Source organism: Mytilus galloprovincialis, chromosome 14, assembly GCF_965363235.1.
Source record: "Mytilus galloprovincialis chromosome 14, xbMytGall1.hap1.1, whole genome shotgun sequence".
NCBI classification, from domain to species: Eukaryota; Metazoa; Mollusca; class Bivalvia; order Mytilida; family Mytilidae; genus Mytilus; species Mytilus galloprovincialis.
Genome location: NC_134851.1, coordinates 57,532,260 through 57,792,336, shown reverse-complemented (window position 1 = coordinate 57,792,336; position 260,077 = coordinate 57,532,260). Strand labels below are relative to the sequence as shown.

The window sequence follows — 260,077 nt, the reverse complement described above, 5'->3', positions numbered from 1 at the left end:
AATTATCAGTGTTATTTTTCAACACGGTGTAGTTGTTTTTTTATCTACTAATCTACCACATTTGAAGAATGAATTAACTCTTAGCCGACTTTCCAATTATTAGATATTTTAGTTGATGAATTGTCTTAAGCGATTCAGAATCTTTTTTCCTTAATATGCGTTATTCTGCTAAACAAGCGGCATTACTCTGAATACTACTTTTTTTCTAAATTGCAATATTGTCCTTTTCTAAATGCTTTTTTTCTGTATAAGAATCTTTATTTTTAGGACTAAACCAAATCAAGATAATTATTAATGGTTATTTTTCTATATTCTTTTCTTGTCTTTGATTTTAACTTTTTCTTCAACTGTACATGATATATATACATGTAAGGTTAATTACTTTTCTGATAAAATACCAATATTGTAGATTATTTTCTGTGTGTTAAACGAAGGAATTTAAAAACGTACATTTTTACATATTGTTTCGTTTGTGTGGTTTTTTTTTTTTGGTTTTTTTTGTGTGTGTTTTTTTTTAACTTTTATTTTAATGTACATGAAGTACCTATTTGCCAGTTATGTCCGTTCGTCTATGGTGATGTCAAAGATATAAAAGTCCTTTAGTAAAGAACATAATCATAATTTGTACCAATCGTCACAACTCGGCCGATTCCGTACCTCATCTAACGATAGAAGGAGAGAAGCGGAATCACCCGAGGATTGCCGATTGCAGGATATATCATTCGTCACAACTCGGCCGATTCCGTACCTCATCCAACGATAGAAGGAGAGAAGCGGAATCACCCGAGGATTGCCGATTGCAGGATATATCATTCGTCACAACTCGGCCGATTCCGTACCTCAGCTAACGATAGAAGGAGAGAAGCGGAATCACCCGAGGATTGCCGATTGAATTTGTACCTCACTTGACTTTTTTATTCCCTACATCTCATACCCGGAGTCATTCCCCTTTATGCGTAGTTTTGTAAGTTTGAATATGTTTACTGGTATGAATGTTTATAAACGTGTTTATTTATTATGTAATTCATGATTTGTTTTTGCCTTTTGTATAGTGTTATGTAGTACATGTACATTACGTGTATATGTTTTTTTAATATTCTTAAAACAGAACATAGCATGAAGACTATATATTGTCGGAGATTATGTTCTGTTAAAGACATGAAATGTGAGTTTTTATTAGAATTGTAAAACAATAAATATTTAAACATTACAAGTATTTGGATATTGCTTTTTTTTCTTTATTAACATGCAGCTTGATCAAATCGATAAGTCGGTGATCTTGATAAAAAGCATGGTTAACTTTGAGACACTTTAACTTGGTAGATTATGTATGTGTTGTTGGTGTCATACCACCAATTACTCCCTCAAATTTAGAACGTATGAAAGTAGGCCTACTCGGACAAAAAATAGTGCATTTGATGTCATTGTTTACTTAAACTAACCAACAAATTGGCAGAAATGAAACTTTCGGTGAAAGGGAAATATATTAAGACCATTTTGAGCTAAAATTTACTAGTTTGTGAGTTTGCATTCAAAATTGAGGATTCATTTAATGCACTCCATAGTATACTAATTTAAGATTTCCAGAAAACCAGACTGAGTGGTTATTTTTAGTGGTACCTCTATTCGGAAGACCTTTTCTTTTTTATATGATTTCAAACATCTGTTGAAAATCGGCATGTAGAAAGCTGATACATGTACGATTCTGGATATACCTGGTTTCTATGAAGTTAAACTTAAGGTAAAATATTTAGAAAGCTGTGAAAATTGTAAAATTTGGTTGAACAGATAGGTACTTTTAATTGGTGGTATGACACCTGTACTAAGTTATTAGTAGTAGCCTGTTACTCAGTGATTGTCGTTCATTGTTTTATCTGTCATACAATGTAATATGATTTCGGTGTTGTTTTTTTAATAAATCAGACAGCTGTTGGTTTTTTTTTCTTGCGCTTCCAACACCGGCAGTCCATCCATTCGTCAGAAACACACCAGTACTCTCCGACAGTTTAACAGTAGTAAAGCTTTCGAAATATAGGTAGGGTTATTTGTGATTACAAAACATCACACAAATATATTACACGATGCTTTTTATAAATGAAAAAATATGAAGTGAACTCCTTTAAAAACTAAGCTTATAATGTCACAGTCTAATAGTAAACATATTTTTAGAGTTTTATTTTTTTATTAAATTTTATTAGAAATTAAATTCTTGGGATATGGTGATTCTAACTATGTGTACGTGGTTGAATCATATTTAATTTTATTGATTACAATTTTATAATAGATATATACATGTATATATATTGCATCATATCTACATGTAGTCTTAGAAAAGTATTTTCTTATAATTTATTAAGTTTAGGTATTTCCCTTTGAACAGAAAATTATAAGGATAAAATTAAACTGTACTTCATTCACACATAAATTAAAAATAAAGGGTTCTTTCAAATGCTGGAAAAAAACGGTATTTAGATATCAGACTTTTGGTTTCAGTTTTCGTGACCGTCCTACCCGTTTTCGTTTTCACTTACAAAATACATACGGATAAAAATATTGAAGCTAGATAACAAAATGTGTTGCGAAGCAAATCTGTAATGAAACAGTTCATAATTTTCAATGGCGATTTTAATCGCTGTGTAATAAACACACCATCTCACCCTTTTTCTAAATGTGCGTTATTGATAGATTAGACAATTTGTGATTTCAACTGTATGAATATGACGTAAAAAAAAAAGACAAGCATATTGGACCGTTCAGCAAGTATCAGCAAGCATTATCTGATTTTAACAATAATTTCATGAAAAAAAAATGTTGATTAAACTATCAATATGTTTATACAGTGGAATAAACGTTTTATCAAAGAGGAATTCCTATGATTTTCTCTAATTCTTCGTCAATTTATCTCTTTCTGCACCAGCCAAAAAAAATTTAATCAACGTTGTGGTTCGTTTGATCTCAGTTCTTCATTGGTTAAAATCCGATTATGACGTCGAATTTTCTTGTTGTCCTCTGAATTTCATATTATGACGGCATGAAAAAAGGCGACCATGCCTGATGACGTCACATAGAAAGAACACAGTCATCATTTTGCAGATCAGTCGCAAAGAAGGAATAAGTTTGCCTGCGTATTGTTTGAAAAACATTAGAGAAACAGATTCCTCCACCAAATCTCGTGTAATACGATATTTATCCACTCTCGACAGTTAAATTTTAAATATTTAAAACGCTCGGCGATCCTCGTGTTTTAAATTTGAAAATTTAACTGTCTCGAGTGGATAAATATCGTATTACACTAGATGCAGTGGTAGAATCTATATTTAGCCAATGGAAATACGGAAAATGTGTAGTCATATGGTAAAAGAGAATACCAAATGCCAATAAAAGAGGACCTCACAGGCCAATAAAAGAGGATCCTAACATCCAATAAATCAGAATTTAGGTGATGAAAGACCGACAAAAGACCAAAATTTCAAAACCAATAGATGGAAACGGTCTGCATAGCTCTACAAAAAAAAAATAAACGGATTTCTGAAAAAAAATATACATCAATTGTACAGTGACTATAATTTATTGTAGCTTGCTAAATTTGTTCAGTATATAATTTGCTCATTGTTGAAGCAGTATGGTTCTTAATGCCATATTTGCTAATTCCTGCGTCATCGTGGTCTTTGTTGTTCGATCCAACCCACATCTTCTCATATTTTTTCTCATTTATTATGTTTATGTAAGCATATTTTATTAACGTTATGTACATGATGTATGCAATTCAGCGGCCATGCGTTGGCTGTTACTAGTTTATAAAACAGCCGTACTTACCTTCTTCTTTATATAAACTATTTACGTGATAAACCGCAGTAGTACCTACTCCATATATGTACGACGAATGCCTCATGTTCAGCAGGAACTGCTTACCTTTCCGGAGCACATTAGATCAACCCCCAGTTTTTGGTGGGGTTCGTGTTGCTTAGTCTTTAGTTTTCTATGTTGTGTCTTGTGAACCATTATTTATCTGTTTGTCTTTTTTTTTTTTTTTCTATGAGTTTAAATATACCTCTGGTATCTTTCGCCCCTCTTTTTTTAACAGCTGATCTGCAAACATCAAACAATTGATGTTTTAGTGTATTTCCTTGCATTTTGCTGACAATTTTAATTTAGTACTAGAACACACCCGCGAAATCGCGGGCATATACAGCTTGTAAACTGTTGTAGGATGAATTTTTGTAAAAGATAAATTATGACTGGAGAATTTCATATAAGGTTTTAAAAGCCCTCCCCCTTTCTTCCAAAGTCCGTTATGTGTTTCCTTTCTGTTAAATTCAATTATTTTTCGTGTTTTTGGCCTTATACCACAATACTCTTCCCATTTGCTACAATGCATTTTTTGGTAAAAGTCAAATTGAATTAAAAATTTGCACCGCTTCAAACATGAAATAAATGAAACTGCTTATAGACCATTATTATTCTAATAGAATGTGCTTCTAGGACAATCCTAGTGCTTTTCCTTTTGAGAGCCCTATTAACATGCCAATGGTAAGATTTGAATCTCGTATAAATGACTAAGGCTCATATGAGGGGTGGTCTAAGGGGTCATACCAGTTGCATATACATGTATATTGAAATAAGTAAAACATGTGGAAACAAGAATGTATCCATAGTAATCCCGAAATCCCGGGCTTAAAAACATGATCCCGAGGTACGTATTTTAACGAAATTCGACATCCCGAAATTAAAAAAAATAAAAATATTCCCGCATCCCGTAAAGATCAATCCCGAAATCCCGAACTTAAAAACACCCGATCCCGACGTCCCGAATAAGTCCTGCCTCCCTCTAATCTCTACCCTACTTTCATTTTGGCCAAATCACTACTTTCTCTTTCAAAAATAAATTTGTATGCTCCATATATGGGAATTATGTTTTCTAGTTTGTTCGTCCGTTCGTTCGTCCGTCCGTCCGTCCGTCTGTCCCGCTTCAGGTTAAAGTTTTTGTCGAGGTAGTTTTTGATGAAGTTGAAGTCCAACCAACTCGAAACTTAGTAAATATGTTCCCTATGATATGATCTTTCTAATTTTAATGTTAAATTAGAGATTTTACCCAATTTCACGGTCCACTAAACATAGTAAATGATAGTGCCGATTCGGTATCCGTATACTATGGACACATTCTTGTTTCCACATGTTTTACTTATTTCAATATACATGTATATGCAACTGGTATGACCCCTTAGATACCAACTCGAAACTTAGTAAATATGTTCCCTGTGATATGATCTTTCTAATTTTAATGCCAAATTAGAGATTTTACCCCATTTCACGGTCCACTAAACATAGTAAATGATAGTGCCGATTTGGCATCCGTATACTATGGACACATTCTTGTTTCCACATGTTTTACTTATTTCAATATACATGTATATATCCAACTGGTATGACCCCTTAGATAGTAAATATTTCAGAAAAAATAGACAGAATACAGAGACTCTCTGTATAGCATAGTAGTATAATCGTAGTTTTCCGGTCGATCAACGCGAAAACATAATTGTCTCTAAGGAGGTATAATAGTTGTTGTGGTTCTTGCGATCTAAAAACCATGATATGGAGAACGCTCTGATTGGCTTATCAATTTTTGTAATCTATCATACGATTGGTTGTTCTTGTGCATGTTTAAAACCGGAAGTCTTATCTTTGACTAAAAGTCAGTCTGATAACGGAAACAATATCCGGACACCTATTTTGTCGTTTTTCTCCCTAAATACCTCAATCTGAATAATCATAAGAATGGATGACAAATGCGACTATGTATGTTATCGAAAGAACATAGAGGCATGATGATTAATTTATTGTGGAAGGAAGAGAAGCGACACACAAAATGAGGTCTTCTCGTTTAATAGTATAGATATGCTTTTTATGCATTTTGTATGAAATGGATGTCTGTGACATATCTTAATTTCTCATTTTTAATAGTATACTTTTTGTAGAAGTTGCATGCCTCTTTTTTTTCACTATAGAGTTAATCTGTTATATATATATATATATATATATATTGTTACCGTCTTGAGTATATGTGCGTTTATTTGGCTACATTTATATTGAAAGACGTGTTCAGTAGCAAACTTCTAAAACACAAATTGTTTAGACTCTAAGAAAACCCATAAAATGCTATTTGCTTTCTTTTGTGTAGAAAATGCTGAATCAGATTAACCTCCAAAAAGTAAAATAACAAAAATACTGAACACCAAGGAAATTTTAAAACGGAAAGTACCTAGCCACAAGGGCAAAATTAAAAACTCAAACACATCAAATGGATAACAACAATGTCATATTTCTGACTTGGTACAGGCATTCAAAAACACCTTAAATCATACACGGTTTTTGTTTAGGGTTCATGTGGCTTAGCCTTATTTTCCATGTTGTGTATGGTATACTGGCATTTGTATTTTGTTGGCTACATTAGCCATGGCGTTGTTGGTTCATTTTTGATAAATGAGTTAAAATTATAGCGACAAGTCAGGAATATAAAAATTATTTTCCATTCATTTCGTTGGTTGTTAAAGTTCACCCTGCATTTTTTTAATTCATTTTTGCTTTATTATTACTAGGAATTAATATGAACTGTTTTATGCATATATCATCCTTCAATGTTTGTGTTTTTGGACAATGAAGTGAAGTTACAAGCTACTACATACATTAAATAGGGAAGTACCAATGTATCAGCAGTAAGAAGAAGATATTTTCCAGAAAAGGAAACATTTGCCATGTAAACTGCCGGTTCTAATCCGAATAAAGGCGTAGGAAAGTCAGTTTTCTTCTGATTGGCGCAATCTGATGTTTTATTTTTGGCGCAAATGATATTATGTAATTTTAAAACATGTGGCGCAAACGTAGCATTGGAGAAAAAAAATGTGGAGCAAAAGGACGCATTTTTGGCGCAAACGGATCTCTCCCTCATTTTGTCAGTTTATACGGACTTTCCGTTCTTTAATTTGCACAAGAGCCCATTATTTGTGTTAATAATGTTTTGGCGATGGTACTATTTTATATTTAAACTGTTTACACTTGTTTCAACTTATAAGTTTCATTTTTTTTAATTATTGTACAGAAAGTACTAAAACATGTTTGCTTGATGGTCTTGATAGGAGGGTATCAATTTTTGTTTTTTTCGTTATGTTTATTAAGTCAGTTCAAATACGTCAAAGCCCTGTAAGAGGTACTAATTAAGGCTCAATTAACAGGTTTTATTCACATTGACACATTAAAATGGCAGCTGCGAGCCACAATATGAAGATGTTTCGAGTGGGAGACGACACAAAACCGTGATATACAAATTGAAGAAAAGGTTATAAACATAGGGATAGAGTACGAAAGAAGACAGATAAACAAACCGCGGTATATGCTTTGCTAATTGATGAAGGCTGGGTTTTTTTTTATCCAAAAGGCTTCTTAAGTTCATCTGTTAATTTCTATTCCCAATACACTTTCTATTGCTGTAACTTTTAAATTTTTCATCGAATGATTATGTTGAATGGAGTAGATCGTCTGTTTTGTTTGTTGCTTTTTTACTTTTTAAAAATTAGGAGCAAACAAAACAGACGATGTTTAAAATAAAATTATCGATATTATCTGAATATCGAATTTATAAACATGATAAAATCTGTGTTCTATTTGACTGATCGTTTGCACAAAAAATGGATTAAGCTCTAACAATTATGTAGCAAGGGGAAGAGAACCAACACATAGCAACACCCTTTGTGGCATTAAAAATCAAGGTGTACAGTAACTGCTTTTATTGAAGAAAAAAACAAGCACTTGGACTTTTTTTTGGCAATCAATCAAGTAATGTTTAAAGAACGCTACGCACAAATTTTAAGAAAGAAATTATTTAAGATCGATTTTTTTATGTACTTCTTAGAAGACGCAAATATATTGTCAATTTCTGTATTTCCCTATTGTTAAAGCTAATTTCCAAATGCATGTAGAGGAAGACTTTGGTTAGCTTGCTTGCTTTGTTTGTATATTGTACAATTATATTGGGATAATGTTCAATTAGATTTTAATATGATATATACAGGTTTAATTATGTCATATAAATTGTTTGCAGATGTCAATCTTAATTACAAAGCTTGAATAAACAAATATACAAACAAAGCAAGCAAGCCAACCAAAGTTTTACTCTACAAGCATTAGGAAATTAGCTATAATATAAATTCAGAAAACAACTACAACAGTTGTATACGGTGGCAGAATGCGGCTTTGAAAAAAATTATGTTGTTCCCTCAAGATATGGTGTTTCTAATTTTCTACATGAATTTATAAATAAATGAATATTTTTAGTGCAGAAGCAAACGTAATGCTATAACAAAATATCATAATATATATGTCTTTATATTTTTAGCCATGACGTTGTCAGTTTATTTTCGATTTAAGAGTGTGACTGTTCCTCTGGTATCTTCGCCCCTCTTTATATATAGAGACCATAATGACGGTAAACATGTAGAGAACAGACAATAAGGTCTTGGCAAACACCGAACTGATACACTGAATAGTTTTTCCAAGGCCCGACTGCAACCTTCCTGCTGGGTGTGGCCTTTATGTCTCTATTTTTCGATTTTGTCACAACTTCATAGTCACTTCAAACTCATTCGTAGCCTTTGCTGGAACCCCTCACTTTCCTTGTCAGTTGGCTGAAATATTTCAACTAAATTGGATAAAAATTGCTTGTTTGTCATTTTTCGTGTCGGTCGTATTGTAAATGTCATTGAATAGCCGTATGTCTTGTTTACCACGAAAAATCTGTGAGATTATGCTACTTAACCATACAACAAATGAGAATTTAAAATTTTAAATGTCTATTTTTACTGACAAATCCCACATCAAATATATAAGTTCATAGCTTTGGATCCATTCAATCATTTTGAAAAAGACGATTAATGGCGAAAATACGGCATCAAAAATTTCCAACCTTTTAACTTTAACTATGAAATATACATGCCCCACGTCAGGAGCCGTTTAAAATGTGCATTTTACACATGTTTTATGTTTTTAGCCAAAAAAAGGTCTGAATAAATTTTTGCCGCGCACCCACAGGCACTTGTCTCAGAACCTCCCCCCTTTATATACCTTATCAATATTTTAAGGTCTATCGCTATTTTGAGCATTTTTCTTTTGATTTTTTTTTCGTGATACTTTTACATATGATGCTACTCGCTTCAGATTGAAATTATTGCTAGAAACTAAGGAGGCACGTGTCGTTGCTAATGAAATTGAAATGAAATTGACAACGTCGTCATAGGTAAAATAGCGATAAATAGATTTAAAATCTGAGACAAGTGCCTGTGCTTGAACCGCTCGGCGAACTTTATATATTTCGCTCCCTTTCCAAAATCCTGGATCCGCCCCTGTAAACTAGTGATTATACTAAATCCATCAACCACAAATGATATAAAAACAGTTGTTTCCTTTGTTTAGGAGCCATTAGAACTAATGAAAGGAGACCAATAACTGTTTTAAACATGTATATCATTATTGTCGGGTTTTTCGTATGTTTCGTTTTTCACATATGTTTGCGAGAGCACAACTCTCGTCAAAACATGTGACACTTAATTAGCACAACAGTATTAATTAGTATGTAAGGTTTGCCTCATCCAATTAAATTGACAAAACAACACAAGTTATACTTACTTTCAATGGTGTCTTCAACCTATGCCAACATTTGATAAAAATATATTCAACCTATGCCTACAAACAAATTACAATAGGTGTTGTTATAGCAATTTTTAATTAATAATAGGTTAAATACAGTCAGTATATTTAAGCATTAAATATTACTCTTTTAAAACTCAGAAACATTAAGAAGTATTTGCAAAATTGTGTTGTAGTAAAATTAGAATTATATTTTTTTTTCTTAAAAGACAAAAATTGTCAAATACTAGAAAAAGTGTGCTGAAATAAATCTAAAATTAATAATAATAAAAAAAAATCTAAAATTAAATACTTAAGTATATTACCTGTACTTGAGAAAACGAATTAAAAAGCTATTTCATTTGTGTAGATTTGTATGATAAAGTTTGATCATTATTTTGTTGTATTCAATATGAAACATACTTAAACCGTTGGTTAACCCTTTTGAATGGTTTAAAACTAGTAATGTTGGGGCCCTTAATAGCTCAATGTTCGAGGTGAGCCAAGACTCTGTGTTGAAGGCTGTACTTTGACCTAAAATGGTTTACTTTTATAAATTGTTTCTTGGATGGAGAGACGTTTCATTGGCATTTATACCACATTTTCCAATATATCTATTCAACAAGCAACAAAATATATCATTCATCAACAGAAACTTTTTTTTTAAAATCAAATAAATTTTGCAATATAAAATTTCAAATAGATATCAAATAAAATGATTTTGGTCCATTTATAGGCTGCGACTTTTCAGTGGGACAGTGCACCCTACGGAAGCCGATAAGGGCCATTCAAAAAAAAAAATTATGTCGTAATTACGACATAGCATGTCGTAATTTCGACATAACATGTCGTTATTACGACATCGCTATGTCGTAATTTCGACATAACATGTCGTTATAACGACATCGCTATGTCGTAATTTCGACATATCATGTCGTAATAACGACATCACTATGTCGTTAAAACGACATAGCTATGTCGTAATAACGACATCGCTATATATAAAAGAATATGTATTATGATTGCCAAGAGACTAAATGACACAGAAATTAACAACTATAGGTCATCATAATGCCCCCAATAATTAGAAAAGCCCCACATAGTCAGCTATAAAAGAGGGAGGAAAGATACCAGAGGGAGAGCCCCCGAAATGCTGTGTGGCAGACAGTGTTATTAATTAATTATTATCTCCCTTGGTAAAACTCCAAATTTCATATTTAATGTATTTCATTGTTAAATAATTTACATGAAGCTTAATAAGTACATTTTTGTTAATTGCATAGAATTTGCTATTTGAATTCATTGGTTAAAGATATTTATTTATATTGTAAAGTTTAATATTTGCATCGTCGCAAAATCTTTGGTTACCTTCTTTGAATAGATTCAGTGAGAAACTTATATATTTTATAGATCCCATGTGATTACACCGACCGTGTATGTGAGGTCTAACATTCATTCCTACCGAGAAAGTTAAGCTATCCATCTCCCTACAAATAAGTGCAAACTTCAAAGCTTTTTGTAATAAGGTTGAATTGAAGTATTGGTTGCCCTATTTCTACATTCAAACGTCGGGCACGATGTTCCTACAACGCCTATGATTTAAAACAGAATCTTCGAAATTTCATCCGCAAAACAAAATAAAAATAAAAATGTTAGAAAACACGAAACAATATTGTAACAAATTCAGTATATGTTTTAAATTATGTTTTTACAGCTCTTGATCATATACTAAGTAATATTTAGTTTATTTGAGGATTGAAATAAGAAAGCTATGTGAAAAAAACGGATGTCCAACGTTACATTTATAAAAACTGTTTTAACTCTTATGTATAGTGATCCTATTTCTTATTCTCTGATCTTCTTCATTCTTGGCAGGAACAACGACATGTGTTGGTTCTCTGTGCCGTTAAAGCCGTTATTTTGCCAAATTTCATTTGACTCGGTGGCTGCATATTAAGCTGGAATAAGAAAAATGTCCAACGACGTTTTTCATTAACTCAACGACTGAAAGTGAATTTTATAAGTAGATATAGCAGAAAATGAATAAAAAGAGTAAGACAATAATAATATCTAACAAAAGTACAAATATCTGCCTCATGTGAGTTCAAATATTGTTGATTCAATAAAATCTTCTCTACACAGTCGTTTTTCAAACGGTAGCCATTTTGTCCAAGTTGGTATTTCATTTTTCAAAGCAGTTAACGCGTATTTTCTATAATTGATAAAAACAAAAGTTAGATACACGAAGAGTAAGAAATGCCAAGATTATTTTCTTATTACCTACATATTTGGGTCTTAAAGGAATAAAATGCTTCCACACATTACAAAACGGTAGCCAATTTGTCCAAACGTCTGAAAACGTCTAAAACCCTAAAGACGCTAATTTCAGACGTTACATGTGCTAAAGTTTCAATTAAATGTTCATGATAATTAAAACAAATCGTGTTATGAAATTTGGAAAAAGAGGTTGATGATTGCTGCCGAAAAAAGAGAATAGTGCATGTTGCTATAGACTCCGCCCGGGGACATAGGTTCGACACAGGTTAAATTTTGCAATTTTTATTAATCGTTTATAGCTTTTAACGATTTATTTAAAAGAATTGGGAAATGGGGAAAACATCCCATTACATGAACTTCGTCCAACTTTTGCAAAGACAAATTGGAGACACCAAGACAGTCCTCTAAATGAAAAATGCGAATTGAAATTTATGTTACGGAAGTAATCCGAAATAGATCATTTAAAGTCGTCACTTAAGTAAGGTGCAATCACCAATATTAAAAGACTTAATACCAGTTCACGGAATGTTTTACTTCGCAATTTGTCCTGCTATTCATGTTATAACGGTCGTGATGAAAATAATTTCTGTACTAGCGAAGCCGGAACTTTTCGTCAATATAAACTTGTGCATAAAATGGAGGTAATTGAAAGACGAATCCCAAACAGCAACGAAAACCGTTTCATCGAATTAATAAAAACCCGGGATTATATTTGCCGTTTTCGCGGACGATCCAGGAGTAGATTACTGTATTTTAGAATTTATATCAGAAGTTAAACGCTATAGATGACTTGGGAAATAATTCTCAAGCCAAGGTTCAAGTAATTGAAGGGGTGTATTTCGACAACTTATGTGCCAGGGAAAATACAATTCTATTCAAATTTAACCAAGGGTAAAAATGTTCGATTTACTTGCAGTGTCAGATATATTTGTATTGGTTGAATTAAGATATAGAAATTTTACAATGACAGATGATATGCACCTTGAAAGTTAAACATCCTATGATAAAACAAAATTATGGAAAACCGTATACATGTACTTCCGTCCCATCTTTCCTTCCTATATTACTTGCGACAGTACTGCATTTTTAGTTGAAATAACTTAAGGGTAAACATTATTAAATCGATTTCCACAACTCGAGGTAATTTTTGATAAAATGACATCACAAAACGAACAGAACCAGAATCAACCAACAATATAAAAAAACGAATAAAACTTGCAAAAATTAAACGAAGTCAAAAACCCTCTTCGACGCTGCATGTTTTAAAAGTGTAACGTCGTGTTGTAGGAATGTCGTGCCCAACATTTGAAAGTAGAATTTGAGCTATCAATACTTCAATTCACCCTTATTACAAGAAGCCATATAGTTTGCGCCTATGTACAGAGAGATGGTGTGCTTGGCATGCAAAGTCAGTCCTCATATATTTCCACGTCTTATTTGTTTATTTCAAACTTGTCTGGCTGTACAGCCCTTCCACGGCAGGTAACTTATTAAACTTACACGGGATTTTAAAAATATATAAGTTTCTCACTGAAGGTATCCAAAGAAGGTAACCAAAGATTTTGCGACGATGCAAATATTAAACTTTACAATATAAATAAAAAATCTTTAACCAATGAATTCAAATAGCAAAAGCTATGCAATTAACAAATATATACTTATTAAGCTTCATGTAAATTATTTAACAATGAAATACATTAAATATGAAATTTGGAGTTTTACCAAGGGAGCTAATAATTAATTAATAACACTGTCTGCCACACAGCATTTCGGGGACTCTCCCTTTGGTATCTTTCCTCCCTCTTTTATAGCTGACTAATCGGCGGCTTTTCTAATTATTGGGGGCATTATGATGACCTATAGTTGTTAATTTCTGTGTCATTTAGTCTCTTGGCAATCATAATACATATTCTTTTATATATAGCGATGTCGTTATTACGACATAGCTATGTCGTTTTAACGACATGTTATGTCGAAATTACGACATAGCGATGTCGTTATAACGACATGTTATGTCGAAATTACGACATAGCGATGTCGTAATAACGACATGTTATGTCGAAATTACGACATGCTATGTCGAAATTACGACATAGCGATGTCGTTATAACGACATGTTATGTCGAAATTACGACATAGCGATGTCGTAATAACGACATGTTATGTCGAAATTACGACATGCTATGTCGTAATTACGACATAAAATATTTTTTTTGAATGGCCCTTATCGGCTTCCGTAGCACCCTGTAATTACTTTGTTTTAGTTTAGAAAATTGAAGTACATATCTATATGTGTTTGTTTTTATTCATTATATTGAGTTGTTAGATTTATGGTTACATTTTGTGTCTCTTATTTGGAACTCCATCATCGGAATTGATAATTGGGTAATAAATAAAGAGGCTCTCAAGAGCCTGAATCGCTCACCTTAATTTTTTGGTTAAATCTCTCAATGATGATTTTGGCTTTTCAATTTATTTAAATGTTCTTTGAATCGTCCTGTTTTCTTCAAAAGCCAAAAAAAAATCATTTTCTCCTATGTTCTATTTTAGCCATAGGAGCTATGTTTCTTGACATATAAGGAAATAAAATATAAAATTTATACTAGATACTCTGAAACTCATTTCGCCTAAGTTTGGCTGAAATTGATACAGCAGTTTCAAAGGAGAAGTTTTTTTTTAAAGTAAGTCAACATGATGAACAAATTGTGAAAAAAGTCTTTAAAGGGCATTAACTCCTTAAGGGGTCAATTGACAATTTTGGTCAAATTGACTTATTTGTAGATCTTACTTTGCTTTGCTATTAACAGTTTATCTGTATCTATAATAATATTGAAGATAATAAACAAAAACTGCAAAATTTCTTTAAAATCATCAATTCAGGGGCATTATACCTGAAAAACCAGTTCCCCAATTCGGCTGAAAATTTCAGGACAGGTAGACCTTGACCTAATAAATACTTTAACTTCTTGTCTTATTTGCTCTAAATGCTGGAGTTTTTGAGATATAAGCCAAAAACTGCATTTTACCCTGTGTTCTATTTTTAGCCATGACGGCCATGTTTTTTGACGAAATAGAAAATAAAACAAAGTTTATTTTATACACCCTACTGATCATTCAGTTGAAGTTTGGTTGAGTAGTTTTAGAGGAGAAGATTTTTTAAAGTTAGAAAATATGATGAACAAATTCTGAAAAATTGTCAGTTAAGGACAATAACCCCTAATTGGGCCAGGTGAGCTAAAAAGATAATTTGCGAAATTAATATTAAAAATGAGTGTTATTTATATAAACAAACTTGTGACTATCCCAAGACCATAAGAAACCTTTCGTTTAGTCTTTAGAAACCATATATTTTTTAACTAAGATCGCAATTAATAAAAGAAAAAAGGAAAGACCTTTAAATTGTTCATGATCAATTGACTTTTTAATTTTAAACGTATTCCTATATGAAATAGAGATCCTAAACACACACAATAACCAACATTTTCTCTAGTACTAGTAAAAAAATTGTACATTGAGTATACTTCAACAGTAGGTTTAAACTGATTGTAAATTGATTAGCCCCTAATTAATTTATGTTTTTATAACACTTAATCTGTAACAAATTATTCAACCTATGCCAACAGTTTTTCATACAATTTTATACCTAAATTTCAAAATGTTGGCATAGATTGAATGAACCCTTTCAATTTGCAATTAAAACAAAACATGTTTTTGTTATTTGTAGATAATTAACTTAATATGAAGAGATAAAATAATTCAAATTCTTCTGAAACTCAATCTCTTCGAGTTATTCTTTCAAATACAATAAAATAATTCTTAAATCTAAAAGTTTAGATTGGCAAATATTTTTTTCTCAGCGTGATGTGAAATAGCTAGGATGTGGAAAGTGTCAAAAATATAACAATATTATTATCCGACCATAAACTAAGACCAATACCATGCACACATAGGACCTTTTACGCAGCGAGAAAATCAACCAATCCGGAGGCGAACTCCAATTACATGTAACTTACACCCTAAAATAATGTATACTAGTCCAGCACTTTTTACTACACTCCAAACTCCTATTAAACTTGTGATTCATAACTTTTATTATATATTTGGAAAAAGCATTGTAAAATCTTCATTTTGGCAAAGAATAAGAACATTTTATCTGACGAAATATATACCGACTATCCACCTAAACGTGATCAAAAAGAGCAAATAAGTACTTAGAGTGCAACCATTTAAATTTTTTTTTAAAAGGGGGGGTTTGGCGAAAACAGATTTTTTTTAGATGGATTCAGAATATTGTTTTGTCGTCTGCTTGTACACTGAGAATACTTTTTTTCATCAATTCGCGATTCAGAATATTTGTTTACCCCCATACCCATATACCCCCCCCCCCCCCCCCCAAAAAAAAAAAAACAACAAAAAAAACGTCAGTCTTTGGATTTTAATGGATGTTCCCTTATTTGCTTCAAAAATGTAGATGAAAACTTAATCAACAAAAATCATTTTACGACCATATAATAGTAAGTTACATTTCTACATATAACCCTTGGAACAACTATCTGATGAGTCAGAGGCTAACCTGGAGCAAGGTAAAATGTCTGTCCCAATTCAATATGCGCAAGTCCTAAAGTCCCGGCCTTCACCTGCATGGTCACCCCTTACATACAAAACCTTTCCTTTATAGATACATAGTTCTCGTCCTGATCATGCAATATATATTTCAAGTTCAGTAATTAAGAAACAAATCTATTTTGAACTTAATTTTTGACATTTATTTAGGTTGACATTATCGTTTCCCTTCCATTGACACGTTTAAACTCTAATATAAACAACCTTCAAGTTGTCTATTTTGGCCCTTACTTACTATATTTGTTATTTGTTTACATTGAAAAAATCTGCTCTATACCAGAGCAAAAACATAAAAACATTATGTCTATTTAAAGAGATAGTATTTTTATTAATAGAGATATCATTAGATATAAAATTATTATTTCTATTAATAGAGATGTTTTTGGCAGGAGTCCACGGCGGCAGAGACTCAGTGTGACTGTATTTGTTTAACATAATCGAAAAACAAAGAATATAGTGTTACTGTGTATATATTCATGACAAAAAATCAATATATACACAGCAACAACAACAACAACAACAAAATACACAAACGCAAAGGAAAAACGCTTGTGTTGCTGTTTTTTTCAGCTTAAAATCACAGTGCTGACTTAAATACGGTGCTACAAAAAACTCACAACTGACTGCAAGTTTAAGACGGCCCCTTGCACCGACTTGAGCGGATTTATATATGTATGTATGTTGTCTAACTGTACATGTAACATGTACAGTTATTTTTGTAGGTATAATATGTTTTCAAATATTCTAGTAAATGACTTAAAATGACTATAACTCCACCAGTGTAAACTGCCATTTTTCTTTTAATTGACGAAATCGCATATTTTATTTTAGGCGCAAATACTGTGTAATTTTAAAACAGGTTTCGCAAACGTAGCATTGGAGAAACATTTTACAGCCCCAGTCACATTAGCAGGTTTCGACAGCTAGGTACATGTATTAGTACGTTTAGAAATGCTACGTTTTATGTAAAAAAAAATAATTAACGGTCCGTACATTGTCCTAGATTTATGTCACGTTTTGATACGTTCTTTTACGTATTGTTACGTTTTGTTAGGTTTTTCAATAAAAACACGGGGCACGTTAATAAGATCTATACGTTGCATTACGTATAAACATCATGATGCCTAGGTCACACATTCACGGATCACCTCGCCGGATCTTCTAAGGAGTAAATCTCACGGATGATCCCGAAAATGGAGTTTCCGTAGTCTAATACGGATCCATTACAGATACACAACGGTATGACCATACCCGTAGCCAGAGGGGTTCGAGGGGTTCGGACGAACCCCCCTTGAAAACAAATAAGCACTGTTAAAGTCAATGTTCTGTTCGAGTTGTGACTGTTAAAGTCGAGTTATAGGGTCCCTAGGTCACCATCTACTCGGCCACCTGTCATCTCTACGTCTGTCATAAAGTATCTCGACTCTGTCCTATCATTTTGTGCCATATCAATATCCAATTCCAGCCAATTATTTGCAAGTTGTTGATTATTCATGTTGGATACTTATTATGTATACCACAACGTAAAGACACAAAATATAGTAGCTATAGGGCCCTATAGGTATGACGTATTTATACAGAAGCTAGCCTTATGTTAGTCTGGCCTCAAATCCGTGAATACGTGACCTAGGCATTACGTTTTACTATCATGTTTCAGAAAGAAAAGTATTAGTCTAACCGATCACGAGGTGTCGAGCTCCTTATAATGGATGAAATTTGAAAAAAAAATAGACAGGACAGGAGTTTTGAGTAAAAAAAAAGGCAGGATGAGACACTTGCAAAAAAAATAGTCAGGACGACAATTTAGGTAAAAAAGAGTCAGGATAAACTAAAAAAAAAAGGCAGGACCGAACAGAGTGAAAAATAAAAAGGCCGGACAGAGATTACAGCTAAAAAAAATGCAGGACAAAATTTTTCATCCTAGCCCCCCCCCCCCCCCCCCCCCCATAAAAATCAAATGGTAGCTCCCTTAGACTAACAAACTATTTTAGCAATTGGCGGGAAATATGAACACGTGGTTTGATTATACGTAGAAGAAGATGAACATACATTGTACGTAGTAATACCATCGACACGTAATTATACCTAGAAAATCCGTAATGAAACCTACAATGTAGGATAGGTTAAGAAAGTTATTAAAATTTCAAAAACTTTAACCACCGAGTGAATATTTGTGGGCGACGCCGTCGACGGAATGAAGGATCGCTTTGTCTCGCTTTTTCGACAAAAGTCGAAGGCTCGACAAAAATGTTATGACCACATTGACCAAAAACAAAGACAAGTGTCATCCAGTACAAAAAAGTCATACGTTCAGACACTGGAATTTACCGTCAAAGGTCGAGTGTCTAGCGTCTTGTTCTTGACAGTATTAAACAAGGTCTAACATTTTTTTTCTCTCAATGATTTACATATACTTGTTTCCAAACAAATAATCGGTTCTTTGCAATGATTGCAATAAAAAAATGTTTTCGCGAAAAACAATCCTCTTGCCAAGCGACCTTCAACTCGAAAATTTGTACTTTTTTGATTTTTTTTTTAATTTCAAAACATCTGCCTGAGCAATATCATATAGACATTACTTGTTTAATGATTTGCGTCATTGTTGACAAAAAAAAACACACAAAAAATAAACTGACGTGTGGTAAAGACGTTTACACTTGCAGTTTACCATTTCATGGTATTTTGCATTTGGAATAAATAAGTTTTAATTAAGTGTACAAAAAAACCTGCTCAGACAAACATAATCAAGGATGTCTAGCGTCTAGTCCTTAGTGATCAAAACATCTGCAAGTTTTGTTGTCATTTCTGTTAAAAAAAAGTCAGCTTTGTCCCAAAAAATGATCATGACAAAATTGAGGCTGGAAATGGGGAATATGTCAAAGAAACAACAACCCGATGAAAGAGCAGGCAACAGCCGAAGGCCACCGATGGATCTTCTACGAAGCGAGAAATTCCCGCATCCGGATGCGTGCTTGAGCTGGCCCCTACATATAATTAAAAAAAATACCCGTCTGCAATAACCTGTACATTTTATTTTTATTTTTTATTTTAGGTGTAAATAAAAATTTATGCATACACGTACACTATCACTTCATATATTATCTAACAACCTGCATTTGTGGCGTTTAGCTAAACACACACTTTTGATAATTTATTACAAAACTACGGCAGCACGCTCGTAAAAACAAGATTTCGTCATAACATAATCATACGTTGTTATTTTGACATCTTGCGTACATTTTCAGTCTATACTAGACTAAGTAACATCTTGACTCCGTTTGTCAGTGTGTCCGTCCGTCTGAAAGACTATAATGTGTCCAACTTTTATTGATTCTACAATTTTTCCCTATCTGGTACATATACATGTATGATGCTGCTTTATAATGTTTAGTTATAGCTAACAAGCAAGTTACATGTGCATCAAATTTAATTTGGCTTTTATCGCTTAAATTTTTCTCGACATTTTCGTAATTTTAGACATGGGTCAGTCAATAGGGAGTCAGAGTTCAATTATGTCTTTCGTCACATTCTGTGATTAGAATTTTAAATAGGGCCAAAACTGACTATGCGGTATGGGCTTTGCTCATTTGTTGAAGGCCGTTTGGGAATATATAGTTGTTAATTTCTGTGTCATTTGATCTCCTGTGAAAAATTGTCTCATTGGCAATCACACTGCATCTTTTCTTTTATATTGTAACGTAAAGAGATAGTAGGATGTTATAGTTTTTGGGGCCTTGGTGGTCGAGTGGTCTTAGTAGTTAATATTTTAATCACTAGCCAGTCAACACCTAGGTTGTGTGATCGGACCCCGCTCGTGCGGGTGCACTCGACTCCAATCTTAATTGACTTGGAATGTCAGTTTTCCTGTCGAAGATCGGTGGTTTTCACCGGCCATTCCGGCTTCCTCCACCAATAAAAACTGCTCGCCACGAAATAGCCTAAATGTATTGCTTAAAAGTGGCGTTAAAACACAAAAAAATCAATCAATCAATATTATAGTTTGTATGGTTTCTCTCATTTCTTATATTTTACAACATCAATTTCAGCACGCACCATTGGACTGATAGAAACATGAAAAAAAATGTATTTTCTTCTTTGATCTTAACTTTCATTAATTGAATAGATGAGAACAACAACATAGTCCCATGTTTTAACACGTGAATTTTGTTGTTTTTATTAATTTCTACATTCATATCAGATTCTCAGTTTTGAATCACATGATCATCACATTTTATTGTTTTGGAGTACCAAACTGACAACTTCACACGCCTTTCGGAACTCTCTTTTGACACTTTCGGTCAATAGATTTTGATTCGATATTGGAAAACAAAAATACGCCCTAAAATTTTCACACGTACATGTATATTATAAAATAATACAAATATTGAAAGATATTTAAATATTTAGTGGCATTCAATTGACTTATTATTCTAAGAAGAGACAAACGTAAGACTTGATAAACTTTTTTGTAAGTATTGGTATTATAAGTTAACTGTTATTGACTTTCGAACTGTGCTGCATGTATATCTGAGGTAGTTAATGCACACATTTGCTGTGCATTGTAGCACAGTTAGAACATAGAGAGTCTACCCATGTTATGTGTTAAGTATATAATGTGTTCAGTGATTGTTAATTTCTTTTGATGATTCGTTTTGTTAATGCGTATAATGTAGACATGGATGTAAGTTATAGGTAATATTAATACAACTATAATTATCATTGGAGTCAGAATGAAGTATCCTGGAAGGTTGACATTACTTTCTGCTGACTACAATTTGTGAACTACAACGTAAAATTTACGGCTAGTAATAATCTTGGTTAATATATACTGTAATATTATGTTTTCGTCTTGAGACATACATTCTTGCCTCTAGTCGTTAGCAGCCACCCACCATTTTCGTGATAATTTGACTAACATTACATGTATAACAAATTTTGATTGACTTAAAAACTGTTTCATAACTCATTCAGATTAATATTACCAGCCCATTTTTCTACTAGAATATTGGATTTGGTATTATTTAAATAATTTGATTAACACTCAGATCTGTATCTGATTCAAAACTTATATTTTTCTTGTTTTATCATTACAGATCCTGAGAAATAGTTCATCAAAACATCATTCATCAAAGCAGCCAAAACCTGTCTGATCAAGGAAACGGTATCCAAAATCTGACACAGTGATTCAAGTCTATACTTATCGGAAAGGAACGGACATATCATTGTTGACCAACTTTATGATAATAAAAAAATATAAACGTTTGAGATCATTTAATAATATCCCGTCTGCATCCAATGAAAAGGACGGCAAATTGACAAAAAAAACTGTTGTTATTAATTGTTAGAAAGTAGATAGCTAATTGACAATCCTCGGGTTAATCCGCTACTCTGAATCGGCAGAGTTGGGACGAATGAGTATACAGCATGTCTTCTAACGAATCAAACATTAACGCCAACTTGGACTCAGAACTTTCACCTACCACGGTTTTAATTGTAACAATAATTTTAATACCGGTATGTTCTGCAATATTCATATTAAACGTTCTCGCTCTCGCAGTTCTCGCGAAATCGAAGACACTTAATAAAAATAGATTTCATCGTCTAACTTTGTATCTCAGCATCAGTGACATCATTGCGAGCATCTCGTCATTATTCCTCATTACAAACTTGCTGCTTAAGGTACAAGGCGTCCATTTACCTTACATATGTTTCGGAAGTACTCTGGTGACATCGTTCACTGTATTGTTCTCTCTGGTGCAAGTGTTGTTTATTTGTATTGAACGTTTGTTAGCCACGTTTTCGGATACACGGGTAAACAAATGGAGCAACGTTTACGAACTGCTGGTTTTCGGTTCGTTTGCTATCACTGTCGCCTATTGTTGTCTTATTCACTTTGGATTTAAGGATACCAGTAGCAATGATGGCTGCGAAATGAAATCACTTTTCGGTAAAAATCTTTGGAAACTCCAACTTAGCCTCGGAATCGTACACTTAATATTATTCATTACTATGTTTATTGTGTATGGGATTCTAGCATGTAGACTACGGAAAAGGTACTCTCCTTTTAAGCCGTCACGATATAGTCAAACAGACAATTTATATCCAAGATTGAGTTTTTCCCGACGCTATAGTATTGGAAACAAAAATAACTTCGAAAAAGAAGAAATATCAAATGGCGGACGAGCACAATTGGTTCAACGTCTCGAAAGTAATGCATCCAGTCTTAGCAACAATCGTGCCAAAAATTTTCACAATGCTCTGCATACTCTTGGTTTGATAATATTGGTCATGATCGTAAGCAGCCTACTTCCGGGCATGGTAAATTTGATGTCCGCCATCACAACGGACGTTATAAGCCATGACGCACTGACATACGTAAATGGGCTGTTCTTGATTAACCCTTTGTGCGATCCGATCATCTATGTACTCCGAATCAAAGAGTTTAGGAGTATTATATCACGTTCAAAATGAAAATACCGATAATATCCCCGGCGAATATCGTAGTATGCCGGTTCTCATCATTGCAGCATTCGGGTGTCTGAGCAAAAGCCAAGCAGACAAAGCACCGGAAACCAGTTTAATACATGTTCAAAATGAAAGTACTGATAATATCCTATGTGAATATCGCTATATGCTGGTTCTCAACCTTGCAGCATTCGAGTATCTCAGTTATAGCAAAGTTAGATTGGTATCTTCCGTAAAATATCCAGTATGCCTTCGGAATATACAAATATAAAGAATTTCAATAACGGCCAGGTAACTTACTAGAGCCAAGCAGTCACATCACAACAGGGTACCAGTCTTTAGTCGCTGTTGTAAAAGCTGCGCCTCCTTTAGAGACAACTTGATCTTTTATCTGCTTTACTCATGTGGGGAGAATGACAATGCCTGGTTTTGTGATCGACGTTGGATTTGAAACAAGTTTGTTAAATAATTGTTTTAAAAATGTACGAGGCTTATAATTTGAAGTTATACTGGTTAATCTTATAATTTTTATTGTCATAAGCTCCGGATAAGAATTATCAAAAGTGTTTATTGTTTAAAATTTACACTGTTTCGTATTGCAAATTTATATTAATGAAATATATTTCGAAACTAACAAATGGCAGATTTTATGTTTGATATCTTTAATAAACAGTGTTAAATATCCATTCGTTATGTTTTTGTATAGAAGGGTGCCCAGTATCGACAAAGACGTCTAGTTAAAGAGTTTATTAAGTTAACGGATAACACACGGCTATATGTATATGCTAACTGTTGCAAAATCATTATATATTATATATGTTGTACCATCATTCTTGCTATTAATCTCACACTAGCAGACACAACTGCAGTTATTTTAAAGCTGAATCAAGTTTGTTGTTCATCTGTAAATGTGTGTCATATATATATAAAAAGTCGTCAAATTCCTGACTGGACAAAGTTTCTTTGAGTCAGTGAAAACCAATCAGATTCCTTTGCGAATCGATTGTTCAGCATCATACATATGGTATATCATCAGTTACTATGATACATGTGGAAGTCATATTCTATCAAGGGCCCTAAATCTGCTCAGAAGGGGTATTCAGGTTTTAAGAATTATTATGTACGCCCGATGAAGTAGATACGCACATGATTTTACATGTATTCACCAACATTCCAACTGACTCCATTTTCAGAAAACGACATCTGTAACAAACATAAACTTTTAGCTACCGCTTTACAACCAGAACCAAAAACAATGAAAGTCCCAACTATGTATTGGCTTCCGAAACTACACAAAACACCTTACAAATATAGATTTATTTCGTCTTCATGCCATTGTTCCACTACTAAATTATCTATTCTTCTTACCAGTACATTTGGTACAATCAAAAACCTGATAATAAATTGTTCAAATAAAGCCTACGAAAATAGTGGAATTAATTACTTTTAGTGTCAAAAACTCGTTGGAAGTACTTGATAAATTGCATGCTTATATTGGTGATTTTGAATCTGTTCAAAGTTTTGATTTTTCTACCATATATACCACATTGCCTCACATTCTCATTAAGAAAAAAATCACACACCTAATTAAATGGGCATTTAAAAAGTCAGAATGTGAATATATATGTTCAAACTCTTTTAGGTCATTTTTTAGTAGCAATAAACAAAAAAACTATGTCAATTGGACATGCTTTGATACTATATCTGCTCTTGAATTTTTACTAGATAACATTTTTGTTCGCTTTGGAGATTCCGTATATCGTCATGTTATCGGAATTCCAATGGGGACTAACTGTGCACCACTTATTGCGGACCTGTTTTTGTATTGCTATGAGTTACAATTTATGACAAAAATCAGCAAAGACCCATCGAAACAACATCTGATACACAAATTTAATAATTCTTTTAGATATTTGGATGATATTTTAGCTCTCAATAATGACGACTTCAGTATGTATACTAAAGAAATTTATCCTGTTGAACTTACTTTAAATAAAGCTTATACTAACAATGACCACTGCCCTTTCCTCGATCTTGATATATATATCATTAACGGAAAGCTTAATACTAAAATTTATGATAAAAGAGATGATTTCTCATTTCCTATCGTTAATTATCCATTTTAGATGGTGACGTTCCCTTGTCACCATCTTACGGAGTTTATATATCTCAACTTGTACGATTCGCTCGTGTATGTAACAATGTTTTAGATTTTAACGAGAGAAATTTATGTATTACTGAAAAATTATTACACCAGGGTTTTCGATATCACAAACTAGTCAAAACATTTACTAAATTTTATCATCGGTATAAGGACATCATTCGTAAATATAGCTCAACATGCAGACTTCTTATACGTTCAAGTATTTCACATCCAATATTTTATGGAAATATTCTTTATAAAGCACAAAAATGTCAGTATTCACCTCAGAAGCTAACAAAACCTTTGAATAGACTTATCAAGAAGGGATATAGTTACGATACTGTTGTCAGATCATTAAAGATTGCATATTTTGGCGTTAATATTGATTCACTTATAGGGTCTTTGCATCGGAACTAAACTCATTTATTCTTAATAAACCAGTTGATGGCATGACCTGGGTTATGTTCTTTTCATATATGTTATAATGGTATGATACTAAAACCCTCACGGGGAGGATTGTGCCCGATATTCATATGATGAAATCATAATTTTTCAATCAGTTTAATTGAGGTCCGAACTGGCATGTCAGTTAACTTCTAGTAGTCTGATGTTATTTATGTATTATTGTCATTTTGTTTATTTTCTTTGGTTACATCTTCTGACATCAGACTTGGACTTCTCTTGAACTGAATTTTAATGTGCGTATTGTTATGCGTTTACTTTTCTGCATTGGCTAGAGGTATAGGGGGAGGGTTGAGATCTCACAAACACGTTTAACCCCGCCGCATTTTTGCGCCTGTCCCAAGTCAGGAGCCTCTGGCCTTTGTTAGTCTTGTATCATTTTAACTTTTAGTTTCTTGTGTACAATTTGGAGTTTAGTATGGTGTTCATTATCACTGAACAAGTATATATTTGTTTAGGGACCAGCTGAAGGACGCCTCCGGGTACGAGAATTTCTCGTTGCATTGAAGACCTGTTGGTGACCTTCTGCTGTTGTCTGCTCTATGGTCGGGTTGTTGTCTCTTTGGCACATTTCCATTCTCAATTTTATTTAGACGAAGAGTTCGGTGTGAAAGGAATCAAGGGTAGGATAATAATAATGTCACAATATACAACTGTTCCGATCTTATGCGTTCATTACTCTATGCACCATACGCATGAGCTATCGTTTCAAACAGGCACTATAACTTTCAAAGAAGATTTACGCTGCTATATACCTGTCCACGAAATATGCCATCTGTAATATTCTTACAGCCGCACATGCTGCAACATGATATAACATGCTGCAATACAACATAATTGGCCCTTTTCGGTAAGCGCACTGTTTTGTTTAGTCTTGAAGGACAACCCGGATGATTTTCCGATCTGTCAAACCCTTCTTAGGGAGCTACCATTTGATTTTTATGGGCGGGCTAGGATGAAATTTGAAAAAAATAGGCAGGACAGAAATTTTGAGTAAAATAAAAGGCAGGATGAGACACTTGCAAAAAAAAAAAGTCAGGATAACAATTTAGGTAAAAAAAAGTCAGGATAAACTAAAAAAAAAAAAGGCAGGACCGAATAGAGTGAAAAATAAAAAGGCAGGACAGAGATTACAACTAAAAAAAAATGCAAGACAACATTTTACATCCTAGCCCCCCCCCCCCCCCCCCCCCATAAAATCAAATGGTAGCTCCCTTATTGCGACATCGATGAATCTATAGATGCAGCTATATTAGCTTATTGTTAGGTTTAATAGTCTCAAGTCAAAAATAAAAATAGACCACTGTGACCTAAACAAATTGAGCGTAAAATTGGCTACAATTTAAAATTTCTCCCTGTGAATCTACTTTTAAAATAATATGTGATAAGAGCTTCACTCCAGACGTTAACTTGATATCTTCCCATAAAGCAAAACTATCCTAATATTCTCCTCTTCAGTTCGAATGTGAAAAGAAGAATGAATTGTTCCTGTCTATCTCGAAGGTCAGGTATCATCCAAAATTCTGCAAGATTTAGTTTGTACTTGGAAGGGGAAATCTGTGTTTTCAAAGGGTTGCATTTGCTTCGAACAAAATCTATCATGTACAGATTTATGCTCATGTCAGGCAAATGACATATGTCAAAATGTAAATACTCGTCTGGTTGCAGTTAGAAACATTGATGACAACGGAGATGACGATGTATAATATCAGATTTCATTTGTACCTTATAAATCAATTTTAGCTATCGAATGAAAGTGAAAATTATTAAGCAGTCCGTAACAATAAAAAAAACAACATCTACTCAATTTTGAAATCGTGGGAATTATAGTTATATTCTATCTAGTGGGGATTCCGAAAGATATGTAAAAAATAAATAAAAAAAGACCCTGCAATATGTGTTCTGACCTTGGCTTGGTTGGACGGTGGATACCATAGAACGTAGTAGGTAATACTAGCCTCGATCATAATTTTCTATTTGCATTTGTTGTTGTTTTTTTCGTGTTTTTGTCATGCTGTTGTCTGCTAGTCTTCATTTTATAAGTTTTCAATGATCCTTTGGTTCTCACGCCTTTTTTTGTTTGCAATTGTTTTTAAAATACATCGGTGCTGTACGTAACCCTCTCCCTTATGATATTTTTGGAAAACTTGTAGACATTAAAGCAAATTGTTGCTCATTTAGTTATCTATATATAGGTAGGATTGAGTGGTTTACCTGTTTCTAATAGACGTTTTGTTTTCATAACTTTACCCCCACCCCTTTTTCTCTGTTTGCAGTAGTTTTTACTTTTGTAAACCAAAGCTATACACAGAGCTTTATATTCAACCAAGTTCGAAGTTAATTTCGAAACAAAACATTTATATATACTCTTTCACACCCAATAACAGAAATCTGATATTTATTTAGAAATTGACGAACACCTTACTATCAAAAGACGTGAAAAACACATTTTGTTTGCGACAAACGATTAAAGTTGAGATCTAGAAAACATCTTTAGATCTTACTTGTAGCGAATTGAATACAAAAATTTGAAATTTAGAAATTGAAATAGGTCAAGGTCACTGTTATTTAACAGCTGTTTAAAATTTCAAATTTGCACCCTATATGCAAAAAAGTCAATTTAAAGTCATTTTTTGCGATAAAAATATGAAATAAGTTCTAAATGTAGATACAAAAGACATTTTTCTATAAATTATTTGTTTCTACCTTGCTCCAAATGCATAAATGTAGGAGAACCAAGCTATCTAAATGTGACACGCATTTTTCTTGATTTTTTGCTTTGACCTTTGACCCTGATTTAAAAAAATCGTGACCACGACAACGCTATTTTGATGAGACTTGTTTTCTCTTTCCAATGATATGAAATATAGCCGTGTGTTATTCCGTTAAGACAAATCGATCAAATTTGTTGATTCGGCACCCTACTAATATTGGTGCGCTATTTTCAATGTATATTCAAATACGGCATGATCATATTAATATATGCGAGTATTACATGTAGGTAAAATAACAATAACTCTCCACAACATTAGTGACCCCGAAGCGCTTTTCCAGGAACGTTCAAACCCACACCTTTGAAAATTTATGACGTTCAAGTATTATATTTTTAAAAAACTTGTCTAAAGATAACCAGCATAATTATGTTGAATGTGATAAGGAGTGATCAACTAGGTGTTAATTAATGTTTTGGTGTGGATTTATGATCACGGTTAAGGTGCGGATTCAGGTTGTTTGTTGTTAAACTATTGTCACAAAAATGCATGGTACATGTATATGTGTAATGAAATCGTTTATAAAACAACACACAACTAGAAAGGCGTGGTGTTATGGTTAGCGCATCGGACTACTACAATAAAACAGGACGAAAGATACCAGAGGGACATTCAACCTCATAGATATAAACTGACAACGTCATGGCTAAACATAATAAGACAGACAAACAATAGTACAGAAGACACAACATAGAAAACTAAAGAGTAAGCGTTCCTGGTTAGACACCCATTCTGGGGAGAAAATTTTGTTTGACTATTAAAGGTTATACAAATAAGTGCCCCAAAATTGATAACCTTCAGGTTTAAAATATCTATATATTATCTGTTTAGGATATAACTGTATTACATTTTAAGCCACGACGGCATCAGTTGGTGATTTGATGGTCACAAATTAAGTTTACTGGCGACGCGTTTTATTCAGCTTCATGTCTAAGTGTCTGTTAAAAATCAGCAACCTTGTCTGTGAATGTATGTTGCATCAAAACATGCTTCATCTTAATTTATTTCATTTTTCTGTTTGTAAAGATATAATGTCATATGCTTTGCTAACTTATTGTATATTAATTGATACGTTTTGTATACTCGGAGCTAGAAAGAGCTCGGCATACCTGTATTGTATAAACACACGTCTATTGTTAACGTTGAAGGGCATATTGTTTAATCTTGATGATCGGAGTTTTTAACGACATTGACTGGCTATACGGCCTTCGCACGGTCTGTAATGTCAATCTCTAGATGTCCTTCGGATTTTAAATTGTGATTTTGACCTTTAGATAACTTGTTTTGATATCGCAAGGTTGTCATCTGATTAAACCTGTTGAATGTTGAGGCCCCTCATGGAGGGGTCCTAGTAATCACATAATCACCATTTTTTTGCCAATATAATCACATAATCATTAAATATTTGCTTATCTTTAGTAATCAAATAATCATAAACTAAAAATACAGTCCTAGGTAATCAAATAATCATGAAATATTTGGCTTAATAATCAAATAATCATTAAAAAAACGGTCAAGTAATCACATAATCAAAAACCCCATGAGGGCCCTCAATGTTTTATTCACACTTTAAGAAATAATTATTGCTAAATATAAATTGTTAAAACAAACAACCAGACAGACTGCAGACAATAAACCTTGATATAAAGTGGTTCTTTATTTAACCCTTTCAATGCCAAGACCAAATTTCAAAATTGCCATACATACATTCTCAATATAGCATTCATAGCATATATCTGTAAATGTTAAAAAAAAATCTTGTTTTGTCTAGACTGATGGAAAAATGATGTGTCAAAAGAGTACATGTGTAGTCACAGGATAGTGGATAATTATGCCAGGAGTGTGAAAATGGGGTACATATATACTGATACGACGTGTTTAGAGGGTTGAAATAGGGTACATTTGTACCAACACCATGATATAAGAGGATAAGGTACACGTACATCTGTTCTTAATGGTCGATTGATATGTGTTGGTTCATATAATGTTTACGATATCAATACGCAACAGACTAATTACAAATAGAGATAGGAAGATGTGGTATGCGTGCCAATGAGACAACAATTTATAAAAGTAAACCATAGGTCAAGGTACGGCCTTCAACACGGAGCCTTGGCTCACATCGAGCAGCAGGCTATAAAGAGCCCCAAAAATTAGTAATGTAAAACCATTCAAACGGGAAAACCAACGGTCTAATCTATATAAAAACGAGAAACGAGAAACACGTATGAACTACATAAACACACGACAACTATTGTACATCAGATTCCTGACTTAGGACAGGTGCAAACATTTGCAGTGGAATTTAAAGTCGGGATATGCTTTAAGCTTGCCAGTTAGTCAAGATAGAATAATTTCCGATAAAATTTCCAATGGCTTATATCTCGAAAACATGCACATAATAATTATATATTCCATTTTTGATTTTGAAATCATAAAGTACTTAAAATTTTGAATAGCTTAAGCAATGACAAATGACATAAGACGGATTTGTTTTTTCATGTCCTGCTGGTCATACAGTCTTGCGTCGATTTAGGGTTTTATTCAATTATTCAGATTTAATTGGTGAAGGTTTATCGGGAAATGCACTTCGGACGTTCATATAAATTTATAACATGTTGCTTTTCTATTTTATAGTACAGGGTTGATACCACTGCTTGTGGACAATCAGTTCCCGATGTCATCATCAACTCGGACTTCGATACTAAGACGATTTACTATGGCAAGCCGTTCTCGTCAAAACTATGTTTAAACCATTTTTCGAAAAATTTACACACTGAGAATTACAACAAAGCACACTGAGATTTAAAAACTTCAAAACGCACACTGAGAATTGAGAATTACACACTGAGAATTGAAAATTACACACTGAGAATTAAAAATTACACACTGAGATTTCATAAAGACGCACTGAGATTACAAAAATGAAAAACGCACACTGAGAATTGAAAATTACACACTGAGATTTCAAAAAGACACACTGAGAATAAATAAACTGAAAACACACACTGATAATTTGAAATTACACACTGAGAATTTAAAATTACACACTGAGAATTTAAAATTACATACTGAGATTTGTGCGCACTTTTTATGCGCACATATCTAATTAGCATACTTAATCTGAATCTATTACAAGCTTAAAACAACAAGGGGACAAAACTCGTTAGTCCTTCGATTTGGTTCCAAATTATTAATAAAAACAAACTTTAGAAATACAACAACAAGAAAAATACCCACTTACTCTTATTACAAAATATAACCAAATGGTGAAAAACTTTATTAAAATTATAAGAAAACATTGGAACAATCTGCAAAAGAATGCAGTGAAATTTTTACTCAAGTTTCTATTATAGCATATAAACGTAACAAAAATATAAAAGATTAACTAGCGAAATCAGGGAAACAGTTGGAAGACTTTGAAAAGGGACACATGTTTAATTACTGGTAGTAATGATCTGAATTATAGGCAACAAACTTATGAATATGAGCGATGTTTTAAGTCTTGAAATTTATTACGAATGTTGGTTGAAGGAATCGCATTTCATTATGACAAGAGTTCTTGAGATCAAGATATAAATCTGTTGAATTATTCATCTCATGAATATTCATTAGTAATTTGCATATTAATCTCAGTGCGTATTTTTGAAATCTCAGTGTGTAATTAACAATTCTCAGTGTGTGTTTTTTAGTTTATTTCATCTCAGTGTGTCTTTTTAAAATCTCAGTGTGTAATTTTGAATTCTCAGTGTGTGTTTTTTATTTTGTTAAATCTCGGTGTGTAATTTCGATTTCTCAGTGTGTTATTTTAGGTTTTTAATTCTCAGTGTGTATTTTTTTCGAAAAAAAAGGGTTTAAACATAGTTTTGACGAGAACGGCTTGCCATAATTTACAATAAATCGTTCTTAAATTGTTCGTTTTAAATTTAAATTTTAAATAAATTTGAAATTATTGTGGATCAGATTCTTTTGTTAACATGTTATTTTAATTTTTTAAATGTTCACAAATGGTTGCATTGTTAGTGTGATAACACTGATTTATTGGTACATGCTAACTGAATTAGTCATGAAGATTTAAGCCATATAAGTTTTGGATGAGGGAATTGTATCCTTTGTATTGAAATGGCTTATGAATTTATTATCTTAGAGCCAATTCCTTAATGTTGTAGAGTAAGATTTTGATTGGCTTGCTTGCTTTATTTTTTATATACAATTGCTCAACGATGTAATTAAAATTGACCATCAAACAATATAGGTACATTATTTATGTATGTGCCATTATGTATACGCCACATTATTCATGTATGTGCCTGTCCCAAGTCAGGAGCCTGTAATTCAGTGGTCGTCGTTTGTTTATGTGTTACATATTTGTTTTTCGTTCATTTTTTTTACATAAATAAGGCCGTTAGTTTTCTTGTTTGAATTGTTTTACATTGTCTTATCGGGGCCTTTTATAGCTCACTATGCGGTATGAGCTTTGCTTATTGTTGAAGGCCGTACGGTGACCTATAGTTGTTAATGTCTGTGTTATTTTGGTCTTTTGTGGATAGTTGTCTCATTGGCAATCATACCACATCTTCTTTTTTACGTGTAGGCATAGTTAAACTTGCATATAGTATATTTAAAATTGATTGGACGTAATACTAAATACATTTGTACAATATACAAACAAAGCAAGCATGCTAACCGATTCTAACTCTACATGCATTAGGAAATTAGCTCTAAAAATTACATTTGAATGGAAACCCACGCACATTGTTACACAGGATAAGTGTCTGTCTAAGACTTAATTTTAACTTGACATTTCATTTGACATTTTCTTTTTCCCCATTCATTCATTATTTTGAAATGTTATGATTATCCAGTCATTTTGATTTTTACGCTACTTTCTGGCAATAAATTCACCTGCTTTGTTAAAATTGTATGTAAATAGGACTTCTATAAAAAAAACTTCGTCAAGTCTGGTAGACTGTTATTGTTTGTTCGAAATTCACTTTGCACGTCTAGCTTTCAGTAACTGTAAAGATAAATACACCTGCTTTGTTAAAATTGTATGTAAATAGATCTTGTATAAAAATCTTCTTCAAGTATGGTACACAAAATATAAAAATGGATCAGAAGTGGCAATTGTACGGAAGCCGATAAGGGCCATTCAAAAAAAAAAAAATATTAATTGCGATATCGTTATAACGACATGTTATGTATGTCGTAATAACGACATCTTATGTCGAAATTGCGACATGCAATTTATTTTTTTTTAATGGCCCTTATCGGCTTCCGTACAATGGTTAAAAGCAGCATTTAATTAACAAAATCAATTATAATATTAACATCTTATTATACCATTATGATTTAATCGATCTTACAAGTGTTAATTAAGAAATGATTCCTTCATGTCATGCTCTATGCTCATTTTAACATGGGTAGGCATTATATTTGACCACATTTTACACCTCGCTTTTTATTTCGATTCTAATAGGACAAATACAGTATTTTTATAGGTCGAAGTGTACGAAATTACATTTTTCATCTTGAAAAATAAAATAATTACAAAAAAGTATGGTAGACCTATTGTTTGTTCGAAATTCGCTTTGCACTAGTTTTCAGAAACTGAAGATAAATACACCTGCTTTGTTAAAATATAAAAATAGGACTTCTATAAAAAAAAAAAAATCTTCGTCAAGTATTTGCCAGGCTTTCAGAAACTGTAAGATTCTTAGATATTTTAGGCTGTTCGTATCGTAGAGTGGTTGTTTCGGACACAAATTAAGGCTTAGTAAATAAGAACGTCTGCTTGCAATGATACTTGTATTGAACTCTTAAAAGCTAACGTCACAACAACGGTGACGTCGTGTACATGGAGAGCGGTAGCGGGAACACCTCATGTGCAATTCTTAACATTCTGGGGGCAAATGAATTTAATTACAATAAAATGAAAATAAATTATGAAAATTTCACTTTCAATTACTGTCTCTGATAAATATTAAACTTTGAATGTCTTTAACTGTCTTTGATAATGAACACGAATAAATGATTTCATAGTCTGTAATATCGCACGAGCACGAATAACAGTCCATAACATTGTACGATAGTCTCATTTGGTCCATATTTTATCTATTCTTTTGCTGCCAGTTCTAGTGGATATAATAATTGCAGTTCCTTTTTAAGTCTTTTAATTACATTTTCTTTTCTCCACTTTGCAATCTCTTTGTTCACTGGTGAAGGTGGATGATTTTCTTTCCGGGATAAAGTAGCGAACTGTCTGTTGTCATGGTTACTTGTCTTTTGATATGAATCTAATACTTTCTTTCTCCCAGTCCTCTCGTCAATAGGTTCAATGCCAAATGATTCTGTCTTCCAAAACTTCTCCGGGTTGCATTCTTCTGTATTTTGTGATATCCTCAAATTCATTGTAGATGTTTGCTGGTTATTGTATCTTGGTGTACTGTGAAGTGGTCCTGATAATAAATAACCAATTTTGGATTGGCATCTGAACAGTGTCGTCCCGATCTTACAGGATTAATTGCAGTTTTGAGCAAAACATTCGTGGTTGCCTGTGAATGTGAAATTGTGTCCGTTTCCTTCGCGTTGTGTTGAATGGTACTTACGTTCACACTATCTTCTTTATCTATTTGTGCATTATCCTTACATAAACTCGTGTGATGACGCTTATGACATTTTCTGCATGTTTTATTTGACTTACAATCAACCAAGTTATGATGTCCTAAACAGTTGAAGCATAGGCGGTCTCTTTTTACTATTGACATGCGGTCTTTATATTCAGTTACTTTGGTACAATTTACCGAGGCATGTGATTCGTGACAATAATTGCACTGTTTAGATTTGAAGTTAGTGTTTTGGTGATTCTTATTTTGGTGGCTGTGACTTGATTGTCGATTTCGCGGTTTTGTGTTCGTCATAAATGTTGCAGTAGCGGTAAGATTTTCATGACTGTCTGTTGAGTTACCGGCTTCCATGATATTTATTTCTTTAAATATGCCTTTTCGTAAGTCTGCTAAGCGTATGTTTGTGGACCCAAATTCTCTTGCAAGGTTTTTTCGAATTTCCCCTGGTAGTTTGTTCAATATTATTGGCACTAACAGCGCTCCGTATGAATCATCAGTTTGTCCTAGTGATTCTAAACCTCTTATGTAAATTTCAATGTTGTCATAAAAATGTCGGAGGTTGCAAAGTGTGTACCTAGGCGACGTGATATCAATAAGTTCCTGCATATACCTCTGTGTAATTTTATGTTGCTGACCATATCTTTCTTGTAATAGGGAAATTGCCTTTTCATAGTTTGCATTAGTGAGCGCAAAACCTGTCACTGATTTTAGAGCTTCATCGTGAAGTAACGATTTCAAATAATTGAATTTTTGGACGTTGCTTAAGGTTAGGTTCGTATGCACGGCTGTCTCAAATGAGTCCCAAAATGATTGCCATTGAAGTATATCTCCATCGAAAGTAGGGAGATTCAACTTGGGTAGTTTGTTGTATTCACTAGTTGAGCTAAAGGATGGGCGAAAATCTGACAAACGGTAATTTGAGTTGTTCCGGTGTTCTGTATATGAAGAGTTTATAGTATGAACGGGTTGAGTAGTTTCTATGCGTGGAGTAAAACTTTCTGCGTGTGTATTCAACGATGTAGTTTTGACTAAGATAAATTTGTTGACTTGACGAATTTTACCTTCTAAGATAAATGCATACTCATCTGCTTCAACGATCTCTGTTTCAATATCTCCGTCGTCCAGTTCCTGTACTATGTCCTCATCTAACTTGCGTAATATTTCTTGCTTCCGTTTCAGACTATCCAATATGTTTGACAAATCCTCCGTGTCCACAGTTCCATCTTCTTCTTGTTGAACGTCTTCAAATTTCTTTATCAGTCTGGAAACTGCACTTCTATGTCCTGCTCGTATCGAACGTAGCTTCAGATTCATCCTGGTCACGGCACCAATATCGTAGAGTGGTTGTTTCGGACACAAATTAAGGCGTAGTAAATAAGAACGTCTGCTTGCAATGATACTTGTATTGAACTCTTAAAAGCTAACGTCACAACAACAGTGACGTCGTGTACATGGCGAGCGGTAGCGGGAACACCTCATGTGCAATTCTTAACAGTTCGTTTACATTTATGTAAGTTGTTTCTCTGCAACTCCCTTTTTTGATGGGTTTCGTGTTGCTTAGTCTTTAGTTTTCTATGTTGTCTTGTGGAGACTGTGTTGAGTGTTGTGGGCGTTTTTTCTTTTTTTGTGTCATGAGCTTCCCAGGTTTTTTTTCGACTTACATGTATGAGTATGAATATAACTTTCGTATCATCAGCCCCTCTTTTCTCTCACTGATTACTCGTGAAATGGCATTAGCCATATAAGGATTATTAAGGACCAAAAAAAACAAAAACATCTGTAATTTTCATATCTAGGTCAATCTCTGAAATAAATTATATAAAAACCTTCGATTTTCTGAATCTTTACACATGAATATGACATGAAAAATTAAAAACCCGCCTAAATGAAATAATCCAAAGTGTTTTGTTTCAATAAAAATAGTGCCGTACGCTATACATTTAATTTTTGGGGATATAATTCGGCATATTTTGATAAAAAATGAGAATGAAATTAAAATATTCTACACAGAAGAACATATTTTTAGTATGCCATAGTTTCTCATTGACAACACATGTATGTTGAACTTGGTGGTAGAATTTTCTAGTATGTTTTCGTCAGTCCTAGTTGAACTAAATGTGCACCTCTCCTTGCCAACCTTTTCTAATGTTCAAATGAGTCAGAGTTCCGTTTTATACTCGTAATATCAAAACGAACAAAGAAAATACATCATTTAATTTTACATACATGACAATTGTATATTGATGATGTTTTTTTCAATAAACAATGTAAACTTTTCTGATTTGGTCAAGTTGGTGTTTTCTATTGAAATATATAGATATATAGATTTATTTAGAAACTACCCCTTTACAACGGGGGCACTTGCGGACGGGGTATCCACAAATGCGTCTAACAACATGTGCAATGAATATATACAGACAAGTTAAAATATTCATAAAACATTTTCAGACTTAAAATTGGTACATAGTAAAATAAGACATCATCTTTACATAAGAAAAACAAACAGTATGTACAGCATAAAAATATGAACTAAACTAAAAGTAACGTAAAAAAAAAATAACATTTAAACTTTAGGTTCCAAAACCAATTGTCTCTTAGAGTACATTTCACTGAACATCTTTTTACTTAAACTGTCCCATGTTTTACTAATGTAGGGATCAACCTGATAAAAGCAATCACCAACCAGTATTTATATTTTATCATAGGACGATAACTCTGTGAAGCAGAGGTCCGGGAAAGTAAAACTTAGATATTCATTTATATCAGATATGTATTTATTACGGATTGAGGAGAAGCCACAACACTCTAATAGGAAATGTTCAATGGACTCTTCAGAATTAAATAAACACATTTGGCAAGTGGGACTCTCGCTAAGATTCATCCTATACAAGACTTTGTTTACAGGTAGACAATTTGTTCGTATTAACATTTTGAGTCTTGCAGACTTGAAGTCCAGCAAGTTGACTGCTTTTATCATTTATTTCTTGATATTGCCTTCTCCGGACAAACCTTCCAAGAAACTGTTTAAATATATTAGAGTTGATATTCGAGTAATAAAAGTGATCCAGACCTACCATATTGAATAAATTGATCATATATTGTGAATAGTCCCATCCCCTTTGAAGCTTTAAGGACTTGAGCTCTTCAAATACAATTCGGCATAATTTACTTAAGTCAAAGCCTTGAATTCTAGCAAAATAAGACACCCTTTGTCTATCAAGAAAATCGTTTATTGGCTCCCATCCCAAATCTAGGAATAAAGCAGCTTTAGGAATATTCATCTTAGTATTTAAAATTAGTTTGGCGGTTTTATATTGCCATGTTTCAAGTATATGTTGACTAGAAACGGATGACGGTAGCCATACGGCACATCCGTGTGCTAGAGAAGGACGGATGACCGAGTTCCAGAGGGAATCCCCAGAAGATATGCGATTAAAAGATCCGTGTTCATAAAATAGCTTAGTCATATACTTCAGTTTGCGCTCGAAAGTATCTTTTTAGAAATGATTAATATGGTAAGCAAAAGTCAAAGAGCAGGTAAAATAAACTCCCAAATATTTATATTCATTAGTCTCGTCCTAATGCTCATTTCCTAGGTACCATTTCGTAGTTTTATCTAAGCGTTTACCTACTATCAAAATTTTAGATTTGTTTGGGTTAAACTTTAAATTCCATTTAGATGCAAATTTGGCTGTTATATCCAACAGACACTGCAGTTCCTTCTCGGCCATCTTGCTAGAATATATCAAAGGCCTTAGAAAGGTCAAGAAAAACGAGAAACGTTTTATGTTTTATAAATTAACGAATAGAGCAAATACCTTGTAGTGTAAAAATATGGTCCTCGGTTTTCTATTTTTACGAAAAGCTCCCTGAACTTCACCCAAAATATTCTTTTCTTACAAATGGGACATTACCGATTCTTCCACAATTTGTGCATATACTTTATAAACATTAGAAGTAAGCGTGATGCCTCTATAATTATCAATATCGAAAACGGAACCTGATTTATGTAATGGTTTGATAATGCCTTTCTGCCAATCGTCAGGTACAGTTTCGAGGTAAGAAATTATTGTGAAAAGATCAACAAGTGAATCTTCTAGCGCATCCCCGCCATATTTTAAGAATTCAGTAGGAATTTCATCGATGCCACTAGCTTTACGCGACTTAAGGTTTCTTAAAATTGGAGCAATTTGTGATCTACCGATATTTACTGAAATATTTGAATCAGGACAAACTTCGTCGTTATCAATACACGACAGAAAGTCATTAACCTCATCTTGCATATTACAATTAATTGGGATATCCTTACCAAAAGAATTAAAATGGCTGCTTAAAACAGCACTAATGTCCTTCTCTTCCGTAAATAGTTCAGACTTATTTTTGGGGTTCATAATTTGTTGAGGGGCAATACAATTATTTTTACCTTTTAAAATATCCCAAAATCCTCTAACCTTATTTGACGAGTTCACACATTTGTTATGAAATTCCTTCAATCTTAGTGCGATTGCTTTTCTTTTGATAGCTTCCTGGACCTTAGTTTTTCGCACACGATAAGTGTCAGATAAGATTTTACCGGTCTCACTATTACAGTCGTGAGTTTTATCATGAATTCTTTTCAAGCGATTACTTTCCCTTCAGTTTTTTTTTTATCAAAATGTCAAGTTCGTTGTCCCAGAACTTACGATACCGATCTGATTTTTTTAACTTTACCGATAGAAAACTCAGCGGCATCAAGGACGGACTTTTCCCAGTTATACCAGATTATATTAATATCCGAAAACATTTTCAAAATGTACTCAGATGCCCTAAGGGGGCTACTATTTGATTTTTATGGGAGGGCTAGGAAAGAAATTTGAAAAAAATAGGCAAGAAAGGAGTTTTGAGTAAAAAAAAAATGCAGGACAAAATTTTTCATCCTACCCCCCCCCCCCCCTTCCCCATAAAAATCAAATGGTAGCTCCCTAAAACTATCTTTTAAAGTTTTTTGAAAAATATCCCAATCAGTTTTATCATTTTTTTTCAAATGAAGGCAGGTTTCTGAGGTTTAATTCAGTTCGTATAATGACATGATCACTATGTAGATTAAAAATGCCATTTTCATCTATTAAAACACGTGTTACCTTACTGCTCAGATTATCAGAGAGAAGAACGTAATCGATTGCGACCCTTTGGTTATTAAAAATACGAGTATAAAGCCCCTCTTAAACGGTGAAGCAAGTAAATCACTCGCATCTATAAACTGTAGAAGCCTATTAAATTATAGGAGGCTAATTCACACATGATGTTATAGTTTGTGGTTTGACACTTTTTGATACATTTTCCGTTAAAGTCTCCCATAAGTAAAATTTCATATCCAGAATGGATTAATTTTTTAGCAATTTTCAAGAAGCTCATACATGAGATAATCGGTTGTTTGTCTATTTATGCCATCGTCAGGAAAATATACAAGACCAAAAGCTGTTTTGGTATTGCCTATTCTAGATAGAACCCACAAACGTTCATGTATATCGTTTTTACTATCGAGAAGGTTATCATCAAGGACAGGAAGTTCTGATTTAATACATAGACCTATCCCCCCTTTTTCTTTACCTGATGACCTACATTTACCAACCCATGTATAAGATTGATCAAGTTTAGCTGGTCTATCATTTGTTTTTAAAAAAAATTCGACCATTTCAAATATACTAACGTTATGATTAGAGAGATGATAGTTTGATTCGTGTACTTTACTGGTGGCACCGCGGATGTTTAATAAGTCTATTTTCGATATAGAATTTGCCGTAGATTTACCTTTTTTTCCACGTTTATGTTTACGCTTTACTTTCTTACAGACCTTTAATTCACAAGAGCCATCGCCATTTACGGCGCTAGCTTCTTGGCCAAAAACCTAATACATACATGACTCAGCCTTATGGCCTTCGCCGTTACAATTATGACAAGTGACAGGCGCACCATGACGACATACAGCGGAAGTATGATTCCGCTCACCACAATACCAACATGAAGTACTATTGTTATACATATAGGAATTGTCTACAAATTTATTGGACCTTAATGTTTTACTGTCACTGAGATTGGGATGTACCCGACTACGAGTTTCGTTAGCTTGCTTTCTAGAAAAGACGGAGTCGTTGTATCCAGATTGAGAGTGGTATTGTCTTCTGGATTTCTGATACACAGTAGGTCTTTCTATAGCGTCCTGTAGATAAATAGAAGTAAAAGAAACCACCCGTCATTTTTTGACAGTTATCTCGAATTTGACAACAACGTTTATCGAGAAAGTATATACTAAGTACATACGGTATGATGTTTCTTTCAACTACAACATTTTTTTATCGGCTTTTTTTTGTAAATTTACTATCAACTCCAAAACATTTTTGTAAGTATTTTTGTTAGATTTAATTCTATGTTTGGTTATAAAATTGAGAATGGAAATGGGGAATGTGTCAAAGCGACAACAACCCGACCATAGAGCATTCAACAGCCGAAGACCACCAATGTATCTTCAATGTAGCGAGAAACTCCCGCACCCAGAGGTGTCCCTCAGCTGGCCCCTAAATTGGTGCTAAATTGTTCAGTCAGCCGTGTTGTACATTCGTATGTCTGTGATGTATATTTCGTGCTAGATCCCGATTATTGTCACATAATCCTATTATATATATAAAAAAAATGTGATATGGTTCCAAATAAAACAACTCTCTACAAGAGACCTTGTGACACATATATTTCCCGTACAGCCTTCAAAAATGAGCAAAGCTAATACTGTATAGTCAGTTATTATTTCTGTTTGTGTTACTCGCCCCATTTTTATTATTTATTAAAAGTGTCTGACAAAAAGCTTGCTATAAAATCAGGATAAATCGACCATTTGCTTATTCAAACCTTTCTATTCTAAGACTATTTTTGGGTACATATTGGTACTTATAAGCTTTACTGAGAGTTTAAAACCACCTGAAATTGGAAACTTAATTAGGATATACCAAACATATTGATGTACAAATGTACCACTAAAACTAGATTTTAACAACCCACGTACATTGATATAAAGGTTGAGTGTCTAGAGCTTCAATTTTACTTGACATTCTATTTGACCTAATCAATTTTCCATAAAAGAGGGACGAAAGATACCAAAGGGACAGACAAACTCATAAATCTAAAACAAACTGACAAAGCCATGGCTAAAAATGAAAAGGACAAACAACAGCACATACGACACAACATAGAAAACTAAAGAATAAACAACACGAACCCCACCTAAAAACTAGGGGTGATCTCAGGTGCTCCGTAATTTTCGAGGACTAAATGTTATGATAATTTAAGTCTGTTAGTTCATTCATCTTGTTCTTATAAATTGCACAAAAGCATTTAGTTCCTATAAAAATAACAATTTGCAAATTAACCCAGATTTATTTTAAAGTTTTAACCCGCTTTAAACTAACATTGATTCAGTAACTGATAGTTCTGGTAGACTGGTATATTTCAGCTGTATGTAAATTGATTTTTCTTTTGCACGCCAATCTGGTAAGTCAGGCAATTTCTAACTGAATAGAACGTTTGTACATAGATATAGGAAGATGATGTGTGAGTGCCAACGAGACAACTCTCCATCCAAATAACAATTTATAAAAGTAAACCCATATAGGTCAATGTACGACCTTCAACACGTAGCATGTGGTCCGAGACCACAATTATTTCGAAGTGCATTTTTTTCAGAACATAAATGAAAATAAAAAAAATCCCACCTGCGTTTTCTCAAAGAAACTTTTACAGTGTGTTGTACTATTTTTGGGACATATTATATCAAAATTATGGAAAACTTCATCGTCTCTAACTCAAAATATGGACAATTTTATGTTTAGGGCGTCTTGAAATCTTTTGACCTCTTCCGAAGTGCTGATTTTAAACCTTTTTCAGCTGGACCAAATCACTACTTTCCTTTAAAATTCTGGACCCAAATTTCTTTACAGTGTAATTTCACCCCCTACTTGCATTTTGAGGCATTGAACATGGAGAATTAAATTTGGAAGGGGTATAAAATTTTATGGCAAGTAACCCACTGTCAACACTAGAAACTATATTAGAGGTCTCGGACCTAATAGGATAGAAAGAGTTGACAAATATTAATAAAACTTGGTATGACCAAAGCTCATTAAATTATAAGACTGCTTACAAAATTTCATGACAATAGGATGTATATTATAGACAATAAGTTAAGTTCTATACTCATCTTTTCGTGTAAAATGATGACGTTGAAATTGAAAAAAATCAACTATCAGCATTTGGGGCTTTAAAAATTAACATATTGCAAAAAAATACTTTTTAAATGCCTTAATTTATAACTTATCCTGTACTAAAAGCAATAGAGTACTCATTTGATTTATCAGACTTGGCATAATTATTCAAAAGTCAAATTATTAGAGCCTGCGCCTAAAAATTGAGGTTTTTCAATGAAGGGGGACCTTACACGAAGATGTAATATTTTCCAGCAATTTTAAATTTGTGTAGCTTTTTGGTGATAAATAATCCTTACATATGTATTGAAAGTACTTTAAATGGAAAGAAAAGTTACAAGTAACATATCATATTAGTTTAAAAGGGCCAAGTAAGACTGGAAAAAATTAGGGTCAGTTTAGGCCGTGCCACATATTTACATTATAAAATACATTTTGAGGCTATAAGAAATAAAAAGTTATGTCTTTTTTATCATTTCTATACTAATGTGACATAATACAACAAATCTGAGCACAAAAAGATTCTTACAATTAACTTTTCTTACTAACAGTATGGTCTGATACAAAGATTTTTGCCTTTTTAGGGAAAAACTTGCATGCAATTTATTCTCAACAGGCTTATATTTAAACCATTGCTATCCTACAGAAGAAAAGAAAGATATTATGTGAAATGTAACAGGTACAATAGATATAATGTAAAGTGCTTTTGATACAAATTTAGTGAGGTCTTTATTATGGACTTCAAATTTTATGTACCAAGCTCCCCACTTTTGACTTCATCCAAACAAGGCGTTAGACAAAGGTCATTTATACAACACATTTTTCACATTTTGTCTGAGATAATCTTCTTTTCTGTAGATTCAGAGTTCATAAATAAGTAAAAGAACTAGATAAAGGCATAGAAACACAAATATTGACACATGAAACCTTTCAAATAGAAAGTCAGGATGCCATTTATGCATCAATATTGAAAAAGCTATAAATACCTATTTTGACCATAAAATGCCAAAATTGGTCATTTTTGCAGAAATTCTATAAAATAAAAGTTTAAATCATTTAGTTTCATGCTATTTGACAAATTGAAACCATCAAATCATTTAGGGAAGTTGCCAAAGTAAAAATTCCATATTTACAGATTTCACCTCTTAGGTCCGAGACCACAATTATTTCGTAATGCATGTTTTTAGAACATAAATGAAAATAAAAAAAATCCCATCTGCGATTTCTCAAAGAAACTTTTACAGTATGTTGTACTACTTTTGGGACAAATTATATCATTACAATTTTATGCATTAAACATAGAGAAATAAATTTGGAAGGGGTATAAAAATTAATGACAAGTAACCCACCCGTACGAAATAAGTAGTAGGAATCCACTTAGACATTAGTAGGAATGAAGTAGGAATCTACCTAGAATCAAAGATTCCATATAGAAAGTAGGCGGACATGGAAAATGAACAAAATTCTGACTGGAACTTTTTTATTTTCCTACTACCAAAATCCTACTACCTAGGTGGAATTTTTAAAGTCTGTATGGACTTTTTTCTGTTTTGATAATCTGATTATATATTTTCCTACTACATATAAAAGATTCCTACCAGAACCAATTTATAAATTCCTATCAGAAAATCGTTCTACCTGGAATCTTTTTAGTTATCTTGAACTGGATTCTTGTTTGCTAATGACACACATTTTGCAGTGTTAAATGCAAGCAAGTTCCAGTTCACAAATTCAAAAGTTGGCGGTGAAAAGAATGAAAAGTTGTGTTGGAACACAATGCTGCAAACTAGGGTCACACAGCTTCATTATAGAAATGTAAGAACATATGGCTTATGAAGACTGAAGGTAATTCTTATACATTTAAAATGATTTTTTTTATCTGCCTGCTAAAAATAATTAGTAATCAATTAATTCAACAATAGTGTATAATTTCACTCATTAATTCACTCTTGATTTCATTTAGGCATATTTTTGGCTAATCTTCATGTTTATGTATAACACAATTTCTAGCTTGCATATATTGCATTTCCATATACATTTTAAAAGTTCATTTTCTTAAAAATGAATATATTCTATAAATTTCCTTTGTTCTTTGTAGTTGAGATTTAAACTTAAAGCATTGACCCAGTTGTGTATTCTATGATCAGGTTGTTGTCTCTTTGACACATTTCCCATTTCCATTCTCAATGTTATCATACATTATATATCAGCTTTGGTACAAATCATTCTATGATCAGGTTGTTGTCTCTTTGACACATTCCCTATTCCCATTCTCAATTTTATTATATATTATGTATCACACTTTGTACAAAACATTCTATGGTCAGGTTGTTGTCTCTTTGACACATTCCCCAATTCCATTCTTAATTTTTTTTATATATTATGTATCATACTTTGTACACAACATTCTATGGTCAAGTTGTTGTCTCTTTGACACATTCCCCATTTCCATTCTCAGTTTTATTAAACATTATGTATTACACTTGGTACAAAACATTTTATGATCAGGTTGTTGTCTCTTTGACACATTCCCCATTTCCATTCTTAATGTTATTACACATAATGTATCCCATCTGGAACAAGACATTCAACGATCTAGAGGATGTCTCTTTGACACATTTACCATTTCCATACTCAATTTTATGAAACATTATGTATCACACTTGGGATAAAACATTCTATGATCAGGTTGTTGTCTCTCTTACACATTCCCCATTTCCATTCTCAATTTTATGAAACATTATGTATCACACTTGGTCAAAAACATTCTATTGTCAAGTTGTTGTCTCTTTGACACATTCTCCATTTCCATTATCATTTTTTTTATACATTATGTATCAGACTTGGTACTAAACATTTTATGGTCAAGTTGTTAACTCTTTGACACATTCCCCATTTCTATTTTCAATTTCATTATACATTATGTATCACTTGGTACAAAACATTCTATGGTCATGTTTTTGTCTCTTTGACACATTCCCCACTTCCATTCTCAATTTTATTATACATTATGTGTTCCAATGTTGTACAAAACATTCTATGATCAGATTGTTGTCTCTTTGACACATTCCCCATTTCATTCTCAATTTTATTATACATTATGTATCACATTTGGTTCAAAACATTCTATGACCAGGTTGATGTCTCTTTGACAAATTCCCCATTCCCATTCTCAATGTTATTATAAATTATGTATCAGACTTGTTACAAAAACTCTATGATCAGGTTGTTGTCTCTTTGACACATTCCATATTTCCATTCTCAATTTTATTATACGTTATGTATCCCATTTGGTACAAGACATTCTATGATCAGATGTTGTCTCTTTGACAAATTCCCCATTTCCATTCTCAATGTTATTATACATTATGTATCATACTTGTTACAAAAACTTTATGATCAGGTTGTTGTCTCTTTGACACATTTCATATTTCCATTCTCAATTTTATTATACGTTATGTATCCCATTTGGTACAAGACATTCTATGATCCAGTGGATGTCTCTTTGACACATTTACCATTTCCATTCTCAATTTTATGAAACATTATGTATCAGACTTGGTACAAAACCCTCTATGATCAGGTTGTTGTCTCTTTGACACATTCCATATTTCCATTCTCAATTTTATTATACATTATGTATCACACTTGGTACAAAACATTCTATGATCAGGTTGTTGTCTCTTTGACAAATTCCCCATTTCCATTCTCAATGTTATTATACATTATATATCAGGCTTGGTACAAAACATTCTATGATCCAGTGGATGTCTCTTTGACACATTCCCATTTCCATTCTCAATTTTATTATACATTATGTATCACATCGGTACAAAACATTCTATGGTAAAGTGGTTGTCTCTTTGACACATTCCCCATTTCCATTATCAATTGCCCTTATACATTATGTATCAGACTTGGTACAAAACATTTTATGGTCAAGTTGTTGTATCTTTGACACATTCCCCATTTCCATTCTCAATTTTGTTATATATTATGTATCAGACTGGTACAAAACATTCTATGATCAGGTTATCACAAGCTCAGTAGTCAACATTTTGGTGTTGACATAAATATCAATAATGTGGTCATTTTTATGAATTGCCTGTTTACAAAACTTTGAATTTTTCGAAAAACTAAGGATTTTCTTATCCCAGGTAAAGATTGCCTTAGCCGTTTTTGGCACAAATTTTAGGAATTTTAGATCTTCAATGCTCTTCAACTTCGTACTTGTTTGGCTTTATAAATATTTTGATATGAGCGTCACTGATGAGTCTTATGTAGACGAAGCGCGCGTCTGGCGTACTAAATTATAATCCTGGTACCTTTGATAACTGTTTACACCACTGGGTCGATGACACTGCTGGTTGACGTTTCGTCCACGAGGGTATCACCAGCCCAGTAGTCAACACTTCGGTGTTGACATGAATATCAATAATGTGGTCATTTTTATGAATTTCCTGTTTACAAAACTTTGAATTTTTCGAAAAAACTAAGCATTTTCTTATCCCAGGTAAAGATTACATTAGCCGTTTTTGGCACATCTTTTTGGAATTTTAGATCCTCAATGCTCTTCAACTTCGTACTTGTTTGGCTTTATAAATATTTTGATATGAGTGTCACTGATGAGTCTTATGTAGACGAATAGCGCGTCTGGCGTACTAAATTATAATCCTAGTACCTTTGATAACCGTTTTGTCTCTTTGACACATTCCCATTTCCATTCTCAATTTTATTATACATTATGTGTTCCAATGTTGTACAAAACTTTCTATGATCAGATTGTTGTCTCTTTGACAATTTCCACATTTCCATTCTCAATTTTATCATACATTATGTATCACACATGGTACAAAACATTCTATGATCAGGTTGTTGTCTCTTTGTCACATTCCTCATTTCCATTCTCAATTTTATAATACATTATGTATCACACTTGGTATAAAACATTCTATGATCAGGTTGATGTCTCTTTGACAAATTCCCCATTTCTATTCTCAATGTTATTATACATTATGTATCAGATTTGGTACAAAACATTCTATGATCAGGTTGTTGTCTCTTTGACACATTCCCCATTTCCATTCTCAATTTTATTATACATTATGCATGTTATGTATCACACTTGGTACAACACATTCTATGGTCAAGTTGTTGTCTCTTTGAAACATTCCCCATTTCCATTATCAATTTCCTTTATACATTATGTATCACACTTTTTACAAAAAGTTCTATGGTGAAGTTGTTGTCTCTTTGACACATTCCCCATTTCTATTCTCAATTTTATTATACATTATGTATCACACTTGGTACAAAACATTCTATGATCAAGTTGTTGCCTCTTTGGCACATTCCACATTTTCATTCTCAATTTTATTATACATTATGTATCTCATTTGGTACAAAACATTCTATGATCAGTTTGTTGTCTCTTTGACACATTTCCCATTTCCATTCTCAATTTTATTATTCATTATGTATCAGACTTGGTACAAAACATTCTATAATCAGGTTGTTGTCTCTTTGACACATTCTCGATTTCAATTCTCAATTTTATTATACTTTATGTATCACACTTGGTATAAAACATTCTATGATCAGGTTGTTGTCTCTTTGACAAATTCCCCATTTCCATTCTCAATGTTATTATACATTATGTATCAGATTTGGTACAAAACATTCTATGATCCAGTGAATGTCTCTTTGACACATTCCCATTTCCATTCTCAATTTTATTATACATTATGTATCACACTTGGTACAAAACATTCTATTGTCAAGTTGTTGTCTCTTGGACACATTCCCCGTTTCCATTATCAATTTTTTTAATATATTATGTATCAAACTTGGTACAAAACATTTTATGGTCAAGTTGTTGTCTCTTTGACACATTCCCCATTTCCATTCTCAATGTTATTATAGATGATGTATCAGACTTGGTACAAAACATTCTCTGGTCAGGTTATTACCAGCCCAGTAGTCAACATTTCGGTGTTGACATGGATATCAATAATGTGGTCATTTTTATGAATTTCCTGTTTACAAAACTTTGAATTTTTTGAAAAAGTAAGGATTTTCTTATCCCAGGTAAAGATTGCCTTAGCCGTTTTTGGCACAACTTTTTGGAATTTTAGATCCTCAATGCTCTTCAACTTCGTATTTGTTTGGCTTTAAAATATTTTGATATGAGCGTCACTGATGAGTCTTATGTAGACGAAACGCGCGTCTGGCGTACTAAATTATAATCCTGGTACCTTTGATAACTGTTTATACCACTGGGTCAATGCCACTGCTGGTGGACGTTTCGTCCCCGAGGGTATCACCAGCCCAGTAGTCAACACTTCGGTGTTGACATGAATATCAATAATGTGGTCATTTTTATGAATTTCCTGTTTACAAATTTTGAATTTTTCGAAAAACCAAGGATTTTCTTATCCCAGGTAAAGATTACCTTAGCCATTTTTGGCACAACTTTTTGGAATTTTAGATCCTCAATGCTCTTCAACTTCGTAATTGTTTGGCTTTATAAATATTTTGATGTGAGCGTCACTGATGAGTCTTATGTAGACGAAACGCGCGTCTGGCGTACTAAATTATAATCCTGGTACCTTTGATAACTGTTTTGTCTCTTTGACACATTCCCCATTTCCATTCTCAATTGTATTATACATTATGTGTTCCAATGTTGTACAAAACATTCTATGATCAGATTATTGTCTCTTTGACAATTTCCACATTTCCATTCTCAATTTTATTATACATTATGTATCACACTTGGTACAAAACATTCTATGATCAGGTTGTTGTCTCTGTGACACATTCCCCATTTCCATTCTCAATTTTATTATACATTATGTATCCCATGTTGTACAAAACATTCTATGATCAGGTTGTTGTCTCTTTGACACATTCCCCATTTCCATTCTCAATTTTATTATACATTATGTATCACACTTGGCACAAAACATTCTATGATCAGGTTGTTGTCTCTTTGACACATTCCCCATTTCCATTCTCAATTGTATTATACATTATGTATCCCATGTTGTACAAAACATTCTATGATCAGGTTGTTGTCTCTTTGACACATTCCAAATTTCCATTTTCAATTTTAATATACATTATGTATCAGACTGGGTACAAAACCTTCTATGATCAGGTTGTTGTCCTTTTGACAAATTCCCCATTTCCATTCTCAATGTTATTATACACAATGTATCAGGCTTGGTACAAAACATTCTATGATCCAGTGGATGTCTCTCTGACACATTCCCATTTCCATTCTCAATTTTATTATACATTATGTATCACACTTGGTACAAAACATTCTATGGTAAAGTGGTTGTCTCTTTGACACATTCCCCATTTCCATTATTAATTTCCTTTATACATTATGTATCAAACTTGGTACAAAACATTTTATGGTCAAGTTGTTGTCTCTTTGACACATTCCCCATTTCCATTATTAATTTCCTTTATACATTATGTATCAAACTTGGTACAAAACATTTTATGGTCAAGTTGTTGTCTCTTTGACACATTCCCCATTTCCATTCTCAATTTAGTTATACATTATGTATCAGACTTGGTACAAAAGATTCTATGATCAGGTTATCACCAGCTCAGTAGTCAACATTTCGGTGTTGACATGAATATCAATAATGTGGTCATTTTTATGAATTGCCTGTTTACAAAACTTTGAATTTTTCGAAAAACTAAGGATTTTCTTATCCCAGGTACAGATTGCCTTAGCCGTTTTTGGCACAACTTTTTGGAATTTTAGATCCTCAATGCTCTTCAACTTCGTACTTGTTTGGCTTTATAAATATTTTGATATGAGCGTCACTGATGAGTCTTATGTAGACGAAATGCGCGTATGGCGTACTAAATTACAATCCTGGTACCTTTGATAACTGTTTACACCACTGGGTCGATGCCACTTCTGGTTGACGTTTCGTCCCCGAGGGTATCACCAGCCCAGTAGTCAACACTTCGTTGTTGACATGAATATCAATAATGTGGTCATTTTTATGAATTTCCTGTTTACACAACTTTGAATTTTTCGTTGGCACAACTTTTTGGAATTTTAGATCCTCAATGCTCTTCAACTTCGTACTTGTTTGGCTTTATAAATATTTTGATATGAGCGTCACTGATGAGTCTTATGTAGACGAAGCGCGCGTCTGGCGTACTAAATTATAATCCTGGTACCTTTGATAACTGTTTACACCACTGGGTCGATGCCACTGCTGGTTGACGTTTCGTCCACGAGGGTATCACCAGCCCAGTAGTAAACACTTCGGTGTTGACATGAATATCAATAATGTGGTCATTTTTATGATTTTCCTGTTTACAAAACTTTGAATTTTTCGAAAAACTAAGGATTGTCTTATCCCAGGTAAAGATAACCTTAGCCGTTTTTGGTACAACTTTTTGGAATTTTAGATCTTCAATGCTCTTCAACTTCGTACTTGTTTGGCTTTATACATATTTTGATATGAGCGTCACTGATGAGTCTTATGTAGACAAAACGCGCGTCTGGCGTACTAAATTATAATCCAGGTACCTTTGATAACTGTTGTCTCTTTGACACATTCCCCATTTCCATTCTCAATTTTATTATACATTATGTGTTTCAATGTTGTACAAAACATTCTATGATCAGATTGTTGTCTCTTTGACACATTCCCCATTTCCATTCTCAATTTTATTATACATTATGCATCACACTTGGTACAAAACATTCTATAATCAGGTTGTTGTCTCTTTGACACATTCCCCATTTCCATTCTCAATTGTATTATACATTATGTATCCAATGCTGTACAAAACATTCTATGATCAGGTTGTTGTCTCTTTGACACATTCCCCATTTCCATTCTCAATTGTATTATACATTATGTATCCCATGTTGTACAAAACATTCTATGATCAGGTTGTTGTCTCTTTGACACATTTCCAATTTTTATTTTCAATTTATTTATACATTATGTATCAGACTGGGTACAAAACATTCTATGGTTAGGTTGTTGTCTCTTTGACACATTCCCCATTTCCATTCTCAATTGTATTATACATTATGTATCCCATGTTGTACAAAACATTCTATGATCAGGTTGTTGTCTCTTTGACACATTTCCAATTTTTATTTTCAATTTATTTATACATTATGTATCAGACTGGGTACAAAACATTCTATGGTTAGGTTGTTGTCTCTTTGACACATTCCATATTTTTATTCTCAATTTTATTATACATTATGTATCTTATTTGGTACAAACCATTCAATGATCCAGTGGATTTCTCTTGGACACATTCCCCATTTCCATTTTCAATTTTATTATACATTATGTATCCCATGTTGTAGAAAACATTCTATGATCATGCTGTTCTCTCTTCGACACATTCTCAATTTCCATTCTCAATTTTATTATACATTATGTATCAGACTGGGTACAACACATTCTATGCTCAGGTTGTTGTTTCTTTAACAAATTCCCCATTTCCATTCTCAATTTTATTATACATTATGTATCACACTTTGTACAAAACATTCCATGGTCAGGTTGTTAAATCTTTGACACATTCCCCTTTTTCAATCTTAAATGTATTATACAATTTGTATCTCCTTTGGCACAGTTTGATACACAAGTTTCCTTTTATGTTAAGGAAGCTCGCTTGCCCTGTTTTGGATTTTTTTTTCCAGATTTTCGGAATCCTTTGGTTTTATCCATTAGAATGCCTAAAAAATGTCATTGACCCCCATTTTTCTTTTTATAAATCTTTCACATTTATAATCATATGCCATTTGTAAAAGTCTAATAAAATCCTTGTTATTTTTAATAGTTTTTGAACACTTAAACTTGTCTATGATAAACCTATAAAAAGTCAAGAGAGAATATTTTTCTGCCAAAATTTCAATGACTAATATCTCGAAAACAAGCACATTGACCTATATTGTTGTGTTTTTTTTTTTTTTTGCTCTTTTTGTTCCTTTAATAGTCCCCTATTATTATATACTAGTGTTATGAGAATCTTGTTATTTTGAAACATAGCAGTGAACTTCCTTAACAATAACCATAAGAGAATGTAATTGTTTCTATAAGTATTGGGATGATATAGAGACATGCTAATCAATCAACCTTTATTTTTCTATGTCAAGTGTATGGTGAACTGGTGTTTGTCTTTTTGAAGTTTATTTTAGTGTTGCTATTGTCTGTTTTAATTTTATTTAAACTGTTCTTTCACAACTAAAGTTTTTAGTAGAATTAAAAATATACATCTTCACCAAAAAGTAATATTAAGCTCCAAATATGAAAACCAATAGTTATTTCTGTTTTTCAAATTATTTGATACTCAGATTATTATACTCAGATTGTATATAATATCTTGATAAACATAGAAAGATCTTCAGATTTTAAGATACAGGATCTATGTTCGTATAACCTACTTCCAGTTTACTTGTAGCAACTATGAATGGTTGATATATCTCTGCTTGTAACCAATGTGCTTTCTATTTCATCTGCCAGTTCAGTAGTTACAGAGTCTTATATGTGTGTGCGCACTTAACCCTTCTAACCTTGAAAATAGTCAGCGGCCAAACAGCACAACATAAGAACAAGTTTATACATTAGCTAATTACAGAAAATTATTAACAAATCAAACTTCTTCATCTGATCTCATATATTGATCCTGAGGAAAAGTATATCTACGTGTCATAAAAATTCCAGGAAGGTTCAGACAAAATTAAGACATATAAAATTCCGGACATCTACTTTTTTTTATATGTTAAATGCAAAAGAAAACAATAATTACTCTCCTAACCATAAAAAAGCTTTAATAAATTCTATGAATTTGACATAGATATAAATGTCTTACAAATTGAAATCCAGACTGTATCTAAAGTCTAAATTTAGCATGTGTTAAGTGTAAATAGCTGTTTGCTCTTTAAATACTTTATCAATATTTAATGGCTGCCAGGTTATCTAAAATAATACAAGTGTTTAGTGCGACGGGTTCATTGTTATACTTTCTCCGTTACATTTTTGTAACTTTGAAACCTTTATCGGGGAGGAGTCAATGTACTGGTTACCGGAACTTTGGAAACACCAAAAACAGGTATCTTATATCTGAGAAACAGTCTATTTATGCCCTCAATTGTAAAATTCATGCATACATTTTTTTCATTCTTAAAAAACGTGTTCGCCGAGGGTCATCAGTTCTTCATCTTTTATTTGATACCTAAATAACCAAAATATGTTCTTTTTCACCATGCTCTAGTTGATGGTGTATCATCTTACATAGTGTAAAGTAAAAAACTTTAAGATTATCCAAAGTTTTGCTCTGAATATATTTTTATTGGAAAAAGTAAGGGTACAAGTTTTGTAAAATTCCATGCCAGATTCAAAAAGTTATTGATGTCTGCAAAACTATAGCAATAGACTGCATCTAATAAGGTTAATTACAAAAAAGTGCAGTTATCAGTACAATACGGAAAAACAAAGAACAAAACAATACCATTACATTTGGATTTTATGTAGTCCTTTGTTCATGAAAACCCTTTCATAAATCTTCATGATATTAATGTGTGAAACAAATACACCAAAGAATGAACTTACACTCACAACTTATTATTACAAAACTGGTAGGAACACTTGTAATTCATATATGATTAAAAAACATCTGACTTTATGTACTTTAGACTATACATACATACATTTCATTATAACACCATTTGTAGAAAAAATGACGAACAAGGTAATTCATATCTAATAAAAAAAAAACATAATAAAGAATATATATATTTACAAAATTCCATATAACGCAACACTTCTTTACAATGGTAGTTTTCTATAATTCTTATAAAAAGCATGTGCACTCGTATCAAAAAATAAAAAAGACACCCAAATGAACTAATCTAAACTTTTGTTTTTAAGTAGTCACTGAACCATATAATGAGGTCAAGGACAATTGACATTTGTCAGTAGGAATTTCATAACATAAGGCATTTATATACAAAGTATAATATATCCATATCTTCTAGTTTCTTAGATAGTAAACATTTAAATAGTTACTAATCACTAGCACTATGTTGCGTTGTCTGCAACAGAAGTCGTAGGCGCGAACAAATCTGTTTCATGGTGGTTATAGCCATCATATATTATAATTAAAGATTGCCATTAGTGTTCCGGTTGTTCATCAATTAAACACTTTCTCAGGTGGTTGCAGTTCTCATCTATCAGAATTAAGGAATGGCTCTGGTGTCAAAATCTTAATATATTGGAATAAGGGATTGCCTCTAATTGACGATTTTTTTTTATCACTTATAATCTAAACATGCCTCTGGTGAGTGTGTTCTTCGTCTGTTCATACAATAGAATGTCTCTGATGTTCGTGATCTGTAACTGGTCAGAACAAAATGATAATCATATCTATAGAAATTTACAATAACATCATATTTGCCAAGTTTGTTGGAATTGGAAAAGACGTTTTAGGATATAATGGGAAATGAGCCCCCCCCCCCCCCCCCCCCAATGTTGTCATGTTTGCTATCCAATACTTATCATGCACGTTTACAAAATGATAATTTTCCGGCTTTTTTTTGCATGTAGATGAAAAAAATAAATAAGTTGTCTCACATAAAAAGATAACCGAAACTAATAGAAAACATTAGCTGCGCTGTGAACAAACCCTGATATCAATATAGAAAATAAGACAATTGAAGTTGTTGGTTTTTTAAGTATTACAATGCAGCCACAAAGTGCAAGCAATAAACTCTGTAATCAATATAAAAAAGTAAGTCAAATAAATTTGTTGTTTCATTAGGTATCATAAATAAACATCCATACAGGGCAGGTAACAAGCCCTGCAATAAATATAGAATTTAAGTCAAACGAATTTAATGTTCGTTTAGGTATCATACATGTGTATCTACACAGCGCAGGTGACAAACCCTGATATCAAGATAAAAATAAAGTTAAATGAATGTGTTGTTTCTTTAGGTATCTTACATATACATCCACACAGCGCAGGTAACAAACCCTGAAATCAAGATAAAAATTAAGTTAAATGAATGTGTTATTTCTTTAGTTATCTTACATATACATCCACACAGCGCAGGTAACAAACCCTGAAATCAAGATAAAAATTAAGTTAAATGAATGTGTTGTTTCTTTAGGTATCTTACATATACATCCACACAGCGCAGGTAACAGACCCTTACATCAAGATAAAAATTAAGTTCATATACATCCACACAGCGCAGGTAACAGACCCTTACATCAAGATAAAAATTAAGTTAAATGAATGTTTTGTCTCTTTAGGTATCTTAAATATACATCCACACAGCGCAGGTAACAGACCCTTACATCAAGATAAAAATTAATTTAAATGAATAAGTTGTTTCTTTAGGTATCTTACATATACATCCAAACAACGTAGGTAGCACAACCTAAAATCAATATAAAGTTGTAAATCCAGTTCATGTATTGTCTTTTTAAGCTATCATACATACTACTAATTGTTTTCATTTAAATCAACAGAATACTACTTGACTTTATATCATCATAATGTTATGTTGCATTATATATTCTTAGATAATCTACAACATATCACAAAATGTTAAAACCAGTACCGAATAGTTTACAAACTTAGACTAATATCAAATTATCTATGAAAAAATAATGATAACATATAAAGTAATTATGATAAATACAATTTAAATCAGTCGATAATAATTTGTTACCCTAATATCTGTACAAAAAATTAACATAAAATATAGATAAATATTTACATAGTTTTATCAGTTAAAAAGCAAAAACCACACAATTTTAGAAAACAATAAGATATTGAATTGTTAATATATATGGATTTACATAGACTCAAGTGAGAATGATTTTTTTTCATCTTCTGCCAAACATATTCTTCCCTGTTATGTTGTTGCTAAGCATGATACGTTGTTGATATTGAAAACGAGATCACACGTGTCAATGGTGTGATACTAGCAAGATTTCTTGAATTCCGTCTCAGGAATTTTATGCTGTCTCTGAAAAACATAGACATATCTAATCACAGACATTGAAAAAAAAATAAAAAAAAAATAATCTTTTATTATATATTTCATAACGAAGGCCGATTTGTTATCAGTTATGACATATTCAGTTTCAATATAATGAGTCTGTTACAAGTTTTATATTTAGATTAAATACTGGTCGTTGAGATCAAATTAGGTCTCATTCTTATAATAATAAAATTTATTCCATTTCTTGTAAACAATCTCTTTATTCTTAATAAAAATACCAGCATGGTGTCGTATGTCATTTTGCAGCATCACACTTTAAAACCTCACATTTGTTTAATTTTCCCTTCGGAAAGTTATAAAAATTAAAAAATGGATTAGATTTTAATGTGAAAAATGTAAGTAATTTGTAAATTATTGAAGAAATCACACATTCGTTTTTTTATAAACTTTAAGGTAATATAAATCGTTTTGATTTTGAACGTTAGCAGTGACCATATAAAAACAGATTGAACTATCGTAATATTGTTTCATGATGATGGATTATCCAATCAAGTAGAGGTATTTATCATATCACATATCACTGATTCGTATCACACTTGGTACAGTGTTAACAATAACCATATTAAAGAGAGTGTAATTGTTTCTATAAGGAATGGGATGATATAAAGTCAATCGTGTTAATCAACCTTTATTTTGTGTCAAATGTATGGTTGACTGGTGTTGGTCTTTTTGAATGTTTTTTAGTGTTGCTATTGTCTTTTTAATTTTCTTAAACAGCTCTTTGACAACTAAAATTTTTAGTAGAATTAAAAATATATATCTTCACCAAAAAAAATATAAAGCACCAAATATCAAATCGATAGTAATTTCTGTTTTTAAAATCATTTTATACACAGGTTATTTATAATATCTTAGTATACACAGAAAGATCTTCAGATCTTAAGATACAGGATCTATGTACGTATAACCTACTTCCAGTTTACTTGTAGCAACTATGAATGGTTGATATATTTCTGCTTGTAACCAATGTGCTTTCTATTGCATCTGCCAGTTCAGTAGTAACAGAGTCTTCTCGTAAAGCTTTTAGAAATTCAATAAATCCCTTTTCACTCCCATGCAATAGAATGTCCATTAGTTTTCTGTTCTTTTGTATTTGTGCTGGACAGGCATTTATCATTTGACTATCAGCTATTGTCAATATATCACATGATATTAAATGATCTACTATTTTTTCATGATTTATACAGTGAACGATATTTGAATAGTTCTTCTGTAGACGAACTCTATAAACAGGAACAGTCCAGTCGGACAATCCTACAATTTATTGATTAGAAGTTTTTATTATCACTTTAAATACATGTGTTATAAGAATAAACAACGAGAGTTTCACGGGATATCATAGATCATGACCGCAGAAGTCGTAAATTATTTTGGAAAATCCGAGTAGAAACTTTTGAGGGAAATCTCAGCATTAAAATAAGACAAACAATTATCGAAAATGTAAAAACAAATAAATTCAATTGTTTTACATTGTCTTATCGGGGCCTATTAAAGCTGACTATGCGGTATGGGCTTTGCTCATTGTTGAAGGCCGTACGGTGACCTATAGTTGTTAATGTCTGTGTCATTTTGGTCTTTTGTGGATAGTTGTCTCATTGGCAACCATACCACATCTTCTTTTTTATACTTTATGGTGTTTTTTTTTCAATCATTTAAGTAAATGATGGTTTATACAAAACACGGGTCATCCAGGTTAACATTGTAATTATATCAACGACAAAACGAAAATCCAAACCAAGAATACAAACCCCTAACATTAACAACGGTGCCACAAGAATTGTAGGGTCAGCCTATATGATACTATCCTTTCCACATTTATTTTATGGGTTTTAGCATTGTTTATTTTAATATGTTATGTTAAACAAAACTGTTGCTTTTTTTTCTTTTTGCGCCATGGATTATCTGTAGTCTACCATCACCTTATTAATTGATTGTACCTTCGGTACTTTCACTTTTACAAACAAAAATAAGATCTTTTTTAACTGGAAATGTATCAAGAAGATCAATGCAATACAAAGACTGCTACATGTATTTGTGTATTATACCTTCATTTTGAGGTTCTAATGCTTCACTTGAGCCCTCTTCCTGTGAATTATATTTCAATTCATCTGCTAAATCTGTGTATCCACTTTTCCGGAGTGCATCAACGAACACGGTATAAGTGAACTCTCCCCTTTTATTTACTATTTCAAGCAATGCTTTATTCTGATCATCTTGTCTAACGTGCTGCTCAATGCTGCGTCTGTCGTCGGATGATATCACTAAATGTGACATCATATAATCTAAAGTCTGACTGATATCTATGTCTTGTATGATTCTCTCTGTATTTAGGAAATATAGATTATATGTGATTATATTGTTATTAGTATCAGAATTAAAATGATTTCAGATTTTGTATTTTTTTCAACTTGGTCGGATATCATTATTCAGATAACCACTGAAACATGAGTCCAATCACAACAAAATTAAAAAAAACAACACGTGCTGTTTTCACTTTAAAGCAGAAGCGTTTACAGAAAGTGCATGTGAATTATCGCCGTTCAAATAATTTACATGCTATGCTGCACCTAACTGTAGGTTTATATAAAACCAAATTTTCCTTATTGAGTTGGAACGTTTGTTTTATCATGATTTTCAAATGTGTCATTAATAATGATAATAATAATAATAACTCTGTATCTAAAGAGGGTTATACAGTTAGCTATAACACTTATTTGTGAATTTTGTTTAAAATAATGGCGGTAACGAAATACTAGAGACTAATTATATGGTTGTGACCAGTATCTTACATGACAGTAGATTTTAAGTGGTACACTTTTGGAAGGAATGTAAGTTTACGCGAACAGACAGCTGACTCTTAAATGTAATAATAGTTCATGTAAAAAAGTGATGTCAGACTAATGGATTATTATTAAGACTGTCCATACCTTCCGCTTGTTCCGGTAATCCTACTCCATATGTTATGTATGGTAAAACACTACTTAATTCAAGGCGTTGGAGAGCTTTGAATAAAACTTCATATGTAGCTTCTGGAAGTCTCCTCCAATGGTTCAGGACCGCCTCTGTTTGGCTACGAAGATTTGTAACATGGTTTCTTTCAATCTGTTGCATCTCAACCACTTTAAGTCCAAGTTCTATTCCAAGCTGATAAGTTTGATTACCTATATGATCTGGCAGTTGTTGTAAACTTGAACCTAATGGTCTAAGATGCAACATGTCTCTTGGTTTGTCTAAAATATGTTCATCCAAAAAAATATTCATCTTTTTTATTTCAAAATAAAATAGAATATATCGCCCGTTTAAACAGTACTGCCTTTCCGTGACTTTGCAATGGTCTGCATAATACATTAAAATAGTCTATAAACAATTGACCTTACTTTAACATTGATGTTGATAGTTCATCTTTTCCCTATGATATCCACGTAAATTGTTAACACTTTTGATTTAATAGTAATAAATCAACAGTCTTTCACTTTATCTAGTATTCCTTTCAGCATAAAAAGTGAACAAACACATACATTGCCACAATAGTAGTTGAAGGGCAGTAACTCAAGTTCCAAGATGATAAGTTTTGAAATGCTTATCAGAACCTTTCAAAAATGTAGGTCCTCAATACCTTGTCATTTGTCTGGTTTTTTTTATATTTTTGAATTTAATTCAAGCTTCAATGAACGGTCTTTAGTAAAGAAAAGGCGTGTATACTTATTCCTGGTATCTTTGATGAGTTTTACCTTTCTACATTGGCTAGAGGTGTGGGAGAGGGTTTAGATCTCATAGACGTGTTTAGCCCCGCCGCATTTTTGCGCTTGTCTCAATTCAGGAGCCTCTGGCCTTTGTTAGTCTTGTATTATTTTTAATTTTAGTTTCTTGTGTACAATTTGGAGTTTATTATGGCGTTCATTATCACTGAACTAGGATATATATATTTGTTAAGGGGCCAGCTGAAGGATGCCACTAGGTGCGGGAATTTCTCGCTGCATTGAATACCTGTTGGTAACCTTCTGCTGTTGTCTGTTCTATGGTCGGGTTGTTGTCTCTTTCACACATTCCAATTTTCAATTTTATTGTTCTGAATTATTTCTAAACGATTTAAAGATTAGAAATGTTCACTTACCCAACTCTTTTTGAACTTCTCTTGAAATCTAAAATAAGAAACTTCAATTTAACAAATATTCTTGAAAGAACTTTCACAAACATAGGTAAGATATTATCTCTTTATATACTGTATGTATATTTCTTTACAGAGAAATGTATACTGTTTACATGAATTATCAACGTGTTTTTCAAATACAAGTACAATCATATGGCTGTTTCACTTTTTCTATTATAACCATGGCGTTGTCAGATTATTTTCAATCTATGAGTTTGACTGTCTTTGTGGTATCTTTCGCCCCTCTTGTGCTGTCTAGAATAATTTCCTATGCAATGTATGGTTCAACCTTCCAATTTTTATCTTAAAATGTCATGTACCAAGTCAGAAAAAATACCATTGTTATATTATAGTTCGTTTTTGTTTGTGTTACATTTTGATGTTGTGTTTCTGTTGTGTCGTAGTTTTCTTATATTTAATGTGTTTCCCATAGCTTTAGTTTGTTACCCAGATGTGTTTTATTTTTTCTCAATCGATTTATGAGATTCAAACAGCAGTATACTACTGTTGCCTTTATTTTTCCTTATCATGGTTGAGTTTATAATGAAACTTTGGAGGAAGGTTTCATAATAGGAATCTCATGAACGGTACATTATCAATAACATGTATAATCTATGAAAAAAGAGCAAGATCATATAAACCCAGTCGGACAAACTTACACCAATAACAGTTTATATATACACCAAAAATATTTAACATGTGACTCATACACTGATTTCAACAAATTAACTAAACACAAAAAAAAAAAATATGTTGACCAATGCATCATGCGATCTGTTTTATGTCATGTAAATAATGTACGAGGAGTATGAACTCTTTACAATCAAACAGTAACACACTATGGTTCACTATTAAACATTATAAAAGAAAAAAGTAATTTACTATGAAAACTCATATTGACAAACGAATCATGACATTGAGGATAAAAAAACAACCTAAGTCAACGTTGTAATGGACAATTTAGACTACAAGGACATTACAGCCAAAATATATTTGATATATTGCTTCCGTATTTTATTTTAAACTTAATTAAAGTCAAGTTTTCTGTTAGACATGAAGGTCTTACCACGAAAATGCATACCCTACATAGTTATCCCCTCGTTAAAGATAAGGGATACTTTCATGGGATTGATATTTCTCACAATCAGTTAATATATCAAGAAAGGGAGATCAAGGATATTGATCATATAACATAAAACATCGGAAAGCAATACAAAGAGGTTGCACATGTTTACCTGACATAATTTGTGGATGTCGATATCTTCTTCTTTCAAACTGTTCTGAAGCTGCTTAAATGTAGCATTTTGTGAACTCTTTTTCCAGTCATAAAGAGCATTCATTTTGACATCAAAGACCCATCTGTTGCTTGATTCCTTAATATTATCCCAAGAACTAACTGGATTTTTTTCCTTTAGGTGGATATACATTTTTCTTGTTTCTTCAATTGTCATTTCAGCTGCTAAGCGTCCCAAGTGTCTATCATTTGGATTACTATCTAGCCATGCCATATCTAGACCTGTAATATAGTGTAACTTACATAACTAAAAATTAAAAACTTTGCATTATGAAATGCTAAAAAAAAATCTCATTTATCTTATATTTATTTAAATATCTGCTTAATTTAGACTAGTACATAAACATAATTTTCATGCTTGAACTAGTCTAACTAAGCACACTAAAAATACTGAGCAGACGTGTAAATGAAAGAGATGGGAAAAAACATGAGCGACTCAGCAACCCAACGACACAAATAACCAGAGGACATGCAGTGATTAATATATAGCTTCAACAATAGACAGAAATGTAAGACATATGTAATGCCCCTTAGATTCCCCTCGACAAATATAGTTGTATATCAATTTAAGAAAAAATGTCTTAAACTACCTGCCAACGCCACTAGGTTCCCAAAATAGCAATGAATATATCATATAAAGATAAAATTGTTAAATTCAAGTTCAGATTTAGAACCTAAACACTGAATTTGAACTTTACTTGGTAATCAGTATTCTTACTTCCAACCAACAAGGTTTGTACTTCTACATACTGCATACAAACAAGAGACATGTATTTGATTTGACCTGGAAAGGAACTAAACCCTTGACTACCCACGTTTTTGGTGAGGTACTTATTCATTCTAATTCTAAATATAAATGGTAGGTCTCACAATATAAAACAGTTTAGATTTAATCAACATTTGAACTTTCATCTTACGTAGTCAAAACACACTTAGTGATCCATATCATTTGGCATGTGCTAATGGTTTACTGTTGATTTTTTGTAATATCCAGCATCGGATTTGCTTTTAATTTTGTCAGTAGGTATGTAATCATGGGGTTACTGCTTTATTGTTTTGTATACAAACTATCCGATTTTCCTTTTTTATTTATATTTGTTAACATTTGTTTTGGTTGCCTCATTGTTTTTATCAATCCTTTTTCATTTGAAAAAAACACGAAGACATTTAGAATAACTTGTTATAAAGTTTTATACTAGTAATACTAGCATATCAAACTAATGAAGGTAATACTAAGAAATATCTTACCCGGACAATCTTCCTGGCATATGTCAGCCTTCATAGGTAACTAATGATGGTAATACTAAGAAATATCTTACCCGGACAATCTTCCTGGCATATGTCAGCCTTCATAGGTAACTAATGATGGTAATACTAAGAAATATCTTACCCGGACAATCTTCCTGGCATATGTCAGCCTTCATAGGTAACTGTAAGGTAATACTAAGAAATATCTTACTCGGACAATCTTCCTGGCATATGTCAGCCTTCATAGGTAACTGTAAGGTAATACTAAGAAATATCTTACCCGGACAATCTTCCTGGCATATGTCAGCCTTCATAGGTAACTGTAAGGTAATACTAAGAAATATCTTACCCGGACAATCTTCCTGGCATATGTCAGCCTTCATAGGTAACTGTAAGGTAATACTAAGAAATATCTTACCTGGACAATCTTCCTGGCATATGTCAGCCTTCATAGGTAACTGTAAGATACGTTAATATGTCTATTAACAAATAAATTAGGATATCTCTACACTTAATATGATTGAGGTGTGCAGCACATATTGATGATTTAGGCTCGGAGAACAAAGTTTATTGTTACATCAGAAATGGCCATTTAACTACTAACCAGTAACTGTGATATTTCTGTTATCATCATTTTGCGTCAAATGTCAGTTGTCTGCATAGAGCCCACACTAGTGATTGAAGTCCTTTCTTAGTAATTTAATTTGTTTTATGGGCGAAAAAAGGGGGGTGTACTTAAAAAAAGATGAACCTAATATGTTTTTATAGTATAAATCAGACCGCTTGCTTTCACCTTTTATCGTCAAGGCCTTTTCACATAGCTTTTTTTACGGCAGGAATATAATTATCTACTTCTTTTTATGCTGTATAGTAAGCTTATAACATGTACCTTATACTTTTTTCATTGTTAGCCATGCGTTGTCAGTTTATTTTCGATTCATGAGTTTGACTGTTCTTTTGGTATCTTTCGTCCCTCTTTTATAGTTTGCTTACATTGGTAGACGATGGTGTAAATGCATTTTGATCAATCAAATTTAATAAAAATGCAATACTAATTTACGCGAGGACAATAAATTTGATCATATAACGCCATAAATATAATTAACAATATCAAACCAATCCGAAACAGTCATTTTGATATAAACATCTCGTATTCATCAATGTGTAAGAAACGAAGGCTGTTACTCCTCATGCTAGTTTTGACCTTACATTGATTTGATTTTTTATTTAGGTCCTAATTTGGTAATAAAGCCCATCGACTATGTCGGTTTTGAAACACCCTCGGCTTTTAAATATTCAGCATTGAACTTTCCTTATTAAGATTAAATCAGTTAAGCGATGCGGACACATAAAGTTAAAAAAGTGATGTTTTTGTATTGGTTTTTTAAAGACTAAATAATACCTTATTAAGCCGTTAATAGTAAATCAGTCAATTGTCATACTTATCCACTACGATAAAATCAGAATTTTTCAAACAATTCTATTGCCAGTCAATTAAGATCTGTTCAGTCTAGATTAAGATTTTTTTAAGTAGTTTTTATCTACCTGTACACATCAACAGCATACTGAATTGTTAAAAAAAATCCATTGAACTTTACTGAATTAACTTCAAGAGAATTTTCTGAAAAGTACTGAGTGATCGGAAGGATAAGTCTGAACCTAAAATAATAGACTGTAAACATCTGAACATTTTCCCGCCAAAATTTCAATGGCTAATATCTTAAGCGCATTGACCCATATTTTTTTTGTTCTTTTGGTTCCTTTAGAAATCCCCTATCAATATATACTTTTCATATGACTATAAATCAAAATGACCTGTCAAGCTAAAATTCATTTACAAGTGAACTGACTTTTCATCTAACAGCAAAAAGTTGAAAAAAATCTATAAAAGAGAGATACCTTGTCTGCAAACCATCTGGACACAATATTAGTCTTGTGTATTCTATTGTGATCGTGGCATGTCCATTCCTCCTTAGACATGTTCGATCTCAACGTGTGGTCAAAAAAGCAAAGACCTGACCCACAAACTATACCAATTTGAATGGTAAATGGCAAATCTCTAGTACAATCAGAAACGTCTGAAACTGAGAAATAGAAATTGGAAATGTTTGTAATGGCATGTGTGAGGCATTCCTGAGCTGTTGATGCTATTGTATGTACAATGGAAATTTGGCTTTCTTTGTGAGAAAGAGAGACTATGATTCTGTTTCCCTGAATGTCAATTCTCATATCGTGTTCATTATCAATTGTAACATCAGCACTGTCCGTGAAGATCATCAGGCGATTGGATTTAGTGCTGACTCGAAGCTTCCACATTGATATGAAAGTCGCAATGAATCGGTAAAGGATAGCAGGTGGTACAACTTCCTCCTTAAACCTATAAGCCAGATGTATGCTTCTGTCAAAATCTATCTGTTGGCTGTCTACTCTTTTGGTGCTTATCATGCATGGAACTAAGAAAACTTCAGATTCATTTTCATCGTCTTTTTGTCTACAAATTATGTCCAGATGAACTAACATTTCTACCATATAATCTTTATGCTCTGAGATCTCCTTGAAACAGTCTTGTTTCCATATTTCATGTAAATCCCTTTTCAACAATTTTCCATTCTCTTTGAGGTCTCCTAATATTTCAATGAGATGTTCTGGCCAAAACTGTTCGTCAGTAACGATGGAACGTAGTACGTCTACCAAAAATACTGGATCTATGATCACATTATCTCTCAAGCAAGCTTCATCGAAGTAGATCAGTTTTCCCAGGGCATGGTTAACCTTCAGAAACTTTTGTAGCTGATCGTCGGTTAATGCATGTTTTTCATTCTGCTGGTTAAGGTCATTCAGTTCACCAATGGATAGTACTTTCTTTTTCTCCTCTACTTTTTTGGCTAATTGAAGTTCAAGGGGAACAAACTTTGTTGGCATAGGTTCTCCACAACAAGGATGGTCTAATGCAACTTCCACCAACTGCTTCTTCAATGTCTCCAATTCTTTGTCCTCTTTGTTTCTTGCATCCACAAAAATAAGTGGTTGATATTGAAGATGATGTTTTCCTCCATGATTTTCGAAGAGTTTTCCGATTGAGTCTTCTAAAATTCGTCTCTGTTCCTCAATATCACCCTAAAATATAAACAGATCAAAACGTTATCTTTACAATCCTCCTTCATTATTTTCTTTACAGGATAATCTAAAATTTTCGTCTCCTTGAATTTAATCTCACTTTACCCTAGGATATATTAATACAATAAGATATAGCAAAAACTTTTGACGATTGCTTAAACTGAAAATGTTAACAGTAATAGTTCCAAAAATAATGTTTAATCGTTTAGAGAATTCCAAAGGAGATAACAATTGACCATTTAAACTGTCACATGGGTACTAACTGATGTTGAAAAATGGGGAAAAGCCATAAAAATGCATTCCAACTACATTACATATTTCTAGCAACAGCGGCCATGATTATTGATGGATCAAATCTCAGATGCACTTTGGTTTATACAGAATGTTCAGGTTAGTTTTGTGTGTAGTTTGTAACAGTGATGACTGCTGTACCAATATTTTGACTATTTTATATATTATTTCTGTTTTGTTCACGCATCGTTGTAAATATAACGGAATTTGATGAGACTGTTGTAAAAGTGAGAGGTTTAGCGCTATAAAACCAGGTTCAATTCGCCATTTTCTACATTTGAAAATACCTGTACCAAGTCAGGAATATGACAGTTGTCGTCCATTCGTTTGATGTATTTTGTCATTTGATTTTGCCATGTGATTAGGGGCTTTCCGATTGAATTTTTCTCGGAGTTCAGTATTTTTGTGAATTTACTTTTTTCAGAGATCTTGAATACAACTAAAATGTGTCAACAATTTTAAAATTTTTTATTGAGATTAATTAAGTATAGAACAACTAGAAAATAATTAAAAAAAGAACTACAATTCATTCTTCGAGGTTCAATAGATGATCTTTGTTAACAACAATAGGAGCTGATAGCACAAATCTAGTTCATCATCAATAATTCTTTGTTGAAAATAACTCATTTCTAAGATAAGAAAATAAGAGAAAAAAATCTTCGAACAGTTGTGTTATAGAAGTGCATCACTTGATTGCAATCTTTCTGTGAATATTCAATAATTAAGGCTGAAAACTTTCAGAGTATATTATACTTAAAAATGTACCATCTAGTAAATCCGACGGATGATCAAAATACCACAAAATATTTCATTGTGACAGGTTCATTTCTTCAACATATATCAATCTTTTCTGTAGTTTTGGAGATATAGGGGGAAAACCAACGGATGGGTTCTTTACGCCACATTCAATTGCGACTCTGTCTTACATGGCAAAGTAGTAAAGCTACAAAGCTCTTTAAATTATGTCATTACTTACTTTTACTTGATCTTTGTGTGTTGCAACAAATTTGATTTTTGGGTATCCTCCATTTTCAGTCAAAGTCTTACAATATGTAAGGACTGAATTAACCCAATGGACGAGATAGACTGCAACGAACACACATACATGTTAATATGTTTGAAAGTGTAAAATTGTCTTTCAATAATTAATGATCAATAAGCATTTATAAGTAAATGAAAATAATTGATTCCCACAAACACTATCTAATCATATCAATCTTTTCAATTGTTACATGTGTTAGCAGCATTGTTGAATTTAATACAAAAACAAATTGTAGATCATTTCAGTAGTTAGATTAATTATTCCTTTAGGAAAAATATTTTGTATTCCTGCTGACATAGCCTCAAACAATACTGTGTTATTTGCATGAATCATAAACTTAATTAAGCAACAACAGAATGTAGGGATAATCATTCTTATACATTCACGACGAGGTGATTTTAGAACATCACAAATCGGTCTTCCGCTCTTTGTGTTTAAATTATAAAAAAATAACAATGAAATTCTTCCTTCTTAATACTGGATAAAAGAAATCAGTTTATCTAGATGTTAAATTAACCAATAATACTAGATCTTGTATTGCTGACCCTGTTTCTGTATAAATCTTTGCAGAAGAGCCTATTGTTTGTTATATTGAGGTCTTAAATATTCAAATAGAGCTAAGGCGATCAACAGTTAACCTATATTGAAATACTATAAACATATCTTATTTGAATGTAAATAGATAGATTGTCTTGACTATTTATAAATGGTACCATACCTGCTGTATTTCGTTGGTTTTTACAGCCAGGTAAGTCTATGTAGTCAGGTATTTCTTCGTAAATACCTTTACTACCATTGAATATCAATACAAAAGTGCCTCTGCTAGATATGAAGAGTTGGTGTGTCAAGTGATATATCTTTTGACCGCCAAAGTCCCATAAATCTATGGGGACAATTACCATTTCGTAATTGCCTTTATTACATTCAGATCGGATTAGTTGAATAATTGCCTCTTCTGAAATGTCCTTGGCAGTCAATTTATCTTCAGTGTCTCCCTCTCTCCCAGCACTATCATCTCTAGTAGCTCCATGCATCAAAGCACTTTCATCATTTGAGGATTTAAGATTTGCAACATTTTTACCTGAAAACAACATATAAGTTGATTTGTGTATGTAAGAATTGATAATTGAAACAAGATAGTCGTGTATTTTGTTAAAAAACAACTTGTGTTTCCTTAATCACATATATCATGCGTGTAATTGATAAAAAAAACGAATATTCAAAAAGAATAATTGTCCATTTTAAAGTTTGTCAAACTAATTTGGTTTATACAGACATAACTATATTCGCAAAGCATTGTTGTCCTTTTTAAATAATTTGCCTTTTGAAATCTATTGCACTGATTTTCATTTTTAAACAGCCATGTTTGAATACAAATAAATCAATGATGCAAAAGAATAGATTATCTTATTCATATTTTGTATTGTGGACCCTTTTTTTAAGTTGGTCCTCATTGAGGTCTAGAGTATCCGAAATAAAACTTGTTTTTATATAGAAAAGCATGAAGTTAACGATTTTTTTAAAAGCTGAATCTTAACATGTATTTAGATTTTAAAGTTAAGAACCGGTTTTCAAATCGGCCCAAATCGGAGTCTAAATTAACCATTGTTCAAATTAAACAAAACAATCATTCATAAAGTTCTTTGATATGCCGTATCGAACTGTGTATTTAAAGTATGGCCTTATGTCCCTATTATCAATTTGGTTTTCTTTGAGTCCGGAGAATTCTAAAAAAACTTGTGAAATTTAATTGTGAAGATGCTTTACTATTCTTTATCTAACGTTGTTATACACAAATAATTGTCCGGCAACACATACCTCCTAGTTTTTTGGTCCTTTTAAAAAGTTTTGACCATAACCATTAAAATCAATCCAAACACTCTGTTTGAAGAATTGAACCTTGTGGTGACATTTCACAGCTTTTCACTGTTTAACAATGTTCTTTGTTAACATAAACTATGACATAGACAAGGTTTGGCACAACAAAGACAAGAAAGACAAGAATTCCACACAATATGGCATGATTTATATTCACACATAATACTAACAACACATACCTTTCAATACTTTCTGTTTTCGACTTGGGAGACTAAAGAAAGCTTTCAATCTTGACGTTATTGTGCGTACACCTGGAGTACTGACATAAGACTTAACACCACTTCTGTCTTGCATTTCCTCTTCACGTTTTGCACCCCCAGGACTGGATGTAACATGACCTGCACTGGATGATATAGAACCTTTGTTTTGGATTTCCTTCCTGTGTTTAGCATCATCAGAATCTGACATATCTTTATTAGCTTTAGCGACATCTGTAATTGCCATTTCTTTACTCCTTAGCAAACTTTGCACAGTTGCATTCAAAATAGTCCCTGAAATAATGCATAATCTGATTGATTTATTTAAAAAAAATCAATTTCCACATTATTTGTTTTGATCATTACAAAACATAAATTCACGCCAACTGAGGAACTACTCTTAGATTACGACATATTGTTAAGAAAGACATAACATGGTTACATTTTGTCACATTGCAAAAGTAATCGATGATAACAGATTACTGATAACGATTTCCCCTGCCCTCATGACAGGCAGCACGCCAATAAGTTGTAAAACATTCCAAACAAGTAGGCCAAGGGTCTTTTTAATATGTTAAACTATGGTTTAAGATTGAATTTTCATTGTTGTTCGCTTAACAGGATAACAATACATGAAATAGGTAGGACCAGTAAAGGAGGCCGTGCAGATGAAGGTCGGTGAAATTTAAGCTGCCACTGGACAAAGATGGTATAATGGATAGGGTCAGAAATTAAAATGACATTCTCTTTACACGAGGCATCGGATTAAACATCCCATTTTTAATGATTGTATATTTTATACACTCCATACAGCCAAACGGATGCCTCTCTTTCGGCAGTGTTTCACTGCCGTTCGAAAAAAGACCTAAGTGACAATATTTCTATTCACCCATGGGGATTATTGTATAGAAGGCAAATCTGAAAAATGTATTGGAAGTAATTTCTGCATTTGAACTCAGGAGTAACTGAAACATTCGTTTGCATTTGATTTTTTAAATGGTGAAAAAGAATATAAGAAAATATAACATGTTTGACTACACGAAGCATTAATGATTTTTCCAAAGATTGAAAATCAAAAGGTAAAAACGTAGTAAATTAATATTCTAATGTGTTTGATTAAAAATATATATATTTATCTATATATATATTCCTAGTTTTCGAAATTCTTCTTTGCAACATTTAGATAACATTTTGAAAGTTTGAAAATCTTACAAGTATAGTAATTGAATAGTAATAGAATGTTGAAATATTGAATTAGCCGACTTCTGCCTAATGACAAAGACATTTATAGTCTTGAAAAGGAAATCAACATGACGTTACAAAATATCGGTAGAATAAATCGTCATCATAAGGCTTATCGGCCAATAATATGCATTTTTCCATTTAAATGTGTCCATTTACAATTTCCAATTAGGTATGCAAAATAATGCACGGACAGACTGTAAAAGGTTGTGTGGAGAACATACTAGATTTTTTCAGAAAATAAAACATAATAATTTCACTGTCAGGCAATGTCTGAAAAATTGTGTTATCTGAATTGTGCAGAATTTTTGACTTATTCATACTTGCCTTCAAGGTAGAGATTTCTATATATGTACGTCCCTAAATAGTATCGAGTAATGCGTATGAAACTATGTGCATAAACAGACAATTGTATATGCCTATCAGTGATTTTCGAACGTTTTACAATGTTTTATTATGGTACCCTAAAACTAGTCATATTCAGTATGTTTACGAAGAATCAAACATAATAATGTTGGGCTTCCCACGGATTTACCACCAAAGGTCAAAGGAGTAAGCAGAGGCCAATATAATAGACGGAAATCAACGAAAAAACAGATGATTAAGTTTTACTGAAAGTGTCACTCGAGATACATATTTACTTCACAATATATAATTCGAACTTTGACCTAAAATATGGGTTCAATCTCTTACTCAAATTTAAACACATTACTCTGAGATGCATTTCCACAGTCAATTTTTGTTTATATTCTTAAAGCTTACATACCCTTTTCCACGAAAATCCAACAACGTTCCTTTATATTCATTCCAGCTCTGCCGAGGTAAATCCATATACCATCTGTTGACTCTCGATGTTCTGGAGCCTCATCTCCCACTAGAATTTTGGCTAAACATGTCTTGCCGACACCAAATGGACCGGTAAGAAAAACACGGTTCCAGTAACATTTGTATGATCCGCTGCTTAACAGACCTTGAAATTCCATATCCGAAAAAATCTTTATTTCTTCATAAGGTCCTGCATGTATAAAACCGAAATTAATATAAATTATGAAATTCAGATATCATTTTTATTGTTATTTTGCTGAAAAATATACAAGAACTATCAACAGGAAGTAACACGTAATCCAATACATATTCTTTTACTTTTATTCATTTTAGTACAAGAGTGCACACATTGAAATGTCTCGCCTGATTTACTGACCATTGATTTTGTGCTGAGTCTTAAAGATAAAGGTTTTGTTAAATGTGTCACATTAACTTACGATCTGTGATTATGAGTTCAAGGTCAGATATATTCTTTCAGACGGACATATGTACATAACAATATTTTGAACACCAAATACAGTTGACCAATTGCTTGTGGTAATTAAAAAAAAACAAGACCAAAAAACACATACTTAATATTGACTAATGAACCATAAAATTTCGTCAGGTTCAGATTGTACCTACAATACAAACATGTATACCTTACAGTTATTCCATGCACCAACAATAGCTGACCTTATACTTGAAGTATTTGAATTGACTCGAGTTTTACTGTTCATATTGATATGTTTTTTGTTTCTTTCTAAAATAGCTAGAGGTATAGGGGAGAGTTGAGATATGAAAAAATATGTTTAACACCGTCTGTCCAAAGTCAGTAGCCTCTGGCTGTTGTGAGTCTTGTATGATTTTAAATTGCAGTTCAATGATATTTTTTGGAGTTTAGTTTGACGTCCAATATAACTGAACTAGTACGCATTTTTGTCAAGGGGCCAGCTGAAGCACACCTCCGGGTACGGGGTTTTCTAGCTGTGTTGAAGACCCATTGGTGGCCTTCGGCTTTTTTTTTTGCCTTTTGGTCGAGTCGTTGTCTCTTTGACTCATTCACAATTTCAATTCACAATTCAAAAAACATATGCAAAAACTTAATGGAAAATTAGGTGACTAATTTATTTACACCAATTTGACTCAAATTCTCATATCTTATTTATAAAATACTAAACCTTATATAAAAAAAAACAATTAATAATAAAATAACTCGATATTATACATAATAAATATGTGTGTGTTTTAGCATGTTTCGTATATGCCATAAATTGATCATCGAAATGACTTTCGAAGACTGCTGACAGTAAAATAACCCGATATGAACATTAACAAGGCTATACGTTGATTACATAGATAGCGACATCGTTAAATTAGACTTATGTAGGTCTGTTCGATTTTTTGTTATATATTAAGTTTAGACTATATCTTTTAATTCGTTTAATTGAGGTCTGGAGCTGGCATGTCATTAACTGCTAGTAGTCCTTTGTTGGTGAATGTATCATTACCATGTTGCTAAGTTGTTTTTATACTTATTATAATACCGGACTCGAACTGCTTTGAAAAAGAGGGACGAAAGATACCAGAGGGACAATCAAAGTCATAAACTGAAAAAAAATTGAAAACGTCATGGCTAAAAATGAAAAAAAGACAAACAGACAAACAATACCACACATGACACAACACAGAAAACTAAAGAATAAGCGTCATGAATCCCACCAAAAACAAGGGGTGATCTCAGATGCTCTGGAAGGGTAAGCATATCCTGTTCCACATGTGGCACCCGTCGTTTTGCTTATGTAATAACACATCTAGTAAATAGTCTAATTTGGTAGGTCACATTCGTGAAAGGGAAGGGGATTGTAGTTACGACGTAAGGAACATAGCCGATATCATTTGTTAAACGGTTATTCCATAAGGTCAACCAACTCGTTATGGTGTTCGTAAAAATTACGAAATTTATTGAAACTGAGCTTTTCTATGCGAATTGCTTTGTGTTTATTTATTCTACATTGGCTAGAGGTATAGGGGTGTCATCTCACAAAACATGTTTATCTTCGCTGCATTTTCTACCTGTCAATGTCAAGACCCTTTGGCCTTTGTAAGTCTTGTTTTTTTATTTGTTTTAATTTTTAGTTCGTTTATATGTTTTGGTGCTTAGTGTGACGTCCATTATCACTTAACTATTACACGTTTTTTAAGGTTTTTAAAATGTCCACCCCGGGTGCGGGATTTTGTCGATGCGTTGAATGCGACTCATTGGTGGCCTTCATCTGTTATCTGTTCGGGTTGTTGTCTTTTTGATACATTCCTCATTTCCATTCTCAATCATAAGAAAATATAATCATCGTTTTCCAGTATAAAAATAGTTTTGGTGGACCAGATCAGATTAGACAAGGAAAATGCTTCACTAATGTTGAACTTCCAATGTTGACATTCTTTTTCTCTTAATTCATGAATATGACTTATAAGTTAAACTAATTCTAGCTAATTAATTACAATATCTTAATTTTTGTATGCATAGATTCGGGGACTGTCTATTTATGCAAATATAATTTTCCTTGATTGATTTAAATAACACAACTAGCCTTCAATAAGATTTCAAATAACATATCTATATGGTAGAGCATACATCATAACAATATAAAGTTTTGAAAAAAAAGTGCATATTAATATAGAATTTCACGTCTATTTCTATGTTACATTTTACAAAAGCAATTTAGCTGCAAAAATCATAATATGATTTTCATGAATAAGAAGATTAGATTTATTTAGTTAAACACAACTACTGTGGGATTGAAGTAAAATATCAGTTATTACCATCATTAAAGTTGATAGTTCTAAGATTATACTTGGAGTTACCAAGATAAAGGTTGATAGTTCCAAGATTAAAGTTGATAGTTTCACGATTAAAGTCGACAATTTGAAAAAAAATATAAAAAAGGATGAACCTTACATGCTTCCGTAGCATAGAGACATATTTTGGTACAAGTCTATTATTGAAACCTAGAACTCTTATGATACTTAAATAAGTATGATGCTATCTTTTTTTTTTTATATAGATACAATAAGTATCATTTGATCATATACAAATCTGAATGGGTTTAAATCAGTGGGCTGCTGTCTCATTCATTGTATTCCACACATACCACTTAATCAAATTGAAATCTTACCTTTGACTAAATGTGTTTTATCTATTTGCTTTAGGGTTCCTGTGATCATTGCGGGGTCTTCCTTTGCCATGACAGTCTACAACACAGCAGATTACATATTCTGGTGATGAATAGCGTGTTATTGATTTAATTTCAGTACATGTTTTTATAAATCTTTAAGCTAATTTCTTATAGTACCCCTATATTTCTTTGGACAATTGGCATTTTATAACTTTCACTTACTTTTCATACGCTCCTCCTCCTACATAATTAGGATGCTGAGGCACAAATTAAACACTCGATGACCCCGAAATTTGCTGATCCAGAACAATTAACACCCGCTTCGTCCTGGGTTAACCGATTATTATTTCCCTTGTTTTGTTTTTATTATCAGTAAACTATTTTATTGTATGACTTATGTCATGTTAATGTTATAAGTATATACTAGTTATTCTAGTAATGAATAGCATGTTATAAATTTAACTGGAGAAAAAAAAGATGCTCAAATGTTTTCTATACATTTATAGTGTAATATTCAACATGTGTAAGTCGATACTGTTGCTGCTGGACTATTATTTCCAATGGAATATAATCAACTCAGTGGTTCGCTAATGACATAGTTCATACATGTATCAAACATTATTTTGTTTTTAAATCTTCCGTCAATAAATTCTGAAATGTTAAAGATGCTACAGCTTCTACTTCCTAAGACAAGTTGACCTCGTACAGATTTTTGCCATTTAGTCTTCAATTGCGACATTCATTGATTGTCAAGTATTAATCAACAAAACTCATTTTGAAGCATACAACATCACATTATACTATAACTGAGTTTTTTAACTCATGTTTTTTTTTTTCTTCAAAAATTTAGACAATTAGAACTTCCTACACAGTGGGGTTAGTTCGTAGTTATTTCACATCAAGCAGACACACTATATACTTTAATTCACTGAGATATAAGCCAACAAAGTTCAACTTGTCAAATTTTATGAATGCAACTATTATTTTTGCCATGAAAGATAACAGTGTTCGATATACTAAAATCAATTTTCATTTTGATGTATAGTTCTATAAACATGATCAGGTCATTACAAGACTGAAATGGATACCTGATGGTAAATAAGCATGAACAAAGTAAAGCAAAATATCATTAAAAAGGCTCATTAATAACGAAAATACATGTTTTTTTTCAGATTTTTTGCAAGTCAAGTACACCAATTAGGTCCAAAGTGGGTCAACCAGAATGGAACTGATACGAATTCTGCAACTTGTGCGCCGATTTGTATATTGTTAAGGTCTGTACCGTCTTTAATAATGAGCAAAACTCAAATCATATTGAAAACTACAACAACTGAATAACAGATCCCTGACTTAATGATACATACAGAAACTGGCATGGTTAACATGGGTGTGGGCACTCAAATGTCCCCTATCCTCATCTCATGGTTTACCGGCACAACAAATGAACCAACAGTTATTAAAATATCATCAATGAGGGCAAACAATTTGAGGCGAATACAAAATAAAGACATTTATGTTCATGGTTCATTATATTTGGGCACATGATTTTTTTCACTAAAGATAAACACATTGACTTCATTTGGAAACAAGTTATGTTTGTGCAGTGCCATACAGAAACCAGTTTTTTTTATATTTAAAAAGTGTAACAAGAATATCGAACTCAAGCATAAATTCAAACAATTCCTGTTTTTTAATAGAATTTTTTTTCTTCTAATTATCCATTCTTTTTCAAGAAATGTAGATTCATATAATTTATTAACACATATCTATTTTATTAAGCAACAACTTAAGCGTATACAAGCATGTCTGTGCACCTTTGTAGTATACAACAGGAAACTATTTTACGTTTGATTGAATGTTAAAAATTCGATACTACTGTACTTAAAACAAAGTTTGAGAGAGAATTGAAAAGTTGACAGTGTGTGTGTTCATATGCAAACACAAATACAAAATTACATTGGAGACGTTTCTTAAAATTTGCAAATGATACCTTAATTTATAAGATTTTTTTTCCATGTATCTTGATTTTAGGAGCAAAAGTGTACTTATATAAAAAAAAAAAAAAGAAAAAAAAAAAACCTTTTTACCATACAAAATTTATAATTGACTTACATCTATCCAAATAGTGTGCATTTTCTACTTCAAATGTCATACACCGATTATATTTCCCCCAAGGCATATACAATTAATGTATAATAAATTACATAAACGCCATGAAAGTCATGTATTAGTTTGCAGCAGAAAATTAAAATATTTTTTGAAGATGATATAGTATGAAGTAAATAGTTATCAAAGGTACCAGGATTATAATTTAATACGACAGACGCGCATTTCGTCTACATAATATTCATCAGTGACGGTAAGATCAAAATAATTATACAGCCAAACAATTAAAAATTTGAAGAGCTTTGAGGAGCCAAAATTCCAAGAAGTTGTACCAAATACGGCTAAGGTTATCTATGCCTTAGTTTTTCTAAAAATTCAAAGTTGGTAAACAGGAAATTTATAAAAACGACTATATAATTAATATTCATGTCACATTATACCTGAACCAAGCCAGGAATTTGACAGTTGTTATCGTTGCGTGTGATGTGTTGGAGCTTATGATTTTGCAATTTGATTAGGAAATTTTGTTTTTGAATTTTCCGCGGAGCTTATTGTGGTTTACTTTTTGTAAATCTGTAAATAAACTTAAATAATCTGGAGATGTGTAAAACAGACACATAATATTGCTTTGCATATTATGTTATATACGCATTATACAAATGCAATAAGTACACCATAGCAAATTTGCTCAGAGATATGTTACGCCTGTCGGGAAAAAGTGCAGAAAAAACACAATCTGATGGACATTGCTTATAATTTTAAAGTGTCTGGCCCAACTATTGGTATGACCTTGAAATATGGTTAACGAACTGATATGTTCAGACATTAATGAAAATATTGTCTATTGTAAATAATTTCTTTCAGGTTAATTTAATCATACAACTTTGCATTGAAAATCGTTTATTGATTGAAAGCCATTGGATCATTACGCTACGGATCATGGCATCGAAATAGTCGTCAAACGCAGAGTTATCATTTTCACAAAAGATATTAATGATCTTTAACAAAAAGTTTATTTAACATTAATTTCCCTGAACCATGGCCTAGAAGGCAGTGCCGCACAATATTCACCAAACTATTATATACTGATAGCCATGCAACTTCACACATACTAGTAACTAGTAATATAATATATTACCAGTAATCTTTGTCAATTTAACTCTATAAGAAAACTTAACGTTTAAAATGGCTAATAAATTGAAAGTCTCTAGATCATGGCTTAGGGGACAGATACTCAAAATAGTCATCAAACTGATATGCTCTAATGGTAATACAACTTCTTTATTTTTCCTTTGTTAAAATAACTTAAAAATAAAACATTACATTGAAAATAACTACTTAAGTCAAAGTCACTGGACCATGGCCTCTGGGGAATGACCTAAAAATTGTCTTTAAACTGATATCATAAGTGATATGGTTCCCTACTGACCCCCTACGGATTCGTATAGGGTTATTGAAAAGAGCGTAAGGCTGAAAGCCGAATCTATTACGGATTTTATTCTCGGTGTATGGGTCAATGGTGAACTGTATAACGTATCTATTGAACATGGGATCTTGCCTGGGGCGTTATGTAGAAAAAGAAACAATGAAATACAAAAACACCAATATACGGTGTGACCATTAACTGTAGACGTGAAGTCGTGAACCAACCAGGAATTTTACTAACCCCTACGGATCCATAGTGTCATCATTTGATTGCGTTAAACCCATCACAACCATATGATTTACACGCGGTGCGATAAGTAATGATAGAGAGGAATCTTGATGTAAATTATATCAATGACCTGTCACAAGGAGTTTCTTTCAAACTAAAGCAGAAGATTTTTCAATTGATGATGCCATCATCAGCCATATCCGGAAAACATTCCCTTTCTCGTTTTCAGAGGCGTTCGTCGTAAACCAAAAACAACTATACAAGAATTCACAGAACCGTTTGCCTTCTCTGTGATAACTGCTGTCAATATTAAGAAGTAATTATAACTGCCAAAAACGTAAGTCCAATTTTTAGATAAATACACCAAAGATAAATTTTGTTTTCTTGGTTTCAATGAGGCTTTTGATCAAGATTCTTAACTTTCCATTGACATATTTTTCCTTTAATGTATAAAATTCTAAAATCAAAATGAAAATGTACACTTTCTTATTTTTTTCTTATCCAACATAACATGTACCTTGAGGTAATCCATTATTTCTTTCTTCCTCTTTTTTATCTCTGGAGAATCCTGGCTGTCCTCTGCTGCAGCCAACATATACGAAGTCTCACCCTAAACGACAATAATTCGTACCTATAAAGTTATGTCTTCTTTCAACTTTCAGGTAATATTTAGACAGCTCTTTACATTTGTTTGTTTATATAATTCATTACAAAATTTTAAGAGTGTCGTTTTATATTCGTTCAATGTCTACTCATTTAGGATAACCTACGGTAAGAGACAAACCAGAAATAATGATGTGTAGACATCGGTGTTGCTTGATTATGCGCATGTATATAATTGGTTTAACTGTCACCGTAACATATTATAGCAGTATTAATACATCAACTGCTGTGTCCTTACAATTGATACTTTAAAAGTAACAATTTATAACTAAGGGTTGCGTCTTAAAAAACGTGTTTAAAATTGTTAAATTGGAGACAGTCATATGTGTGACAATTTTACCATAGTGTTTAATTGTTTAACTGCAAGTTCCAGTGATTAAATTGTTATGAGGTGGTTCATTGTTCAGTTTTTATTGACATTTGAATGTTTGATTGGTCCTATTGGTGACTCTATAACTGTAGTGTTTAATTGTTCATGCCAGTGAGTATAGTGCAATGAAGGGAGTTTGTTGTTGGTAAGACATGTTGACTGTCACATGTTTGATTGGTTATAATATAGAATTATAGTGTGCAGTTGTTTTATTGCCAGTGATAATAGTGCAATGAAGAGAGTTTGTTGTTGTTAGAACATGTTGACTCTCTCGTGTTTGAGTGTTGAATTGTGATAATGGTCTATTGTTCTTTTTTGTACCTGATAACTGTCATTTGTGTTGAAAGATGATTTTTGCGTATTGAGTGTCTTTAAGCAGTACCTGATTACTGTCACGTGTTTGATTTGTTATTTGCAACGATATGAGTTGAATGCGTATTTGTGTATTATGTGTCTTGTTTTGGTTCTGGCTAAATACTGGCTTTTGTGTATTTATCTTTTGGTAGTAACTGATTACTTTAATTCTTGTGATTGATTATTTGCATTGGTGTAGGCTGAATGTTGGTGTTATTAAGTGGTTTTTGGTAGTATATGATTGATGTCATATGTTTGCTTGGTGGCTGATATCGATAGGGGCTGCATTCTGATTTTTGTGTAGTACCTGAATTATTGTCATGCATTTGAAAAATTGCTTTGTGTCAGTGATGATTTATTGTTAGTGTTTGGGATGTAAGCGAAGGGATTGTGTATTGGTTGCTGTCATTGTGATAAGTTGGTATGTGCATAAGCTGATTATGATTTTGTTTTAGTGTAAGACGACTTATAAACAATACATTAAAAGGTGTAGACGATTTTTTTGTCTATGACTATCAGTCTTATAGTATGATTCTAGTTGTTAATAATCATAAGAAATATCTTTGGTTTTTATTTTAATAACAATTCACAAAATTCAGTATGCCAAATTAAACAACATTAACTACACATTTATTTTTTCAAAACAGTTTTAAACTTAACACTTAATATATAAACTTAACACTGAATATATAGTGTTAAAGGTCACCTCGGGTGTTATAATATAGTAAATAATGCCAAATGTTACCGTAGATGCTTTGACCAGTGAACTGATTCCTCCTTCTTCTATTAACCATTTGGTGACATGTAAATGTCCATACTTAGCAGCCCCGTGTAATGCTGTGAATCCGTACTATAATATCAAAATTTAGTCTATAAATTTAAAGTGATATTCTAGACATTATTGCGTTATTGATATCAGCAAAATAAAATATATGTTATAATGTCCCTAAAATTTGCAATATCAGCATATAAAAATATGTAATATCAACATATAAACTGAATGTCGTAAACTTCAAAATAAAGTGTTATCAACATAAACCAAAATATTTTTCATATCAGAATCCGTGGTAAAAAAACTCAACACCATGTGCTATTGTCAGATATGTCATGTCATGTTACAAAAATATTACGTTGTTAAAATGATGCATAAACTATTTATATCAATGAATTTAGAAAGACTTGTACGATTATTATCAGCTGACCAAACATGTTAACACAACTTGTTATCAGACTTTATCAAGATAACACTTTGAAACCTCATACATAGATTCAGTGCTTGTAAAAATGATACCCAATCCTATACATTTCACAAATTGTATTGTGTATTAAACCTGTTTGATTCAAGCATTAACAATAAACAGAAGTAGGATCAGACAGCAGATATATCTTTCGTACCTTGGATTTGGCATTTATATTACATCCAACGCTGGCCAGGTAACTTATAATATCCAGATGTCCTCCTAATGCAGCATACACTAATGGTGTGTGGCCATCCTGTTATAAAAAAATAAAATAAAATAATAAACATCAACACTTGTATGAAAAACTGGACAATGTTGTGTTATAAATATAAATACACAATAAACGAATGATATATATCACATAAATCAGTGATCTTATCTGAATAAAATTACCAGTCACACTTGTATTTATATACTCATCAGGAGTGTGTAAATTAGTATATCACCTTTATTGGGGGGGGGGGGTGAATTTAATAGTGCTAGAATGACGGATATACATTGTAACTATTGTTGGTGGTTAAATTGAAAGTGTCATTATCAGTGGTGTAAGAATGATGGATATTACCATTGGTGGTGGACCAATTGAAGGCGTAATTATCAATCGTGTGATACTGACGGATATTACCATTGTTGGTGGATGATTTACAGGCGTCATTATCAGTGGTGTTTAAATGACGGATATTACCATTATTGGTTGGTGAAATGAAGGCGTCATTATCAGTGGTGTGAGAATGACAGCTATTACCATTATATGTGGGTGAATTGAAGGCGTCATTATCAGTGGTGTGAGAATGACGGATATCACCATTGTTGGTGGATGAATTGAAGGCGTCTTTCTCAATGGTGTGAGAGCGATGTATATTACCATTATTTGTGGGTTAATTTAAAGCGTCATTATCAATGGTTTAAGAATGATGGATATTATTATAATTATTGATGGGTGAATTAAAGGCTTCATTATAGAGGGGGGGGGAGAATATCAGATTATTACATGGCATTTTTCATATCGCATGTATTATCAGCCCTAGGTTCAATAACAGCCCAAGAGCCGCATGGAAAGTGACATGTTATGATCTTTTTATCATATGCTTCAACAATGAAGAAAAATATATGGACGAATCGACAAAAAAAATCAACAATATACCTAAAGAACACTGTTTGGAAAAGTCAACTTTTTTTTAAAGTCATTTTCTAAACTATGTTTTAAACTTTTAATTAATAGTTTTTTTTCTATAATTTTTTTTGTTGTTTTTTATTATTTTACACAATACACTTTCCAGTATCCAAATAATTGTTTTGTACACTACTTTGTAATGTTTTTCACTGAAAACGTAGTATTGAGGTGTATTTTCCGGAATTTGCCGAGTATCAACGGAATGCCATCCGATAACGTTACGGAAAGGCATGTGATAACAATCGAAGCATGTGATAACATTTTCATATCAGCCCGCTAAGCATCAATTCGAAAAATATGGATTTTACATTATTTAATGCTATTATCATACAGTAAAAATCATATGTTATTTAGTCTAAGTATATAATAATGATGGATATTACCATTATTGGTGGTTGATTGATGGCTTCATTATCAATGATGTGAAAATGACAGATATTACCATTATAGGTTAGTGAATTGAATGCGTCATTATCAGTGGTGTGAACATGATGGATATTACAATTATTGGTAGATGAATTGATGGCGTCATTATCAGTGGTGTGAGAATTATGAATATTACTTTTATAGTGGTATCAATTGAAGGCATCATTAATTGTTGTGTGAGAATTATGGATGTAACCATTGTTGGTGGGTGAATTGAAGGCGACATTATTAGTGGTATAAAAAATGACGGATATTACCATTGTTGGTGGATGAATTGAAGGCGCCATTATCAGTGGTAAGAGAATGACGGATATTATCATTGTTTGTGGTTGAGAATGACGGATATAACCATTATTGTAGTGTGAATTGAAGGCGTCATTATCAATGGTAAGAGAAGGAAGAATATTACCATTGTTGGATGGTGAATTGAAGGCGTTATTTTCAATGGTATTGGAATGACGTATATTACCATAATAGATCGGTGAATTGTAGGCGTCATTATCAGTGGTAAGAGAATGACGTATATAACCTATGTTGGTGGGGGAATTGAAGGCGTTATTATGAATGGTGTGAGAATAACGGATACAATCATTATTGTAGTGTGAATAGAAGCGTCCTGATGAGTGGTGTGAGAATGACGGATATTACCATTATTCGTCGGTGAATTGTAGGCGTAATTATCAGTGGCATGAAGATGATGGATATTATTAATATTTGCGGGTGAATTAAAGGCGTCATTGTCAGTGGTGTGGGAATGACGGATATTATCATTATTGGTGGATCAAGTAATGGAATCCTCATCAGTAGTGTGTATTAGTGGTTTCATCTTTAATGGTGGAATTTAAATTTTATTATCAGTGGTAATTTAAGTCAGGGTGTCATCAACAGTGATGTGTGAATTAGCATCACCATTTCTTTGTAAATGAATTGAAAAAGTTGTGTTAGAATATGGAATTTCACCATTATTGATGGATGAATTGACCGAATAGGCATGAGAGGTTCATTATGTGATAGAGGGATATCATATGTTTTATGAATGAATTGAAACAGTTATTATCAGTTGCCTATGAATTACGGATAGCACCATTTTTGAAGGATGGATGGCTAAGCGATATCAGCATTTAGGTGGATGAATTTAAGGAGTCAATCTAGGATGTTACTATTATTTAAGAATGAACTGCAGGATTTATTATTCAGTGGCGTGTGAATAAGGGAAACCAATATATTTGCTTGATTAATTGAATACGTCAGCACCAGTTGTGTAATGATTAGGGATATCACCATTCTTGATGGATGAATTGAAGGTTTCACCATAAGTTGTATGTGAATAAAGAATATCACTTATATTGGTTGATAGTTTTAAAGTGTCTCCATCTCGATGGTGTGTTAATTCTAAGTGTCAAAATAAGTGTGTTGTTACTAGTCTTTGATTGGACTTTCCTTTCACTGGTATGTAAAGTTAAAAGCGTTCAGTGTTCACTATAAGTGGTATGTGAAATTATTTGCTGATATTATCAAAAGCGTCAAATTTATGATGATACCATCAGTATTGTGTAAATTTCAGGCATCAACATAAATGGTGATATATATTAAGTGTATCAACATCAGCAGCGGACACATTTTGGCTGTTGTCGTCAGTGTTCTATAAATATAGGGTATCGCATTCAGTGATGATTGGATAAATTGTGTTACCATCAGTCCTGTGTCATTTTAGGGTTTTGCTCTCCAGTGGTGTATGAATCAATGCCAACAAGATCAGTATAGTGTATATTTATTGTGTCATCATCTTTTGGGGTTTAATTTAATCAGTCATCATCAGTGGTGTGTTATTTTGGGGTTTTGCTCTCCAGTGGTGTATGAATCAAAGCCAACAAAATCAATGTAGTGTAAATTTAATGTGACATCATCATTAAAAGTTTAATTTAATCAGTCATCATCAGTGGTGTTAAAATTGATAAATGTTATAATCATTGGTGCATGAATTTATGGCGTCAGCTTTGTGACTTGCTTATACATGTATAGGCTGGTCTCATAGGTGATGTTAAAATTTAAGATATAACTATCAATGTTGTGTGCAGTTAGGTGACACAATCAGTGGTTTGCAATTCACCATGTGACCATCAATAGTGTGACCGTAAAATGTAAGTGCTTTGCGATTGTACAATGTCATCGTCAATGTCGTGGTGTGCGAATTTACCGTACCATTATCAATGATATGACCACTAGTGGTTTGCAAAATCACCATGTCATCATGAATAGTGTGACCGTACAATGTTAGTGCTTTGCGATTGGACAATGTCATCATCAGTCGTTCGCAACTTTACTATGACATTTGTTGTTTTCGAATAATCCTATCATCATCCATGTTGTGCCTATCAATGTTTTACCATTTTACCATGTCAGCCTCAATTGTGTTGTTATGAGAAGTTTGAGAATTTACCATGTCATCATCATATGTATTCTAATTTAAGGCGTCTACACCCGTTATCATGGTAATATGATTGTTGTATGAACTAATGGATCTTGATTATCTAAGGTGTCTGATTATTAGTTGTCACCATCAGTGATTTTTTAATGTAGGATGTCACCATCGTTGGAGTGTAATTTGGAACGGTTTAATCAGAGATGTGTGAATTTTTAGGCTGTCTTTAAATAGCAGTGGTGTGTGTATTTAAAGGGTGTCATCATCAGTGGTTAATGAATTAAAAGGGTTTAACAGTTAGTGGTGTGTGAATTTAAAGGGATTCATCATCAGTGGTATGTGAATTTAAGGTTCCACCATCAGTGGCAGGTGAATTTTAGGTGTCAGTGTCAGTGTTTTTCGTACGACATTTTTGTCGTCACCATCACTAATTCCTGATTTTAGAGTGTCACCATAGGTAGGTGCAAATTCAGGTTACCGGATTTAGGATTATTCATATATTCTACAAAACATTAATTAAATACAATTGTATGACTATGATCAAATGATTATGTAAAATGCTTTTTTTTTTAAATGTACAAATCATTTGTAACAAGATAATTGAATTGAAATTTCTCTTTATATAATTCTATAAAGTATCAATCATGATCAAAATATTTTTCTGTATCCAAACTGTATCTGTATGATTAATAGCATTAACTCCATGTAAAATCAGAGGTTAACATAATAATCTTTTTGTTAGAAAAACCAAAAATTCACCTTTAACATATTTACTATATCAATTAGTTTGGCGATGAAAATGTACACACTATTTATTTTAATCTAACAAGTATGTGTTGTCCATTAAACATGTCTGATTAACAACCTGATTTTTTAATGATTCAATATAAAAAGAAATATGATCAGACTGAGGAGATAATATCTATAATCACCTTGTTACTTGCTTCCTTTTCACAGCCGACTGTTACCAGATAACCAAAACTAAAGAATAAACAACACGAACCTCACCAAAAAAAACTAGGGGTGATCTCAGGAAGAGTAAGCAGATCCTGCTCCACATGTGGCACCCGTCGTATTGCTTATGTGATAATAAATGCGGTAAATAGTCTAATTCGGTAGGTCACATTTATAACTAGTACTTTTTTGTAAAAGTTTTCAGCTGTCTTTGATGAACTGTTTAACACAAAGAAATAATTCAACCCCACAGTTCTTTGTTTCTCATATTTCTATCATATTGATTTTGCCTGTTACCTGAGAAAACCTGAGATATTGAGCACTGAGATAAATGATACAAAAAACATCCCTCGATTATATTCATCCTTATTGGAGTTTTGATTTAAGGTGTTACCATAGGTGTCAAAATCAGTGTATCAAAAGCAGGATGTCCATCAACGGTTTATACATTGTAAGGCAACGTCGTGGGTGGTGTTTGAATTCAGGATGTTTTTGTCAGTAATGTATAAATTTGGGATATCACTATTTTTAGTGGTTGAAGTGAGGGATTCATTATCGGTGGTGTTTGAGTTGAGGGTGTCATTTTCAGTGGTGTTTGTAGCAAGGTTATCAACATTTTTGACTAATAAATTGATGACGTCATCATCAGTGGGGTTTAAATTGAGGATGTAATCATCAGTGGTGTGTGAATATAGGGTGCTACCTTTAGTGTTGATTGGATTTAGCGTGTTACTATCAGTCGTCTGATATTTCAGGGTCTCACCTTCCAGAGGTGTATGTATTAGTGATACTAACATCAGTGGTGACTAAATTTATTGAATTAAAGGCGTCAAAATAAGTTTGGTGAGAATTAGGATTATCATCGTTATTGGCGGATGCATATATAGGCTGTCATCATAACTGGGGTGATAATAAAGGTTATTACTATTATTGCTAGATGAATTGAATGTATCATCGTCAGTTGGTATGTGAATGATGATTATGATCATCTTCATTCGCGGACACATCGAGGGTGTCTCCATTTCAGTTGTTTGTTAATTTTGAGTTGTGAGTGGTTTAATTGAGCTTCACTTTCACTGGTATGATAATTTAAAAGTGTTTCACAAGCAGTGGTGTGTAAATATACGTGGTGCTTGAATTTGAGATGGTTAAGTGTCGCAATCAGTGGTGATTGATTTAAGAGCGTCCGAATCACTGGTGTAATATATGTAGGTTGTTAACATCAGTAGTGCCTACATTGTTGTCGTTGTCGTCAGTGGTTTGTGAATATTTGGTGTCACTTTCTGTCTTGATTGGATATAGCGTTTAGTGCGACACCATCACTGATTCATGAGTTCAAGTTGTCAACATCAGTAGTGTATGAATATAGGGCACATTCGTAGTTAATTCCAGATGTTAAGGTGTTTACATCAGTGATGCGGTAATTCAAGATGTGATAATAAGTGGTGTGTGAATTTAATGTGTAATCATTAAATTTGTTGATTTATGGTCATAACTATGAGCAGTTATTTTATACATCCTTATAACTATCAGCGGTGCGTGAATTTATTGGTCTTGGTTATCTTATGTAAGAATATCAGGAGCCACTATCAAGGTCTTTGACTTTGTTGTGTCACAGCCAGTGATGTGTCTTTATCATTGATGATTTCATTTAGAAGGTCATCATCCTTAGAGTGTGAATTATAAGGGTGTCACAATTGTAAGTGTGTTAATTTAAAGGGTTTCACCTTCAGTGGTCTGTTAATTAATGGTGTCACCATCATTGGTTGGTGAATTTAGGGCGTCACCATCAGTTGTGTATTACTTTATGATGAAACCATCACTGGTGTACGAACTTTGGGCGTCATCATCACTGATGCATGATGTAAGGTGTCACCATAAGTAGATGCGAATTTAGGATGTCGGGATTTAGGATGGGTGATCTTATATATGCTTTCATTATTTCTTTATTAGAAATAAATGCTATTCATTGATCCAAACAATTACTTTTTTAATGTATAAAACATTTTTATGAAGGACAATTCAAATGAAATGAAATCCCATTGTACAGTACTTGCAACCTTAGGCGTTACTATTTCAGCGGTCAGTCAGCGGTCATCGATCAGTCACCGATCAGTCAAGTTCGCGTCAAACTCACGTCAGCAATCCGTCATTAATTGACTGATCGGACTGATCGGACGGATAGTACCGATCGACCTTGATGACGGATTGAACTTTAATACTTCACATGATAAACTAATTTAAATTACGGAATCTTAGTTTCGTTTAATCTAATTAAAATGGCGACTCTTGAAAATCGAACGTTCAATTATACATTTTGTTTATTAATTATTTAGCAAAGTTTTATGAATTGAAATGAAAAGAAATGTACAGATAAAACCTAAATTAAAATATCATCATTAAAGAATGGTCTTTTTCGTTTTATTTAGGTTATATATTTTCAAAATCGGCGAGTTCTAAAACGGTGTCTACATCGCGGTTTTTATTTTATTATTTTCCAAACATTCTCGGGAAAAACAAAATGAAAGAATCAGTTATTGAAAAATGTAGTCTATTTTTTTCAATATTTTAAATTTTTGTATCCTTATCATCATAAAATTCTTAAAAAAAACTTATCATGATCACGGACTTTCTATATTCTCGTCACAATAGAAGCATTTAAAATAACAAATTACAAAAATAACTGCTGTATTTTTTAACAAGAAATAGAAACAATTTTAAACAATGCAAACAACATTACATTATATTTTTCTGATAGTCTTTTTTTAATAAAAAAAAATACTACTCCTAAACAATAAACAGTACATCATTACATCTCAATTCTAATTAGCAGACTTGTCTCAAGATGGTAAAATAACTGATTTCAAATAAAATAGTATCATCTTTAACAAAAAGAAGAATAATTTTGGTTATTCTAAACAATGCGAATAAAATTTTAGTATGATTTCTCTGACATTCCTTTAATTTTATGAACAAAAAAAGTATTTCAAACTATAAAAATTACAAAATCCAATGGCGGTCAATAATTTTCAGTAAAATGAAGAATATTTGCATTTTAGGCAACGCGTACAAAAATTTAATATTTTTTTCCTTAAAGTAAGCATGTTTTATGAGGAACAGCCAATCCTGATGTACAAAAAGTAATGAAAACATATGACGGTTAATAATTTGTATCAAAATAAATCAATAACTGCATTCTTATTCCACAAAAATAAAAGTTTAAGTATTTTAATTCTCATTATATCTGAATTCTGATTAGAAGACTTGTCTCTAGATGGTAAAAATAACTGATTTCAAATAAAATAGTATCATTTTTGATAAAAAGAAGAATAATTTTGATTATTTTAAACAATGCGAACAAAATTTTAGTAGGATTTTTCTGATATTCTTTCAATTTTATGAAAAAATAACTATTCTAAACTATAAAAAGTACAAAATTCCAATGATGGTCAATAATTTTCAGTAAAATGAAGAAATATTTGCATTTTAGGCAACGCGTACAAAAATTTAATATCTTTTTCCCTTAAAGTAAAATTATTTTATGAAGAACAGCCAATCATTATGTACTAAAAGTATTGAAATCATATGACAGTTAATAAAATGCATCAAAATAAATCAATAACTGTTTTATTATTCCACAAAAAGAAATTGTTTAAGTATTTTAATTCTCATTATATCTCAATTCTGATTAATAGACTTGTCTCAAGATGGTAAAAATAACTGATTGCAAATAAAATAGTACAATATTTGATAAAAAGAAGATTAATTTTGGTAATTCTAAACAATGGGAACAAACTTTTAATATCATTTCTTTGACATTATTTTAATTTCATGAAAAAACAACCTATTCGAAATTATTAAAAGTTCAAAAATCCAATGGCGGTCAACAATAACCATTTTCGTAGAAATAAGTCCATGTTAACTGAGTCTTAAATACAATTATGTATTATATGTCTCTGATGTTTATAATATTTAATACGAAAATATGAATCAACACAAACAATTTAACGCTCTAACCATCTTATTCTGTTAAACTATTTTTACTTTTTATTGCAACTATTTTCATTACAAATTATAACGTGTAAATTAAGGTGTCTTCGTAGAGGTCCGCGTTCATCGATTGTAAAAACTGTGGAGTTCGGTTTACATAAGAATTTTAAATATATACGTATCCGTCCGATCCGTGCATAAATTTAATTTACTGATCGTTCGGTGACAGTTGTCAAGGAAACTCTTACATAGGTTAGTTGACTTATCTGACGGATCCTATGGGTCACCGATCACCGATCACTCATCGATCAGTCAAACATCCGTCACCGATCATTCACCGATCAGTCAAGTTCACGTCAAACAGTAACGCCTAAGGTTGCAAGTACTGTATATAATTTTATAAAAAAAATATTTTGATTATTTTTTTTTATTATTATATCTGAGTCAATAATAACATCAACTTCAGGTAAAATCAGAGGTTGACAAACAAAATTGAAAAAATCCCAAATATTTACCTTTATCATGTTTATTATCCGATTATTTGTTTGACGATGAACAAATGTTAACTATTCATTTTAATTCTAACAGTATGTATTGTTCGTTAAGCATGTCTGTTTAACAACATAATTTTGTAATATTTCACAATCAACAGAAATATGATCAGACTGAAGAGACAATATCTATAATCACTAAGTTATCAATATTTTATGAAACAAATGATAAGCATATAGTCCTTTGTTCAGCATATTTCTTTCATATTAAGTAGAATACATGATACAGTCTGATACTGAGCATTCGCATGTAAATTCACAAACATTTCCTGACTATATTCATCCTTATTTGATTTTTGATTTAAGATGTAAAAATCAGTGTTATAATCAGTGCATCAAAAACAGGATGTTTATCAATGGTTTATGCATTGTAAGACAACATCGTTAGCGGTGTTTGAATTCAGGGGGTCTTTATCGGTAGTGTGCTAATTCGGGGTATCACCATTAATGGTGGATGAATTGAGGGTGTCATCTTCAGTGGTGTTTGAAGCAGGGTTATCACCATTTTACAAAAATCAATTGAAGATGTCATTATAAGTGGTTAGTGAATAAGAAATGTTACCATTATAAGTGGATCAATTGAATGTGTCATCATCAGTTGTTTAAATTTGATGAGTAAAAATTAGTGTTGTGTGAATTTATTGGGCTTCACTTTTAATGGTTTAGGAATTTAAAAGTGTTTTACTATTAATGGTGTGTGTATTAAGGGTGTCACCATTACTAGTATGTGAAATCATTGGATGTCATTATTAGATTTGTTAAATATAGGGTGACATCAGCATTGTGTAAATAAAAGTTGTGCTTGAATATATAATGTCAACATCAGTGGTGTTTAATATTTGATTGAATCAACATTGGTTAGGTGTTTACAGTGTCACATCCAGTGTTGATTGATTGTATAGCGTCACAATCACTGGTAGTACATATTAAGCTGGTAAACATGAATTGTGTCTACATTTTGGTTGTTGTCGTCAGTGGTATGTGAATATATGTGTCCTTTGGCAGCCGCTTTTAATAATAGTGTCATTCCATACTATAACATCAATATAAAATAGACATTAAAACTTGTGTCAAAAACTGAACAATGTTATGTAATAAATATGAATGAAATAAAAAAAAACACATGAATCACTAGTCGAACCTGAATAATATAACCAGTCACATTTGCATTTATATTCTATATAAACAACAGATAAACAACAAGTTTTATCGTCAAATATCTGAACTATGATCAGAACTTTCATATTAAAAAAATATTAGCTAAGAAAAGTATATTATATCTATATTAATGGCTGAAGTAAGTCAATTTGTAGGTACATATCAACTGTTCAAAGGTGTTCTAATCAATTTCAGGAAAAAATCAGAGGTTTACATAATGAGGTTTTCTAAAAAACAAAGTTTAATTTAGCAAGTCATTTCGTAACTTAACCATTTCGTACTTCTGCCATTTCGTACCTACAATTACCATTTCGTACCCAACATTTACCATTTCGTACCCACGATAAAAACCATTTCGTACCCTATGGGCGAAATGCATCTTCCATTTTGTACCTCATGGACTAAATACATGATTATATCTTCGTATCATATTTTTGTAGACGTTCTCATTTGTTTCAACTATAAACTATTTTGAGATGATATTTTTTTAATAGAACATAAATAAAATGCATCAATCCAAAGCAAGTATATGAAGACCGATGATTGGTTTGATTAAGCAGCACTTGCAAACTTACATAGTCTTAACAAGACTGTGTTTGTTTATTGGGTTTATCTTTAATTAACTTTTCAACTAAAAAAATATGAGGTTTATTAACCAGCAAAAACGTAATTATCTGCAATTGTTTTTATAGTTATTAACATTTTTTGTTTTCAGGAAATGTAGTGAATAGAGACACAAGCTGATACTCACCAAAGAAGGAAGCCACATTGTTTTAAGTAACGTATAAATAAACTGATTGAAGACGGACAAGACAAGTGAAATAAAATCCTATTTTTTTTAAATTCATTATTTCAATTTTGATATAATATTGCGAAGACCTCCATGTCAATATGCCCCTCTATCGTCTAAGATATTGTCAATATGAATTAATCGAAAGGCAAATCATGTGAATTTAATTAAAGTATTTTGATGGTACAAGAAATACCATTTATCTTCTCAATTTGTTCATTTATGGTCATAACTATGAGCAGTTATTTTATACATCCTTATTTCTATCAGCAGTGTCTTTTACTTTGTTGTGTCACAGGCAGTGGTGTGTCTTTATCATTGATGTTTTCATTTAGGATGTCATCATCCTTAGAGTGTGAATTACATGGGTGTCACCATTGTAAGTGTGTTAATTTAAAGGGTTTCACCTTCAGTGGTCTGTTAACTAATGGTGTCACTATCATTGGTTGGTGAATTTAGGGCGTCACCATCAGTTGTATATAACTTTATGATGAAACCATGACTGGTGTACGAACTTTGGGCGTCCTCATCACTGATGCATGCTTTTATGTGTCACCATAAGTATATGCGAATTTGTATGAATGATGCAGAAAGACAATACAAGTAAAATGAAATCCCATTGTATATGCATTGTTATTTGATAAAAAAAAATATTTTGATTTAATTTTTTTTTTTATTATATCTGATTTAATATTAACATCAACATGATCAACTCCAGGTAAAATCAGAGGTTGACAAAAAAAATGTTAGAAAAACAAATATTAACCTTTATCATGTTTATTATCAGATTATCTGTTTGACGCTGAACAAATGTTAACTATTTATTTTGATTCTAACTGTATGTATTGTTCGTTAAGCATGTCTGTTTAACAACATAATTTTGTAATATTTCACTATCAACAGAAATATGATCGGACTGAAGAGATAATATCTATAATCACCTTGTCACGGCCTTCCTTTTCACATCCGACTTCTACCAGATAACGCACTATATCTAGTTGTCCATTGTAAGCAGCATACAATAATGGTGTGGCTCCACGCTGTAATAAAACAGATATAGAAACTATTGCTATAAAGTTATAAAGTGAACAATTTTTTAATATAAATGATATACACGTTGTGTACTAATTTTAATGCTGTACAAATTAGAAATTGTATATATGTTTGTACAAGTTATCAATATTTTATAAAACGCTCAACACAAATGAATTAGTCAAGCACATAGTCCTTTGTTCAGCATATTTCTTTCATATTAAGTAGAATACATGATACAGTCTCATACTGAGCAATGGCATGTAAATTCACAAACATTACCTGACTATATTCATCCTTATTTGATTTTTTATCTAAGATGTAAAAATCAGTGTTATAATCAGTGCATCAAAAACAGCATGTTTTTCAATTGTTTATGCATTGTAAGACAACATCGTTAGTCGGGTTTTTAATTCAAGAGGTCTTTATCAGTAGTGTGCTAATTAGGGGTGTCACCATTAATGGTGGATGAATTGAGGGTGTCATCTTCAGTGGTGCTTGGAGCAGGGTTATCACCATTTTACAAAAATAAATTGAAGATGTCATTATAAGTGGGTAGTGTATAAGAAATGTTACCATTATAAGTGGATCAATTGAATGTGTCATCATCAGTTGTTTAGATTTTATGAGTAAAAATTAGTGTTGTGTGAATTTATAGGGCTTCACTTTCAATGGTTTAGGAATTTAAAAGTGTTTTACTATTAGTGGTGTGTGTATTTAGCGTGTCACCATTACTAGCATGTGAAATCATTGGATGTCATTATTAGACTTGTTAACATCAGTATTGTGTAAATAAAAGTTGTGCTTGAATATATAATGTCAACATCAGTGGTGTTTAATATTTGATTGAATCAACAGTGGTTAGGTGTTTACGGTGTCACATTCAGTGTTGATTGATTGTATAGTGTCACAATCACTGGTAGTACATATTAAGGTTGTAAACATAAATTGTGTCTACATTTTAGTTGTTGTCGTCAGTGGTATGTGAATATAGGTGTCCTTCGGCAGCCGCTTTCAATAATAGTGTCATTCCATACTTTAACATCAATATAAAATAGACATTAAAACTTGTGTCAAAAACTGAACAATGTTATGTAATAAATATGAATGAAATAAAAAAAAACCCACATGAATCACTAGTCGAAACTGAATAAAATAACCAGTCACATTTGTATTTATATTCTACATAAACAACAGATAAACAACAAGTTTTATCGGCAGATGGGCGAAATGCATCTTCTTTTTCGTACCTCATGCACTAAATACATGATTATTTCTTCGTATCATGTATTTGTAGACGTTCTCATTTGTTTAAGATATAAAACATTTTGAGATGATTTTTTTTTAATAGAACATAAATAAAATGCATCCAGCCGATGAAAATGTATGAATACCGTTGATTGGTTTGATTAAGCAGCACTTTCAAACTTACATAGTCTTAACAAAACTTTGTGTGTTTATTGGGTTTAACCTTAATTAATTTTTCAACTAAAAAAATATAAGGTTAATTAACCAACAAAGGAATAATTATCTGCAACTGTTTTTATAGTTATTAACATTTGTTTTTTGTCAGTAAATGTAGTGAATAGAGGCACAAGCTGATACTCACAAAAGAAGGAAGCCACGAACCTTGCTTTACGTAAAGTATAAATAAACTAATTGAAGACGGGCAAGATAATACGATAAAATCCTACTTTATTTTATTTAAATTCATTATTTCAATTTCGAGATAATATCGCGAAGACCTCCATATCAATATGCCCCTCCATCGTCTAAGGTATTGTCAATATGAATTAATCGAAAGGCAAATCATGTGAATTTAATTAACGTATTTTGATGGTACAATAAATACCCTCTCTCTTCTCAAATTGAAACATTACATCATTTTTCTGAGAACTGTTCTATTTGATTTATTGTATCTTCGAAAAGCGGTATACTACTGATTGCCTTTATATATATCAATACAGATATTAGCACAACTTGTTTTCATCAGCTATCGGAGATTTACAAACTAATTTGTCGTCCTTTTGAACACTCTCAATGTAATGATATTAAGAGTTTGTTGTCCGTTTGACCTGTCTGGATTCATGTTGATCAGTGTAATGTGGAGTGGGATCAAACTACGAAAATTTATATCATCACCTTGTTTCTAATTTTTGTGGCACATCCAGCTTGACATAACGGAGGATCTATAGTGGTGTGTTTCCATAGTGTAAAATTAACATGAAACATAAATAAAAACTTGTGTCATAAAGTGACAAATGTTGTGTTATAAATATAATTGAGGGTACCATCATGAATGGCTTTTGAATTGAGGGCTTCGTCATCTGTGGTGTGTTAAAATAGGGATACCACTACTTTTGGTGAATTAGTTGGGTATAATCATTAGAGATGTTTGAATAAAAGACATCAATATTATTGATAGATGAATATAATATTTTAACATCAACAGTTTTTAAGTTTAAGTTTCATTTTGTAAAGTCAACACGATTTAGATTTAAGCTTATGTCATAAAGTAAACAAAGTTATGTTATACATATAAATTAAGGGTGTCATCATCAGTGGTAACCTAGGAATACCATCTTTATGGATGGATGAAGTGAATGCGTCAGCATAGTAGCTGTGTGAATAAAGGACATCAGCATTATTGGTAGATGAATTGAAATTTTCATCCTGGAGCGGGAATCGAACCAGGAACCTTTGTGTTAGTAGTCTGATCATTGTGGATGAATGAAAAGTGTAATCGTCAGTGGTGTGTGAATTGGATATATCACCATTATGAATTTAAGATGTCATCTTTAGTGGTGTTTGAACTTTGGATGTCATAATCAGTGGTGTGTGAAGCAGGGATATCACCATTTCCAGTCCCTAAATAAAGAAAAAGTCATCATGGCTTGTTTGAGACTTAAGGATAACACCATTACAAGTGGATGAGTTAAAGGAGTTTTTATCAGTGGTATTTGAATTAGTGATGCCACTAATTAAGGAATATAAATTCTCACCATCAGTGATGTTTTAATTTAAGATGGCCTCATCATTTAATTGTGATTCTGAACGGTTTCATCATTAGTGGTGTGTGAATTTAATGGGTTTTTGTCACTATCGGTGGTGTGTGAAACTTATGGGTGTTTGTTATCATCGATGGTGTGTAAATTCAGAATGCTGAATTCAGTGGTGAATTTAAAAGGTGTCAACGTCAGTGGTGTGTGGATTAAAGGCATTTCACGATCAGTGATTGGCAAATTCAGGGAGTCACCGTCAGGGGTGAGTGAGTTTAGGCTGTCAGCATCAATGGTGTGTGTATTTAGGCTTTCAACATTAATGGTTGTTTAATTGAGGTTGTGATCATCATTCATGTGTGAATCAGTGGTGTTTGAATTTACGATTTTTGGGCGAAATTATTACTAATTCCTGATTTTAGGGTATGTGCAAATTAAGGATGTCCGAAGGTAGAATGTGTGAACCAATATGGATTAAACATCAGTTGTCTTAAAATTAAGGATAACATCTTTTTGATAGACAAATTTAAGGCGTCATCATCAGTAGTAAAGGAATAAGTGATATCACCATTAATAGTAGATGAATTAAAAGATGTATGTATTAGATGTATGTATTAGTGATATCATAATTATAGTTAGATAAATTGAAGACGTCATCATCAAAATTGTGAACATTAGGATATCACCATTATAAGTGGATCAATATAAGGCGTCATCCTACGTGATGATGGATAAGGAATATCAGCACTTTGGTTGATGGATTGACTGAGTCATTATCAGTGGTGTGAGAATTAGTAATATAACAAATTTTAGTGAATGAATTGAATAAGTCATCGTTAATTGTATGTGAATGTTGGATATTTCCACTAATCAAGAATAAATTGAAGGAGTTACTATTATTGGTGTGTGAAGAAGGGATACCACAATAATGGATTGATAAATTACAGGCGATATCATCATTTGTTTGAGAATTAGGGATATCACTAGTAGTGATTGATGAATTGGTGTCTCTATCTCATTGGTGACTTAATTTTGAGTGTCAAAATATATGTATAGTGATTTTATTGGACTTCACTTTCACCAGTTGTGTTTGAATTTTAGGGTGTAACCATCAGTGGTATAAGAAAATATTGTGTGTCAGTATTAAAAGGGTTGAATTTAAGGACAAACCATCAGTATTGTGTAAATTTAGGGTATCAACATTAGTAATGCTTGAATTTATCATGTCAACACTGTTGTGTTTAAATTTTGTTGGCAGTCCTCAGTGATTAAATGTGTGTATGGTGTCACGATCAGTGGTGTTTAAGTGTGACAACATCAGCAGTGTCCACATTTTGGTTGCTGTCGTCAGTGGTATATAACTATAGCGTGCCACCTTCAGCGATGATTGGATTTAGTATTCGAATTAACCATGTCATCATCCATATTATGACAAACAGTGTTTTGCCATTTAAATACGCCATAATGAATAGTGTGAACATCAGTTGTATGCAAATTTACCATGTCATCATCAATGGTGTGACCATCAGTGTTTTGCTTTTAAACCAAGAAACCATAAAGTGTGTGACCATCACTGGTTTGCGAATTATCCATGCCATCATCAATTATATGACCATTACGTACTGGTCTGCGAATTAACAATGTCATCATCAATGTTATGACGATCAGTAGTTTGTGAATTTATAATGTCATCATCAATGGTGTGATCATCAGTGTTTTGCTATTTAACCACGCCATCATAAATGGTATGACAATCACTGGTTTCATCACATATATAGAATCAGTTAAAAGGTTTCATCTGCAGTGCTTTGTGAATTTAAAGCATGTCACCATCAGTAATATGTAAATTTAAAGGGTTTCACCATCAGTGGTTTGTACAATTAGGGTTTCAAAATTATTGGTTTGGTAATTTATGATGAAACCATCACTTGTTTATGAAATTAGGGCGTCATTGTCACTGATTCGTGATTTCAGGGTGTCACAATAAAAAGGTGAAAATTGAGGATGTCAGAATCGGGCATGTGTTGTGTGTGAATTTGAAGGGCTTAACCATCAGTGGTGTGAATTAAGGGTGTCACCAACAATGATGTACGAATTTGAAAGGTTTCAACATCAAATGTGTAGCATGTCATCATCAGTGGTGTGTGAATTTAAAGAGTATCACCAATAGCTGTGTGTAAATATTTGAGGGTGTCAGAATCGGGCATGTGTAGTTGTGTGGGAATTATTGGTGTAAATATCAATGATGTGTAAATTTAGCATGTCACTATCAGTGGTGTGTGAATTAAGGGTGTCACCACCAATGATGTACAATTTTAAAAGTTTCAACATCAGATGTGTGTTAATCTAATGTGTTTTACTCATGTGAAGTATTTATTACGATCTGTTGATGAATTGAAGGAGTCGTTATCAGTGGTCTGTGAATTATGGATGTCACCATTATTGGTTGATGATTAGAAGACGCTGCCATCTGTGGCGGATTAATAAGTGATATTACCATTATGGGTGAATGGATTGAAAGATTTGTGATCAGTGATGTATATATTAGAGCTATCACCATTTTACTTGGATGAATTGTAGACGTCAGCATCAGTTGTGTAACAATTCGGATATCCCCATTATAAGAGGATTTATTGAAGGCGTCATTATCAGTGGTGATAGATAAGCGATGTAACCATTTTTGGTGAATTAATGGAAGGAGTCATAATCAGTTGTGAGAAAATTATGGATATTACCATAATTGGTTGATGAATTGAAGGCGTCAATGCATATATAGGCTGTCATCATTACTGGGTGTGATAGTAAAGGATATTGCTATTATTGCTGGATGAATTGAATATATCATCGTCATCTTCATTCGCTGATACATCGACGGGTCTCCATCTCAGTTGTTTGTTAATTTTGGGTGGTGCGTGATTATTTTGTGCTTCACTTTCACTGGTATGAGAATTTAAAAGTGTTTCACTAGCAGTGGTGTGTAAACATAAGTGGTGCTTCAATTTGAGATGGTTAAGTGTAGTAATCAGTGGTGATTGATTTAAGAGCGTCCGAATCACTGGTGTAATATATGTAGGTTGTTAACATGAGTGGTGCCTACATTGTTGTTGAGTCTTTGACTTTGTTGTGTCACAGCCAGTGGTGTGTATTTATCATTGATGTTTTCATTTAGGATGTCACCATCCTTAGAGTGTAAATTATAAGGGTGTCACCATCAGCTGTGTTGGAATGAATAATGTCACTATCGGTTGTGTTTGAATTTACGATGTCATCATCAGTGGTAAGTGAATTTGAAGGGTTTTACCGTCAGTGGTATATCTATCATTGCTGGATGAATTGAATGTATCATCGTCATCTTCATTCGCTGATACATCTACGGGTCTCCATCTCAGTTGTTTGCTAATTTTGAGTGGTGCGTGATTAATTTGGTCTTCACTTTCACTGGTGTGAGAATTTAAAAGTGTGTCACTAGCAGTGGTGTGTAAACATAAGTGGTGCTTCAATTTGAGATGGTTAAGTGTCGTAATCAGTGGTGATTGAATTAAGAGCGTCCGAATCACTGGTGTAATATATGTAGGTTGTAAACATCAGTGGTGCCTACATTGTTGTTGAGTCTTTGACTTTGTTGTGTCACAGCCAGTGGTGTATCTTTATCATTGATGTTTTCATTTAGGATGTCACCATCCTTAAAGTGTGAATTATAAGGGTGTCACCATCAGCTGTGTTGGAATGAATAATGTCACTATCGGTTGTGTTTGAATTCACCATGTCACCATCAGTGGTAGGTTTATTTGAAGGGTTTTACCGTCAGTGGTGTGTGAATTAAGGATGTCACCAACAATGAAATACAATTTAAAAAGTTCCAACATCAGATGTGTGTTACCAATCTGGAGTATTAATTAGGAATACCACCATTATTGGTTGATGAATAGAAGCTCTATCATCAGTGGTATATGAAGAAGTGGTAATACCATAATGGGTTGAAAGATTCGTCATCAGTGATGTATATATTATAGATGTCACCATTTTTATTGGATGAATTGAAGACGTCAGCATCAGTTGTGTTTAAATTCGGATATTCCTATTATAAAAATATTTATTGAAGGCGTCATCATCAGTGATGCTAGATAAGCGATTTCAACATTTTGAAGAATTGCTCAAAAGTAGTATGTGAATAAGGTATATAACCAATTTTGGTGGATTAATTGAAAGAGTCTTATAACTGTTTGATGAATTAAAGGCGTTAAAATTAGTTACGTGAGAATTAGGATTATCACCATTCTTGATGGATGCATATATAGGCTGTCATTATTAGTGAGGTGATACTAAAGGATATTACTATTATTGATGGATGAATTGAATGTATCATCGTCAGTTTGTATGTGAATGAAGATAATCATCTTCATTGGCGGATAAATTGATGGTGTATCCATTTCAGTTGTGTGCTAGTTTTCAGTGGTATGTGATTTTATTGGGCTTTACTTTCACTGGTATGAGTATCGTTTTAAATTTGTTCAATGTCTACTCATTTAGGATAACCTAGGGTAAGAGACAAACCAGAAATAATGACGTGTAGACATCGGTGTTTCTTGATTATGCGCATGTATATAATTGGTTTAACTGTCACCGTTACATGTTATAGCAGTATTAATACATCAACTGCTATGTCTTTACAATTGGTACTTTAAAAGTAACTATTTATAACTAAGGGGTGCGTCTTAAAAAAACGTGTTTAAAATTGTTAAATTGGAGACAGTCATATGTGTGACAATATTACCATAGTGTTTCCTTGTTTAACTGCAAGTGTTAGTGATTAAATTGTTATGAGGTGGTTCATTGTTAGTTTTTATTGACATTTGAATGTTTGATTGGTCCTATTGGTGACTCTATAACTGTAGTGTTTAATTGTTCATGCCAGTGAGTATAGTGCAATGAAGAGAGTTTGTTGTTGGTAGAACATGTTGACTGTATCGTGTTTGAGTGTTGAGTTGTGATAACGGTGTAATGAGATGGTCTATTGTTCTTTTTTGTACCTGATAACTTTCATTTGTGTTGAAAGATGACTTTTGCGTATTGAGTGTCTTTAAGCAGTACCTGATAATTGTCACCTGTCTGATTTGTTACTTGAACGATATGAGCTGAATGCAAATGTGTATAATATGTGTCTTGTTTCGGTACTGGCTAAATACTGGCTTTTGTGTATTTATCTTTTGGTATAAGTAATTGATTACTTTAATTCTTGTGATTGATTATTTGCATTGGTGTAGGCTGAATGTTGGTTTTTGTGTGTATTAAGTGTCTATTGGTAGTACATGATTGATGTCATATGTTTGATTGGTGGCTGATATCGATAGGGGCTGCATTCTGATTTTTGTGTAGTACCTGATTTATTGTCATGCATTTGAACACTTGCTTTGTGTCAGTGATGATTTATTGTTAGTGTTTGGGATGTAGGCGAAGGGATTGTGTATTGGTGGCTGTCATTGTGATTAGTTGGTATTTGCATAAGCTGATTATGATTTTGTTTTAGTGTAAGACGACTTATAAACAATATATAGAAAGGTGTGGACGATTCTTTTTGTCCATGGCTATCAGTCTTGAAGTATGACTCTAGTTGTTAAAAATCATAAGAAATATCTTTGGTTTTTATTTCAAGAACAATTCCCAAAATTCAGTATGCCAAATTAAACAACATCAACTACACATTTAATTTTTCAAAACAGTTTTAAATTTAACACTTAATATAAAAACTGAACACTGAATATATAGTGTCAAAGGTTACCTCGGGTGTTATAATATAGTAAATAATGTCAAATGTTACCGTAGATGTTATGACCAGTGAACTTATTCCTCCTTCTTCTATTAACCATTTGGTGACATGTAAATGTCCATTCCTAGCAGCCGCGTGTAATGCTGTTAATCCGTCCTATAATATAAAAATTGAGTCTATAAATTTAAAGTGATATTCTAGACATTATTGCGTTATTAATATCAACAAAATAAAATATATGTTATAATGTCCCTAAAATTTGCAATATCAACATATAAAAATATGTAATATCACCATATAAACTGAATGTCGTCAACTGAAAAATAAAGTGTTATCAACATAAATCAAAATATTTTTCATATCAGAATCAGTGGTAAAAACTCAACACCATGTGCTATTGTGAGATATGTCATGTACAAACATATTACTTTGTTAAAAGTGATGCATAAACTATTGATATCAATGGATTTACAAAGACTTGTACGATTATTATCAGCTGACCAAACATGTTAACACAACTTATCAGACTTTATCACGATAACACTTTGAAACCTCATTCATAGATTCAGTGCTAGTAAAATGATATTCCATCCTATCCATTTCACAAATTGTGTCGTATATCAACCCTGTTTGATTTAATCATTCAATATCAACAGAAGTAGGATCAAACAGAAAATATATCTTTCATTACATTTGATCTGGAATGTATATTGCAACCAACGTTGGCCAGGTAACATATAATATCCAGATGTCCTCCTAATGCAGCATACACTAATGGTGTGTCGCCATCCTGTTATAGAAAAATAGAATAAACATCAAAACTTGTATAAAAAACTGGACAATGTTGTGTTATAAATATAAATACACTATAAACGATTGATATACATGTATATCACATAAATCAGTGATCTAAACTGAATAAAATGACCAGTCATATTTGTATTTATATAATCATCAAGAGTGTGTAAATTATTATATCACCTTTATTGGGCGGGTTGATTTAACAGTGCTAGAATGACGGATATAACACTACAAAAGTCAAAAAGTCTGAAAAGACCAGTTTTTGTCTGAATTATCATGAATTTTTACTCGACATTCTTAATTTGCCTGAATAAGTTTTAAAAATTCTTGACATAGTATGAATTTGTCTAATAAGGTTCTTGATTTTTCTTGACAAGTGTCTTGACAGTATGAACATTGTCTTAAAATTTCTCGACACTTCCTGTATCATCTGATAAGAGTCTGGATTAGTCTCGACCAATTCTTGACTGTCTTAAATTTGTCTCGATATGTCTTAACATATTCTTGACATTCTTAATAATGTCTGAATATGTCTTGACATATTCTTGACATCTAAATAATGTCTGAATATGTCTCGACACATTCTTGACAGTCTTAAATATGTCTTGACACTATCTCAACAGTATAAATTTCGCCTGAAATGTGAACAGACTTATTATTCCTGGCGTAGATAATAATTCATTTTTAATCTTTGGGAATTATTCAATTTGTTTTTATGTTAAAATAATTAACTTCATAATTTTGATGAAGAAAATTCATTTTAATTCAATTTTTCATCATCAAAATGATGATTTTCATTTTCATCTATCAACAAACTTTTTAAAATCAGTAATTTCTATTTGATAGTTGCATGTACTCTGGGGTGTGGAATACCTTAATGTTATGGGGAACATCCTGTCCATGTGTATTCCAACCGGTGACATTACACAAATTGTTCTTTTATTAAATGAATGATTTGTATATCATCATGGTTTGCTATTTATATAAACCACATTTTGGTACAATAATTATTTACCATATAAACATTGAGTATTATGAATGTTTAATGAAATATGTCTACAGTATGATTGGTTTTAATCATTTAATTTATAAGATTTAGGAATCAACATTTGTTATTATTTAAAAACCCACATTTAAATTATTTCATACTTTAGATTTCATAGCCATATTTGCATTTTTAAAAATATTTATATATCCAAATTTTCAATTATTTTACATGCCCAACTTTTATTTCTGTTGTAAAAAGTGTAACTTGAAACAACAATATATCATGTAAAGAGAAATAAAGATAAAGTAAGTATATCATGTATAATGGTCATGATTTGTAAAACTCAGAACTGTCAAGTAAATTTTAGACACAATTTAAAATGTTCAGAATATGTCAAGCCATACTTATAAAAAATAAGAATGTCAAGAATATGTCAAGAAATTTCAAGACAATATTCAAATATCAAGAATTTGTCAAGAAATTTTAAGACAATATTCAGAATGTCGAGAATATGTCCAATAAATTTAATACAAATTTAATATAAATGAGAATTTGTCAAGAAAAATTAAGACACAAGTCATACTTTTGGAGAATGTCAAGTAAAAGTTCATGCAAATTAAGACAAAAACTGGTCTTTCAGACTTTTAGACTTTTGTAGTGTAACTATTGTTGGTGGTTAAATTGAAGGTGTCATAATCAGTGGTGTAAGAATGATGGATATTACCATTGATGTTGGATCAATTGAAGGCATAATTATCAATCGCGTGAGAATGACGGATATTACCATTATTTGTGGATGATTTACAGGCGTCATTATCAATGGTGTGCAAATGACGGATATTACAACTATTAGTGGGTGAATTGAAGGCGTCATTGTCAGTGGTGTGAGAATGACAGCTATTACCATTGTATGTGGGTGAATTGAAGGCGTCATTATCAGTGGTGTGAGAATGACGGATATTACCATTGTTGGTGGATGAATTGAAGGCGTCTTTCTCAATGGTGTGAGAACGATTGATATTACCATTATTGATGGGTTAATTGAAAGCATCATTATCAATGGTTTAAGAATGTTGGATATTATCATTATTGGTGGGTGAATTGAAGGCTTCATAATCGGGGGGGGGGGGGGAGGAGAGAATATCAGATTATTACATGGCATTTTTCATATCGCATGTATTATCAGCCCTAGGTTCAATATCAGCCCAAGAGACGCATGGCTCGAGGGCTGATAATACATGCGATATGAAAAATGAAATGTTATGATCTTTTTATTATATGCTCCAACAATGGAGAAAAATGACAGATTCATATATTGATCCTTTTACGTAGTTCCCAAATAGGAGTTCAAAGAGTGAACAGTTCACGGACGTTTGACCCCAAATTGAAATCTTTCTATCAAATGCCTCGACAGAGAAGAAAAATATATGGACGAATCGACAAAAAAAATCAACAATATACCTAAAGAACACTGTTTGGAAAAGTCAACTTTTTTTAAAGTCACTTTCTAAACTATGTTTTAAACTTTTAATTAATAGTTTTTTTATAATTTTTTTTGTTGTGTTTTATTATTTTACACAATACACTTTCCAGTATCCTAATAATTGTTTTGTACACTACTTTGTAATGTTTTTCACTGAAAACGTAGCATTGAGGTGTATTTTTCGGAATTTGCCGAGTATCACCGGAATGCCATGTGATAACGTTACGGAAAGGCATGTGATAACAATCAAAGCATGTGATAACATTTTCATATCAGCCCACTAAGCATCAATTCGAAAAAAATAGATTTTACGTTAATTTAATGCTATTAGCATACAGTAAAAATCATAAGTTATTAAGTCTAAGTATAGGATAATGATGGATATTACCATTATTGGTGGTTGGATTGATGGCTTCATTATCAATGATGTGAAAATGACAGATATTACTATTATAGGTTAGTGAATTGAATGCGTCATTATCAGTGGTGTGAACATGATGGATATTACAATTATTGGTAGATGAATTGATGGCGTCATTATCAGTGGTGTGAGAATTATGGATATTACCATTATTGGTGGGTGAATTGGTGGCTTCATGAAAATGACAGATATTACCATTATTGGTAGATGAATTGAAGGCGTCATTATCAGTGGTGTGAGCATTATGAATATTACTTTTATAGTGGTGTCAATTGAAGGCATCATTAATTGTCGTGTGAGAATGCTGGATGTAACCATTGTTGGTGGGTGAATTGAAGGTGGAATTATTAGTGGTAAAAAAATGACAGATATTACCATTGTTGGTGGATGAATTGAAGGCGCCATTATCAGTGGTAAGACAATGACGAATATTATCATTGTTTGTGGGAGAGAATGACGTATATAACCATTATTGTAGTGTGAATTGAAGGCGTCATTATAAATGGTAAGAGAAGGAAGGATATTACCTTTGGTGGATGATGAATTGAAGGCGTCATTATCAATGGTATTGGAATGACGTATATTACCATAATAGATCGGTGAATTGTAGGCGTCAATATCAGTGGTAAGAGAATGACGTATATAACCTATGTTGGTGGGGGAATTGAAGGCGTTATTATCAATGGTGTGAGAAAAACGGAACGATATAATCATTTTTGGTGGATGAATTGAAGGCGTCATTATCAGTGGTGTTGGATTGACGAATATAACCATTATTCGTTGGTGAATTGTAGGCGTCATTATCAGTGGCGTGAGAATGATGGATACTACCATTATTGGTGGATCAAGTAATGGAATCCTCACCAGTTTGTATTAGTGATTTCACTTTAAATGGTGAATGAATTTAAATTTTATTATCAGTGGTAATTTAATTCAGGGTGTCATCAACAGTGGTGTGTGAATTAGCATCACCAATTGTTTGTAAATGAATTTAAAAAGTTGTGTTAGAATATGGAATTTCACCATTATTGATAGATGAATTGACCGAGTAGGCATGAGTGGTTCATTATGTGATAGAAGGATATCATATTTTTTATGAATGAATTGAAACAGTCATTATCAGTTGTCTGTGAATTACGGATAACACCATTTTTGATGGATGGATGGCTAAGGGATATCAACATTTAGGTGGATGAATTTAAGGAGTCAACTTAGGATATTACTATTATCTAAGAATGAACTGAAGGATTTATCATCAGTGGCGTGTGAATAAGGGAAACCAATATATTTGATTGATTAATTGAATGCGTCAGCACCAGTTGTGTAAGGATTAGGGATATCACCATTCTTGATTGATGAATTGAGGCTGTCATGATAAGTGGTATGTGAATAAAGAATATCACTTGTATTGGTGGATAATTTTAAGGTGTCTCCATCTCAGTGGTGTGTTAGTTCTTAGTGTCAAAATAAGTGTTTTGTTACTAGTCTTTCATTGGACTTTACTTTCACTGGTATGTAAAGTTAAAAATGTTCAGTGTTCACTATAAGTGGTATGTGACATTATTTGCTGATATTATCAAAAGTGTCAAATTTATGATGATACCATCAGTATTGTGTAAATTTCAGGCATCAAAATAAATGGTGATATATATTAAGTGTATCAACATCAGCAGCGGACACATTTTGGCTGTTGTCGTCAGTGTTCTATAAATATAGGGCATCGCCTTCAGTGATGATTGGATAAATTGTGTTACCATCAGTCCTGTGTCATTTCAGGTGTGTATGAATCAATGCCAACAAGATCAGTATAGTGTATATTTATTGTGTCATCATCTTTTGCGGTTTAATTTAATCAGTCATCATCAGTGGTGTGTTATTTTTGGGTTTTGCTCTCCAGTGGTGTTTGAATCAAAGCCAACAACATCAATGTAGTGTAAATTTAATGTGACATCATCATTTGAGGTTTAATTTAATCAGTCATCATCAGTGGTGTTACAATTTATAAATGTTATAATCATTGGTGCATGAATTTATGGCGTCATCTTTGTGATTTGCTTATATAGGCTGGTCTCATAAGTGATGTTAAAATTTAAGATATTACTATAAATGTTGTGTGCAGTAGGTGACACAATCAGTGGTTTGCAATTCACCATGTGACCATTAATCGTGTGACCGTACTATGTAAGTGCTTTGTGATTGTGCAATGTCATCGTCAATGACGTGGTGTGCGAATTTACCGTACCACTATCAATGATAGATAGATAGTAGATAGATAGTTTAGTCTCATAAAACCATGCAAGTACAAAGGTTACTGAGAAGTTAGAAAAATAGTATACATAAAAATGATGTGAACACTAGTGGTTTGCGAAATCACCATGTCATCATGAATAGTGTGACCGTACAATGTAAGTGCTTTGCGATTGTACAATGTAAGCGTCAATGTCGTGATCATCAGCGGTTTGCGAATTTACTATGACATTAGTGGTTTTCGAATAACACTATCATCATCCATGTTGTGCCTATCAATGTTTTACCATTTTACCATGTCAGCATCAATTGTGTTGTTATGAGTAGTTTGAGAATTTACCATATTCATCATCATATGTATTTGAATTTAGAGCGTCATTATATTTTAAGATTATCACCATCATAAGTGCATGAATTGAGGACGTCGTCATAATTACTTCGCGATTTTCTACACCCTTTATCATGGTAATATGATTGTTGTATGAACTAATGGATCCTGATTATCTAAGGTGTCTATTTAATAGAGGTCACCATCAGTGATTTTTTAATGTAGGATGTCACCATCGTTGGAGTGTTATTTGGAACGGTTTAATCACCAAAGGTGTGTGAATTTTAAGGGTGTTTTTAAATAGCAGTGGTGTGTGTATTTAAAGGGTATCATCATCAGTGGTTAGTGAATTAGAAGGGTGTCCCAGTTAGTGGTTTGTGAATTTAAAGAGATTCATCATCAGTGGTGTTTGAAATTTATTGTGTCAGCGTCAGTGGTTTGCGTACGACTTTTTGTCGTCATCATCACTAATTTCTAATTTTAGAGTGTCACCATAGGTAGGTGCAAATTCAGGTTTCCGGATTTAGGATAATTTATATATTCTACAAAACATCAATTAAATACAATTCTATGACTATGATCAAAATGATTATGTAAAATGCTTTTTTTTTAATGTACAAATCATTTGTAACAAGAGAAGTGAATTGAAATTTCTCTTTATATAATTCTATAGAGTATCAATCATGATCAAAATATTTTTTCTAAACTGTATCTGTATGATTAATAGCATTATCTCCATGTAAAATCAGAGGTTAACATAATAATATTTTTGTTAGAAAAACCAAAAATTCACCTTTATCATGTTTACTATCTCAATTAGTTTGGCGATGAAAATGTACACTCTATTTATTTTAATCTAACAAACATGTGTTTTCCATTAAACCTGTCTGATTAACAACATGATTTTGTATTCATTCAATATCAACAAAAAACTGATCAGACTGAGGAGATAATATCTATAATCATCTTGTCACGTGGTTCCTTGTCACAGCCGACGTTTACAAGATAACGGACTATATCTAGGTGTCCATTGTAAGCAGCACAATGTAATGGTGTGCCTCCATTCTGTAATAAAACAGACATACAAACTCTTGTCATTAAGTGAACAATTGTGTGTATTAATATAAATGATAAATACGTTGTGGACAAACTGTAATTATGTACAAGTTATAACTAGTACTTTTTGGGGGGTAAAAGTTATCAGCTGACTTTTATGAACCGCTTAACAAAAATGGATAATTCAAGCCCATTGTTTTTTGTTTCGCATATTTCTATCATATTGATTTTGCTTGTTTACCTGAGACAATCTGATATTGAGCACTGACATGATTGATACAAAAAATATCCCTTGATCATATTCATCCTTATAGGAGTTCTGATTTAAGGTGTTACCATCGATGTCATAATCAGTGTATCAAAAACAGGATGTCCATCAATGGTTTATACATTTTAAGGCAACATCGTAGGTGGTGTTTGAATTTAGTATGTTTTATCAATAATGTATGAATTCGGGATATCACCATTTTTGGTGGATGAATTCGGGGATTCATTATCGGTGGTTTTTGAGTTGAGGGTGTCATCTTCAGTGGTGTTTGTAGCAAGGTTATCAACATTTTTGACTAATGAATTGATGACGTCATCATACTTGGTGTTTAAATTGAGGATATAACCATCAGTGGTGTGTGAAGCAGGATTTTCCCTTTTTGTTTTGGCTAATGAGTTGAAGAGGTTATTGTCAGTGGGGTGTGAATAGGGGATATCACCATTATTAGTGTACCAATTGAATGTGTCATCATCAGTTGTTGTGTAAATAAATAAAAGGATCAACAGTAGTGTTGTGTAACTTTATATGGCGTCATTTTCAGTGGTTTGTGAATTTAGTAGTGCTTCACTATCAGTTGTGTGTGTACTAAGGGTGTCATAATTACTAGTATGTGAAATTATTGGATGTCATTATTAAAAGTGTTAAATATAGGGTGAAATCAGTATTGTATGAATTTAAGGTATCAATATTAGTGGTGCTTGATTATATGATGTCAACATCTGTAGTGTGTAATATTTGATTGAATCGTCAGTGGTTAAGTGTTGATGGTGTCACATTCAGTGGTGATTGATTTTAGACCTTCAGAATCACTGATGTTATACATTAAGGGTGTTAACATGAATTGTACCTACATTTTGGTTGTTGTTGTCAGCGGTATGTGAATATAGGATGTTACCTTTAGTGTTGATTGGATTTAGCGTGTTACTATCACACGTGTGATATTTCAGGGTTTCACCTTCCAGAGGTGTATGCATTAGGGATACCAACATCAGTGGTGAGTAAATTTAATGAGTCATCATCCATGTTATCAGATGAGCAAAGTGTCACCACCATTGGTGAATGAATTTTAAGGTGTTCACCATTAGCAGAGTGAACGGTTGAAAGGTTTCATCATCAGTGATATGTGAATTTCAAGCGTGGCAATATCTGTGATAAGCAAGTTTAAATGGTTTTAGCATCAGAGATGTGTGAATTTACAGGGTCTCTCTATCAGTGGTGTGCGAAATGAAAGGGTGACTCCATAAGTGGTGTGATCAGTTGAAAGGTTTCATCTGCAGTGGTGTGTGAGTTTATAGCATGGCACCATCAGTAATATGTAAATTTAAAGGGTTTCACCGTCAGTGGTTTGTACAATTAGGGTTTCAACATTAGTGGTTTGGTAATATATAATGAAACAATCACTTGTGTATGAAAATGAGGGCGTTATTTTCACTGATTCATGATTTCAGGGTGTCACCATAAGAAGGTGAAAATTGAGGATGTCAGAATCGGGCATGTGTAGTTGTTTGTAAATTAATGATGAGATGTCACGATCAGTGGTGTTGGAATTTAGAATGTCACCATTAGTGGTTTGTTAATTTGAAGGGTTAAACCATCAGTGGTGTGTGAATTAAAAGTTGCACCAAGAATGATGTACGAATTTGAAAGATTCCATCATCAGATGTGTAGCATGTCACCATCAGTGGTGTGTGAATTTAAAGAGTTTCATCATCAACTGTGTGTAAACATTTGAGGATGTCAGAATCGTGCATGTGTAGTTGTGTGTGAATTAATGGTGTAAATATCAATGGTGTGTAAATTTAGCATGTCACCATCAGTGGTGTGTGAATTAAGGGTGTCACCACCAATGATGTACAATTTTTAAGTTCTAACATCAGATGTGTGTTAATCTAATGTGTTTTTCCCATATGGAGTATTTTTTACTATCTGTTGATGAATTGAAGGAGTCGTTATCAGTGGTCTGTGAATTATGGATATCACCATTATTGGTCGATGATTAGAAGACGCTGTCATCAGTGGTAGATTAATAAGTGATATTACCATTATGGGTGAATGAATTGAAAGATTTGTCATCAGTGATGAATATATTGGAAATATCACCATTTTACCTGGATAAAATTAGACGTCAACATCAGTTGTGTAACAATTCGGATATCCCCATTATAATAAGATTTTTTTAAGGCGTCATCATCAGTGGTGATAGATAAGCAATATAACCATTTTTGGTGGATTAATTGAAGGAGTCAAAATAAGTTTGGTGAGAATTAGGATTATCATCATTATTGGCGGATGCATATATAGGCTGTCATCATTATTAGGGTGATAATAAAAGATATTACTATTATTGCTGGATGAATTGAATGTATCATCGTCAGTTGGTATGTGAATGATGATTATGATCATCTTCATTCGCGGATACATCGACGGTATCTCCATCTCAGTTGTTTGTTAATTTTGAGTTGTGCGTGATTTTATTGAGCTTCACTTTCAATGGTATGATAATTTTAACGTATTTCACTTGCAGTGGTGTGTAAACATAAGTAGTGCTTGAATTTGAGATGGTTAAGTGTCGCAATCAGTGGTGATTGATTTTAGAGCGTCCGAATCACTGGTTTTATGTAGGTTGTTAACATCAGTGGTGCCTACATTGTTGTTGTTGTCGTCAATGGTTTGTGAATATTGGATGTCACATTCTATGTTGATTGGATTTAGCGTTTAGTGCGTCACCATCACTGATTCATGAATTCAAGTTGTCAACATCAGTGAATTCCAGATGTTAAGGTGTTTACATCAGTGATGCAGTAATTCAAGATAGGATACTAAGTGGTGTGTGAATTTAATGTGTAATCATTAAATTTGTTGATTTATGGTCATAACTATGAGCAGTTATTTTATGCATCCTTATTACAATCACCGGTGCGTGAATTTATTGGTCTTGGTTATCTTAGATGTAAGAATATTAGGAGCCACTATCCAGGTCTTTGCCTTTGTTGTGTCACAACCAGTGGTGTGTCTTTATCATTGATGTTTCATTTAGGATGTCACAATCCTTAGAGTGTGAATTTTAAGGGTGTCAGCATTGTAAGTGTGTGAATTTAAAGATTTCACCTTCAGTTGTCTGTTAATTAATGATGTCACCATAATTGGTAGGTGAATTTAGGGCGTCACCAACAATGATGTACGAATTTCAAAGGTTTTAACATCAGATGTGTAGCATGTCACTTTCAGTGGTGTGTGAATTGAAAGGATTTTACCATCAGCTGTGTGGGATTAAATAATGCCATTATCAGTTGTGTGTGAATTGAACGGTTTTGACCATCAGCTGTGTGGGAATAAATAATGTCACTATCAGTTGTGTGTGAATTAACGATGTCACCATCAGTGGTATTTGAATTTGAAGGGTTTTACCGTCAGTGGTGTGTGAATTAAGGGTGTCACCAACAATGATGTACAATTTAAAAAATTCCAACATCAGATGAGTGTTAATCTTATGTGTGTTACCATTCTTAAGTATTAATTAGGAATACCATCATTATTGGTTGATGAATAGAAGCTCTATCATCAGTGGTATATGAATAAGTGGTAATACCATACTGGGTTGATGAATTGAAAGATTCGTCATCAGTGATGTACTAAATATATATTATAGATGTCACCATTTTTATTGGATGAATTTATATTCCTATCATAAAAATATTTATTGAAGGCGTCATCATCAGTGATGCTACATAAGCGATTTCAACATTTTGGAGAAGTCATCAAAAGTAGTATGTAAATAAGGTATATAACCAATTTTGGTGGATTAATTGAAGGAGTCTTATCAGTTGTTAGTAAATTATGGATATTATCATAATTGTTTGATGAATTAAAGGCGTCAAAATTAGCTGAGTGAGAATTAGGATTATCACCATTCTTGACAGATGCATATAAAGGTTGTCATTATTAGGGGGTGATACTAAAGGATATTACTATTATTGCTGGATGAATTGAATGTATCATCGTCAGTTTGTATGTGATTGAAGATAATCATCTTCATTGGCGGATAAATTGATGGTGTATCCACTTCAGTTGTGTGCTAGTTTTAAGTGGTGCGTGATTTTATTGGGCTTCACTTTCACTGGTAAGTGAATTTAAAAGTGTTTCACTAGCAGTGGTGTGTAAACATAAGTGGAGCTTGAATTTCAGATGGTTAAAAGTTACAATCAATGGCGATTGATTTAAGAGCGTCCGAATCACTGGTGTAATATATTTAGGTTGTTAACATCAGTGTTGTCTACATTGTTTTTGTTGTCGTCAGTGGTGTGTGAATATTGGGTGTCACTTTCTGTGTTGATTGGATTTAGCGTTTAGTGGTTCAACATCACTGATTCGTGATTTCAAGTTGTCAACATCAGTAGTGTATGAATATAGGGCATCATCGTAGGTAATTCCAGATAATAAGGTGTTTACATCAGTGCTGCAGTAATTCAAGATGTGATAATAAGTGGTGTGTGAATTTAATGTGTAATCATTATATTTGTTTATTTTTGGTCATAACTATGAGCAGTAATTTCATACATCTTTGTTACTATCAGCGGTGTGTGAGTTTATTGGTCTTGGTTATCTTAGATGTAAGAATATCAGGAGCCACTATCAAGGTCTTTGACTTTGTTGTGTCACAGCCAGTGGTGTGTCTTTATTATTGATGTTCTCATTGAGGATGTCACCATCCTTAGAGTGTGAATTATAAGGGTGTCACCATTGGAAGTGTGTGAATTTAAAGGGTTTCAGTGGTCTGTTAATTAATGGTGTCACCGTCATTGATTGGTGAATTTAGGGCGTCACCATCAGTTGTGTATAACTTTATGATGAAACCATCACTGGTGTATGAACTTTGGGCGTCATAATCTTCCATTTCGTACCTCATAGACTAAATAAATGATTATTTCTTCGTATCATATATTTGAAGACGTTCTCATTTGTTTGAGATATAAAACATTTTGAGATGATTTTTTTTAATAGAACATAAATAAAATGCATCCAGCGAAAGAAAATGTATGAATACCGATGATTGGTTTGATTAAGCAGCACTTGCAAATTTACATAGTCTTGACAAAATTGTGTGTGTTTATTGGGTTTATCTTTAATTATATTTTCAACTAAAAAAATATGAGGTTGATTAACATGATTAACAAAGGAATAATTATCTGTAACTGTTTTTATAGTTATTAACATTTGGTTTTTTTTGTCAGTAAATGTAGTGAATAGAGACACAGGCTGATACTCACCAGAGAAGGAAGCCACAAACATTGCTTTACGTAAAGTATAAATCCTACTTTATTTTATTTAAATTTATTATTTTAATTTCGAGATAATATTGCAAAGACCTCCATGTCAATATGCCCCTTCATCGTCTTAGATAGTGTCAATATGAATTAATTGAAAGGCAAATCGTATGAATTTAATTAACGTATTTTCAAGAAATGCCCTCTATCTTCTCAAATTAAAACATCACATCATTTTCTTAGAACTGTTCTGTTTGATTTATTATATCTTCGAACAGCGGTATACTACTGTTTGCCTTTATATATCTTATTACAGATATTAGCACAAATTGTTTTCATCAGCTATCAAAGATTTACAAACTAATATGTCGTCCTTTTGAACACTCTCAATGTATTGATATTAAGGTGTTTTGTCCGTTTAACCTGTATGGATTCATGTTGATCAGTGTAATGTGGAGTGTGATCAAACTAAGAAAATATATATCATCACCTTGTTTTTAATTTCTGTGGCACATCCAACTTGGGAGAAATAACGGAGGATATATAGTGGTGTGTTTCCATAGTGTAAAATTAACATGAAACATACATAAAAACTTGTGTGATTAAGTGACAAATGTTGTGTTATGAATATAATTGAGGGTACCATCATGAATGGCGTATGAATTGAGGGCTTTTTCATCAGTGGTGTGTTAAAATAGGGATGCCACTACTTTTGGTGAACTAGTTGGGTGTAATCATTAGAGATATTTGAATAAAAGACATCAACATTATTGATAGATGAATATAATATTTTAACATCAACACTTTTTAAATTTAAGTTTCATTTTGTAAAGTCAAAACGAGACAGATTTAAGCTTATGTCATCAAGTAAACAAAGTTATGTTATACATATAAATTAAGGATGTCATCATCAGTTTTAAACTAGAAATACCATCTTTATGGATGGATGAATTGAAGGCGTCAGCATAGTAGCTGTGTGAATCAAGGATATCAGTATTATTGGTAGATGAATTGAATGATTGATCATCAGTGGTGAGTATATCTGGGATAACACAATTATAACTGATTGAATTAAAGAAACCACAAGTCGTGGAAAATTTAGGGATATCACTATTATTGTCAGATGATTTGAAGGGGTCATTATCTGACACCATAATTGGTTGTTAAACAAAATGAGTCATCATAAGTTGTGTGAAAATATGGATTTCACCATTATGGATGGATGAACTATATAAGTTATTATCAGTGGCGTGTAAAATAGGGATATAATCATTATTGTCCGATAAATTAATGGAGTCATCTTCAACCTGAGAAAATAAGGAATATCAGTATTATTTGTGGATGAATTAGTTTAAACATATTTATTTGTAGTGGATTGGAAAACACGTTTTGCAACTTATTAGTACAATATTATATATTAAGGGAGAGCCGAAAAATCAGACTCTGAAATTTTCATCCTGAAACGGGAATCGAACCAGGAACCTTTGTGTTAGTAGTCTAATCATTGTGGATGAATGAAAAGTGTAATCGTCAGTGGTGTGTGAATTGGAGATATCACCATTATGAATTTAAGATGTCATCGTCAGTGGTGTTTGAACTTTGGATGTCATAATCAGTGGTGTGTGAAGCAGGGATATCACCATTTCCAGTGCCTAATTAGACAAAGTCATCATGGCTTGTATGAGACTTGAGGATAACACCATTACAAGTGGAAGAGTTGAAGGAGTTATTATCAGTGGTATGTGAATTAGTGATGCCACCTTAATTGGTGGATACTTTAATGAGTTATCATTAGTTAAGTTAGAATTACGGATATTACCATTCATCGTGGATGAATCCAACACTTCACCATCAGTGACGTGTGCATTAAGGATATCATCTTTATTGGTTGACAAATAAAAGAAGTCATCATTAGTGGTCTGCGATTTGTGAATAACATCATGTTTTGTGGATAAATTGAAGGAATCGTTATATGTTGTTTGTGAATTAAGGATACACACATCTCTCTTGTATGATAAGGGAGTCCTCATCAGTTACGTGTTGAAATTGGATATCAGCATGATTTGTGAACGAAAGGATTCATAATCAGTGGTGTGTTAATTAAGAAAATCATCATTATTTGTGAATGTACCGAAGGTGTCGTCATCAGTTGTTTGAGAGATATCACCGTTATTGATGGATGCACTTAAAGAGTCTTCATCAGTAGTGTATGAAATAGGGATATGGTCATTTTTGGTGAATGAATTGATGGAGTCATTAATCAACCTGATAGTCATCAGTGACCTGTGAATTAGGAACATTATTGTTAGTGGTTGATGAATTGAAAGAGTCATTATTAGTTGTATGGGAATAAGGCATATCACCATATTTTGGTGGACCAATTGAGGGAGTCATAATCAGTGGTGTGTGAATTAAAAATGACTTTTTTTCCCAACGTAACAATATCTTTTTTGCATATTTGCTGTAACAATTTACTAAGTTTACAACTTTTGAATTAGTATCCCTCATGTTAGCATAACTTATACTTAAGGGAAGCACCATTTGGTTAGATATTATTTCTTCATTATATAAGTATTCATAATATAATACATTTCACAAAATAAATTTGATAAATTATTGTGATTACACCTACATATTCTTTTTTCTTTCTCTCTTTTTTATTTTGTTATAGTTAAATTTTCTGGAATTAACTCCGTTATCAGTAAGATCTGTGTTGCCATTAATAATGGGCATAGTATTGTTTCTCAAAAAGCTTAGATGTTTGTCGTTTTAATATATTAATTTTATCTACAAGATTTAACTTGTGTAATCATATTTTGTGAGTACTTTTAAACTTTATTGATTTATCTACTGATCTTTTTTTGTGTCGAAATGTATATGTGATACACAATTAAGTATAATTTAACATTTTTAAGTTAGGCACTCCTTATAAATAACACCACTATGGATGATGAAATGAAGACGTAATTATCAGTGGTGTTTAAATTTAGAGTGTCATCATCAGTAGTGTGTGAACTAGTTTTTAAACATTACTGATGAATAAACTGAAGGAGTCAATATGAGTGGTGTTTGAATTAAGGGTGTCATCATTAGTGGTGTGTATTACCATATTTGGCTAATAAATTGAATGTGCTATTTTCAGTTGGGTGTCAATAAGGCATATCACCACTTTTAGTTGAAGGAGTTATTATCAGTGGTATGTGAATTAGTGATACCCTCTTAATTGGTGGATACTTTAGTGGAGTATCATTAGTTAAGTTAGAATTACGGATATTACCATTCATCGTGGATGAATCCAACACTTCACCATCAGTGACGTGTGCATTAAGGATATCATCTTTATTGATTGACAAATAAAAGAAGTCATCATTAGTGGTCTGCGATTTGTGAATAACATCATGTTTTGTGGATAAATTGAAGGAATCGTTATATGTTGTTTGAGAATTAGGGATACACACATCTATCTTGTATGATTAGAGAATCCTCATCAGTTACGTGTTGAAATTGGATATCAGCATGATTTGTGAACGAAAGGATTCATAATCAGTGGTGTGTTAATTAAGAAAATCATCATTATTTGTGAATGTACCGAAGGTGTCGTCATCAGTTGTTTGAGAGATATCACCGTTATTGATGGATGCACTTAAAGAGTCTTCATCAGTAGTGTATGAAATAGGGATATGGTCATTTTTGGTGAATGAATTGATGGAGTCATTAATCAACCTGATAGTCATCAGTGACCTGTGAATTAGGAACATTATTGTTAGTGGTTGATGAATTGAAAGAGTCATTATTAGTTGTATGGGAATAAGGCATATCACCATATTTCGGTGGACCAATTGAGGGAGTCATAATCAGTGGTGTGTGAATTAAAAATGACTTTTTTTCCCAACGTAACAATATCTTTTTTGCATATTTGCTGAAATAATTTACTAAGTTTACAACTTTTGAATTAGTATCCCTCATGTTGGCATAACTTATACTTAAGGGAAGCACCATTTGGTTAGATATTATTTCTTCATAATATAAATATTCATAATATAATACATTTCACAAAATAAATTTGATAAATTATTGTGATTACACCTACATATTCTTTTTTCTTTCTCTCTTTTTTATTTTGTTATAGTTATATTTTCTGGAATTAACTCCGTTATCAGTATGATCTGTGTTGCCATTAATAATGGGCATAGTATTGTTTCTCAAAAAGCTTAGATGTTTGTCGTTTTAATATATTAATTTTATCTACAAGATTTAACTTATGTAATCATATTTTGTGAGTACTTTTAAACTTTATTGATTTATCTACTGATCTTTTTTTGTGTCGAAATGTATATGTGATACACAATTAAGTATAATTTAACATTTTTTAAGTTAGGCACTCATTATAAATAACACCACTATGGATGATGAAATGAAGACGTAATTATCAGTGGTGTTTAAATTTAGAGTGTCATCATCAGTAGTGTGTGAACTAGTTTTTAAACATTACTGATGAATGAACTGAAGGAGTCAATATGAGTGGTGTTTGAATTAAGGGTGTCATCATTAGTGGTGTGTATTACCATATTTGGCTAATAAATTGAATGTGCTATTTTCAGTTGGGTGTCAATAAAGCATATCACAACTTTTAGTGGACTGATTGAATGTGTCATCATTAGTTGTTTTGAAAAGTTTTAAAGTCAGAATTAGTGTTGTGTGCAATTCTTTGGCTTCATTTTCAAAGTGTGTGCTTAAAAAGATTTTAGGTATGAGTAGTGCGTGTAGTGAGGGTATCATAATTACCAGTGTCTGAAATAATTTAATGTCATCATCAGATTTATTAAATTAAGAGTGTATTCTTATCAGTTTTGTATGAAATTAAATTAGCAATATAAGTGGTGCTTGAATTTATGATGTCAAAATAAGAGGTGTATAAACTTTTTTTTGTAGTCATCAATCATTCATGGTATTACAAGCAGTAGTGAATCATTTTAAACATGTTAAAGCGTCACAACCACGAGTGTTATATATTTAGGTTGTTACCATCAGTAATGCCTATATTTTGGTTGTTGTCGTCAGTGGTATGTGCATATAGGGAGTCAACTTCAGTGTTGATTTTGATTTACCGTGTTACTATAAGTGGTGGGATGTTTCAGGGTTTCACCCTCCAAAGGTGTATGAATAAAGGATACATACATCGATCAGTGGTGTGTAAATCTAAGGTGTACTCATCAGGGGAGTTTAATTTTAATATTTCATCATCGATGGTGTAAGAATATAAAATGTCTTCATCGATGGTGTTAGAATTTAAGATGTCTTCATCAATGGTGTATGCATTAAGGTTGTCGCCACTCTGATTCGCAAATATAGACTGTTCCTATCTGTGGTGTTTAAATTTGGGATTTAATAATAAATGCACTCTGAAGTAAAAGTGTCATCACAAGTGTTTCACAATTCACCAATTCACCAATAATGATGTGCCCATCAGTTTTTTGCAAATTAACCATGCCATCATCAATTAAATGACTATCAGTGGTCTGCAAAGTTACCCTGTGATCATCAATTGAGTGACCATCAGTGATCTCGAATTCACCATGTTATCATCAATGGAGTGACCATCAGTGATTTGTTAATTTACTATTTCATCTTCACTTGTGTGACCATCATTTGTTTGTGAATTTACCGTGTCATCATCAATTGTGTGACCGTCAGTTGTTTGTGAAATAACCGTGTCATCATCAATGGTGTACCAGCAGTTGTTTGCAGATATACTATTTCATCCTCAATGGTGTGACCATCAGTGGTTTGCGAATTTACCATGTCATCATCAATATTATGACCATCAGTGTTTTGCCATTTTACCAAGTCATCATCAATGATGTATCCATTAGTGGTTTGCGAATTAACTATGTCATCCTCAATGGTGTGACCATCAGTGGTTTGCGAATTAACCATGTCATCCTCAATGGTGTGACCATTAGTGGTTTGCAATTTTTTCATTTCATCATCACATGTATTTGAATTTAGGGCGTTATGATTATTATTTTAGGTTTTCACCATCAAAACTGCATGAGTTTAGGGATCATAATCTCAAGTGTCTGAATATAAGGTCTCACCATCAGTGATGTTTTAATTTAAGATGGCTTCATCGTGCAAGTGTGATTCTGAACGGTTTCATCATTAGTGGTGTGTGAATTTTATGGGTTTTTGTCATTATCGGTGGTGTGTGAAATTGATGGGTATTTGTCATCATCAGTGGTGTGTAAATTCAGGATGCTGCATTTAGTGTTGGGTGAATTTAAAAGATGTCAACGTCAGTGATCAAGGGAATAAAGGAATTTCACCATCAGTGATTGGCAAATTCAGGGAGTCACCGTCAGGGGTGAGCGAGTTTAGGATTTCAACATTTATAGTTGTTTAATTGAGGTTGTGATCTTCATTCATGTGTGAATCAGTGGTGTTTGAATATACGATAAAATCATCACGTATGTACAAATTTTGGGCGTCATTATGACTAATTCCTTATTTTAGGGTTTCAACATAAGTATGTGCAAATTAAGAATGTCCGAAGGTAGAATGTGTGCACCTATATGGATCAAACGTCAGTACTCTTAAAATTATGGATAACATCTTTTTGATAGGTAAAGGAGTAGGTCCGGTAAGACCCCTTTTTGGCCCCAAAATATAACAGTTTTACAAAATTGTTAAAATGTAAACTTTTAGTTATTTATTGGACAGTTGAATGCGTCTGCCACATAAATATGGGCTGTTTTTGACAATGCAATGCACATATATCGGGTTGTAGCGCCATTTAGTAATGCTAAATTACTGAAATCTTCGAAATTCTAGCATTTTAGTTAAATTTTAGACGGTTTCCGTGTAAAACGGAAGTGGCCGCATTCGTGTTCATCCTTAATATTGAAATGTAAGTTGTATTTTATGATAATACATAACATATATAAAGGTTGTGGATGAACACGGATGCGGCCACTTTCATTTTTGACAAAAAACATCTGTAAAGTGACATTTTTCAGCATATTTGGTAGATTTTTCATATTTGAGCTGGAATCGGATCGTTTTTAATGACTAAATCAGTTAAAATCTTTCACATAAACTAATGGAATCAAGTAAAATAGACACTTATGTGTTTAAAAAGTGGTCAAAATCTTTCGTCAGATGAAACTGAAATTTGAGGCCAAAATGAGTCCTTACCGGACCTTCTCCTTTAATACGTCATTATCAGTAGTAAAGGAATAAGTGATATCACCATTATGAGTAGATGAATTAAAAGAATTGTCATCAGTGATGTATGTATTAGTGATATCACAATTATTGTAAGATAAATTAAAGACGTCATCATCAAAATTCTGAACATTAGGATATCCCCATTATAAGTGGATCAATATAAGGCGTCATCACACGGGATGCTGGATAAGGAATATCAGCACTTTGGTTGATGGATTGCATTAGTCATTATTAGTGGTGTGAGAATTAGTAATATAACAAATTTTAGTGAATGAATTGAATAAGTCATCGTGAATGTTGGATATTTCCACTTATCAAGAATAAATTGAAGGAGTTACTATTATTGGTGTGTGAATAAGAAATACCACAATTATAATGGATTAATAAATTACAGGCGTTATCATCAGTTGTTTGGGAATTAGGGATATCACTAGTATTGATTGATGAATTGGTGTCTCTATCTCATTTGAGTGTCAAATAGATGTAAAGTGATTTTATTGGACTGGTATGTGAATTTAGAACTGTTTCACAACCAGTGGTGTTTGAATTTTAGGGTGTAACTATCAGTGGTATAAGGAAATGTTGTGTGTCAGTATTAAAAGGGTTGTATTTAAGGATGAACCATCATTATTGTGTAAATTTAGGGTATCAACATTAGTTAAGCTTGAATTTATCATGTCAACACTGTTGTGTGTAAACTTTGTTGGTAGTCCTCAGTGATTAAATGTGTGTATGGTGTCACAATCAGTGGTGTTTAAGTGCCCACATTCTGGTTGCTGTCTTCAGTGGTATATAAATATAGGGTGTCACCTTCAGCGATGATTGGATTTAGTATCCGAATTAACTTTGTCATTATCAATATTATGACCATCAGCGGTTTGCAATTTACCTTGTCATTATACATGACATGACACTCAGTGGTTTGCGAAATTAACCATGTCATCATCTATATTATGACAATCAGTGTTTAACCATTTAAATACGCCATCATGAATGGTGTGGACATCAGTTGTTTGCAAATTTACCATGTCATCATCAATGGTGTGATCATCAGCGTTTTGCTATTTAACAACGCCATCATGAATGGTGTGACAATCAATGGTTTGCGAATTGTCCATGTCATCATCAATGAAATGGCTATGAGTGGTTTATGAATTAACAGTGTCATCATCAATGTTGTGACCATCTGTGGTTTACGTATTTTCCATGTCACCCTCATAGGTGTGACAATCACTGGTTTGTGAATTTACCATGTCATCGTCCCATGTATTCGAATTTACGGCGTCATTATTATGATTAAAGGTTGTCCGAATCAGAAAAGTATGAATCTAGAACATCATCATATTTACTTTGCAATTTTAACATGTGTCACCTTTAAAAGACGGACGAAAGATACCAGAGGGACAGTCAAACTCATAAATCGAAAATAAACTGACAACGTCATGGCTAAAAATGAAAAGGACAAACAGACAACCAATAGTACACATGACACAAAATAGAAAACTAAAGAATAAACAACACAAACCCCTTAAACATGTTAATATGACTGTTGTGTGAATTAGTTGATCTTGATTTTTAAAGTGTCTGAATATATGAATTCATCATCAGGGATATTCTAATTTAGGATGTCACCATCATTGTAGTATAATTCTGAACGGTTACGTCATCAGTAGAGTGTGAATTCTAAGGGTTTTTGTCACCATCAGTGGTTGTTAATTCAGGCTGCTACCAACAGTGATGGGTGAATTTAAAAGGTGTAACCGTCAGTGGTGTATGAATTAATGGGGTTTGACCATCAGTCGTTTGCGAATTCAGGAAGTCACCATCAGTGGTGTGTGAGTTGATGGTCTCATCATCAATAGTGTGTGAATCTATGCTTTCAACATCAATGGTCGTTTAATTGACGGTGTGGTCATCATTGGTGTGTGAATTTGGGTAAATTTGGGGTGTCACTTTCAGTGGTGTTCGAATTTATGATACAACTATTACTTGTGAACGAAATTTTGGCGTCATGATCACTTCTTCTTGATTTTAAGGATTCACCAAGTATGCAAGGTTTTTTTATAAAACATTTGTAAAAACTTTTGTTTTAGATTATAACTCATTTGTAACAAGGATGCAGCAGGTAAAGACAAGTGAAATGAAATCCCTTTTCATATAATTCTGTTCAGTATTCATCATTTTTAAAAGATTAATTATCACCTTGTCACTTGCTTCCTTTTCACAACCAACTATTATCAGATAACGAACTACATCTAGGTGTCCATTGTAGGCAGCAACCAATAATGGTGTGGCTCCAGTCTGTAATAAAACAGATATAGAAACTTTTGTCATTAAGTGAACAATTGTGTGTAATAAATATAAATGATAAATAAGTTGTGGACAAACTGTAATGATGTACAGTTATAACCAGTACTTTTTGGGGTAAAAGTTTTCAGCTGTCTTTTATGAACTGCTTAACACAAATATATAATTCAAGCCCACAGTTCTTTGTTTCGCATATTTCTATCTTCTTATTGATTTTCCTTGTTTACCTGAGAAAATCTGAGATATTGATACAAAAACATCCCTTGATTATATTCATCCTTATTGGAGTTTTGATTAAAGGTGTTACCATCGGTGTCAAAATCAGTGTATCCAAAACAGGATGTCCATCAATGGTTTATACATTTTAAGGCAACATCGTAGGTGGTGTTTGAATTCAGTATGTTTTATCAATAATGTATGAATTCGGGATATCACCATTTTTGGTGGTTGAATTGAGGGATTCATTATCGGTTGTGTTTGAGTTGAGGGTGTCATCTTCAGTGGTGTTTGTAACAAGGTTATCAACATTTTTGACTAATGAATTGATGACGTCATCATAAGTGGTGTTTAAATTGAGGATGTAATCATCAGTGGGGTGTGAAGCAGGATTTTCCATTTTTATGGCTAATGAATTGAAGAGGTTATTGTCAGTGGGATGTGAATAGGGGATATCACCATTATTAGTGCACCAATTGAATGTGTCATCATCAGTTGTTGTGTGAATAAATAAAAGGATCGGCAGTAGATTTGAATGACTTTATATGGCGTAATTTTCAGTGGTTTGTGAATTTAGAAGTGTTTCACTATCAGTTGTGTGTGTATTAAGGGTGTCATCATTACTAGTATGTGAAATCATTGGATGTCATTATTAAAAGTGTTAAATATAGGGTGAAATCAGTATTGTATTAATTTAAGGTATCAACATTAGTGGTGCTTGATTATATGATGTCAACATCAGTGGTGTGTAATATTTGATTGAATCGTCAGTGGTTAAATGTTGATGGTGTCACATTCAGTGGTGATTGATTTTAGACCTACAGAATCAAGGGTGTTAACATGAATTGTGTCTACATTTTGGTTGTTGTCGTCAGCGGTATGTGAATATAGGATGTTACCTTTAGTGTTGATTGAATTTAGCGTGTTACTATGTTCGGGTTTTGTTTTCTGTGGTTGGTTGGGACGTCAGTTTTGTCATGTGAACCTTTTGTATTCACTTGGTAAGGTTTGCTGTTTGCAATGGCATGGATTGTTCTGTATGGTAGGGATGTTCTTGTCACAGGCAGAAGGCCCTGGCTTTGTTTGGCACGGCCTTTTTCGGCTTTCGATCCTCAGAGCTGTACTACTTTGTACCTTTTTTTGACTTTCGAACTTTTATATCTGGGCGTCACTGGTAAGTCTTGTTTGAACGAGGCTCGTTTTTGACGTAATGAATTTTAAACCTGGTGCCTTTTGTTATCTATTATTCATGTATTTCTTTGCTATACGTTCTGCTATTTCTTTGTATTGTATTTCTGTATTATTATGTTTTCATTTTAATGTTATATTTAACAATGCCATCAAAGTGCGAGGTTTGGCATGCCACAAAACCAGGTTCAACCTACCATTTTTTTTCTTTAAAAATGTCCTGTACCAAGTCAGAAGAATGGCCATTGTTATATCATAGTTTGTTTCTATGTGTGTAACATTTTTACGTTGTGTTTCCATTGTTTTGTTTGTTTTCTCCTATTTTTGAGTGTGAATTCACATTACTATAAGCCGTGTCACGGTACTTTTCTATCCCAAATTCATGTATTTGGTTTTGATGTTATATTGGTTATTCTCATCGGATTTTGTCTAATGCTTAGTCCGTTGCTGTGTATGTTACATTTTGATGTTGTGTCGTTGTTCTCCTCTAATATTTAATACGTTTCCCTCAGTTTTAGTTTGTTACCCTGATTTTGTTTTTTGTCCATAGATTTATGAGTTTTGAACAGTGGTATACTACTGTTGCCTTTATTTACTATCAGTCGTCTGATATTTCAGGGTTTCAACTTCCAGAGGTGTATGTATTAGTGATACTTACATCAGTGGTGAGTAAATTTAATGAATCTTCATCCATGTCATCAGGTGAGTAAAGTGTCACCACCATTGGTGAGTGAATCTAAAGGGGTTCACCATTAGCAGAGTGAACGGTTGAAAGGTTTCATCATCAGTGTTATGTGAATTTAAAGCGTGTCACTATCTGTGATGTGAAAGTTTAAATAGTTTTAGCATCAGAGGTGTGTGAATTTACAGGGTTTCTCTATCAGTGGTGTGTGAATTGAAAGGGTGACTTTATAAGTGGTGTGATCAGTTATAAGATTTTATCTGCAGTGGTGTGTGAGTTTATAGCATGTCACCATCAGTAATATGTAAATTTATAGGGTTTCACCGTCAGTGGTTTGTATAATAAGGGTTTCAACATTAGTGGTTTGGTAATTTATGATGAAACCATCACTTGTGTATGAAAATGAGGGCGTTATTTTCACTGATTCGTGATTTCAGGGTGTCACCATAAGAAGTGAAAATTGAGGATGTCAGAATCGGGCATGTGTAGTCGTTTGTAAATTAATGATGAGATGTCACGATCAGTGGTGTCACCAATAATGGTAACTTGAAGGGTTTAACAATCAGTGGTGTTAATTAAAAGTTGCACCAACAATGATGTACGAATTTGAAAGATTTCATCATCAGATGTGTAGCATGTCACCATCAGTGGTGTGTGAATTTAAAGAGTTTCACCATCAGCTGTGTGTAAACATTTGAGAATGTCAGAATCGTGCATGTGTAGTTGTGTGTGAATTAATGGTGTAAATATCAATGGTGTGTAAAATTAGCATGTCACCATCAGTGGTGTGTGAATTAAGGGTGTCACCACCAATGCTGTACAATTTTAAAAGTTCTAACATCAGATGTGTGTTAATTTAATGTGTGTTTTCCCGTGTGGAGTATTTATTACTATCTGTTGATTAATTAAAGGAGTCGTTATCAGTGGTCTGTGAATTATGGATATCACCATTATTGATGGATGATTAGAAGACACTGTCATCGGTAGTAGATTAATAAGTGATATTACCATTATGGGTGAATGAATGGAAAGATTTGATTTCAGTGATATATATATTAGAGAGATCACCATTTTACTTGGATGAATTGATGACGTCAACATTAGTTGTGTAACAATTCGGATATCCCCATTATATGAAGATTTATTGAAGTCGTCATTATCAGTGGTGATAGATAAGCAATATAACCAGAAGTGATCATCAATTGTGAGAAAATTATGAATATAACCATAATCGGTTGATGCATTAAGGTGGTACCTAACACTAATGGCAGAAACTTTGTAAAATCAGCTAAACGTTTTAATTACGTTATGTAGTTTATTTTTTTTAAATTTTAAGCTTCTCAATGATCAAAACTAGTGTTTGTCAAACTGTTATATAACCAATGTAATTTTTCTGACAAAACGGTTGGTTTAAAAATATTTTTGTTAAAGGGTCAAAGTAAATACTTTCATAAAATTTTATGAAAATTAATCGAGCAAAATTAATTTTAGTGAAAGTGTTGGGTACCACCTTAAAGGCTTCAAAATGAGTTTGGTGAGAATTAGGATTATCACCATTATTGACGGATGCATATATAGGCTATCAATATTAGTGGGGTGATACTAAAGGATATTACTATTATTACTGGATGGATTAAATGTATCATCGTCAGTTTGTATGTGAATGAAGATAATCATCTTCATTGGCGGATAAATTGATGGTGTATCCATTTCAGTTGTGTGCTAGTTTTAAGTGGTGCGTGATTTTATTGGGCTTTACTTTCACTGGTATGAGAATATAAAAGTGTTTCACTAGCAGTGGTGTTTAAACATAAGTGGTGCTTGAATTTGAGATGGTTAAGTGTCGCCTTTAGTGGTGATTGATTTAAGAGCGTCCGAATCACTGGTATTATGTAGGTTGTTAACATCGTTGGTGCCTACATTGTTGTTGTTGTCGTCAGTGGTGTGTGAATATTGGGTGTCACATTCTATGTTAATTGGATTTACTGTTTAGTGCGGCACCATCACTGATTCGTGACTTCAAGTTGTCAACATCAGTAGTGTATGAATATAGGGCATCATCGTAGTTAATTCCAGATGTTAAGGTGTTTACATCAGTGATGCGGTAATTCAAGATGTGATAATAAGTGGTGTGTGAATTTAATGTGTTATCATTATATTTCTTCATTTATGGTCATAACTATGCGCAGTACTTTTATACATCCTTGTTTCTATCAGCGATGCGTTAATTTATTGGTCTTGGTTATCTTAGATGTAAGAATATCAGGAGCCACTATCAAGGTCTTTGACTTTATTGTGTCACAGGCAGTGTTGTGTCTTTATCATTGATGTTTGCATTTAGGATGTCACCATCCTCAGAGTGTGAATTATAAGGGTGTCACTATTGTAAGTGTGTGAATTTAAAGGGTTTCACCTTCAGTGGTCTGTTAATTAATGGTGTCACCATCATTGGTTGGTGAATTTACGCCGTCACCAACAATGATGTACGAATGTCAAAGGTTTCAACATCAGATGTGTAGCATGTCACTTTCAGTGGTGTGTGAATTGAAAGGGTTTTACCATCAGCTGTGTGGGAATAAATAATGTCACTATCAGTTGTGCGTGAATTTTCGATGTCACTATCAGTTGTATGTGAATTTGAAGGGTTTTACCGTCAGTGGTGCGGACATAATGGTGTCACCAACAATGATGTACAATTTAAAAAGTTCCACCATCAGATGTGCGTTAATCTTAAGTGTGTTACCATTCTTAAGTATTAATTAGGAATACCACCATTATTGGTTGAAGAATAGAAGCTCTATCATCAGTGGTATATGAATAAGTGGTAATACCATAATGGGTTGATGAATTGAAAGATTCGCCATCAGTGATGTATATATTATAGATGTCCCCATTTTTATTGGATGAATTGAAGACGTCAGCATCAGTTGTGTTTAAATTTAGATATTCTTATTATAAACATATGTATTGAAGGCATCATCATCAGTGATGCTAGATTAGCGATTTCAACATTTTGGAGAAGTCATCAAAAGTAGTATGTGAATAAGGTATATAACCAATTTTGGTGGATTAATTGAAGGAGTCTTATCAGTTGTTAGTAAATTATGGATATTATCATAATTGTTTGATGAATTAAAGGCGTCAAAATTAGTTAGGTGAGAATTAGGATTATCACCATTCTTGACGGATGCATATATAGGCTGTCATTATTAGGGGGTGATACTAAAGGATATTACTATTATTGCTGGATAAATTGAATGTATCATCGTCAGTTTGTATGTGAATGAAGATAATCATCTTCATTGACGGATAAATTGACGGTGTATTCATTTCAGTTGTGTGCTAGTTTTAAGTGGTGCGTGATTTTTTTGGGCTTCACTTTCACTGGTATGAGAATTTAAAAGTGTTTCACTAGCAGTGGTGTTTAAACATAAGTGGTGCTTGAATTTGAGATGGTTAAGTGTCGCCTTTAGTGGTAATTGATTTAAGAGCGTCCGAATCACTGGTGTTATGTAGGTTGTTAACATCATTGGTGTCTACATTGTTGTTGTTGTCGTCAGTGGTGTGTGAATATTGGGTCTCACATTCTATGTTGATTGGACTTACTGTTTAGTGCGTCACCATCACTGATTCATGACTTCAAGTTGTCAATATCAGTAGTGTATGAATATAGGGCATCATCGTAGTTAATTCCAGATGTTAAGGTGTTTACATCAGTGATGTGGTAATTCAAGATGTGATAATAAGTGGTGTGTGAATTTAATGTGTTATCATTTTATTTGTTCATTTATGGTCATAACTATGAGCAGTAATTTTATACATCTTTGTTACTATCAGCGGTGCGTGAATTTATTGGTCTCGATTATCTTAGATGTAAGAATATCAGGATCAACTATCAAGGTCTTTGATTTTGTTGGGTCACAGGCATGGGTGTGTCTTTAATGCGTTTTTGATGCGTTTTTGATGCGTTTTTGATGCGTTTTGTTATTTGATTTTGCCATGTGATTATGGACTTTCCCAATTGATCTTCCTCTAAGTTCAGTATTTTTGTGATTTTACTTTTTATCATTGATGTTTTCATTTAGGATGTCACCATCGTTAGAGTGTGAATTATAAGGGTGTCACCATTGTAAGTGTGTGAATTTAAAGGGTTTCACCTTCAGTGGTCTGTTAATTAATGGTGTCGCTATCATTGGTTGGTGAATTTATGCCGTCACCAACAATGGTGTACGAATGTTAAAGGTTTCAACATCAGATGTAGCATGTCACTTTCAGTGGTGTGTGAATTGAAAGGGTTTTACCATCAGCTGTGTGGGAATAAATAATGTCACTATCAGTTGTGTGTGAATTTACGATGTCACCATCAGTGGTATATGAATTTGAAGGGTTTTACCGTCAGTGGTGTGTGAAATAAGGGTGTCACCAACAATGATGTACAATTTAAAAAGTTCCAACATCAGATGTGTGTTAATCTTATGTGTGTTACCATTATTAAGTATTAATTAGTAATACCACCATTATTGGTTGATTAATAGAAGCTCTATCATCAGTGGTATATGAATAAATGGTAATACCATAATGGGTTGATGAATTGAAAGATTCGTCATCAGTGATGTATATATTATAGATGTCACCATTTTTATTGGAAGAATTGAAGACGTTAGCATCAGTTGTGTTTAAATTTAGATATTCCTATTATAAAAATATTTATTAAAGGCGTCATCATCAGTGATGCTAGATTAGCGATTTCAACATTTTGGAGAAGTCATCAAAAGTAGTATGTAAATAAGGTATATAACCAATTTTGGTGGATTAATCGAAGGAGTCTTATCAGTTGTTAGTGCATTATGGATATTATCATAATTGTTTGATGAATTAAAGGCGTTAAAATTAGTTAGGTGAGAATTAGGATTATCACCATTCTTGACGGATGCATGTATAGGCTATCATTATTAGTGGGGTGATACTAAAAGATATTACTATTATTGCTTGATGAATTGAATGTATCATCGTCAGTTTGTATGTGATTGAAGATAATCATCTTCATTGGCGGATAAATTGATGGTGTATCCATTTCAGTTGTGTGCTAGTTTTAAGTGGTGCGTGATTTTATTGGGCTTCACTTTCACTGGTATGAGAATTTAAAAGTGTTTCACTAGCAGTGGTGTTTAAACATAAGTGGTGCTTGAATTTGAGATGGTTAAGTGTCGCCTTTAGTGGTGATTGATTTTAGAGCGTCCGAATCACTGGTGTTATGTAGGTTGTTAACATCATTGGTGCCTACATGTGTGTTGTTGTCGTCAGTGGTGTGTGAATATTGGGTGTCACATTCTATGTTGATTGGATTTACTGTTTAGTGCGTCACCATCACTGATTCATGAGTTCAAGTTGTCAACATCAGTAGTGTATGAATATAGGGCATCATCGTAGTTATTCCGGGTGTTAAGGTGTTTACATCAGTGATACGGTAATTCAAGATGTGAATATAAGTGGTGTGTGAATTTAATGTGTAATCATTATATTTGTTCATTTATGGTCATAACTATGAGCAGTACTTTTATACATCCTTATTTCTATCAGCAGTGTGTGAATTTATTGGTCTTGGTTATCTTAGATGTAAGAATATCAGGAGCCACTATCAAGGTCTTTGACTTTGTTGTGTCACAGTCAGTGGTTTGTCTTTATCATTGATGTTTTCATTTAGAATGTCACCATCCTTAGAGTGTGAATTATATGGGTGTCAACATTGAAAGTGTGTGAATTTAAAGGTTTCACCTTCAGTGGTCTGTTGATTAATGGTGTCACTATCATTGGTTGGTGAATTTACGCCGTCACCAACAATGATGTACGAATGTCAAAGGTTTCAACATCAGATATGTAGCATGTCACTTTCAGTGGTGTGTGAATTGAAAGGGTTTTAACATCAGCTGTGTGGGAATAAATAATGTCACTATCAGTTGTGTGTGAATTTTCGATGTCACCATCAGTGGTATGTGAATTTGAAGGGTTTTACCGTCAGTGGTGTATGAAATAAGGGTGTCACCAACAATGATGTACAATTTAAAAAGTTCCAACATCAGATAAGTGTTAATCTTATGTGTGTTACCATTCTTAAGTATTAATTAGGAATACCACCATTATTGGTTGATGAATAGAAGCTCTATCATCAGTGATATATGAATAAGTGATAATACCATAATGGGTCGATGAATTGAAAGATTCGTCATCAGTGATGTATATATTATAGATGTCACCATTTTTATTGGATGAATTGAAGACGTCAGCATCAGTTGTGTTTAAATTTAGATATTCCTATTATAAAAATATTTATTGAAGGCGTCATCATCAGTGATGCTAGATAAGCGTTTTCAACATTTTGGAGAAGTCATCAAAAGTAGTATGTGAATAAGGTATATAACCAATTTTGGTGGATTAATTACAGGAGTCTTATCAGTTGTTAGTGCATTATGGATATTATCATAATTTTTTTTTAATGAATTAAAGGCGTCAAACTTAGTTGGGTGAGAATTAGGATTATCACCATTCTTGACAGACGCATATATAGGCTGTCATTATTAGTGGGGTGATACTAAAGGACATTACTATTATTGCTAGATGGATTGAATGTATCATCGTCAGTTTGTATGTGAATGAAGATAATCATCTTCATTGGCGGATAAATTGACGGTGTATCCATTTCAGTTGTGTGCTAGTTGTAAGTGATGCATGATTTTATAGGGCTTCACTTTCACTGGTAAGTGAATTTAAAAGTGTTTCACTAGTAGTGGTGTGTAAACATAAGTGGTGCTTGAATTTGAGATGGTTAAGTTTCGCAATCAGTGGTGATTGATTTAAGAGCGTCCGAATCAATGGTGTAATGTATGTAGCTTGTTTACATCGGTGGTGTCTACATTTTTGTTGTTGTCGTCAATGGTGAGTGAATATTGGGTGTCACTTTCTGAGTTAATTGGATTTAGAGTTTAGTTCGTCAACATCACTGATTCATGATTTCAAGTTGTCAACATCAGTAGTGTATGAATATAGGGCATCATCGTAGTTAATTCCGGATGTTAAGGTGTTTACATCAGTGATGCGGTAATTCAAGATGTGATAATAAGTGGTGTGTGAATTTAATGTGTATTCATTATATTTGTTCATTTATGGTCATAACTATGAGCAGTAATTGTATACATCTTTTTTACTATCAGCGGTGTGTGAATTTATTGGTCTTGGTTATCTTAGATGTAAGAATATCCGGAGCCACTATCAAGGTCTTTGACTTTCATTGATGTTTTCATTTAGGATGTCACCATCCTTAGAGTGTGAATTATAAGGGTGTCACCATCCTTAGAGTGTGAATTATAAGGGTGTCACCATCCTTAGGGTGTGAATAAACTCATCATAGATACCAGGACTAAATTTTGTACATACGCCAGATGCGTGTTTCGTTTACAAAAGACTCATCAGTGACTCTCGAATCCAAAAAAGTTAATAAGGCCCAATAAAGTACGAAAATGAAGAGCATTGAGGACCAAAATTTCTCAAAGTTTTGCCAAATCCAGCTAAGGTATTCTATGCCTGAGGTAGAAAAGCCTTAGTATTGCAAAAATTCAAATTTTGTTAACACTTTATTTACAAGTATAACCATATCAATGATAATTCATGTCAACACATAAAGTGCTGACTACTGGGCTGGTGATACCCTCGGGGAAATAAATCTCCACCAGCAGTGGCATCGACCGACCCAGCGGTTGTAAATAAACTCATCATAGATACCAGGACTAAATTTTGTACAAAGGACTCAAGAATTATAAGGGTGTTACCATTAAAGTGTGTGAATTTAAAGGGTTTCACCTTCAATGGCCTGCTAATGAATGGTGTCACCATCATTGGTTTGTGAATTTAGGGCGTCACCATCAGTTGTGTATAACTTTATGATGAAACCATCACTGGTGTACGAACTTTGGGCGTCATCATCACTGATGCATGATTTTATGTGTCACCATAAGTAGATGCGAATTTAGGATGTCATGATTAAGGATTTGTGATTTAATATATATACTCTCAATATCTATATATTTAAGATGAATGCAATTCGTTTTTCCAAACAATTACTTTTTTTAAAGTATAAAACATTTGTATGAAGGATGCAGAAGGACAAGACATGTAAAATGAAATCCCATTGTATATAATTTTATAAAAAAAAATATTTTGATTTTTTTTTTTTTTATTATATCTGAGTTAATAACATCAACTCCAGGTAAAACTTTTATCATGTTTATTATCCGATTATCTGTTTGTCGATGAACACATGTTTTTCCTATCATGATTTTCTTGATAGAGGTTTGCTGCTCACAAGGAAGCTATTAAACCAAGAGTTCCAAATGGTGAAGTTGAAATCATCCCTTCGTAAATTTTACGGACGCCATCACGAGTTGGTTGACCGTTATGGAATAACCGTTTCACAAATGATATCGGATATGTTCCTTACGTCGTAACTACAATCCCCTTCCCTTTCATGAATATGACCTACCGAATTAGACTATTTACCAGATTTGTAATCACTTAAGCAACACGACGGGTGCCACATGTGGAGCAGGATCTGCTTACCCTTCCGGAGCACCTGAGATCACCACTAGTTTTTGGTGGGGTTCGTGTTGTTTATTCTTTAGTTTTCTATGTTGTGTCGTGTGTACTATTGTTTTTCTGTTTGTCTTTTTTATTTTAGCCATGGCGTTGTCAGTTTGTTTTAGATTTATGAGTTTGACTGTCCCTTTGGTATCTTTCGTCCCTCTTTTTTTAACTATTTATTTTAATTCTAACAGTATGTGTTGTCTGTTAAGCATGTCTGTTTAACAACATAATTTTGTAATATTTCAAAATCAACAGAAATGTGATCAGACTGAGGAGATATTATCTATAATCACCTTGTCACTGGCTTCCTTTTCACAGCCGACTTTTACCAGATAGCGGACTATATCTAGGTGTCCTTTGCCGGCAGCACTCAATAATGGTGTGGCTCCTTGCTGTTATAAAACAGATATAGAAACTTTTGCTATAAATTGAACAATTTTTTAATATAAATGATATATACGTTGTGTACTATTTTTAATGCTGTACAAATTAGAAATGTACATATGTTTGTACAAGTTATCAATATTTTATGAAACGCTTAACACAAATGAATTAGTCAAGCATATAGTCCTTTGTTTAGCATATTTCTTTCATATTAAGTAGAATAAATGATACAGTCTGATACTGAGCATTGACATGTAAATTCACAAACATTACCTGACTATATTCATCCTTATTTGATTTTTGATTTAAGATGTAATAAACAGCTGCGCCATGAGCGCATGATACGCCCGACGTCTTGTGTGGAAGTTTTATGCAATAATCATTAATAGTTTCTGAGAAAGTTTTAAGCTATAACCATATATTGTTTTTGAGACACGGCGGGGATATGTGAAATCCCCAACCCTGTTTTTTTTTTACAAAAAACTAAATTTCACTAAAATAAAATTTTGAATCAAAACCAAAAAGTATACAGATCTTTAGATTAATATAACAAAGAAGTGTGTAAAGTTTTAAGCAATAATCAAAAATTATTTTTGAGATACGGCGCGACATGTAAAATAAAACCTCCCCTGTTTAACAAAATACTCAATAAATCAAAAATAAAGTTTTGAATCATCACCAAAAAGTATACAGATCTTTAGATTAATATAACAAAGAAGTGTGTAAAGTTTTAAGCAATAATCATAAATGGTTTTGAGATACGGCACAACATGTAAAAAAAACCTCCCCCTTTTTTACAAAATACTCAATAACTCAAAAATGAAATTTTGAATCATCACCAAAAAGTATACAGATCTTCAGATTAATATAACAAAGACATGTGTAAAGTTTTAAGCAATAACCATAAATCGTTTTTGAGATATGGTGCGACATGTGAAAAACCCCTCCCCCTTTTTTACAAAATACTCAATAACTCAAAAATAAAATTTTGAATCATCACCAAAAAGTATACAGATATTAAGATTAATATAAATAAGAAGTGTTTAAAGTTTTAAGCCATAATTAAGAATCGTTTCTTGAGATACGGTGCGACATGTGAAAAAAACACACCCCTGTTTAAGTTACAAAGTGCCGTAACTCAAAAAGTTTTAATCTTATTTTCACCAAAAAGTATACAGATCATTTGACCATCATAAGAAACAACTATGTTAAGTTTCATGAAATTTGGATAAGTCGTTCTCAAGTTACGGAGCGACATGTTTACGCTGGACAGACAGACGGACAGACGGACGGACAGACAGACGGACGGACACCGGTCATTTGTATACCATAATACGTCCCGTCAAAATTTTGACGGGCGTATAAAATTCAGTGTTATAATCAGTGCATCAAAAACAGGATGTTTATCAATGGTTTATGCATTGTAAGACAACATCGTTAGTCGGGTTTGAATTCAGGGGGTCTTTATCAGCAGTGTGCTAATTCGGGGTATCACCATTAATGGTGGATGAATTGAGAGTGTCATCTTCAGTTGTGTTTGAAGCAGGGTTATCACCATTTTACAAAAATCAATTGAAGATGTCATTATAAGTTGGTAGTGAATAAGAAATGTTACCATTATAAGTAGATCAATTGAATGTGTCATCATCAGTTGTTTAAATTTTATGAGTAAAAATTAGTGTTGTGTGAATTTATTGGGCTTCACTTTCAATGGTTTAGGAATTTAAAAGTGATTTACTAATAGTGGTGTGTGTATTTAGCGTGTCACCATTACTAGCATGTGAAATCATTGGATGTCATTATTAGATTTGTTAACATCAGTATTGTGTAAATAAAAGTTGAGCTTGAATATATAATGTCAACATCAGTGGTGTGTAATATTTGATTGAATCAACAGTGGTTAGGTGTTTACGGTGTTGCATTCAGTGTTGATTGATTGTATAGCGTCACAATCACTGGTAGTACATATTAAGGTTGTAAACATGAATTGTGTCTACATTTTGGTTGTTGTCGTCAGTGGTATGTGAATATAGGTGTCCTTCGTCAGCTGCTTTCAATAATAGTGTCATTTCATACCATAACATCAATATAAAATAGACATTAAAACTTGTGTCAAAAACTGAACAATGTTATGTAATAAATATGAATGAAATAAAAAAAAATCACACGAATCACTAGTCGAACCTGAATAATATAACCAGTCACATTTGTATTTATATTTTATATAAACAACCGATAAACAACAAGTTTTATCGTCAGATATCTGAACTATGATCAGAACTTTCATATTAAAAAAATATTTGCTAAGAAAAGTATATAATTCTATATTAATGGATGAAGTAAGTCAAAGCAAGTAAAAATGTTAGAAAACAAATATTAACCTTTATCATGTTTATTATCCAATGATCTGTTTGACGCTGAACAAATGTTAACTATTTGTTTTAATTCTAACAGCATTTATTGTCCGTTAGGCATGTCTATTAAACAACATAATTTTGTAATATTTCAAAATCAACAGAAATATGATCAGACTGAGGAGCTATTATCTATAATCACCTTGCTACGTGCTTCCTTTTCACATCCGACTTCTACCAGATAACGGACTATATCTAGGTGTCCAAGGCCGGCAGCAAACACTAATGGTGTGGATCCGTGCTGTAATAAAACAGGCATAGAAACTTTTGCTATAAAGTGAACAATGTTGTGTATTAATTGGATAATATATGCGTTGTGTACAAATTTTTATGTTGCACAAATTTTTATGTTGTACAAATTATAATTTCAAATATGTTTGTACAGGTTATCAATATTTTATGAAACGCTTAACACAAATGAATTATTTAAGAACACAGTCCTTTGTTTGGCATATTTCTATCGTATTAGTAAGAATACATGATACAGTCTGATACTGAGCATTGACATGTAAATTCACAAACATCACCTGACTATATTCATCCTTATTTGATTTTTAATTTTAGATGTAAAAATCAGTGTTATAATCAGTGCATCAACAACAAGATGTTTATCCATGGTTTATGCATTGTAAGACAACATCGTTAGTAGTGTTTCAATTCAGGGGTTTTTTATCGGTAGTGTTCTAATTCGGGGTATCACCATTAATGGTAAATGAATTGAGTGTGTCATCTTCAGTGGTGTTTGAAGCAGGGTTATCACTATTTTACAAAAATCAATTGAAGATGTCATTATAAGTTTGTTGTGAATAAGGAACGTTACGATTATAAGTGGATCAATTGAATGTGTCATCATCAGTTGTTTAAATGTTATGAGTAAAAATTAGTGTTGTGTGTCACTTTCAATGGTTTAGGAATTTAAAAGTGTTTTACTATTAGTGGTGTGTGTATTAAGGGTGTGAAATCCATGGATGTCATTATTATATTTGTTAAATATAGGGTCAACATCAGTATTGTGTAAATACAAGTTGTGCTTGAATATATAATGTCAACATCAGTGGTGTTTAATATTTAATTGAATCAACAGTGGTTAGGTGTTTACGGTGTCACATTCAGTGTTGATTGATTGTATAGCGTCACAATCACTGGTAGTACATATTAAGGTTGTAAACATGAATTGTGTCTACATTTGGTTGTGGTCGTCAAGGGTATGTGAATATAGGTGTCCTTCGGCAGCCGCTTTCAATAATAGTGTCATTCCATACTATTACATCAATATAAAATAGACATTAAAACTTGTGTCAAAAACTGTACAATGTTATATAATAAATATGAATAAAATAAAAAAAAAATCACACGAATCACTAGTCGAACCTGAATAAAATAACCAGTCACATTTGTATTTATATTTTATATAAACAACAGATAAACAACAAGTTTTATCGTCAGATATCTGAACTATGATCTGAACTTCCATATTAAAACAATATTAGCTAAGAAACGTATATTATATCTATAGTAATGGCTAATTATCTGCAACTGTTTTTATAGTTATTAACATTTGTTTTTGTCAGTAAAAGTAGTGAATAGAGGCACAAGCTGATACTCACAAAAGAAGAAAGCCACGATCCTGCTTTACGTAAAGTATAAATAAACTGATTGAAGACAGGCAAGATAATACAATAAAATCCTACTTTATTTCATTTAAATTCATTATTTCAATTTCGAGATAATATCGCGAAGACCTCCATGTCAATATGCCCCTCCATCGTCTAAGATATTGTCAATATGAATTAATCGAAAGGCAAATCGTGTGAATTTAATTAACGTATTTTGATGGTACAATAAATACCCTCTATCTTCTCAAATTGAAACATAACATCATTTTCTTAGAACGGTTCTATTTGATTTATTATATCTTCGAACAGCGGTATATTACTGTTGGCCTTTATATATCTAATACAGATATTAGCACAACTTGTTTTCATCAGCTGTCGGAGATTTTCAAACTTATTTGTTATGTTGTTTGTGAACACTTTCAATATAATGATATAAGTTTTTTGTCCGTTTTACCTGTCTGGATTCATGTTGATCATGGTAATGTGGAGTGTGATCAAACTAAGAAATATATATCATCACCTTGTTACTAATTTCTGTGGCACATCCAACTTGGGAGAAATAACGGAGGATATATAGTGGTGTGTTTCCATAGTGTAAAATTAACATGAAACATACATAAAAACTTGTGTCTTAAAGTGACAAATATTGTGTTATAAATATAATTGAGGGTGCCATAATGAATGGCGTTTGAATTGAGGGCTTCGTCATCAGTGGTGTTTTTTTAAAATAGGGATACCACTACTTTTGGTGAATTGGTTAAGTGTAATTATTAGAGATGTTTGAATAAAAGACATCAATATTATTGATAGATGAATATAATATGTTAACATCAACAGTTTTTAAATTTAAGTTTTACTTTGTAAAGTTAACACGAGACAGATTTAAGCTTATGTCATCAAGTAAACAAAGTTATGGTATACATATAAATTAAGTGTGTCATCATCAGTGGTAAACAGGAATACCATCTTTATGGGTGGATGAATTGAAGGCGTCAACATAGTAGCTGTGTGAATAAAGGATATCAACATTATTGGTAGATGAATTGAATGCATGATCATCAGTGGTGAGTTTATCTGGGATAACACAAGTATAACTGATTGAATTGAAGAAGCCACAAGTCGTGGAAAATTTAGGGATATCACTTTTATTGTCAGATGATTTGAAGGGGTCATTATCTGAAACTATTATTGGTTGATAAACTGAATGAGTCATCATAATTTGTATGAAAATACGGATATCACCATCATGGATGGATGAACTATATGAGTTATTCTCAGTGGTGTGTAAAATAGGGATATAACCATTATTGTCCGCTGAATTGATGGAGTCATCTTCAACCTGAGAAAATAAGGAAGATCAGCATTATTTGTGGATGAATTAGTTTAAACATATCTATTTGTAGTGGATTGGAAAACAAGTTTTGCAACTTATTAATATAATATTATATATTAAGGGAGAGCCGAAAAATCCAAAAAAATTTATCCTGGAACGGGAATCAAACCAGGAACATGATCAACAAATTGAAGTGAGGGGGAATGGGGAACTCTAATCAAAATCAGAGTGTTTCAAAATAGGATATCATCACCATCTGATAAGAATAAACATATTTTATTTTGTATTTTAGTGATGTGTCTGTAAGAATTATGACAGAAGTAAACTCAATAGATACAAGAAGATGTGGTATGAGTGCCTATGAGACAACTCGCCATCCAAGTCACAATTGTAAAAGTAAACCATAATAAGTCAAAGTACCGTAACGGTCTTCTGTAACAGATAAAACAACTCAGGACAGAAAAATGGCAGTGACAAATATTTCGTGTATATTTAGAACACAGAAAGGATTACTACGGCACCCTTTGCCAAACAAAATACAACCTTCATTTTCTTCACTGTGTCTTTCGGACTTTATGTTTTGAATTGTAGTCTCACTTTCCGTATTAGGTATTCATTCTAATGTAAGCTCCGCGTGGTAAAAATCACGTGATGCCAGAATATAGTATCTCAGAGTTGGCTATTTCTTTCTTTGCGGGCGGGAACTCCCAGGAAACAACATGCATGTGCATAACGGCATTGTAAATGTTCTTATTAAATAATAAAAGTTACCTGTCCGTTACATGAATAGATCGGTTAGAAAGCAAGGTTTTAATTAGATTGGAAACCTTAGTTCGAGGGTTGAAAATAGAGAGCACGAATAAGGAGGGGGGAGGTGTTTCAAAGGGTATATTTTTATCGTATGAACTCATGGAACTCTACATTTGATTTTTTTTTATTTAATTAAAAGAGAGAAAAACAAATGGAAAACAAATTGTGGATGGTCTTTCTTCGTTTCTCCCGTGAATACGGAACTTTGATCCACACCGAACCGCAAGCTATAAAGGGGCCAAACAAACTAGTGTAAAATCATTCAAACGGGAAAACCAACGGTTTAATCTATATAAAAAATAGGCAAACACTTATGAACCGCAACAACAAACGACAACAACTGAACATTGACCGCAGGTTCCTGGTTTAGGACAGGTGCAGACAAATGCAGTGGGTTTAAATGTTTATATAGGTACGAGCCTTCACCCTTACCTGAAATAAGCCTGTTTATTATGTATCGGAACATATTAGAATTTGGACCATCTGCTTATATAATCATATGGCCGACGATACGTGTATGGTCCGGGTTATTTACACGATCAACGTTGATAAGGTGTACAACATAAAGGTACGAATTTCTCAAAAATTTAACTTTTGACACAATCAATCATATTGTAGCCATTGCTACATGAACATGAGTAATTTCATAAAGTGAATATTACTAGGAATAATTCATTGCATGAAATGATACGTTTACAAAATTTACTCTCATATTAAATTTCTAGTTTTAAATTTAACTTCTGATTTTACGAAGAATTATTTAAGTAGTTTATGAAAATTTAATGCTTTTGTTAAATTTCAAATTTTCTTGAGTTTAATTCCGATATATGGGTTATTAAATTTGTTATTTATTTGAAAAATAATACCAGTTTAAATTTGTTATTTAAAAGATTTAAATCTAGTTTATCATCATTAAATTTTTAGTTAACAGATACGTTTATATTTTTACAAAACTACTAATATAAGACAATTTAATTGAATTTAAATTGGATTAAATAACATGATTATACGAATGTATTTTTTTCAATAAATTTGAAATTTAATGTCAGTTTTCGTAACGTGTTTATATCTTGTATTATTACATGTGACTACTTCTCCTTCTTCTTTGTGTCATCAAAGCTTCAATACTGAAGAATACGTGTTGTACAAAGTAAAACCGAGCGTTATTAAGAAGAAGAAAAAGACAACATTACAATCCGGCTTATGAAATTTGTCCAAACAGAAAAAAAAAATAGAAAGTTTCGTTGCAAATATATCAACAACTTATAATACGTAAGGAAATACAAATGTACAAATTTTGAATATCCCAAAATTTTCACAATGTCAACCAATGATGGGTATAGTTAAACCAAAATAAAGGTCGTTCTCGGATTTCAATAGACATTCTGGTTATTTTTTTCAATAACAGAAAATACAAAACTGACACAGCAAATAACAAGAGCTTAAATAATTGCTAAATTTCATCGTCTGTTTATATCGTGTTTTTTTTTTAAAGAATTATTCAGTTCTGATAAGTTTCAACAAATACATTTATTGAATTACATATCTACAATACAATACACAACTAGAATATTTTGTTTTAAACAAGCAGTTCTGATTATTCCTCTTATAATAAACTAAATATATTTTGACATTTATGACATTTTAATTACAATTGATAATATTTATTATAATCATATATATACTATTTTTTCCCTCAACAGTGTACTGTCTCAGGTATTTCGTAAATATCGTATTATTTTAGTAATATTTATAATGGGATACACTCTTTTTGTCAACAATATATATTTATAATATAGAAATATAAAGAACCCGTGTTCAGTTTGTCTAGATTTTCATTTATCAAAATAACGTTAGATCAGAATGTGATGCCAAATATGTAACACTTCTTCAAACATGTAGCTATTTGAAAGTGTCTAATAAAGAATATGACCACATAAAATGTATTTGTATTTACTTTATTATTTATACTTGTAATTAGCTTGTTTCCCGGGGCTTCTTGGGTAAATAAGAAAAATATAATTTCAGAGTTTTATATTGCAAAATGTACTTCTTGAGTATCGGGACTATGATATAGGTGTGCTGCTCGATGTTGGTGTTTATCGTTGCAATTTCGTGATTCTAATTGTTTCATGTGAAAATGTTCTCAGGACAGTCTTTTCTAAGATTCATAGTCCAGAGTCTTCTGATTACTGATTGAATTACCTGTTGCTGAGTCAAAGTGTCGGTGTCTTTTTTAACGTTTTTTAGCGTTTAGAATATGTGAAGCAAAATGTAGCTCTTTTTTTTTTACCTCATTACGGAACAAAAAACGATCAATGACATAAAAACATGTAGCAAGTCAAGATACACCTGAAGCTTGAAACTTTTACAGCCATATGGTACAGCAAATGTGTGCATAAAGTTATGGCCTAATTCTCACCAATCATCTTTATAAAAACTATCAAAATATTTGCATACACCCTTTCCGCCTTTTAACGCTTATAACACACGAAAATAAAAACAACAAACGAACAAACAAACAAAAAAAGGAAGAAAAAAGTTTCTTAGAACATTTGGAACAGTTTATTGCGGGTAATAAATTGAAATTAAATATTAAATTTAATGGCAATTACATTTGAATAATTTTCAAATTTACGAAATTTTAACAATATCTTATTTAGTATATAAAAAGTTTTTAAATTAAATTCACAGTAAATGCTTTAAATCAGAAAAATAAAGGCATTTGTTCTGCTTTAAATTTGATTTCTAATTTTATAAAATTTACTTAAATTTTCCCTAAATTTAAATTTCTCATTTAAATAGGTTTACTGCAATTTAAAAGAAAATAAATTTTAGATTTATACAACTTTAAAAGTATATGTCAATTGGGTTTAATCTTAAAAGTTTATTGGTTATATTAAACTTAAAGTAAATACGGTGTAAATAAGATATTTTCAAATGAATTATACTAATGATAAATTTTGAAATTTTAAATATATATTAGCTTTTATATGGATATAATTTTCTAATAAATGCATCATTTCATGCAGTGAATATTATAGTGAACTATATGTTAAGTGGCCATTGTCAATTTTCGATTAGAATCGCAATCTGTCGACTTTGGAAAATTAAAGTTTATTCAGAAAAAATTAAAAAAAGGGACGAAAGATACCAAAGGACAGTCAAACTCGAAAATCGAAAATAAACTGACAACGCCATGGCTTAAAATGAAAAAGACAAACAGACAAACAATAGTGCACACGACACAACATAGAAAACTAAAGAATAAGCAACACAATTGCAAAAACTAGGAGCGGTCTCGGGTGCTCCAGAAGGGTTAAAGTTCATTTAAGAAATATCTAAATGAACTGTAAAAAAGAAAATTGCGTAATTCACTTGCGCTTTGGTCTTTGAACACAACAGATTTTTACTTTTTTCTAAATTTTATTTCGTGTTTGAATTTGTTCTAAATAAATTATCATATCTAAACTTTTTAGCTCATTTGATAATTTTTTCATGACCTCATATATTCCCATCTTACAATGACAGTAAGTTAATATTAATAGAAGCAAGAATACATCAGTTTCAAGAAAAAAGTAGAAATACGATTGAAAAACAAAAAAAACAAAAAAAAAACATGCCCCTTCTGCATGTGATGTTATATAAGGGCGAAAATCGGCAGTATAAAGGCGATTTTTTTTTGTGACTAAGCAAATAAAAGATAACAGAAACAATATCAGTCTAACAATATGTCAGACAATGGTTTGTGCTATGTGTGTCTGTAAAAGAATATATGATTATTCTTAAAATACCTATATAGTCTATATACTCATATGGTCCAGTCCGTTAATAACCAAACAGGTGATATATTCATCTGGTCCGACCATACGCGAATGATCGGACCATATGAGGTACATGTATACGCATATGGTCTTGCTAAAATTGCAGAATTGAAATGGGGAATATGTCTCAGTGACAAACAACCCATCCGAAGAGCAGACAACAGAAAATGACCAAATGCGCGTATGGTCTAAATACTCATATGGTCCGGACACCGTATAAGACTTCGTGAGCCCATAGCAAGAGTAAAGGGTGAACGGATTCCCTGCTCAAATAAAGGAAAATGGCAAACGCATTGGCTAGTAGTCAAGTGAACATCTATAACAGACATTTATACATAGTTTGAGAAACTCTTCTTACAAAATATCAATGAATGGACACACGAACGCTTGAATTTTTAGTAATATGAAGTAGCAATGGGATGCAATCTTATCCCAACTATATATCCAATAAACAAAAATTGACTTATTGATCGAGACATAACTTTTCATCTTCTGGTAAATGTTTGCCATAATCTAACTAATATGATATGTGTTGAGCTCTTTTTGAATTGTTATTACAAACCACTTTCCACTAAAGTTTAATGTTGTATGAAAAAAGTACTTTCTTGTAAAATATATATATATTGACAGACATCAGCTTATTGTACGATGATTTTCGAACGTCCATTGGCAAATATTTCAGACGTTCTAGGACGACAACACAGTGAAAACATTTTATGGATATATACATTTGGAATCTCTAATTGAATTAACAATTTGAATAAAAAAAATTGCAGTATACTGCTAGGCAAACGAATAATTCTCGCAAACTTTTAAAGAAATAAATAAGAAGATATGTGGTATGAGCGGCAATAAGATAATACTTCATGCAGGTAACAAAATATTATTAATCATAGGTCAAAGTACGGCCTTCAACACGAAGCCTTGTCTCACAACGATTAGCAGTATACGCGTATGGTCCAAATACTCATATCCTCCGGAATAAATACATTGTAAATTGCCTTTCAAAGTTCCTGCATAAAGTAACTATATAGGAACCTGCTACAATTAAAAAACAACACCGTAAAAGATTTTGAGAGCCCATAGCAAGACTATAGTGTCATCATATATATATGAGAATTAGGGATACCAACATTGCTCTCGTATGAATTGAGATTCATCATCAGTTACGTGTTAAAAAGGGATATCAACATTATTTGTGGATGAATGTGTAGTCATCATCAGTGGCGTGTGAAAACTCACCATTATTAGTGAATTAATCAAAAGTGTCATCATAAGTGGTGTGTGAATAAGATATATCACCGTTATTGGTTGCTAAACTAAAGGAGTCATCATCAGTGGTGTGTCAAATTGGGATATCATCATTTTTGGTGAAAGAATCGAGAGAGACATAATCAACCTGAGAGAATTAGGAACATCCTGGAAGAAATGAAAGGAGTCATTTTGTGCAGGATAAGAGTTTTTTTTCCATAATGGGTTAATGAATTGAATGAGTCGTTAACAGTGGTGTGTTAATTATGGACATCACCAATATTATTGGCTGGATAGAAAGAGTCATCATCAGTGGTGTGTGAAATAGAGATATCACCATTATTGGAGGTGGATGAATGAAAGGAGTAATCATCAGTGTTCTGTAAATTAGGAACATTATCTATAGCTGGATGAATTGAAGGAGTCATTAGCAGTGGAGTGTAAATAAAGGCAACAGTAGTATACCGCTGTTCAAAACTCATAAATCCATGGACAAAAAACAAAATCGGGGTAACAAACTAAAACCGAGGGAAACGCATTAAATATAAGAGGAGAACAACGACATAACACCGAAACGTAACACACACAGAAACGGACCAAGCATCAGACAAAACACCACGAGAATAACAAATATAACATGAAAACCAAATACATGAATTTGGGATAGACAAGTACCGTGCCACGTCTTATCTCAATTTCTCAAAAATAAGAGAAATTATGAATATCACCATCTTTGTTGGCTGAATTGAGAGAGTCATCTTTGTTGTATTTGAATGAGTGATATCACTATTAATAATGAATGAATTGAACGAGCCATCATCTTTGGTATGAAAATAAGTAAATAAATATCACCATATTTTGGTGGATGAATAGGGGGAGTCATAATCAGTGGTGCTGAATTCGAAATATAACCATTATGGTGGATGAATTTAAGACGTCATCATCAGGATTACAAATTGTCCATGCCATCATGAATAGGTGACCATCATGTGTTTGCGAATTTACATTGTCAACATTAATGGAGTGCCCATCAATGGTTTGCAAATTTACCATGTTATCATCAATAGTGTGATCATCAGTTGTTTTGGGAATTCACCATCAGTTGTGTGTGTATTCAGATTTTACAATCACTGGTATGTGCATTGTGTGAGTCATCATCACTAATTTATGACTTAAAGTTGTCAACGTCAATAGTGTATGAATTTAGTGCATCATTACAAATAATTCTCGATTTTAAGCATTCACCATCATTTATGTCGTAATTCAAGATGTGTGTGAGTTTAAGGTGTTATAATTTGTGTTCTAATGGAATGTCATGGTCTTAACTATGAGCCCTTATACCCTTGTAACAATTAATGGTTCATGCATGTATTGGTCTTTCACTATTATGCTCTTTGATTGTGTGTTCCATAATGTTATCATCATCATCAAGATGGCAACGTCATTCGAGTGTGAATTAAAAGTGTTCAGCTTTTAATGGTGTGTGAATTTGAAAGTGTTTTTACTATCAGTGGTGTATTCGTTGTGGGATTCCTCATTACTGGTGTTTGAACTTATTGGATATTATCATCAGATGTTTTAAATCTAGGGTGTCTGACCATCAGTATTGTGTAAGTTTAGTAGTGCTTGAATTTGAGATGTCAACATCAGTGTAACGTAAAATAACAAAAATACTGAACTCCGAGGAAAATTTAAAACGGAAAGTCCCTTATCAAATGGCAAAACTAAATGAAAGAACACATCAAAGGAATGGCCGCCAACTGTCATATTCCGGACTTGGTACAGGAGCTTAAATTTTGGTTGTAGTCATCAGTGGTTTATTGAATTTGCGATGTCACAATCGGGGTGATTGATCTTAGAGCGTCACTATCACTGGTGTTATATATAAACGGGGTTACATAAATTGCGCCTACATTTTGATTGTTGTCGTCAGTGGTATGTGAATGTAGAGTGTTAACATCAGTGTTGGTTGGATTTAGCCCGTTATTTTCAGTCGTGGGATATTTCAGAGTTGTATGATTTGAATTATTGATAACAAGATCAGTGGTGTGTAAATTCAGGATGTTATCTTCATGTGAGTTTTATTCTAATTGTTTAAATATTTGAGGTTCTCATAAATGGTGTATAAATTAAGGATGTCATAACTGTGATCTTAAATATACTCTGTTCCTATCAGTGGTGTTTAAATTTTGGATTTAATCATCAATAATGTCTTAAGTAAAGGTGTCACCATCAGTAGTTTTCAAATCCCCATGTCACCATGAATCGTGAGTGTATGTACCATGGCATTACCAATGATGTGCTTATCAGTGGTTTGCGAATTTATCATGCCATTATGAATGGTATAACCATCAGTGGTTTGCAAATTACAATGTTGTGACCATCAGTGGTGTGTCATCAAGACTGGTATGTGCATTGAAGCGTCATCATTATTGACGTATGCTTAAAAGTTTCAACATCAGTAGTTAAATATAGTTATAGTCATTGATTGGATAATGAGACAAACAACTGCTAATACACCAAGAGGCATAAGATGGGGCACTTTCACCACTGTATTTTGTTGATGACTTAGCATTGATGTCTCACACACACCAACATAGTCAAGATAAGACCTCAGAGCTAGAAAAATATTCAGGACAGATGGGACTAAAAATCAACGTTAAGAAAACTGAAGTCATGACACTTAATGTAAACAACCCAGGGTCAGTATTGCTGGATGGCAAAAACATTACCACATGTTGATACCTTCACATACCCTGGCAGCACTGTTACTACAAATGGCGGCACAGAATGTGACATTAAAAGAAGACTATCAAAGGCAAGATCAGCCCTTTACAACCATCCTGTTGTATGGAGATCTGGTCAAAATATCATCTGGACCAAACTCAAACTTTACAGTACCTGTGTCTTGCTAGTACTTTTGTATGGTTCAGAATGTTTGAGGATGACAGAACAAGACCAAAACAAGCTGTCTGTATTCCATACTAAAACGTCTAAGAAGGATTCTGCGAATCTTTTGGCCACATAAAACTTCAAACGAGGACCTATTCATCAGATGCCAACAACAAGATATAGTCACAATAATAATGAGAAGACGCTGGAGGTGGATTGGGCATGTCCTACGGAAAGACCAGGAGGATATCAAAAAGACAGCACTCCTTTGGACCCACAGAAGGTAAAAGAAAGAGAGGAAGACCCAACATGCCATGGAAAAGAGCTGTAGAGGTAGAGGCTAGTAATATCAACAGACATGGGGCACACTACAGAAAACTGCCAACGACAGACAAAAGTGTAAAATCTTCGTTACTGCCTGACACGCCAATGGCGTACAAGGGCAGTAAGTAAGTAAGTAAGTAATATCACATCAATCAGTGGTCGAAACTGAAAAAAATAACCAGTCACATTTGTATTTATATTCTACATAAACAACAGATTAACAGCAAGTCTGAACTATGATATAATCAGAACTGACATAGAAAAAAGTTAATGGCTAAGACAAGTATATGATGTATACATTAATGAATGAAGTAAGGTAAAGCAAGTTAAATAAGATCACACTTTGTTTAAATTTATTTATTATTTTTTATGAATTTATGATGTTTACAGTCAATCTGTATGATACAAACCAACTGTTTAAACCTCCAGGAAAAACATCAAAGGTAAACATAATGAAATCTTGTAAGAAAACAATGCTTACCTTTGTCATTTTTATTATATGATTCTGTTTGAAGGTTGAAATGTTAACACTCTTTACTTCTTTCTAATCTTTCTAAAAAGTATGTATTTTCTATTAAACCTGTTTGATTAACAACAATGAGTTTGTTTTGATTCAGTATAGGGTTGAGTAGAATCAGACTGAAGAGATAAAATATAAAGTCACCTTGGTGTCTCCTCTGACTTCTTTATTACAACCGTCTTTGATAAGATGACGGAGGATTTCCAGGTGTCCTTTCTGTGCTGCATACAACAACGGTGTCATTCCTTCCTGTAATATCAAAATATAACAAACATCAAAAGCTTGTGTTATAAACTGGGCAATGTTGTGTAATCAATATAAATAAAATATATATCGCAATTATCAGTGGTTAAACTGAATAAAACGACCAGTCACACTTGTTTTATATTGTACACGAACAACAAATTAAGGCCATTCAATGACCAGAGCCAGTATGTAAAGTCATTTTTTTTAAATGTATATAAAATAATAAAGGCAACAGTAGTATAAAGTAATTTCACAAAAATACTGAACTCCGAGGAAAATTCAATCAGAAAGTTCCTAATTACATGGCAAAATCAAATGCCAAAATACATAAAACAAATGGACAACAACTATTACATTTCTGACTTGGTATAGGTATTTTCAAATGTAGAAAATGGTTGACCGCTGTTCGAAATTCATAAATCGGTTGAGAAAAAAAATATCTGGGTTACAAACTAAAACAGAGGGAAATACATCAAATACAAGAGGAGAACTACGACACAACAGAAACACAACATTTAAACGTAACACACACAAAAACCAACTATAATGACAATGGCCGTATTCCCTACTTGGTACAGGACATTTTACGAAAAACAATGGTGGGTTGAACCTGGTTTTTTGGTATGCAAAAACTCCCGCTTAACAGTTGTATTTATGGATCACTAAGCTTAAGGATGAGTAAAATTTCATAAGCTTTGTCATTAATTTTATTTTTCATCTATAATCTTGACAATCATTTTTTTTTTCATTTGTAGAGCTTTGCCGTCAGAAGTATGTTATTTTACACAGCTGAAGTGCGTTAAGCTGTGTTTATCAATGCCATGTCAATGTATATGACTTAACTATCAATGATATATTGGTATGTAAATTAATATAACTCAATAATGAGCTGTGTATCATTTGATACAGCCTCAACAATACTACAATATAGAGCTTCGCTTTTAGTTGTGTGTTTATTCATAGAGCTTCTCTTATAGTGGTGTGTTAATTCATAGAGCCTCCCCATCAATTGTGTTTTAATTTATATATGTCAGTTTATTTGGTGTGTGAATTGATAGACTATCATTATCACTGGGTTTTTTTGTTTATACTCTGGAGCTTAAACATAAACGGTGTGTTAATCTATAGATTTACTATAAGTGACGTGTGAATAAACGGTGTTTTCATCAGTGTTTTCTTTTAACTTATAAAGCTTCACTATCAGTGTTTTGGTCATCTATATATCTTTTCTGCCAGTGTTGTGTTAAACTATAAAGCTTCACGTAGTGTAAATTTTTATATGGCTTTCGAATCAGCTAATTTTTAATTCATAGAGCTTCCACATCACTGTTTTAGTAATTAATACATTAGAGCTAGCTTCGCCATTAGCAAGGTGTCAATATATAGAACCTCACTATTAGTGATGTTTGATAAAACAATGTCTCCATAAGTCCTGTTAACTTATTGAAATACGCCATATTGGATGTGTATATTGATAGTTCTACCTGCAGTGCTGTGTTACTTCACTGAGTTTTGACATCAGTGATATTTCTTTATATAGTGGGGGACTTTACATTAGTGGGGTATTTATTTATAGAATTTTGTCATCAGTTGTGTGTAAGATTATATAGATTTACTATATAATGGACTATAAGATGAGAATGTTATTTCATTAGCTATATATAGGTACTATGAAATAATTTATTTTCGTGGGTATCAATTCTCACGGATAGAGAACAATTTTTTATGGGACATGTAAATTGGTCGTTCTCTGTTTTAAAAATTCTAAAAGAGATTAATGTTTCCGATACTTTCTTCCTTGGGTCTCATTTTCAATAATACTATTAGACAAAAGATAAATGTTCATTTAGAGCGTTGGTCATTCTAAGTGAACATGTTCACTTAAAACTTCGATTCAATTGTAGACAATCATTTGTGTGTTTTGCAGTTTATAATTACTAGTCAGACATTGATAAAGCCAATGTGCAACTTTTTAAAAGTAATATTTTCCTAATTACGACAAATTCAGCAAATAAGCAGTCATTAGAAAATGATAAAATATAAGAAACATTTTTATGATGTTTGCAGCGCCAGGCTGCGAATTGAAGTAATGGTAATATTATCTACCTAACTCGCGGTTCTGAAAGATAAACTTTGGGGAACTTGAAAAAGGTTAGTATGTTTTCTTTCATGAGTTTCATGTTAAGAATATTAATTCCATATAATTCAACGACTGATTTTGCATTAAAACATTATTTGAAAGTCGAATTGTTTGTACTAAAACATGTCTATAGGCTTCTAAACAAGCACCCGGAGGGCATTGAATTGTAATGCATAGTTCCCTACTGGTTTACAATTCATTGCATTGGACCAAAATGTAGAGAAACTGATAACTTGAATTTCAACTTAGTCTGCGGGGGCTCATAAATAATTAAGTTGCAAGTGTCTATCACAATGTTTTTGTGTGCAGGTAAATCAATATTTTAAAAGAATGTCATGTATGTCCATATAAGTAAACAAAAATCTTCAATAGCAATATATTAACACTTTATTCGAAAAATATAAGTGTGTCCTTCTTTAGCTAACCTTAATTTAAGTTTGTTACTCATTCTTGAGGAGTCAAAGATGTTAACTTTAATGTTCCTGTCATAAACAGTATACCTAATGGGATTAAATAGTCTTGTTGATTTTTATTCATCAATGACACAGTAACAAAACAACTTGCAGTGAACTATTTTAATGATATATATTCTAGAGATTTTATTATGTTTTTATTCTAAACAATTTTTTTTCAAAATAACGTTTTAGGTTACCATTTTTATCGAAAATTAACACTATATTAGAATTGTACAACAAAACTGGGAACAAACGTTCTTCTGAAATACACATCTTTCTCGAAATTTATCTTCGCTGAATTCTTAAATTTTTTCGTTGGATACCATTTTTTAGGTTTCGTGGGTACATGTCAACAAAAAATCCAAATGTTAAAGCAGAGAACTGTCAATAATTTATAATGGCTAGCCTTTGTGAAAATTAATATATACTATAAAAAAAATTAACGCATGATTTGTATCTGAATTACCAAACAATATGGAGATTTAAATCACAATTATAAATTGTCATATAGAAAAATGGCTTTATTTTCAAAAGTATCTGTGTTGTGTTAAATATTTACCAAATTAAAGGCGGCACAATCGACCTCGGATAAGTCGAATACTAGATTTTAAAATTTGTGTCAAAAACTGAACAATGTTATGTAATAACTATGAATGAAATGAAAAAAAATCACATGAATCACTAGTCGAACCTGAATAATATAACCAGTCACATTTGTATTTATATTCTACATAAACAACAGATAAACAATACGTTTTATAATCATATGGGTGAAGTGCATCTTCTATTTCGTGCCTCATGAACTAAATACATGATTATTTCTTCGTATCATATATTTGTAGACGTTCTCAATTGTTAAAGATATAAAACATTTTGAGATGAATTTTGTTTTTAATAAAACATAAATAGAATACATCCAGCCGAAGAAAAGGTATGAAGACCGATGATTGGTTTGATTAAGCAGCACTTGCAAACTTATATAGTCTTAACAACAATGTGCTTGTTTATCCTTAATTAATTTTTCAACTAAAAAAATATGAGGTTTATTAACCAACAAAGGAATAATTATCTGAAACTGTTTTTATAGGTATTAATATTTGTTTTTGTCAGTAAATGTTGTGAATAGAGACACAAGCTGATGTTCACCAAAGAAGGAAGCACGAACATTGCTTTACGTAAAGTATAAATAAACTGATTGAAGACGGACAAGACAGGTGAAATAAAATCCTACTTTATTTTATTTAAATTCATAATTTCAATTTTGAGATAATATCGCAAAGACCTCCATGTCAATATGCCCCTTCATCGTCTAAGATATTGTCAATATGAATTAATCGAAAGGCAACTCATGTGAATTTAATTAACGTATTTTGATGGTACAAGAAATGCTCTCTATCTTCTCAAATTAAAATATTACATCATTTTCGGAAAACTGTTCTATTTGATTTATTGTATCTTCGAACAGCGGTATACTTCTGATTGCCTTTATATATCTTAATACAGATATTAGCACAACTTGTTTTCATCAGCTATCGGAAATTTACAAACTAATTTGTCGTTCTTTTGAACACTCTCAATGTTATGATATTAAGAGTTTTTTTGTCCGTTTGACCTGTCTGGATTCATGTTGATCAGTGTAATGTGGCGTGTATCAAACTAAGAAAATATATATCATCACCTTGTTTCTAATTTCTGTGGCACATCCAACTTGGGAGACATAACGGAAGATCTATAGTGGTATGTTTCCATAGTGTAAAATTAACATTAAACATACATAAAAACTAGTATCATAAAGTGACAAATATTGTGTTATAAATATAATTGAGGGTACCATCATTAATGGCGTTTCAATTGAGGGCTTCGTCATCAGGGGTGTGTTAAAATAGGGATACCACTACTTTTGGTGAATTAGTTGGGTGTAATCATTAGAGATGTTTGAATAAAAAACATCAATATTATTGATAGATGAATATATAATATGTTAACATCAACAGTTTTTACATTTAAGTTTCATTTTGTAAAGTCAACACGAGACAGATTTAAGCTTATGTCATAAAGTAAACAAAGTTATGTTATACATATACATTAAAAGTGTCATCATCAGTGGTAAACTAGGAATACCATCTTTATGAGGTGGATGAATTGGAGGCGTCAGCATAGTAGCTGTGTGAATAAAGGATATCACCATTATTGGTAGATGGATTGAATGCTTGATCATCAGTGGTGAGTATATCTGGGATAGCATAATTATAACTGAATGAATTGAAGAAGCCACAAGTCGTGTAAAATTTAGGGATATCATTATTATTGTCAGATGATTTGAAGGGGTCATTATCTGACACCATTACTGGTTGATAAACTGAATGAGTCATCATAAGTTGTGTGAAAATATGGATATCACCATTATGGATGGATGAACTATATAAGTTATTATCAGTGGTGTGTAAAATAGTGATATAATCATTATTGTCCGATGAATTGATGGAATCATCTTCAACCTGAGAAAACAAGGAAGATCAGTATTATTTGTGGATGAATTAGTTTAAACATATTTATTTGTAGTGGATTGGAAAACAAGTTTTTGCAACTTATTAATATAATAATACGCTTCACTTTCAATGGTTTGTGAATTTTAAAGTGTTCAATATTAGTGGTGTGTGCAGTGAGGGATTCATCGTTATTGCTGTGTTAAATTATTTCATTTTATCATCAAATAACTTATATGAGTTCAAGGTATCAACATTTGTGGTGCTTGAATTTAGGTATCACCATGTATTAACTTTTGTTGTAGTCATCACTGATGAATTGAATTGATGGTGTCATAATCAGTGGTAATTGATTTAGAGATCACAATTACTGCTGTTATATGCCGGATTGTTAGTCATCAGAGGGGCCTATATTTTGGTTGTTGTCGTCAGTGGTATGTAAATATAGGATGATACCTTCAATGTTGATTAGATTTAGCACGTTACTATCAGTAGTGTGATATTTCAGGGTTTCACCTTCCAGAGGTGCATGAACTAAAAAAACCCACATCATTGGTGTAAAAATTAAAGGTGTATTCATCGGTGGGTTTAACTTTAATTTGTGATCATCAGTGGTGTTGAAAATAAAGATGTCTTCATAAATGGTGTATGCATTAAGGATGTCATCACTGTGTATGCAAAACTAGGTTGATCTTATCAGTGGTGTTTAAACATTGGATTTAATCATCAATGATATCCGAAGTTAAGCTGTCACCTTAAACGGTTTTCACTTCACCATGTCATCACCACCAATGGTTAGTGTATTTACAATGTCATCATTAATTATGTGTCTATCATTGGTTTGCAAATTTTCGAAGTCGTCATCAATGATTTGTGCACATTTACCATGTACTTATCAATGGTGTGTGTATTTACCTTGTCACCATCTGTTGGAAGTTACACAGACACGTAACGTTCTCGCTGTCGCTATACATTGTAATGTCACATTGTTGTCGCGTATTAACTTGAGAGCTTGAATAGAGATACATACATGACATATGCCTTTGTTATTGTTAGCCTTATAAACACACGGAAAAAAGTAAAGCAGCACATTTCATATTCAGTTTGATTTATCTGATAGAGGTCACCTTTCCTACTTATTGACACTAAATTATTTGTTTTTCTAATTTCCCCATGAGTTGTCCGTGCGTGGCTGTCACTTAAAACTTTCAAAAGTCAAGTTTATGTACGAGTCAAAATGTATGCTGTATGTTAGTATGTTCGTGAAATAAATCAACAGTTGCTGAAATTGGTCCTTCTCAACTTTTTACTGATTTTAGATGGCAAAATTGTTGCCATGCGAGAAGCTGGAATGTCGTTAAGGTATATTGCCGGACGCGTTAGCCACCACCATTCGACCATCAGCAGAATTGTAAGTAAACATCAAAATGCTAATTCTGTAAAGAACCCTTACAAGATCTGGAAGACCTTCAGTAACTTCCCATCGTGATAACAGAGCTCTTAGCCGAGTTATTCAAAGAATAATGTACCTTTCATTAACAGTACAGTTTTAAAGAGACAGTGGTTTCCACATCGTGGACTCTCCACCAGAACTTTGAGAATTCGACTCAAAAGGGCAGGATGCCGTTCCAGAAGTCTGTGAAAAGGCCATTGTTAACGCCTAGACACAAAGCTGAACGATAACGTTGCTGTCGAGCTCGTCGTCACTGGAATTTGCTGCATTGGTCCGACGACAGCAGATTTTTGTTGCATGTCACGGATGTACGAGTTCATGTTCAAGTTTACTCCGGATGGTAAGGTGTCTACATCAGTGGTGTGGTAATTCAAGAATTTAACGTGTTATCATTGGTGTTCATTTATGGTCATAACTATGAGCAGTTATTGTATACATATCATCAAGGTATTTGACTTTGTGGTGTAACAGCCAGTGGTGTGTCTTTATCATTGATGTGTTTATTTTGGATGTCACCATCATTGGAATGTGAATTTAAAGGGTGTTACCTTGAATGATCTGTTAAGTTATGGTGTCAACATCATTGGTGGGTAAATTTATGAACTTATGATGAAACCATCAGTGGTAAACAAATTTGGGCGTCATCATCACTGATTCATGATTTTAAGTGTCACTTTACGTTTGTTAAAATTAAGGTTGTCGGGATTTAAGATGTGTGTACTTTTATGCTTTCATTACTTATATGTTCAAGATAAACCACGAATAAATGCATTTTATTGATCAACATAATCATATAAAAAAACAATACTGGGATTTCTTAATGTATAAAACAATCGTATGAAGGATGCAGAAGGACAAGACAATTAAAAGGAAATTCAACCGTATACAATATTATCAAGAATTTTTTATGGTATAAATGTTTTTTACATTAGATCTGAGGGATTAATAGCATCAATTCCAGGTAAAATCGGAGGTTTACAAAATATTTTTGTGTTATAAAACAAAATTAAACCTTTATCTTATTTAATATCTGGTTCAGTTTCACGATTCAAATGATAACAAGATTTGATTTAATTATAGAAGTATTTTTTGTCCATTACACCAGTCTGATTAACGACATAATTATGTATTCATTCAGTATAAACAGAAAAATGATCAGACTGAGGAGATAATATCTATAATCACCTTGTCACGTGGTTCCTTGTCACAGCCGACTGTTACCAGACGACGAACTATATCTAGGTGTCCATTGATGACAGCACATAATAATGGTGTGTTTCCGTACTGTAATAAAACAGACAAACAAACTTGTGTCATAAAATGGAAAATTTTAGGTATTTATATAATTGATATATACGTTGTGTACTAATTTTAATGTTGTACAAATTAAAAATTGTACATATGTTTGTACAAGTTATCAATATTTTATGAAACGCTTAACACAAATGAATTATTCAAGCATATAGTTCTTTGTTTCGCATTTTTCTAACATATTTGCTTGACTTCATGACACAGTCTGATACTGAGCATTAACATGACTGATAAACAAATATATAACATGACTTTATTCGTCCTTATGGGAGTTTTGATTTAAGGTGTTACCATCAGTGTCATAATCTGTGCATCAAAAACAGGATGTTCATCAATGATTTATGCATTGTAAGGTAACATTGTGTTTAAATTCAAGGTGTCATTATCAGTGGTGTTCGAATTCGGAATATCACTGTTATTGGTGGATAAATTGAACGAGTCGTTATCAGTGATGTTTGAATTGAGGGTGTCATCTTCAGTGGTGTTTGAAGCAGGGTTATCACCATTTTTCCCTACAGAATTGAAGATGTCATTATACATGCGTAAGTGGGTAGTGATTAAGGAGTATCACCATTATAAGTGGATCAATTTAATGTTTCATCATCAGTTGTTGTGTAAATTTGATAAGTAAAAAATAGTGTGAATTTATTGGGCTTCACCTTCTATGATTTATGTATTCAGGATGTCGTCATTCCTGGTGTGTGTAATTATTATATGTCAACATTAGATGTGTTAAATATAGGGTGACACCATCAGTATTGTATGAATCTAAGGTAACAACATTAGTGGTGCTTGAATATATGATGTCAACATCAAAGGTGTGTAATATCGGATTGTAGTCATCAGTGGTTAGTTGAATTTATGGTGTCGCAATATGTGGTGATTGCTTTTAGACCGTCAGAATCACTGGTATTATATGTTTATGGTGTTCACATCAGTGGTATAGGGTGACACCTTCAGTGTTTTTTGGATTAAGCGCGTTACTAACTGTAGTATTTTATTTCAGGGTTTCACCCTAGAGAGATGTAAGAATTATTGATACCAACATCAGTGGTGTGTAAATTAAGGTGTCCTCACCAGGCGAGTTTTATATTAATTTTTCTCATCAGTTGTGTTAAAATCTAAGATATATTCATCAATGATGTATAAAAATTATGTCCTCACAGTGATTCACAAAAACAGGGTTTTCCTATCAGTGGTGTTTAGATTTTGGATTTAATAATCAACGATGTCTGATGTTGAGGTGTCACCATCAGTGGTTTTCGCTTCACCATGTCACCATCAATAATATATCTAACAGTGGTTTGCAAACTTACCATTCCATCATTAATGGTGTGACCATCAGTGGTGTATGTACTTAAAATATGAAAGCATCACTGATATGGCATTTAGTGCGTCATCATTACTGATTGATGATTTAAAGTTGTCAACATCAGTAGTGTATGAATGTAGGGCATCATTATAATTAATACATGATTTTACCTTAAGTAGTATGGAAATTCAAGGTGTGATAATAAGTGAGGTGTGAATTATAGATGTTATTATTGGTGTTCATTTGTAATGGTCTTAACTCTGAGCAGTTATTTTAGAGTCAATCTGCCATAAAACCATGCAAAATCTCATATTTCGTCCAAATTGGTAGTTACAACTTGGCAACAATATATATATTTCCAAACTCTTTGGGTATTAAGAAGTTAAGATAAAAAAATATGTTTGTTAATTCACACTATTTTCCATTTACATGTAATAGCCTTATTTGCATATTTGTGAATTATTGAAAAAAAATGCAAAAATAGTCACCATATTTAGGTACTTTTTGGACTTTCCGAATTGATTTTCCTCTAAGTTCAGTATTTTTGTGATTTTACTTTTTAAAGGTCTGGATAATTGATATATCTCTTAGATATAACATTATCTTGTTATATTTTGCAAAGAACATCATTTAAAAAAAAATCATTTTGAGATTTTTTCACCTTTTGGCAGGTTGCCAGAGAGGTTCGTGCAACAGATGTATTAGATAACTTGCATGTGGTATATGTACTCAGTAGGTGTTTTCTCTCAAGATCATATTCATTCTTTCAACTTTTAGGACTTTTTTAAAGGTGCATATCAGTTCTAAGACAAGTAAAAAAATTTAGCTTGGCAAATAATGGGAAATTAGTAAAAAATGCTCCCAAAATATTATCTATAAAATGCACTTAATGTAATAGTTTTTGCCCCTTAATATTTCAACTTAAACTGATCAAAGTAGACTTATCCGGCCAATAACTTTAGTTTAAGTGTAAAGATCTTTATGATTTTGTTCAGAAGGTTCAATACCACAAAAGGAAGGTTAGGATCGATTTTGGGGATGATGGTCCCAACAGTTTAGGAATTAAGGTCCCAAAAGGGGCCCAAAACAATTTTTTTTTTTTTTATAGTTTAAGGATAATAACTTGTGTATAAGTATTTCAATTCCTCTAATATTGTACCCCTAATGTTTAAAACCACAAGTAGAAGGTTTGGATTCATTTTAAATATGGGTTATGGGTTCAAAGTTAGGAATTAAGGGCCAAAAAGGGGCCAAAAACAAGCATTTTTCTAGTTTCAAGACAATAACTTGTGTGTAATTGTATGAATCTCTCTATAATTGTACCACAATTTTTCATATAACAACGCGGAGTCTGAGATTAAGTTTTGATTAATTGCCCAAAATGTGTAGGAATTAGGGGCCAAAAAAGGGCCAAAAAGAAGCATGTTTCTAGTTTCCAAACAATAACTTGGGTTTAAGTGTATGGATCTCTCTGTAATTGTACTACAAGGTTCCATACTACAAAGACAAGGATGGGATTGAGTTTAAGGGTTTTTGCTTAAAGGGGGTTTCAATAAGTTGGGGGGGGGGGGGGAATTTGTTAAGCTTTTTTTGAAGGGATTTCTTTTTGTTCAAAACTTTTCAAATTTTGAAAAGGTTCAAAAAGAAATCTTCAATTGCAGTGTTGGTCAATATATTTTTTGATCTTTGACCACATTTATTTTCTAACAAAAACCTTTATTTTGTCAAAAATTCAATCACAATCCAAATTCAGCCAGCATTAAGCTTGAACATAGTGACCAAATTTAATTTGCCCAAACTGTTCAGGGTCCAACCACTGCGGTTGTATAAAGCTGCGACCTGCGGAGCACCTGGTTTTCACATACTTTTCATTAATGACAGTCTTTTAAAAAGCATGTTATATGAAACAGAGTTGTGAACAGACTTGTTTTTCAAAATATCTTCCTCTTCAAACTTTTGATTGGAATGAAACCAATTATAGGGGCAATCACTCATTGAGTGTCTTGATTAGAAAGTTGTGTCGATTAGAGCGTATGTGAACAAATGTGGCCATTTTTTTTTTATCTACAAAAAAAGTTTATATGTTCATATATAATATGCCATATAAAAGTTTTTGATTTATATCTCAGATTAAATCCAGATAAAAGAAACACAGTTGAGCTGACCCTATTTCTTCAAAAATCGAAAGCTTTTCCAAAATTATCTTGGATCACCCCTCTCCAAAGAGCATTTCTTACCTGTTTTTTTGATATTTTGAGATTTTGCTGTTTAGTTCCCTAACGGCTAACGTCGAAGTGGACTTAGGTTTGCACTGCGTCTGTCTGTCAGTCGGTCTGTATATCTGTCAGTTCGGCAAATCAGACTTTTTTGTATTTGTAGATTTTTATTTGATATTTGGCTTATTGATTTATCATGACAAGTTACAGGTTAAATTCATTTTTCACGCTTTAAGCTTTTCTCTTTGTTCAGTTGAAGCCCTTTCTCTAGAATTAAATTTTTGATGAAATACTTATTCATTAGAAGATTTCTGTTCAAACGGAAATAACTAATTTTTGTAAAGACAAAATGACATTTTGGATGGTTTTTTTTTTTGGTATTTAGTGGTTCAAATGTATTCCAGTCTGATATTTGTGTGCAGAGTTGTGGTCTTTGGACATAGAAAATGCACTTAGACAGTCAGAATTCAACAAGTTTTTTCGATATGCTTGAAGATTTTGTCTATAATTTTATGTAGTTTACACCATGACAAATTATAGAGCAATTTAAAATTTTATTATAGAGCAATTTGAAAATTTTGTTCCATTACAATGAATTTGTAACGGGTTGTGGACTATGTATTGCCATGCATTACTCACAGAATGCTTGTTTTTATTAAAATTTTCTCAACTCTGATGCTGCAAAATTGTTTGATATTTAGTTAAAATAGATATTGATGACCTTATTATGTTAATATTTTTCAGATGTATCAAACTTTTACTCTTTTTTGTTAATACCTTCATCATGTTCATTCATGACTAAAAACTTGTATTTAGACCATTTTGCACGTTTTTCTTTACGGCAGACCCCCATAATATTATATAAACAGTAACATCATATCCATTTAAATGACAATGTCTGCTCAACAATTTAACCATTTATCTGTGTATATTTGTTTTTATTACATGTGGTTATTGCAATTTAAAATATTTGTGTTTGTCTCAGCTGGTAGTAATAGGCCAACTGTATCTTACATGTCTTATTTCCAAGCCTCAAATTGCAAGAGATTACATTCTAGGAGGAAACTTAACATTACTGTTATGTCCACTGTTCTCCTAGAATTGACACAGGGGTTACTTACTGGTTCATGTCAGCGTCACAAAATTTCAGTTGCAGTTTCATCAGGAACTGTTGGGAGTAGTCTCTTTATATTTGGCATAAAGCTTTATCACAATATACAAAATATAGCACTTTTAGGTAAGAGGCACAATTCTATGATGTTCACAAAACTATTAAATCGTCCTCTTTTCTGGAGATAGATAACATGAATGTACAAGGCTGCGCAGTTTGTACAATTTTGTCTACATTTTCATACTATTTTAGAAAAGAAAATACCCCGATTTTATCTGAAGGAGACGTGCTTAGAATTTTTAGTACTTTTACGATAGTTTATTTATCTAAATTGCAAGGGGCTGTATTCATGTTGAATCTCTATATTTTATATGTTAAACTGTTTTATGAATCATTATCAAATACAATATGTTTTAAAAATTTAAGACTGAACTCAATTGTGGCCACTTTGAATTTAGACAAAAAGCGTCTAAAAACTAGAATATTATTAAATGCTAAAATTGTGAAGTAATCATGATGATATTACCTGATGAGTGTGCATAGTATTGTAATAAAACAGCCCATCTTTAAGTTTCTAAAGTAGTTTTCTTTTGAATAAGTTTATATTTTAAACATATTGTAAAAATGCTCAGTTTAGGGGCAAAAAAGGCAAAAAAGGGGTCTTACCGGGTTTACTCCTTTCGTATATTTTCTAAATAATTTAAACTAAGTTAAACTTGGTTTATTCAATTAATATAACCAATAAACATTAGTTCAGTCATTATTTTTCTTGTATTTTGACTATCACATACTTTTGCTTTGTATTGCTTTGCTTCGTAAAAAAGAATGGCCAACGTAGATACAAGTATCTTGTCTTAGGGAGGGATAAATCCTACTTTGTAAAGGATCACTCTGATTCGAACAAAAAATTCTCTGAAACTGATATTATCAAGATGCTTGATTTCTTGATTGACAACATATTTGTTACGTTCGGAGGACGTGTTTTTCAACAGACTGTCGGCATTCCAATGGGAACAAACTGTGCCCTCTACTTGCCGACTTGTTTCTTTATTATTATGAGGCTGACTTCATGCAGAAACTTCTTAGGAAGAAAGATAAGAAGTTAGCACTATCCTTTAACTCTACTTTTCGCTATATAGATGATGTTATTTCACTAAATAATTCAAAATTTGGTGACTATGTGGAACGCATCTATCCATTCGAGCTAGAGATAAAGGATACTACAGATACAGTTACGTCGGCCTCATATCTTGACTTACATCTAGAAATTGACAATGAGGGTCGGTTGAAAACAAAACTTTACGACAAAAGAGATGATTTCAGCTTTCCAATTGTGAACTTTCCATTTCTAAGTAGCAACATTCCAGCAGCACCTGCATACGGGGTATATATCTCCCAATTGATACGATATTCCCGTGCTTGCATTTCCTATCATGATTTTCTTGATAGAGGATTGCTGCTCACAAGGAAGCTATTAAACCAAGAGTTCCAAATGGTGAAGTTGAAATCATCCCTTCGTAAATTTTACGGACGCCATCACGAGTTGGTTAACCGTTATGGAATAACCGTATCACAAATGATATCGAATATGTTCCTTACGTCGTAACTACAATCCCCTTCCCTTTCCTGAATGTGACCTACCGAATTAGACTTTTTACCGGATTTGTTATCACATAAGCAATACGACGGGTGCCGCATGTGGAGCAGGATCTGCTTACCCTTCCGGAGCACCTGAGATCACCCCTTGTTTTTTGGTGGGATTCGTGTTGTTTATTCTTTAGTTTTCTATGTTGTATCGTGTGTGCTGTTGTTTGTTTGTCTTTTTCATTTATAGCCATGGCGTTGTCAGTTTGTTTTAGATTTATGACTTTGACTGTCCCTTTGGTATCTTTCGTCCCTCTTTTGCAAAAGTTTCTATTGAAACAGATAAAAAAAATCAAATATTCGGCGAAATTGCCATCATGCCTATCTTTAATTATTATTTTATCGTAAGAATGTATCATTTGCCGAGCTCCATTTTCTTGCATTTTGTAGATGAATATACAAGCTTCATGAAAAATTACATTTTATTGAAAATAAAACATGATCTTACAAGATTCAAGCCTTTAAAAATATACAAATTTTGCTGAATTTGCACTTTTGCAAAACCGTGCAGTTTTAACCTGTCAGTAGGGGTATTGAGAAATGTCATAAAGTTTTGAGTTATCCTAATTGCCTTTCATTTTAAGTTGTTTGTTAAGATATTTGTTATCATTAAGCTGAAATTTTTCTATAAAAGAAAAAAAAATCCGGTCAAAATATTTTGCACACATAGTTATTACATATAAGGTATCTAAAATACAAAATATCTGTCTGATTGGAATATTTTGGATTTGGATCATTTTGCATGGTTTTATCATAGACTGGCTCTTAATACACTCTAGTTTCTTTCAGGGGTGTGGGAATCTATTAGTCTTGATTATCTAAGGTGTTTGAATGTTATGTGTCACTATTCAGTGGTGTGTTATTTCAAATTTGCATCTTCATCGATGTCTTAGTTTAGGATGTAATCATCATTGGAGTTTGAATTAAAAGGGTTTCACCTTAAGTGATGTGTGGAATTATAGGGTTTACTATCAGTGGTGCGAGAAATTAGGGAGTCACCAGCAGTGGTACGTGTAAATCAATGGTTTCACCATCAGTGGTGTGTAAATTTATGGTTTCACAATTAGTGATGGGTGAATTTATGGTGTGTCCATAAGTGGTGTGTGAATTTCGGGTGTAAACATAAGTGGTGTGTGAATTTATGGTGTCATTATCAGTGTTGTGTGCATTTATGGTGTCACCATCATTAGTATGTGAAGTTAACGGGTTTTAATAATTAATGGTGTGATCAGTTGAAGGGTTTTATCATCAAAGGTATGTGAATTAAAAGCGTGTCACCATCAGTAATATGTAAATTTAAAGAATTTCACCATCAGTGGTATATACATTTAAATGGTTTTACCTTCAGTGGTGTGTAAATATTAAGGGTCCAACCATCATTCCCGTATGAATTTAAGGTGTCACCATTGCAAGTAGATGAGTTTCAACAACAGGGGTGTGTATGTTCAAAGGGTTTTACCATCAGTGGTGGGTGAATATTAAGGGTTCCACCATCATTCGCGTATAAATTTAAGGTGTCACCATCGCAAGTATATGAATTTAAAGGATTTCATCAACAGTGGTGTGTATATTTAAAGTGTTTTACCATCAGTGTTTGTAAATTTAGGGTGTCATTTTCAATGGTGTTTGAATTTATGGTTTCATCATCATTAGTGTGTGAATTTAACGGGTATTACAATTAGTGAATTTAACGGGTATTACAATTAGTGAATTTAACGGGTATTATAATTAGTGAATTTAACTGGTATTACAATTAGTGAATTTAAAGGGTTTCATCATTAGTGGAATGTGATTTTAAAGCGTCTCACCATCCGTAAATATAAAGAGTTGCATCACCAGTGGTGTGTAAAAATAATGGTTTCACTGGGGTGAAAATGTAGGGCGTCATTATCAATGATTCGTGATTTTAGGGTGTCGCCATAAGGAGATGAAAATTGAGGACGTTAGGGATCTGTAAATTATATATTCTACATAAACAACAAATAAATATAGGTAAAATCAGATGATTACCAAATATTTAAAAACTATATAGAATGACCAATCACACTTGTACTTATATTCAACAACAAAAAAATGTTTTGTTGTGAGATTCAGCAATATGATCATAACGTTCATATCTTAAAAAGAAAACAAAAAACAACAACAAGACAAGTGAATTAAAACACCACTTTTTATACAACTATCACTTATTTGTAAACATTTAAAGATGTTGAACATTAGATCTTTATAATTGATATCATCTGTTCAAACTTGTTCTAATAAACTCAAGGTAAAATCAGAGGTTTGCAATATGATATGTTTTAGAAAACTATTGTAAACTGTTAGTATGTCTATTATCATGATTATCTCATTCAGTTTGACGATTGAAATGTAGACAATATTTCTTTAAATTTTAACAGTACGGTTGTCTATTAAACTATTTTTTAGAAAAGAATAATAAAATACCGATATCAGTTGATGCATAACGACAAAAGGTTTAACATTAGATATGGATGATTAATCGTATCTTGTTAAAAATGTTAGAACAACTTTCCAATCATCTTTATCAACAATTAACATCAGAAGTTTCACAAAATACATTGTGATTAATTTGAACATGCTCTACGTAGTTTTATTTATAGGTTTCTGTCAGATAAACCTGTCTTGTTTACCACGTAATTTTGTGTTGATCAGTGTAAAAAGGTGGGGATGATGAGACAACGAATACTATAAATATATATACATCCCCACCTTGTTCCTAGTTTCTTTATCACAGCCAAGTTGAATGAGATGACGGAGAATCTCCAGGTGTCCACTCACAGCAGCAAGCAACAATGGTGTGCTTCCATTCTGTAACATACATATAAAACGGACATCAAAACTTGTGTCATCAAGTGGACAATTATAAACATTCTTTTAAGAGTGTCATCGTCAGTAGTGAATAAATAAGGCTTATCATAATTATTGTTGGATTAATTAAATGTGTCGTCTGTGACATCAGTTGTGTCTGAATTTTGGGTGTCGTTATCAGTGGTGTGTGCATTCGCGATATCACCATTATTGGTTGATGAATTGAATGCCTCATAATCAGTGGTGTGTAAATATGATGATGAATTGGTGGCGTCATCATCAGTGGTGTGTGAATAAGGAATATCACCATTATTGTTGGATGAAATCAAGGCGAAGTGTTTGAATTTAGGGTCTTTTATAATTGTGTGTAAATTCTGGATGTTGTCATCGGTTTTTAGTGAATTTAATGTGTCACAATAAGTGGTGATTTTTTTAGAGCAGAACAGCATTGGTGTGATATATGTAAGTGTCACATCAGCGGTGTCTAAAACTTTTGTAGTTTTTGTATTATTTGTATAATATGAGTATAGGGTGTCACCTTCAGAGATGACTGCATATAGCGAGTTGCCAACAGATGCGTGTTATTTTAGGGTTTCACTTACCAAGTGTAAGAATTAAGGATGTCAACATCAGAGGAGTGTAAATTCATTGTGTCATCATTAGTGGTGTAAAAATTAAGATGTCATCATCATTGGTATATGAATCTAGCGTGTCATTCGAAAATATAGGCTTTTCCCATCAGTGGTGTTTAGATTTAGGATGTAATCATCAATTGTGTTTTAAGTGAGGCTGTCCGAATTTACCATGTCATCTTTTCACCCACAACTATTGTATTTGTATTCATATTGTACTTTCTCTGTGAACTTGAGAACATATTATCTATATATCTATCACCAATGGTTTGACCATTAATGGTGTGCATGTATGTGTGTGTGTTTAGGATGTCACAATTAAGGGCGTTACTATCACTGATTTACGATTTCCGGTTGTCATCATTAGAAGTTAATGAATTAAGATCACCAGCATAATCAATTTGAGTTTTAAGGTTCTCACCATCAGTGGGGTTGTAATTCAATCTGTAACTATCATCTCTGAACTGATAAGTCTTTATTAAATAAGGTGTTTGAATGTGAGGTGTCTACATAAGGGGTTTTTGATTTTAGGATGTCCCTATCAGTGGTGTGTGCATTTAAAGGGTTTCGTGAAAGGTAGTTTATGAATTTACAGTGAATTTAGGATGTCATCATCACTGATTTGTGATTTCAGGGTTATACCATATAGTGGAGCAAATTTCTGATGTCAGGATTTACGATGTTTGAACTTACATGGCCTCACCATCATTGAATAATCACAAAATTGAACGCCTTTTTATTGAATTCATTAGTTCATTAACCGGAACAATCCCCTGATGGACTTTTATGATATGTTTGCGAGTGAATTAGTCTAGTTTATTCATCAATAAAAATAATCTTTGTATTTCTTTTAAACTATATTCAACATCGTTATATTTTAAAACATCGTCACAAGCTAACTTACGTTTCACTATGTTAGACATGAGCTTCTTTACAAATTGGAAATTTGTCATCTTAAAAAATGTTTTTTGTTGTTGTTGCTTTTCTCGCCGGAGATTATATATTTTAACAGGAACTTTAATATCTTTTAAAGATGTTTATAACTATATAATGTCTTTAAACTAATTTGTTTCAGTATTTTTTATGAGTTCCAGAATTATATGTATGAAATCTTTAAAGGTGTGTGTTTCTGTTTCTTTACTTACAACATTTCTCCATTCTAAATCTGCACCGTATTGTATGCATTGTTTCAAATCTTCCAAGTGTCCGTTCCGCGCAGCTGTAAGAAGTTTCTGTAAGAATTTTTTTTTTTATCACAATCTTTAAAACAAAAAAAGTATGCTAAATGTATCAATCTACAATGTACGACAGTGAATAATTTATACATATTTCTGAATTTTTTATTGGCTGCATAAAGATTCAATTTATTCTATTATGTTTCAATTTCTATGTAAATAAACAAACAAAACAGAGTAATTAGCCCTCCTACCTAATATAAACAATACGCTAACAATCATTTGTATACTTTTAGGCAAACGAAAACAATTAGTGTTTAAAATACCTATTTTTATTCAAATACATTTGAAAAATCGATGAATATAATATATGTTCACAAGGATAATTAATTTAAAAATGTAATCCTATAAAAATACAAACACAAATGCATGAAACATGTTATGTGATAGTTAAAATGCACAAAAAAATGAACTTACATATCTTCATTTGTAAGCATGTTTTCAAATTATGACATTGGTTTTTCATTGGATAATAGGTCTTTTATAATACAAGATATATTTTTGAAGTTTTGTGTGAAAAAATGTATTTAAATATTCAATATTTTAACATGTTTGATAAAAGTAAAATAGTTTTAAATAGGTAAGAATTTAAAAAATCAATTTTGGTTTCTACTTAATTCAGTACAAACAAATACAAATGACGAATCACACACGAAAAACGAAACAACAAAAAAGGACAATTTTGGTTTCTACTTAATTCAGTACAAACAAATACAAATGACGAATCACACACGAAAAACGAAACAACAAAAAAGGACACTAACTCTATGATGAAATTATTCTTTGTTTAAGTTTATGTTAATGACGTCTGTTTATCATGTTTATGATGTTTGGTTTATTTAACAGTTTGAAATGTATCATTAGCATGACCAGGGCAGCTTGAACCAAATAATTTGCACGTCTGAATGGGATTCTTATCCAATTTTGTCAATATTGCGGATATAGAAATATCATATCATACAAAAGATTGATTAAACTAGCCACAAGACCTGGTGAAATCCGCAATTTTCTAAAGAAAATACCTGTACAAAGGAAGTCGGAGTTAGAGTCGAGCGTTATGAAAAAAGAAATTGTTTTATAATTATTTTTAAAGAAAAGTATATTTTTTAAAAAGAAACAAAGATGAAAGAATTAATTGTTATTTTTTTTTGAAGTCACCATTGCATGGAATATCACACATAAAAACTCATTGACATTACATTCATTTTTCTCTTGTATTCATCTGAAAATATTCCTTGCATGTATCTTTCTACGCAGTATAGAAAATAAGTCAGATGTCAACTGGACTTTTTAGGAGAACAATCTTACCTCGTTCCAATTTGCCATGATGTCCTGCAAATAGAAAAAAAATACACCTAAGAGTTATGGAGTTATGTTTTGGTGATCTTGTCAGAAAGATACATGTATGCACTTTTTATTTACTTATTTAAACTGAGATTAAGGTGACACTGCTAGAGGTTTTTTTTTCGTGCTGTTAAATTGCCGTCTTGTTCATCCTAACTCAAGCATTTATATAAACCATAAAAAAACGGCCAATTAGAGTTCAGTCTAGTTCAAAGTTCTATCTTAAATGGAAATGCTAGAATGGAACTAGTTTAACACAACAAAGCCAATTAAAGTATTTCTGTTTTATTTGGGTCTCTAAATAGAAAGAGTGCGGTATCGGCTTTGCTCGTTGTTTAAGGCCGTACAGTGACCGATAGTTGTTAGTTTCAGTATCATTTGTCTCTTGTGAATAGTTGTCTCATTGGTTATCTCATCTTCTTTTTTTTCAATAGTTTAATTTTCTTTTTCATGTAAAAAAAACACCGACTAGATTAGATCTTTTATTTTTTATTTTACGTACAACAATATTGACCAGGCTAGATTTGAAAGATGCCCATTTTCTCTATTTATAGTTATTTCGCGCATTCCTAATGGGTCCTAATGGGTCCAGTTTTCCTGTCCTATTCATATTAATACTGATCTGGCTTGCCATACCACGTATTTCTACTCACAGACAGTAAACAAAGACATGAACAAATTTATTTTTTTACAAGAATGTTTCCCTAGTACAAAGATGGCCCCTAGGCATTATCATTTGCTATGTTCAATGGACCGTGCAAATTTGGGGAAATCTCTAATTTGGCATTAAAATAAGAAAGATCGTAGCATAGGAAACATGTCTATTAAGTTTCGAGTTGATTGGACTTCAACTTAATCAAAAACTACCTCGACCAAAACTTCAACCTGAATTGGGACAGATGGACGAACGAACGAACGGACGGACAGACGCACGGCAACACAGACCAAAAAACATAATGCCCATAAATGGGACATAAAAAACTTACTGACGCTTTCTTGTTATGAGATGGTAATTCAAAAGTTACTGTAGACTAAAACTGTTGTATTCCTGAAATTCAAACAAAACATTTCTTTGACAAATAATTAAGAAAGCGTAAATAATATCTATAAACAAAATAAACTTATATATTGAAAGCTATTAATGAAGAATAACAGGACTAACAAGACTTTATTACCATGAGTATGATTATCCACAATCCTGTCATTATTCTTCGATTGTGTCATCATTATTTTTTACTTGACACGAGAATCAGGAAGGTTCTACTTATACTTCCACAGCACTTGAGAGCATACATATGTTTTTATGGTGTAGGTGTTTTGTTTTGGTGGTATTTGTTTGGTTATGTTAGTGTCTTAACAAACTAGTTCCTACTATGTGGTATAGGTTTAGGTGATTTGTAAAGGCTTGGCCTAAGTTTCTAATCACGGCTGGTAATTTACACACGTAGAACAATTGGTTGTGCAATGAAAACAGTGAGGGCATTTTCCGGTTATGCTTGAGTAGAGCAATTTGCCCTAATGGGTTTGTTAATAGAACCATTTCAAGAATTAAAAATAACTTTTGTCGGCAATTTCTCGTGACCCAACTGATTTTGTAGGAGTTTAACTTCATGTACAACAGTAGATGATACATGTATTATTTCGTTTAAGTATTTACCACAGCATAGCATTTTCTGATTTTCAATATTTTGATCAGTTGAATTAGAAAATTGCGATTTAGAAAAGTACATTCCTTTTGAAGCGGTGACAATTAGTCCACTCAACAATCACAACCGGAAAATCCTCTCACGATTTTTCTTGCAGAAACAATTGTTCTGCGTGTGTAGATTACCATCCATGTAATAGTATAACAATTCTACGTCATGTGGTCTCTAATAGTCGTACATCGGCAATCATACCGTATATTTTTATTTTTCTATAGATTTAAAGCTGAATATTTGTATATGCATGAATAACTGTGTTTTAATTTATCTTGTATGCTAGCTTTTTAAACATGAAAGCAATCTTACCTTGTACAAAAGAGGAACAACATCTCCGTCGTCTGCATATTATAATTTTATCGTTTCTTAAAACAACTTTTCCTTTCCAATGAAAATTTCTTAAATATGAAAAATCAGTTGATTATAATAAAACAAAAAATTGTAAAACACAGACATATGTCTCACGTGTATGTTAGTTGTCATTAAACCGAAATCAGACGCCCAGCTACATGACTACCCAGTCATCGTTCATTACCAAATTATCTAGAGGCTCTATCGACCCTGTGTTAATCACCTTGTTCTATATGCGTGAAAGATACCAGAAGGAGAGTCAAACTCATAGATTGAAAATAAACTGACCACACCATGGCCAAAAAATAAAAAAGACAAACAGACGAGCAAGAGTACAAATGGTATAACATAGAATCCAAAAGACTAAGCAACTTGAACCACACCAAAAACTGGGGGTGTTCTCAGGTGCTCCGGAAGGGTAAGCAGATCATACTCCACATGTGGCACCCGTCGTGTAGCTTATGTTATTACAAATCCGGTAAATAGTCTTATTCGGTAGGTCACATTCGTAATAGGGAAGGGAAATATCCAATATCATCTGTGAAACGGTTATTCCATAAAATCAACCAACTAGTGATGGCGTCCGTAAAATTTACAAATGGATGACTTCACCTCACCATTTAGAGTTCATGGTTTGATATCTGTCTCTTGTGAGCAGCAGTCCTCTTTCAAGGAAATCATGATAGGACATACCAGCCCTGGACTATCGTATCAATTGGGAGATATATACTCCCTATTCAGGCGCTGTTGGAATGTTGTATCTGTAGTATCCTTTATTTATGGTTCGATGGGATAGATTCGTTCACATAGTCACCAAATTTTGTTTTCTTTAGTGATATAATATCATCTATATAGCGGAACGTAAAGTTAAATGATATTGCCAATTTTTTATCTTTCTTCCCAAAAACGTTCCTGTATGAAGTCAGACTCATTATAATAAAGAAAAAAGTCGACAAGAAGAGGGGCACAATTGGTTTCTTTTGGAATTCTGACAATATTAATGTCAATTTCAGAGAATATTTTGTTTCAACAACAAAGGACACTCGCCAATATCAATGAATATTGAAAACGGATTAGAATATTTAGCTTTTGCAAATTTCAGCAAAACGTAAATTTTCAAAAGAACTGAACTCCGATGAAATTCAAAGCGAGGAGTCGTTGATCAAATGGCAAAAGCAAAAGCTCAAACACATCAAACGAATGGATATTCCTGACTTGGTACATGCATTTTCATTTGTAGAAAATGGTAGATTAAACCTGGCTTTATAGCTAACTAAACCAATCTCACTTTTTTGACAGTCGCTTACAATTCCATTATATTTACAACGAGGCGTGAACAAAACGTACAGACAAAATAGGTAAAAATCTCAAATATACATCATTCAAAAAGAAAATGTGGAATGATTGCCAATGAGACAACTCTCCACAAGAGACCAAATGACACAGAGATTCACAACTATAGTTTAACCTACGGCCTTCAACAATCCGAAATGACAATGTATAACAATTCAAACGAACAAACTAACGGCTTAATTCATGTACAAAATATGAACGAAAATCAAAATATAACACATAAGGAAACGACAACCACTGCATTACAGGCACCTGGCTTTGGACAGACACACATATTAAGAATGTGGCGAGGTTTAACATGTTAGCGGGATCCCAATCATTTTCTTCACCTGTGAAATTGTTTTATAATCAAAATCAAATATGTAACAAAGAAGCACAAAATGGCATAAATAAAGGCAACAGAAGTATACCGCTGTTCACCATAAATTTGCCACAGTACAATAACACAATGAAGGGATGTATAAGTACAGAAGCAAGTCATGTGTGTAAACATAAAAAGGCATATAGACAAAGCACAAAATAAAACAGGAAAGACGAGCAACAAACACGTTTTGCAATGCCACAATAACTGAATGTTTAAGCAGAGAGCCACGCCACATGCATACGAGAATACATTTGATCTGTTAGCAGATCTTGTCTTGCTTATCGTTTTTGATTATTTTTGTTTCTATCTATCTATTAGAAGTTTTAAGACATAAGAAAAATGCGCAAAAAATGATACAAATCGTAATCAAAGGGCAACATCTCTAAAAAGAGTCAACTGACGATTTCAACAATAAAACTTGTTAACAGAACTTTTCCTTCTGATGAATGTTGCAGTTTAAAATTTTCTCTATCAATTATGGTTTTTTAAAATAATTGGCAAAAATGTCAGGCGGCATCATTTTACACATTTTTTTTTATAAATTAAATACTCTAATGATTTTGGCAAATTTTGATTCTATTCGGCCAAGTAGTTCTAGAGGAAAAGATTTTTTGTAAAATATTACAAAATTTTACGAAAAATCGTTAAAAATTTACTTTAAAGGAAAATTGCTATTTAAGGGGTCAATTGACAATTTCTGTCATATTATCTAATTTGAACATTATTGCCGTTTACCAGTTTATATCTATCTATAATCTATAATACTAAAATTACGAGGTCCAATTTGTCAGCCGTCATCGGGTAAAAACGACAAATCAAAGAATTCAACTCTATATATAACTTATGTAGGACAATGGTGTAGATTAAAAATTACACCACTCCAGACCCTTTTGTTTTCCACATAATTAATATTGCCAATAATTAACAAGTTCGGGGTCTAATCCGGTACCGATACCAATAGTATATTCACCTGTTAGCTATTACCTTATCTGTACGTCCCGCATTTGACAGGCGCACCACCAAACGATGTATTTAGGGTTTTGCTATATACACGGGTCATAATCAAAGGGCTGACACTACTAAATTCAATCATTGGCAAATTGTTCCCTATTGTAGCTTTATTCAGCAATCAGCAAGACTTTCTAAGATAACTAATATAGGACAATGCTGTTGATTGAAAAATACCCCATTCCTGGATAGCCTGGACCTTTTGTTTTCCGAATAATTAATATTTCCAATAATTGATAAGTTCCAGGTCGACGGGTTCAAGCAGAAAGATTTGAAAGCAGAGAAAACTGTGTATCTTATAATCGACATGACTTTATCAGATGACAATACCAATTACTAAAATAAGGCTTAGGCATAGTTATATACTTTAATTCAGTCACGGATCCGCGATATCACGGGTGTGAACTTGTAGTATTTAAGATAAGTACCAAAACTGCAAAATGTCCTTAAAGTTACAAATTCAGGGGTGATAACCCAACAAAGAGCTGTCTGATGCGTCTGAAAATATCAGGGCAGAGAGAACTTAACTTGATAACATAATTATAAATTGTCAGATTTGATCTAAATGTAAAAGTAATAGGATATAAACCAAACAACTGCATTTTACACCCAAGTTCTTTTTTTAGTCATGTCGGCCATCTTAGTCGGAAGCGGGATCATCGGACCAATTTTTTAAACTTAATATCCATATGATAGTTGAGGCCTAGTTTTATTATATATGCAGAAGATTTTTGTCAAAGATTACAAAAAAATACGACTTATTGCTATTTTATTTTATAAAGGGCAATAACTCCTTAAAAGGGCAATTGGCACTTTTGGTCATGTTGACTAATTTATTGATCTAATTTTGCTGTTTACAGTTTTGCTAGATTTATACAAAAAATTGAAGATAATAACTAAAAGCTGCTAAATTTTCATGACATTACCAATTCATGGGCAGCAACCCAACAACAGGTGTACCAATATTTCAGGGCAGATACATCTTGACCTGATAAACATTATTATCCTTGACAGATTTGCTCTACATACTATGGTTTCAGAGATATAAGCCAAAATCTACACTTTACCCCTATGATTTATTATACTGTGGATTCATTATTATTCGTTGGATACCAATTTTCGTGGGTTTCGTTGGTACAGGTGAACCACGAATTCAAATGTTCAACGAATAACATATTTCCAAAAGGCTTTGTATACAGAGATTGGCAAAACCACGAAATCAAATATCCACAAATATGCAAGTTTTCAGCAATCCACGAAAATTGATACCCACGAAAATAAATGAATCCACAGTAACCCATTGCGGCCATCTTGGTTGGCAGGTCGAGTCGTCGGGCACATTTTTAAACTATATACCTAATTGATGATTATAGTTTGGTTAATTTTGTCTTAGTTGTGAAGAAGACGAAGTACGATGGACGACAAACGCCAAGTGATTAGAATAAACCACTTGGACTTTTTGGGCAAGTTGGGCTAATTACCGATATTTTCATTCAGAAATCTAAACAAAAATAAAAATTCTTTGCTTAAGGCCAATGTTAAACTCATGTAAGAAGTCGATTGGCAGTGTTGATGCCATCAACATTTAGATCTCATAATTTAGACATGCATTGCCTCTTTCAGATTTTCCGTATCTATAGTGGTTTTCACGATTATAGACAACAATTTGATTGTCACTATGCTCTATTTTTAACAACGTTGGAAATGTTAGATAGCCGGGGTCATCGGATACATTTTTAAAACAAGATAGAACGTTGCAGATGTTTGGTTAAATGTTTTCCAAGGAGTTTCAACCTCAGGCATAGATGAACTTAGCTGTATTTAGCAACACTTTAAGGAATTTGGGAACTCAATGTTCTTCAACTTCGTACTTCATTTGGCTTTTTGTTTTTAACTTGTTTGGATTTGAGCGTCACTTATGAGTCTTTTGTAGACGAAACGCGCGTCTGGCGTTTATATAAAATGTAGTCCTGGTATCTATGATTAGTTTACTTACAACCACTGGGTAGATGCCACTGCTGGATGCGATTTATTTCCCCGATGGTATCACAAGTCCAGTAGTCAGCACTTTTTGAGCTGACATGAATTATCATTGATATTGTTATATTTATAAATTAACTGTTTACCAAATTTTGAATTTTTTGAAATACTAAGGATTTTCTACCTCAGACATAGATAACCTTGGCTGTATTTGGCAACACTTTTAGTAATTTTGGATCTCAATGCTCTTCAACTTCGTACTTTATTTGGCTTTCTTTTTTTTTACTTTTTTGGATTCGAGCGTCACTGATGAGTCTGTTGTAGACGAAACGCGCGTCTGACGTATAAACAAAATTTAGTCCTGGTATCTATGATGAGTTTATTTCAGCGGAGTTTCAGAGGAAGTGATCTTTGTAAAAGAAGGACACAAAGTGATAGCAAAGGTTAAGACTGATCCCTAGAGTCATAGAAGTGTAATTTCTATTGTAACAATTCAGTATGTAACCACGTTACCAGGACACATTGTATATGTCTAACAGGTATTTGCATCTTCTACACAAAGTTAGATGCATTTCATGCTACTGTGTCATGTCCTTATAAAACGGCCTTGTTTAAATTTACTATGAACAACCCTGAGCAGCCATCTATAAATTCGTATTTAAACTATTCATTGAAGTATATAACATATAATTACAACACTTACCTAAATTAATGAAGGGAACAATGGTACAGGATGGTAGGAGGACAGCACCCAATTAATTCAACCTGAAACAAATAATTGATTGAATAAAGAAAAACCTTTTAACTGCACCCTTCCTTGTTTGATTTCAGACATGTAATAATAAGCATTTGACTACACGTGTAACTTGGCAAAAATCAAAAGTACAAGAGCGGCACTAAGGCAATTACCAATAGGTCAGTCGATATTGTTTTCATTTTGAATTATGCTTCTTTTACTTTCTGATATGAAAGAATTACACCATGTATGACAGGAAACTAAAATGAAAAAAACTATTATTTTTACACTACTTTACCAACTTGAGAATATGCAATTGTTTTTTATTCGTTTGTTGTTTGAGCTAAAAAAAATATATATATTTGATCAATGGAAATACTGGTACACAGGAAACATGTTTTGAAACATATGAAAACATATGTAAGCAAACATATATTTTATGACATATGTAAACATATGAAAAACATATGATTTTCATATGTTTACATATGTTTTAAAAGGCATTTAAAAAATTGTTTGGAAAAAATGTCGAAATTGGTTTAAAGCATGTCACCCTCAATTTTCAATTCTAGGATAAGATTTTATTCAAAACTTCATTTTAAAAGTGGTACAGTTTAAGCCGTAAAACGAGGTCCTCTGGGAAATTGCACTGTCAATATTTACAGAAATGCAACCTACAAGCTGAGAATATTTTGATTTACTGCACAAAAATATTGGTTTCTTAATTTGGAAGATGAGCTGAAGTCGTGAGGAATACATTTGACGGCGGAAACCATAAACATCTGATCACCAACAGTGGGTGAATAAAAATCTAATCAAAGGAAAAGAGGCTGAAATTACCGGCTTATCTTTTTGTATAAACACTCTCATGGTCAGATTATAAAATTAAAAAAAAAATGAGATTCCCCGTGTAAAATAATTAATTTGCAAATTTCAATGCGATCAGGTTGACCGCACTTCCCTAACAAAGTTGAAAAATTGTCACACAGAAATGCAAATCAAAAGTACAAATAATTATTGTGAAAAGAAATGTAAATCAATTTATCAAACCACTTACCTAATAAAAAATGAATCTTTAATTGACAGCGGTACAAGATGGTTCAACATGGACCTTTCCGAGGTATCTACAACGAACATTTTTTTTGCCTAAAACAAATGATCTATTCATTAAAAAGCCCTTAACTGCAGTTTAAAACATCTTCAAGTTAATAATTCTCACTAGTTAGCCGAGGAATATTTGTTTGTATAATACATATTCAATAACGTAAACAGTTTTACCCACATCGTGTTTCGTTCAAACACAGTCTTCATAATGATTTTTTAAACTCTTTGCAAAACCTTAGCCTTATTTGGCACACTTGTTTTGGATTTTGAGTCATCAATGCTTTTCGACTTTGTTCTTGTTTGGCTTTCTAACAATTTTGATCTGAGTGTCACTGATGAGTATTATGTAGCCGAAACGCGCGTCTGTCGTATTAAATTATAAGACTGATCCCTTTGATAACTATGTTTTCTATATGAATGTAAATGTTTAACACAGTACATACATTTTCTTAAGGTCAAAGTGTGACCTAAGAAAAAGTATGCAATCAAATATACACGAACATACGTTTTAAAGACATTCAATGAATTCACAATAGTATTTATACTTTTGTTTGAAATACATGTATCTGCAATCATTTTGTCAATTTTATGGTATATTGAAGTTCAGTAACTAAGAGTAAATTGTTCAGACAATTGTATTATAGAAAGTGTTGTGAAAAGTAAAATCACAAAAATACTGAACTCCGAGGAAATTCAAAACGGAAAGTCCCGAATCAAATGGCAAAATAAAATGATAAAACACATCAAACGAACAGACAACAACTGTCATATTCCTGACTTGGTACAGGCATTTTCAAATGAGGAAAAACGTGGATTGAACCTAGTTTTAAAGCGCTAAACCTCTCACTTGTATGAAAGTCGCATCAAATTCAAGTGTGAATTTACCTATCTAAATATGTAACAAGAACACAGTTCCATGACACCGTTTTTTTCTTCTTCCTTTTTTAGCTGAAAGCATGGTATAAGAGTTATCTTCTTACATTGATTCCAAAAATTCTATCATGCAGTTTTTTTATGTCACAAAATTGGATTTGCCATGCTATAAATGAACATAAATATACTATAAATAATCTGACAGTTTTGCACAACCTGAAAAAAAAATCAGTGACCCTGGCTTTTTATTATATTTCTGAAAAAAGCATGATCAAAACTTCATTTTGACAAATTATTAAAACATTTAATATGAAGAAGACGCCCCAGCAACCTAAATAAGGTTATATGTTTTCTTATGGACTGGTTTATTAATGTCTAATACAATGCATGATACACCATATGCATAACGTCGTCCTAGTTTTGCATGTTATATTATTAACCGTTTAATAAGCAGCTTCCGGTAAATTCGTATTTCACTTGAAATATACAGTTTAATCTACGTTCACATTTTATCTCATTTATTGAAAGTATACAAATGACTTTTTACAACACTTACCTAAATCAAGTATGGACATATGTTAAGAGATCTTTTCCAATGGCACCTACAGGGCAAAATTTATTAGACCTGAAACAAATATGTTATAGAATAAAAATGGAACTGCACTCTTACCTATTGTTTAATTGTCAACTCACTATATTAAGGGTAAAAAACAATTAAAATCAAAAGAACATTAAGAGAGCAAGCTAAAATCATAAAAAAAAGTCTTAACAACTGACCACCACGAACACTAGTTGTATTATATGATTTACTATGTCCGGAACATATTGAAGAGTTTATAATTTATACTGACATCTTGTCCACAAATCATGATTCATTTAGAAAAAAGGGCAAACAATGGTCAGCTCAGAATCATAATTAAATTTTTAAAGTGGGTATTTCATGTGCTAAGTCTTCCAAGAAATAGTTGAAGTCTGTATGTCATATGTTAATACATGTTATAGTTGTTTTCGCAATTTCGTCATCAATATGCATCTAAAGTTATTTAATTGTGCAGCAAACCATTAATTCTTTTATTCTTAAAGACTGAGCCGATGACGTACTATAGCAAATGAGCCAACTCTTTACAAGAGACAACATCACATTAACAACTATAGATCAATGTACGTATTCATTGAAGTTTACGGGTTATCCCATATTTTGTTTCATGTATACTCAATCTATATCATATTATTGTAACACTCACCTAAATCAATGACAGAAATCTTTAAATGCCAATAATGATAGAAGTAGATAGGATGACTTTCTTAATGGTGCCTATAGAACAAAATTACTTTTATATGGAACAAATATTTGTTTGAATAAAAAAAAACATCGAAAATCACACTCCCATGCCTCTGAATTTTAAACTTGTTTTAATATAAGCATAAAACTCCTCGTGTTACATAATAAAAATAAAAGAACCAAGTAAATATACCCTATGACCCAACATAAAGGACAAAATATGACATTGACCTGTACATGCTGACGGTATAGTGTTTTTTTTCTGTTTACTTAAAAAGGTAGAGGTCAAATAATTATTCCAGGCAATCGTATAACAATAAGAAGACATGGTAATTCATACATTAACATGAACGTATAGCAATAATATATCAAATTTTGTTGACAAATTTCTAAAAACAATTCAAGAAATAGACCGCAACAATAACACTGTAGCCCATAAATAAGGCCGTTAGTTTTCTCGTTTGAATTGTTTTACATTGTTATTTCGTGTCTTTATAGCTGACTACGCGGTATGGGCTTTGCTCATTGTTGAACGCCGTACGGTGACCTATAGTTGTTAATTTCTATGTATATATTTACATATTATTTCTATGTTTCTATTGTTATTATAATCCTGTATACAGAAATGATGTAACTATGTATAAACAAAATTAAAAAAAAACTTTTTCACAGAACTTTTCCTTAGGACAGATTCTCAACAAAATTTTTTCAACAAATGAGAGAGGTCAGAATATTATTGGTTTCATAAAATGCTAAATTTATTATGACGTAAACATATTGCGGGGCTTCAATATGATCAAATCCGACCTGCCACCTAACGGATAAGGATGTCGACTCTGCGTGTTATTTAAACAATCTAAATTTTTTTTAAATTCTAAATTAGGTTTAAAGTGACCGGTACATCTGAAAAGATATTGTCAGTCATTTTAGGAGTTCTTGCGATGGGTTTGAAAAGCCATCAAACCAAGTTCAACTAGTTGTATTTCTTTAAACGTTCTGTACCAAGTTAGGAATATAGCAGTTGTTATCAAATTATCCGTTTCTGTGTATGTTGAAGTTTGTTTGTGTTGTTCCGTTGTTTCTTCCTATTGTTGTGTTTCCCTCGGTTTAGGTTTGTAACCCGGATTTGTTTTTCTCTCTATAAAATTATGACTTTTAAACAGTGGTATATTAATGTTGCCTTTGTATAATATAATCTGTTCTTTTTAATACTTTGATGTCCACATCTATCATTACAATCGCAAACATTTTTTTTAGTTACATTGACATAAGTTTACTCTTATTGTGTAAAATATCTATATAATAGTGTAATGCACAGTCAGTGTGCCTCTGTAATTTTCTCAGTCTAAACCAATGAATAATAGACGACCGCTGCATCAGAAATGAATAACGGAAATCGTGTAACAAAGACACATTTAAGACATTAAAGTCACACTTAATAAAAAAATTATTATCTTAAATACTAAGGCTGTGTTCACATCAAACGCCATGTACATTAAACATGATTATGATTAGTTTAATGTAATGTACACTGGTTTCACATTAAATTTGTTCACATCTGTACACCGTGCGTAACTATTTGTACATAAGATTTGTTCACACTTGTAAATTATATGTCATTTAAATGTTCATTATTACCATTTTTTTTTCAACTGATCTGGCAGAGCTTACGTTTTAATTTGCATAAGGATAGTCGATTTGAAGATGTACGTTATAATGTATTATGATTTCTAATCGCCTATCAGTGCCATCAAAGGAATTTACAAAAAAAGCCATTTTGATGATATGCAGTAGTTTCAAAAATACTAAAGAAGTCTCTGTTACGCATTAGAACATGTAGGTTTCATCAGTGTGCTTCTAGACGAAAAAAAGGGATTGAGATGTTAAAGATCACTACATTTATATCTTTTCTGTTGTTTGTTTCTTTTTCTTTTGTTTGTATATTATCTCCAAAGAGTATTTGGCAAAAGAAGGGGGAAATGCTTTTTGGTATATTTCTAAGTGTATTTTAACGGATCTGAGATAATAGACAAATTTAACAATCTACCTCACACTTTTTTATGTGAAGTTGCAATTATATGAAACCCTAATTTACCAAAAAAAAATACCATATTCATAAAAAACATAACTTATTGGCAATTTATACCACATCTTCTTTTTATATATATATATATATATATATATATATATATATATATATATATATATATATATATATATATATATATATATATATATATATATATATATATAACTAAATATACTCCGTGGAGGAGAAATGCCATTTAAAACAAGCAGACACATTATGTAAGATCGAAATGCAGTTATCCTTAACATCTCAATACGTTTTCTGTGTCAGTAAGCACGCTGCTGCAGGCTATGTTTTTACTGCTTAATTGAGACATCTTTTGAGTACTGCGAATTCTTAAAAGTCGTTTTCATATAGGGGCAACCATTAAACTTCAAGGGTGTGTTATTGTATTTTATTTTAAGTCATGATCAGTTACTTTTTTTATTTGCAAACGTTTTTTTAACGCTTTCAATCAAATTATTTTTACACGTGTATAAGGTATGGGGAAAATGTGGATTCAGAATAAATGTTTTTGCCGTCTGCTTGACTAGAATAATACTTTGTTTATTTATTAAGGGATCAGAACATTTTTTAAGGAAACAACCCCATGCCACCCTTTTTTTCTTCCCTCTCTATTACAGTCAAATAGTCGTTCCCAAACTACTAGAAAAGTCCGTGAAATTTGAATTCGTTTCTAAGTAATAAGCATTTAAATGAAATATAGTTAAGAGGAAATTTAACAAAGTGTATCGATGTGAACAAATTAAATAGGAAACCAGTGTGTACATTACATTAAACTAATTGTAAACTGTAAATTGTTTACTGTACATGGCGTTTGGTGTGAACACGGCCTAATGCCAGTAACACATAATGGTACCTACAATTAGGGTTACAAATAATAACTTCACATAACAATAAAAAAACAAGAAAGAGTTTCATAATCAAATATTACCCTTCAGATAAGCCTTAGACGCCATGTCATCTAGTACGTAAAGTAACGATTATACCAAAGGTAAGACAAATACCCCGGCTTACAGTTTTGAATAAATCTATGTGACAGATACTATAGTTTCTAACGACCGAAATATCATTATTAAAGTAAATTGTAAAATGAATGAGATAAGAGAGTTCAAACTTGTTTGTTTAAGATAAAGTTGTGCCTGCATACTTCGTTGATAGTTTGAAGAAATGTATATTTAAGCAATAAAACCTAACGTTTATACAATGTAGTACCATTGAAGATTTATTAAATTGTTTACTTACTTAAAATCAATGATATAAAAGTCAGACCATTGATTTTTTTTAAAATATATCACATTTAATTATAACGAGGATCTTTATATCTGACTATATGATAAAGTAGTTATCATCTTTATATTATAAATCACACAGTGTACAATAGTCCATATATGAGAACTTTTCGGTTCAATACAATTCATATCGGGTCAGACGCGATGAATTCTGTATTAGGACAATTGCACATTTATGTATTATAATTCAATTGTTAGGACACTATCAACCACATATATTTAAATAGTTATATAAAACTGAAATAAATGAGAGAAAACATATAAGAACTATAAAGCAACTGAACTATTAGTTCTAAGGGAGGTAATTCCTGTACTGCAATGTATGAGGGCAATATCAGCCAATCAATTTGCGAGAAATGACTCTAAATTCAAATAAAAGTGTTGTTTTCCTAGCCGGGATACGAATGCATGCTACTAAGATATTATGGCATCAAATCACCTTGCACTATTTCTGACGCGCTTGACCACTATAAAAAATAGGTTGTCATAATAGAAAATCAATTTGGTCCCACAAAAAGCTGTTTAAGAATGCAACTGTACTTCAACGGAAGAATTTCTCTATAAGTTTAGAAAAACATTAATTCCGTGTATTGATATGATATAGAAAGTCTAAATATCATCAACTAAATTAAAATGAAAGATCAACGAAATATCAGAAAGCAATAGTTGACAGGCGATACACTGAAGCATTCAGGTTTATTATTCATTTTAATAAAAAATAAAAAAAATACTGCAAAGAAATGTACACCTACAATAGTCCGCTATGATAGGTCTCAAAGTATCTGATGTAAAATAGTTCAATCGAGTGAATTAATTCACAAAACAATGAACGAAAGACAAATATGATATACAGTAACGAACGGTAACCAATGAAATACAAGCGCCCGACTTTGGACATACACATACAGAATCTGAATTTATATTAAATGATAATCAAACACAAATATGAATTATTTCTAATGGACCCATTGTTTCTAAAACAATCAGTCGACGATTTTTTGCCAGTAGTCGCAGGACATGATTCGGAAAGCTAAAGGTGATCGTGTGTTAATGAGTGTAAGAGGGGATTTTTATTTATTGTATAATCATTCGATTTAGATATACATTTTGTATATAAACAACATTTACAATATGTTACGTAGTATCTTCAACACATGAGTAAAATAATTAAAAGTTACAGTTCAGTTCAACAAAAACAAAAAAATGTCTCACCTTAAATATCAATTTTAGAATACAGGACGACATTAGATACTGTACATCTCGAAAGATCTATCATAAGCACCAATAAATTATATATGAATGTTGATAACCGATATAAGTGACAAACACTTCAGTGTCTTATGATCGAAAACCCACCCACAAAAAATGAACTTTAGAACGAGATAAGAGATTTGAATGTATTTGTTTGATAACTAAGGTGGGGTTTTTCAACCTGATTTTTTTCATTGATTTTAAATTTTAAAATAGCTAATTATAATATGTGTGTTAGTCTTCTATCATCGAACATTAAGATTGAACATTTAAAAGAACATAAAAAACTGAATAACTATAAAAATGTAGATTAAAGGCAACAATAGAAAACCACTGCTCCAATATTCACAATTCTATTAAAACCGAGGGAAACACATTAAAGTTAACTTTAAGAGAAAATCAACTGAACAACAGAAACCTCTATCTACACAACACCAGACGCCAACCTCTATAGAAACGAACTGTGCAATAACAACTGCCCTATACTAGGAAAAAATGCAACATATTAGTATCTAGTTCAAATAAAACCTACTGGTGATTCTTTATGTAGATTTTATAAAACAGATAACAAGTTTATGGAGCATCTCTTTTATAATTGCATCTCTATACAACATCTCATACGAGATATTGATACCTGGTTCCTTTCTAGTGAGATGACTTTCCTGTACTAAAAATTAAAACTTCTTTTGGGAACTTATCCAAGATAATCCCTTTAGACCCGTACATTTTTTTCTTTAAATGAAAAACAATTATGTATAATTATAAGTGCTTTAAGATATAATACGAAAAAGGGTCGACAAAAGTTTCCTTTGATATTTGAGATTTGTAGGAAATTAATCCTACTTTTCATTGCAGTAAAAAATATTCTGTGACATAAACATTTATAGCTTGAGTGCAGTCCATGGGGTCGCAGTAAACGTTGTGCTAACCTCGAACCATGGAATTAATATTTCAGTATTACTTCCATGCTCGAACGTAGGAGCTGTTGATAATGAAATAATTTAATGGAGATTGAATATATTGGAATTTACAACGGGTTGGCACTTTATATAAAATATCATAACATGACGTTCTTAAAATGCTTTGAGTAAAATATGAATGTATTGACTGTGCTGTTCCAATCGTACTCCCGCGTCATATGCTTTTTAATGAATGAGCTTCACGACGTCATAGAACGATGACGTAAATATATAAGCATTTAATGGGAAAATACACGCTTGTGAATCCAGAAACTATCACACAACAAGGAAACGTAAACAAACGATGCTATAGTGTGTTATTAGCAATATCTTTATTATACATTTAAGACATATAAGTAAATTATCATTTAAATTCATCCTAAACTATATCATGGCGTTTGAAGGACGTCATGTTAGAATATCTAATCTAAACTATTTTCCGCTATTCACACTGAGGGACACAGATGTCCAAAGTTAAATTTATACAATCTTGTCATCATTTTTGTATATCTCTTTCAATTAAAAGACCGTAGATTAAACAGTTCAATGTTTTTCTTCAATGGGTCTCAAATGTAACGGGTATTATGTCGTGACGTCACATATCGAACTACGTCATTGTTTGGCATGTTATGTCACAGACGTCGAGCTGTCGCCTTTTATAGCACATGAAATACAACCATGAAAAACGATCGTCAGCAAGAAGGTAAAAAATTAAATCAAAAACATATGAGTAGCTAGAAGCCAGAATATTACCAAAGGTAGAACTTTACGCTTCAACTCAGCGTGCTGGTGTTGTAAAAGCTAAATAAATTCATACAATATAAACATACTACATAAACCTAATTTTCAACCTGCATATGCAAGTGATAGTTGCTTCTGCACATTATATTCTACCTTGTAACATTATCCTGACTGCAAGCTACTAATATTTGATTTGACTCTTAAATTCAGTGTGCATGGCGTGTAGCACTGTAAAATATATATCAACAACATCCTACTTTCGAGGCTAACACAACTTTCATTGCGACAACATGGATTTGGTATTCCGTCCGATCCAATACTTAGAACTAATATCAGGGATAAATCGAAATATATGAAAAAAAAAACCAGTGGGTCACGTAAACAATTTCAGAAGAATTTAAAGAACTAGAGTTAGAATAATATAAAGGTGTACCTGATAATAGACACAACAAATGAAGCATATCCGAGCTAGCTAGATCTTGTCTTATACCGATAGATTTGATAGCCAGAACAACCATGAAACAGCCCGACAAAATCTTGCCTTATTAAGTAGACTGTGATCAAGGATGACATAGAAGAGACATAAGACACGTAAGCTTGATCAAGTCACAAAAGATATTTACATAAATACGTAAATAACAAAATATGATAAAATAAAGTGATATAATAGATATAACAATTTGAAAATACACAATGAGCTCTATATAGTCAAAAAAAAGTATACAAGGGATACACATATCAGAGTAAGGTTGATGTAGCGTTATAGTGGAGGACTTGATAACCCATACAACAAATGCAATTTATCCAAATTAGCTTGATGTATACTTAGAAAGGATTTTTTTTAAAAGTTTCAATGTGAACATATTATAATGAGCTAGAACTAACATGATTTGATAGTTTATAAAAACAATATAAACACCCAGTTTTTGGTTGGGTTGTGTTATTTAGTCTGTAGTTTTCTATGTTATGTCTTGTGAACTATTTGTCTGTTTATCTTTTTCTTTGTTAGCTACGCATTGCGATTTTCGATTTTCGAACAAAGAGTTTGGCTGTCCCTCTGGTATCTTTCACTCCTCTTTTGGTTAAATCTAGTCTATAAAATACTAATTAATAGAAGTCGGGCATTTAATAAAATACTTTCTCTAATTCTATGGAAATTTATACATTTCCGAACCCATTGTATAAAGCAATTTAATCAACGTGTGGTTGCCGGTAAATTAAATCTCAAAAGATCATTAGATGATTTTAAGGGTCATAACCTTTTTAGCTAACTGGATGAATCAAAATATGCTAACAGATGTTAAATAAATTGACAACTTTGTGCAATGTGAAAGGCACTCGAAGGCTCGGACTTTAGAATTGATAATTTAACTATCTCGATTGGATAAATCCGATAATCCATTGGTATCAATGTAAGAACCTATATGTATCCGTGTCTAATACATAGACGTACCGGAACGTTTTACATTTTTAAAAAGTACATGTATATGGTTTTTATCTAAGTTAGATATCTTTCGGTCATTAATACATTAATAACACTTTTTATGACATGCTAGTTTTTAATTGATATACAATCGTTTATATCTAAACAATTATTATTTAAACCATCATCATTTTTCAGGTGTGAATTAAAAAAAATAATGCAGATGTAGTTAATGATTTTTTTGAAAAAGTATTACATTCAAATTTACAAAATATATTGTTCACGTTAAGATGTATGACTTAGTAGTTCCTGTGTAGTTCAAAATGTCCAAGGTGAAATATGATCTGCCATTTCGTTTATACACCAAAATAAAACTTCATTCAAAAAAATAGTATTCATGTTTCATTGCTTTTTATAAAAAATTGTGATTTTTTGGCATATGAAGTAAATATTTTTGCAGAAAATCTACATACTTCTCATAGATTCTCGTTATAAAATTATAAACATAGATTACTTTATTGTCTGTTTAGGATGTACTTGCATTAAATTTTGACAAAAAGTCATGAACAACCTTTACATTCCAAATATCCTCTTGCTGAGTCACTTATGTCGCACGCGCACTCTAGAAGTTGTACTTGAATTTGTCCATATTTATTTTTTTCTTTACCGATATCTTTATTGATAGACTTTTTTTTTTTTTAAAGAATTCAGCAGTACATGAAATAATCCTTTATCTAAAACGAATCGCTTTATTAAGTGTCAAAGGACAAGAGAAAGGCTATGGATTTTCAATGAAATGTTTATGTTTAGCATTGGAACAACAAAAGGTACACAATTCTAAACTGTATTTGTTTTATGATTCAACTGTATGCCTGGTTAGTTACTTTGATTATTCAAATATCGATATAGTATATAGATTGACACGAAAATGACGTGATTAAATGTGTGAAAATGTTAGCTTCTGATGTCGTTCATAATTGTATTATAGTTACTGTAAATATGTATCTTAGATGCATTACTTTAAGGGCAATAAATTAAGTAAGGATTTTGACATACAAGGAGCCTTGACATGTTCCTCTCCTAATGATACAGCACGTAGAACTTAATCGAATAAGCTAGATGTAATCTTTGGAAAACAGTAGTCAATTATGAAAACAACAAATACAGCATATCCAAGTAAGTTAGAACAAGTCATATGCAGAAGGATTTGATAACGAAACAATACATGGATCATATTCAATTGCGCTAAATCTATTATGACGAGGCCGAATTTATATCAAATACAAAATTATTCAACAAGCTAGGTCGAGTCTTATAAACGGCGATTTGACGATGCATACAACCAATACAATATATTCGAGCACAATGATTCTATCATATGAGGGACACATCAACTGAAACATATTCGATTTAGCTAAATAAAGTCTAACACTGTTGTGGTTTTTTTTTATAGGTACACCAATGAAACATATCCGAGTAGCAAGATCGAGTCTCATAAGATTAAGAAAAATATCAAACATATCCAAGTCACCTAGATCTGCATATAGTCATATAACAATTACATGTATATCAAGGTTATAGTTTTAGTTACCAATAAAAACGGTATTATATCAATTTTTTTAGTTTTGGTAATACGTGTATCAGTCAGTGGTACCTTTTGGTAGGCATTATTCGTGTGTTTCTCTGTCCTATATGTTCTCCCATTTATTTGCGTTATAGTTCTGTCATGTAATGTTGTCATTGTATTGTTATAATTAATATTGCCATAAAAGCAGAAGGTTTGGCTTGCCACTAAACCATGTTCAACCCACCATTATTTTCTTGAAATGTCCTGTACCAAGTCAGAAAATGGACATTGTTTCATTATAGTTCGTTTCTGTGTGTGTTAAATTTTAGTGTTGTGTTTCTGTTGTTTCGTAGTTCTCCTCTTACATTTAATGTGTTCCCCTCAGTTTTAGTTTGTAACCCAGATTTGTTTTTTTTTTCTCAATCGATTTATGAATTTCGATAAGCGGTATACTACACTTCGAGATTAAAATTCGCAAGTCGAAGTAAAACTGACAAGTATATGGCAGATGCTGAAATAAGATTAACAAGACCAAACCAAGCTGCAAAGCAAACTAAACATTTTATGAAGAGCAAAATACGGTAGTGGTTTTCGCATGTTTAGGGATCAACCTTGTTTTACAATAGTTACTTTGGTCATATTCAGAGGAAAGAATATTGTAGATTTTTCAGAAAGCTGCCAGTTCATTTGAACTACATTTTTATTGGTGATATACTTTTAGCGTGGCTCGATATTTATGGATTCCGCAATTGTTTTAATATATGTGCGATGGTAATTTGTGTACTGTTGTCGTTCTTTTAGTTCGTGTACTTTGTCTAAAGATTGTTTATATGCAGTTCATATCTTTTATAGTGGTTCAAATTATAACAGACAGTTGACTGCTTTATACTATCTTTTAAAATATATTTACCTTGTAAGTCTGTTTTATTACCTCCAAAATTGTTGTCAAAATAATGGAGTTATATGCGCCTTTCATACAAGTGAGAGGTTGTTCATGTTTAATAAGTTGTCTTCACAAAGAAAGTGACTGGACCAAATCTGACATATGACGGGTTATTTTCAAATCATTTGATGTTTATTAGCTTTTAATCTTGCCACTGTATGAAGAAATTTCCGTTTTAAACTTTCATTGGAGTTTGTCATAATTGTTATTTGACATTTGTTGTTGTAGAATTGTAAATAGTTTAAATCCAAATGTGGTACTCGTCTGTAATTTTCGATAGCATTTTAGAACAACTTTTGAAAATTTTTTACTTATACAATGCCAATAAATGCATTCAAACTTGAAAGTACAACACTGACTGAAAAGAGATTGAGCAATACATTACAAAATTATAAATTTCAGAGCCTTATTTATATAGTGGATTAAAAAAACTATGTGCAAAAACATATTCTCAATCTATCTCGACATAAAAATGAAAAAATATATTTTCTGATTTTATTCGACATATTTACTATATCACTTAATCTCAAATGATAAAAAGCAAATCATTTTAATCTTAAACAAACATGTCTAATGCACTGTTTAAAATAGTCCACTGTAATTAAAAGAAACTTATACATGTATAATACACTTACATTACAGAATATCTCAGAAATTAATCTCTGACTTAAACAAATATTTTCATCTGTAAATAGGTCTATGCATAATTAAGATACTCTCATCAAGAGACCGAAAGCACAAAATTAAACAACAATAGGTCACCATGTAGCCTTTACAATGAGCAAATTTAATTAGGCATAATCAGCTGTAAAATGTACTGACATTACCAAATTGAATGTTTAAGAATATAAACGAGAAAACTAACGGCCGGCTGTATATACAAAACGATGAACTAAAATGAAATACGATATACAGTACCAAACGACAGTCACAGAATTACAGGATATGGAGTAGGCACATACAGAATGTATTGGAGTTAAACTAGTTGGCTGATGCCAAAACCTCGCCATAACCCGGGACAGTACAACAAAAGAGCAAACTGAAAAGGGCTTAAGAGATCAAATCGATCTCTAACAAAAATGTGGCAGGGTATGTATACATCCTCACAACTAGAAAGGGACTTAGTTGTGATCAGGGAGTACTCGCAGTTACTGACAGCTACTATGTCATCAATGCCGTCACTAACTAATTTTTATAAATGTTAACAGCAATAGTATTACCCTTTTTTCTTATCCTACCCTCAAAATTCAATCAGATTGTATCCAGTATAAACTACTGAACTGAAATGTAATATGCATAAAGCTCTGTAAAATAAATGAATTGAAATCAGACATTGCCAGAAATAATATCTAAAAAATAATCTATTTTTTGTTTTCATTTAATAAATTTGATCTATCAATAAACAAGGTGTTATTTTTTAGTAGAATACAGCCCCAGTATAACAAAAAAAAAACAGTTAAAAAAAGAAAATCCATCATCAAAAACATACTCTGCAACACATCCCCAATGTGACTACCTCCAAACAGAATTATCCAAACAGAATTAGAATAACAAGATCACTTCAAGAACCACTTGAATTGTAAAACTGTACCATTGCCTTGACCTAAACAAAAACTAAAACAAAAATTATTAAACTCTATGCCTGGAATCTGCAGCGGAAACCCTTTTATCTCAAAATCAGGTTCGTTTGGAGGACGTGATTTTCAACAGACTGTCGACATTCTAGTGGGAACCCATTGTGTCCCTCTTCTTGTCTACTTGTTTCTTTATTATTATTAGGCTGACTTCATACAGGAACTTCTTTTGAAACAAATATCAAAAGTTAGCCATATACTTTAACTTTACTTTCCGCTTTATAGATTATGTTCTCTCACTAAATAATTTTAAATTTGGTGACTATGTTATAGGAATCTATCCAATCGAACTAGAAATAAAAGATACTACAGTTAAGTCTGCATCATATCTCGACTTACATTTAGAAATTGACAATGAGTGTCGGATGAGAAAAAAATTATACGACAAATATTGTAGCAGCGTCTGCATACGGAGTATAGATCTGCCAATTGAAACGATATTCCCGGGCTTGTATTTCCTATCATAATGTCCTTGGGAGAGGTTTGTCCAATGCTTACATGTAAAACTGGCTGTTTTAATTATCATACAACTTTGACCTGTTGACAAAAATATGCAAATTTCAAGAAATTGTAACCAAACAACGTATAGAAATAAATTATTGGATATCTTACAGTTTTACAAATGCTAATTTTGATTTCTCTTTACTATAAGAGTCAATAGAGTGATAAACATAATGCTGGTCTGAATTTTGAAGAACTAATTTTATTAGGTGTTCTGTACCCCTAAAGCCACAGTTAATATTTTATGATTACATAGTAGTAGTGTAGTCACAAGTGTTACAAGTGAACAATTTTCATTTTTTTTTGTAGTTTATCATATTAAATGACGTACTTATAATTTAGATATCATTGTATCATTCGATTGTCTATTTATTAATAATTAATACTTTTAACTCTAATTTCATATCCCTTGTATTTGCCTAAAATTACAAATATATTTGAGCAGAACTATTTTAAATTTACTAGGTTACTTATCATTCTATTTGAGAAATAATTTCCACTTTAACTTAAACCCCCTCCTCTCCCCCCCCCCAACGTGTATAATGCCCTCAAACATGTCCACATCGACGTCAGTGAACTGCAAAACATATCTTGTTGTAAAACATTGCCAATGCATGTTATCTGTATAAACGCCCAAACGTGTCCATTTTTTTTTAATAAACACCCAAATGTGTCCTATCCCCCAAATGTGTCCAAATGTTTTTTTTTCTTTTACTGGTAATGTCATTCGTGTCAATATAATAAGCATGTACTAGTTTATTTGGTTATTTCTTTTTCAGTAACGTATACTCATTTTGCTATTTCATTAAAAAGTAGAAAATAACTTTAGTGTTTTTCTTTACTAATCCGGCAGAATAACCTGGATTAAAGTGGGGGCGTTCGTTAAGATATGTTGAATGTAAATGTAGGCAGCCATGCTCAGTTAAATTGTAGATATGAAATCAGATACCTCGTGTAGGGAGAATGTCCCATTCACTGGGCAATTCTAACTTATCGTTTAATTCTCCATTTAGATTAAAATCCTATAACTAGTGTTGATCCCGAATAACCGTAAAATTTGAGGTCCAATCCTCAATTCCCGGTATGATAATAGAACCTATCTACGGTATGAAAAAGAAGATGTGGTATGATTACCAATGAAACAACTCTCCATTAAAACCACATGACACAGAAATTAACAACTATAGGTTACAGTACGGCTTTCAACAATGAGTAAAGTACATACCGCATAAAAAGCAATAAAAGGCCCCGAAAGGATAAATGTATTTTTGCTAACATTATATCGTTCAAATAATGCATGAAATATTTGACACTGGACGTTTTGTCTCTTATTCATGTGTCTTTAGTGATGCTCGTAAGGAAAGATTTATTTTAAAAAAAAACTGATAACAATTTTATAATTTGAAGAGCTTTTTAAATAACAGACTGAGAATTGAAAAATGTCAATTTTGCTGACATCGCCGTGCAATATTCGGATTGATATAAAAACTTCATCGGAGTTTATTATTACAGAATACACAGTAAACGATAAATTCAACTGAACAAGACTTATTTGTATTTTCGCTCAAAATGAGCATGAAATACTTGCAACTGGCCAATATGCAAATACAGTCTTGAGTTAATTTTATGTTGCATATTGAACTTATGATTATGATAATAATTAACAACCGGCATTGAACAAACTAATGCTAATAAATGACTACAATATCAACTGTGTCCCCCATCATAGAATAGCCGTTAAACGTTATTGGTTTCATTTAGGACATACACTTATTAGCGGTAAAAGACGTGCGATTTTATTTCTTGTGATAGTGGACACGTTTTGGCGAATAACAATTATCGGACACGTTTGGGGGTTATGAAATTGGACACGTTTGGGCAATATTGAATAGTAAGGACACGTTTGGGGAGAATAGACACGTTTGGGGAAATCGGACACGTTTGGGATTGTTGCATATACATACACAATCATTATGACACAACTAGTAGGAACACTTGTAATTCATATACGATAAAAAAAAAACACCTTTAGACTATGTATATATAAAGTTTATTATAACACAAATGGTAGAGAAAAAAAATAAACAAGGTAATTCATATATGATAAAAACAATATTTATTTACAAAATTCACTATTTTAACACAACTTGTAGAAAACAGTTCTTTACAATGGTAGTCATTTATAATTCTTATAAGAAGCAGGTGCACTCGTATAAAGAAATAAAAAAGACACCGAAATGAGTCTGCATAGTTCATATATGGTATATAATTTAGTATATCAATCAATGTACCGGTAAAATTAAAAGAAAGGAAGAACAGAAAATAAAAGAGGGGCGAAAGGTACCAGAGGCACAGTCTAACTCATAGATCGAAAATGAACTTAACATTGACTACTGAACCATGCAAATGAGACCAATGTAAAATAAACCATGACAGACTACGAAGTACATCTTTCAATCAATTTGTGCATTAAATGTAGTTGACATATTGCTTACAGAAACTAAAAAACCATGACACCTTAACAGTGATCAATGAATCATGAAAACGAGGTCACGGTAAGATGTTACAAGCCAGACAGGAATATACACCTGATACTTTTACATGTTATAATCATTTTATACACCTATATAGTTGACGTTTGCCTATATTTAAGACCAGAACACAAAAACTTAACCACTGAACAATGAAAATAAGGTCAAGGTCAGATGACACCTGCCGGTAGAACATGTACACACTATTATTCCACACACAAATTATAGTATGCATATCACTAATAGTACATTTTTGTACATGATGGACTTGACCACGAAAACTTAAACCATGAAATGAGGTCGAGGTTAAAGGAAAACTGTCTGACAGGCATGATGATTTAGTAAAGTACTCAAATACGATTATTACCATAACAAAAAATCTGAACTTTTTTTCAAGTTGTCACGTAGACCATGTAATGAGGTCAAGGGCAATTTGCATTTGTCAGACGGAAACTTCATAACATAAGCAATATATATACAAAGGATGATGTATCCATATTTTTTAATTTCTTAGATATGAAGCATTTAAATACTGTAAATTCAGAAATTAATGCGAGGTTTTTTATTATTGCGAAAAATGCGACAGAGTTGTAAACGCAATAGTTTAAACTTGCATTTTGAAATTTGATATGAGTTTTCAAAAATTCAAATCGCATTTAAGTTTAAAATGACAAAACTGCAATAATAAATGCACGAAATAATTTCTGAATTCACCTTAGTTAGTAATCACTATCCCTATGTCGCGCTTTCGGCAAAAGAATCGTGGGCGTGAACAAAAGTGTCTTCGGTGGTTATAGCCATCATATATTAGAACTAAAGATTGCCCTTAATAGTCCGGTTGTCCATCACTAAGTATTAATAAATGTCTCAGGTGGTTGCAGTCATCATTTATAAGAATTAATGAATGCCTCTGGTGGTCAAAATCTTAATATGAAGGAAAAACATATTTCCTCTAATTTACCTTTTTCAATTATAATTTAGATATGCCTCTGGTGATTGCGTTCTTCGTCTGTTTATACAAAAAATTGTCTCTGATGTTCGTGTTCTGCAACTGGTCAGAACCAAATGATTATCATATCTATAGAAACTTTACATAACATCATTCCTGCCAAGATTGTTGAAATTGTTAAAGACGTTCTAGGATATAATAGGAAATGCCTGCCCCCAATATTGTCATGTTTTCGATCCAATACTTATCATGCACATTTACAAGAGTCTTTAAATGATAAATTTCCAGCTATTTTTTGCATGTAGATGACAAAAATAAATAAGTTGTCTAACTATAAAAAGATAACCGAAGCTAATTGAAAACATAAGCTGTTATGTTTGTATGAGAAAAATAGGATGCAGTCAAATTAAATAAAATTTCATTAGATTGTGTCTTCTTCCGCCACACTATATGCACCTTTGTGTATTTCTAACTTTTGTTTTGATTGAGGGTCTTCTTACTTTACCAGGCATAGATTACCTTAGCCGTATTTGGAACAACTTTTTTGAAATTTGGATCCTCAATGCTCTTCAAATTTGTACTTGTTTGGCTTTATAAATATTTTGATATGAGCGTCACTGATAAGTCTTATGTAGACGCGCGTCTGGCGTACTAAATTATATTCCTGGTAGCACCTTTGATAACTGTTTACACCACTGGGCCGATGCCACTGCTGGTGGACGTTTTGTCCCCGAGGGTATCACCAGCTCAGTAGTCATTAGTTCGGTGTTGACATGAATATCAATAATGTGGTCATTTATATAAATTTCCTGTTTACAAAACTTTGAATTTTACGAAAAACTAAGGATGTTCTTATCCCAGCCAGCATAGATTAACGAAGCCGTATTTGGCACAAATTTTTGGAATTTTGGATCATCAATGAATGCTCTTCAGCTTTGTACTTGTTTGGCTTTATAAATATTTTTATATGAGCGTCACTGATGAGTCTTATGAAGACGAAACGTGCGTCTGGCGTACTAAATGATAATTCCTGGTACCTTGAGAACTAAATGCAACAGACATATACCGATTATGACAGCATTAAACGTGTAAGCGATATAATGGAAAATATAGACATCTCTAACATAAACAAAAACATATTACTGTAAAATACAAGGGCACATAAATCAGATCACAAAGACAGGTTATATTGCATCCACACACCACAGGATACACACTCTGTAATCAATATAAAATTTCAGTCAAATGAACTTGTTGTTTCTTATAAATGAACATCTAACAGGGCAGGCAACACGCCCTACAATAAATAAAATATGTATGTCAAACGAATTTGTTGTCCCTACATTATACATGTGCATCTTCCCAGTGCAGTCATTAAACCCTGATATCAAAATAAAAAATAAGACAATTGAATTTGTTGGTTCTTTAAGTATTACCATGCACCCACAAAGCGCAGGCAATAAACTCTGTTATCAATATAAAAAATAAATCAAATTATGTTGGTGTTTCTTTAGGAATCATAAACATCCACACAGGGCAGGTAACACGCCCTGCAATAACTATAGAATTTAAGTCAAACAAATTTGTTGTTCATTTAGGTAGCACACATGTGCTTCTACACAGCGCAGGTAACAAACCCTAATATCAAGATAAAAATTTAGTCGTATGAATGTGTTGTTTCTTCAGGTATCATACATATTCATCTACACACCGCAGTTAACAAACCCTGAAATCAAGATAAAAATTTAGTCGTATGAATGTGTTGTTTCTTCAGGTATCATACATATTCATCTACACACCGCAGGTAACAAACCCTTATATCAAGATAAATATTTAGTCGTATGAATGTGTTGTTTCTTCAGGTATCATACATATTCATCTACACACCGCAGTTAACAAACCCTGAAATCAAGATACACATTTAGTCGAATGAATGTGTTGTTTCTTTATGTATCTTACATATACATCCACACAGCGCAGGTAACACATTAAACCCTGAAATCAAGATTAAAATTAAGTTAAATGAATGGGTTGTTTCTTAATGTATCTTATATATACATACACATAGCGCAGAAAACAAACCCTGAAATCAAGGTAAAAAATAAGTCGAATGAATGTGTTGTTTCTTTAGGTATCTTACATATACATCCACACAGCGCAGGTAACACATTTAACCCTGGAATCAAGATTAAAATTAGGTTAAATGAATGTGTTCTTTCTTTATGTATCTTACATATACATACACATAGCGCAGGTAACACATTAAACCCTGAAATCAAGATTAAAATTAGGTCAAATGAATGTGTTGTTTCTTTGGGTATCTTACATATTCATCAACACAGCGCAGGTAACACATTAAACCCTGAAAAATTACAAAAACTTGTCTAAATCATTTGTTTCTTTTAGATATGAAACATATGCATCCATTTTACCCAGGCAACTCACCCTACTATAAATATAAAGTTGTAAATCCAGTTCATGTATTGTCTTTTAAGCTTTCATACATACTTCTATTTTTTTTATTAAATCAACAGAATACTACTAAAATATATATCATCATAATGTTATTTTGCATTATATATTCTTAGATAATCTACAACATTTCACAAAATGTTAAAACTAATACTGAATAGTTATATAAATATCAAATTATCTATGAAAAAAATAAATGAGAACATATAAAATAATTATGATCAATACAATTCAAATCAGTCGATTATGATTTGTTACCCTAATAACTGTACAAAACAACTAGATTTACATTAAAAATGTAGATAAATATTTACATAATTGTATCAGTTAAAAAGCAAGAAACACACAATTTTAGAAAACAATAAGATATTGAGTTGTTAATATATAGATTTACATAAACTCAAGTAAGAATAGTTTTTTTTCATCTTCTGCCAAACATATTCTTCCCTGTTATGTTGTTGCTAAGCATGATACGTTGTTGATATTGTAAACGAGATCACACGTGTCCATGCTGTGATACTAGCAAGATTTCTTGAATTCCGTCTCAGGAATTTTATTCTGTCTCTGAAATACATAGACGTATCTTATCACAGAAATTGAAAAAAAAAGAAAATCTTTTATTATATATTTCATAACGAAGGCCGATTTTTTATCACTATGAGATATTCGGTTTCAATATAATGAGTCTGTTACAAGTTTTATATCTAGATTAAATACTGGTCGTTGAGATCAAACTATGTCTCATTCTTATAATTAATTAAATGTATTCCATTTCTTGTAAACAATCTCTTCATTCTTAATAAAAAAATAATAGCATGGTGTCGTATGTCATTTTGCAGCATCACACTTTAAAACCTCACATTTGTTTAATTTTCCCTTCGGAATGTTATAAAAATTAAAAAATGGATTAGATTTTAATGTGAAAAATGTAAGTAATTTGTAAATTATTGAAGAAATCACACATTCGTTTTTTATAAACTTTAAGGTAATATAAATCGTTTTGACTTTGAACGTTAGCAGTGACCATATAAAAACAGATTGAACTATCGTAATATTGTTTCATGATGATGGATTATCCAATAAAATAGAGGTATTTATCATATCACATATCACTGATTCGTATCACACTTGGTACAGTGTTAACAAAACCATATTAAAGAGAATGTAATTGTTTCTATAAGGAATGGGATGATATAAAGTCAATCGTGTTAATCAACCTTTATTTTGTGTCAAGTGTATGGTTGACTGGTGTTGGTCTTTTTGAAGGTTTTTTAGTGTTGCTATTGGCTTTTTGACAACTAAAATTTTTAGTAGAATTAAAAATATATATCTTCACCAAAAAAAATATAAAGCACCAAATATCAAATCAATAGTAATTTCTGTTTTTCAAATCATTTTATACACAGGTTATTTATAATATCTTAGTATACACAGACAGATCTTCAGATCTTAAGATACAGGATCTATGTACGTATAACCTACTTCCAGTTTATTTGTAGCAACCCTGCATGGTTGATATATTTCTGCTTGTAACCAATGTGTTTTCTATTTCATCTGCCAGTTCAGTAGTAACAGAGTCTTCTCGTAAAGCTTTTAGAAATTCAATAAATCCCTTTTCACTCCCATGCAAAAGGATGTCCATTAGTTTTCTGTTCTTTTGTATTTGTGCTGGACAGGCATTTATCATTTGACTATCAGCTATTGTCAATATATCACATGATATTAAATGATCTACTATTTTCTCATGATTTATACAGTCAACGATAGTTGAGTAATTCTTCTGTAGACGAACTCTATAAACAGGAACAGTCCAGTCGGACAATCCTACAATTTATTGATTAGAAGTTTTTATCATCACTTTAAATACATGTGTTATAAGAATAAACAACGAGAGTTTCACGGGATATCATAGATCATGACCGCAGAAGTCGTAAATTATTTTGGAAAATCCGAGTAGAAACTTTTGAGGGAAATCTCAGCATTAAAATAAGACAAACAATTATCGAAAATGTAAAAACAAATAAATTCAATTGTTTTACATTGTCTTATCGGGGCCTATTAAAGCTGACTATGCGGTATGGGCTTTGCTCATTGTTGAAGGCCGTACGGTGACCTAAAGTTGTTAATGTCTGTGTCATTTTGGTCTTTTGTGGATAGTTGTCTCATTGGCAACCATACCACATCTTCTTTTTTATACTTTATGGTGTTTTTTTTCAATCATTTAAGTAAATGATGGTTTATACAAAACACGGGTCATCCAGGTTAACATTGTAATTATATCAACGACAAAACGAAAATCCAAATCAAGAATACAAACCCCTAACATTAACAACGGTGTCACAAGAATTGTAGGGTCAGCCTATATGATACTATCCTTTCCACATTTATTTTATGGGTTTTTGAATTGTTTATTTTAATATGTTATGTTAAAAAAAACTGTTGCTTTTTTTTCTTTTTGCGCCATGGATTATCTGTAGTCTACCATCACCTTATTAATTGATTGTACCTTCGGTACTTTCACTTTTACAAACAAAAATAAGATCTTTTTTAACTGGAAATGTATCAAGAAGATCAATGCAATACAAAGACTGCTACATGTATTTGTGTATTATACCTTCATTTTGAGGTTCTAATGCTTCACTTGAGCCCTCTTCATGTGAATTATATTTCAATTCATCTGCTAAATCTGTGTATCCACTTTTCCGGAGTGCATCAACGAACACGGTATAAGTGAACTCTCCCCTTTTATTTACTATTTCAATCAATGCTTTATTCTGATCATCTTGTCTAACGTGCTGCTTAATGCTGCGTCTGTCGTCGGATGATATCACTAAATGTGACATCATATAATCTAAAGTCTGACTGATATCTATGTCCTGTATGATTCTCTCTGTATTTAGGAAATATAGATTATATTTGATTAGATTGTTATTAGTATCAGAATTAAAATGATTTCAGATTTTGTATTTTTTTCAACTTGGTCGGATATCATTATTCAGATAACCACTGAAACAGGAGTCCAATCACAACAAAATTAAAAAACAACACGTGCTGTTTTCACTTTAAAGCAGAAGCGTTTACAGAAAGTGCATGTGAATTATCGCCGTTCAAATAATTTACATGCTATGCTGCACCTAACTGTAGGTTTATATAAAACCAAATTTTCCTTATTGAGTTGGAACGTTTGTTTTATCATGATTTTCAAATGTGTCATTAATAATGATAATAATAATAATAACTCTGTATCTAAAGAGGGTTATACAGTTAGCTATAACACTTATTTGTGAATTTTGTTTAAAATAATGGTGGTAACGAAATACTAGAGACTAATTATATGGTTGTGACCAGTATCTCACATGACAGTAGATTTTAAGTGGTACACTTTTGGAAGGAATGTAGGTTTACGCGAACAGACAGCTGACTCTTAAATGCAATAATAGTTCATGTAAAAAAGTGATATCAGACTAATGGATTATTATTAAGACTGTCCATACCTTCCGCTTGTTCCGGTAATCCTACTCCATATGTTATGTATGGTAAAACACTACTCAATTCAAGGCGTTGGAGAGCTTTGAATAAAACTTCATATGTAGCTTCTGGAAGTCTCCTCCAATGGTTCAGGACCGCCTCTGTTTGGCTACGAAGATTTGTAACATGGTTTCTTTCAATCTGTTGCATCTCAACCACTTTAAGTCCAAGTTCTATTCCAAGCTGATAAGTTTGATTACCTATATGATCAGGCAGTTGTTGTACACTTGAACCTAATGGTCTAAGATGCAACATGTCTCTTGGTTTGTCTAAAATATGTTCATCCAAAAAATTAGTCATCTTTTTTATTTCAAAATAAAATAGAATATATCGCCCGTTAAAACAATACTGCCTTCCCGTGATTTTTCAATGGTCTGTAAAATACATTGTAATAGTCTACAAACAATTGACCTTAGGTTAACATTGATGTTGATAGTTACTCTTTTCCCTATGATATCCACGTAAGTGATTAACACTTTTGATTTAATAGTAATAAATCAACAGTCTTTCACTTTATCTAGTATTCCTTTCAACATAATACATGTAATAAGTGAACACACACAAACATTGCCACAATAGTATGTGAAGGGCAGTAGCTCAAGTAACAAGCGGATCAGTTTTGAAATGCTTATCAGAACCTTTCAAAAATGTAGGTCCTCAATACTTTGCCATTTGTCTGTTTTTTTGTATATTTTTGAATTTAATTCAAGCGTCAATGAAGGGTCTTTAGTAAAGAAAAGGCGTGTCTACTTATTCATGGTATCTTTGATGAGTTTTACCTTTCTACATTGGCTAGAGGTGTGGATGAGGATTTAGATCTCATAGACGTGTTTAGCCCCGCCGCATTTTTGCGCATGTCCCAAGTGAGGAGCCTCTGGCCTTTGTTAGTCTTGTATTATTTTTAATTTTAGTTTCTCGTGTACAATTTGTAGTTTAGTATGGCGTTCATTATCACTGAACTAGTATATATATTTGTTAAGGGTCCAGCTGAAGGACGCCTCCAGGTGCGGGTATTTCTCGCTGCATTAAAGACCTGTTGGTGACCTTCTGCTGTTGTCTGTTCTATGGTCGGGTTGTTGTCTCTTTGACACATTCCCCATTTCCATTCTCAATTTTATTGCTAAACGATTTAAAGATTAGTATTGTTTACTTGCCCAACTCTTTTTGAACTTCTCTTGAAATCTAAAATAAGAAACTTCAATTTAACAAATATTCTTATAATAACTTTCACAAACATGGGTAAGATATTATCTCTTTATACTGTATGTATATTTCTTTCCATACAAATGTTGTTTATATGAATTATCAACGCGTTTTTCAAATACAAGTACAATCATATGGCTGTTTCACTTTTCTACTATAAACATGGCGTTGTCAGATTATTTTCAATCTATGAGTTTAACTGTCTTTGTGGTATCTTTCGCCCCTCTTGTGCTGTTTAGAATAATTTCCTATGACATGTATTGTTCAACCCATCATTTTTTATCTTAAAATGTCATTTACCACATCAGGAAAATGACCATTGTTATATTATAGTTCGTTTTTGTTTGTGTTACATTTTGATGTTGTGTTTTTGATGTGTCGTAGTTCTTCTCTTATATTTTATGTGTTTCCCTCAGCTTTAGTTTGTTACCCGGAAGTGTTTTATTTTTTCTCAATCAATTTATGAGTTTCGATCAGCGGTATACTACTGTTGCCTTTAATTTTTCCTAATCATGGTTGAGTTTATAATGAAACTTTGGAGGAAAGGTTGCATGATAGGAATTTCATGAACGGTACATTATCAATAACATGTATTATCTATGAAAAAAGAGCAAAATTTCTAAACCCTGTCGGACAAACTTACACCAATAACAGTTGATATATACACCAAAAATATTTGACATGTGACTCATCAACTGATTTCAACAAATTAACTAAACACAAAAAAAATATGTTGACCAATGCATCATGCGATCTGTTTTATGTCATGTAAATCATGTACGAGGAGTATGAACTCTTTACAATCAAACAGTAACACACTATGGTTCACTATTAAACATTATAAAAGAAAAAAGTAATTTACTATGAAAACTCATATTGACAAACGAATCATGACATTGAGGATAAAAAAACAACCTAAGTCAACGTTGTAATGGACAATTTAGACTACAAGGACATTACAGCCAAAAACTATTTGATATAATGCTTCAGTATTTTATTTTAAACTTAATTAAAGTCAAGTTTTCTGTTAGACACGAAGGTCTTACCACGGAAATGCATACCTTACATAGTTATCCCCTCGTTAAAGATAAGGGATACTTTCATGGGATTGATATTTCTCACAATCAGTTAATATATCAAGAAAGGGAGATCAAGAATATTGATCATATAACATAAAACATCGGAAAGCAATACAAGAGGTTGCACATGTTTACCTGACATAATTTGTGGATGTCGATATCTTCTTCTTTCAAACTGTTCTGAAGCTGCTTAAATGTAGCATTTTGTGAACTCTTTTTCCAGTCATAAAGAGCATTCATTTTGACATCAAAGACCCATCTGTTGCTTGATTCCTTAATATTATCCCAAGAACTAACTGGATTTTTTTCCTTTAGGTGGATATACATTTTTCTTGTTTCTTCAATTGTCATTTCTGCTGCTAAGCGTCCCAAGTGTCTATCATTCGGATTACTATCTAGCCATGCCATATCTAGACCTGTAATATATTGTAACTTACATAACTAAAAATTAAAAACTTTGCATTATGAAATGCTAAAAAAAAATCTCATTTATCTTATTTTTATTTAAATATCTGCTTAATTTAGACTAGTACATAAACATAATTTTCATGCTTGAACTAGTCTAACTAAGCACACGAAAAATACTGAGCAGACGTGTAAAAGAAAGAGATGAAAAAAACATGAGCGACCCAGCAACCCAACGACACAAATAACCAGAGGACATGCAGTGATTAATATATAGCTTCAACAATAGACAGAAATGTAAGACATATGTATTGCCCCTTAGATTCCCCTCGACAAATATAGTTGTAAATCAATTTAAGAAAAAATGTCTTAAACTACCTGCCAACGCCACTAGGTTCCAAAAAAGCAATGAATATATCATATAAAGATAACCTTGTTAAATTCAAGTTCAAATTTAGAACCTAAATACTGAATTTGAACTTTACTTGGTAATCAGTATTCTGACTTCCATCCAACAAGGTTTGTACTTCTACATACTGCATACAAACAAGAGACATGTATTTGATTTGACCTGGAAAGGAACTAAACCCTTGACTACCCACGTTTTTGGTGAGGTTCTTATTCATTCTAACTCTAAATATAAATGGTAGGTCTCACAATATAAAACAGTTTAGATTTAATCAACATTTGAACTTTCATCTTACGTAGTCAAAACACGCTTAGTGATTCATATCATTTGGCATGTGCTAATGGTTTACTGTTGAATTTTTTTAATATCCAGCATCTGATTTGCTTTTAATTTTGTCAGTAGGTTTGTAATCATGGGGTTACTGCTTTATTGTTTTGTATACAAACTATCCGATTTTCCTTTTTTATTTATATTTGTCAACATATTGTTTTGGTTGCCTCATTGTTTTGCTCAATTCTTTTTCATATAAAAAAAACCACGAAGACATTTAGAATAATTTGTTATAAAGTGTTATACCAGTAATACATACTAGCATATCAAACTAATAATAGTAATATTAAGAAATATCTTACCCGGACAATCTTCCTGGCATATATCAGCCTTCATAGGTAACTGTAAGATAAGTTAATATATCTATTAACAAATAAATTATGATATCTCTACACTTAATATGATTGAGGTGTGCAGCACATATTGATGATTTAGTCTTGGAGAACAAAGTTTATTGTTACATCAGAAATGGCCATTTAACTACTAACCAGTAACTGCGATATTTCTGTTATCATCATTTTGCGTCAAATTTCAATTGTCTGCATAGAGTCCACACTAGTGATTGAAGCCCGTTCTTACTAATTTAAATTGTTTTATGGGCGAAAAAAGGGGGGTGTACTTAAAAAAAGATGAACCTAATATGTTTTTATAGTATAAATCAGACCGCTTGCTTTCACCTTTTATCGCTAAGGCCTTTTCACATAGCTTTTTTACGGGATGAATATAATTATCTACTTCTTTTTATGCTGTATAGTAAGCTTATAACATGTACCTTATACTTTTTTCACTTTTAGCCATGCGTTGTCAGTTTATTTTCGATTCATGAGTTTGACTGTTCTTTTGGCATCTTTCGTCCCTCTTTTATAGTAAGCTTACATTGGTAGACGATGGTGTAAATGTATTTTGATCAATCAAATTTAATAGAAATACAATACTAATTTACACAAGGAGAATAAATTGATCATATCACGTCATAAATATAATTAACAATATCAAACCAATCCGAAACAGTCATTTTGATATAAACATCTCGTATTCATCAATGAGTAAGAAACGAAGGCTGTTACTCCTCATGCTAGGTTTGACCTTACATTGATTTGGTTTTATATTTAGGTCCTAATTTGGTAATAAAGCCCATCGACTGTGTCGGTTTTGGAACACTCTCGGCTTTTAGATATTCAGCATTGAACTTTCCTTATTAAGATTAAATTAGTTAAGCGATGCGGACACATAAAGTTAAAAAAGTGATGTTTTTGTATTGGTTCTTTTAAAGACTAAATAATACCTTATTAAACCGTTAATAGTTAATCAGTCAATTTTCATACTTATCGACTACGATAAAATCAGAATTTTTCAAACAATTCTATTGCAGTCAATTAAGATCTGTTCAGTCTACGTTAAGATTTTTTTTTAAATAGTGTTATCTACCTGTACACATCAACAGCATACTGAATTGTTAAAAAAATTCCACTGAACTTTACTGAATTAAGGTGGTACCTAACACTACAGGGAGATAACTCTGTAAAATCAGCTAAACGTTCAAAATACGTTGTGATGAAAGGGAAAATTAAGCTTCTCAATGATCAAAATAAGTGTGTGTGAAACTGTTATATAACCAGTGTAATTTTTTCTGATAAAACGTTTGGTTCAAATCTTTTGAAATTTTTATATTTTTGTCAAAGGGTCAAAGTAAATACTGTGTCAAACTTTTATGAAAATTAAACGAGCCAAATAAATTTTCGTTAAAGTGTTGGGTACCACCTTAACTTCAAGAGAATTATCTGAAAAGTACTGAGTGACCGGAATGATAAGTACTGAGTGATCGGAAGGAAAAGTACTGAGTGATCGGAAGGATTAGTACTGAGTGACCAGAAGGAAAAGTACTGAGTGATCGGAAGGATAAGTACTGAGTGATCGGAAGGATAAGTACTGAGTGATCGGAAGGATAAGTACTGAGTGATCGGAAGGATAAGTACTGAGTGATCGAAAGGAAAAGTACTGAGTGATCGGAAGGAAAAGTACTGAGTGATCGGAAGGAAAAGTACTGAGTGATCGGAAGGAAAAGTACTGAGTGATCGAAAGGAAAAGTACTGAGTGATCGGAAGGAAAAGTACTGAGTGATCGGAAGGAAAAGTACTGAGTGATCGGAAGGAAAAGTACTGAGTGATCGGAAGGATAAGTACTGAGTGATCGGAAGGAAAAGTACTGAGTGATCGGAAGGATAATTACTGAGTGATCGGAAGGAAAATTACTGAGTGATCGGAAGGATAAGTACTGAGTGATAATCACGGGAAAAGTACTGAGTGATCGGAAGGATAAGTACTGAGTGATCGAAAGGAAAAGTACTGAGTGATATTGGAAGGAAAAGTACTGAGTGATCGGAAGGAAAAGTACTGAGTGATCGAAAGGAAAAGTACTGAGTGATCGGAAGGAAAAGTACTGAGAGACCAGAAGGAAAAGTACTGAGTGATCGGAAGGATAAGTACTGAGTGATCGGAAGGATAAGTACTGAGTAATTGGAAAGAAAAGTACTGAGTGATCGGAAGGATAAGTACTGAGTGATCGGAAGGAAAAGTACTGAGTGATCGGAAGGAAAAGTACTGAGTGATCGGAAGGAAAATTACTGAGTGATCGGAAGAATAAGTACTGAGTGATCGAAGGGAAAAGTACTGAGTAATCGGAAGGACAAGTACTGAGTGATCGGAAGGAAAAGTACTGAGAGATCGGAAGGATAAGTCTGAACATAAAATGATAGATTGTAGACATAGACATCTGCCAAAATTTCAATGGCTAATATCCTGAAAACAAGTGCATTGACCCATATTATTTTTAGTAATCCCCTATCAATATATACTTTTCATATGACTATAAATCAAAATGACCTGTCACGTTTAAATTCATTTACAAGTGAACTGACTTTTCATCTAACAGCAAAAAGTTGAAAAAAATCTATAAAAGAGAGATACCTTGTCTGCAAACCATTTGGACACAATATTAGTCTTGTGTATTATATTGTGATCATGGCATGTCCATTCTTCCTTAGACATGTTCGATCTCAACGTGTGGTCAAAAAAGCAAAGACCTGACCCACAAACTATTCCAATTTGAATGGTGAATGGCAAATCTCTAGTACAATCAGAATCATCTGAAACTGAGAAATAGAAATTGGAAATGTTTGTGATGGCATGTGTGAGGCATTCCTGAGCTGTTGATGCTATTGTATGTACAATGGAAATTTGGCTTTCTTTGTGAGAAAGAGAAACTATGATTCTGTTTCCCTGAATGTCAATTCTCATATCGTGTTCATTATCAATTGTAACATCAGCACTGTCTGTGAAGATCATCAAGCGACTGGATTTAGTGCTGACTCGAAGCTTCCACATTGATATAAAAGTCGCAATAAATCGGTAAAGAATAGCAGGTGGTACAACTTCATCCTTAAACCTATAAGCCAGATGTATGCTTCTGTCAAAATCTATCTGTTGGCTGTCTTCTCTTTTGGTGCTTATCATGCATGGAACTAAGAAAAATTCAGATTCATTTTCGTCGTCTTTTTGTCTACAAATTATGTCCAGATGAACTAACATTTCTACCATATAATCTTTATGCTCTGAGATCTCCTTGAAACAGTCTTGTTTCCATATTTCATGTAAATCCTTTTTCAACAATTTTCCACTCTCTTTGAGGTCTCCTAATATTTCAATGAGATGTTCTGGCCAAAACTGTTCGTCAGTAACGATGGAACGTAGCACGTCTACCAAAAATACTGGATCAATGATAACATTATCTCTCAAGCAAGCTTCATCGAAGTAGATCAGTTTTCCCAGGGCATGGTTAACCTTCAGGAACTTTTGTAGCTGATCTGGGGTTAATGCATGTTTTTCATTCTGCTGGTTAAGGTCATTCAATTCACCAATGGATAGTACTTTCTTTTTCTCCTCTACTTTTTTGGCTAATTGAAGTTCAAGGGGTACAAACTTTGTTGGCATAGGTTCTCCACAACAAGGATGGTCTAATGCAACTTCCACCAACTGCTTCTTCAATGTGTCTAATTCTTTGTCCTCTTTGTTTCTTGCATCCACAAAAATAAGTGGTTGATATTGAAGATGTTGTTTTCCTCCATGATTTTCGAAGAGTTTTTCGATTGAGCTTTCTAAAATTCGTCTCTGTTCCTCAATATCACCCTAAAATAGAAACAGATCAAAACCTTATATTTACTATCCTCCTTCATTATTTTCTTTACAGGATAATCTTAAATTGTCGTGTCCTTGAATTTAATCTCACTTTACCCTTGGATGTATAAATATAATAAGATATAGCAAACGCTTTTGACGATTGCTTCAAATGAAAATGTTAACGGGATTAGTTCCAAAAATAATGTTTGATCGTTTAGAGGATTCCATAGGAAACAACAACTGACCATTTAAACTGTCACATGGGTACTAACTGATGTTGTTAAGTGGGGAAAAGCCATAAAAATGCATTCCAACTACATTATATGTTTCTAGCAACACTTGAACATGGATCAAATCTCAGATGTACTTTGGTTTATACAGAATGTTCAGCTTAGTTTTATTTGTAGTTTGTAACACAGTGATGACTGCTGTACCAATATTTTGACTATTTTATTTATACAATTTCTGTTTGTTCACGCATCGTTGTAAATATAACGGTATTTGATTAGACTGTTGTAAAAGTGAGAGGTTTAGCGCTATAAAACCAGGTTCAATTCACCATTTTCTACATTTGAAAATGCCTGTACCAAGTTCGGAATATGACAGTTGTCGTCCATTCGTTTGATGTATTTTGTCATTTGATTTTGCCATGTGGTTAGAGATTTTCCGATTGAATTTTTCTCGGAGTTCAGTATTTTTGTGATTTTAATTTTTTCAGAGATCTTGAATACAACTAAAATGTGTCAACAACTTTAAGAAATTTTATTGAGATTAATTAAGTGTAGAACAATTAGAAAATAATTAAAACTAGAGGCTCTTAAGAGCCTGTGTCGCTCACCTTGGTCTATGTGCATACATGTCTTAAACAAAGGACATAAATAGATAAATGACAAAATTGTGTTTTGATGATGGTGATGTGTTTGTAGATCTTACTTTACTGAACATTCTTGCTACTTACAATTTTCTCTATCTATAATAAACTTGGCCCTTTAGTTACACAGAGGAAAATATTTTGTAAGAATTTACAAAAAATTATAAAATTAATGAAAATTGTTAAAAATTGACTATAAAGGGTAATAACTCTTTGAAGGGGGTCAACTGATCATTTAGGTCATGTCGACTTATTTGTAGATCTTACTTTGCTGACATTATTGCCGTTGACAGTTTATCTCTATCTGTACTATATTCAAGATAATAACCAAAAACAGCAAAATGTCTTTAAAAATTACCAATTGTGGGGCAGCAACCCAACAACCAATTGTCCAATTCATCTGAAAATTTCAGAGCAGATAAATACTGACTAGATAAGCAATTTAACCCCTTTTCAGATTTGCTCTAAATGCTTTGGTTTCAGAGTTAAAAGCCAAAATCTACATTTTACCCCTATGTTCTATTTTTACCCATTGAGGCCATCTTGGTTGGTTGGCCGGGTCACTGGACACATTTTTTAAACTAGATACTCCAATGATAATTGTGGCCAAGTATGGTAAAATTTGGCTTAGTAGTTTCAGAGGAGAAGATTTTCGTAAAAGACTACAAAATTTACGAAAAATTGGTAGAAAATGACTCTAAAGGGCAATAACTCCTTAAGGGGTCAAGTGACCATTTTGATTGTGTTGATTTATGTAGATCTTACTTTGCTGAACATTATTGCTGTTTACAGTTTATCTCTATCTATTATAATATTCAAGATAATAACAAAAAATTGCAAAATTTCCATAAAATTACTAATCTGGGGCAGCAACCCAACAACAGGTTGTCTGTTTTGTCTGAAAATTTCAGGGCAGATAGATCTTGACCTGATAAACAATGTAACCCCTGTCAGATTTGCTCTAGACGCTTTGGTTTCAGATATATAAGCCAGAATCTACATTTCGCCTCTATGTACTATTTTTAGCCATGGTCATCTTGGTTAGTTGAAAGGGTCAAGCCAAACATTTTTAAAACTAGATACCCAAATGATGATTGTGGCCAAGTTTGGTTAAATTTGGCCCAGTAGTTTCAGAGAAGAAGAATTTTTAAAAGAATACTAAAATTCTAGAAAAATGGTTAGAAATTGACTTTAAAGGGCAATAACTCCTTAATGGGTTAACTGACAATTTCAGTCATGTTGACTTATTTGTAGATGTTACTTTGCTGAAAATTATTGCTGTTTACAGTTTATCTCTATCTATAATACTATTCAAGACAATAAGCAAAAACTGCAAAATTTCCTTAAAATTACTAGTTTAGGGGCAGCAACCCAACAGCGGGTTGTCCAAATTGTCTGAAAATTTCAGGGCAGATAGATCTTGACCTAATAGATTATTTTATCCCCATGCCAGATTTGCTCTAAATGCTTTGGTTTCAGAGTTATAAGCCAAAATCTACATTTTACCCCTATGTTCTATTTTTACCCATTGAGGCCATCTTGGTTGGTTGGTCGGGTCACTGGACACATTTTTTAAACTAGATACTCCAATGATAATTGTGGCCAAGTATGGTAAAATTTGGCTTAGTAGTTTCAGAGGAGAAGATTTTCGTAAAAGACTACAAAATTTACGAAAAATTGGTAGAAAATGACTCTAAAGGGCAATAACTCCTAAAGGGGTCAAGTGGCCATTTGATTGTGTTGACTTATTTGTAGATCTTACTTAACTGAACATTATTGCTGTTTACAGTTTATCTCTATCCTTTATAATATTCAAGATAATAACAAAAAATTGCAAAATTTCCATAAAATTACTAAATCTAGGGCAGCAACCCAACAACAGGTTGTCTGTTTTGTCTGAAAATTTCAGGGCAGATAGATCTTGACCTGATAAACAATGTAACCCCTGTCAGATTTGCTCTAAATGCTTTGGTTTCAGAGATATAAGCCAAAATCTACATTTCGCCTCTATGTACTATTTTTAGCCATGGCGGTCATCTTGGTTAGTTGAAAGGGTCAAGCCAAACATTTTTAAAACTAGATACCCAAATGATGATTGTGGCCAAGTTTGGTTAAATTTGACCCAGTAGTTTCAGAGAAGAAGAATTTTTAAAAGAATACTAAAATTCTAGAAAAATGGTTAAAAATTGACTTTAAAGGGTAATAACTCCTTAATGGGTTAACTGACAATTTCAGTCATGTTGACTTATTTGTAGATGTTACTTTGCTGAAAATTATTGCTGTTTACAGTTTATCTCTATCTATAATAATATTCAAGACAATAAGCAAAAACTGCAAAATTTCCTTAAAATTACTAGTTTAGGGGCAGCAACCCAACAGCGGGTTGTCCAAATTGTCTGAAAATTTCAGGGCAGATAGATCTTGACCGTATAGATTATTTTACCCCCATATCAGATTTGCTCTAAATGCTTTGGTTTTAGAGTTACAAGCCAAAATCTGTATTTAACCCCTATGTTCTATTTTTAGCCATGGCGGTCATCTTGTTTGGTTGGCAGGGTCACGCCACACATTTTTTAAACAGAATACCCCATTGATGATTGTGGCCAAGTTTGGATTAATTTGGCTTAGTAGTTTCAGAGAAGAAGATCTTTGTTAAGTTAACGACGACGGACGACGACGGACAACGGACGCAGAGTAATGGGAAAAGCTCACTTTGCCTTTCGGGCCAGGTGAGCTAAAAAGAACTAAGTGGCAGGTACACAACTACAATTCATTCTTCGAGGTTTAATAGATGATCTTTGTTAACAACAATAGGAGCTGATGGCACAAATCTAGTTCATCATCAATAATTTTTTGTTGAAAATAACTCATTTCTGAGGGACAAAAATGAGGGAAAAAAATCTTCGAACAATTTTGTAATAGAAGTGCATCACATGTTTACAATCTTTCTGTGAAAATTCAATAATTAAGGCTGAAAACTTTCAGAGTATATTATACTAAAATGTGTACCATCTAGTAAATCAGACGGATGATCAAAATACCACAAATATTTCATTGAGACAGGTTAATTTTTCAACATACTTCAATCTTGTCTGTAGTTTGGAGATATAGGGGAAAACCAACGGATGGGTTCTGTACACAACATTCAATTGCGAATATGTCTTGCATGGCAAAGTATTAGAGCTACATAGTTCTTTAAATTATGTCAGTACTTACTTTTACTTGATCTTTGTGTGTTGCAACAAATTTGATTTTTGGGTATCCTCCATTTTCAGTCAAGGTCTTACAATATGTAAGGACTGAATTAACCCAATGGACGAGATAGACTGCAACGAACACACATACATGTAAATATGTTTGAAAGTGTAAAATTGTCTTTCAATAATTAATGACCAATAAGCATTTATAAGTAAATGAAAATAATTGATTCCCACAAACACTATCTAATCTTATCAATCTTTTCAATTGTTACATGTGTTAGCAGCATTGTTCAATTTAATACAAAAACAAATTGTCGATCATTTCAGTAATTAGATTAATTATTCCTTTAGGAAAAATATCTTGTATTCCTGCTGACATAGCCTCAAACAATACTGTGTTAATTGCATGAATCATAAACTGAATTAAGCAACAACAGAATGTAGGAATAACATGTAGGCATGATAATTCTTATACATATCAGCATTCACGACGAGGTGATTTTAGAACATCAAAAATCGGTCATCCGTTCCTTGTGTTTAAATTAAAAAAACTGAACAATGAAATTCTTCCATCTTAATATTGGATAAAAAAAAATGGATTTAAAGCAATTAATAATCAGTTCATCTAGATGTTAAATTAACCAATAATACTAGATCTTGTATTGCTGACCCTGTTGCTGTATACATCTTTGCATAAGAGCCCATTGTTTGTTATATGGGGGCTTAAATATTCAAAGAGAGCTAAGGCGATCAACAGTTAACCTATATTGAAATACTATAAACATATCTAATTTGAATGTAAATAGACCGATTGTTTTGACTATTTATAAATGGTACCATACCTGCTGTATTCCGTTGATTTTTACAGCCAGGTAAGTCTATGTAGTCAGGTATTTCTTCGTTAATACCTTTACTACCATTGAATATTAATACAAAAGTGCCTCTGCTAGATATGAAGAGTTGGTGTGTCAAGTGATATATCTTTTGACCGCCAAAGTCCCATAAATCTATGGGGACAATTACCATTTTGTAATTGCCTTTATTACATTCAGATCGGATTAGTTGAATAATTTCCTCTTCTGAAATGTCCTTGGCAGTCAATTTATCTTCAGTGTCTCCCTCTCTCCCAGCACTATCATCTCTAGTAGCTCCATGCATCAGAGCACTTTCATCATTTGAAGATTTAAGATTTGCAACATTTTGACCTGAAAACAACATATATGTTGATTTGTGTATGTAAGAATTGATAATTAAAACAAGATAGTCGTATATTTTGTTAAAATAAAACGTGTGTTTCCTTAATCACATATATTATGCGTATAATTGATAAAAAAAAACGAATATTTAAAAAGAATAATTGTCAAATGTTAGACAGGGAAATACAATATAGTCATTCCTTGGACTTATCCATTCTACTTGTACTAGGCAGTAAAAAAATTGTTAAAATTGGTCATGCATTTTGTTGTGAGGGGTGTAATTAGATGCAACCACGTCCGGAGAGGATATGTGTCGCAAAAAATAAATGGTGACATCTATGTTCTGGCAAAACGGTAAGTCAAATAAACTTGATAAATGGTCAGCAGTTCGCTATTTGTTATGACTCAGAATAAATGTTGTATAAAAACTTTTTTTCTATAATAGTAAAACATACATTTTGTAAAACATAAAGATACATAGTTAGATAAGGCATATTAATGAATCTTTACAATTAAATTTCTGATGAAATCAACATAAGTTTATTTAGATTTACAAATATTTATTCAGACTCAAAATAGACTAAATTGATAATAGGGACATTAAGGCCATACTTTAAATACATAGTTCGATACGGCATATCAAAGAACTTTATGAATTATTGTTTTGTTTATTTTGAACAATGGTTAATTAAGACTCCGATTCGGGCCGATTTGAAAACCGGTTCTTAACTTTAAAATCTAAATACATGTTAAGATTCAGCTTAAAAATTCGTTAACTTCATTTGTTTTTCTATATCAAAACAAGTCTTATGTCAGATACTCTAGACCTCAATGAGGATCAACTTAAAAAAGGGTCCACAATAAAAAAAAAAAAATGAATAGCATATTAAAGATACAAAAGAATTCAAGTTTTTGAATTAAACCCCTACTAATATCGGTAAAGAAAAAAGCAATTTATGCAAAGTACAAAAAAGAATCGTTCAGTCCTTTTTAGTAAAAAAAATGATTAGGGCCTTAACCCCAAAAAAACATTAGCAGCTTTCCATTTTCAGTACGGAGCATTGTGGTTTTAATTTCCAGAGACCCATAGACCTATATTCAATATGTTGTCAGGAACCATAGGAATCAAAGTCTTTCTGGTCACTAATTCCTACACAGTTTGCCCATTATCTCAACAATAATACATAACCTTCCTTTGTTTGTTGACACCTTTAGCTATAATTTCATAGAGAGCCATAGACTTATACACAAGCTATTGTCCAGAAACATTTAAATCGTAGTTTTTGGTCCGTTTTATAAATTGTAACAGTTTGGACCATAACCACCAAAATCAATCCCGTATAATTTCACAGATATCCAAGGATTTATACTCAAGTTCTGAAACACAAAAAACTACTCTCTGTTGGACTCCTCATTCATAAACAGTGGTAAAATTTCATAAAAATCAATAGACTTATACACAAATAATTGTCCGGGAACATTTAAATCCTACTTTTCGGTCCTTTTTAACAGTTTGGGCCATAAAAACCAAAATCAATCCAAACCGTCATTTTGAAGTATAGACCTTGTCGTATAATTTCACAAATATCCAAACATTTATACCTAAATCGTGAAACATAAAAAAACCTACTTTTTGTTGGACTCCTCATTCCTAAACGGTGGTACAATTTCAGAGAGATCCATAGTCTTATACACAAGTAATTGTCCGGCGACATATACATCCTATTTTTTTTGTCCTTTTTAAACAGTTTGGACCGTAACCATCAAAATCAATCTCAACCTCCTGTTTGAAGAATGGAACCTTGTGGTAAAATGTCACAACTTTTCACTGTTTAATGACGTTCTTCGTTAATATAAATTGTGAAATGGACAAGGTTTGGCACAACACTCATTTTGACACTGACAAGAAAGACCAGACGTCCACTCAATATGGCATGATTTATATTCACACATAATAATAACATCAAATACCTTTTAATACTTTCTGTTTTCGACTTGAGAGACCGAAGAAAGCTTTCAACCTTGACTTCAGTTTGAGTACACCAGGAGTATTGACATTCGACTTAACATCACTTCGATCTGGCATTTCCTCTTTACGTTTTGCAGCCTCTGGACTGGACGTAACTTGACCTGAACTAGATGATATAGAACCTTTGTTATGGATTTCCTCCCTGTGTTTAGCATCAATAGAATCTGCCATATCCTCGTTAAATTTTTCAATACCTGGTATTACCATTTCTTTACTCCTTAGCAAACTTTGCACGGTTGCATTCAATATAGTCCCTGAAATATGTTATCTGATTAATCATACAAAAGTTTGTTTCCAAGACATTTTTTTATCACGGCAAAACATAAATTCACATCTACTAAGGAAAAACTCTTAGATTGCTACGTATGGTTAAGCAAGAAATAGCATGGTGATATATAATCACATTGCAAAAGTAGTCGATAACAACTGATTACTGATTACGATTACCCCTGACCTCATGACAGGCAGCCAACAAAATGTAAAACATTTCAAACAAGTAACCTAAGGGTCTTTTTAAAAGGTTGAACTAGAAATTGAACTTTGAGTGTTGCTTGCTTAACATTCAGTAACATATTTCATGAATTTTCGGGACTAGAACAAGTTAACAATAAATAAAATAGGCAGAACCAGCAAAGGAGCCCGTCCAGGTTAAATGTCGGTGAAATGTGTGCTGCCACTGGAAAACCATGGTATAATGGATAGGCATCTGATTAAACCTCACCATTTTAAATGGTTGTATATTTTATACATCCCATACAACCAAACAGATGACTCTCTTTCGGCAGAGTTTTGCCGTTCGGAAAAAGACCTATGGTGACAATATTTCTATTCACCAATGGGGATTATTGTATAGAAGGACAATCTTAAAAATGTATTTGAAGTAATTTCTGCATTTTAACTCAGGAGTAACTGAAACATTTGTTTGCATCTTAAAACCCACCAAAGTACCAGCTAAGGCTAACATATAACCTATAGACGCACAAGTATAGTATTTGAATAGTAAAAGCATGTTAAAATATTGAATTAGCCGACTGCTGCCTTATGACAAAGAAATTTATGGTCTTGAAAAGGAAACCAACTTGACGTTACAAAATGTCGGTATGATAAATCGTCGTCACAAGGCTTATCGGCCAATAATATGCATGTTTTCCATTTAAATGTGTCCATTTTCAATTTCCAATTAGGTATGTAAAAGAGGGACGAAAGATACCAAAGGGACAGTAAATAATACACAGACAGACTGTAAAAGGTTGTATGAAGAACAGACAAGATTTTTTTCAGAAAATAAAACATAATAATTTCACTGTCAGGCAATTTTTGAAAAATTGTGTTATCTGAGTTGTGCAGAATTTTTGACATATTCATATTTGCCTTCAAGGTATAGATTTCTATATATGTACTTCCTTAAATAGTGTCGAGTAAGGCGTATGAAACTATGTGCATAAACAGACAATTGTATATGCCTATCAGTGATTTTCGAAAGTTTTACAATGTTTTATTATGGTACCCCAAAGCTAGTCATATTCAGTATGTTTACGAAGAATCAAACATAATAATGGTGGGCCTCCCACGGATTTACCACCAAAGGTCAAAGGAGTAAGCAGAGACCAATATAATAGACGGAAATCAACGAAAAAACAATTGATTAAGTTTAAAACTGAAAGTGTAACTCGAGATATATATTAACCTCACAATATATAATTCGAACTTTGACCTAAAATATGGGTTCAATCTCTTACTCAAATTTAAACACATTACTCTGAGATGCATTTCCTAAGTCAATTTCTCTTGTATATATTCTTAAAGTTTACATACCCTTTTCCAAGAAAATCCAACAACGTTCTTTTATATTCATTCCAGCTCTGCCGAGATAAATCCATATACCATCTGTTGACTCTCGATGTTCTGGAGCCTCATCTCCTACTAGAATTTTGGCTAAACATGTCTTGCCGACACCAAATGGACCGGTAAGAAATACACGGTTCCAGTAACATTTGTATGATCCGCTGCTTAACAGACCTTGAAATTCCATATCCGAAAAAATCTTTATTTCTGCATAAGGTCCTGCATGTATAAAACCGAAATTAATATAAGTTATGAAATTCATATATCCTTTTTATTGTTATTTTGCTGGAAAATATACAAGCAATATCAACAGGAAGTAACACGTAATCCAATACATATTCTTTAACTTTTATTCATTTAAGTACAAGAGTGAACATATTGAAATGTCTCGCCTGCATTACTGGCCATTGCTTTTGTGTTGAGTCTTAAAGATAAAGGTTTTATTGAATGTATCACATAAAACTATCATCTGTGATTATGAGTTCAAGGTCAGATAAATCCTTGCAGACGGACATATATACATTACAATATTTTGAAGACCAAATATAGTAGATCAATTGCTTGTCGTAATTAAAAAAAACAAGACCAAAAAACAAACACTTAACATTGAACAATGACCATAAAATTGGGTTTCAGATTCAGATTGTACCTACAATACAAACATGTATACTTTACAGTAATCCAATGCAACAAAAATAGCTGGCCTTATACTTGAAGTATTTGACTTGACTAAGACTTCTTTTTTTCTAAATTGGCTTGAGGTATAGGGGAGAGTTCAGTTCTAAAAAAATTATGTTTAATACCGCCTGTCTAAAGTCAGTAGATTCTGACTGTTGTGAGTCTTGTTGTATGATTTTTAATTTTATAAGTTCAATGATATATTTTGGAGTTTAGTATGATATCCAATATAACTGAACTAGTACGCATTTTTGTTAAGGGACCAGCTGAAGCACACATCAGGGTACGGGGTTTTCTCGCTGTGTTGAAGACCCATTGGTGGCCTTTGGCTGCTTTTTTGCCTTTTGGTCGAGTTGTTCTTTCTTTGACACAAAAAAAAAATATGCAAAAACTTAAAGGGAAATTAGCTGACGTATTCATTTACACCGATTTTACTCAAATTCTCATATCTTATTTATTAAATACTAAACCTTATATCCAAATTACATTTGTACAATGAGTCATAAAAAAAACCAATAATAATACAATAACTCGATAAGGAACATATCCGATATCTTTTGAGAAACGGTTATTCCATAACGGTCAACCAACTCGTGATGGCGTTCGTAAAATTTACGAAATTTATTGAAACTGAGCTTTTCTATGCGAATTGATTTGTGTTTATTCATTCTACTATGGCTAGAGTTGTAGGGGTGAGATCTCACAAAACATGTTTTTTTTGCTGCATTTTTAACCTGTCCCGAGTCAAAACCCTTTGGCCTTTGTTAATCTTTTTTTTTTTAATTTTATTTTTAGTTAATTTATATGTTTTAGTGTTTAGTGTGAGGTCCATTATCACTGAACTAGTACACGTTTTTTAATGTTCTATATGAGGTCCACCCCGGTGTGGGATTTTTGCGATGCGTTGAAGACTTAGTGGTGGCCTTCAGCTGTTATCTGTTCGAGTTTCTCTGTTCTTTTTGACACATTCCTCATTTTCATTTTCAATCATAAGAAAATATAATTATCGTTTTCCAGTATAAAAATATTTTTGTGGGTCGAATTAGACAAGGAAAATGATTCACTAATGTTGAACTTCCAATGTTGACATTCTTTTTCTCTTCATTCATGAATATAACTTATCCGTTAAACTAATTCTAGCTAATTAATTACAATATCTTAATTTTTTTATGCATAGATTCGGGGACTGTCTATTTATGCAAATATACATTTCCTTCATTGATTTAAATAACACAATTAGCCTTTAATAAGATTTCAAATAACATATCTATATTAGATATGTAGAGCATACATCATAACACTATAAAGTTTTGAAAAAAAAATGCATATTAATATAGAATTTCACGTCTATTTCCATGTTACATTTTACAAAAGCAATTTAGCCATGTTAGCTGCAAAAATCATAATATGATTTTCATGAATAAGAAGATTAGATTTATTTTGTTAAACACAACTACTGTGAGATTGAAGTAAAATATCAGTTATTTCCATGATTAAACATGTTAAAGTTGATAATTCTAAGATTATACTTGGAGTTACCAAGATAAAGGTTGATAGTTCCAAGATTAAAGTTGATAGTTTCACGATTAAAGTCGACAATTTGAAAAAAAATATAAAAAAAGGATGAACCTTACATGCTTCCGTAGCATAGACACATATTTTGGTACAAGTCTATTATTGAAACCTAGAACTCTTATGATACTTAAATAAGTATGATGCTATCTTTTTTTATATAGATACAATAAGTATCATTTGATCATATACAAATCTGAATGGGTTTAAATCAGTGGGCTGCTGTCTCATTCATTGTTGTATTCCACACATACCACTTAATCAAATTGAAATCTTACCTTTGACTAAATGTGTTTTATCTATTTGCTTTAGGGTTCCTGTGATCATTGCGGGGTCTTCCTTTGCCATGACAGTCTACAACACAGCAGATTACATATTCTGGTGATGAATAGCGTATTATTGATTTAATTTCAGTACATGTTTTTTTAAATCTTTAAGCTAATTTCTTAAAGTAACCCTATATTTCTTTGGACAATTGGCATTTTATAACTTTCACTTACTTTTCATACGCTCCTCCTCCTACATAATTAGGATGCTGAGGCACAAATTAAACACTCGATGACCCCGAAATTTGCTGATCCAGAACAATTAACACCCGCTTCGTCCTGGGTTAACCGATTCTTATTTCCCTTGTTTTGTTTTTATTATCAGTAAACTATTTTATTGTATGACTTATGTCATGTTAATGTTATAAGTATATACTAGTTATTATAGTAATGAATAGCATGTTATAAATTTAACTGGAGAAAAAAAAGATGCTTAACTGTTTTCTATACATTTATAGTGTAATATTCAACATGTGTAAGTCGATACTGTTGCTGCTGGACTATTATTTCCAATGGAATATAATCAACTCAGTGGTTCGGTAATGACATAGTTCATAACAAACATTATTTTGTTTTTAAATCTTCCGTCAATAAATTCTGAAATGTTAAAGATACTACAGCTTCTACTTCCTAAGACAAGTTGACCTTGTACAGATTTTTGCCATTTAGTCTTCAATTGCGACATTCATTGATTGTCAAGTATTAATCAACAAAACTCATTTTGAAGCATACAACATCACATTATATTATAACTAAGTTTTTTAACTCATGGTTTTTTTTCTTCAAAAATTTAGACAATTAGAACTTCCTACACAGTTGGGTTAGTTCGTAGTTATTTCACATCAAGCAGACACACTATATACTTTAATTCACTGAGATATAAGCCAACAAAGTTCAACTTGTCAAATTTTATGAATAACATTGTTCGATATTCTAAAATTAATTTTCATTTTGATGTATAGTTCTATAAACATGATCAGGTCATTACAAGACTGAAATGGATACCTGATGGTAAATAAGCATGAACAAAGTAAAACAAAATATCATTTAAAAGGAAAATACATGGTTTTTTTTCAGATTTTTTGCTAGTCAAGTACACCAATTAGGTCCAAAGTAGGTCAACCAGAATAGAACTGATATGAATTCTGCAACTTGTGCGCCGATTTGTATATTGTTAAGGTCTGTACCGTCTTCAATAATGAGCAAAACTCAAATCATATTGAAAACTACAACAACTGAATAAACAGATCCCTGACTTAATGATACATACAGAAACTGGCATGGTTAACATGAGTGTGGGCCGTCAAACGTCCCATATCCTCATCGCATGGTATAACGGCACAACAAATGAACCAACAGTTATCAAAATATCATCAATGAGGGCAAACAATTTGAGGCGAATACAAAATAAAGACATTTATGTTCATGGTTCATTATATTTGGGCACATGATTTTTTTCACTAAAGATAAAAACATTGACTTCATTTGGAAACAAGTTATGTTTGTGCAGTGCCATACAGGAACCAGTTATTATATTTAAAAAGACACTTTCAAACACTTTCTTTTTTTTAATGGGAACATTTTTTTCTAATTATCCCCTCTTTTTCAAGAAATTTAGAATCAAATAATTTATTGACAAATTTCTATTTTTCAAACAACAACTTAAGGTGGTACCTAACACTACAGGAAGATAACTCTGTAAAGTCAGCTAAACGTTTTAATTACGTTGTGTTGTAAAAGGAATATTAAGCTTCTCAATGATCAAAATTGGTGTTTGTCAAATTGCTACATAACCAGTGGAATTTTTTGACAAAACGGTTGGTTCCAAATTTTTTTAATTTTTTTATTTTTGTCAAACGGTCAAATTAACTACTTTGACAAAATTTTATGAAAATTAAACGAGCCAAATTATTATTAGTGAAAGTGTTGGGTACCACCTTAAGCGTATACAAGCATGTCTGTGCACCTTTGTAGTATACAGCAGGAAACTATTTTACATTTGATTGAATGTTGAAAATTCGATACTACTGTACTTAAAACAAAGTTTGAGAGAGAATTGAAAAGTTGACGGTGTGTGTGTTCAAAATGAAAATGTACACTTTCTTATTTTTTTCTTATCCAACATAACATGTACCTTGAGGTAATCCATAATTTCTTTCATCCTCTTTTTTATCTCTGGAGAATCCTGGCTGTCCTCTGCTGCAGCCAGCATATATGGAGTCTCACCCTAAACGACAATAATTCGTACCTAAAGTTATGTCTTCTTTCAACTTTCAGGTAATATTTAGACAGCTCTATACATTTGTTTGTTTATATAATTCATTACAATATTTTATGAGTGTCGTTTTAAATTTGTTCAATGTCTACTCATTTAGGATAACCTAGGGTAAGAGACAAACCAGAAATAATGACGTGTAGACATCGGTGTTTCTTGATTATGCGCATGTATATAATTGGTTTAACTGTCACCGTTACATGTTATAGCAGTAATAATACATCAACTGCTATGTCTTTACAATTGGTACTTTAAAAGTAACTATTTATAACTAAGGGGTGCGTCTTAAAAAACGTGTTTAAAATTGTTAAATTGGAGACAGTCATATGTGTGACAATATTACCATAGTGTTTCCTTGTTTAACTGCAAGTGTTAGTGATTAAATTGTTATGAGGTGGTTCATTGTTAGTTTTTATTGACATTTGAATGTTTGATTGGTCATATTGGTGACTCTATAACTGTAGTGTTTAATTGTTCATGCCAGTGAGTATAGTGCAATGAAGAGAGTTTGTTGTTGGTAGAACATGTTGACTGTCTCGTGTTTGAGTGTTGAGTTGTGATAATGGTGTAATGAGATGGTCTATTGTTCTTTTTTGTACCTGATAACTTTCATTTGTGTTGAAAGATGATTTTTGCGTATTGAGTGTCTTTAAGCAGTACCTGATAATTGTCACCTGTCTGATTTGTTACTTGAAAACGATATGAGCTGAATGCAAATGTGTATAATATGTGTCTTGTTTCGGTACTGCCTAAATACTGGCTTTTGTGTATTTATCTTTTGGTATAAGTAATTGATTACTTTAATTCTTGTGATTGATTATTTGCATTGGTGTAGGCTGAATGTTGGTTTTTGTGTGTATTAAGTGTCTATTGGTAGTACATGATTGATGTCATATGTTTGATTGGTGGCTGATATCGATAGGGGCTGCATTCTGATTTTTGTGTAGTACCTGATTTATTGTCATGCATTTGAACACTTGCTTTGTGTCAGTGATGATTTATTGTTAGTGTTTGGGATGTAGGCGAAGGGATTGTGTATTGCTGGCTGTCATTGTAATTAGTTGGTATTTGCATAAGCTGATTATGATTTTGTTTTAGTGTAAGACGACTTATAAACAATATATAGAAAGGTGTAGACGATTCTTTTTGTCCATGGCTATCAGTCTTGTAGTATGACTCTAGTTGTTAAAAATCAAAAGAAATATCTTTGGTTTTTATTTCAAGAACAATTCCCAAAATTCAGTATGCCAAATTAAACAACATCAACTACACATTTAATTTTTCAAAACAGTTTTAAATTTAACACTTAATATAAAAACTGAACACTGAATATATAGTGTCAAAGGTTACCTCGGGTGTTAAAATATAGTAAATAATGTCAAATGTTACCGTAGATGTTATGACCAGTGAACTGATTCCTCCTTCTTCTATTAACCATTTGGTGACATGTAAATGTCCATTCCTAGCAGCCCTGTGTAATGCTGTTAATCCGTCCTATAATATCAAAATTGAATCTATAAATTTAAAGTGATATTCTAGACATTATTGCGTTATTAATATCAACAAAATAAAATATATGTTATAATGTCCCTAAAATTTGCAATATCAACATATAAAAATATGTAATATCACCATATAAACTGAATGTCGTAAACTGAAAAATAAAGTTTTATCAACATACAGAAAAATATTTTTCATATCAGAATCAGTGGTAAAAACTCAACACCATGTGCTATTGTTAGATATGTCATGTCATGATACAAAAATATTACGTTGTTAAAAGTGATGCATAAACTATTTATATCAATGGATTAGAAAGACTTATAATTATTATCAGCTGACTTAACATGTAAACACAACTTGTTATCAGTCTTTATCAAGATAACACATTGAAACCTCATTCATAGATTCAGTGCTAGTAAAATGATATTCCATCCTATACATTTCACAAATTGTGTCGTGTATCAAACCTGTCTGATTAAATCATTCAATATCAACAGAAGTAGGATCAAACAGACAATATATCTTTCATTACCGTTGATCTGGAATGTATATAACATCCAACGCTGGCCAGGTAACATATAATATCCAGATGTCCTCTTAATGCAGCACATACAAATGGTGTGTCGCCATCCTGTTATAGAAAAATAGAATAAACATCAAAACTTGTATAAAAAACTGGACAATGTTGTGTTATAAATATAAATACACTATGAATGATTGATATACATGTATATCACATAAATCAGTGATCTAAACTGAATAAAATGACCAGTCACACTTGTATTTATATAATCATCAAGAGTGTGTAAATTATTATATCACCTTTATTTGGCGGGTTAATTTAACAGTGCTAGAATGACGGATATAACCATTGTTAATGGTTGAATTGAAGGTGTCATTATCAGTGGTGTAAGAATGATGGATATTACCATTGATGTAGGATCAATTGAAGGCATAATTATCAATCGTGTGAGAATGACGGATATTACCATTATTGCTGGATGATTTACAGGCGTCATTATCAAAGGTGTGAACATGACGGATATTACAATTATTGGTGGGTGAATTGAAGGCGTCATTATCAGTGGTGTGAGAATGACAGCTATTACCATTATATGTGGGTGAATTGAAGGCGTCATTATCAGTGGTGTGAGAATGACTGATATTACCATTGTTGGTGGATGAATTGAAGGCGTCTTTCTCAATGGTATGAGAACGATGGATGTGACCATTATTTGTGGGTTAATTGAAAGCGTCATTATCAATGGTTTAAGAATGATGGATATTATCATTATTGGTGGGTGAATTGAAGGCTTCATTATCGCGGGGGAGGGGGGGGGGGGGAGAGAATATCGGATTATTACATGGCATTTTTCATATCGCATGTATTATCAGCCCTAGGTTAAATATCAGCCCAAGAGCCACATGTCTCGAGAGCTGATATTGACTGAGGGCTGATAATACATGCGATATGAAAAATGACATGTTATGATCTTTTTATCATATGCTTCAACAATGAAGAAAAATATATGGACGAATCGACAAAAAATAATCAACAATATACCTAAAGAACACTGTTTGGAAAAGTCAACTTTTTTTTTTAAGTCATTTTCTAAACTATGTTTTAAACTTTTAATTAATAGTTTTTTTTATAATTTTTTTTGTTGTTTTTTCTCATTTTACACAATACACTTTCCAGTATCCAAATAATTGTTTTGTACACTACTTTGTAATGTTTTTCACTGAAAACGTAGCATTGAGGTGTATTTTCCGGAATTTGCCGAGTATCAACGGAATGCCATGCGATAACGTTACGGAAAGGCATGTGATAACAATCGAAGCATGTGATAACATTTTCATATCAGCCCGCTAAGCATCAATTCGAAAAATATAGATTTTACGTTGATTTAATGCTATTATCATACAGTCAAAATCATATAGTATTTAGTCTAAGTATAGGATAATGATGGATATTACCATTATTGGTGGTTGAATTGGTGGTTTCATTATCAATGGTGTGAAAATGACAGATATCACCATTATAGGTTAGTGAATTGAATGCGTCATTATCAGTGGTGTGAACATGATGGATATTACAATTATTGGTAGATGAATTGAAGGCGTCATTATCAGTGGTGTGAGAATTATGAATATTACTTTTATAGTGGTGTCAATTGAAGGCATCATTAATTGTTGTGTGAGAATGATGGATGTAACCATTGTTGGTGGGTGAATTGAAGGCGGCATTATTAGTGGTAAAAAAATGACGGATATTACCATTGTTGGTGGATGAATTGAAGGCGCCATTATCAGTGGTAAGACAATGACGGATATTATCATTGTTTGTGGGTGAGAATGACGTATATAACCATTATTGTAGTGTAAATTGAAGGCGTCATTATCAATGGTAAGAGAATGAAGGATATTACCATTGATGGATGGTGAATTGAAGGCGTCAATATCAGTGGTATTAGAATGACGTATATTACCATAATAGATCGGTGAATTGTAGGTGTCATTATCAGTGGTAAGAGAATGACGTATATAACCTATGTTGGCGGGGGAATTGAAGGCGTTATTATTAATGGTGTGAGAATAACGGATATAACCATTTTTGGTGGATGAATTGAAGACGTCATTATCAGTGGTGTTGGAATTACGGATATAACCATTATTGTAGTGTGGATTCAAGACGTCATTATCAGTGGTGTGAGAATGACGGATGTTACCATTATTCGTCGGTGAATTGTAGGTGTCATTTTCAGTGGCATGAAGATAATGGATATTATTAATATTAACGGATGAATTAAAGGCGTCATTATCAGTGGTGTGGGAATGACGGATATTACCATTATTCGTCGGTGAATTGTAGGAGTCATTATCAGTGGCATGAAGATGATGGATATTATTAATATAAACGGGTGAATTAAAGGCGTCATTGTCAGTGGTGTGGGAATGACGGATATTACCATTATTGGTGGATCAAGTAATGGAATCCTCATCAGTAGTGTGTATTAGTGGTTTCACTTTTAATGGTGGAATTTAAATTTTATTATCAGTGGTAATTTAATTCAGGGTGTCATCAACAGTGGTGTGTGAATTATCATCACCATTTGTTTGTAAAACAATTGAAACAGTTGTGTTAGAATATGGAATTTCACCATTATTGATAGATGAATTGACCGAATAGGCATGAGAGGTTCATTATGTGATAGAGGGATATCATATGTTTTATGAGTAAACTAAAACAGTCATTATCAGTTGTCTATGAATTACGGATAACACCATTTTTGATGGATGAATGGCTAAGGGATATCAGCATTTAGGTGGATGAATTTAAGGAGTCAATTTAGGATGTTACTATTATTTGAGAATGAACTGCAGGATTTATCTTCAGTGGCGTGTGAATAAGGGAAACCAATATATTTGATTGATTAATTGAATACGTCAGCACCAGTTGTGTAAGGATTAGGGATATCACCATTCCTGATGGATGAATTGTTGTATGTGAATAAAGAATATCACTTATATTGGTTGATAATTTTAAGTGTCAAAATAAGTGTGTTGTTACTAGTCTTTGATTGGACTTTACTTCACTGGTATTTAAAGTTAAAAGTGTTCAGTGTTCACTTTAAGTGGTATGTGAAATTATTTGCTGAAATTATCAAAAGTGTCAAATTTATGATGAAACCATCAGTATTGTGTAAATTTCAGGTATCACCATTCTTGATGGATGAATTGAGGGTGTCACCTTAAGTTGTAAGTGAATAAAGAATATGACTTATATTGGTGTGTTAGTTTTAAGTGTCAAGATAAGTGTGTTGTTACTAGTCTTTGATTGGACTTTACTTTCACTGGTATTTAAAATTAAAAGTGTTCAGTGTTCACTATAAGTGGTATGTGAAATTATTTGCTGAAATAATCAAAAGTGTCAAATTTATGATGATACCATCAGTATTGTGTAAATGTCAGGTATCAACATAAGTGGTGATATATATTAAGTATATCAACATCAGCAGCGAACACATTTTGGTTGTTGTCGTCAGTGTTCTATAAATATAGGGTATCGCCTTCAGTGATGATTAGATTAATTGTGTTACCATCAGTCATTTTAGGGTTTTGTTCTCCAGTGGTGTATGAATCAATGCCAACAACATCAGTATAGTGTAAATTTAATGTGACATCATCATTTGAGGTTCAATTTAATCAGTCATCATCAGTGGTGTTAAAATTTATAAATGTTATAATCATTGGTCCATGAATTTATGACGTCATCTTTGTGATTTGCTTATATAGGTTGGTCGCATAAGTGATGTTAAAATTTAAAATATAACTATCATTGGTGTGTGCAGTTAGGTGACACAATCAGTGGTTTGCAATTCACCAGGTGACCATCAATAGTGTGACCGTACAATGTAAGTGCTTTGCGATTGTATAATGTCATCGTCAATGTCGTGATGTGCGAATTTACCGTACCACTATTAATGATGTGACCACTAGTGGTTTGCGAAATCACCATGTAATCATGAATAGTGTGACCGTACAATGTAAGTGCTTTGCAATAGTACAATGTCAGCGTCAATGTCGTGATCATCAGTGGTTTGCCAATTTCCTATGACATTAGTGGTTTTCGAATAACCCTATCATCATCCATGTTGTGCCTATCAATATTTTACCATTTTACCATGTTAGAATCAATTATGTTTTTATGAGTAGTTTGAGAATTAACCATGTCATCATATTTGAATTTAAGGCGTCATCATTATGTTTTAAGATTGTCACCATCATAAGTGCATGAATTGAGGACGTCGTCATAATTACATCGCGATTTTCTACACCCTTTATCATGGTAATATGATTGCTGTGTGAACTAATGGATCCTGATTATCTAAGGTGTCTGATTATTAGGTGTCACCATCAGTGACTTTTAATGAAGGATGTCACCATCGTTGGAGTGTAATTTGGAACGGTTTAATCACCAAAGGTGTGTGCATTTTAAGGATGTCTTTAAATAGCAGTGGTGTGTGTATTTAAAGGGTGTCATCATCAGTGGTTAGTAAATTAAAAGGGTGTCACAGTTAGTGGTGTGTGAATTTAAAGGGATTCATCATCAGTGGTATATAAGATTAGGGTTCCACCATCAGTGGCATGTGAGTTTTAGGTGTCAGCGTCAGTGGTTTGTGAATTTAGGGTTCCATTATCAGTGGCATGTGAATTTTAGGTGTCAGCGTCAGTGGTTTGCGTACGACTTTTTGTCGTCATCATCACTAATTCCTGATTGTAATGTGTCACCATAGGAAGGTGCAAATTCAGGTTTCCTGATTTAGGATAATTCATATATTCTACAAAACAACAATTAAATACAACTCTATGACTATGATCAAATGATTATGTAAAATGCTTTTTTTAATGTACAAATCATTTGTAACAAGATAAGTGAATTGAAATTTCTCTTTACATAATTCTATAGAGTATCAATCATGATCAAATTATTTCTCTAAACTGTATCTGTATGATTAATAGCATTAGCTCCATGTAAAATCAGAGGTTAACATAATAATATTTTTGTTAGAAAAACTAAAAATTCATCTTTATCATGTTTACTATCTCAATTAGTTTGGCGATGAAAATGTACACACTATTTATTTTAATATAACAAGTATGTGTTGTCCATTAAACCTGTCTGATTAACAACCTGATTTTTTAATGATTCAATATCAAAAGAAAAATTATCAGACTGAGGAGCTATTATCTATAATCACCTTGTCACGTGCTTCCTTTTCACAGCCGACTTTTACAAGATAACGGACTATATCTAGGTGTCCATTGTAAGCAGCACAATGTAATGGTGTGCCTCCATTCTGTAATAAAACAGACATACAAACTCTTGTAATTAAGTGACCAATTGTGTGTAATAAATATAAATGATAAATACGTTGTGGACAAACTGTAATTATGTACAAGTTATAACTAGTACTTTTTGGGGGGTAAAAGTTATCAGCTGACTTTTATGAATGCTTAACAAAAATGGATAATTCAAGCCCATTGTTTTTTGTTTCGCATATTTCTATCATATTGATTTTGCTTGTTTACCTGAGACAATCTGATATTGAGCACTGATATGATTGATACAAAAAACATCATTTGATTATATTCATCCTTATAGGAGTTCTGATTTAAGGTGTTACCATCGGTGTCATAATCAGTGTATCAAAAGCAGGATGTCCATCAATGGTTTATACATTGTAAGGCAACATCGTGGGTGGTGTTTGAATTCAGTATGTTTTATCAATAATGTATGAATTCGGGATATCACCATTTTTGGTGGATGAATTGAGGGATTCATTATCGGTGGTTTTTGAGTTGAGGGTGTCATCTTCCGTGGTGTTTGTAGCAAGGTTATCAACATTTTTGACTAATGAATTGATGACGTCATCATAAGTGGTGTTTAAATTGAGGCTATTATCATCAATGGTGTGTGAAGCAGGATTTTCCTTTTATTTTTGGCTAATGAGTTGAAGAGGTTATTGTCAGTGGGGTGTGAATAAGGGATATCACCATTATTAGTGTACCAATTGAATGTGTCATCATCAGTTGTTGTGTAAATAAATAAAAGGATCAACAGTAGTGTTGTGTGACTTTATATGGCGTCATTTTCAGTGGTTTTTGAATTTAGTAGTGTTTCACTGTCAGTTGTGTGTGTACTAAGGGTGTCATCATTACTAGTATGTGAAATTATTGGATGTCATTATAAAAGTGTTAAATATAGGGTGAAATCAGTATGGTATGAATTTAAGGTATCAATATTAGTGATGCTTGATTACTAGTATATGATGTCAACATCAGTGGTGTGTAATATTTGATTGAATCATCAGTGGTTAAATGTTGATGGTGTCACATTCAGTGGTGATTGATTTTAGACCTACAGGATCACTGGTGTTATACATTAAGGGTGTTAACATGAATTGTGCTTACATTTTGGTTGTTGTCGTCAGCGGTATGTGAATATAGGATGTTACCTTTAGCGTTGATTGGATTTAGCGTGTTACTGTGTTCGGGTTTTGTTTTCTGTGGTTGGTTGGGACGTCAGTTTTGTCATGTGAATCTTTTGTATTCATTTGGTAAGGTTTGCTGTTTGCAATGGCATGGATTGTTCTGTATGGTAGGGATGTTCTTGTCACAGGCAGAGGGCCCTGGCCGTGTTTGACACGGCCTTTTTCGGCTTTCGATCCTCATAGATGTACTACTTTGTACCTTTTTTTGACTTTCGAACTTTTATATCTGGGCGTCACTGGTAAGTCTTGTTTGGACGAGGCGCGGTTTTGACGTAATGAATTTTAAACCTGATGCCTTTTGTTATCTATTATTCATGTGTTTCTTTGCCAAATACCTACCTACCTATCCTCTTCGCTCCTGGTGGAGCATAAGGTCGCCACAAGATTTCTCCATCCAGATCTGTCTTTAGCCTTTGTTTCGGCTTCTCCCAAGGTCATGTCAAGCTCCTTTAGTTCTGCCTCAATTGTTCGACGCCAGGTGGTTTTGGGTCTTCCTCTTGGTCTCTTCCCCTGGGGTGTCCATCTAAGAGCTGTCCTGGTTATGTTGGATACAGGCATCCTGAGAACATGCCCCAGCCATATGAAGCGCTTCTGTTGTATTTCTTTGAGGATACACATGGACTTGGTCGTTTCGAGGAGATGGTCATTTGAGATACGGTTTGGCCAAAAGATTTTACAAATTCGCCTCAGACAATTGTGGTGGAAACTTGAGAGCGATCTCATATCTGTTTTTGTTACTCTCCAGCATTCACTTCCATACAGAAGGACAGATTTAACATTACTGTTATATAGCCTGATCTTTGTTTTTCTGTTGTATTGGCTAGACTTCCAAATTGGTCGTAGTCTTTGAAATGCAGATCTTGCCTTGGCTAGCCTACTTTTAATATCTTTTTTGGTTGAATCTTCTGTACTAACGACAGTTCCTAGATAGGTAAATTTATCTACTTGTTGGATTTCTGTACCTTCAGCTTCTAGTCGTAAGTTTGATGTTGTGTTGAGTCGCATTTCTTGAGTCTTTTTTGCATTTAATTCCAGTCCAATTTGGCTTGCATAATAGCTGAGCCGATCTGTCTTTTTTTGCATATGATCTTGTTTTGATGAAAGGAGTGCTATATCATCAGCAAAGTCAAGGTCCTCTAGGGTTGTAAACATCGACCATGTGATGCCTCTTTTCTTGTCACTGGTGGTCTTCCGCATCACCCAGTCAATGGCAACCAGGAATAAGATGGGTGAGATGATGCAGCCCTGTCGTACTCCAGATTGTACTTCAAACCAGTCAGTTTCCTTGTTGTTGAGTATCACAGCACATTCAAAGTTGGTATAAAAGCATTTTATCATTGTGACGATCTTTTGTGGTACTCCATATGATATAAGAATTGTCCAAAGAGTCTCTCTGTGTAAACTGTCGAATGCCTTCTTGAAATCAATAAAGTTGATATATAGAGGTGTCTTCCATTCTATACACTGCTCAATGATGTTCTTAAGCGCAAATATCTGATCAATGCATCCTTTCCCTTTTCTAAACCCAGCTTGTTCCTGTCTCAACCTGTCATCCAGTATGGAGTCTATTCTGTTTAACAGTATTCTGCAAAACACTTTACTTGGGATTGAGAGTAATGTTATCCCTCTCCAGTTGTCACAGTTCCCAAGATCACCTTTCTTTGATAGTTTAATGATAAGACCTTTTGACCAGTCTTCAGGGATTTTGTTTTCTTCCCATATGTCTTTGAAAAGATCATGCAGTATGGCAGTTGCTGTATTGATGTCAGCTTTCAGTAGTTCTGCTTGAAGTCCATCTATGCCTGCTGCCTTTCCTGATTTCATGGATTTAATTGCCTTTGTTATTTCTTCTTTAGATGGTGGGTCAGTGCTGATATCCAATTCTTCAAGTTGGGGTGCTCCCTGGAATTCGTTTATTGGCTCAGGTCTATTCAAAACAGCCTTAAAGTGTTCTACCCAACGTGCAGCTTGTTCCCTTTCAGTTGTGATGATTTTTCCATTATTGTCTTTTACTGGAGGCGGTTGTTTAGATTGTCCACACAATTCTTTTGTGATCTTGTAGACTCGTTCTTCCAGATGGTTCTTTTTATCTTTTCTAGCTCTTTTCTTCACCTCTTTATCTTTCTTTTCATATTCTTTCTGTGTTTGTTCTTTTAACCTTGATGACCTAGTGCTGAGGACCTTTTCTTTAAGTTTTGCTCTTTCATCGACTGCTTTCCATGTGTCTGATGTTAACCATTGCTTACTACTGCTCTTACGGAACCCAATGATCTTTTCACTTGTGTTTTGATATACCTCTTTGATGTTTTCCCATTTCTTTTCTATGGAACTGTCTTCAGTTTGATCAAAATCTTCTAATACTCGAAATCTGTTTCTGAGTTCGATGACAAACTTTTGTTTGATTTCAGGTTCTTTGAGACGATTGACATTGAGGATCTTTCTCCCAGGTTTGTTATTATCTGTTACCTTTTTCAGCTTTAGTTGGAGTTTAGCTATAACTAAATGATGGTCACTGTTCACATCTGCTCCTCTATATGCTCGGGTATCCAGCAAAGATCGCCTCCATTTGCCATTTATGATGATGTGGTCAATCTGATTTTTGTCCCTGTTGTTTGGAGAATTCAACGTGATTTTGTGTATGTCTTTATGCTTAAAAATAGGGTTCCTCCAATAACTAATCCATTTGTAGAACACATACTTGCCAGTCTCTCTCCATTTTCATTCATTACACCATGACCTTCTTTTCCCATAGCTCTTTCATGTTCTGTATTAAGTTTTCCAACCTTAGCATTTTGGTCTCCTATAATCAGAAGGACATCATGAAGTGGTGTTTTGCTAATCTGAGCCTGAAGAGCTTCATAATAAGCGTCTTTGATTTCTTCTTCTGCATCGTTTGTAGGCGAGTAGCACTGAATTATTGTTGTCTTGGCATAGCTGGAATTAAAGCGAGCTCTGATCAATCGCTCATTTATAGGTTCCCATTCAATCAAGCTCTTTGTACATTCCTTATTCATAATGATTGCCACTGCTTCTGTATGTTGGTTGTCATTTCTGCCGGAGTATATGATGGTATGACCCTGTGTAATTATTTTCCCTGACTCTGTCCACCTGCATTCACTGATGCCTAATATTCCTAGTTGGTACCTTTCCATCTCTCTTATAACTTGCGCAGTTTTTGAGACCTGGAACATAGTTCTTACATTCCACGCGCCGATCTTAATGGTCTTTTTGGGATCCATGAGATTCTGGTTCCTGTCTAAGGTCTCCCGAGTTGGGCTTTCTCCTTGTACAATCATATTGCTGCCTGTGCAGCCCGTCATCTCATGGATACCTGCTGTTTGTTAATTTCTTGTGTTGATTTCTGTAATAAGTTGTTTGTTTTATAAGATGAGGTTATTAGCCTAATGCTTAACCCCCAACTTGGAGGACCAGGGATTTTGTCGTTGAGGTTCCCGTCCTCTAGATCAATTGCCTTGCTGGGCTGGTGAGTGGTGATCTACCCAGTTTGTTTAGAGTTCTCTCTCCTAGACAGGTTGCCTTACCTGGCTTACAGCCCCTATCTGGCTGACTATTTACCCATAGCTGGGGCAAGGTTGACGAGTGCTAGGGCATATCCACACACCGGTGGGCCTACACACTGCGTCTTTGGGGTCCTTGCTACTCCAAGATCCTCTACAGTAAAGCCTGAGATACTAGATCTCAGTTACCAAGTGCTGTCGCGGGGAGGCACTGTAGAGGTCTTGACAGTGTAGAGGCTATGTACTGGCAGGAGAGGCTTACTCACTCGGCTCTCTTTTCGCTCACATATGTAAGCTAGCCAGCGGCAGCTGCTTTTCATAAGAAAAACAACCACACTAGACGCATACTACTTCCCTGTGGAACAACCACCAGCACACTAAATACGTTCTGCTATTTATTTGTATTGTAGTCCTGTATTATTATGTTGTCATTTTAATGTTATATTTAACAATGCCATCAAAGTGCGAGGTTTGGCATGCCACAAAACAAAGTTCAACCCACCATTTGTTTTCTTTAAAAATGTCCTGTACCAAGTCAGAAAAATGACCATTGTTATATCATAGTTTGTTTCTGTGTGTGTAACATTTTTACGTTGTGTTTCCGTTGTGTCGTTTGTTTTCTCCTATTTTTGAGTGTGAATTCACATTACTATAAGACGTGTCACGGTACTTTTCTATCCCAAATTCATGTATTTGGTTTTGATGTTATATTGGTTATTCTCATCGGATTTTGTCTAATGCTTAGTCCGTTGCTGTGTGTGTTAAATTTTAATGTTGTGTCGTTGTTCTCCTCTAATATTTAATGCGTTTTCCTCAGATTTAGTTTGTTACCCCGATTTTGTTTTTTGTCCATAGATTTATGAGTTTTGAACAGCGGTATACTACTGTTGCCTTTATTTACTATCAGTCGTGTGATATTTCAGGGTTTCACCTTCCAGAGGTGTATGTATTAGTGATACCAACATCAGTGGTGAGTAAATTTAATGAGTCATCATCCATGTCATCAGGTGAGTAAAGTGTCACCACCATTGGTGAGTGAATTTAAAGGGGTTCACCATTAGCAGAGTGAACGGTTGAAAGGTTTCATCATCAGGGATATGTGAATTTAAAGCGTTTCACTATCTGTGATGTGCAAGGTTAAATGGTTTAAGCATCAGAGGTGTGTGAATTTACAGGGTTTCTCTATCAGTGGTGTGTGAATTGAAAGGGTGACTCCATAAGGGGTGTGATCAGTTATAAGGTTTCATCTGCAGTGGTGTGTGAGTTTATAGCATGTCACCATCAGTAATATGTAAATTTAAAGGGTTTCACCGTCAGTGGTTTCTACAATTAGGGTTTCAACATTAGTGGTTTGGTAATTTATGATGAAACCATCACTTGTGTATGAAAATGAGGGCGTTATTTTCACTGATTCGTGATTTCAGGGTGTCACCATAAGAAGGTGAAAACTGAGGATGTCAGGATCGGGCATGTGTAGTTGTTTGTAAATTAATGATGAGATGTCAATATCAGTGGTGTTTGAATTTAGGATGTCACCATTAGTGGTTTGTGAATTTGAAGGGTTTAACAATCAGTGGTGTTAATTAAAATTTGCACCAACAATGATGTACGAATTTGAAAGATTTCATCATCAGATGTGTAGCATGTCACCATCAGTGGTGTGTGAATTTACAGAGTTTCACCATCAGCTGTGTGTAAACATTTGAGGACGTCAGAATCGGGCATGTGTAGTTGTGTGTGAATTAATGGTGTAAATATCAATGGTGTGTAAATTTAACATGTCATCATCAGTGGTGTGTGAATTAAGGGTGTCACCACCAATGATGTACAATTTGAAAAGTTCCAACATCATATGTGTGTTAATCTTATGTGTATTTCCCGTGTGGAGTATTTATAACTATCTGTTGATGAATTGAAGGAGTCGTAATCAGTGGTCTGTGAATTATGGATATCACCATTATTGGTTGGTGATTAGAAGACGCTGTCATCGGTGGTAGATTAATAAGTGATATTACCATTATGAGCGAATGAATTAAACGATTTGTCATCAGTGATGTATATATTGGAAATATCACCATTTTACCTGGATGAAATGTAGACGTCAACATCAGTTGTGTAACAATTCGTATATCCCCATTATAATTAGTTTTTTGAAGGCGTCATCATCAGTGGTGATAGATATAACCTTTTTTGGTGGATTAATTGAATGAGTCATAATCAGTTGTGAGAAAATTATGGATATTATTGATGAATTAAAGGCGTCAAAATAAGTTTGGTGAGAATTAGGATTATCACCATTATTGGCGGATGCATATATAGGCTGTCATCATTACTGGGGTGATAATAAAGGTTATTACTATTATTGCTGGATGAATTGAATGTATCATCGTCAGTTGGTATGATAATGGTGATTATGATCATCTTCATTTGCAGATACATCTAGGGTGTCTCCATTGCAGTTGTTTGTTAATTTTGAGTTGGGCGTGATTTTATTGAGCTTCACTTTCACTGATATGATAATTAAAAAGTGTTTCACTAGCAGTGGTGTGTAAACATAAGTGGTGCTTGAATTTGAGATGGTTAAGTGTCGAAATCAGTGGTGATTGATTTAAGAGCGTCCGAATCACTGGTGTAATATATGTAGGTTGTTAACATCAGTGGTGCCTACATTGTTGTTCTTGTCGTCAGTGGTGTGTGAATATTGGGTGTCACTTTCTGTGTTGATTGGATATAGCGTTTAATGCTTCACCACCACTAATTCATGAGTTCAAGTTGTCAACATCAGTAGTGTATGAATATAGGGCACCTTCGTAGTTAATTCCAGATGTTACGGTGTTTACATCAGTGATGCCTTAATTCAAGATGTGATAATAAGTGGTGTGTGAATTTAATGTGTAATCATTAAATTTGTTGATTTATGGTCATAACTATGCGTGAATTTATTGGTCTTGGTTATCTTAGATGTAAGAATATCAGGAGCCACTATCCAGGTCTTTGACTTTGTTGTGTCACAGCTAGTGGTTTGTCTTTATCATTGATGCTTTCATTCAGGATGTCACCATCCTTACAGTGTGAATTATAATGGTGTCACCATTGTAAGTGTGTGAATTTAAAGGGTTTCACCTTCAGTGGTCTGTTAATTAATGGTGTCACCATCATTGGTTGGTGAATTTAGGGCGTCACCAACAATGATGTACGAATTTCAAAGGTTTTAACATCAGATGTGTAGCATGTCACTTTCAGTATGTGAACTTGAAGGGTTTTACCGTCAGTGGTGTGTTAATTAGGAGTGACACCAACAATGATGTACAATTTAAAAAGTTCAAACATCAGATGTGTGTCACCATTCTAGAGTATTATTTAGGAATACCACCATTATTGGTTGGTGAATAGAAGCTCTATCATCAGTGGTATATGAATAAGTGATATTACCATAATGGGTTGATGAATTGAAAGATTCGTCATCAGTGATGTATATATTATAGATGTCACCATTTTTATTGGATGAATTGAAGACGTCAGCTTCAGTTGTATTTAAATTTAGATATTCCTATTATAAAAATATGTATTGAAGGCGTCATCATCAGTGATGCTAGATCAGCGATTTCAACATTTTGGAGAAGTCATCAAAAGTAGTATGTGAATAAGGTATATAACCAATTGTGGTGGATTAATTGAAGAAGTTTTATCAGTTGTTAGTGAATTATGGATATTATCATAATTGTTTGATGAATTAAAGGCGTGAAAATTGGTTGTGTGAGAATTACGATTATCACCATTCTTGACGGATGCATATATAGGCTATCATTATTAGTAGGGTGATACTAAAGGATATTACTATTATTGCTGATTGACTTGAATGTATCATCGTCAGTTTGTATGTAAATGAAGATAATCATCTTCATTGGCGGATAAGTTGACGGTGTATCCATTTCAGGTGTGTGCTAGTTTAAAGTGGTGCGTGATTTTATTGGGCTTCACTTTCACTGGTAAGTGAATTTAAAAGTGTTTCACTAGCCGTGGTGTGTAAACATAAGTGGAGCGTGAATTTGAGATGGTTAAAAGTTACAATCAATGGCGATTGATTTAAGAGCGTCCGAATCACTGGTGTAATATATTTAGGTTGTTAACATCAGTGTTGTCTACATTGTTGTTGTCGTCAGTGGTGTGTGAATATTAGGTGTCACTTTCTGTGTTGATTGGATTTAGCGTTTAGTGGGTCAACATCACTGATTCGTGATTTCAAGTTGTCAACATCAGTAGTGTATGAATATATGGCATCATTGTAGATAATTCCAGATGTTAAGGTGTTTACATCAGTGCTGCAGTCATTCAAGATAGGATAATAAGTGGTGTGTAAATTTAATGTGTAATCATTAAATTTGTGGATTTATGGTCATAACTATGAGCAGTTATTTTATACAACCTTATTTCTATCAGCGGTGTGTGAATTTATTGATCTTGGTTATCTTAGATGTAAGAATATCAGGAGCCACTATCAAGGTCTTTGACTTTGTTTTGTCACAGCCAGAGGTGTGTCTTTAACATTAATGTTTTCATTTAGGATGGCACCATCCTTAGAGTGTGAATTATAAGGGTGTCACCATTGGAAGTTTGCGAATTTAAAGGGTTTCACCTTCAGAGGTCCGTTAATTAATGGTGTCACCATCAATGGTTGGTGAATTTAGGGCGTCACCATCAGTTGTGTATAACTTTATGATGAAACCATCACTGGTGTACGAACTTTGGGCGTCGTCATCACTGATGCATGATTTTAGGTGTCCCCATAAGTAGATGCAAATTTAGGATGTCAGGATTTAGGATGTGTGATCTTATATATGCTTTCATTATTTATATATTTAAGATAAATGCAATTCGTTGATCCAAACAATTACTTTTTTAATGTATAAAAAATTTGTATGAAGGATGCAGAAGGACACTTCAAGTAAAATGAAATCCCATTGTATATAATTTTATAAAAAAAAATTGATTAAATTTTTTTTATCATATCTGAGTTAATAATAACATTAACATGATAAACTTCAGGTAAAATCAGAGGTTGACAAAAAAAATTGTTAGAAAAATTGACCTTTATCATGTTTATTATCCGATTATTTGTTTGACGATGAACAAATGTTAACTATTTATTTTAATTCTAACAGTATGTATTGTTCGTTAAGCATGTCTGTTTAACAACATAATTTTGTAATATTTCACAATCAACAGAAATATGATCAGACTGAAGAGATATTATCTATAATCACCTTGTCACTGCTTTCCTTTTCACAACCGACTTTTACCAGATAACGGACTATATCTAGGTGTCCATTGGAAGCAGCAAACAATAATGGTGTGGCTCCGTTCTGTAATAAAACAGATATAGAAACTATTGCTATAAAGTTATAAAGTGAACAATTTTTTAATATAAATGATATACACGTTGTGTACTAATTTTAATGCTGTACAAATTAGAAATTGTATATATGTTTGTACAAGTTATCAATATTTTATAAAACGCTCAACACTAATGAATTAGTCAAGCACATAGTCCTTTGTTCAGCATATTTCTTTCATATTAAGTAGAATACATGATACAGTCTCATACTGAGCATTGGCATGTAAATTCACAAACATTACCTGACTATATTCATCCTTATTTGATTTTTGATCTAAGATGTAAAAATCAGTGTTATAATCAGTGCATCAAAAACAGCATGTTTTTCAATTGTTTATGCATTGTAAGACAACATCGTTAGTCGGGTTTTTAATTCAAGAGGTCTTTATCAGTAGTGTGCTAATTAGGGGTGTCACCATTAATGGTGGATGAATTGAGGGTGTCATCTTCAGTGGTGCTTGGAGCAGGGTTATCACCATTTTACAAAAATAAATTGAAGATGTCATTATAAGTGGGTAGTGTATAAGAAATGTTACCATTATAAGTGGATCAATTGAATGTGTCATCATCAGTTGTTTAGATTTTCTTAGTGTTGTGTGAATTTATAGGGCTTCACTTTCAATGGTTTAGGAATTTAAAAGTGTTTTACTATTAGTGGTGTGTGTATTTAGCGTGTCACCATTACTAGCATGTGAAATCATTGGATGTCATTATTAGACTTGTTAACATCAGTATTGTGTAAATAAAAGTTGTGCTTGAATATATAATGTCAACATCAGTGGTGTTTAATATGTGATTGAATCAACAGTGGTTAGGTGTTTACGGTGTCACATTCAGTGTTGATTGATTATATAGCGTCACAATCACTGGTAGGACATATTAAGGATGTAAACATAAATTGTGTCTACATTTTGGTTGTTGTCGTCAGTGGTATGTGAATATAGGTGTCCTTCGGCAGCCGCTTTCAATAATAGTGTCATTCCATACTATAACATCAATATAAAATAGACATTAAAACTTGTGTAAAAAACTGAACAATATTATGTAATAAATATGAATGAAATAAAAAAAAATCACATGAATCACTAGTCGAACCTGAATAAAATAACCAGTCACATTTGTATTTATATTCTACTTAAACAACAGATAAACAACAAGTTTTATCGTCAGATGGGCAAAATGCATCTTCTATTTCGTACCTCATGGACTAAATACATGATCATTTCTTCGTATCATAGATTTATAGACGTTCTCATTTGTTTAAGATATAAAACATTTTGAGATGATTTTTTTTTAATAGAACATAAATAAAATGCATCCAGCCGAAGAAAATGTTTGAAGACCGATGATTGGTTTGATTAAGCAGCACTTGCAAACTTACATAGTCTTAACAAAACTGTGCGTGTTTATTGGGTTTATCCTTAATTAGTTTTTCAACTAAAAAATGGATTAATTAAACAACAAAGGAATAATTATTTGCAACTGTTTTTATAGTTATATCCATTTGTTTTTTGTCAGTAAATGTAGTGAATAGATCTAGAGACACAAGCTGATACTCACCAAAGAAGGAAGCCACGATCATTGCTTTACGTAAAGTATAAATAAACTGATTGAAGACGGGCAAAATAATACAATAAAATCCTACTTTATTTTATTTAAATTCATTATTTCAATTTCAAGATAATATCGCGAAGACCTCCATGTCAATATGCCCCTCCATCGTCTAAGATATTGTCAATATGAATTAATCGACAGGCAAATCGTGTGAATTTAATTAACGTATTTTAATGGTACAATAAATACCCTCTATCTTGAAACATTACATCATTTTCTTAGAACTGTTCTATTTGATTTATTATATCTTCGAACAGCGGCATACTACTGTTTGCCTTTATATATATTAATACAGATATTAGCATAACTTGTTTTCATCAGCTATCAAAGATTTACAAACTAATTTGTTGTCCTTTTGAACACTCTCAATGTAATGATATTAAGAGTTTATTGACCGTTTAACCTGTCTGGATTCATGTTGATAAGTGTATTGTGGAGTGTGATCAAACTAAGAAAATATATATCATCTCCTTGTTTCTAATTTCTGTGGCACATCCAACTTGAGAGACATAACGGAGGATCTATAGTGGTGTTTTTCCATAGTGTAAAATTAACATGAAACATACATAAAAACTTGTGTCATAAAGTGACAAATGTTGTGTTATAAATATAATTGAGGGTACCATCATGAATGGCGTTTGAATTGAGGGCTTCGTCATCAGTGGTGTGTTAAAATAGGGATGCCACTACTTTTGGTGAATTAGTTGGGTGTAATCATTAGAGATATTTGAATAAAAGACATTAATATTATTGATAGATGAATATAATATGTTAACATTAACAGTTTTTAGATTTAAGTTTCATTTTGTAAAGTCAACACGAAACAGATTTAAGCTAATGTCATAAAGTAAACAAAGTTATGTTATACATATAAATTAAGGGTGACAGCATCAGTGGTAAACTAGGAATACCATCTGTATGGGTGGATGAATTGAAGGCGTCGGCATAGTAGCTGTTTGAATAAAGAATATCAACATTATTGGTAGATGAATTGAATGCTTGATCATCAGTGGTGAGTATATCTGGGATAACACAATTATAACTGATTGAATTGAAGAAGCCACAAGTCGTGGACAATTTAGGGATATCACTATTATTGTCAGATGATTTGAAGGGGTCATTATATGACACCATAATTGGTTGAATGAACTGAATGAGTCATCATAAGTTGTGTGAAAATATGGATTTCACCATTATGGATGGATGAACAGTTCTATATAAGTTATTATCAGTGGAGTGAAAAATAGGGATATAATTATTTTTGTCCGATGAAATAATGGAGTCATCTTCAACCTGAGAAAATAAGGAAGATCAGAATTTTTTGTGGATGAATTAATTTAAACATATGTATTTGTAGTGGATTGGAAAACAATTTTTGCAACTTATTAATATAATACTACATATATCAAATTAAAATTAATTGATAGATTTTCATCCCCGCCCGGCCCTCTGCAATCGTCCCGCCCCGATTTTTTTTATTTTATAAATTTCCGATTTCCGTATTTTTTTCATGTCTGTTACCGGTAACCGTCCATTATTTCGTTTCAGTAAAACTTCCTGTTTCAAAATTTCGGTTTTCGTATGTCTTAAAGTAATCTAAACAAAATGATTAACTCGACATATTCTACTGTTCTATGATGACAACATCATCTACTAGGAATATAGATTGATCACGAGAATGTGCATGAAATATTCGGGTTACGAGTAAAGCTGTGTCCAAGAACGCAAATCGCAGTTTGTCATAAATTTCTGTGATTTCAAAACCTCGGATTTTTGTCTTTATGCAATGCAATGACTTTGTGTCAGAAAACTTGAGCTGTGAATGATATTTGTACGCAAGAATCGTGGAACACATTGGTACAAAATAATGACTGGATTAAAGAAATTGACACATGCACGAACTTGTTAGATAATCATTTATGACCATATATTGAGTTCAAAAAGTTGACAAACATACGCATTTTATAATAGCTTTTAAGCCCTTAGATTTACCCATGGCTGTTATTTAATTTTTTATACAAACAGCAAAAACCCTCTGTCCCAATACCCTCAATAGATTACTTAAACATTGTAGTTCTATTTGCAACTTAGTCCAAATAATTATGACGTCTTGTAAGGATATTTTATTTTTTTCTGGAACGTCGTCGAAGAAAGGTCCAAGAAAAATAATTTAAAATAGCCTTCCCAGACGTCATATTATTTGGACTATTTGCAACTTGAATAAGCAACATTCAACCCTAATTTTTCAACAGTTTGAGTTTTCATTTTATTCTGTATTCATAATACTTGTATTGCATTCTATGCATTTGCTTCATTTTATGGGGACTACTAACCATTGCTAAGAAACCAAAATAAATTTGGTGTTAGTAGTCTGGCTAACTGCTGTTTACTATACATACTGTAGGTTTCTAAAGCGGCATTAATATTTAAAGGTAGAATAATTGCCCAAAGAAGATAAATTATTAATCATAAATAATTTCAAAATTATATATGATTCCTTATACATGTATAAACATGATATATAAGCTTATTATTACTCTTGCACATATAAAGAACAAGTAACAAAAGGGTTTCTTATGAAATAAAATTTAAAAAATAAAATCCTCCCACCCGCCCCATTTTTTTCATAATTTGGATTAAAATCTACTAATTAATTTTAGTTGGCCTATTAAGGGAGAGCCGAAAATTCCAACTTTGAAATTTTCATCCTGGAACGGGAATCGAACCAGGAACTGTTGTGTGTGAATTGGAGATATCACCATTATGAATTTAAGATGTTATCATCAGTGGTGTTTGAACTTTGGATGTCATAATCAGTGGTGGGTGAAGCAGGGATATCACCATTGCCAGTCCCTAAATAGAAAAAAAGTCATCATGGCTTGTTTGCGACTTAAGGATAACACCATTACATGTGGATGAGTTAAAGGAGTTATTATCAGGGTATGTGAATTAGTGATGCCACCTTAATTGGTGGATAATTAGATGAGTTATCATTAGTTAAGTTAGAATTACGGATATTACCATTCATCTTGGATGAATCAAAGACTTCATCATTAGTGACGTGTGCATTAAGGATAGGATCTTTATTGGTTGACACATAAAAGAAGTCATCATTAATCATTTAATGGTCTGTGATTTTTGAATAACATGATGTTTTGTGGATAAATTGAAGGAATCATTATATGTTGTTTGATAATTAGGGATACACACATCGCTCTTGTATAATTAGAGAATCCTCATCAGTTACGTGTTGAAATTGAATATCAGAATTATTTATGAACGAAAGGATTCATCATCAGTGGTATGTTAATTAGGAAAATCACCATTATTTGTGAATGTATCGAAGGTGTTATCATCAGTTGTTTGTGAGTTAGAGATATCATATTGATGGATGCACTTAAAGAGTCTTCATCAGTGGTGTTTAAAATAGGGATACCATCATTTTTGGTGGATGAATTGAGGAAGTCATCAGAAGTTGTGTGATAATAAGTGATATTACCGTTATTGATGGATGAACTAAAGGATTCATCATCAGTAGTGTATGAAATAGGGATATGGTTATGTTTGGTGGATGAATTGAAGGAGTCATTAATCAACCTGATAGTCATCCGTGATATGTGAAATAGGAACATTATTGTTAGTGGTTGATGAGTTGAAAGAGTCATTATTAGTTGTATGGGAATAAGACATATCACCATATTTTGGTGGACGAATTGAGAGAGTCATAATCAGTGGTGTGTGAATTAAAAATAACTTTTTTTCCAACGTAACAATATCTTTTTTGCATATTTGATGTAACAATTTAATAAGTTTACAGCTTTTGAAATAGTATCCCTCGTGTTAGCATACCTAATAGCTAAGGGAAGCACCATTTGGTTAGATATTATTTCTTCATAATATAAGTTTTCATAATATAATTCATTTCACAAAATAAATTTGATAAATTATTGTGATTACACCTACATATTTTAGTTTTCTCTTTTTTTATATTGTTAAAGTTAAGTTTTCCGGAATTAACTCCGTTATCGGTATGATCTGTGTTGCTATTACTAATGGGAATAGTATTGTTTCTCAAAATATGTGCGTTCTCGGATTAATTTTCACCACGGGATTTAACTTATGTAATTATATTTTGTGAGTATTCAAACTTTTTTAACTTATCTACTGATCTTTTTTTTGTGTCGAAATGTATATGTGATACACAATTAAGTATAGTTTAACCTGTTTAAGCTAGACACTAATTATAAATAACACCACTATGGATGATGAATTGAAGACGTCATTGTCAGTGGTGTTTAAAATCAGAGTGTCATCATCAGTAGTGTGTGACCTAGTTTTTAAACATAACTGAAAGAGTCAATATGAGTGGTGTTTGAATTAAGGGTGTCATTAGTAGTGTGTGAAACACGTGTATTACCATATTTGGCTAATAAATTGAAGGTGTTATTTTCAGTTGGGTGTTAATAAGGCATATCACCATTTTTAGTGGACCGATTGAATGTGTCATCATTAGTTGTTTTGAAAAGTTTTAAAGTCAACATTAGTGTTGTGTGCAATTCTTTGGGCTTCATTTTCAAAGTGTGTGCTTAAAAAGATTTTAGCTATGAATGGTATGTGTAGTGAGGTTGTCATAATTACCAGTGTGTGAAATTATTGAATGTCATCATCAGATTTATTAAATTAAGGGTGTATTCTAATCAGTATTGTATGAAATTAAAGTATCAATATAAGTGGTGCTTGAATTTATGATGTCAAAATAAGAGGTGTATATACTTTGTTTGTAGTCATCAATCATTCATGGTATTACAAGCAGTAGTGATCATTTTATAGCGTCATAACCACGAGTGTTATATATTTAGGTTGTTACCATCCGTAATGCCTATATTTTGGTTGTTGTCGTCAGTGGTATGTGCATATAGGGTGTCACCTCCAGTGTTGATTTTAATTTTATTAGTTTGTTACTATAAGTGGTGGGATGTTTCAGGTTTCACCCTCCAGAGGTGTATGAATAAAGGATACCTACATCGATCAGTGGTGTGTAAATGTAAGGTGTACTCATCAGGGGAGTTTAATTTTAATATTTCATCATCGATGGTGTAAGAATATAAAATGTCTTCATCGATGGTGTTAGAATTTAAGATGTCTTCATCAATTGCGTATGCATTAAGGTTGTCGCCACTGTGATTTGCAAATATAGACTGTTCCTATCTGTGGTGTTATATTTGGGATTTAATAATAAATGCCCTCTGAAGTAAAAGTGTCACCACAAGTGGTTCACAATTCACTAATTCACCAATAATGATGTGCCCATGAGTTGTTTGCGAATTAACCATGCCATCATCAATTACATGACTTTCAGTGGTCTGCAAAGTTACCCTGCGATCATCAGTTGAGTGACTATCAGTGTTCTGCGAATAACCATGTCATCATCGATGTAGTGACCATGAGTGATCTCGAATTCACCATGTTATCATCAATGGAGTGACCATCAGTGGTTTGTGAATTAACTATTTCGTCTTCACTTGTGTGACCATCATTTGTTTGTGAATTTACCGTGTCATCAACAATTGTGTGACCGTCAGTTGTTTGTGAATTAACCGTGTCATCATCAATGGTGTACCATCAGTTGTTTGCAGATATACTATTTCATCCTCAATGGTGTGATCATCAGTGGTTTGCGAATTTACCATGTCATCATTAATATTATGACCATCAGTGTTTTGCCATTTAACTATGTCATCATCAATAATGTATCCATCAGTGTTTTGCGAATTAACTATGTCATCCTCAATGGTGTGACCATCAGTGGTTTGAGAATTAACCATGTCATCTTCAATGGTGTGCCCATCAGTGGTTTGCAAATTTTTCATGTCATCATCACATGTATTTAAATTAAGGGCGTTATGATTATGATTTTAGATTTTCACCATTAAAATTGCATGAGTTTAGGGATCATAATCTCAAGTGTCTGAATATAAGGTCTCACCATCAGTGATGTTTTGATTTAAGATGCCCTCGTCGTTCAAGTGTGATTCTGAACGGTTTCATCATTAGTTGTGTGTGAATTTTATGGGTTTTTGTCACTATCGGTGATGTGTGAAACTTATGGGTATTTGTCATCATCAGTGGTGTGTAAATTCAGGATGCTGCATTTAGTGTTGGGTGAATTTAAAAGATGTCAACGTCAGTGATGTATAGATTAAAGGAATTGCACCATCAGTGATTGGCAAGTGATATCACCATTATGAGTAGATGAATTAAAAGATTTGTCATCAGTGATGTATGTACTAATGATATCACAATTATTGTTAGATAAATTGAAGACGTCATCATCAAAATTCTGAACATTAGGATATCACCATTATAAGTGGATCAATATAAGGAGTCATCCTACGTGATGATGGATAAGGAATATCAGCACTTTGGTTGATGGATTGACTGAGTCATTATCAGTGGTGTGAGATTTAGTAATATAACAAATTTGAGTGAATGAATTGAATAAGTCATCGTTAATTGTATTTGAATGTTGGATATTTCCACTAATCAAGAATAGATTGACGGAGTTACTATTATTGGTGTGTGAATAAGGGATACCACAATAATGGATTGATAAACTAAAGGCGTTATCATCAGTTGTTTGGGAATTAGGGATATCACTAGCAATGATTGGTGAATTGGTGTCTCTATCTCATTGGTGATTTAATTTTGAGTGTCAAAATAGATGTATAGTGATTTTATTGGACTTCACTTTCACTAGTATGTGAATTTAGAAGTGTTTCACAACCAGTGGTGTTTGCATTTTAGGGTGTAACCATCTGTGGTATAAGAAAATATTGTGTGTCAGTATTAAAAGGGTTGAGTTTAAGGATAAACTTTTGTCTTTAAGTGAACATTTTTGCATGATAAATATAAATGATAAATACGCTGTGTACAAAATAAAATATTGTACAATTTATAATTTGTACAGATTTTTTGCAAAAGTTATCAGCAGTCTTTTATGAACCGCTCAACACAAATGGATGGTGAAAGCACATAGTTCTTTGTTTCGCATATTTCTATCATATTTGCTTGAATACATGAGACAGTCGGATATTGAGCATTGACATGATTGATACCAAAAACATCCCTTGACTGTATTCATCCTTATTGGAGTTTTGATTTAAGGTGTCACAATCAGTGTCAAAATCAGTGTATCAAACACAGGATGTTCATCAAAGGTTTAAACATTGTAAGGCAACATCGTGAGTGGTCTTTGAATACAGGGTGTCTTTATCAGTGGTGTACGAATTCGGGATATCAACATTACTGGTGAATGAATTGCAGGAGTAATTATTAATGGTGTTTGAATTGAGAGTGTCATCTTCAGTGGTGTTTGAAGCAGGGTTATCACCATTTTGGACTAACGAATTGAAGACGTCATCATCAGTGGTGTTTGAATTTAGGATGTAATCATCAGTGGTGTTTGAATTTAGGATGTAATCATCAGTGGTGTTTGAATTTAGGATGTATTCATCAGTGGTGTGTGAAGCAGGATTATCATCTATTTGAGCTAATGCATTGAAGGTGTTGTCTTCAGTAGGGTGTGAATAAAGGATATCACTACTAGTGATTGATAATTGGAAGGTGTCTTCATCTCAATGGTGTGTAAGTTGTGTATGACAAAATTAGTGTTTTGTTATTTGATTGGACTTTACTTTCACTTGTATGTGACTCTTAAAGTGTTTTACTATCATTGATGAGTGCATTGACGATGTCACTATAAGTGGTGTGTGAAATTATTTGCTCTCATAATCGTATTGTAGGTATGAATATTAGTGATGCTGAAGGTAGATTCATGGTATACCGTCATCTTGGATTGTACAATCACAGTACAAAATCGGTCTTGTTATTTGCCCAAATCAGCAAATTTGGAAACGGATTTGCAATTTAATGGTTAGACTATTTATATGTATACACCAAAACACCATATCTGTTTAAAGGGGAATAATCCTTACAGAAAGTGATTGTCTCCCATATTACTTTCTCTTCCATGTGCATGCAATAACTGTTCAGTGTTCTATCGTCATGTATTTCATTTTATTATGTCATTGTTATAACACAAATCATTGTATGAAATTTAAAACCCGCAAAAGTCCATAATTGGATTAATAAAGTCTTCTTATTAGGTCTTTCAACCTTTCGGGTGAAAGACCTATTGCTTTTGTTCTGATTATTATTAGGTCTTTCCACCTTTCCGTGGAAAGACCTATTGAATTTGTTCTGATTATTATTATTATTATTTTTTTTTTTTTTTCTTCCGCCTAATTTTTTTTCTTGCGTATTATTGATGTTTCAAAAGATGTCGCTTAGATATTTGGAATATGGTATCCTATAGTTTATACGCTTTAAAAATTTACAACTGCGTAACAAAATACTTGACGTTGTAAGAGTTATCTCCCCAAACACTGTTTTTCTTGTGGCCACTACTCCTTCGCAACCTTTAAAGATTACGACAAATTTATTTTACCAAATTGCTCGTTACATCTTCAGGATTAGGATATTCATTTGGACCGAAGCTTTACGGAGACTCCATATGAGAGTTATTCCCCCTTTTCCATTTAATTAAGTGATATGCATTTCTAAATGGTAAACCATACGTGATAAAGACATAGGGTCTTTAGATTTGAGGTCCTTGGTCCAAAATGATAAAAATAAGGTCAAGGTCAAAGGTCAAGGTCATATTCTAAATTTTGATTTTGGCTTATTTTCATTTATTTTCAAATATCGACAAATAATTTTTCATAAATTGTTAGTTGCGACATGTCCTTACTTGTATATTTTGGTTGAAAGGGTGCGCAGACAATAAATGGGAGTTTTTGCCCATCTTACATTTAGAATTACGCGTAAAGTGATATTACTAATAAACCAAACATATTAAAGACCTAGGGTCTTTTGATTTAAGGTCCTTGGTTTGTGAACTTGAAATTGAGGTCAAGGTCATAGGTTAATATGACGCTCTAGATTTTGACCTTGGCTTTAAATACATATAAATACATCATAAAGCCATAGGAACTAACATTTTAAACTGATTTTTCATATTTCAATATCAAAATAGATCTTTACTAGTGGAAAGACCTACAATTGTTCTCTGAACAATTGGTTTTTAATTATTATTATTATTTTTAATTTTTTTTTCTTCCGCCTAATTTTTTTCTTGCGTTGTATTGATGTTTCAAAAGATGGCGCTTAGATATTTGGAATATGATATCGTAAAGCGTATGCGCAAAAAAAATTGACAACTGCGTAATCAAATACTTTACGCTGTAAGAGTTATCTCCCCAAGCACTGTTTTTCTTGTGGCCACTACTCCTTCGCAACCGTAAAAGATTACGACAAATTTATGTTGCCAAGTTGCTCGTTACATCTTCAGGATTAGGATTTTAATTTTAACCGAAGCTATCCTGAGACTCCATATGAGAGTTATCCCCCGTTTTGTATATGATATAAGAGATTTGCATTTCTAACTGGTAAACCATAAGTGATAAAGACCTAGGGTCTTTTAATTTGAGATCCTTGGTCCAAATTTTTTTTAATTAGGTCAAGGTCAAAGGTCAAGGTCAAATTCTAAATTTTGATTTTGGCTTATTTTTACTTAATTTCATTAACCTTATAAGATATCGACAAATAATTTTTACTAAATTGTTAGTTGCGACATGTCGTAACTTACAAATTTAGATTGAAAGGGTGCGTAGACAATAAATGGGAGTTTTTGCCCCTCTTTTATATAGAATTATGTGTAAAGTGATAATACTCATGAACCATACATATAAAGGAACTAGTGTCCTTTGATTTGAGATGTTTAGTCTATGACCTAGAAATTGAGGTCAAGGTCATAGGTTAATTGGACGTTCTACATTTTGACCTTTGCTCGAAATTCATATTTATACATCATAAAGTCGTAGGAACTGACATTTTAGACTGAATTTTAATATTTTCATTTCAAAATAGATCCTTATTGGTTGAAAGACCTTCAATTGTTCTCTGAACAATTTGTTTTTAATTCTTATTCTTATTCTTATATATAAAGAAAACTTTTTAATTTATTGTATTATTCAAAACGGTTTAACAAATATTAACCTTTTTATTTTTTTAAATCATTTTTTTAAATGAGCCATTTAAGGGGAGATAACTCTTTTAGAACAAAATTTATACTGGGCTAATAGGGATTTTTTTTTATTTTACTTGTGGCAAGAAAACAAGTTCGGTGACACCATGTTTTCTTTTTATTTCCTTAAAACATATTATGAAACCTATCTTCTCACAATTTATTTCAAAATTCTATCTCATATGTGTTTTTTCCTGAACAAACTAACAAAACTTAGGCAATTTTCAACGACTCATAGCTTGAAAAAATAGCTCCGTGACCCATACTTTTTATTATATTTTTGAAAAAAGCATTGTAAAATCTTCATTTTGGCAAATTATAGGAAAATTCTGTCTCAAAAAACATTTATTTATGATCTACCTTAAATTTATGATGTCAACATCAGTGGTGTGTAATATTTAATTGAATCATCAGTGGTTACGTGTGTTTATGATGTCAAAATCAGTGGTGATTGATTTCAGAGTGTCACCATCAGTGGTATTATATATTAAGTGTGTCAACATTAGTAGTGCCTACATTTTGGGAGTTGTCGTCAGTGGTATATAAATATAGGGTGTCACCATCAGTGATGGTTGGACTTAGTGCGTTACCATCAGTGGTGTATTATTTTGGGTTTTGCTCTCGTATGTTGTATGAATCTACCAATATCAGTGAAGTGTAGTTTTAATGTGTCATCATCATTTAAGGTTTAATTTAATTTTTCATCATCACTGATAATAAAATTTAAAATGTTATCATCACTGGTGCATGCATTTAGGGCGTCATCTTTAAGATTTGCAAATATAGGCTGGTCTCATGAGTTCAAGATGTAATTATCAATGGTGTATGCACTAAGGGGTTTGCAATTCAACATGTCACCATCACTGGTTTAACCATCACTGGTGTAACCATCACTGGTGTAACCATCAGTGGTGTGCGGATTTAACATACAACTATCCATTGTGTGACCATAAACGGTGTAGGAACTTACCATGCAACAAAATGACAAAGTAATGTCAAAATAATAACCTTCTGTGTTTTGTCATTCTACCATACAATCATAAATGGTGTGACCGGCAGTTGTTTGCGAATTTACTATGTCAACACCAACGGTGTTACTGTTAGTGGTTTGCGAATTTACCATGTCATCATCACACGTATTTGAATTTTAGGCGTCATCAATATGTTTTAGGTTGTCACCGATTTCGCAATTTAAAAATGTCACAATAAGAGATGCGAAAATTCAAATTTATATCTTCACTGGTGTGTGATTTAAGGTTTTATTAGTGGTGCAAATATATTGGCTTTTACTATGAGAAGTTTTTTCATACACTCTTAATTTTGTTTATTTCAGAAATAAGTGAATTGTGTGAGTTAATTGATCTTGAATATCTAAGCTGCTGGAATGTAAGATGTCATCATCAAGGTGTTTGACCCTGTAGTGTCACATCTGGTTGTGTGTTATATCAGATTGTCCTCATCAGTGGTGGGTGAATGTATGGTGTTGCTATAAGTGGTTGGTGAATTAAGGGTGTCTCAATCATTGGAGTGCGCCTTTTGAGGGGTGTCACCATCGCTTGTGTTGGAATTAATGGATTTCACGAGCAGCGGCGTTTGAATTTAGGTTTTCAACATCAGTGGTTGGTGAATAGAGGGTGTCCCAATCAATGATGTGTGATTTTAGGCAGGCATGATCAGTGCAGCGTGATTATAGTCTGTCACCATTAGTTGTGAGAGAATTTATGGTGTCACCATCAGTGGTCTGTATATTTAGGGTCTCATCATCAGTGGTGTGTCATGATCGAACCATCACTGGTGTACGAATGAAACCCGAATTTATATATTTAACTGAACTATTTGTTGTCATCAAAAAGATGTGTATGATTATCATAATTTTACAAATCCTGTTCTTTCCATCTCCAGGTACAATGTAAAATCAGAGGTTAACAAGCTATTCCTTTTGTTAGAAAACTTAGTCAAACCTTTACCATGTTTACTATCTCAATCAGTTTGGCGATGAAAATATAGACACTATTTATTTAATTCTAACAAGTATGTGTTGTCCATTAAACCTCTGATTTACAACCTGATTTTGTACTAATTCAATATAAACAGAAACATGGTCAGACTGAGATGATAATATCTATAATCACATTGTCAATTGCTTCCATTTCAAAGCCGACTGTTACCAGATAACTGACACTACTGCAGACCAAACCATTAAAATTCCATTAAAATACCATTAAAATACCATTAACAAACCATTAAATCTCATGAATCCATTAAAATTTCCCATAACTTTTTGTCAGAAAATAATTAATAGTTTTGTAAAATATGCCATTAAAATAAAGATTAATGGCAGGCATCCATGAAATTTCCATTACTTTTACATTAATTTTACTAAAAAGGTTCCCTCTTCACGAGACTGATGGGCATTAAGATAATGATGGGCATTATTTTTCTGTAGAGAAAAAAGTAACGCCCATGAAGGTGATAAATAATATCAAACTAATGGCCATTAAATTAAATCAAACCAATGTTATGATCTCTGTTATTTTTAATGGCCATTTATTAGTACAAGACCTATATAAGAACCCATTACTTTACATAACTTATATATTAATGCCCATTTCTTGACATGATTTAAATGTTATTATTTTAATGATCAATAACCAACCTGATTTATAAATCAATGTCTATTACTTTACATGATTTTTATAATAATGCCCATTTCATGTCTTTTCCATACTCCTAGCTATAGCTGACACGTTCTTTATTACTATGTAAGATTTTGTGTTTGTTGTCCATTCCACAGTACCAAAGTTTGAAACCAGGAGAAAAACACTATATATTCATATTGCTTGGAGTGCAAGATTCCAATAAAAAAAAACTATACCCACTAACCGATCACAAACCGCTGTACCAATATGATTAGCTCAAATACGACAAGCTTTTTAGAAAAGCTATTACTTGTAAGGTTGATCGCACATTTATTGGCCACCCGCTGATTGATACTTCGACACAAAATTTGTGTAGATAAGATTGAAAGAACAGCAGGGGTCAAGTTTAGATGGCACAGAACATATTTAAACTCGGTAAATTTTGACAGACCCGAAATTCCGGATAACAATAATCGAACGTTCCGGAAATTCTGGTCCATCGTTTTTAATATCTTATATTCGCCGGATGTGACGTTTCATGGAAATTTTGGGATACAATTTTGAAAGCAGAATACAGAAGCAAAATAAATATTTGCCAACCTCAAATGGAATCGTATCTTATTTTATCATTTCTTTTTGATATTTCTGGAAATATTTTGCATCAATAAGCACAGAAAAGGTAGAACTTTGTAATAATGTAAAATTATTAGCCGGCAATGAAGATTGCATGCACATGTTGAGTCTCAAAGTTCCCCCCAAAATTTGCTTTCAAAGTCAAGACGTTATCAAGTCGTAGGAAGGTGTCCCAAAAAAAAAAATAGCTTTGCAAGACGTCATTATTATTTGGACTAGTGTACACCTTGCAAGGTTTCCATGCCTGTCAGACAGTTTTCACTTGACCTCGACGATATTAATGGATTTTTGAACAGGGTTAAGTTTTCCTGGTAATGTCCATATCACTGGCAGGCCTTTTGTCATCTGACTTTGATCATATTTTCATGATACAGTGATCAAAATTGTGTTTTTGTGTTTTGGTCTATTTCTAAAGGGGGAGTCGGACAGCACTTTAAATTGGACCCCACCATGCATAAATTTGAATATTTCCATTAATTGCTCAGGTTATCTTTCTAAAATAACCACCACCGATCATAAAACCATATTCTGATTCTAAAATAGATGAAAACATATTCCGTTTAATGAGGGAAAACATATTTCTGAATCCAGATTTCCCCATACCTTTGAGTGTTAATTTTTAAACAAACCTATTTGATTGATAGCTTTGGCAAACCAAATAAAATTGTTATTGCTATTTGCGAAAAAAATTAGTCTGTGTCGAACATAAAACCATAACCCCTCAACGCATGTAGTTAAATGGTTGGCCCGTTTTTTATGTAACAAACCAATTAATATATCAAGTTTAGACAAATAATTCGGTAAAAAAACTACAGTTATATTAAATAATTGTTATAAATACTAATTTTATTAAAAAACCGTTTCTTCTTTAAATATGCATGGTAAAATGCATGTTCTAAGTACATTTGTACCTTGTTTTGTGAACACTGATCCACACAAGTTCTACATTGACTATCGACTGCATACAGACAAAACCTGATTTAAACTACATGTTAACATTGAGTTTTATCAATGGGA

At 32.6% G+C, this 260,077-nt stretch overlaps 2 protein-coding genes and 1 long non-coding RNA gene across 3 annotated transcripts; all 3 read right to left on the bottom strand.

The window, feature by feature from the left end:
- Window positions 1–56,451: 56,451 nt before the first annotated feature.
- On the bottom strand, window positions 56,452–239,634 carry LOC143058120 (uncharacterized). The gene is made up of 19 exons (XM_076231582.1): window positions 239,567–239,634; window positions 236,714–237,722; window positions 233,825–233,923; window positions 228,595–228,693; window positions 227,949–228,053; window positions 226,419–226,511; window positions 224,237–224,312; window positions 221,679–221,927; window positions 219,806–220,117; window positions 217,481–217,843; window positions 216,655–216,764; window positions 211,359–212,576; window positions 64,188–64,227; window positions 62,739–63,019; window positions 61,468–61,495; window positions 60,281–60,583; window positions 59,399–59,674; window positions 58,266–58,607; window positions 56,452–57,317 (listed from the first exon to the last, which is right to left on the bottom strand). The coding sequence occupies exons 1-18, from the start codon at window positions 239,632–239,634 to the stop codon at window positions 58,273–58,275; spliced, it is 5,064 nt and encodes a 1,687-aa protein (XP_076087697.1). The 3' UTR covers window positions 56,452–57,317; window positions 58,266–58,272.
- LOC143059313 (uncharacterized) lies at window positions 64,280–81,784 on the bottom strand. Its single transcript, XM_076232793.1, has 10 exons — window positions 81,685–81,784; window positions 80,070–80,162; window positions 75,793–75,868; window positions 72,579–72,827; window positions 70,553–70,864; window positions 69,214–69,576; window positions 68,430–68,539; window positions 65,945–67,162; window positions 64,464–64,503; window positions 64,280–64,296 (listed from the first exon to the last, which is right to left on the bottom strand). Exons 2-10 carry the CDS (start codon window positions 80,145–80,147, stop codon window positions 64,280–64,282), a joined length of 2,463 nt encoding a protein of 820 aa, XP_076088908.1. The 5' UTR covers window positions 80,148–80,162; window positions 81,685–81,784.
- On the bottom strand, window positions 168,964–173,443 carry LOC143058345 (uncharacterized). Its single transcript, XR_012973018.1, has 4 exons — window positions 173,322–173,443; window positions 172,300–172,323; window positions 170,902–170,988; window positions 168,964–169,124 (listed from the first exon to the last, which is right to left on the bottom strand). It is a non-coding gene; the product is annotated as an uncharacterized LOC143058345 (long non-coding RNA).
- Window positions 239,635–260,077: the final 20,443 nt, after the last annotated feature.

Coding starts and splice junctions, on each gene's coding strand:
- LOC143058120 (XM_076231582.1), bottom strand. CDS start 239,634: ATGGATGATGACTCATTAAATTTACTCACCACTGATGTTGGTATCACT. Junction 228,054..228,594: donor ATATACATTCCAGATCAACG/GTAATGAAAGAT, acceptor TTGATATTATAG/GACGGATTAACAGCATTACA. Junction 224,313..226,418: donor AAATTATGGATTACCTCAAG/GTACATGTTATG, acceptor GCTGTGTTGTAG/ACTGTCATGGCAAAGGAAGA.
- LOC143059313 (XM_076232793.1), bottom strand. CDS start 80,147: ATGTTGGCTGCAGCAGAGGACAGCCAGGATTCTCCAGAGATAAAAAAG. Junction 75,869..80,069: donor AAATAATGGATTACCTCAAG/GTACATGTTATG, acceptor GCTGTGTTGTAG/ACTGTCATGGCAAAGGAAGA. Junction 69,577..70,552: donor AAAACAGAAAGTATTGAAAG/GTATGTGTTGTT, acceptor TGTTGTTTTCAG/GTAAAAATGTTGCAAATCTT.